This window comes from Camellia sinensis, chromosome 13, assembly GCF_055761805.1.
Source record: "Camellia sinensis isolate YWXY chromosome 13, ASM5576180v1, whole genome shotgun sequence".
NCBI lineage: Eukaryota > Viridiplantae > Streptophyta > Magnoliopsida > Ericales > Theaceae > Camellia > Camellia sinensis.
In genome coordinates, this window is record NC_138973.1 from 39,094,937 (window position 1) to 39,383,294 (window position 288,358).

At 39.2% G+C, this 288,358-nt stretch overlaps 4 protein-coding genes and 2 pseudogenes across 54 annotated transcripts; 1 reads left to right on the forward strand and 5 right to left on the reverse strand.

Annotated features, from left to right (window-relative positions):
• Positions 1-5,069: 5,069 nt before the first annotated feature.
• On the reverse strand, positions 5,070-11,998 carry LOC114279848 (G-type lectin S-receptor-like serine/threonine-protein kinase RKS1). Its single transcript, XM_028222137.2, has 7 exons — positions 10,657-11,998; positions 7,426-7,557; positions 6,905-7,044; positions 6,468-6,678; positions 5,925-6,168; positions 5,681-5,831; positions 5,070-5,380 (listed from the first exon to the last, which is right to left on the reverse strand). Exons 1-7 carry the CDS (start codon positions 11,972-11,974, stop codon positions 5,072-5,074), a joined length of 2,505 nt encoding a protein of 834 aa, XP_028077938.2. The 5' UTR covers positions 11,975-11,998; the 3' UTR covers positions 5,070-5,071.
• Positions 11,999-50,123: 38,125 nt separating this feature from the next.
• LOC145805322 (G-type lectin S-receptor-like serine/threonine-protein kinase SD1-1) lies at positions 50,124-200,200 on the reverse strand (annotated as a pseudogene).
• On the forward strand, positions 143,350-153,690 carry LOC114277124 (bZIP transcription factor 16). Of its 50 annotated transcripts, none has more exons than XR_014348738.1 (15): positions 143,388-144,114; positions 144,226-144,282; positions 144,348-144,451; positions 144,636-144,669; positions 146,605-146,694; positions 146,790-146,849; positions 146,950-147,119; positions 147,559-147,717; positions 147,878-147,932; positions 149,235-149,277; positions 149,377-149,663; positions 151,255-151,332; positions 151,420-151,561; positions 153,205-153,360; positions 153,448-153,690. XR_014348738.1 is itself a non-coding variant. In XM_082902013.1 (15 exons), exons 1-14 carry the CDS (start codon positions 144,058-144,060, stop codon positions 153,319-153,321), a joined length of 1,437 nt encoding a protein of 478 aa, XP_082758139.1. In that variant the 5' UTR covers positions 143,388-144,057; the 3' UTR covers positions 153,322-153,360; positions 153,448-153,690. The 50 variants fall into 50 exon arrangements, 38 of the variants coding, with proteins under 38 accessions (XP_082758149.1, XP_082758148.1, XP_082758146.1 ...); XR_014348737.1 differs by having other exon boundaries at positions 153,454-153,690; XM_082902013.1 differs by having other exon boundaries at positions 151,436-151,561.
• A 1,966-nt stretch (positions 200,201-202,166) lies between the features above and the next one.
• LOC145805323 (G-type lectin S-receptor-like serine/threonine-protein kinase SD1-1) lies at positions 202,167-219,065 on the reverse strand (annotated as a pseudogene). The gene is made up of 6 exons (XR_014347861.1): positions 218,982-219,065; positions 218,378-218,434; positions 203,767-203,972; positions 203,229-203,469; positions 202,984-203,135; positions 202,167-202,686 (listed from the first exon to the last, which is right to left on the reverse strand). The product of XR_014347861.1 is annotated as a G-type lectin S-receptor-like serine/threonine-protein kinase SD1-1 (transcript).
• A 10-nt stretch (positions 219,066-219,075) lies between these two features.
• On the reverse strand, positions 219,076-225,394 carry LOC114279837 (G-type lectin S-receptor-like serine/threonine-protein kinase At1g11410). The gene is made up of 7 exons (XM_082900438.1): positions 225,365-225,394; positions 225,227-225,320; positions 224,664-224,724; positions 220,602-221,143; positions 220,104-220,244; positions 219,404-219,554; positions 219,076-219,289 (listed from the first exon to the last, which is right to left on the reverse strand). The coding sequence occupies exons 1-7, from the start codon at positions 225,392-225,394 to the stop codon at positions 219,076-219,078; spliced, it is 1,233 nt and encodes a 410-aa protein (XP_082756564.1).
• A 53,350-nt stretch (positions 225,395-278,744) lies between these two features.
• LOC145805324 (uncharacterized) lies at positions 278,745-279,566 on the reverse strand. The gene is made up of 2 exons (XM_082900439.1): positions 279,303-279,566; positions 278,745-279,074 (listed from the first exon to the last, which is right to left on the reverse strand). The coding sequence occupies exons 1-2, from the start codon at positions 279,564-279,566 to the stop codon at positions 278,745-278,747; spliced, it is 594 nt and encodes a 197-aa protein (XP_082756565.1).
• Positions 279,567-288,358: the final 8,792 nt, after the last annotated feature.

Sequence of the window (288,358 nt, forward strand, 5' to 3'; positions counted from 1 at the left end):
ATAAGGGAACTAATAAAATATATGGCAAATAATAAGGCAATTGCCAAAAGTAAACATAATAAAATAATGGCAACTAAAGCAATAAAAGACGGAAACTACTAAGGTGGGTGGTCACGGGTTGCTTGCTACATCACAAAGGATGAAAGGTCCAAGCTTGATAGCAAGTCAAGACAATGTATTTTTCTTGGCTATGGGCGTGATGAATTTGGCTATAGATTGTGGGATCCGGTTGACAAGAAAGTTATTTGAAATCGTGATGTTGTGTTTTCTTGAAGACCAAACAATTGAAGACTTTTGAAAAGGTAATCAGCCGGAGCTAAAAACTAGTGATCTCATTGATATTGATCCATCTCCTTCGTCTTCGATGGATAATGAAAATGGGGGAGATGTGCAGCCACCTTTTGAAGATGTAGATGATGATGCTACTCCAAATGAAGTTGAGCACGAAATTAGGGAAGAGCATCCAACTCAAGAACCGTCACCACAACTTGAGTTCAGGAAATCTACAAGGGACTAACAACCTTCAAGAAAGTATCCTCCCAATGAATTTGTGTTGATTTCCGATCAAGGGGAGCCCGAGAGCTACTAAGAAGCAATTGAGCATGCAAAGAAAGATTATTGAAAAAAGGCCATGGAGAAGGAGATGAATTCCTTACTTGAAAATCGCACTTATGATTTAGTAAAGTTGTCTAAGGGGAGGAAAATTCTGAAAAATAAGTGGGTTTTCTAATTAAAGAATGATAGCAAGAATCTGAGGTACAAAGCACGTCTTGTTGTGAAATGCTTTGGGCAAAAGAAATGTATTGACTTTGATGAGATTTTCTTGCCGGTTGTGAAGATGTCTTCTATTCTGGTTGTACTTGGTATGGTTGCAAGTATGAACCTTGAAGTTGAGCAACTTGATGTGAAGACCGCATTTCTTCATGGTGACCTTGAAGAAAAAATATACATGAAGCAACCGGAAGGTTTTGTAGAGAAAGGGAAAGGGAAATTTGTTTGCAAATTGAAGAAAAGTTTGTATGGTCTCAAGCAAGCCCCGCGGCAATGGTACAAAAAATTTGACTCTTTCATCATGAATAATGGTTTTTCTAAAACCACTTCGGATCATTGTGTGTTTGTGAAAAACTTTCCGGATGGAAAATTTATTATTCTTTTACTTTATGTTGATGACATGTTAATTGTGGGTCAAGATTATACTATGATTAATAGGTTAAATTGGAGTTGAGAAAGTCATTTACTATGAAAGATTTGGGACCAGCAAAGCAAATACTTGGTATGAAAATTGTTCATGATCGCAAAAAGGGGTTGATTTGGTTTTCTCAAGAAAACTACATTGAAAAAGTTCTTGAGAGGTTTAACATGGATAAAGCAAAGTCGGTTGGTTGTCCATTTGCGGGTCATTTTAAACTTAGTTCGAATCAATGTCCTACAAGTGAGAAAGACAAGGAAGAGATACTGAAAATTCCTTATGCTTCAGCGGCTGGTTCTTTGATGTACGCCACGATTTGTACAAGGCCTGATATTGCTCACGCCGTTGGTGTGATGTGTCGGTTTCTCTCTAATTTGGGTAAAGAACATTGGGCAGCGGTAAAATGGATTCTAAAATATCTTTGAGGGACTTCGAAGGTGTGTTTGTGTTTTAGGGATGGTAAACTGATGCTTGATGGGTTCACCGATTCTGACATAGCCGATGATGTTGATTCTAGGAAATCTACTTCAGGATATTTGATGACTTTTGCAGGGGGAACTATGGCATGGCAATCTAAATTACAAAAATGTGTTGCTCTCTTAACTAGCGAAGCTAAATTTATTGCCATTATGGAAGCTTGCAAAGAAGATTTATGGTTAAAGAAATTTTTACAAGAGTTGGGTTTGAAGAAAGAAACGTATGTGCTTTATTGTGATAGTCAAAGCGCTATTCGTTTGAGTAAAAATTCTACTTTTCATTCGAGATCAAAACACATTGATGTGAGATACCATTGGATTCGTGATGTGTTAGATTCGAAATTGTTGCAACTCGAAAAGGTTCACACGGATGATAATATTTCGGATATGTTGACTAAGACTTTGTCGAGAGACAAATATTTGAAGTGTCGAACTTTGGCGGGTATGGTTGATATCTCCACCTAAGTCAATAGGGGGAGAGTTGTTGGGTATACCTCCTTATTGGAGTATGGGACCCAATTGGTTTGTTATAATATTTAGTTTGGTTTGGTGTTGGTTATAATATATTTTTAATATATTATACCTAACTTTTGGAGGCCCAATGAATATTTGATAATCAGTATGGTAATAACTAGGGTTTGATAAAAAGCCCTAGACTTCACAATATATATTGGTATTTTTTTTTTTTTTTTTTGTAGAGGAAGAAAAAAGCAACTATTTGGCTTGGTGGAAAATCAACAGTTTTGTTTGATCAAATTCAGTGATTCAATTGGTCAAGTACAGTACATGTATTTTGGCTGGGAAAAAGAACTTGATTCAATCTTATTTGTTAGTGCTCACTTTCAGTGCGGTTTCAAAGGTTCTGCTGTGGAGATTGATTTAGGTTATTATTTTGACTCTTCTTCAACTTTAGTTCGAAAATTTTTATTTATTTATTTGGTGAGATCTTTCCTTTTGATTATTTGTAATTATTTGGAATTCACCTAAAGGTGGTTTTATGAGACCATTCGTGTCTCGTTTATAATCGTTTGGAAAATTTTTGGTTGATAGTGGAATCGGATTTCGATCTCGTGGACTTACTCATATTGAGGAAACCACGTAAAAATTGTTGTGTCGCTATTGATTTAAGTTTTCCACATTAGTTTTTATTCTCATTGATTAATTACTTGTGAGAAATCATATATTTCTCCTAACAATTATAGCTATATTTAAAGTTCTAGTATTAGAGTTATGTATCATTACTAAAATATATATATATATATATATATATATATATAAATTTAATTATTAATATTTATACAATTTTTCATTAATTTGTAATTAATTTCTCATATATCCACTGATGTGATATTTTTCCACAAATTGTACACTTGGACACGAATCACCTTTCGGCACACGCGTATAGTCACTACCACCAATCAATAATTAAACAGTGATACTAAGAACTCAGAAAAAAATAAAAATAAATAATACTTAGAAAATGAAATTAATGGATAGGATTTACTCAAAATTTTGTCCTGCAATAATAACTTTAAACAGATACGGTAGATTTATGGGTCAAATACAAATGGGCAAACTATATTTGTAGTTTTTATATTTTGTCTCTTGTGTCATTTTGGTTATTTTATTTTTAATTGGCTTGATTTTGACTATTAATTTTAAATTTTGTGTCAATTTGGTCTAATTGATAATATCATTAGTGTTTTTGATGGAAAATACTCATTGAATTGGTTCAGATTAACTCACTGAGTTTAGTAAATTTATAATTTTATTCAAAAAAATATGACTTATATGCATTTTTTTAATAAAAAAATGTTAAGAGTTGTAATTAATTAGACTAAATTGAAACAAAATCATAAATTCATGGTCAAAATTGAGCCAATTGAAATTATGAGAATAAAATGACACAAGAACCAAAGTACAGGGATTGCTAGTGCAATTTGCCCAATACAAATACACATTTTGAGATTTATTTAAAATGTAGATTGATCCTTGTAGTTTTGAAAATTATAAATACTCTCACATCAACAAAATTTATTTAACATAATTAACAAAAAAAAATTAAATTTTTAACTACTCTTCTATACAACAACAAAATTATCTGAATTATTAATTGAAATATTTTTTTTACATATCATTAAAAATTATAATTGATCTGATGATTTATTAATAAAATGAGTTATTTGTTATGTGATTAGAAACTTGAAAGAGCGGGATGTAATTTTCAAAATTATATAAAACAATCTGTATTTTAAGTAAATTATGAAAAATGTATTGGTAATTTATCATAAATTTATTTTTCAAGATAAAAATCTGAGACCATTTTCCGGTCTCCTAAACTTTTCTATAATCTAATTAAATTATATTTTCATGAGTTAGTCCCACTTCACCAGTGATGAATAATCTTTATTTTAAATTCAAAAAAGGGTTAAGGAAAATCATAATTCATCTAATAACATGTTAAATATAAATTGTTATTTTTATATTTTAATGACATGTTACAAATTTATACAATGAAATAGAGATTTTTATGAAAAAATCCACATACATGATGCTAGCTAAATCTCAATATCTAACTTTGCTCATCTAAATTTTATTAGATATATCTTGAATTATCAAAAAAAACAAAATATTAAAAGTTGCTAAGAATAATCTATTATATAATAAACTAATTTTTTTAGCACCTAAACCCCACAATTTTAATCAATTCCAGAGCATTTCAACCCCACCATAAAAAGAAAAAAAAAAAAAGAAAAAAAAGAAAGAAAAGAAAACAGAGAATAGTATGAATGAAGGGAGAATATATAATAAAGATTTTATTTTTTAATTTTTAAAGAGGGGCTATAAAAAATTAAGGGATACATATACAATATCTAATGAAAAAAAAAAAAAACTGTTTAAACTATAATAAAAATTGAAAATTTAAAAACTTGAGAAGGGCAACTGGCCACCTAGGTTGCATGTGGCCCCATCGTTGCAAGTAGAAAATGTTGAAAAATGACTCGTAGCTCGAATTTGGTGCGAAACCCAAAACGATGTCGTTTTGGGTTTCGAATTTTTTTTTTCTTCCTTTTCTTTCTCTTCCTTTTCTTTCTTTCTTTTCTTCTTCTTCGTTGAACAGAGGAGAAGAGCAGAGGCGAGAGAGAAACAGAGTCGTCGTTGTCGTCATTGCAGCTCGTCGGCAGCTCGTCGCTCGTCGGCCGATCGTCAAATCACAGCCCCGCCTTTGTCTCTGCCTCCGCCCGCCGCCGCCTCCGCCGCCGCCTCCACCTCCACCTCCGCATCCACCCGATTTTGTTGGCCCCTCCAGTCCTGTTCTTCTTCTCCTTCTTCTTCCTCCTTCTTCTTCTTCTTCTCTTCTTCTTCTTCTCCAAATTTGAGCTACGAATCGGAACTCAAAAATGTTTTATCGAGCCGCTAGACATGTCATAGTCACTTCGTTAATGCTAGGAGTACTTTTAAATAATGACTGATCATGTGTTTCGATGGAACTCCTCTCTATATAAAAACCAGGTTGCTTGGGTTGAGGCAAAATTGCACTGTCACTAACCAACATTAAGAACACAGATGACATCATTGGCCTATCTTCAGGGCATTTCTGCACGCATAGGAGACCAACTTGTATGCACCTTAATACCTTTGACATTGGAAATGAACGCTCCATCATTGGATCTAATAATTCAGAAGCCCTTCCTTCAGTCCAAAGGTTCCATGCCTGCAATGACTCAAAATATATGTAAAAATTAAATAAAAGAAAATATGAGGAAAGTTAAAAAAAAAAAAAGGATTTTTTTTTTATAAATCAAGAACCCCTTCCAATGCAAGGTTACATTCAACCTACCCTTGCATGGTAAGCTTTGGATGGTTGCAACTACCCATAAACCACAAGCATTGGATAAGTCAGGGTGTTGCTAACAGAACACAATATCTTTGGTTTTATAGTTGGATCGTGTTTTGACCTTGAACCATTGAACCATAGGTTGTAAGGAGACATATTATACGTTTATGAACTTACATGTCCAAGGAGGTTAAGATCATGGTTTGAATAATGAAACATTCGGTTCCTTTTGCCACTCATTATTTCTAAAATTATGACTCCGAAGCTAAAAACATCTGATTTCATTGAAAAGAGGCCATCAATCGCATATTCTGGAGACATATAACCACTGCATATCATTATCAAAGAAAAATAAACTTTAGACAAGAACTTAAATCTATAGTTTAACCTAAAACAAGGAAACATTACAATGATTACTTACTAAGTTCCAACCACCCTTTCTGTTTTTGTTGATGATTGATCATGTCCAAAAGCCCTGGCCAAGCCAAAATCTGAAATTTTAGGATTCATCTCACTGTCAAGTAACACATTGCTAGCTTTAAGATCTCTATGAATTATTCTCAATCTTGAATCTTGATGAAGATAAAGAATCCCTCGAGCAATTCCCACAATAATATCCAATCGTGTACTCCATGTAAATGATTTACTTTTTTTTTCTACACCTGCTAGGAAATATTCACCAAAGATTTTTGCTTAGTTTATCATTTTTTTCCATAAATCATTTTAGTTAGACAAACTTCTTTGGCAATAATACTTTTTTTTCACTGGTCAAATATAAATTCCAAGTAAGAAAGATATGATACATGATCCAATGGCCCCAAATGCCCCCCAATCCCATATCATCCACATTCATTTGATTATATCATAAATTCCAGGTTATGAATGTCTTGGTACAGAAAACATAAAAAATTATAGACAAAGGATCCATGGTTGAAAGATACATAAGAAGGTTGAGAAGGCAAACCAAAAATGAAGGAATCCAAGCTTCCATTGGGCATATACTCGTAAACTAACATTCGTTCGTCTCCATGGATGCAACATCCCAAAAGCCTAACTAGATTTCGGTGTTGAAGCTTGGCAATCAAAATAACCTCATTTTTGAATTCATCCACACCTTGTTTGGAGCTTGTTGAGAGGCGCTTGACAGCTATGTCTTTTCCAATTGATAGTTGACCCTAAGGTATTAACATAATAAGGTTCAGAAAAATATTATACAAACTAACAAATCTTGTATATTTTTCTTGCAATGATAAAACTTCGTATTCTAAAACAAAATCTACTTCAATGGTATGATAGGTGCCATATCAGTTAGTATGCAAAAATGGTAAGATTTGGTAATTTATATGGCATTACACCAAGATTTATTTTCTATGAAAGAATAGAGCAATAGAATAAACATACTTTGTAAACAGGCCCGAAGCCACCTTCCCCAATTTTGTTTGTGTCAGAAAACTTGTTAGTTGCCGTTGCAATGGTGATCATATCAAAAATGGGCAATTCTAGTTTTTCTTCATCACTGGCTTGATTGTTGAATCCAACATCTGTTAATCACAAAACACACAAGAAAATGTAGAGCTCATCAAGTTCACTAGTTGGTACTGAAATAAGGAGGAAAAACAAACCCTACAAATTCTACATGGGTAGTGGTTACTTTACTAAATAAAATGACAATTTCACCAAAAAAAAAAAAAAAAAAAATCATTTTTCACGTTTAGTTGATCAAAAAATATAATAAAAATACATTAAAAATAAAATTTTCATTTATCAGTGTAAGTGAATGTTCATGACATATAAATACTAACAAAATATCATTTTATTTCATTCTACTTTTATTCAAGTTAACCAAAAAGCTTTCCACATCATACAACTAGCTATGTATGTATAAATGACTCTAGGTGATGAATAAGAAGCCGTCTATTTACCTCTTCTTGCCTTTTTCATTACCAACCAACAAACTAGTGAAATAATCAAGGCCAACATCACAACAATAGATGTCACCACAATGGCCTTCTTTTTATTAGCGCTTATGGACCTCTTCTTCTTCAAATGTTGATCTAGAAAAGAAGAAAAAAAGAAGAACATGGTCATTGATTCAATTTGAAATATGAATCAGCCAAGGTAGATCATAATAGTGTAAAGGGAAAACTTCACTTAAGTGATTTGGGCCATGTGTGATTTATCCCCCTAGCATTTGAAAATGACCACATAACCTCTTTATGGTTTGTGAACTGAAGTGCACTGTTAGGCCGGTTAATAATTTAATGAAAAAGACTAAAATACCCTTGTATTTTCGTCATTTGTTCGGAAGGTAAAGTATACTTTAACCCCGTGTGATTTATTACCTTGTAATTTGAAAATGAGCATATAGCTCTCTTATATCTACCACATGTTTCACACTTGCTCTTAAGTTGGACAACATGTTTAACGGTGCACTTCAGTCTACAAACTAAGTGGGGATCATGTGGTCATTTCTAAATATTAGGGAGGTAAACCGCACATGGCTTAAATCACATGAGGTAAAGTGAAGTTTGCTCTAGTGTAAATTACAAAGAAATAAAAGTTTATTTACAAGTGATTTTCTCATTGGTTGTGTGCTCCACCGATAGTAAGGGTTGGTTTAGGGACAAGCTAAATAAGTGTCTTATTTGTTACAACTTGTCACATTACCTTTCTATTTTTCTGCACATTTTATAAAAAGTCGCCAAATAAACAAACTTCAAACCAACCCTAAGAGCCTAATAATTACGTAGTCTTAAAAATAAGAATATCATAGAACAATGACAAATGTACTATTGGATGGACCCGCAACCACGTGATCTTTCTAACTCATGATAATTTGTAACAAAATTTACCATTTTCCTCCCTTGCTATAACCTAAAGGTGGGAAACGGTTAGGTATTAACAAGTTTGGGTGGATCAAAATGGGTTATGCATTTAAAGCAACACAACCTAAACTCGTCTATTTAATAAGTTGGCTTAAATTGATTGGGTTGAATTGGATACAGATTGGACAAATGAATCCAACTAATCCATTTATTTCATCTCTTTATATATATATATATATATACATATATATATTTTATATTTTTTGAAAAAAAAAATTATTTTTAAAATTACTTTTAATTTTTTCAAACTTTTTAAATTTTATTTTTTTCAATTTTCAATTTTTATTTTTTAATTTTTTTTGTTCTTTTATGATGATGATGGTGATGGTGGTGGAGTAGCGGTAATGGTGGTAGTGTAATGATAGTGGTGAAGGTGGTGATGGGGTGCTGATGGTGGTGGTGGTAGTGGTGGTGGAGAGTGGCGGTAATAGAGGAGGTGGTGTGTCGATTGTGGTGGTCATGGTAGTGAAGTGGCGGTAATGGAGGAGAAGGTGCTAGTAGTGGTGGTAGAGTGGCGGTAGTAGATGAAGTGATAGTCGAGCGGTGGTGGTGGAGTGGCGATGGTAGAGGTGGATTGATGGTAGAAATGGTGCCCATTTAAACGGGTATAAATGGATAATCATGTCCAACCTATGTAAACCCAATTTTAATTGGGTTGACAATGAATAACTCATTTAAGCCTATTTATTGATTTGGATGGATTTATATGAGCTTTAAGTAAATACAATTGGACTCATTTAAGCCATCTCCTCCTCCATTATCAAAACCATTGCCCCAAACTACGGGTGATTCTATATATATCCAAATAATAACTCAGTATGTCCAATTAAAATTTTAAATTTTTAGTTCCTATTATACCCTAATATAAATTTATTAATAAGGATAATACACATTAAACCCTAAAATAATTTTTTTTTTCCCTCATGCTACATACTAATCACTTATGCATATTGTTCATATTCAAGTCTCTTTTTCTTCTTTCCTAAATTTTAATTATTTTCTCTTAATCTTCTTTCTCACTCCATAACTTCAATCCATTACACCAAAACTCACACAATTATTGTGTTGTTACTTGCAAATAGAATGAAGTTTGAATAAAATAAAACAATAGATGAGAGTAATAATGATGAATATTTTTTGAAGCAATCTATCAAAGAGGAAGTAAGTCTTCAAAATTAAGAAGCTTGTCACAAGATTTGCAAAAGAACATAGCACAAATCCACCAATTTGCACTGAGAGAGAGAAGAGTTTCCCAGGAATAGATAGTTGCTTCATACATAGGAAATAAGAAAATGAGGCTTCTGAGGTCAAATGCACACCTACCTTTTATATGTACCAAATAATGGGAGCTGTTCATACCACAAGTACAAACATATACATACCGGTGACGGGGCTGGGGTTTTTTCAACCGTCATTCTCTTTCACCGTTGTCGTATTCCCTCTATGTGAATAGAGCAAAAAAGTTTTTTTCAAAGTGGTGTAATTTGGAATTTTTGATTTGTTTATTATTTGGGTATACCATTTTATCTTAAAAGGTAATTTATGAAAAAACATAGAATGCATTTAGAATAAATTATAATCATAAATAATTTAATAGGGAGTATTGAAAAATTGAACGTGCAAAATGATTATTTTGGTGCAAATAAAATCTCCCCCAAAACTACCCATGAACTCATGATTTTTTGTCAAGCATGGTTATGATGGGTATTAATGGAATGAGATGGGACAGAAACACAATACTAAGAATATTTTGTCTCTATGGGAACAGTGAGGACATTTTTGTTTCATATCAAATCAAATAGTTATCGATATCTAATCAATATAATTTTTTAAAATGATGATGTACTAAATAGGTTTTACAAATTGAACATTTCAAATTATCAATATAGACCCGAATTACGGCCCACCAATGCTGAACAACTCTCTCTAATAACTAAAGAGGAGCCAAGTCCCTTTCATATATACAGATGTTTGAAATGTACAACCATTTAAATCTTTTTTACAGCTTAGAATGAACTAATTAATTCGTATAATTTTAAAGTAATCAATAATTAATATTAATATATAAAGAGAATTTTTAAAATTGTACAGAGGCGATTCTCCCTTTGGTCTATTCTTGGCCAAGTATATTGTACCTTTTTAGAAACTACCATCCCCCCAAAAAAAAAAAAAAAGACAAAAAAAAGACAAATAAAAATCTACACAATTATCAATGATTTTAGATAGGTGGGTATAATTTAGCATAATGAAATTGGTTAATTAACATACCTAATTCATCAGCATCAACACGTATATACCAATCAAGCAGAGCATTATCGAACTTTCTTACATCCATCAAATCTCCATACCATGTGATGCAGTTGCCCGAATCAACTACACTTGAGTAAGCCTTGCAAGAACAGTTCATCAAGCACATCCTTTCACACTCATTCATGCTCAGCTGCGGCGCCACACGTGCCCAAGATGTATCTGGAATCTTTGAACCTACGACCTTCACGAACCCTTCTCCATTCCCACACGTGCCAAGCCCCGCACGCTTCTTCTCCACACACCCGCCTGTCGTATCTCTTAGATTCCATTGCTTCGCTGACTTGGGCTCGTGCCCTGGAAGACATGTGCACTCAAACCCCGCTGCTGGCAATTTGCTTTCGTCACAATAGCCATACGCACCACACTGCCCATAATTGGCACATGGTTCATTCGGAGCCGAGTAGAACTCGACCCATTTACCCTGACCCTTCACATCGACCCACGTATCCATTTTTAAATCCCCAACAAGTTCGTCCAAAAAAATTTTAGACAAACGCGAGCCATTGACCTGAGCATAAGCTATACTGACTTCCTCAGGATCATCAATGTAACTCGAGTGGAACATGAAATTAGTGAAATTCTCAGTCAGTTTGCTCCCGATCGATGGTAAGATCCGATATAATCGGACTGAGCCCTTGTACAATACAAGTTCGGGCAAACCACTTGGTACCATCCTATACGAGTATTCTCCTGTGCCCGGATCGTCTTTCGACTTCCATGATGTCAGGAACCGGTCCAGACCGGTGCTCCGGTCCAGCCCGAGTTTCATGTTGGGCAGCAGAGTATTCGTAGGATAATCAAAACTTTGCCATGCGACAAAACTTTCATTTTTAGTATCACTGCCTTGAAACAACAACATCAAATTCCCCGAATCCAAGAGCCGAGCTGAATAAGAATTGCTCGTGGCCATCACTGGTGCTGAAACGTTTGTATGCCAAAGTGTAACATTTTGGGAATTGCCATCGTAGATGACGAGGTTTCCGTGTTGGTCGATAGATATTGCTCCGGATGTGCCGTTGATTGGTTTGTCTCGATTGGCAACCCAAACTACGGTTTGTTCAGAGATCTTGTAGTACCATATTCCAACATACCTACGATTGGATGTTCCATTTCTGGGACTGAAAAATCCAAGTGCGAAGGTCTCATCGTTGGAGACTAACAAGTCACCGTCTTTGATAGGTCGTGTTGGAGTTATGGTGTCTGTGGATTTGCAAAATCCAAAGAAAAGAAACAGAAGCAAGAAAATATTGAACACCCAATTTTCAGGATTCATCATTTTGGGTTGGTGAAATTGAGAGACACGATCTAAGAGCATCCCAAACAATGTTATTTATATTTCTTTTAAATTTTATTTTATTTTAAGAGATCACTTTTTTAATTACTTTCCCAATACTCCTTATTCTTTTACTACTTTATTTAAATATTATTTTATTATTCTTTTTCAATTAAACTTGTTTTTTAAAAAATGTAAGAGGAGCTAATTTAAGCCCACTAAATTATTCAGGCTCAATAGCCCAAGATTAATGGGCCCGAATTTATCGCAAGTCCAAGATTGGTGGGCTTGGATTTATCGCCGTCAAACGGGCTGAATGGCTCTAAGCCTCGAAAGGGTTCGGATCCACGAACCTAGAGACTTACTCGAGCCCGGACTCGAAAGGGTATTAAGCAAGCCTAGAGATCCGAGGCACTCGGACTCGAAAGGATTCGGATCCACGAATCTAGAGATCCGAAACACCTGGCTTCGAACGGATTCAAACGCAGTCTAGAAGTCGCTCCGTTAATGAGTCCCAGAACACTTGCGGGCTCGGAGCTTTCCGGGATCTACGCACCAGAACCATGGGCGTAATGGAGTTCGAACAAAGGACCCGATCCCGAGGACGGTAAGTGGAGATAAATTCACTCTTCGGTTAAACTAGCCTATACCCGGGTCGAGGTGGCACGACCCCGGGGGGTCCATGAGACTCGGCAATACTTTGCGGCAGGACGTCCTCTGGGACTACCCCTGACCCTTTGGGATGATTGGGGATCATTGGTTAGGTGTGGCTAAGAAGAAGGGTTCGCCGAGGGATTGATCTCCCCTTCGGGGTTTTTCTCATCCTCGGAGAAGTCACCTCCTCGGAGAGGTCACCTCCTCGGACAAGGTGGTTAGAGAGAATATCCCCCATGTGCCTTGCACATGGGCTCCATCCTACATCATGAGGTGCCTATAAATAGCACTCACCCATAGCTTTACAAGGGATGAATTTTTGGAGATTTTTCAACTCTTGGGAAAGAACTAATTTCCCATCTCCATTATCAACCTTGAGAGTGAAAGTGGGAGAGCCTTGCCATTATTCTCTCTCTAGCCATTTTGCCTTCTTCTTCACCCAATCTCTTATCTCCATCATCCCCTTTACTTTTGTGTTCTTGAGTTGAGACCATTGAAGAATCTAAGCCTCTCACATTTTTTCTAGAGAATTCGAAGTTGTTATTCAAGGATCTTTGAAGATCTTCGAATTTTCCAACTCCTTTCTTGAACCCTCTTCTACAAAAAGTTAATGTAAGAATAAAATTAGAGAGAGTAAAGAGAAAAAAAGAGACTGATGGGGGAAGGAATTGATAATGTTGTTATTGTTCAGGAGGTTGTCCACAGCTTTCGTGCTACAAAAGGCAATAGTGGCAAAATGCTCATCAAGATTGACTTAGAAAAGGCCTTCGATAGACTTGAGTGGGGGTTCATTTGACACATACTCATTTTCTTCAATTTCCCAAAGATTTGGATTGACATCATCCTCTCTTGCATTTCTTCCTCTACCATGTCAATCCTGTTCAATTGTGGTACAACAGACACCTTCTTCCCCTCCCACGGTATTCAACAGGGTGATCCTCTCTCCCCCTATCTCTTTATCCTTTGCATGGAATACCTGTCCATTGCCATCACCCAAGCTTGTGATCAAAAACTATGGTCACCCATTAAAATCAGTAGATTCGGTCCCACCTTATCCCACTTATTCTTTGCCGATGACCTAATCCTCTTTGGAAAAGCCACTGAGGAAAATTGCTCAACCATAGCCTCTGTCCTTAACGACTTCTGTTGCAAATCAGGCCAAAAAATCAATCTGAGCAAATCCAAAATTTTCTTCTCTGCCAACTTGGATGATAATGCCAAGACCCACCTTGTCAACAAACTCCAAATCTCGATTACCACTAGCCTTGGGAAATATCTTGGTTTCCCCATTCACCACACTCGTCCATCCGCCAACTCCTTCTTCTTCATCGTGGAACAAATCCAAAATAAATTAACCGGTTGGAAATCCAATTACTATCCCTCCCAGGCAAAGTCACCCTTATCAAAGCATTCAATTCAGCCATTCCTAACCATGTCATGCAATGCAACCATATCCCTAAGTCTGTTACCAATAAAATAGACAAACTCAATAGGGACTTCCTTTGGGGTACCACCTCCGAAAAAAAGAAAATACACTCCATCAGTTGGGATAACATAGCAAAGCCTAAAAAAGTTGGAGGGTTGGGTATTAGACAAGCTAGCCTAGTAAACAAAGTCAACATCGCCAAGCTCAATTAGAGACTACACTCTGAAAAAAAAAAAAAAACTTTGGGCTAAAGTTCTGAACTCCAAGCCCCGATCTAAGTCCTCAATCCTCTCTCCCACTTGGAAAGGAATTAACAAAGGGACTGAGCTCTTCCTATTAGGCTCCAAAATCCTCGTTCGAAATGGCCTCCATACCTCTTTTTGGTTTGACAACTAGTTAGGCCCTGGCCCACTCAGATCCCTCATCGAAGGGCCCCTCACCCTCTCTGACCAACACCTTTTGGTTAGAGATTGTTGGGCGGAAAACTCTTGGAACCTAGACAGCCTCTCCTTTTCTCTCCCAACTTGTATCACTAACCTTCTCTCTTGCATCACTCTCCAATGGTTTAATCCCACTGATGATTGCCTCACTTGGAAACTCTCACCTGATGGGTCCTTTACCTCCAGCTTTGCTTACCTTCACTCCAAACCCTTTCCCCCATCCCCTCCTTTTGATAACTGGACTTGGCTCTGGAAGAGTCGAACTTCACCTAGAATGTCCCATTTCCTCTTTGCTCACTCTTCACCAGCGCCTTAGTACCAAAGACAACCTCCTCCTTCACCATATCACCAGTGACTCTATCTACCCTCACTACCTTATCCATCTTGAAACTACCACTCACGTCCTTAGGGACTGCAAATTTGCCAAACATTTCTGGGATGCTCTCTAAATCCCAGCCGATGCCACTCCCTCTTTCGCCCACCCTCTTATTGTCTGGATTAAATCTAACTGTACCTCCAACCTAACCCACAACTCATCTGCAGACTGGTCAGTCTTTTTTCCCATCTCTTGCGGGTTCATTTGGAAAAATCACAATTTTGGGTGTCTCTCCACCCCCAACGCTCGCTCAGTCCCTCCTTAGCCATTGCATCTACCATCGAATGGCAACATCTCTCTCCATCCAGGCAACCACGCCACTCTACACCATCCACTATCTCTTGGCTCCCCCCCAAACCTGGCCTTTTGAAGCTCAATACCGATGGTGCCTCAAAAAACAACCCTGGGCTTGCTGCTGCTGGTGGTATCATTAGGGATTGGACGAGTAAGTGGATTTCTAGTTTCTACCGCAACATTGGCCACTCGTCTAGTATCGAAGCTGAACTTTGGGCCATGCGAGATGGTCTAAAACTTGCTCTTGACCTTAATCTCATAGGAATAGAAGTGGAAACAGATGCAACTATCATGCAAAATCTCATTCTTGGTAATTCCAACCATTGTCATCAACTTAGCAATCTCATTCAAGACTACAGGTACCTCCTGGACCAGCTTGGAACCTCGACTATTAGCCATACCTACCGCGAAGGAAACAAATGCGCAAACTTGCTTTCCAACGAAGGATTCAATCATGAGGGTCTACTTGTTTTTTCTTCTATTCCTAATTGTATTTCCCTTCAAGCTTTTGAAGACGCTAGGGGTTCTTTTTACCCTAGAAATGTAACTGCTTAACTATTATCAATCTAATTTCCATCTTTATTACCAAAAAAAAAAAAAAAAAAAGAGAAAAAAAGAGGAGAGATAAATTAATATTATATCTTTAGGGAATGAACAGTGACTCCACATACAGAGTGTCATTATAGCATTTGTTAAATTAAGAAACTTTTAAAGGGATCTGATGGAAATAATTTTTAAAATTTTCACACCGTAAAATAAATAAAAATTGATAATAATAGAGAATCTGTTGGATTCTCTAAAGAGAACATAATGTTCTTTCTTGTAAAAGGCCAGTGGTGTCGATTTTCCTGGATGATGTTATTTGTGTTCACACATGATAGTCAATGAAATTGACTTGACTAGCAGGCAAAAAATCAATAATGCTATAAACACAAAAACAAGGATAAATTATACTGCTATTTCCTATAATTTGTCTCTTAGGCCAAGTTTGGCTACTGTCAAAAAAGTGCACTTATTTCATTTTTTTATCTTTTTTGGGTCACATCAATCAACATCTCCTCTCTACTTTTTCTACACATAATACAAAAAAAGTCAAAAAGTGCACTTATTTAGTCTTCCCAAACTAGGCTTTATATTATTTTGGTTTCTAAAATTTAATTGACTCAATTTTAATTTTGAATTTTTTACTTTGTCTTGAATTGGTCCAATTTATTTCAATTGTTAGCATTTTTTTATGATAAATGCGCACATGAATTACACGTTTCATGTTTTAGGAGTAGAATTATAAACTTGATCAATTCAATTACTTAACCTTAGCCAACTCAATGAACATTTTTCAACAAAATTTTAATGGCATTATTAATTTAACTTACTTGACTCAAAATCTAAAATCAAGAGTTAAAATTGAACTAATTGAAACTGTAACAATTAAAATAATACAAAAATATAAGGACTCCAGTGTTATTTAGCAAAAATAAATATAAATTTTGGACCCAAAAAATTTATGAAATGAATTTTTTTTACAAAATTTGTTGATGCAACGTACTTCTTAAAAATCTTAACCATCAATTATTTTATGAGAAATATAAAAAAAAGTAGAGGATAAAAATAATAATTCCAAAATGATGATAATATAAATTTTTATTGCATTAATTTATGTATGAACTACTTATATTATACTTCACTTTTTTAAAATTCTTCCTTTATTTGATGTATCCCGAGTTTGATTTCAATATCCACAGACTTATTGAAAGAAATTTTGTACTGATTGAACACTTTGACGTCTTGACTTACCTTTTTGTAATATAATAATCAGACAATTCAATGCTCTCATTTGGTTACGCTTAGTAGGTAGAGAGTGTCTGTTGGAAGCAAAGCACGGCAGTCATTGTTACGTGCTTATTGAGTTTCATTTGGTGTTTTAATTTAATAATTTAAATTATTTATCTTTTAAAATGTATTAAAAAGAACATATTTATAAAAAAGGGCAAATTACAAACACCTCCTCGAGATTTGGTGAAAATATAGATTCTCCCTGAGGTTTGAGAAATTACATCCGCCCCCTGAGGTTTATATTTTCATAACAAATTACTCCCCGAGGTTTTTATTTTTATACAGATTCTTCCATAATTTCCCCTAATTTGTTATGAAAATTTGACCCTCAGGGGGCAATTTGTAATTTCTCAAACCTCAGGGAGGAATATTTATTTTTACCAAACCTCGAGGGGGGTGTTTGTAATTTGTCCTATAAAAAAAAAACTCATTATCCTTTCATTAAATCAGATTTTTATCTAAAAAATATATATGGTAAATGTGATTGTTAGCTGTATATATCTATATTACCATATTGTGCGTTACTATATTGTATTATTACCATATTGTACATTATCATACTAGCTTCTCATTTTCCTATATAAATGAGTCTTGTATTCACTCATATTCATTCATCGAAATATACAGAGTTATATTCTCTCTCTCTCTCTCTCTCTCTCTCTCTCTCTCACACACACACACACACACACACACACACACACACACACACACTCAGTTTCTCTTTATTCTCATAACATGGTAAGCTTAGGATTTCCTCATGGCCTCCTCTTCTTCTTCACGTTGTTTCTGTCTCTCCGGTAGACTGATTGATTCTCACGTTGGTTTCTACATATTTAGTCCTTCTCTTTTTCAACTATCATTCCATGGATCGTTCAAACAACTCTTCTTAGCACCATGGTTCTTCTAAACCACTTACGACTCATAGTCGGTATCACTCTTTGGCTTACTTTGCCTCAACTGCTACTCATCGCCAGCCACATACTCAACATTCTCCAGTTCGCTCTTCTGCACCTTCACCAACCTACACTCTTCATGATATTGAAGCCATTGTGAAAAATGTTCTTTCTACTTCTACTTCTACATCTACCTCTACCTCTGGTACATTCTCTACTGCTCTCTTAGTCACTCCAAGTACCGCTTCTTGATATTTTGATTCAGCTTGTTGCAATCATATGGCTTTTGACCCTACACTTTTTTCTTCCAGTACATCTTCTTCTAATTTACCAGTTATTCACACTACTGATGGCTCTCAAATACATGCTAGTCATATAGGTCATATGTCCTGAAAAATCTAGAAATCCCCTAGATGTTGATTTGTGATTATGTATCAATTTCAAGCAGTATATAACAATCTCAATCAAACAATCAAGACAAATCGACACAACGAAAATCACAGGCAAAAGCCACAAAATAATCCACTAAAAAGACATAAAGGAATTATACAGGTATACTCTCAATTACCTAGCGAATCCACGTCCGAATTGAACCAACCTCTGTGTGTCTCTTCCAACCCCGTCTTCACCTCGGAATTGTCATGACGATGAGCCACTCTAGAATCCACCAAAGCTTCAGGCTCGAATTCTTCAGAATCCACTGAAGAACAACTCTCTCTTTTTCTGTAGAACAAACAAATAATCCTTTGATGTATACTCTTTAAACCATGAGTTGAATACTCAATCAAAACATCAAAGAAAACTATGTGTCTCTTCCATCCCCGTCTTCACCTCGGAATTGTCTTGACGATGAGCCACTCTAGAATCCACCAAAGTTTCAGGCTCGAATTCTTCAGAATCCACCGAAGAACAACTCTCTCTTTTGTGTAGAACAAACAAATAATCCTTTGATGTATACTCGTTAAACCATGAGTTGAATACTCAATCAAAACATCAAAGAAAACTAGCAAAATATCCCTAGATATAAACCCTAGAACCTAAGAAGAAGATCTGGAGAAGTAATCCTAGATTTGGAGCAACTTGCGAATTTATAGAATCTGAAATCGCGAGGTCCGCTCGAGCGTGGGAATTGACGCTCGAGCGTGGGAATTGACGCTCGAGCAGGGACACTATATGATGTGTTCCAAACTAGGATGTACGCTCGAGCGAGGATTTCGACGCTCGAGCGTGAAAACACGGATCATAGTATTTTTGCAGACACGCATACTTCTAGAAATCACCATTCTCCGCTCGAGCGGGGGAATGGACGCTTGAGCGAGGAGGCAACTTTGAATGCATTTTTGTATTTTGACCCGGCAGCTCGATCCCCGTCATAATCAACGAAGTGGCAATCTTAAAAGTATTAACATCACAAACTTCTCTGCAAGGCACAATTCGGGTTGGATTCGCATCTAAAAACTCATAGCCTCACTGAAATAAAAAGTACGAAAACAAATACAACTGAAAGGAGTTTTGTCAAACGGGATTGCCAAGAATAAAAACCTAACAATCTCCCCCTTTGGCAATGCCGTGACAAAACACACCTAACAAATAAAATCCTAAACACCCTAACCCTCACAGCCAATAAAAACAAACTTCTTTCTCAAGGTCATGATCTGCAAAACAACTATTAGTGCCACAATCTCCAAAACAACTATTAGTCCCACAAGAGTATATGAAAAAGCAATAGACATATGACACGATTATCTTGAAGCATGAGATGCAAAACATGAATAGATGCGACTTGGAGATTTTAAGAACATGTAGCATGACAATCAGAGATTTAAAGACATGCAACATGAATAGATGAAAACTAAGACACATGCACCCGCACCCGACACCTATAACTCCCCATTTTTGTCACGAATTGACAAAGGAAGCTCAAACAACTATAGCATGCAAGAAGGAAATAATAAGCAAATAGTGCATAGCAACATACAAAACATATAGCCAATCTCCTTTACCAAACATATCAAAGTGTTCATGCTAAACAACTCTTGCAATGAAAAACCAAACTCCCTTATCAACCCAAAACAAGATGAACCAAACTCCCCCTGACTAAAAGCAACCACAAACACTGAAAACAGTGAACAAGAAGAAACCGACAAAAAGAATATGGTGGAGCAAGCAAGAAATCTCAAATTTGTACCTTAGAACACACAAGATTATCCAAGAAGTATAATTACTTAAAAACACAATGTGCACAACCTCTAGAAGATTCCTCATAAAAGAAAGTGATGCATTATGTGAAAAGCATAGATCCCATGAGAAAAGTGTGTGTGTGACTCTTGGAGTTCGACAAACACAAGATTCAAATCCTAGTAGTGATATAAAAGCTGGACCTCCGACAAGAGAATCTAAGCACAACTAAGGAAAGTCAAACCACTAGGAATCAAGGGGTATTTGGTGAGTAAAGGCGGAGGCTCCCCCTCAATCAATGAATCCTTTTTTTTTTCCTTTTTTTTTTTCCATATCTTTTTCTTTTCTTTCTTTCGCACATCTTTTTTTTTTTTGCACATTTTTTCTTTCTTTTGCACACTCATTGGCGGCTGACACACTCAAGAGTATGGAAATCAAACTAGAGAAGCATGGATATAATAAGGATGGCCTGGTTGGTGACTCTGAGGTAGCATTTTCCTCATGCCTGGACTACAAAGAACAGAGGGGAAAGCCGTGGAGATGCAAAAAGATGGAAGATGGTTAAGAGACTCAACATCACCCATGATATGCTAGTATAGGTCAATTCCTCTAGAAAAGCAAAAGATACAATGCCAGAAGTCCATAGAGAAAAAAAACACTAAGGCGGAAGACTCCAATATTTGCTAATCCAAGAGCGTGTACAGAATGAGACATACTAATCAAAAAACACACACTCGAAAATGAGTAATGACCACAAAAAGCACACATATAGTAACAAGTAGTGGATATTCTCATCAATTCCAATATGCACCAAGGACCACTCAAAAATTTCAAGCTTGCAAAACCATACTAAGAAAATATTTTTGAGTTTTTTTTTTTTTTCTTTAAACAAAGCAAGACAGAGAACGAACACGCACACACAAAATGACTAAAAAAAACATACAGAAACCCAAAAACTAAAAACGACTAAACAAATTAACACAAGTCAAGTTTTCTCACCCAAACTGCTTTAGTATGAACAAAGTTGTGAGCATTGCGGTTCTTGGGTGGTGTCTTGACATTGTGGTTCCCTTTGCTTTCAATGAGAACTCGTCTCGACTTGGTTTCCAACTTCCTATTCCTAGGACTAGGCAAATACAAAGTCGCTCCATGTTTGGTCTCAAGCACATCAAAATAACGAGGTCTAAAATGACCCTTAACCTCATTACCACCAATGAAGTGTCTCCTACTCCACGAGATGTTGGAATTTCTTTCATCTCTATGAGACACTTTCCCATGCAACTTATAACAGTAAGGGCGAATATGACCATGCATACCACAATGATGACAAATAAAAACAGGGTATATAGGGTGTACCTTCTTTTCTTTTACCTTACCAACTCTAGGAAGTTTGAGAAGTCCATCCTTATGTTGAAGTTTTGTTCTCCCTTTCCATGAGTTCTTGTATCATGAGATGTGGAAGCACTCTGTTTTTGCTCTTTCTTACCACCAAAGCCAATGCCACTCTTGTTAGAACAAATTTGTTGAGACTCAATGATATTGTCCAAAGTCTTTGATCCTCTATTCCAAAGACCAATGGTAGCCATAGCACACTTGAGTTCTTCCTCTTTCTTGATCATTAGTTCTTCCAAAGCAACTTGAGACATCTCGAGAGTTTCAATTTTTTCTTCATATGTTGCATAGATTTGCTGTAGCTCATTCCTCTCTGTCTCACAAGTCAAGAGTTTTGCACAAAAAGCTTGTCAATCATTAGAAATCTTAAGGGCATCATTCCTAGCCTCAGAAATCTCTTCCTTTAGTTTGACATTCTCACTTTCACATGCTTTGAGTTTCATAGTGAGTTTGTCATTCAATTTGGATAACTTAAGAGATTCCTTATACAACTTTTCATAAGCTTGCTCAAGCTCTTCATCATCACTTCCTGAGGATTCATCATCAGTGGCATTCTCAATCGGGCTCTTCGGATACTCTGTTCGTCCTTCAGTTTCGGAAGCCGCCATGAAAGCAAGGAATTGTTTATGTCCCTTTTCGCCTTGATCTTCGTTGTCACTTTCATCTTCATCAGATTCTGATTCATCATCCCAAGTGATGGCAAGGGCATTCTTCTTCCTCAACCGAGTGGGGCATTCTTGAGCAAAGTGGCCAAATCCTTGGCATTCATAGCATTGGACTCTTTCAGAGTTCCCTCGTATCTTTCCTTTCTCCTTCTTGGCTATAGAATTAATTTTGAGTTTATCTTTGCCTTTAGATTTATGAGCATGAGTAGATTCCAAAAGATTAGGATTCTCTTTCAAAAAAGATTTTTTAAATTGTTTAACAAAAGTAATCGTAATCTTGGAATCTATCTCATAATCCTCATCTGAATCCTTTCCAACTCTATAAGCACTACTAAAAGTAATAACATATTTTTGTTTCTTTTTGAAATTCCTATGTGCTTCATAAGTTTGGAGATTTCCAACCAAGTGATCCAGCTTGAGGTTGTCAACATCTTGAGCCTCCTCAATAGCCGTAACTTTTGGTTGGAACCGATCGGGCAAGGATCTCAAAATTTTTCCCACGATTTTGGATTCTGGTAATTTTTCACCTATATTGAAGCTGGAATTTACAATGTCACTCAACTTCACATAAAATTCATCAAATGTCTCACTATCTTTCATTGAAAGGTTTTCGATACTAGACGTGAGCCTTTGAAGTTTTGAGCATTTAACAGAAAGAGTGCCCTCATGAATGGTTTGTAAGATATCCCAAGCCTCTTTTGTGACTTCACAATTGCAAACACGACTAAACTCTTCAGGTGTGATAGCGCAAAAGAGAGAATTGATAGCTTTACTATTCCAGCTACTATTTTGGTAATCAATTGTGTCCCACTTATCAATTGGTTTGGGGAAAGTTACTCCATCAACGGTAATTGTTGGTTTGGTCCAACCATTCATGACAGATTGCCAAACTTTTTCATCTATAGATTTCAAAAATGATCTCATCTGAGCTTTCCAAAAAGAATAATTGGATCCGTCAAGTAGGGGTGGTTGAACCATAGAATTTTCCTCATGTATTGAATCCATTACCACAAATCAAACAAGATCTCGTTCTAAAAGAATATATATTTTTTTAAAAAATAGAACGACCTGCTCTGATACGAATTGAAAAATCTAGAAACCCCCTAGATGTTGATTTGTGATTATGTATCAATTTTAAGCAGTATATAACAATCCCAATCAAGCAATCAAGACAAATCGATACAACGATTTTACGTGGAAAACCCATAATTGGACACCTCCAATTGTGATAAAAAAATCACAGTCAAAAGCCACAAAACAATCCACTAAAAAGACATAAAGGAATTATACAGGAATACTCTCAATTACCTAGCGAATCCACGCCCGAATTGAACCAACTTCTATATGTCTCTTCCAACCCCGTCTTCACCTCAGAATTGTTTTGACGATGAGCCACTCTAGAATTCACCAAAGCTTCAGGCTTGAATTCTTCAGAATCCACCGAAGAACAACTCTCTCTTTTGTGTAGAACAAACAAATAATCCTTTAATGTATACTCTTTAAATCATGAGTTGAATACTCAATCAAAGCATCAAAGAAAACTAGCAAAATATCCCTAGATATAAACCCTAGAACCCAAGAAGAAGATTTGGAGAAGTAATCCTAGATTTGGAGCAACTTGCGAATTTATAAAATCTGAAATCGCGAGGTCCGCTCAAGCGTGGGAATTGACACTCGAGCGGGGACACTATATGACGTGTTCCAAACCAGGATGTACGCTCGAGCGGGGAGGCAACTTTGAATGCATTTTTGCATTTTGACCGGGCAGCTCGATCCCCGTCATAATCAGCGAAGTGGCAATCTTGAAAGTATTAACATCACAAACTTCTCTGCAAGGCACAATTCGGGTTGGATTCACATCTAAAAACTCATAGCTTCACTGAAGTAAAAAGTGTGAAAACAAATACAACTGAAAGGAGTTTTGTCAAACGGGATTGCCAAGAATAAAAACCTAACATATCCATTTCTAATATCTCTCTGCCTCACACTTATCTGATCCCCAACCTTACACTTAATCTTATCTCTATTGGTCAATTATGTGATCTTGGCCTCACTATTTTATTTTCTCCAACTGGTTGTGTTGTGCAGGATCCGAAGACGGGACAGACTCTTGGGATAGGTCGTAAACATGGTCGTATGTACAAGCTCATCCATCTGCGCATTCCATTATCTAGTACTCCTCTTATCCAGACTACTGCTCCTACTACTACTAGTTCCCCTCTTGTTTTATGGCATTCTCGGTTAGGTCATGTGTCTTTTGGTCATTTTCGAGCAATCAATTAGGTAATGTTCCAAATGATAAAGTCGACTGTCTATCTTGTTAACTTGCCAAACAACCTGCTTTACCATTTCATACTAGTACCTCTATGTCTCATGCAACTTTTGATCTCATACACTCTAATGTTTTGAGGCCTTTACCTAATACCACCATGGGGGCATCTAAATACTTTGTCATATTTGTAGATGATTTCACTCATTTTACCTAGTTATTTCTTATGAAATCTCAATCTGAGTTACACCAAATATACTTTGATTTTTTCACAAATGGTCAAAACTCAATTTTCTTCCACCATCAAAAATTTTCGTGTTAATAATGCCTAGGAATACAAAGAAACTCATTTTTTTAGATTTCTTCGTCAAAATGGTACACTTTCTCACTATTATTGTCCTATTACCTCTTAACAAAATGTCATGCTGAGTGCAAACATCGCCATATCTTAGACACTATCCGTGCTATTTTAATATCACCTTCATTTCCTAAATGTTTTTAGGGGAAGCTGCTCTCACAGCTATCTATACTATCAACTATGTCCCTTCCCTTACCATCAACAATCAAACCCCATATGAGCGTCTGTATGGCACACCTCCTATCTATACCCGTCTTTGTGTGTTTGGATGTACTTCTTTTGTTCTTCTTCAACCTCATGAGCTTACCAAATTACAATCTCACGCCTGTTTATGTTGTTTCTTAGAGTATGGGACTAAACATAAAGGTTATCGTTGTTGGGATCCTCTTTCTCGTCGTCTCTGTGTCTCTCGTCATGCGGCATTTTAGGAATACAAGATGTTCTCTTCTCTATCTAAGTTTCATTTGTCCACTCCTCCTACTACACTATTCTTTACAGATTCTTCTTTTCTGTTTGATGAGCTTGATACATACCCTACTTCTGACATGATGACTCCAGCCTATCCTGATGATTCTGTTCCGTCTTCTAGTCTTGCTACTCCACTCTCTGATCCTGAGCCTGCTCTTGTTCCTGCTCCTACTTCAGCTCCAGCTCCTAGTTCTGTCTTCCCTCTCACAATGAGCCTCATGCATCCCTTGTTTCTATTTCATTATCTTCTACACCAAATGTACCTTTTCATTATTCTACTCGGGTAACATAACCTTTTGTACTTCTTCGTGATTTCATTATTGGTTCTACTGATTTTTCTTCTTATGAACCTACTTCCTATCAAAAGGCTTACTGTAACCCTCTTTGGCAGCAAGCTATGATTGATGAACTGCTGACTTTTGATAAAACTCATACTTGGGATGTAGTTGACCTTCTACCTAGAAAGAGTACTGTTAGTTGCAAATGGGTTTACAGGATCAAAACCCATTCTAATGATTTCATTGAGCATTACAAAGCTTGACTTATTGCTTGGGGGTTTACTTAAGAATATGGGATTGATTATGAGGAAACATTTGCCCCTGTTGCTCATCTTCCAACAATTCGCAACCTCCTTGCCATTGCTACTACTCGCCATTGGAGTCTTTGTTAGATGAATGTCAAAAACGATTTTCTCAATGGTGATCTCACTAAGGAAGTCTATACGTAACCTTCTCCTAGTTCCTCAGTTCTTTTCACCAAAGTTTGCAAACTTCGCCATGCTTTGTATGGTTTGAAATAAGCTCCTCATGTTTGGTTTTTCAAGTTCAGTTATACCATTCATGATTTTGGCTTCTCCTCAGTGCCCATGATTCTGCTCTGTTTATATGCAAGACAGAGAGTGGTATTATTCTTTTTCTTTTCTATGTAGATGACATAATCATCACTGGGGATGACACAGTATATATCTCTAGTCTCAAACCGTTCCTTAGTTGCTAGTTTGAGATGAAAGATTTTGGTTTACTTAGCTACTTCCTCAGCTTGGAAATTTCTCAAGATCCTTCTGGTTATTTTCTCATCCAGGCCAAGTATAAATCTGAACTTTTAGCTCGTGCAGGTTGTATTGATTACATGATTGTGCCTACCCCAGTTGATCCTCAAACTCGTCACGCACCTCTTGATGGTCACTTATTATCTGATGCTATTTTATATCGTCAACTAGTTGGTAGTCTTGTCTATCTTACGTTTACTCGTCCAGACATTGCCTATGTTGTTCACATTGTCTGTCAGTTCATGGTTGTTCCTCGCTTTCCACACTATGATGCTTTGGTTTGCATTTTGCACTACCTCAAAGGCACTATGTTTCATTTTCTTCACTACTTAACACACTATTCTCTACAACTACACACCTTTTCTGATGCAGATTGGGTAGGGGATCCTACTGATCGCCGTTGTACTACAGGGTTCTGTTTCTTCTTGGGTGACTCTCTTAGTGCCTGGCATAGCAAGAAGAAAACTTTTATTACTCGTTCTAGTATTGAGGTTGAGTATTGTGCTTTTGTTAACATTACTCAAGAGCATGTATGGCTTCGTTGACTTCTTTCTGATGTTGGAGTTTCTCATCCTACTGCCACTAACCTATATTGTGACAATCAGAGTGCTATTCAGATTGCACATAATGATGTCTTTCATGATCGCACCAAGCTTATTGAGATTGATTGTCACTTCATATGGCAACATGTTACTAGTAGTACTGTTTGTCTTATCTTTGTTATCTTTACTGATCAGATAGCCGACATCTTCACCAAGGCTCATCCTCTAGGACATTTTTCTGATTTACTTTCCAAGCTCAAGTTAATATCTGTATTACCACCTTGAGCTTGAGAGGGGGGAGGTGTTAGCTGTATATATCTAGATTACCATATTGTACATTAACATATTGTGTTATTACCATATTGTGCATTACTATATTAGCTTCTCATTCTCCTATATAAAGGAGTCTTGTATTCACTCATATTCATTCATTGAAATATACAGAGTTATATTCTCTCTCTCTCTCTCTCTCTCTCTCTCTCTCATTACAACATATAAAAGTTTCAGAGACCAAATTTTTTAGTCTCTGAAAGTGACAATTTTGTTGCAAAAGACATTAGGGATTAATTTCTATCTTTGTGGGGATAATTACTAAAAGGTTATCCCGAAAAGTCAAAAATATGACTTTTAGCGACAAAATTTTGAAAATGTCGCTAATAAATAGACTTTTATGGACAAAATAATTTGGTCTCAAAATGGTTTATTTTTTTAGATAAAAAATTTGGTCAAAAAAAGATAATAATTCATCACTAATGTCCAATTTTTGTTGCTAAAAATATAATAATGGCACTTTTCGCAACAAAAATATTTGGTCTCTAAAAAATAATTTTATCCCTAAATTTTGGTCTCTAAAATCTTAATTTTTTGTAGTCTCTCTATCTCTCTCTCTCTCTCTCTCACAATTTCTCTCTATTCTCATAATAGTGATTTTAAGTAAATGTGATTTGATGAAGGAGTTAACGACATCCGATTTATTTAATTTTTTGCAAATATAATCCACTTGATGTATTTAAGAAATTGAACAACTCAGATTATCAAGTTGGGAAAATGGGCCCTATCACCCTGTTTCCTACTTATTATAAGCTAAAATTAATTTTAAAAAATATTAGAAGTTAAAAGTATTTTCTCTTAACTTTTTAATTTTATTTTTGCATCATAGGTAATAAACAAAAACTGCAAGAATATTTTAGCACATATTTTTAACATTAAAAAAAATGATGGGTTGGGTTGAGGTCATGGTGTCAGTGGAATTGCGAAGTCCAAAAAAAAGAAATAGAGGCAATAATCTTACATTATGAAGACCCATTTTTTAGGGTTTTTCTTTTTTTTTTTTATTTTTTTTTAACACAGAAACAAGAGAACGACAAAATCAACTCAATGCAACCTTCAGAGGCATAGGGGGATTTGTTACCCACTGGACTGGCAACATGCCCTTAAAAGTCGCTCTGGCTGTCCAGTGGGCAGCCCCATTTGCCGACCGAGGGGACCAAAGAAACGAAAAACTATATCTCCCAGCCAAACAGCGAATATCCTTAACAATAGGGGCACACTCCCAATGGGGGCATTCTCCGAAACACAAGGTAAAATCACTGACTTGTTGTCGCTTACGATTTCGACCTGAGACAAATTTAGAGCTTGGGCCATGAGACAAGCCTTTCTAACAGCCAAAGCTTCCCCTTGCATGGCAGAATGAATTTCAACATTTTGAACACCTCCTTCAACCAAATTTCCAATATTGCAATCTCGAAAAAGCATAGCAATAGCATCTTTATGAGATCCAGGTTCGAAAGCAACATCGCAATTGGCTTTGACACTTCCAATAGCTGGAGGAGTCCAAACCACACTAGAGGACAGATTGGGTTTCATGGTTTTGGTTAGAAATTTCTTTATGATTGAGGGATAATAAAATGTTCTTGTAAAATGCCCATATTGTCAATTTTTTATTTTTTGAGGATGGGTTGTTGGATGTTATTATATTATTGCTGGGTCTATATAGTCAATGGAATTGACTTAGCATCAATTCGTGGACAAAAATTGGGGTCATTGACTTAAAATTGAAAGTGATTGAATGCATGGACTCCTTGAATTGCTCTTCGATCAAATAATACTAACCAATAATAAAATTATAAATTAATCGTAGGATTAATTTGTCCAGTAAAATAATAAAATTATAAATAAATAAGATGAATAGTTGCACATAGATCAAGTCTCTTTTGCAATGCTTCATTTTTTTTTTTTTGGGAATAGTTTTGCAATGCTGATGTAGAATAGTCTTTTTTGATCACTTTAAGGACCGGTTCATTTCTGATTTTGGGGGTCCATTAATCAGAGACAACATTGATATGGAAATATGATGATAAATCCACTATGTAAATGTGATCAGTCTATTCATTTCAACTTGTTAATTATCACATCTTCATAGTGAAATTTTTTTGGGAGAGAGTTTTAAAAAAAATTGAGATTATGCGAATATAAAATTTACTGTCCAAAAAGATACTTATTTGTCTAAAATTTACTTATATATATAAATGTCATCTATCTTACCAATGCTCCAGGGTGCAATATATACCATATGCAATCCTATACAAAATTACGTAAGTTTTTTCAAACTTACGTAAGTATCTCACAAAAATGTGTAAGTTGAATACAAATTCGCGTAAATTTGTCAAAACTTGCGTGATTATGCGAATTTTTATTCAACTTATGCATTTTTGTAAGATCACTTATGTAAATTTATACAAACTTATGTAATTTTGTTTAGAGCATATGGTGTGCATTACATATTGGAGAATTTTCTCATCGATCTATTCAAATGCCACATATCTACTCACCTATCTATTCACCTCACCACCATCCGCAGTTAACAACTTTCCAACAACTTTTTGACAACTTTTTTGGTGCCGGCAATTTTTACAACGCTTGTCCTTATCACAAAAAAATATTACATATTGAACCAAATAACATAAACCCTTTTTAATACATATTTAGATTAGCTTCTTTTTTATTTATTTTTTTATTTTTTTAAGACTTTAGACATGTTGGTTTATTTTATTGAGTCTTTACGAAACCTTTTAAGCGGTAGGATTCTCTAGAGTAATACCCTACAATGATCTTCTACAGTGAAGGAGAGGCAGTTGACACATGGCCCACTCACCAACCAAGGGCTGAGATTTAAATTCACCAAAATGACATCATTTTCGTGAGTAAATTGAAAAAAAAAATTGAAAATTGAAAATTCTGGGTTTCACTCCTGGGGAGAGTGAGAGAGAGAGAGAGAGAGAGAGAGGGAGAGAGAGAGAGAGAAAGAGAGAGAAGGGCTGAGGGAAGGAGAGAAGAGGAGGAGGACGTCGCCACCCCTCCCCGCCCCATCCGTTCCACCCTCGACGCGCTGCCGTTGCCGCTGCCACGCCACACCTCAAATAACATCATTCAGTACATTTTGTGGACATAAAAGAATCCTCTCATTTGGTGTATATATATATATATATATATAATCATTGTTGAAGATCACTACACGAGTACATTGTCACCTTTAGCTTTGTGGTCATTAGGGGGTTGATGCCTTGGATATGAATCCCATCACGTGTGAGTGTGTGTGTGAGAGAGATGATGACTTGTAAATGAAAATGAAGAGGGTAGTTCTCAAGTCCTATAATCTGTAAAAAACAGAATGGAAATCCTTTCTTTTGGACTAGAAACATACTAAATATGACCCATGGACTGCATGGTCTAACCAGTTTGAATGCCAGCCCATTTTTCAGGAGCTGGCCCAAAGGTGCTTCCCAGAAGTTACCAAGATCTCTAGAGGTGTTGCCCGGTGGTGCCCAAATACTGCTGTGATGTTTTACCTCATCATCGAAAAGTAATATCACTACTTAATAACAAATTATTATTTTTTGATCCACAAAAAAATGAACTTTATTTATAAAAATCAATATACAAAAGATGCTAAGATAAACATCAATAAAGTGGGATGAATGTACCAAATATTAAAGCAAAACTCAATGATCCTAATTAGGTTGGCACCAAAAAGCAAGCCCTATCATCTGCTACCACCACACCAAAAACTGGTGAGAAACCAACCCAAACAACATAAGAAGAAAGGCAAATAGAATAGTCCAAGTATCCTTTTTTGTCCATATGGTAGTAGACCTTTGTCGTCCAGCATCAACATTCACCTTCCTTCTGAGCATAACCATATGGTATCAGACCTTCCTAGTATAACCATATGGTAGCAGACCTTCCAAGCAGCCTTTTTGGCTTATGAGATTCAGAATTTGTTCTCAAAAACCAGAAGTAAACATTAGCTAAAACAGAGCTACTCTGTATTACTAGCAATCTATAATTCCTTGGAGTTCTGCTGCATAATTGAGTACAATAAAACCAACAACTAAACAACAGCAACAACAAAGGTGTCCCAACGCTTAATCAAACTCCAATGCATTCACTCAGCAGATCTCGACTTTGTTACAATGCATAAATTATCTTATACAAATTTGAGATGGTAATGGACTGTATAGAATAGTCCTACTGAACTATATTTCACCCACAAAGCAATTCTTGTTTTGATAACTTCGCATAGTTCCTCCATGTCTGGTTGGATGCTATTGAACACAATCATTTCAATGATTCCATATTGCCCATAAAATCATAAGTGAGATGGCTTTCCAAATCTTACCTTCCATCTTCTTCCATTTATAACGGGTCCACCAAAGCAGAACCTGTTCCACCGAGCTAGGCATTGCCCAATTAATTCCCCACCAATTCATAACTGAAGACCAGACTTTGTTACTGTTACCACATTGTAGGGGTCTTGCTAACAAGTGCCCCTAGGGCACACGTAAGACAAAAAAATAAAAAATAAAGAACAAAAGACACTTTTTACTAAATTAATGCTATATGCACTAATTAGTGTACACACTAGTGTACCAACTAGTGACGTGGCATAATTTTAGAGGTTTTGGATATTTGTAATTTGTATAATAAATAGGGTCATTAATGATATGATAACACTAATTGGTACACTAGTGTGTACACTAATTGGTGCATGCAGCACAACCCTTTAACATTTTCACATATTTTCAAAAAACACTTTCCAACATTAAACAATGCCTAGGGGGCACATGTTAGCATTTGCCATATTGTATATGTGAGCGTTACAAAATTATCTTGTAACATGTAATTATACTTAAATAGTAGGGGTGCACTATGGCATGTATAGTTTTATTATTAATTGGTAATACATTAGGCATTGATGACCTTGTGTCATCGTTATAACGAATTTTAATTGCATGGTTGATGACTATAATTGTTTTTTTACCAATTGATGGGAGAAGAATACAAATAGGGAACTTGCATCATCCAACAAATAAAACTCAAACTTAGACGTCACGCCTAGTAAGAAAAAACCTCACCCACTAAGCCAACACTTCGTTTTTTATGGCTATCTTGATGCTTTTTATTTTTACTTGTGACTTGCAAAAATTTTCTCCAACCACTATCTGGAAACAATGAACATTAGATGATGCTAGATGAATCTCTTAATAATATATACCTCTACTCAACTAAGAAATAACAACTGGTTAGAAGTTTCACAACTGCCAATTGAAAAGTTAGGAACATATATAGAGGGATGTGCATTTATGAAAAGTCATTTTCAAGATCTATTAAAAATACAATGGGTTCAATACATTTGAACACTCTAATTGCTCAAATCTTGATTTCTCTCAATTTTACTTTTGCATGCACTAAATTTCTTCAAAAAATTTATCGAATCTCTAATTGTGTCATAGTCATCTCATTGATGCTATAATTACCTTGAGTCAGCAGATAAGTTGTGTCACTTGACTTCCTCTCTGTATAAAAAACATGTTGCTTGGATTGGGGGAGCACTACAGCCTTGGTAATCAACATTAAGAACACAGATAACATAGTTGGCCTATCTTCAGGACATTTCTGCACACATAAGAGACCAACTTGTATGCACCTCAATATCTCTGACATTGGAAATGAACCCTCTACCAATGGATCTAATAGCTCATAGGCCTTTCCTTCAATCCAAAGTGTCCATGCCTGATATGACTCAATATAGAACATCAAGATAAAAGAACTATTAGAAAATAGAATATTTATACTTTCATATAATTGTTTCACATAAAGGATCAAGTAAGAGAAAAAAATGAGAGTCTCACCCATTTTTTCTATTTTGTGATCTGTGAAAAGGTTTTGTGCAAGCTGTGCAACTCATTGAAAAATAGGAAAGTAAAACAAGAAAACATTTTTTTGTTTAAGAACTTACATGTCCAAGAAGGTTAAAATCATGGTTTGTATGATGGAACAACGTATTCCTTTTGCACTCAATATTTCCAAGACAATGACTCCGAAACTAAAAACATTAGATTTCATTAAAAAAAAGGCCATTAATTGCATATTCTGGTGACATGTAACCACTGCATACCATTTCCAAAGAAATTGGAAATTAGAACAAAATGGGCTCCAGAGATGTACTTGGAAATTTGGTGACTTTTCGGCTAAGCTTGTACAAGAAAAGGAGTTTTGGCCACTTACTAAGTTCCAATGACCCTTTATGTTTTTGCGGATGATTGATCTACTCCACAAGCCTCAGCTAGGCCAAAATCTGAAATTTTAAAATTGATCTCACAATCAAGTAGCACATTGTTGGCTTTAAGATCTTTACGAATAACTCTCAATCTTGAATCTCGATGTAGATAGAGAAACCTCGAGCAATCCCAGCAATAATATCCAAGCATCTCCATGTGAGTGATCTACTTATTGGGTTTTTTAAACCTGTATTGAATAAGGGGCCCAAGGTTTTTATTAATTTATTAAATGTTCAAGTATTATATATATATATATATATATATATCTCCATTACAAAAGTGACATATTATGTCACTCAAGGGCTGACCTAGGGCTGGGCATAGCTAGCTACAGATCAGCCTGAAATTTAAAAAATCTGTAGAATTTTTTTTTCCCCAGCCTAGCCCAACCCAGCCTCCCAACCTCTTCTAGCCCAACCCCTAATAAGGGCCAATAGTTTTTTTTGTTTGTTTTTAAAATAGGTAGCCCAGTACTTACCCTCAAAAATAGATAGGCAGCCCAATAAGTTTGTATTTGTTTAAAGAACAAATCTTCCGAAACAATCCTCACATCTTCCAATAGATAGACAACGGCCCTCTCTCTGTCATCTGCAGCAGCTCCACTTTCCTAACATTTTTTGTAAGTGCAATTAACCAATTATTTTTGTTCGTTGGCTGAGAATGGATTTGATTAACAATGGTTTTGAAATTTTGTCTTTATGCAACAAATATTATATTGCTCTTAGTTTTTTTATAATGCTGCCTTGTTCAATGTTCTATATTGCTCTTAGTTTTTGAACTTTGAAGGAGTTATTTTTAGACATAAACAAAAATAATAAAAGCCTAAATAAAAATTATTGAGGATATATATAAAAACCCTAATATTTAAAATTATTGCAAATATACTCTGGTTTAATATTAAATAGGGCTATTTTTTTTTTAAAAAAAAAATTAGGTCATAAATAATGGAACCTCCACCACTAAAAAAAGGCAAAACCATTTTCTCATTCTATCAATCAAAATAGAAGTCTAGTAGTACAACATCCAATGCTGTTAAAACCTCATTTTCTGATGTGCAATTGCCTTTCATGCCTCAAATAAACAAAACGAATTTGATTCAACTGTTATTGAACGGGATCCTGGTTTACACTTGCAAACTTGTGAATATCCAGTTAATCAACAGGATAAGGTTAGACGAGCTTATGTGAACTTGGGGCCCTATCAACCTATACTTGAGTTTCCTAGGTCCTCAAATTGATTTGTCTTATGTCGACCCTTTCTGTTTCTACGGCGACTACAGAAAGAGCATTTTCGGGTATGAAGCATGTTAAAACTGCCATTCGCAATTCAATGGGGGATGAGTTTCTTGCCGATTGCTTGTCTCTCTACCTTGAATGAGACCTTACTTTGAAAATTGATTTAGATTCTGTAATCAATGAATTCGAATATTTAAAGACTCGTCGACCACAACTTAGTTAGATTGTTTCTAATCAATAAATTTAGATATTAATATAGATTATATTATTAAATTCTCTTTTTTCTTATGTGGTTATACTTAAAATATATTGTATAATTTTACCTTAATATTAGCCCACCCTATCGCATTGCTTCATAGCCAACTTGGAAGCTCGTGAATCATGATATTATTAAGTAAAAATTGAGCAAGAATATCAAGTGATATAGAACGGTGGAAAAAACAGTGATATATACACCATTGCTCATAATATTATAGCAACTTAGCAAGGCAAACTTTTTCGATTAGCAAAATTTTCTATTTGGTCAAATATGAATTCCAAACAAGCAAGATATAGATGAGGAAGGTTGAGAGGGCAAACCAAAAATGCAAGAATCCAAGCTTCCATTGGGCATGTACTCGTAAATTAACGTTCTTTCTTCTCCATGGATGCAACATCCCAAAAGCGTAACCAAATTACGGTGTTGAAGTTTGGCAATCAAAATCACTTCATTTTTGAATTCATTAAGACCTTGTTTGGAGTTAGTTGAGAGACATTTGACAGCTACCTCTTTTCCAGTTGATAGCACACCCTACGATAATTAGCATAAAAATTTATTTTAATCATTATGCAAAGATTATAAAAGCTTCTTCTTCTTCTTCTTCTTCTTCTTTTTTAATGTATTTTTCCTTATCAAGAATTTCATTTATCCACTAAAATAGCTAAAATAGCCAGTGTAGAAATGGAATAAACTTACCTTGTAAACAGACCCAAAACCACCTTCTCCAATTTAATTTGTGCAACAAAAACTATTAGTTGCCCTGCTAATGGTGACCATATCAAAGATGGGTAATTCTAAGTTTTCTTTATACAATAACAAAATTATCTGAATTATTAATTGAAATATATTTTTGACATCATAAAAAATTATAATTGACTTGATGGTTTATTAATAAAATGAGTTATTTGTTATGTGATTAGAAACTTAAAGGAGCGGGATATAATTTTCAAAATTATATAAGACAATTTGTATTTTAAATAAATTATATGAAATGTATTTGTAATTTATCATAAATTTATTTTTCATGATAAAAATCTGAGACCATTTTTCGGTCTCCTAAACTTTTCTATAATGTAATCAAATTATATTTTAATCAGTAAGTCCAACTTCAACAATGATGAATCATCTTTATTTTAAATTCAAAAAAGGGTTAAGGAAAATCATAAATCATCTAATAACATGTTAAATATAAACTGTTATTTTATATTTTGATGACATGTTAACTTATACAATGAAATAGAGATTTTTTTGATGGGTCGAGTTGGAGTTATGGTGTCTGGAATTACGAAGTCCAAAGAAAAGAAACAAAGGCAAGAAAATATTGAAAACTCCTTTTTCAGGACTCATCATTTTGGATTGCGATTCTCTTTTAATTGAGTAATTTGTTCTATTATTATTTTTTTTACATTACATAAGATGGTCCATGGAAATTGACTGAGGAATATGGGTAAAATTCGGGGTAACCACACCCCATTGGAATGCAGAAAAAAAAATACAAATCCATAAAAAAAAAAAAATAGAATAGTGTTTAAGGGCTGGTTTGGGAAGTGGGTTGGCTTTTTGGCTTTTTGATTTATTTTTGGCTATTTTAGCCTAGGCTAAAAAACTTAGTTTGGGAATGACTTTTTGGCTTTTTGGTTTTTTTGACTTTTTTTGTGAGAGAAGAGTATAATGATTTTGGCTTCGATGTGATATTTTATTTGTTGTATCTAAATAGCCTATTTTGTCTTTTGTGACTATTTTAGCCACAAACCATCTTGCCAAACGAACCCAAGAGTTTTAAATTGTGAGCTCTAATGCGACTCTAATGATGTGGAGAATACCCATGTAAAAGTGGATCCTACACTCCTCTCTCCGCTCTCTCTTTCATCTCACTATAGCTCCATTTAGAGTTCTAGTATTAGAGTTATGTATCATTACTGAAAAAAGTATATAAATTTAATTATTAATATTTATATAATTTTTCATTAATTTATAATTAGTTTTTCAAATATCCACTGATGTAATATTTTTCCATAAAATTGTACACATGGACAAGAATCACCTTTCGGCCCACGTTTACAGCACCACCACCAATCAATAAAACAATGATACTAAGAACTCAGAAAAAATAAATAAATAAATAAATAAAACTTAGAAAATGAAATTAATGGATAGGATTTACTCAAAATTCAGTGCTACAACAACAACTTTAAACACACACGGTAGATTTACAAATGGGAAAATTATATTGGTAGTTTTTATATTGTCTCTTGTGTTATTTTGGTTATTTTATTTTTAATTGACTCAATTTTGACTATTAATTTTAAATTTTTTGTCAATTTGATCTAATTGATTATGTCATTAGTGTTTTTGATGGAAGATAATCATTGAATTAGTTCAGATTAACTCACTGAGTTTAATAAATTTATAATTTTATTCAAAAAAATATGACACGTGCCACTTATATGTATATTTTTCATAAAAAATGCTAAGAGTTGTAATCAATTAGACTAAATTGAAACAAAATCATAAATTCAAGGTCAAAATTGAGCCAATTGAAATTATGAGAATAAAATGACACAAGAACCAAAGTACAAGGACTACTAGTGCAATTTCCCAATACAAATACACCTTTTGAGATTGATTTAAAATGTAGATTGATACTTGTAGTTTTGAAAATTATAAATACTCCCATGTCAACAAAATTTATATAACATAATTAACATAAAAAAAATTAAATTTTTAACTACTCTTCTATACAAAAACAAAATTATCTAAATTATTAATTGAATTTTTTTTTTTCACATCATTAAAAATTATAATTGACCTGATGATTTATTAATAAAATAAGTTATTTGTTATGCGATTAGAAACTTGAAGGAGCGGGATATAATTTTTAAAATTATATAAGACAATCTGTATTTTACGTAAATTATAAAAAATGTATTTGTAATTTATCATAAATTTATTTTTCAAGATAAAAATCTGAAACCATTTTCCGGTCTCCTAAACTTTTCTGTACTCTAATCAAATTATGTTTTCATGAGTTAGTCCCACTTCACCAATGATGAATCATCTTTATTTTAAATTCAAAAAAGGGTAAAGGAAAATCATAATTCATCTAATAACATGTTAAATATAAACTGTTATTTTTATATTTTGATGACATGTTTACAAACTTATACAATGAAATAGAGATTTTTATGAAAAAATCCACATACATGATGCTAGCTAAATCTGAATATATAATTTTGCTCATCTAAACTTTATTAGATATATCTTGAATTATCAAAAAATATATTAAAAATTGCTAAGAATGCTCTATTATATAATAAACTAATTTTTTTAGCACCTAAACTCCACAATTTTAATCAATTCCAGAGCATCTCAACCCCACCATAAAAAAAAAAAAACCAAAAAAAAAAAAAAAAAACAGAGAATAGTATGAATGGAGGGAGAATATATGATAAAGATTTTAATTAAGAGGGGCTATAAAAAAAATTAAGGGATACATAAACAATATCTAATGAAAAAATAATAATAATAAAATAAAATAAAAACCTGTTTAAACTATAATAAAAATTGTAATTTAAAAAACTTGAGAAAGGCAACTGCCTACCTGGGTTGCATGTGGCCCCATCGTTGCAGGTAGAAAATGTTTTATCGAGGCGCTAGGCATGTCATAGTCACTTCATTAATGCTAGGAGTACTTTTAAGTAATGACTGATCATGTGTTTCCATGGAACTCCTCTCTGTATAAACACCAGGTTGCTTGGGTTGAGGCAAAATTGCACTGTCACTAACCAACATTAAGAACACAGATGACATCATTGGCCTATCTTCAAGGCATTTCTGCGTGCATAGGAGACCAACTTGTATGCACCTTAATACCTTTGACATTGGAAATGAACCTTCCACCGTTGGATCTAATAACTTAGATGTAACGCCCCACTACTTACTGGTCCAAGTAACCTGTGGGTCGACCGACAGTACTCAAAAGTTTAAGTTCAAGTTATATAGTAGCAAGGTAGTGGTGCTTTATATGCCCAAGATCACCTATGCAAACTTCCGATGTGGGACATGGTGTTACAAACTCCCCCATTTATAAATCCTCGCGGACCTTGCGAGGGTCTATAATCAATCAGAATACCACGACAAGCTCATGGCCAGCCCAGAATAAGTGGCCCACATGGTTGTGTGCATGGGTTGGCTCTGATACCATTTGTAATGCCCCACTACTTGCTGGCCCAAGCAACCTATGGGTCAATCAACAATACCCAAAAGCTTAAGTTCAAGTTACTTAGTAGCAAGGTAGTGGTGCTTTATATGCCCAAGATCACCCATGCAAACTTCCGATGTGGGACAAGATGTTACAAACCAGAAGTCCAAAAGACATGTCCTACGATCATAGTTATTTCTTGTCACCACTGTAGTCCCAAATAATCCTGCAAATGAAGCTCAGTTGCGCTCAAACAGAACGCACCCGAGTTGCTAAGAGACAAAACGGGTCAGTATACAAGTACACTGGTATGAGTACAAGATTTAACACACACGTGTCCACCAGACACAAACAAAAAATACATTTAATTCTTGTTATGGGACAAGACAAGCAGTTCCATCTGCACCGAGATGAATGGGTAATTTCCCGAGATACGGTGGCATTTAGTTTCTTGTCCATACACAATAAAATATAAATTGAGTATATAATAAAAATAAAAATATACTGCATAAAAAGTTAGTAAGACCCACCATTCTGCAAAAAATAAAGTTAGTATAATTTAATCATAAGGAACTTGCTAAAGAATTATAAAAATATACCGTTTCATACTTAAATAATTCGAATTGACTAAAACTCAAAGAACAAAAGTTGTACAAAATTGAATTTCCTAAAAGGTAATGAGGACGAATTTAGTAGAAACTGAATTGGTTGAGAGAAAAACTTAATAGAAAATCCTAATCGGAATTCGATCAAAAAATCTGGAACTGAAAACGAAAACAAACTACTGTAAGATGAATTTTTTCGAAAAAGTTCAAAACACGAAAAGTGTTCTGAATAATGTTTTAATTAGTTTGCGTGAAACCAATAAAAATGAGCTCATTTTGTGGGTTAAAATAGTGTCTAAAATTTGCATCGCTAAAATGAATCAAAACTACTGTTAGGTCCCTTTATTGTCAATTCCGGATACAAAAATTTGTGTTGTTAAAGTTGTTAATTTTTCTGTGATTTTGTTCTTCCCGCTCGAGCAGGGACATTGGAGCTCGAGCGGAGTTCGTGGTCTCTCAGTATTTTGACAGGTCTGTAAAAGTACTGGAGTGTGTGATTTTGCGCTCGAGCGGAATCTCACGTGCTCGAGCCGACTACTGTGTTGTCACACGCGTATTTTGTTGAAGCCGCTCGAGCGGGATATTGGGCACTCGAGCGGAGATCGCGGACTCAGGTTGCCTATTTATACCTGTTTAGGTTGATTTTAGGTTTTACGTTTTCCTAGATCTTATTCAAGAGTCCTAGGGTTTGTGTTTGAAGTTTTCTTCTGAGGTTTTGTGAGTTTTCCATGATGTTCTTGAGAGAGTTCTAAACTTATGAGTTGAGATTCATACATCAAGGAGTTTGTGACTTTATATTCAAGAGAGTTCTCTTTGGTGGATTACGAAGATTCAAACGTAGAGTTTCAAAGGAGGTTGATTCTGTACGTAGTCGTTCATTCGACAAACGAAGTTGTGGATTCAACTTCAGGATAATCAATTCCGAGACGAAGGCGTGGTGAAAGAGTTACAGAAGATTCGAAGACAAATTGATTGAGTTGGGTAATTTGTGTGTTATCTTTGTAATCTTTCTTTCTTCAGTAGTGGATTGATTAGTGGCAGTTCGCCCGTAGTTTTTGATTACAATTGAAGGTTCTTCAATTGTGGTTATTCCACGTAAAAATCGTTTGTGTCGATTTATTGTTTATTCCAAAAAACAAACAATCTAAATCACTCTCGTAAGTGCTTGTTGATTTAGATTGAGTGTTTTAGAAATTTGGGATTTGGAATATCTTAATCTTGATCTAATCACGAATTACTTAGGATTTTCAATTGGTATCAGAGCAGGTCACTCTTTTTTTAAAAAAATATAGGAGTGTGATTTTGTGTGACTAGTGATATGGATTCTATTCGTGAAGATAACTCGACCCATAGACCTCCTTTACTCGACGGTACAAACTATTCTTATTGGAAAGCTCGTATGAGAGCGTTTTTAAAATCTATCGATGAGAAAGTTTGGCACTGCGTAATCTATGGGTGGAGTGAACCTATTGTCACCATTGATGGTATTGATATTCCTAAACCCCTTGATAAATGGGACACAACTGATTACCAAAACTCGAGTTGGAACAGTAAGGCTCTCAACTCCCTGTTTTGCTCCGTCACACCTGAAGAGTTTCGTCGTATCTGCACGTGTGAGGTAGCAAAAGAGGCTTGGGACATTCTTGAAACGATTCACGAAGGTACAACTTCTGTCAAAAGGTCAAAACTTTAACGTCTCACCTCCGCCTTTGAAACTCTTTTTATGCGCGATGATGAGACGTTTGATGATTTCTATGCAAAACTTAGTGATATCATGAATTCTTGTTTCACACTCGGGAAAAAATCCCGGAAGCTAAAGTTGTTGGAAAAATTTTGAGGTCCTTACCCGAGAGGTTCCAATCAAAAGTGACAGCCATTGAGGAGGCTCAGAATGTTGATACCCTCAAGCTTGATCAATTGGTTGGAAACTTGCAGACTTATGAAGCCCACCAGATTTCAAAGAAAAAACAAAAAGACAGTGTGGCTTTCTCTAGTGCTCATCAGACTGCAAAAACTTCGGAAACTGAATTTGATTTAGAGTCTGAGATGATGGCTATGTTTACTAAACAGTTTAAAAAAAATTTAAAAAAAAAAAGAAGCCTAATTTCAGAGACCCTATGTCAAAAGACAAGAGTAATGAAAAACCCAAAACTTTTCCACCAAAATTTGCTCCAAAAACTGAAAAGAAGATTGTAAAGGGGCAAGGGGTCAAGTGCTATGAATGTCAAGGGTTCGGTCATATTGCCCTTGAGTGCCTTTCGAAAAAGAATCGAAAGAAAGTCTACACTGTGACCTGGGATGATGAAAGCGGGTCGGATCAAGAACCCGATGAACCTAAATCCGGTGAAAAAGGGGATAGTGCTTTCATGGCATTTTGGTCCACTGTATCTCAACCGCTCACAAAGCCAGCAGAATTAGCTCGAGGTCAGAACCTACATAATGCTCCTACCTTTGATGGAAGCAACTACTTTATTGGAAGATCAGAATGAGGGCGTATCTGAGAGCTTTCGATCCAGAAGGCTGGCAAGCCATTGAAGAGGATGTCGAAAGTGTTGACAATCCAAGCAATCAGAGAGTTCTATCTACTATTCGTGGAGCAATTTTTGCTGAAGAACAGCAACGGGTTGTTCATTGCACAAAGGCTAAAGACGCATGGGAAATTCTGAGCCAATTCCATGAAAGAGGAGATTCACCTTCACCACCATCCAGCAACTTTTCTGCCTTAGTTGCCCGTCTGGATGAAGTCAAGAAGAATGAGGAGCAAAAAGATGATGATGAAACATCTACATCTGAAGACAATGATGAGATTACCGGTGATGATCTACAGCAAGCTTACGAAAAGCTTTATGATGAATCTCTGACTCTGTCTAAAATCAATGACAAACTCACTCTCAAGCTCAAAGTATGCGAATGTGAGAATGTCAAATTGAAAGGAGAGCTTGTAGCAGCAAAGCAGAATATCATCAAGATCTCAAGTGACAGGCAAGACTTATGTGGAAAACTTCTATCTTGTGAAACTGAAAGGAATGAACTTCTGAAGGTGTATTCCACATATGAAGAGAAGCTTGAAAGCCTTGAGATGTCACAAGCTACATTGGAAAAGATAGTCTGTCAGAAAGATGAAGAACTCTGTGTTGCTAGAGCCACAATTGCCATGCAGAACAAAGGTTCCAAATCTCTAGAAGACATCATCGGGTCTCAACAAATGGGTTGTGACAAAAGTGGGTTAGGCTATGGTACGACAGCTCAACAAATGTGCACTGTTCGTCTTATCTTTGTTATCTTTACCGATTAGACAGCCGACATCTTTACCAAGGCTCATCCTCTATGACATTTTTTTGACTTACTTTCCAAGCTCAAGTTAATATCTGCATTACCATTTTGAGCATAAGGGGGGTGTTAGCTGTATATATATATTACCATATTGTACATTACCATACTGTGTTATTACCATATTGTGCATTATTATATTAGCTTCTCTTTCTCATACTCCTATATAAAGGAGTCTTGTATTCACTCATATTCATTTATTGAAATATATAAAATTATATTCTCCCTCTCTCTCTCTCTCTCTCTCTCTCATTACAATATATAAGTGTTTTAGAGACCAAATTTTTTAGTCTCTAAAAGTGACAATTTTATTGCAAAAGACATTTACGAATCAATTTCTATCTTTGTGGAGATATTGTGGGGATAGTAGCTAAAAGGTCGTCCCAAAAAGTCAAAAATATGCTTTTTAGCGACAAAATTTTGAAAATGTCACTAATAAATAGACTTTTAGGGACAAAATAATTTGGTCTCCAAATAGTTTATTTTTTGAGATAAAAAATTTTGTTCAAAAAAGATAATAATTCATCACTAATGTCCAATTTGTGTTGCTAAAAATATAATAACGACACTTTTCGTAATAAAAATATTTGGTCTCTAAAAAATAATTTTGTCCCTAAATTTTGGTCTATAAAACCTTAATTTTTTTGTACTCTCTCCCTCTCAGTTTCTCTCTATTCTCATAATAGTGATTTTAAGTAAATGTGATTTGATGAAGGAGTTAACGATATTCGATTAATTTAATTTTTTACAGATATAATCCACTTGATGTCTTTAAAAAATTGAACAACTCAGAATATCAAGTTAGGAGCCAAAATGGGCCCATCACCCTATTTCCTGCTTATTATAAGCTAATATTAATATTAAAAAAATATTAGAAGTTAAAAGTATTTTCTCTTAACTTTTTAATTTTATTTTTGCATCATAGGTAATAAACAAAAACTGCAAGAATATTTTAGCACAGATTTTTAACATAAAAAATAAAAATAAAAATAAATTATAAGCATCTCAATAAATTGCACTAAACATTCTCAATGAGATTTTCAGTCACCAATACTTTAGCGAAGGTCTCACCATTGGAGACTAGAAGGTCACCGTCTTGTTAGATATCACCCCATGTAAGGGGTGATTCTCTTCTCCATGTGCTGCAGCTTCTTCCAACCTACAAAGTCACAAAGGTGAGCTGGCCATGTGAAGGAATAAGCTGGCCATGTGCAAGGCCAGCTATGACTCTCCACCATTCCTCCATCTTCATGTGTATAAATGGAGAGGGTGAGAGCAGAGGAAAAATTGAGAGATAGAGCAAACCAAAGAGAGTGAGAGATGTGAGGCGAAGAGACCGTCTCTCTCGGTGTGAGCGAGGGAGACGGATGAGCGGGTGAGTGAGGAGAGTGTGAGCTCCTCCTCTATTGTAATCTTTCTGTAATCTCTCCATTGTTATAGTGATAACCGGCTACTCTCCCGTGGACGTAGGCATTGAGGTCTAACCACGTTAAATATGGTGTCTCCATGAGTGTGGGTGTGTTTTTCTGCTTGGTATAATTTCTACAAGGTCTTGGGCGGGATCCCCGATCCCAACACGTCTTTGATGGGTTGTGTTGAAGTCATGATGTCAGTGGAATTGTGAAGTCCAAAGAAAAGAGACAGAGGCAATAATCTTACATTATGCTGACCGAGGGGACCAAAGAAAAAAAAATCTATATCTCCCAGCCAAACAGCGAATATCCTCAATAATAGGGGCACACTCCCAAGGAAGGCATTCTTCGAAACACAAAGTAAAATCACTGACTTGTTATTGATTATAATTTCGACCTGAGACAGATTTAGAGTTTGGGCCATGAGACAAGCCTTTCTAACAGCCAAAGCTTCCCCTTGCATGGCAGAATGAATTTCAACTTTTTGAACACCTCCTTCAACCAAGTTTCCATTACAATCTCGAAAAAGCACAGCAATAGCAACTTTATGAGATCCAGGTTCGAAGCAACATCGCAATTGGCTTTGACACTTCCAATAACCGGAGGAGTCCAAACCACACTAGAGGATAGATCGGGTTCCATGGTTTTGGTTAGAAATTTCTTTGTGATTGAGGGATAATAAAATGTTCTTGTAAATGCCCATATTGTCAATTTTTTTTATTTTTTGAAGATGCGTTGTTGGATGTTATTATATTATTGTTAGGTTTATATAGTCAATGAAATTGACTTAGCATCGATTCATGGACAAAAATTGGGTTCATTGACTTAAAATTGAAACTGATTGAATGCTTGGACTCCTTGAATTGCCCTTTGATTAAATAATACTAATCAATAATAAAATTATAAATCAATCATAGGATTAATCTGTCCAGTAAAATAATAAAATTATAAATAAATAAGATGAATAGTTACACATGGATCAAGTCTCTTTTGCAATGCTTCTTTTTTTTTTTTTTTTTTTTTTTTGAACAGTTTTGCAATGTTGATGTAGAATGGTCTTTTTTGATCGCTTTAAGGACCGGTTCATTTCTAATTATGGGGGTCCATTAATCAGAGACAACACTGATATGGAAATAAGATGATAAATCCACTATGTAAATGTGATCAATCTATTCATTTCAACTTGTTAATTATCACATCGGCAGATTCTCCATAGTGAAATTTTTTTGGAAGAGAGTTTTAAAAAAAAAATTGAGATAAATTTTCAAAAAAAAAAAAAATTGGGAGAGAAAGTTTAGAAATTTTTTTGGTTTGTTTGGTTGTATATTTTGAAAATAGTTTTGGAATTTGTGAGTTTGGGATAATTTGATATTTTGTTGTTATAGATGTGTGTGAGAGAAAAAGTGATTGAGAATGAGAGATAAGAGAGAAAAAGTGATTGATTGATGTGTAAGAGAGAGAAAGTGCTTTCGGACATTTTTTTCAAAAAATTTGAACCAAACAAAATTTAAAATATTTTCTTCAAAAATTGTATCTTGATATACAAATCAAACAATTACATTCATCTGTCCAAAAAGATACTTATTTGTCTAAAATTTACTTATATATATATATATATATATAAATGTCATCTATCTTACCAATGCTTTGGTGTGCAATATATACCATATGCAATCCTATACAAAATTACGTAAGTTTTTTCAAACTTACATAAGTATCTCACAAAAATGTGTAAGTTGAATTCAAATTTGTGCACATTTGTCAAAACTTACGTGATTATGCGAACTTATATTCAAGTTACGCATTTTTGTAAAATCACTTATGTAAATTCATACAAACTTATGTAATTTTGTGTAGAGCATACAGTGTGCATTACATATCAGAGAATTTTCTCATCTATCATTCAAATGTCATATATCTGGTCACTTCTCTATTTACTTCACCACCATCCGTAGTTGGCGACTTTCCAATAACTTTCTGACAACTTTTTTGGTGCCGGAAATTTTTACAACGCTTGCCCTTATCACAACAAAATATTAAATATTGAACCAAATAACATATAACCCTTTTTAATACGTGTTTAGATTAACTTCTTCTTTTTTTTTTTTTAAAGACTTTAGACATGTTGGTTTATTTTATCGAGTCTTTACGAAACCTTTTAAGCGTTAGGATTCTCTAGAGTAATACCCTACAATGATCTCCTACAGTGAAGGAGAGGCAGCTGACACATGGCCCACTCACCAACCAAGGGCTGAAATTTAAACTCACCAAAATGACATCGTTTTGGTGAGTAAATTGAAAAAAAAAATTCAAAATTTAAATTTCTAGGTTTCACTCCTGGGGAGAGTTAGAGAGAGAGAGAGAGAAGGGCTGAGAGAAGGAGAGAAAAGGAGGAGGACGTTGCCGCCCCTCCCGTTCCACCCTGACGGGCTGCTGCTGCCGCTACCACGCCACGGCTCAAATAACATCATTCAGTACATTATGTGGACGGAAAAGAATCCCCTCATTTAGTAAATATAAAAAATAATAATAAATAATAAAAACATTGTTGAAGACCACTACATGAGTATGTTGTCACCTTTAGCTTTGTGGTCATTAGGGGGTTGATGCCTTGGACATGAATCCTATCATGTGTGTGTGTGTGTGAGTGAGAGAGGGGATGAATTGTAAATAAAAATGAAGAGGGTAGTTGTCAAGTCCTATAATCTATAAAAAAAAAAAAAACAAAATGCAAAATCCTTTCTTTTGGACTAGCAACATACTAAATATGGCCCATGGACTGCATGGTCTAACAAGTTTGAATGCCAGCCCATTTTTCAGGGAGCTGGCCCAAAGGTTCTTCCCCAGAAGTTATCGGGTTATCTAGAGGTGTTTCCCGGTGGTGCCCAAATACTGATGTGATTGGTGTTTTATCTCATCATCGAAAAGTAATATCACTACTTAATAACAAATTATTATTTCTTGATCCACAAAAAAATGAACTTTATTTATCAAAATCAATATACAAAAGATGCTAAGACAAACATCAATAAAGTGGGATGAATGTACCAAATATTAAAGCAAAACTCAATGATCCTAATTAGGTTGGCACTGAAAAACAAGTCCTATCTTCTGCTAGCACCACACCAAAAACTAGTGAACAACCAACCCAAACAACATAAGAAGAAAGGCAAATACAATAGTCCAAGCATCCTTTTTTGTCCATATAGTAGCAGACCTTTGTTGTCCAGCATCAACATTCACCTTCCTTCCAAGCATAACCATATGGTAGCAGACCTTCCAAGCAGCCTTTTTTGCCCATGAGATTCAGAATCTGTTCTCGAAAACCAGAAGTAAACATTTGTTAAAACAGAGCTACTCTGTATTACTAGCAATCTGCAATTCCTTGGAGTTCTGCTGCATAATTGAGTACAATAAAACCAACAACTAAACGGCAGCCACAACAAGGGTGTCCCAACACTTAATCAAACTCCAATGCATTCACTCAGCAGATCTCACTTTGTTACAATACATATCTTATCTTATACAAATTTGAGATGGTAATGAACTGTATAAAATAGTCCTACTGAACTATATTTCACCCACAAAGCAATTCTTGTTTTAATAACTTCACATAGTTCCTCGATGTCTGGTTGGATGCTATTGAACACAATAATTTCTATGTTTCCATATTGCCCATAAAATCATAAGTGAGATGGTTTCCAAATCTTACCTTCCATCTTCTTCCATTTATAACTGGTCCACCAAAGCAGAACCTGTACCACCAAGCTAGGCATTGTCCAGTTAATTCCCCACAAATTCATAACTGAAGACCAAACTTTGTTATAGTTACAACATTGTAGGGATCTTGCTAACAAGTGCCCCTAGGGCACAAGTAACAGACAAAAAAAAAGAAAAAGAAAAGAGAGAGAGAGAGAGAGAGAGAGAGAGAGAGAACACAAGACACTTTTTACTAAATTCAATGTACTTCTATTGAAATCAATACACTTTTTAACATTTTCACATATTTTCAAAACACACTTTCCGACATTAGACAACGCCTAGGGGGCACTTGTTAGCATTTGCCATATTGTATATGTGAGTGTTACAAAATTATCTTGTAACATGTAATTATATTTAAATAGTAGGGGTGCACTATGGCATGTATAGTTTTATTATTAATTGGTAAGACACTAGGCATTGATGACGTTGTATCATCGTTATAATGAATTTTTACTTGCATGGTTGATGACTATAATTGTTTTTTCACCAATTGATGGGAGAAGAATACAAATAGGGAAGTTACATCATCCAACAAATAAAACTCAAACTTAGACATCACGCCTAGTAAGGAAACACCTCACCAACTAAGCCAACAGTTCGTCTTCGATGGTTGTCTTGATGCTTTTTCTTTTTACTTGTGAGTTGCAAAAATTTTCTCCGTCCACTATCTGGAAACAACGAACATTAGATGATTCTAGCTGAATCTCTTAACAATATATCTCTACTCAACTAATAAATTACAACTGGTTGAAGTTTCAAAACTGTCAATTGAAAAGTTAGGAATATATATATGGGGATGTGCATTCATTAAAAGTCACTTTCAAGATCTACTAAAAATGCAATGGGTTCAATACATTTGAACACTCTATTGCTCAAATCTTGATTTCTCTCAATCTTACTTTTACATGCACTAAATTTCTTCAAAAAAATTATCGAATCTCTAATTGTGTATAGTCACCTCATTGACGTTATAATTACTTTGAGTCAGCAGATAAGTTGTTTCACTGGACTTCCTCCATATATAAAAATCAGGTTGCTTGGGTTGGGGGAGCACTACAGCCTTAGTAATCAACATCAAGAGCACAGATAACATAGTTGGCCTGTCTTCAGGACATTTCTGCACATATAACAGACCAACCTGTATGCACCTTAATATCTTTGACATTGGAAATGAGCCCTCCCCCAATGGATTACTACAAAAAATTAAGGTTTTAGAGACCAAAATTTAGGGACAAAATTATTTTTTATGGACCAAATATTTTTGTTGTGAAAAGTGTCATCATTATATTTTTAGCAACGAAAATTTGATATTAGTGATGAATTATTATCATTTTAGGACCAAATTTTTTGTCTCAAAATAAACCATTTTGAGATCAAATTATTTTGTAGCTAAAAGTCTATATTTTAGTGACATTTTCAAAATTTTGTCGCTAAAATCCTTGTTTTTGACTTTTCGGAACGACCTTTTAGCGACTATCCTTACGACGATAGAAATTAGTCCCTAAATGTCTTTTACAACAAAATTTTCACTTTTAGAGACCAAAAAATTTGGTCTCTATAACTCTTATATGTTGTAATGGATGTAATAGCTCATAGGCCTTTCCTTCAATCCAAAGTGTCCATGCCTGACATGGCTCAATATAGAACATCAAGATAAAAGAACTATTAGAAAATAGAATATTTATACTTCCACATAATTGTTTCACATAAAGGATCACATAAGAGCAAAAATGAGAGAGTCTCACCCATTGTTTCTATTTTGTGATCTGTGAAAAGGTTTTGTGCAAGCTGCGCAACTCATCGAAAAATAGGAAAGTATAACAAGAAAACATTCTTTGTTCAAGAACTTACATGTCCAAGAAGGTTAAAATCGTGGTTTGTATGAAGGAAAACTATTCCTTTTTGCCACTCAGTATTTCTCTGAAGCTAAAAACGTCTGATTTCATTGAAAAGAGGCCATCGATTGAATATTCTGGTGACATGTAACCACTAAATGCCATTACCAAAGAAATTGGAAATTAATACAGAATGAGCTCCAGAGATGTACTTGAAAATCTGGTGACTTTTCTAGGCTAAGCTTGTACAAGTAAAAGAGTGTTGGCCACTTACAAAGTTCCAACGACCCTTTTTGTTAGTGTGGATGATTGATCTACTCCAAAAGCCTTAGCCAAGCCAAAATCTAAAATTTTAGGATTCATCTCACAATCAAGTAGCACATTGCTAGCTTTAAGATCTCTATGAATAACTCTCAATCTTGAATCTCGATGTAGATAGAGAACCCCTCAAGCAATCCCAACAATAATATCCAAGCGTCTCCTCCATGTGAGTGATCTACTTCTTGGGTTTTCTAGACCTGTATTGAATAAAGGGGCCCAAGGTTTTTATTAATTTATTAAATGTTTAAGTATTTTATATATATATATACATATATATATATATCCATTACAAAAGTGATATATTATGTTGGACCATTTTAATATCTTTTATTTATTTATTTATTTATTTATATATCTTGGTCATGAAGGGGTTTCATTATTTTGGTAACCTCTCATCTTAGTCATAAATGGACATAAATGGAGTTTTATTAAATGGACATAAATGGAGTTTCAATACTTTGGTAACCTCTTGGTCATGAATGAAGATTAATTAGAATTCATGACCTTGGTGGCGAATTAATTTTGAAATTTCTCCATTTTCTCTAGTTTAGAAAACCGTACTATAAAAGTTGTTTTGTTTTGTTTTTTTTTTTCTTGGGTGAACTAGGGGCCAGAGAGTTCAAATGAAATAAGCCATGCATGTCTCTTTGCTAAGATAAAATTTATTATAATAAAGCTATTTCAAGGAACATGAGTTCGACTGAACACTCGGAAAACCCCGTGGGATGGCTAGAATACAACTATAAAAGTTCATCCCAACCCACCCAAATCTACGCCTTTGTTTACAGTTGAAAAAATACAAGTTTAAACCAGTATACTCCGAATAGAGAAAGAAGAATGGATCAAGATCTAGAGAGAGGGAACGAGAATAGAGAGGAGGCTGCCTTTGTCCTTACCCGGTAAGATAAGTTTACTATTTACTTCTTGTTGTGACTTCTTTGCTCTGTTATTTCTTCTTTTGCTTGCATCTTAGGGTTGTATGGATCATTTTTGTGGAGGGATCAGTCCTCTTAGGGTTGATTGATAGATTGAAGATAGCGGTGAGTGATTTTATTTTCTGTGACTACTGTTTGAAGACAGCCATTTTGGGTCAATGCTTCTCTGCTTGAGCATCTTCTTGATTGAGGAATTCCACAGGTTCTTGATTTTGTTGTCGGTCCTCCCGGGCAATTGGGCTGCAATCTGCGACCATCTGTTGAAAACAAAAACAAAAACAAAAACAAAAACATGTTTTACAAAACAAAATTCACGGAAAACAAGATTTAAACAATATATATATATATATATACCTGTTGCCTAAAACTACATGAACTTCAATTATGAGGTTCTGTTTACCACTCTATTATCATCATAGCAATGGTAACAAATGCGAGATTTTGATTCTCTCAATTCCATTTTTGTAATGGAAGATTACTATATGCTTTATGAAAATTCGCTACTATTGAATTACACATATAATAAAATATCACACACTAATTAAATGATGAAAAAATTTCATAAAATATTTCATAATATTTTTTTCATAATCCCTAATATTATTCATTTTTATTACATAATAATAGCATCATAATCTAAAAATGATGAAAGTGGTGAACTGGGGTCAAAGAGTTTTTTTAGGTGAACTAGGGACCAGAGAGTTTTTTTTTTTTTTGGGTGAACTGGGGCCAGAGAGTTCAAATGCAATAAGCCATGCATGTCTCCTTATATATTATAATAAAGCTATTTCAAGGAACATGAGTTCGACCGAGCACTTGGAAAACCCTGTGGATGGCTAGAGCTTTAATTTTTTTTTTTTTTTTTTTTTTTCCATAACCAACCGTAAGAAGATAATATTAATTTAATTTTTTTTTTCATAACCAACAATAAGAAGGCAATAATAATTTTTGAATTAATAATAAATATAAAAATTTAAATAAATTATTACAAAAGTATTTCACATAAAATTTTACAATTAATTTCAAGTAAAATCGAAAAGAAAGTATTGCATGTAACTAATGTATTATAGATAATGTAAAAAAAAAAAAACATATATTTATGTCTTAAAATAAATTATATAACGGTAAGATAAATTAAATTTTTACAAAATTTGAATAAAAATTTCATATAATAGTGATATTACGTCATTATTGACATATAATCACCAATCAATAGTAAAGCAACATATGAAGGGTGAACTTCACATGCAAATATAATTAACACTCTAGTAATTTTTACATATATATTGTAAGATTAATTATATTTGCATGTCAATAATGATGGATATTACTTTTATATTGAGATTTTTTCACAAAATTTTCATACATAAAAATATAATTTGTTATAATCACTTCATTTTAAATAAAACAATCATTATTGTTTTTATAAATTTTAAAATGCCCTTGACATTTTGTTCTAAATATTATTTTTATTTAAAATTTTATATATACACATGTCAAAAATAAAAATAAAAAATCCAGCATGACCCCCCTAAGCACCTTATGGCTCTGCCACCGTGTTTTGTTTACCACTCTATTATCATCATAGCAATGGTAACAAATGCAAGATTTTGATTCTCTCAATTCCATTTTTGTAATGGAAGATTTCTATATGTTTCATGAAAATTCTTTACCATTGAATTACACCTATAATAAAACATCATACACTAATCGAATGATGAAAAATCTTCATGAAGCATTTTATAATATTTTTTTTAATAATGCCTAACATTACTCATTTCTATTACATAATAATAGAATCATAATCTAAAAATGATGAAAGTGGTGAACTGGGGGCCAGAGAGTTTTTTTGGGTGAACTTGGGGGCCAGAGAGTTCAAATGCAATAAGCCATGCATGTCTCATTATATATTATAATAAAGCTATTTCAAGGAACATGAGTTCGACTGAACCCTATGAAAACCCTGTGAGATGGCTAGAATACAACTATAAAAGTTGCATCCCAACCCACCCAAATCTACGTCTTTGTTTACAGTTGAAAAAATACAAGTTTGAGACAGTATATCAAAAAATCAGCTAGGTTTGAGATGGGTGAGAGAGAAAGAACAATGGATCAAGATCTAGAGAGAGGGAACGAGAATAGAGAGGAGGCTGCCATTGTCCTTGCCCGGTAAGATAAGTTTACTATTTACTTCTTGTTGTGACTTCTTTGCTCTGTTATTTCTTCTTTTGCTTGCATCTTCTTTGTTGTCTCCAAGCTTCACATTTCAAAAAACTAGTTTCGAATACTCCGAATTTATATTTGACGGCATTACCGGTGCCCGTGACAACATCACGGGGAGCCGGTGATAAGAAAATGGATTCAGAATCAGATGGTTTAGTGTTAGAGCTTATTTGATTGAATCTGGTAGAATTAGAGCTTAAGGGTGGCTGTTTGGGTAGTTGTTCGGGTTGTCAGTTTGGTGGTTTTCTCGATGTTGGAATCCCTCTAACTGATGGCTCTGGGAGTGTGTTGCATATGATTGGCTGGGTAAGTTTAAAGGTTTTGGAACAACAACTTTTCCCAAAACAGTCATGCCACCTCTTCTGGTGGAGGACGCCCACTTGCAACAATGACCGAACAACGTTAACGCATATAAAGCTGTCCACAAACTATGAAATAGCATAATTTAAAAAATAAAAAACATAGTTTTTTACAATACTTGAACAAAATTACATTAGAAGATGGAGGAAACCAACACATGACTCCTCTGATAGACACTAAAATATATATATACACAATAGGTGTACTGAAATCCATCTTGCATACACTTGGAAGACACAGGTAAAAACTCACAATTCAACAACCACATAATATAAAAAGAATCATAACGTCATAGCCCTCAATAATATATATGCCAACTACTAGAAATTATTTAAAACAAAAAAAATACATAATTAAAATTGGAACAAGATCATGATTTTCCTTTTAATAAGTAAATTTGAAACAAGATCATGCTATTAGACATTTGCATGTAGAAACATTAACTCCCCAATTAGACATCCACAGAGGGAATGGTTTGTCCATAACCAAATGGAGGCCCAACATAATAAATCTCTGATACAGAACATATCTAGGAAGATCTTGTAGAGGAATTATAGAAAGAAAAGAAGGCAAACACAGTAACAGACACAATCTTTGATGTGCCCTAGAGAACACCACAACTAAAAAGAGTGGAAATATATTGCCATAACAAGGTTAACATGGTTCATGAAAAAGTAACCCATGTCAGAATGAGATGAGAAGATCCACCATCACGATAGATGGACAATGGTAAACTCATTACCCTCACATGTGCTGTCAATGATGTTGCATAATTATACATATTACCTAAATTAGTATGAAGCAAGAAAAATCAACACAAAAACAGAACTAAGAGGATTCTCGGCAATCTTAAACCACATGTGATGTAGCTAATCCATGGGCAAGGACAACGGCAGCCTCCTCTCTATTCTCGTTCCCTCTCTCTAGATCTTGATCCATTCTTCTTTCTCTATTCGGAGTATACTGGTTTAGACTTGTATTTTTTCAACTGTAAACAAAGGCGTAGATTTGAGTGGGTTGGGATGAACTTTTATAGTTGTATTCTAGCCATCCGACAGGGTTTTCCGAGTGTTCAGTCGAACTCATGTTCCTTGAAATAGCTTTATTATAATAAATTTTATCTTAGCAAGGAGACATGCATGGCTTATTTCATTTGAACTCTTCGGCCAACGTTCACCCAAGAAAAAAAAAAAAAAAAAAAACAAAACAAATTTTGTTTTGTTTTTTTTTTATTATAGTATAATTTTTCAAAAATTAAAAACAATTAAAGAATTTCTTCCAAATGAAGAAATTGAAAATAATTTTTTGTGAACAATCACTTGAATAATATTTCTTTTTTTAATCTCTTAACTTTTCTTTCCTTACTTTTCCTTCTTTTCTCTATTTATATAAATTTGAGAATAAATTTTACATAAATCCAAGTATTTACGAAAATAAGAAAACATTATTTTAACCTCTAAATTATAACGTAAAAATTAATTTAGTATACATATTTTGTTTTATTTTAGCTTGACGTTTAAACTTTTTAAAATTTGATTAATTTGCCTTTTCTTGTTTGTTTTCGTTTACAATCAAATGAAATTTGCTCACTTGACACCAAATTTCATTTGAAATTTTATTTTATCTCCCAAACTATATCTTGAAAATCAATTAGCCCCTCAAATATTAAAAAAATTAATTTAAATATTTAATTAATAACTTTTTATCTCAAAAATGAAAAATTAAATTTTAAATTAAAAAAATTAAGTATTAGTCATGTTGAGTATTATTTAGATAGTAATTGAATTAAAAAAAAAATATTACCCACTCAATTTTGAAATTACTATTAGTCAATCAAATTTAGGCATATTACGAAAATAGTCTCTATGCTTTGATTCTTGTATCATTTTAGTCCTTACGATTTTAATTGGCTCAATTTTAACTTTGAATTTATGACTTTGTCTCAATTTGATCCAATTAATTACAATTCTTTGTATTTTTTTTTATAAAAAATATGTATATAGGTGTCATGTGTCATATTTTTAAAGACAAAATTATAAATTTCCTTAACTTGGTGAGTTAATTTTAACCAATTTAGTGATAATTTTCTTTAAAAAATATTAACGATACTATCAATTAAACCAAATTAACACAAAATCTAAAATTATGGGTCAAAATTGAGCTAATTGAAAGTAGAGGGGCCAAAATTACATAATGGGTTAAATATAAGGACCCCTAGAGTAATTTTTCCTAAATTTTATTGAAATTAATTTGGAGAATAAACTAGTTAAAATTGCGCGCAAACATACATAGAGTTATCACAAAATTTTCGGCTCAATTTAGTTTCTTTAGGATCGACTCTGAATAATTTGAGACTTAAAGAGATAATTCTAAATGAGAATTTTTATATTTTTTATACAAAGTATGTTATTTAAAATTTATTTTTTTTATTATTGAGATAAAATTATTTATTAAATATTAAAATTTAATTTTTTTATATTTGGGGGATAATTAATTTTTAAGATATATTTTGAAGGGTAAAATAAAATTAGATGTCACGTCAACAAATTCCGTTTGATTACAGACGAAAATAGATAGTGAGAGGTAAATTGATTAAATTTAAAAATTTAGTAGCCAAGTTAAAATAATACGAAATATAAATGATAAATTAATTTTTGTATAATAATTTAGGATACAAAATGATTTAGTTCCTACAAGGTTCAAAAACATTTATGTCAAAATATTTCCCTTTATGGTGCATTTGAATAATTTCACCATGGTCATCAAAGTAGCTTATAATGACTGTCGGTTCACATTACATTATTGTTATATATTTCTTACATATTTGCATATACGTGTGTAGATAATGGTTTTTCTTGGAAATTTGTTAAATTTGTCATTTATTTCCCCATGCCTTGAGTTGCCACCACCACCCAACAATCACCCACTCGCCACCACCACCCACCCCTCGCCACCACCACCACCACCACCACCCACCATCCACCACCCACTACCTATGTCACGACCCCAAACCGCCCCTATTAGTTTGGTGCCGTGATGACCAGTAATCCGTAATTACCGAAGGCCAACTTTCGAAAACTTAACACAATCAGAGTATGAATATAGGGGGCTCACAAATGCGGAAGCAATGAATCAAATACAAGTGGTCCATAAGAGCTGTGCATAGATCAAATGAAATGTCAAACATTTCCAATTAACTTTACAAATTGAATACAACAAAGCAAGATATGTGTTACATCTTGATCAAAAGGCTTCTTGAGCCGACATATACAAAATACAGCAATTACAAGCCAAGAAGCATGATTTTCAAGATTCGCCGACATGAATGCAAAATAAAGCCGACATAAGCACGGATCCAAAACAAGCTTTCAAAACAGTCTAGGCGTCGCCGACGTCCTGCTCATCACCTACATATATATAGAGAGGGTGAGCTTGGATACTCAGTGAATGGTACTAGAAATAAAGGTTTGCATGAATAAAGCCGAAGTCTTTCAAAACAAAACTCGTCGAAACTTTATCGAACAGGGGATGAACCGTATTCATCTGTTAAGTCTTACAAGTCTCAGGGGATGCTTACTGACATCGGCAAAACGAGGGATGAACCATATTCATCTGTCAAGTATTACGACATTGGCGAAGCAAGGGATGAACCGTATTCATCAATCAAGTATTACAACATCGGCGAAGCAAGGGATGAACCGTATTCATCAATCAAGTATCACAACATCGGCGAAGCAAGGGATGAACCGTATTCATCAATCAAGTATCACAACATCGGCGAAGCAAGGGATGAACCGTATTCATCAATCAAGTATCACAACATCGGCGAAGCAAGGGATGAACCGTGTTCATCAATCAAGTATCACAACATCGGCGAAGCAAGGGATGAACCGTATTCATCAATCAAGTATTTCAAGTATCAGGACTGTACGATCCGTAATCGTTTAGTCAAAGGTACTGCGAAAGTTTATAGTCCTCCAGCACAAGGGACTTGTGTTACTTAGGCCCGTAGCCCGATTTAACATAGTAATCTTTTCAAGAATGGACCGTATCCTTTTACACTTAGTACTGCGAAAGTTTAGAGTCCTTCAGTACAAGGGACTTGTGTTACTTAGGCCCGTAGCCCGATTTAACAAGGACCGTATCCTTTTCAAAGATGGCATCAAAACAAGGATTACACTTGTCATATCAAAACAAGAGCTATTCATTCATGCTTAACAAAACACTTTTGTCAAAACAAAGCAAGCAAGATTTATCAAAAACAAGTATAACATAGCTTTATCAATAATACCACTCACCTAGTTCTTCAGGTGTAGACTCAAAGCAAAGATCAAGGTCCTACAATCACATGGCAAATCACATTCTCAAAACGAGCTATACCCATATACGAATGATCTCGGCATTCTTAACAGATCCAAGTCAATAACAAAGCAAAACGTGCTGGGAGTTTAAACACTACTCCCGTCTCAGGAAAACAAACTGGGTACCAACCAGGTCCTTGCCGAGGTTCCACACATCCTTGCCGAGGTGTGGTCCCGTTGGCCTCAGTCAAAAGCAAAGTCGGGAAAACCTGGGTTTTCCCTTTGAAGCACAAGAAGAACATGATGAACATGATCGAGAGAAAGATGAATGTGAGCTCAAAACTTGTTATAAAAATCTGAGATTTCATGTCAAGAGTTCAAAACATGGACCTGGGTACCTATACAAAATGGTCATGCAAGAATAAACACAAAACATGGTTTTCATTCCAAACTTTCGGATCAAAACGAGACTTTCTTCAAGAACATATGAAAAACCATTTTCTCTTTCCAAAACCAACTTCAAATCGATGCATGGCATGCAAAACAGATTCGATCATGCAATGCAGCTAGATGATCAATAACAATAATCAAAGTAGATTAAGATTCTTACCCCAAAACTCGAATCCAACGGTTCAAACTACAAAGATCAAGCTTGGAAGACTTGCTCTCACTCAAGAACTTCTCTTCCTTCTCTCTAGAGCTTCTCTCTCTAAGGGTAAAGATTTGAGGCAAGAAAATGATGTGTTTCAAGGTCTGCCGGCTGTCTTAACAATCAGCTCGGACACGTGGCGCTACCGGGTTGGTTCAGCTCAAAAAGGTGATTGATTGATAAGACAAGTCTCTGACAAAGCGTATGCAGCAAGCTCGGTACAACACATCGGCAATGAACGATATCGGCTCGAATCAAGGATAAGGCAACGGGGTAACAAAACATCGGCTAGGGAGGACGACGCTTGACTAAGCTGTGCCACACCTTGGTCGGGGTGTGCCACATCTCGGCCTAGGCCATACCTGCCCAAGGACAAGGTTCACTAAGTGCGAAACATCTCGGCAATAAATGCCCGAGGTGAAGATGGGGGTCGACCAAGGTCTCAAAATAGTTCTAAGTACAAGGGTTCAAAGGCGAACTAAGCTCAAGAGGACCTCGGCCACACACACACCAAGCAAAGATCAAAATCATGCTAGCAACTTTAAGCAAATCAAGACAAGGCAAAACCTTCAAAAACAAAATAACAAGGCAGGTTCATGCAGGAATGTATGCAAGTATGACAAGAGTAAGGTGAGGGTTGTTACATCCTACCCCCCTTAAAGAAGTTTGGTCCCCAAACTTAGATTACCTTGCTCAGAAAACAACTCTGGATAACGGATTCTCACATCCTCTTCCCTTTCCCACGTGGCTTCTATGCCATAATGTTCCTTCCATTCGACCTTTACCATCGGTATCGATTTGTTTCTCAACTGCCTCACTTGTCTGTCAATAACCCTTATTGGTTTCTCCTCGTAGCCCAAATCCTCATCAATCGAAGTCCCGAAATGATCAATTATATGCAGTGGATCTCGGATGTATTTTCTCAACATCGAAACATGAAACACATTGTGGACTTGGCTCAAATCTGGCGGCAAAGCAAGCCTATAGGCAACGGAATTAATTCTCTCAAGAATTTCAAATGGCCCAATATAGCGAGGTGCTAACTTACCTTTCTTTCCAAATCTGGAAACTCCTTTCATTGGTGAAACTTTCAGGAATACATGATTCCCAACTTCGAACTCTATCTCATTCCTTCTCTGGTCGGCGTAGCTCTTTTGTCGGCTCTGGGCAGTTTTAATCCTCTGTTGGATAAGTTTAATCTTTTCTGTTGTCACTTGAATCAATTCGGGACCAAGCAGAGTTCTGTCTCCGACTTCGGTCCAACATATCGGCGACCTACATTTTCTTCCATACAAGGCTTCATACGGCGCCATGCCAATGCTAGCTTGATAACTGTTATTGTAAGCGAATTCCACTAAGGGCAAATGTGTTCCCCAACTTCCTAGGAAGTCCAATACACAAAGCCTAAGCATATCTTCAAGTGTCTGAATTGTCCTCTCTGTCTGCCCATCTGTCTGGGGATGAAAAGCTGTACTAAATCTCAGCTCGGCTCCGAAAGCCCTTTGTAGACTCTGCCAAAATCTAGAAACAAATTTAGGATCTCGGTCTGAAACAATTGACATCAGCACTCCATGAAGTCTGACAATCTCGTTCACATACAACAAGGCAAGTTGATCGGCGTTGAAGGTAGTCTTAACAGGTAGAAAATGTGCTGACTTAGTTAATCTATCAACAACAACCCAAATCGAATCCATACCTTTCGGTGTCTTCGGCAAACCAATCACAAAATCCATGGAGATGTGCTCCCATTTCCACTCGGGAATCGACAAAGGTTGAAGAAGTCCTGCTGGTCTTTGATGTTCTGCTTTCACTTGTTGACAATGTAAACACTGGGACACGAATTCGGCTATCTCTCTCTTCATATTTGGCCACCAGAAGGTCTGCTTCACATCTTGATACATTTTGGTGTTCCCTGGATGGACGGCAAACTTAGAACCGTGAGCTTCCTGCAAAATTTTCCTCTTTAACTCTGGGATGTCGGCCACACATAACCTTCCTTCAAACTTGAGTACTTGGTTTTCGATGGTATACCCTGGTCTCGGCTTTGTGCCAATTTCCTCGGCTATTTTCTTGAGGAAGTTATCCTCCATCTGTCTTGTCTTTACCTCATCAACAATAGTCGGCTCCACTGTCATCATGGTCAAGCACGCCAAATTTCCATCTGACTTTCTGCTCAAAGCATCGGCTACACTGTTGGCTTTTCCCGGGTGATATTGAATTTGCATATCATAGTCTTTCAACAATTCAAGCCACCGTCTTTGCCTCAAATTCAATTCCTTCTGAGTGAATAGATACTTTAAGCTCTTATGATCTGTAAAAACCTGACAAGTAGCTCCATACAAATAGTGACGCCAAATCTTTAAAGCAAATACCACGGCCGCCAATTCTAAGTCATGGGTAGGATAGTTTTTCTCATGAGGTTTCAACTGACGTGATGCATAAGCTATAACCTTACCCTTCTGCATTAATACACAACCCAAACCCTTATGTGATGCATCACTATAGACATGAAACTCTTCGTTACCTGATGGTAGCACAAGTACTGGTGCTGTAACTAACCTCGTCTTCAGTTCCTGGAAAGCTGACTCCCGATCTTTAGTCCATTCGTACAGTGTTCCCTTCTTAGTCAGTTGCGTCAATGGAATTGCAATCCTTGAGGAATCTTTCACAAACTTTCTGTAATAACCTGCCAAACCCAGAAAACTACGAATCTCGGATACATTAGTCGGTCTCGGCCAATTTACTACGGCTTCAATTTTGCTAGGGTCAACTGAGATACCCTCTTCGTTAATCACATGACCCAAAAATGAGATGGTAGAAAGCCAAAACTCACACTTGTTAAACTTCGCATACAATTTCCGTTCTCTCAAAATCTGTAAGGCAAGTCTCAAATGATTTTCATGTTCACTTTCGCTCTTGGAATAGATCAATATATCATCAATGAAAACAACTACAAACTCATCTAAATACGGTTTGAAGATTCGATTCATTAAATCCATAAATGCAGCAGGGGCATTGGTTACTCCAAAAGGCATTACTAAAAACTCGTAGTGGCCATATCTTGTTCGAAAGGCAGTTTTCTCAACATCTTCGGCCTTAACTTTAAGCTGATGGTAACCAGACCTAAGGTCGATCTTGGAAAAGACTCGTGCTCCTTGTAACTGATCAAGCAAATCATCAATTCTAGGTAACGGGTACTTGTTCTTGATAGTGACCTTATTAAGTTCCCTATAATCAACACAAAGACGGAGCGAGCCATCCTTCTTCTTAACAAATAAAACAGGTGCCCCCCATGGTGAAGTGCTCGGCCTAATAAATCCCTTATCTAACAGTTCTTGTAGTTGCAGTTTCAATTCTCTAAGTTCAGCTGGTGTCATCCTATAAGGTGTTTTGGAGATCGGCTGTGTTCTTGACATGATGTCAACTGAAAACTCTATTTCCCTATCGGTCAGGTGGCCAGGCAATTCATTTGGAAAGACGTCGGGGAAATCATTAACAACTGGGATGTCGGCTAAATTAACATTTCCATTCTGATCACTCAATATACTACACAAGTAGCCTCGGCACCCCTTCTGAATTAACTTACAGGCCTTAATGGACGAAATCAAGTAAGGTGGGGGCACTACCCCTTTACCCTGGAAAATAACCTCGGCTAGGTTTGGGGGTCTCAAGGTGACACTTTTTGAAACACAATTAATAGATGCATCGTTCGCAACTAACCAGTCCATTCCCAGTATAATATCAAAATGAGCTAGGTCTAGCGGCATTAGATCTACTAACAACTCAACATTCTTAATCACAATAATACAAGCCCTGTAAATGGATGCAACAAACATAGATCTCCCAAATGGAGTAGATACAGACAACACATAATCAAGGGGCTCTAGTTCTCTATTAATTTTCTCGGCAAACTTAGTAGATATAAACGAATGAGTAGAACCCGAATCAATCAACACATAGGCATCTTGGGAGCAAATTAGGAGTATACCTGACACCACTGCCTCAGCATTCTGAGTGTCTCCTGGTACTAACGCAAACACTCTGCCCTGTCTCATCTGTCCTTTCCCAGCATTTCCCTTCTGAATGGAACCCGAGGTATTCTCACCCTTCTTGTTGTTATCAGCCTTTGTCTTGGGGCAATCCCTCACATAATGGCCCATCTCGCCACATTCATAGCAGGCTCTAGACGTCCGACGACAGATTCCGAAATGTTGCTTCCCACAATCCGAACACGTCGGCTTAGCATTACCTTCCTGTCTTAGGTTACTAGTACTGCCCATGTTCATTCTCTTCTTGGTGCCCGGCTGTCCTTGGCGATTGTCATAGTTCTGCCTTTTTCGGTGGTTCTCTCCCGAACTCTGGTATCGATTCAAATTAGCTTCGGCCTGGATGGCTTTGTCCAATACTTCGGCATAAGTCGGCATATTGAGCAAACTAACCCGGTCTTGAATCGGTCCACGAAGCCCACACTCGAACTTCCTAGCCTTCATATATTTGTTGTTGGCCATGTGAGGTACAAACCTCACCAATTCAGTAAAAACGCGGTCATATTCGGCCACTGTTCTGTTGCCTTGCGTCAGAGTATGAAATTCGGTAGCCTTGCGGTTTCGAACACTTAGGGGAAAATGTTTCTTGTAGAACAACTCTAAGAATCGAGTCCAGGTCAAATCTGGATTGCTCCCTCTAACCATCATCCACCACCTGCGAGCGTCATCATCTAATGTGAATGCTGCCAACGTCACTTTCTGAGCGTCGGTGCTAGGGAAGATCTCGAACAACTTCTCCATTTCTAAAACCCATGCCTCAGCCTTCATCGGCTCTATACCCCCAGAGAATCTCGGTGGCCTCATTTTCTTGGACTCCCTGATCAAAGCTATCGTCCCATCTCTATACAAGGCTGGTTGTGGGGGAATTTGCGGCACTGGAGAGGTGGAACTACATTTCGGCCGTTGGTCTGCTCGGCCTGAGTCGACGTAGTACTAGCGAACTGCTGTCTGGTTTGCCTCAACTCGCGGGCCAAACCTTCAACTAATCTTTCCAATCTGTCCATTCTGTCTTCGGGCTGATCCTGGCCAAGCGGTGGTCTACCTCTCCTCATGATGCTATGAGTATGCAAGGTATGACTTTAAAACAATTAAGCAAATAACCACATAGGCAAGTAGCAAATAAGTATATCAAAACAATGCACACCTTGTTCAAATAGCAAACACCATGATGCAATCCTAACATCTTTCTAAGGGAAATCCTGTGCTCTTTAGGACTCAAGTGTGTGAATAACGTATACCGAGGAACTTGTGCTCTGATACCATTCTGTCACGACCCCAAACCGCCCCTATTAGTTTGGTGCCGTGATGGCCAGTAATCCGTAATTACCGAAGGCCAACTTTCGAAAACTTAACACAATCAGAGTATGGATATAGGGGGCTCACAAATGCGGAAGCAATGAATCAAATACAAGTGGTTCATAAGAGCTGTGCATAGATCAAATGAAATGTCAAACATTTCCAATTAACTTTACAAATTGAATACAACAAAGCAAGATATGTGTTACATCTTGATCAAAAGGCTTCTTGAGCCGACATATACAAAATACAGCAATTACAAGCCAAGAAGCATGATTTTCAAGATTCGCCGACATGAATGCAAAATAAAGCCGACATAAGCACGGATCCAAAACATGCTTTCAAAACAGTCTAGGCGTCGCCGACGTCTTGCTCATCACCTACATATATATAGAGAGGGTGAGCTTGGATACTCAGTGAATGGTACTAGAAATAAAGGTTTGCATGAATAAAGCCGAAGTCTTTCAAAACAAAACTCGTCGAAACTTTATCGAACAGGGGATGAACCGTATTCATCTGTTAAGTCTTACAAGTCTCAGGGGATGCTTACTGACATCGGCAAGACGAGGGATGAACCATATTCATCTGTCAAGTATTACGACATTGGCGAAGCAAGGGATGAACCGTATTCATCAATCAAGTATCACAACATCGGCGAAACAAGGGATGAACCGTATTCATCAATCAAGTATCACGACATCGGCGAAGCAAGGGATGAACCGTATTCATCAATCAAGTATCACAACATCGGCGAAGCAAGGGATGAACCGTATTCATCAATCAAGTATCACAACATCGGCGAAGCAAGGGATGAACCGTATTCATCAATCAAGTATCACAACATCGGCGAAGCAAGGGATGAACCGTGTTCATCAATCAAGTATCACAACATCGGCGAAGCAAGGGATGAACCGTATTCATCAATCAAGTATTTCAAGTATCAGGGCTGTACGATCCGTAATCGTTTAGTCAAAGGTACTGCGAAAGTTTATAGTCCTCCAGCACAAGGGACTTGTGTTACTTAGGCCCGTAGCCCGATTTAACATAGTAATCTTTTCAAGAATGGACCGTATCCTTTTACACTTAGTACTGCGAAAGTTTAGAGTCCTTCAGTACAAGGGACTTGTGTTACTTAGGCCCGTAGCCCGATTTAACAAGGACCGTATCCTTTTCAAAGATGGCATCAAAACGAGGATTACACTTGTCATATCAAAACAAGAGCTATTCATTCATGCTTAACAAAACACTTTTGTCAAAACAAAGCAAGCAAGATTTATCAAAAACAAGTATAACATAGCTTTATCAATAATACCACTCACCTAGTTCTTCAGGTGTAGACTCAAAGCAAAGATCAAGGTCCTACAATCACATGGCAAATCACATTCTCAAAACGAGCTATACCCATATACGAATGATCTCGGCATTCTTAACAGATCCAAGTCAATAACAAAGCAAAACGTGCTGGGAGTTTAAACACTACTCCCGTCTCAGGAAAACAAACTGGGTACCAACCAGGTCCTTACCGAGGTTCCACACATCCTTGCCGAGGTGTGGTCCTGTTGGCCTCAGTCAAAAGCAAAGTCGGGAAAACCTGGGTTTTCCCTTTGAAGCACAAGAAGAACATGATGAACATGATCGAGAGAAAGATGAATGTGAGCTCAAAACTTGTTATAAAAATCTGAGATTTCATGTCAAGAGTTCAAAACATGGACCTGGGTACCTATACAAAATGGTCATGCAAGAATAAACACAAAACATGGTTTTCATTCCAAACTTTCGGATCAAAACGAGACTTTCTTCAAGAACATATGAAAAACCATTTTCTCTTTCCAAAACCAACTTCAAATCGATGCATGGCATGCAAAACCGATTCGATCATGCAATGCAGCTAGATGATCAATAGCAATAATCAAAGTAGATTAAGATTCTTACCCCAAAACTCGAATCCAACGGTTCAAACCACAAAGATCAAGCTTGGAAGACTTGCTGTCACTCAAGAACTTCTCTTCCTTCTCTCTAGATCTTCTCTCTCTAAGGGTAAAGATTTGAGGCAAGAAAATGATGTGTTTCAAGGTCTGCCGGCTGTCTTAACAATCAGCTCGGACACGTGGCGCTACCGGGTTGGTTCAGCTCAAAAAGGTGATTGATTGATAAGACAAGTCTCTGACAAAGCGTATGCAGCAAGCTCGGTACAACACATCGGCAATGAACGATATCGGCTCGAATCAAGGATAAGGCAACGGGGTAACAAAACATCGGCTAGGGAGGACGACGCTTGACTAAGCTGTGCCACACCTTGGCCGGGGTGTGCCACATCTCGGCCTAGGCCATACCTGCCCATGGACAAGGTTCACTAAGTGCGAAACATCTCAGCAATAAATGCCTGAGGTGAAGATGGGGGTCGACCAAGGTCTCAAAATAGTTCTAAGTACAAGGGTTCAAAGGCGAACTAAGCTCAAGAGGACCTCGGCTACACACACACCAAGCAAAGATCAAAATCATGCTAGCAACTTTAAGGAAATCAAGACAAGGCAAAACCTTCAAAAACAAAATAAGAAGGCAGGTTCATGCAGGAATGTATGCAAGTATGACAAGAGTAAGGTGAGGGTTGTTACAACCTACTTGCCACCACCACTCACCACCCACCTGCCACCACCCACCACCCATCACCACCACCACCACCACCGTCACCCACCCACCCATCATCACCACCCACCACCACCACCACCACCACCACCATCACCCACCTGCCACCACTACCCACCACCCATCACCACCACCACCACTACCGTCACCCACCCACCCACCTGCCACCACCACCCGCCATCCGTCACCCACCTGCCACCACCACCCGCCGCCACCGCCACCACCACCCACTCGCTACCACTCGCCACCGTTACCTGTCCATCCACCACCACCACCCACCCGCCACCATTAGCTACCCACCACCCACCGTCACCACTTTCCACCACCTTCTTCTGCTGCCACTTGCCATTTCTGACTCTTTTTATATTTTTCTATTTTTTTAATCATTTTGTCAATTACCAAACGCGTTTATAGTTTATGTTTTTCTAACAATAAACAAAAAACTAGTTTATAAAATTTTTGTAAATATAAACTGAAAATGTAAACGTTACCAAACTCACCCTAGGTGTATCACTTTATCCCACGAGCTAAACGGGGTGTTTTGTTTTCCTTTTTTGGAATACGTAATTATAATAAAAAAACGAAAGATATATAATAAAATTTAATACACATATTTTATAGGAAAAATAAAATAAATAAAAATAAATTATTCCCTTAAAAGAAACAAAACAAAGTCTATAAAAGACAAATACAAATATTCCGAACAAAAAGGATTTAAGGCTGTCTTTAGTAGAGATTTTGAAAATTAATTCCACCCTTATATTTGAATGCTATGTGTAGTTAGAGTTTTGAAATTATGATTTCAAATCAATTTCAAAATATATTTTGAAAACATGTTTGGTGAAGCAGACAATTTTTAAAATTTTGATCTACTCGGTCGTCAGCCTGGATATCCTCCTGGTCGTTCGTCGGGTTAACCGGAACAGTACAATTTTTTTTTGCAATTGCCAATCACCACCTATTATTTAGAATATATATATATATATATATATATATGATATTTTTCAAATATACATATTATTTTTTTAGATCAAAATGAAAATTTATTTTTTTGAATTGAATTTTAAAAAGAGTTTGGTTATGAATTTTGAATAGAATTTTCAATAGAGTTTTGAGTTGTGTGTTTAGTTATGAGTTAAGTTTTTTAATTAAGTTTTGAAAACTCTTTTCAAAACTCATGACCAAATAACTTTTCTCATTTCATATGTCACATTAAAAATTCAAAACTCTTTTTAAAACTCATAACCAAACAAACTTTCTCTTTTCAAATTATAATTCCAAAACTTACAAACTCAAAATACAACTCTATCCTCAAATCATAATTCTAAAACTCTACCAAACACTACCTAAAATGTGACACCCTAAATGCGTAATTAAATACCGCATAACTATATATTTATATATATATAATTATGGTTGAATGTGATAATAATGATATATAATTATTTTAAGAATTAGGCCAAAGTAAAATGACACTACAAGTTAAATAAATAAATAATCATAAGAAGAAAATATATTTAAGTACATAGTTATACATGCTAAGATGTAATTTAATTTGACATTAATTTATCAACATGCGAATAATATATTATTTAGGGGCTAAAACCACATTAATACGGAATTGTGGCCAAAAAAAATAGGCAAAAAAGAAATATAGTGAAAGGTGGCCAAATCACCTATTAAGGCAGCAACAATGATACATCCCATTAATTTGGGAGTATTAATAGACCACTATTGAGGTGGAAATTCAAAAAAAAAAAAAAAAAAAACTTAAGGTCAAAACATCACATCAGTCAGTGGGACTCACTCTCTAAAACTCCTTTAATGCTTCCAATTTAGAGCTCCCAAACATTTTTCATTAAGGCAGTGAATCATCACATAAGAAATTAATCATAAGGTGAGTCACCTGCTAAGCTTAGGAGTAAAAGAGAGTTACGGGTAGCCAGTGAGACCAAAAAAAAAAAAAAAAAGTCTCAGAAGGAAGCATAAAGAAAAAAAAAAAAAAACAAAAATTAGTAAGAAAAAGATAAGGGTTGATATTAAGATGGGTTATATTATACCTTGAGTCACCATACTATATTTTACGTATATTTTGAGTTACCATAAATTATTTTACGTAATCTATGTTTTATAAATTGTATTAATATTTTCATTACATTAATTATTTTTTGAATTCTATTTGCTTAAATTGAAACCCATGGATATGTTTTTTTAACTTTTAAAAATTATTTGACAATAGTTTTATAAATAATTATGTTTTATAAGTATCACCACGAGAGTCCCCTACACTGGGAGACTTAAATAACTATTGGCTTCTATTTGACCACTTACGGGTCCTCTGTTTGTCGTGGATCCATTGACCTCTCTGTTCTAACTGTCACTCATGTGACCTCTGTTCTGTTTTGTTATGTACTGTGGTTGTAGTTATTTATTTACATAATTTCTGTATTTCAGTTTCTGCCACTTAAGTAATTTGTTTATTCAAATTAAGTTATGTTAATATTTTAACTTAAATAACTATCCATGGTTATTTTGTATCCCCTATATTCTTGGCATAACGTTTCTCACTCTGCTGTGTGCTTATAGCTGTTACCCTTTCAGGTGATGAAATGTAAGGAAGACACGTAACCTCCTGTAATGGAACCCGCACAAGAATTTGATATTGATCCATTATTTTGTTTTTTTTTTCTTTTTTTCTCTAAAATTCTGTCACTGCATAATAAAATAATAAAAGTCCCACGGATGTATTTTCGATCATTAACGAAGAAAATTTTCTGTTTAATTATTTTTTTACTTCCATTCTGCCTCTGTTTGCTCCATTTAATTTGTTAAGATTAGAATTAATTAGTAATTTGCAATTCCAGCCCTAAGCTCTGGGGTTGGGTCATGACAATGATAGTATCAAAGCAATGGTTTTTAACCTTCCTTGTAGAATCTTACGTTTGTACCATGACTAATTCTGGTGATGTAGGATGTCCGAGTTTATTCTTAGTGAGGCATTGTGGAACGAGCTCGAGGCTATGAGTCTGGAGGGAATTTTGGCAGAGTATCACATCCCGCCTCGCCAGAGAAATAGGGAGATTCTAAAGACATAGTCAGGCGACTACATCCAGGCCTCGACTAACTGATGGGTTGGCCAATATATGTACAAGCCGATCTTGATGATGTAGCATACTTATCGTAGAGGCAGAGTCGTACCTACAAGCACGGACGATATCTTGGACCTACCCTGTAATCGGCCTTGCCCTAGGATTTGACCGCCTTCACTATATAGTTGGCTTTTTGCCCCCAGGTTTTGCTGAGAAAAGGGGAAATATTTACCCCGAAGACTAAATATTCACCAACATCCCTAACCCTTTGGAAATTATTAATGTCCAGAATGTTGATTTTAGCAATGACTTAACATATGTCGAGACAGCCGATTGGATATTCGATCGAGTGTTTTAGGGATACATACAGTCCGTTCCCATTTACACAGTTCAAGCGGCATGGGTTTGTTTTGGCATGGTACAACTACGATGAGAATTTGAGCTTCTTATGCAACATTATTTTCCGTGGTTATTTGACCTACCAATCTAGATTTTGTAGAAAAGAATTCTTTTTGTGAGCTAACCATGATTAAATCTAATTCCTATTTTGTTTTGGTACCAAAAGGGATTGGACACTAACATAACTTTTAACTTTTGGGATAAGGATGTAATGCTAATATTGTATTAGTATAAATAGTAAAGCTAGAATTTTATATATATGATACTTTATAATGCCTTATAAATGTGAAGTCACGTTTATTAAGTTATTTCACACTAAAATCTACTTTGTAGTAATGGCCAACGATGGTAACAAAACCAAGTCATCAATCAGCGGAACTGAGTCAATGGAAAGAATCATGGAAAGAGCGGTTACCAGCTTTTTGCAAGTCTTGCAAACTAACATAAACAATGGGATACCAGAATGGCAAGAAGAGTTGGTTACCGTAAAACAATTCCAGGATCTGAAACCCACCACATTTCTCGGCGGTCCAAACCCAATGGTAGCAGAAGCTTGGGTTAAAGACATGAAAAAGATTTTTCACGCACTACCCTGCACCAAAAGACAGAAGGTAACTTTTGCCACTTTTACTTTAAAGATGATGCGCAGGAATGGTGGTTTTTTACCCTGGAAAAGAAGAAATCGTGGCTTGGGCAAGATTCTTGGAAGTATTTTATGAAAAATACTTTCCGGAATCACTACGGGAACAATGACGGTGACCGAATACGAAAGCAAGTTCACACAACTCGCTCAATTTGTGACATTTATCATCCCCACCGAAGCTCAAAAAGTAAGGAAATTCAAAGCAGGATTGGATGCTGACATCAAAGATAGACTTAAGGTTTTGAAACTACCAACCTATGCGGATGTGGTGGATCAAGCATACATCGTCGAAATAGGAATTAAAGCCTCCCGTTCCGAAGAAACAAGCCAAAAAAAGCGATTTTGGAAAAGAAACAACAGAAGATCTAGTGCTGCGCCTCCAAAGAAGGTAAATATGGGCATAACTAGTTTAGGTAATCAAGGTCCTACTAACCCCTGAGATGGCACTATTCCTAATTGCCCTACTTGTGGAAGGGCTCATTAGGACAATACCATTGAGATATGGGAACATGCTTTAAATGCGGTCAAGTTAGCCATTTCTACAGCCGGCCCCTCTGAACTAGTCAGAAAACCCGCAGGACCTGAAAGAGTGAGGAAGGACCAAAAAAGCTAAGAAAGGGCTTTTGCCTTGGTATCTGAAAAATCAGAAGTTACTGAAAACGTTGTGTCAGGTATACTTTATGTCTGTAGTTATTTAGCTCATGTTCTCATTAAATCTGGTTCAACTCTTTCTTTTATTGCACCAACTTTGCTCCCAAGTTGGCATTAACACTTGAACCCTTAGGATATATATATTGTCTGTATCTTTTTCTTCTAGTAATTCTGCTTGTAGTATTGATGTGTACAGATCCTGTATTATATCCTTAAAATGCAAAACCTTATACGTAGATTTGATTCCCCTCCACATTAGGAACTTTGGTGTGATCTTAGGGATGGATTGGCTGGTTGCCAACTGCGTCTCTATTGATTGTAAAGCCAAAAAGGTCTCCTTCCAGTTACCAAATCAACTCGAGCTTGTCTTTGATGGAACCAAAATTTCCACCCATCTCTGTCTTATATCTTCCATGACAGCCCAACGACTTCTAAGAAAGGGTTGTTGTAGTTATATTTGTTATGTGATCAATATACAAAAAGAAGCCCCCACCGTTGATGCAATCCTCGTGGTTCGAGAATTTCTAGATGTTTTTCATGAAGATTTACATGGTACCCCGGTTGACTGGGAAATTGAACTCACCATTAAAACTCAACCTGGTACCTAACCAATATCAAAAGCCCCTTATCGCATGTTGTAGACACCCCATTTTTGACCGATCTTAAGACTCAGACGTCACCAGTTGAGCGCTCGGTGATATTGCATTTTGTGCTCGTTCAGAAGTTTCAGAGTCTTGGCTGTGAGCCTTGCCTCCGGACTTCCGGACTCTTTCATGCTTTGCCTCGGTTTGCGAACCAGGCTCTATTTTCTCTGTTTTCTCTTCCCGAAGGGAGGGAGAGATCTCGTAGATCATCTCTCAGTGGCCGTAGGCTACGTTTCGTGGTCGTAGGCCATTTTGCCTGTTTGGAACCCGGTTTCCGGTTTTTCGGAGCCGTTGGCCGTGTGCCTCGGTTCGGGACCGCTTAACCACCTCCATTTGCTCCGATTTTTGGCATGCATATTATTTGCTCCCTTTTGAGGGACAGTGTGGCTCGAGAAACCAACTTCGTGGTCGAACACCACTTCCGATGCCTAACAGTCAGTTTTCGGGGCCTCGAGCTGCGCATTTCGGCCCTCGAACCTTCATTTTGCATCGGTTTGGGTTCATTCTTGGCAGGGACCTCTGTTTCATTGTTAGAAAGGTCGTAGAAGGGTGGGAGGCCAGTAATTGTTCTGACAACCAGTTTTATCCCTCCATCGCCCTCCGTCGCCCGTTTTTCTCATTTGAAAGCCAATGTTGACCACCCTAAGGCCATTTTTTCTTGCCCCAAACCACATATTTGTGTTGTACACACCTGGGAGGCCACCAATATCACTTGGCCGGCTAGTAATTCTGATTGACCCTTTTGAACCCCTCATAAAAGTGGCCTTTTCTCTCTCCTGGTTCACTTTCTCCAGTTTTTGGCCACATGGTTGTGTTGTGCACACATGGGAGACCACCAATCTGGGGTGGCTAGCCACTAATCTTGATTGAACCTTTTGACCCTTGGCCGGCCGGCCATGGGGAGAGCCGGCCGGCCACCTGCAACCTCAATAACTAGCCGGCCATGATCCTCTCTCCAGGTACATTACATATATGCATTCTGTTTACCCCCAGATTTTGTATCCGGGAGGCTGCATTTTTGGGGGGAAACTTGAATTCTTTCCCTCCCATTTTTCCCCCCTTTTCTCCCCTTCTTTGGCCTATATATCAGACCCTCCAGCTCTGTTTTGAGGGTTACAAAAATTTGCTCTAGGCCTCCTATATTGTATCTCCCTCTCCTTCTCTTCCAAACACCAAAACCTTCCAAACCCTACACCATTTCTACACCACCACCTAGCACCACACCACCACCATCCATTCCAGCCATTTGGAGCTGTTTTCAGAGCTAAGGAGCCACCAAGCTTGGTCCAAAAGTTGTCAAAGACTTGGTCTTCAAGGGTAAGCCTCATTCTCCTCCTTTTGGCTCTATTTTTGCATACAATCTAAGCTATACTTGCTTGCATATTTGGGCTCCGACCCTAACTGAAAATAGCATTATTTTGAAGTCCTTTTCATATTTGTTTAAGGGCCTCTCCTTGTTTGAGGCTTTCTTTTTACACTTGCTTCTTTACCTCTCTTGTATGCCTCTTTCTTGCATAGTATTTTAGGCCTATTTTTAAACTGTTTTGAGCTTTAATATAAACTGTAAGTTGCCTTATTTTGAGCCTTTCTTCAACATTGTTGAAGGGCTCTTCACTGTTTGAGGCCTCCTTTTGGCACTTGCCTCTTTATCCCCTTTTGGCCTCATTTTTGCATGTTTTGTTAGCCCCTCGTGCTTATCTTTTTGGGCTCTGGTCCAAACTTTAAATGGCCTCATTTTGACCCCCTCTTCATGTTTGATCCAGGGACATTTGCTGTTTGAGGTTTCCTTTTTGCTCTTTGTGTTTAAACCTCTTTTTAGGCCTTATTTTGCATAGTATTTTAGGCTTGCATGTGCACTGTTTTGGGTTTGGTAACTAACTGTAAAATACCATGTTTTGGGTCCTTCTTCAACTTTGTTGAAGGGCCCTCCTTTTTTTGAGGCCATCAACCATCACTTGCTTCTTTGCCTCCCTTTTAGCCCATTTCTTGCACAATAATTTAGCCATACTTGTGTTTGTTTTCGTGGCTTATTGTAAGCTGTAAAGTGCTTCATTTTGATCCTCTCTTCAACTTTGTTGAAGGGCTCTTGGCCATTTGGGGCCAGCAGCTGCTACTTGCTTCATTACCTCTCTTACGGGGCCATTTTTGCATGCTAACTTAGTCCTATTTGTGTCCATTGTTTGGCCTTTCTTAAAACTGTAAATATGCATGTTTTGGGACTTCCTTGAATCTATCTTCATGCTTCATGATCAAATAGTGCATGTTTTGTATAGCTATAGGTCATTGCGCATGCTTAGTTTTGAGTTTCGGGTCTCGTTCCATGCATCGGGTGCCATATTGCTATGTTTCGGGATCATTTTGCATCGCATTTCAGTGCTGAAACTTGCATGTTTATATGTCATATTCCATGCCTTGCCATGTCTGGTTAGAGTGGCATTTTGTGCCTTAGGATCGGTCCTCAGTTTGCGTGCATACGTGCACGCATCTCGAGTGTCTCATTTTCATCCAATGGCTACTTGTGTGAGTGTGGATGAGGTCCACTCATGTGGGTGTAAGTCCATTATGCATTGTGTATTCCATTTCATTTCATAGCATTGCGTATGCTAGATTATATGTTAGAGCATTGTGTATGCCATGTTACCTCGTGCATCGTGTATGCCATTTCATAGCATTGTGTATGTTAGGTTGTATCTTAGAATTGCATTCACGCATGTCATGCATATTACATTGTGCTTGGGATAGGAGTTAGCCCAAGCACGGAAAACGAGGGACGTTTCGTACTTCGAGTGACGGAACGTGTCTCAATTCCCTGTCGCTGACACTCCGGATCATCCATGATGGAGTTAGGTTTTGTTGTGTTTATATGTGCATTCATTCCATATTGAGTTGCACAATTCGACTCCTCGGCCATCATGCATCGAGATGCGTGATTGGTGGCACGAGGATCGAGGCATGCATACATTTGTGAAAATGCATTGCCATGCACTTTTCCTGCTCTCTATTGCAGCAAATCAAGAATCAGTAGCCTTTCAAAGGCCTTGCACAGCATTCCGGCATCAATCGCAAACAGAGGCTAATTGGGGCATCGCAGTGGATTTCCGTGCCAAGCAACCCGAGCATGCATCATCCATCATTCGGAAGAAGATTTGAGGCAGTCCCTGGCTTGCATGCCAATTTATTGCTTTCCTAATTTAATTTGTTAATTAATTAGGGTTTTGTAATTATTTGGACTGTAATTATTTATTCGGGACTGTATTATTTATTCGGACCCTCCAAGCGAGGGCACAACTGTAATAAGTGTGCGTGTGTGTGATATATGTCTTCCAACCCCACGTCTTTCTCCCTTTTATTTACCCGCTTATGATGGTTAGATTAGGGTATGTTTCAATTAGCATACAGTATGATAGCATGTTTGCATTCATTCATCTGTCTTGCATGCACTGGGCTCGACGCATCATACTAATTGCATCATATTTTCAATTCCAAGTTGAATATGTGTTAGCTGTAGCATTTCATATGCCATGTTTAGAATAGCCGAGCCTGCTATAGTTGCACTTTTGCATGTGTTGCATTAGGCATTTCTGTATAGTTAGGATCATGCATGGATTTCTAACCTAGCTTCTGTTTTGGCTTGGAGTACTCGGTAAGTTTTACGCTTTAGCATCCTTGCATGCGTGTGAGTGAATGCCATGATAGCATGCTTACCATGAGACTATGTGCTTATGTGATATAACTGCTTGAATGCTTGTGGGTGAAGGTTGGGTTATTTGAATTGGAACAATTCATCAAATGTGTGTTTTAAGCCCACTAGATAGTGGCAAAATCATATTTTTCTAAGCCCACCTGAGGGTGGCAAATCGACGTCTTAGCCTACTTGAGGGTAGCACCATCAAACCATTTTCAAACAAACAAACATGAAATGTTTTGTTCCAATTCAGGCGATCCAGTCTATACTTGTATGCTGTGCGCATCACATAGTAATCTAGGCTAATAACCGGAATAAGAACGCATAATGTTTTCAAAAATAGATATCATGGTTAGTAGAGGCTGATCTTTGATCGGGTGAGCGGGGGTGCTCACGAAGTGACCTTCCCCAATCGTACCCAAGTTCTTGAGCCGAGGCAACTTTGGTGATGACGGACACGTGGCCTTAGGCAAACGAGTCAGGGTTTCCTAAATTTTCCCAAAATAAAACATTTAGGTGGCGACTCTGTATCTGGCAAAGTAGTCCATGTTTGGCACTTCTTTCAAAAAAATCTGTTTTCTCAAAATGATTTGCCGGATTTGGACTCTTTGGTTCAGATTAAAAACCGTGACAATTTGAGAGTCCTGAACTGTAGTGAGCCCAATATCGAACGGAACGGGGGACTCGTTCCTCCTGGGGCGTTCGGGGACGTCTACACATGTCAATGACGGAATTGAAAGAACTGAAGACTTAACTCTAGGAACTCATAGACAAAGTTTTCATTTGACCTAGTACCTCATCCTGGGGAGCTCCAATACTGTTCATAAAGAAAATGGATGGTACGATGAGGTTATGCATTGACTACTGTAGATACCCCATTTTTGACCGACCTTAAGACTTAGACGTCACCAGTTGAGCGCTCGGTGATGTTGCATGTTGTGCTCGTTCTAAGGTTTCAGAGTCTCGATTGCGAGTCTTGCCTCCGGACTTCGGGGCTCTTTTTTTTTTTGTGCCTTGCCTCAGTTTGCGAACCGGGTCTTGTTTTCTCCATTTTCTCTTCCTGAAGGGAGGGAGAGGTCTCGTAGACCATCTCTCAATGGTCGTAGGCTACGTTTCCTGGTCGTAGGCCATTTTTCCCGTTTGGAGCCTGGTTTCCGATTTTCGGAGCCGTCGGCCGTGTATCTCGGTTCGGGACCGCTTAACTAACTCCATTTCCTCCAGTTTTTGGCATACACCTTATTTCCTCCCTTTAGAGGGACACTGTGGCCCTGGAGACCACCTTCGTGGTCATACGCCACTTTCGATGCCTAGCAGCCTGTTTTTGGGGCCCCGAACCGCGCGTTTTGGCCCCCGAACCTTCGTTTTGCATCCGTTTTGGTCCATTTTTGGTAGGGACTTTATTGTCACTGTTAGGGAAGTGGTAGGATGGTGGCAGGCCACCTCTTCCCCTGAAAATCCAGTTTTCTCATTTTCTCTCTCCAAAAGCCGATTTTTCTGACAGAAAGTTGGTTTTTCCCACTTTTGAGCCACATTTTCTGGCTTTTCATACCACCATTGTGATCTACTCATCTGGGAGGCCACTAATATGGGTAGGCTGGCCAGAAATTCACCTTGACCCTTTTGAACCTTGCTTAAAAGCTAGCTTTTCTCTCTCCTGGGTCACATTTTCTGGTTTTTCTCCACAGGGCTATGTTCTACTCATCTGGGAGGCCACCTTTCTGGGTAGGCCAACCAGCAATTGTTCTTGAACCTTTTGACCCCTGGTCGGTCGACTAGGGGTAGTGGCCGGCCGGCCACTTGAACTGACCGGCCTGCTTATTGCTTTTGCCCTTTTTGAGTATAATCCAGCTGTGCCAACTGGGGACCATTTGGTGCATCCTCCATACACGTGTATGGAGGATCTTTGAAGCTTCCAAGAGAAGCTTTGGCCTCTCTTCTCTATAAGAGAGGCCCTCCTCTTCATATCTAAGGGTTAGACATTTTTGGCCAAGGCACATAACCTCCCTCCTCCATTGCCACAATTCCAAGCTTTCTTGGTCCATTTACACTACAACCCTTAGCACTACACCTCTATCATCCATTCCAGCACCTTGGAAACCATTTGAAGAGGTTGAAAGCTCACCAACTTGGTCCAAAAGCTACTGGAGGTCGGCTCTTCAAAGGTAGGTCCTCATTTCCTCCATTTTTGCATTATTTTGCCCTATACCTTAGCTCCATTTTCAAGCATTTTTGAGCCTTGGTGTAAACTGAAAATAGTCTTATTTTGAGCTCCTCTTCATGTTTGTTTAAGATCACTTTTCTATTTGAGGCCTCCTACACCCCTGCATGCTTTACCCCTCTTTATAGGCCTATTTTGCATCATATCTTGGTCCTACTTGTGAGTACTTTTGAGAATTTCTATAAACTATAAAATGACTTATTTTGAGCCCCTCTTCAACTTTGTTTAAGGGAACTTTATTGTTTGAGGTTATTTACTTCCTTGTTTGTTCAATCTCTCTTTTAGAGCTATTTTTGCATCCTATTTTAGCCTTACTTGTGAACATTTTCGAGATTTGTTATAAACTGAAAAAGTTCTTATTTTGAGCCTCTCTTCAAGTTTTATTAAGGGAATTTTTCTGTTTGGGGTCATCCTCCCCTATGCATGCTTCATTCCTTCATGATTAGGGCCATGCATTAAAGCACTTGCATTGGCCATGATTTAGCCTCTTAGCCACTACAATCCAGTGGATTTTCAATGGCTTAGATGCATTTTTGAGGGCCAAAATTAGAGGGGGGTGACCCCCTCTCCCCTTGTCTTGTTTGGGGGTCTTTTGGGCCTTCCAAAGGGACCCTATTTTGCATGCATCGAAGTCTTGTTTCAGGCCTCATTTTGTGAGTTTCGGGGTCTGCCTTAGGTCTATCTAGGGCCCTTTGGATCATATTTTATGTCTATAGTGCATGTGTAGAACAATTCCATTCAAGGCCTTTTGAGGGGGCCTTTCATCGTATGCTTCCTTGACTGATTTCAGGGCCAATTTTGTGAGTTTTAGGGTTGTCATAACTCATTTCCAGAGTTGGTTTGGTTATGCTAAGTGTCTATCTTATATGTGCTTAACAACCCCTTGAATGGCCTTCCAAAGAAGCCCCCCATTTTCTACATGCATTGGCTGCATTTCGGTGATTATTTGGGCATATTTTAGCATGTTTTATTCACTGTTTTTGGCTGGTTTGATGAGTTCTTATTTGCTTCATATACATGCCATATAAACCATGCTTGCTAGTCAATATTGCATGCTATTTTAGTCCATCATTTTAGCATCTTTTGGCCATGCTCTAAACTAAAAATGTGCATGTTTTGGGACTGCCTTGGCTCTGTCTTTTGACTTCATGATCAAATAATGCTTGCTTTGTATACTTGCGGTTCAATGCATTGGACTAGTTTTGAGTTTCGGGGCTTATTCCATGCATCGGGTGCCATATTTCCATGTTTCGGGATCATTTAGCATCATGTTTTAGTGCTGAAAATTACATGTTCATAGTCCATCTTTCATTCTTTGCCATGCTTTGGTAGAGTGGCATTTTATGCCTTAGGTTCGGTCCTCGGTATGCGTGCATATGTGCACGCATTTCGATTGTCTCATTTTCACCTAACGGCTACTGATGTGAATGTGGCTGAGGTCCATTCATGTTGGTGTAAGTCCATTATGCATTGTGTATGCCTTTTCGGTCCATAGCATTGTGTATGCTGAGTTGCATGTTAGAGCATTGTGTATGCCATGTTACATCGAGCATTGTGTATGTCATCTCATTTGCATTGTGTTTGGGATAGGAGTTAGCCCAAACATGGGAAACAAGGGACGTTTCGTACTCCGAGTGACGGAACGTGTCTCAATTCCCCGTCGCCGACACTCCGGATTACCCATGATGGAGTTTAGGTCTTGTTGTGTCTTCATGTGCATTCATTTCATATTGAGTCGTGCAATTCGACTCCTCGGCCATCATGCATCGATATGTGTGATTGGTGGCATGAGGATCGAGGACTACACTTCCTAAAGAGTAGTCATGCATACATATGTGAAATACTTTGCCATGCCCCTTAGTTGCTCTCTGTTGCAGTAAATCAAAAATCGGCGGCCTTCTGGAGCGTTGCGCAATATTCTGAAAACAATTGCAAACAGAGGCAAATCGGGGCATTGCAATGGATTTCCGCGCCAGGCAATTCAAGCATGCATCATCCCACCATTCGGAACAGAGCTGAGGCAGTCCATAAGCTTACATGCTAGTTTATCGCTTTCCTAGTTAATTTGTTAATTAATCAGGATTTTGTATTTATTTGGATTGTATTATTCATTCGGACTGTATTATTCATTCGGACTGTATTATTCTTTCGGACCCTCCGAGCGAGGGCAATGTTGTAATAAGTGTGCGTGCGTGTGATATATGTCTTCCAACTCCACGTCTTTCTCCCTTTTATTTATCTGCTTATGATGGTTAATTTAGGGCATGTTTCAATTAGCATACAGTATGATAGCATGTTTGCATTCATTCATCTGTCTTGCATGCACCGAGCTCGGCGCATCATACTAACTGCATTTGTGTTTCAATTCTAAATTGAATACGTGTTAGCTGTAGCATCATCATATGCCATGTTTAGAATAGCCGAGCCTATCTTAGTTGCATTTTGCATGTGTTGCATTAGGCATTTCTGTATAATTAGGACCATGAATGGATTTCTAACATAGCTTTTGTTTTGGCTTGGAGTACTAGGTAAGCGTTTATGCTTTAGCATCCTTACATGTGCGTGAGTGACTGCCATGATAGCATACTTACCATGAGACTATGGGCTTATATGATATACCTGCCTGAATGCCTGTGGGTGAAGGTTGGGTTATCCGAATTGGAACAATTCATTAAATGCGAGTTTTAAGCCCACTTGATAGTGGCAAAATCATGTTTTCTAAGCCCATCCGAGGGTGGCAAATCCACGTCTTAGCCTACTTGCGGGTAGCACCATCAAACCATTTTCAAATAAACAAACATGAAATGTTTTGTTCCGATTCAGGCGACCCAGTCTATACTTGTATGCTGTGCGTACCACATAGTAAATCTAGGCTAATAACCGGAATAAGAACGCATAATGTTTTCAAAACTCAATATCATGGTTAGTAGAGGCCGATCTTTGATCGGGCGAGCGGGGGTGCTCACAAAGTGACCTTCCCCAATCGTACCCAAGTTTCCGAGCCGAGGCAACTTTGGTGATGACGGACACGTGGCCTTAGGCAACGAGTCAGGGTTTCCTATATTTCCCAAAATAAAATATTTAGGTGGCGACTCTGTATCTGGCAAAGCAGTCCATGTTTGGCACTTCTTTCAAAAAAATCTGTTTTCAAAAGCGATTTGTCGGATTTGGACTCTTTGATGATTCATCAGTCTTGCATTGCACTCTGCGAGATTAGATACAGGACCATGACATTTGAGTCTGAACTGTAGTGAGCCCAAATGAACAAAACAGGGGGGGTCCCTCCGGGACGTTCGGGGACGTCTACAATTTCTGGCGACTCCGCTGGGGAGTTTAGAGAACTTGACTCGAACTCATGATATCTGGTTTTGACTACACTTGTGTGTTTCTTTGCATTACATGTGCATTGGTGCGACTAGGACACCGTGTTTGCCATCTGCTATTCCTGAACGGTTTGTCGGAGGCTTGCTTCGAGAAGCATGCCATAAGGCTAACCGGTTATGGGCTCTGCCAGTATGGGAGCACAAACCCCAGTTTTACCGGGGCACCCCTTTTTGACCATTCGACAGGGAGCAAGGTCTAATTGAGTACAAATCGAGGATGCGATGAAGCAAGGTCTGATTGACCAGGACAGGGAGCAACCCCGGAGAACATTTAACCGCAACAATAATGCAGGCCCGAGTGGCGCTGCAACCGCAAGAGTTTCAGAGGTCAGCATGGTCACCACCATCCCCCCCTCCCCTTCCAAGGCCTATGGCAGCCACACCCTTCTCCGGTGCATCCGGAAGCAATACTCAAACCTCTAAATACTAGCCCAGAGGCCAAAGAACCTTCACCCCACTATACATGCCTTTGTCTAAGGCTCTGGGGGTCTTAATCAGAAAGGGGCATCTAAAACCCCTGGAGCCGAGGCCATTACCAAATCCGCTTCCACCCTCTTACAACCCAGCCAAATATTGTGCATATCACCAGCAGCACGGTCATGATACTGACCAATGTTTCGGGCTGCGTCACGAGATTCAAGACCTCGTTGACAAAAATGTGATTCTACCTCCAGAGAAACCTAACGTCACAACCAACCCCCTCCCTACACATAACCAAGCTCCACCTCCCAAAAGAGTCAATTTTATCCAGACTGGGGTCGTGTCTTACGATCCTAGCACCTATATTACTCCTACCCATCTACCTAAGCCGGAGGTGCTCCTTCCCGACTGCACTAACTTTTTGTGCATGTTGGACATCTCTACAACCCAACCTAAACCAGTGGTGGTGACTGTGGAAGATAGTGCAGCAGGGGTTGCAGAGGGGGATAGAATGGTCGAGGCAGGGTTTGAACAATCTAGAAATTTTGCTGGGGAAGCCTACGACCCAAGTGAGTACATACTATCAGTGGGCCAATCTGAGCTAAGTGTAGGGCTGCCAGAAAAAGCAGAATTATGTGCGATTCAGGGGGACGAATCTGAACAAGGAACGGACAATTTGACGACTATAGAAGAGGGCCTTGCCAACCTCCAATTCTTCAGTGACCAAGAATCAGGGGATGCGGCAGTCAACTGGTTTGAATATGAGGAGTCGGCGGAAGTTACCGGATGGTTAGATGAGCAACTAGACATTGTAGAATTTCAACCAGAACAGGGCCAAGCAGGGGCGAGAGTACCAGTGATGGCCGGAAGGGCCGAAAGTCAGAGTGCATTGCCGGAGAGCGCCGGTACAAAGAATTTCGCTCAGGACAGAAGCATTGTGAATGCAGGGAAAGTTGAACAACAAACTGCATTGACGCAGGTAGAATGACAGGGTTCTGAGAGAACCGGGAAAGCCAAAATCCATGAGGGGATCGAAAGTGCCGCGGGCACAAGAATAGAGGATGCTGTGAGCATGCAGGCTGAAAGTGCTGCGAGTACAAACATGTCCGAACCAGATAGGTGCCTTTTGAATGCCAACGGAATGTGGTGGGAAGACGATGACTTATTTCTTGCCCACACAGACGAAGACTGGGGAAGCAATCAACTGGACGACACTTGGTACCTCGATGAGGTTGATCACATGACAAGAAACGGGCAGTACTTCAAGCCCCAGCACCTAGACCAACCCGAGGCATCCGGGAAGGATAAAGAAGCTGAGAAACAGAAGGAGAAGCAGATCGAAGAGGAAGCTGTACTAAAATAGCTGAAGAAGATACAAGAAGATATCTCCATCTGGGGACTGCTTATGGCGTCGCGAGTACATAGACAGGCTGTCTTATCTGCTATGGACAAGTCTAAACTCTCTATAGATACTACACCAGAACAGCTAGTTGGGCTGGTTTTTCCGGGAGGAGGTTCCCCGGCATTAACCTTTTTAGACAAAGAACTACCGCCTGAGGGCACAAATCACAACAAACCCCTCTACATTTCTGTGGAATGTAGAGACAAGTGGATACCGGTGATACTTGTTGATACCGGGTCCGCCATCAATGTCTGCCCAGCCAGAACAGCATACGCAATCGGGTTGAAGCCCGCGGACTTCACGCCAACTACTCAGGTGATCAGAGCATATGATAATACTAGCAGGGAAGTGATGGGGACTGTCAAAGTTCAGACCCAGGTTGGTCCCGGACAACACAACATTGAATTCCATATCTTGGACGTTCCCGCAACCTTCAACCTACTTTTGGGGCGACCGTGGTTACACCAGGTCATGGCAGTCTCTTCCACTTTACATCAGATGTTGAAGTACCCTCACAGGAAGGGGGTGGCTATTGTCTTCGGGAATTCATCAATCCATCCGCCGCCGGAAATGTCCACGCCAGTCTTGGAAATCGAGCATGGCACTGAGGACGTGTTCTTATCAGGGTTCACTTTGGCTGAGGCTCGAGTGGTGTAGAATATTATGGCTGTGAATGAGGGGATGTATGTCAGTGCTCAATCCGTCTACCTCATGAACAAGTTACAACACATCCCCAGAATGGGATTGGGAAGGAGCGGCCAGAAGGGCGTCGCAGCATTGGCCGAAGTGCCACACAACCCTCATACCTTTGGCTTGGGTTATCTGCCCACCAAAGAGGACTGGGTGAGTCTGTTGTAACCGAGAATTCGGACGATTTGGATGTGCTTAATGAGAATCAAGTAACTGTGGTTTCTGAGTACTTTTCTGTGCCCTTAATTTATTGCATAAACTCAGACTTTCAAAATTTTGATGAAAACGACGAGGACGAAATTCCTCCGGTTTTGTAACGTTTAATTGAGCAAGAGCAGGAGAGATTTGTCAAACCCTTAACGGATGAAATCATTACCGTGAATATTGGTACTGCGGAGGACCCGCGGCTGGTCCAGATCGGGTCCACGTTGTCTTCGGAGGAACGCGAGCGCTTAGTCGCTTTACTAAAAGATTTCAAAGATGTTTTCGCGTGGTCCTACGAAGACATGCCTGGGATCGATCCTGAGATTGTACAGCACCGGATCTCCCTTGACCCCGAGGCCCGACCTGTCAAACAGAAACTCAGAAGGATCCGCCCGGACTGGGCTCTCAAGATCAAAGAAGAGGTCACCAAGAAAATCGATGCGGGTTTCCTGTTGCTATCCGAATACCCGACTTGGTTGGCCAACATCGTTCTAGTGCCGAAGAAAGATGGCAGGATCCGGGTGTGCGTGGATTTCAGGGATTTAAACAGAGCTAGTCCAAAGGACGACTTCCCCTTGCCGCATATTGATGAGTTGGTGGATTTCACAGCAGGGCATGCTTTGCTCTCATTCATGGATGGCTTCTCAGGGTACAATCAGATAGTAATGGCACCAGAAGACAGAGAAAAGACTGCATTCACCACCCCGTGGGGAACATACTGCTACAGAGTAATGCCGTTTGGGTTGAAGAATGCCGGAGCTACGTATCAACGGGCCGTAACCACAATATTGCACGACATGATCCACAAAGAGGTTGAGGTGTACATGGACGACATGATTGTCAAGTCCAAAGAAAGAGGGGGCCACTACACCGCCTTGTAAAAGTTCTTTCAAAGGATCAGAGAATTTCAGTTGCGGCTAAATCCTCAGAAGTGTACGTTCGGTGTTACAGCGGGAAAAATGCTGGGATTTCTGATTACACAAAGGGGCATCGAGGTCGACCCTTCAAAAATCAAGGCCATCTTAGAAATGTCACCACCAACGATTGAAAAGGAGGTGCGATGCTTTCTGGGTAAAGTGCAATTCATAAGATGGTTTATCTCAAAATTAACCTTGACTTGTGAACCACTTTTTGGTCTCCTGAAGAAAGTCAAGAAATTCCAATGGGACGGCCGATGCCAAGCTGCTTTCGAACAGATCAAGAAATATTTACAGAACCCGCCCGTGTTGCCGCCACCAGAGCCGGGGAAACCGTTGATATTGTACCTTTCAGTGACTAAGACTACAATGGGCTGCATGCTCGCACAAGAATCGGAGGATAAGGTGGAGAGGGCCATCTACTATCTGAGCAAGAAGATGTTGGATTACGAGACCCGCTACACTCCGCTTGAGAAGGCTTGCTTAGCTTTGGTATGGGCTACCAGGAAGCTGCGGCACTACTTGTTAGCTCACTCCGTAATGTTGGTTTCACGACTGGATCCTATCAAATACCATTTCGAGAAACCGGCACTTACGGGTAGGCTAGCTCGTTGGCTGCTGTTGCTCTCCGAATTCGATCTGAAATATGTGACACGCAAGTCAGTCAAAGGAAGAGCAGTGGCAGAGTTCTTAGCCGATCATCCAGTCGAAGGAGGTGAAGAAGTTGAGTACTTATTCCCAGATGAAGCCATTTTGCACATCGACGACGAATATTGGACGATGTACTTTGACGGCGCATCAAATCAATACGGGTATGGGATAGGAGTGTTGCTGATAGCACCCGACAATTCCCGCATCCCTCTAGCCTTCAAACTCCGGTTCAAAGTCTCGAACAACGAAGCAGAGTATGAGGCATGCATTGCCGGCCTAGAAGCGGCCCTAGAACTAGGGGCAAGACGTTTGGACGTCATCGGGGATTCAAACCTTGTTGTGTCTCAAGCAAAAGGAGACTGGAAAGTCAAAGAAGAAAAGATGACGATGTACCACCAGACCTTGGACTTGTTAATTCCTCGGTTTGAAAAGCTAAACTTTGTTCATCTTCCAAGAGAGAACAACAGGTTCGCAGATTCTTTAGCAACTCTATCTTCCATGATAGACATCCCGTTTGGAATCCGGATGCGTCCAGTCGTCATTGACTAGAAATTTGCGCCAGCCTATGAGTCGATCGCTGCTATAGATGAGGTTCAGGACGAAAACCCCTGGTATTATGACATTTGGAATTTCTTGGAAAAGGAAGCATACCCGCCAGGGGTAAATGCCAAGGATAAAAGGGCAATCAGAAGAATGGCCGTTCAGTTCATCATCTGTGGGGGTAAGCTGTATAAGAGAGGTCATCTGGGAATGCACAAGCTGTGTGTTGAAGCCGAGGAATCGAAGCGCCTGATGGAGGCCATCCATGGAGGGGAATGCGGTGCGCATATGAACGGAGTAATGCTAGCACGAAAGATCCTCAGACAGGGTTACTACTGGTCCACCATGGAGGAGGATTGTATCGGTTTTGTTCGGCGATGCCACAAGTGTCAGATTCATGCAAACCGCATGAAGATCCCGCCGTCGAAGCTGTACAACATGACTTCGCCATGGCCATTTTCAGTTTGGGGAATCGATGTGATTGGGGCTGTCACTCCGAAGGGGTCGAATGTGCATGAGTTCATCCTGGTTGCGATAGATTATTTCACAAAGTGGGTCGAGGCCCAGTCGTATGCGGTGTTGAAGGCGTCACACGTTATAAAGTTTATCGGAAACAACATCATTTGTCGTTATGGGGTCCCGAACGAGATCGTTTCAGATAATGGTTCCCACTTTAAGAAGGAAGTGATTGACTTGTTGGAGAAATACAACGTGGCTTTCCATAAGTCATCTACATACCGGCCGCAAACCAACGGAGCGGTCGAGGCCGCCAACAAGAATATCAAACACATACTGCAGAAGATGGTGGAAACCTACCGGGATTGGCCAAATAAGCTGCCATTTGCTCTGTGGGGCTACAGGACTTCAAGTAGAACTTCTACCGGAGTGACTCCGTATTCATTGGTTTATGGGATGGAGGCCGTTCTACCTATCGAGATTGAGGTTCCGTCATTACGAGTATTGGCGGAGTGTCAAATAGCCGAAGCAGATTGGCAGCAGAGCATATTTGAGGAACTCATGCTTTTTGACGAGAGGAGACTGAAAGCACTGTACCATGTTCAAGGCTATCAGCGCAGAATTGCCCGGGCTTTTAACAAGAAAGTTAAGTCCAGGAATCTAAAGGAAGGAGATTTGGTGCTCAAGGACAACCGAGCTCCCATCCACGACCCAAGGGGCAAGTTTAAACCCAATTGGACTGGTCCCTACATCATCAAAGCTATTTGGTCATGTGGAGCTGTGGTTCTGATGGATCTAGATGGCCTAGAATTTTCCCAACCGATCAACATGGACAAGTTGAAGAAATATTACCCCTGAGAGGCTCGCTAGGCCGAAAACCCGAAAGGGTGACCTAGGCAAAAGTTAGGGCACAAAAAATTGGAAAATATAAAAACTGAGCTTGCAAGGTTGAAAACCCGCAAAGGGCGACCTTGGCAAAAGTTAGAGCGTAAAAGGAGAGTGAAAATACTCGAGTGAACCTAAGCCTGAACTACGTAAGGATTGATTCCCATCTCTGGGATACGTAGGCAACTTCACCCTGAAGTTCAGCCATAAACTTTTTCCCCTATCAACTTTGTCCATTTTGACCGTCTCAGTCATCTTTATCCATCAGCATTTATCGCAATCTCCGGTGCAGTGCTATTCAGACTAGGGGCAACTTTCCGTTGCCACCAACTTTCCGTTGCCACCCGCTGTCGCAGTACTATTCAGACTAGGGGCAACTTTCCAGTTGCAGGGACCTGGGGTTGTGCATCTCAGTGACAGATCTTAGGCGTGTCCAGTTCTGATCCATATCGAAAATGGTTTTGAAAAGTTTTAATAAAAGTTGACTTTGTTCAAATTAATCTCTTTACAACTAAGACCATTTTTGGACCAAAGCGGAAAATTTTCAGTGCCACAACCTTCAATTTCATTGATTTCAAAACAGAGTTCTCCTGCTCTTGCATACAATCGAAGTTGCTTTTATTACATTCATAAAGAAAACTTGAAAGTACTAATAAAGCAATAAATCCGGGGCATAGTCAGGTCAAGTATCCCTGCGCCCCCTTCCAGAGCTGGTCGAAGCCTCTGACGCCAAGCTAGGCCCAACCTATGCCTCCTCATTGAGCCAGTCCAAGCACTCGTCAGACAAAGTGCAACTGAAAGTGGGAGCAGGAGCCAGGAGCTCTCTAGTCCTCCATGCTGTGGTATATCGGGCAAGCTGTGCACCTCGGACCGGGAAAGCAGCCGGGTACTCAATCCCCTCTGGCGGGCAAATCTGATCATGACCGAACTAGTGTAGGAACCGGAATGGAAAGTAGAACACACAGTGGGTCAAACCAATCAACTGGATCCCGATCAGCCTGGACATGCTATAGCTCATTGCCGGGAGATTGAGCCAAGGACAATGCCAGGCAATGCGATCTGCGGACAAATTGCACATCCAGTCAAACCACCACCTTTCATCAGGGGCATCGACTAGGCGCTGTCGAAAGAAATAGCCTCGAACTGAGTAGGCTGGGCAGGAGTCCACAACCTGCAATTTGTCCATCAACCATACCTGGGGGAGGGGATAAAAAATGAGAGAATAAAGAATAGAGAGATGTACGGTGAGAGAAAAGTGAGAAAAGGGTTTTATGAGAAAAACCGAGCCTGAAGGCCAAGTGATGTGAGCAAATACATATGTAAGTTTGGGTGGGAAATATTACCTGCAACAGCAGTGGACTCCCAGCAAATCTAGTCATCTCCCGGCGATAGACAGCATCCAAGCCCATCAGCGTCTCGGCTAGGGTCATGGCGATGCAGCTCTTTCCTTCCTTTAAGCCATGAGCAACTTCAATTAGACGAATGCTAAATCCGCCAAAGCCCGGGGAAAGCAGAAAGTGAGACAGCAGGCACAAGCAAAGGGCGTGTTGCCGGAAACCTTGCCAATAATGGTTGTCGCGGTCACCAGCGTCAGAAAAGCGGTGAATCAAACCAAGGATATCCAGTTCCCCATTATAGATCAGAGACCGAGCGTCGTGCGAGGTGAGTCCACACATCCGCCCTAAAGCTTGGGCGTGGCCAAAGCGAAACTGAGGCAAGATCTCTTCACAACTTTCGGATTCCATCAAAACTTGAAAATCCTCAAAAGTTGGACATACCTCTTGCCCGCCGAAGCTAAAGACATGCGTCACCGGGTTCCAAAACCTCGTCGCGGCATGGAGGAAAGGGAGATGTAGCGGAGTGCGGCTCAGCGTGAATAGTGCATTCAAGCCAAAATCCCAGAAATTCAACTTTTCCGAGCCATCTAGAGAAGCGATCCAAGCTGTGAGATTTTCAACAAGAAACGCCTCCATCTTTGTGCAAAACTAAGATGAATTGAATCAAAACACGGAGATAAGACTTTTAAAGAGGAAAAGACACTATTCGAGGGACAAGTGTCGAAAATTGGGCGGTTGCTGAACTAAGTGGCCGGCCGGCCATCTTTTCTAGCAGGCCGGCCATTTCTTGTTTCAAAACTGGCCGGTGGCCCCCCCTCTGCAATAAATCTGGCCGGCCGGCTCCCAAAAGTGGCCGGCCATGCCCCAATGTGTGTCTTTAGCCCTGTTTTACCCTCCGAGGGAAAGTTACAAGCATTTCCATGAGGCGGATGTGTCGAAGGCCTCTGTTTCCCTCTGTTTCGGATGCATTTCGTTGCCCAGATCGTCTGAAGTACACTTCGCTTTGTTAAGTTTTGTTTATCGAGTTGTTGTTTTGTTTATCGAGTTGTTGTTTTGTTTATCGAATTGTCGTTTTGCTTATCGAGTTGTTTGTCGAGCTGTCGTGTTTCGTGCTTTTGAGTTGTTACTCTTTGTTTAAGCTTTTTGTTTGAGTCTTGTTTATTGAGTTGTCAACACTACTGTGTTTTGCTTATCGAGTTGTAAACTTGCTAAGGTTTTGTTACATCTTAGAAAGATAAGTTGTTGCGTCGGTTCACTACCTGGCTGGGCAAAATGCACAATGCACATTTCCATTCAATCTCATTATGATGCAAAAGGATGCGATATGATGCTAAGAGTTTAAAATACAATACTTTTTTCAAAAATTGTTTCATCCCATCATGCCTCGCTTGTTACAACATTTTACAGACTAAGGCACAAGTTTTACAGAGACTAAAACTGCCCGTTAATGTACAATGTGCTACAACTACTAGCAAAAAGATAAATAAAACAGGAAACAGCCACATCTGTGCTCTCAAGAGCAGTAATAAGAGGCCCTCTTCATCCTCTTCTGCGGAATCGACTCTCCGCCACCATCGCCATCGCCATCGCCATCATCTGAATCGGAGTCGTCATCCTCAGGATCCCCCTCAACCTCGTCTCCACTCCCGGAACCAAGACCGGAGCTGTCCTCTCTGTTAGCAGATGTCTCCGACTGACGGTCTGCAGCCTCCTCCTCCTCATCCTCACCAAGCTCCTCCTCCACAATATGTGCTTTGCGTCTGCGAGACGACCCTCCCCTCGAAAAGGCCTAGCTGGCCCAGCTCTGTGAAAAGGCCCAGATGGCCCAGCTCCCCGAGAAGGCCCAGGTGGCCCAGCCTGCGGCTGAGCATATACCGGAGGCATCTAAGAACAAAGAGTTCAATTTAAATACATCAGTCCAAATATGTACATCAGATGCAGATACAAGCAAAAACTACATGAAGTGGGTACATATAAACACAGTGTATAAGTGAGGTGTGTGTCAGATGTGCTCTACACAAGTAGCCTGTCAATGCAGTAGAAATCAGCATGTCATCAGAAGTATGATAAATGCCAGAAAACTAAAGGGTACCTGGAAGCCCATGATAGACAACTATGCCTCCCTTCGCAGGACCATCCCCTCAAGTGAGGCTACCATCTTGAGCACCTGATCCATATACTCAACAGGGGGCTGCAGATGCAAAGGCAAGGGTATCAGTAAAGGAATGAAAGTCTAAGTATCTGAGCAATGAATCAAAGCCGTAAAACATACCAGTGGCGAGTTGGGATCTCTGACATATCGATGACCGGGCATCGGGGGCTCTATCGGGATCGGAATCGGAGAGGTAGTCCCATACTGCCACCCCATCAGCTCGGTCGGCATATCCGGCCACCCAGGATGAGGATAAGTCGGAGGAATCGGAGGAACCGATCCATCCTTACCTCTAGATGTACCAGCCCTGCTAGTAGAAGGGGCGTCTGCAGCCCGAGCCCGGGCCTGGCTCGAAGATGGCATACCAGCAGGCCTCATCATCGAAGTGCGAACTCCCGTCAATGAAGGCATCAGGTATGTGTGACGGTAAATAGCGTAATCCCCCTCCTCAAGATGTAGCAAAGCATCAGTACCCAGCATAGCATTAACAACATCCCGGGAAAAGAGCACATCAGCAATCCGCATATCGACTGGGGGTGCTGAGGGAGGGTCCTGAGAAGTGTACCCCCAGACCTGACGCAAGAAACGCTCCCCCAAAAACCAGGCCCTACCAACCGGCCCTTCGAACAGGAGCCTGTACCGGGAGGCACCCCACCCTCCGGCAAACTGAAATCGGAGATCCTCATCTAAGGGCGCCCAGGGCTGCCATGTGATCTGCAGATAACAGGCGCATAAACCAAGCAGAAATCGAAGATGTACAGGACAAATCAAAGATGAAAACAAAAAGAACTGAGAGTTCTGAAGTACCTCCGATGAGCGCACCGTGTCGAAATACTAAATGAGAGACTCCCGAGGTCTTGGCCGGTGCTGGCCTTCAAATACAAGTGAGTATGGGGTCACGAGGGGTCCCGCTACCACCAACTCCGGGGCCAATGTCGGGAAATATACATAGACCCACAATTATAGAAAACAAAGCAGAATATGAAGTGCTGAAGGCAAAATGCACAATACAGAGTATAAAGTGCGCCGTGTGTGTGCGATGTGCAGGTAATGAAGAGCAGAAATGTAAATCAAAAGGGCAGAAAGTACCTCCCAGGCTCTCCAATAGCCGCCAAGTAATTCCCCCCATCCGCGTGAGGTCGCGCTCATGTAGCAATAAAGGGTAGCCAAGCCAGCGCCACCCCAGTCATACCGCCTGACCTGTGACAGGTCTACCAAGGCACTCAACAGATAAAGCCCAACAGTGTTCCCCCTGTCGGCAAACAAGGTGGTCCCGAAGAGGAACATCAAAAAGCCGCGGGCATACTGTGCCGCCTCCTCAAGAGTCCCGGGCTCCATCTCCACCCGCTGGAAATGGGAAGAGAACCAGGTATATCGGACTCTCCCCGAAGCTCTGTCAACAGGCGGGCGATCCCCCAGGAGATATATCCAAGCGGCCTCCCACTGGCCCATGTCCTCGTCATAAGGGATAGGCCAACCTCCCACGTCAAGGCCAGTCAGCACAGCAAAGTCAAACGGGGTCATGGTCAAGTCCCCCGTGGCAGAAAAATGGAAAGAATTGGTGGTGTCCCACCATCTCTCCACCAAGGCGGCCATCAGCGTCCTCCTGGCAGGACAACGAGATAGCCCAGTACAGAAGGGCCCAAACCCCGCTGAGTCAACCAAATCCCGAACAGCCTCCGGGAGCTCGGTATACCAATCTCTCGCTGCAGTAGAGCCATACCCCCGCACAGTGCGAGAAGTCACCTGCATTCAGGATGGATACATGTTTTAGCATAAAATGAATAAGCTGCGTGCAAATAAAATGAATAGGCTGCGTGCAAAGTAAAGTAAGTTGAGCTGTGTGTTCAACTCTCAATCAGTGTGTGCCGCGTGTTCACCTTCAATTTGGGCTGTGTGCTCAGAATATCAATGTTTTGAGCTGCGTGTTCAGGATATCAGTGTTACGGGCTGTGTGTTCAGATAATCAATGTGTTGGGCTGTGTGTTCAACTCTCAATCAGTATGTGTTGTGTGTTCACCTTCAATTTGGGCTGCGTGTTCAGATAATCAATTTGAGCTGTGTGTTCAACTCTCAATCAGTGTGTGCTGTGTGTTCACCTTCAATTTGGGCTGTATGTTCAGAAAATTAGTGTTTTGGGCTGCGTGTTCAATTCTCAATCAGTGTGGGCTGCGTGTTCGCAATCAATTTGGGTTGTGTGTTCAGAAAATTAGTGTTTTGGGCTGCGTGTTCAATTCTCAATCAGCGTGGGCTGCGTGTTCATAATCAATTTGGGCTGTGTGTTCAGAAAATTAGTGTTTTGGGCTGCGTATTCAATTCTCAATCAGCATGGGCTGCGTGTTCACAATCAATTTGGGCTGTGTGTTCAGAAAATTAGTGTTTTGGGCTGCGTGTTCAATTCTCAATCAGCGTGGGCTGCGTGTTCACAATCAATTTGGGCTGTGTGTTCAGAAAATTAGTGTTTTGGGCTGCGTGTTCAATTCTCAATCAGCGTGGGCTGCGTGTTCACAATCAATTTGGGCTGTGTGTTCAGAAAATTAGTGTTTTGGGCTGCGTGTTCAATTCTCAATCAGCGTGGGTTGCGTGTTCACAATCAATTTGGGCTGTGTGTTCAGAAAATCAGTGTTTAGACTGTGTGTTCAGACAATCAGTGTGTGCTGCGTGTTCGCAATCAATTTGGGCTGTGTGTTCAGAAAATCAGTGTTTGGGCTGTGTGTTCAGACAATCAGTGTGTGCTGCGTGTTCACAATCAATTTGGGCTGTGTGTTCAGAGAATCAATGTTCTGGGCTACGCGTTCAAATCTCAATCAGTGTGTGCTGTGTGTTCACCTTCAATTTGGGTTGTGTGTTCAGAAAATCAGTGTGTTGGGCTGCGTGTTCAACCCTCAACCGATGTGTGTCGTGTGTTCACAATCAAATTATGGGCTGAGTGTTCAGGAATTCAAGTGATTGAACCGTGTGTTCAGAGTACAAACAGAATGCAAGAAAAATTCATAATACATTACAAAAAAGGTAAGAACGAAGTAAATACCTCTCGTGCCTCACAGGAGAGATGATACTCTGGCTCCCGCAGAAGGAGATCCCCGGGTGCTCTCTCGTCAAAATCAGTGAAATGATGGAAAACAGCCTGCGGGAGAACGTGTACTGGTGGGTCATACCTCTCAGAGATAAAGGGGTGAACCCTCGGAGGCAAAAACATGATGTCAGGCTCGCCTCCGGCACCTGGAGAACCTCCGCCGTGGGGAAATTGACCCGCCATTTCAAGAAATCTGTAAAAGGGGTAAAAATGAGCAAAATTGAGCCAAAATTGGAAAAAGTCAACAAAAGTCAACTCTCAGGAAATGAAAAAGTCAACAAAAGTCAACTCCCGAGAAAATCTTCCAAATATTGAGACAAACTCACCTCAAGTGGCGAAAATGAGAAAAGAAGCCCCGAAACCAAAATTTAATCGGTTCAAAGTGCTTAGAACTGAAAGATTTCGCGAAAACAACTTGCGTGGAATGTTGGAAAACGCGTATAGATCACAGATCTGAGGAAGAAAATGGTTTGGGAAGCTAGAGAAGAGGATTTCGGAGCTGCACTTGTGAGCACAAAGTGTTTGGATAAGTGTATTTAAAGAAAAGAGGCCGAAAAGACAAAACTGCCCCCGGATTTGGCAAAGTGGCCGGCCGGCCACTTTTTCTGGCAGGCCGGCCATTTCCTTTTCAAAAAATGGTCGGTGGCCTCCCTCTCCCAATAAAACTGGCCGGTGGTGTTCCCCACATGCCCTCCAAGGTCCTTGCAAATTTTGGGGAGGATTGGAGTCCCCGAGACCTGAAAAAGTATAAGAGAAGTGCACTTTCTGTCGCGAAATCGCTCCGCCGGAACCTCAGCTTCAACATTACTCGTCGAAAGTGAGATATATCCTTTCGAAAAATGTTGTAACCTCTCCGGGAGGTGAACCGGAGACTGCGATCGAGTCGCCCTCGCCGAAACGCGCATTTCCTTGCTCGTTGTTTTGTAACAAACATACGTCTTGGTTTACGCTTGTTCTACATTATCATACACATGCTTGCATTGTTATGCACGTCTCTTTGACATCACCGAGCCTCCATGCTTAAACTCGCGTTGTCACGCACATTCCTTCCCGCATTGCGATGCACTTTTCCATCAACACCGCAATTGTCTGCATTCGATATCACATTGAGCATATGTTGTTAGATATGTTGTGCTTGTTGAGTTTCCTTCTTTTGCAGGCACGATATTGTATGTACGGTTTATTTGAGGCTGGTGCGACCAGACGAATCGCGCAGGTATCGTATCTTCTCCGTGTGAGACGCGATGAGAATTGAATAATTCTCTGCATTCCTAACTGCATGAAATGTAGTTGCTGCTTTGCATTCTTTCTTAAAACTGCTGCATCTATTTGCGAATACTTGCCTCATTACAGCTTGCTGCATTTGCATGATCATGAGCTACGTCCGGCTTTGTGCATATCATTTTGCATCTTGCCCCCTGCCTGCGGGCGCATCTCTGTTTATCTTTCCAGTTTGTCTAAGTCTTCGGCCTTGTCAAAAATGGGTCGTCTCTGGGCTTTGACATTCACTCTCGTCACTTATGACTTTCGAGTTCTGTCAAAGAGGGGCAACTGTAGACACCCCATTTTTGACCGACTTTAAGACTCAGACGTCACCGATTGAGCGCTTGGTGATGTTGCATACCGTGCTCGTTCAGAGGTTTCAGAGTCTCGGCTACGAGCCTCGCCTCGCCTCCCGACTTCCAGACTCTTTTGTGCTTTGCCTCGGTTTGCGAACCAGGCTTTGTTTTCTCTGTTTTCTCTTCCCGAAGGGAAGGAGAGGTCTCGTAGATCATCTCTCAGTGGCCGTAGGCTACGTTTCGTGGTCGTAGGCCATTTTACCCGTTTGGAGTCCGGTTTTCGGTTTTTCGGAGCCGTTGGCTGTGTGCCTCGGTTCGAGACCGCTTAACCACCTCCGTTCGCTCCGATTTTTGGCATACGCCTTATTTTCTCCCTTTTGAAGGACACTACGGCTCGAGAAACCAACTTCGTGATCGAACACCACTCCCGGTGCCTAACAGTCAGTTTTCGGGGCCTCGGGCTGCGCGTTTCGGCCCCCGAACCTTCATTTTGCATCGGTTTTGGTTCGTTTTTGGCAGGGACCTCTCTTTCATTGCTGGGAAGGTCATAGAGGGATGGGAGGCCAGTAATTGTTCTGTCAACCAGTTTTATTCCTCCATCGCCCTCTGTCGCCCGTTTTTCCTCACTTCAAAGCCAATGTTGACCACCCTTGGGCCATTTTCTGGAACCCTAAATCCCATATTTGTGATGTACACATCTGGGAGGCCACCAATATTTGGTGGCCGGCCAGTAATTGCTTTTGAACCTTTTGAACCCCTTTGAAAATTGGGTTGTTCTCTCTCCTGGTTCGTTGTCTCCAGTGTTTAACCACATGGTTGTGTTGTGCACACATCAGAGGCTCTCTTTTTGGGGTGGCCGGCCACTAATGCTTCTTGACCCTTTTGACCCCTAGCCGACCGGCCATGGGAAGTAGCCGGCCGGCCACCTGCAACCTGGATAACCAGCCGGCCATGACCCCCTCCACTGATACAGTTCAAATATGTATCTCTTTTCCCCCCAGATTTTGTATCCGGGGGGCCAACTTTTTGGAGGGAAACTTGAATTGTTTTCCCCCCCATTTTTCCCCCCTTTTCTCCCCCTCTTTTGCCTATAAAACCAGCCTCCAGCTCTGGTTTTAGGGGTTAGAAAAATTACCCTTGAGCTCCCATATTATATCTCTCTCCCTTTACACTTCTAAGTTTAAAACCTCTCAAGTCCTACACCAATTTCTTCACCAAGCCATAGCCTCACCCTTCCATCCTCCATTCCAGCAGCTTGAGGTTGTTCTTCAGAGCCTAGGAGTGCTGCATTTTGGTCCAAAAGTTGTCAAAGGCATAGTCTTCAAGGGTGAGCTTCCTTTTTCCCTTTTCTAACATTTTCTTGATTTATTTATAAGCCATACTTGCTTGCTGTTTTGGGCTCCGACCCTAACTGGAGATAGGCTTATTTTGAGCTATTTTTCATGTTTGTTTAAGGGCTCATCATTGTTTGAGGCCTCCTTGTTGCACTTGCTTCATTACCTCCCTTGTATGCCATCTTCTTGTGTAGTATTTTTGGCCTATGTATAAATTGTTTTGAGGCATGTCATAAACTGTAGAGTAGCTTATTTTGAGCCCTTATTTGACATTTTTGAAGGGCTCATCACTGTTTGAGGCTTCCATGTGCCACTTGCCTTTATATCTCTCTTTTGGCCATATTTTTACATGATTTGTTAGCCTCTTATGCTTCTATTTTTGGGCTTTTGTCCGAACTATAAATGACCTTATTTTGACCCCCTCTTCATGTTTCATTCAGGGTCTTTTACTATTTGAGGCATCTTTTTTGTACTTTGTGTTATAGCTCTCTTTTTGGCCTTGTTTTGCATAGTATTTTGAGCATGCTTGTGCACTGTTTTGGGTTTGATCATAAACTGTAAAAGGTCATATTTTGGGCCCCTCTTCAACATTGTAGAAGGGCCCTTCTCTGTTTGGGGTCAGAGGCTGTCACTTGCTTCATTAGCTTGCTTTTGGGGCCATTTTTGCATGCTAGTTTAGCCCCATTTGCATTCGCTGTTTGACCTTTCTTAGAACTGTAAATGTGCTTATTTTTGGGCTGTCTTGACTCTGTCTTTACATTCCATGTTCAAATAATGCATGCTTTGTATAGCTATAGGTCATTTTGTATGCCTAGTTTCGCATTTCGGGTACCATTTCATGCATCGGGTTGCCATATTGCCATGTTTCGGGGCTGTTTTATGTCATATTTTTGCACTGAAATTTGTACATTTGCATACCATGTTCCATGCCTTGCCATGCTTTGGTAGAGTGGCATTTGTGCCTTAGGATCGGTCCTCGATTTGCGTGCATGTAGGCACGCATTTCGAGTTGTCTCAATTTCATCTCATGGCCTCTTATGTGAGTGTGGCTGAGGTCCACTCGTGTTGGTGTAAGTCCATTGTGCATTGTGTATGCCATTTCGTTTCATAGCATTGTGTATGCTAGGTTGTACGTTAGCGCATTGTGTATGCCATGTTACCTCGTGCATCGTGTATGCCATTTCATAGTATCGTGCATATTAGGTTGTATCTTAGCTGCATTCATGCATGTCATGCATATTGCATTGTGTTTGGGAAAGGAGTTAGCCCAAGCACGGGAAACGAGGTATGTTTCGTACTCCGAGTGACGAAACGTGTCTTAATTCCCCAGTCACCGATACTTCGGATTATCCATGATGGAGTTGGGTTTTAGTTGAGTTTCCATGTGCATTCATTCTATATTGAGTAATGCAAATCGACTCCTCGGCCATCATGCATCGATATGCGTGATTGGTGGCACGAGGATCGAGGCATGCATACATCTGTGAAAATACATTGCTACGCCCCTCTCCTGCTCTCTGTTGCAGCAAATCAAGAATCAGCAGCCTTCCGGGGATTGGCGCGCTTTCCAAGAACCATTGCAAAACAGAGGCTAATTGGGGCATCACAGTGGATTTCCGCGCAAAGGCGACCTGGACATGCATCATCCATCATCTAAAGAAGAGTCAAGGTAGTCCTTGGCTTGCATACCAGTTTATTATTTCTCTTAGTTAATTTGTAAATTAATTAGGAATTTGTATATATTTAGACTGTATTATTTGGATTGTATTATTTGGACTGTACTATTTATTCGGACCCTCTGCGCGAGGGCGTAATTGTAATAAGTGTGCGTACGTGTGATGTATGTCTTCCAACCCCACGTCTTTCTTCCCTTTTATTTACCTGCTTATGATGGTTAGATTAGGGCATGTTTAAATTAGCATACAGTATGACAACATGTTTGCATCATTCATCTGTTTTGCATGCACCGGGCTCGGCGCATCATACTAACTGCATTGTATTTTCAATTTCAAGTTGAATACATGTTAGCTGTAGCATTTCATATGCCATGTTTAGAATAGCCGAGCCTGCTATAGTTGCATTTTTGCATGTGTTGCATTAGGCATTTCTGTATAATTAGGACCATGCATGGATTTCTAATGAGCTTTTGTTTTGGCTTGGAGTACTCGGTGAGTTTTATGCTTTAGCATCCTTGAATGCGTGTGAGTGACTGCCATGATAGCATGCTTACCATGAGGCTCATTGCTTATGTGATATATCTGTCTGAATGCCTGTGGGTGAAGGTTAGGTTACTTGGATTGGAACAAATCATCAAACTGTGAGTTTTAAGCCCACTAGATAGTGGCAAAATCATGTTTTCTAAGCCCACCTGAGGGTGGCAAATCCACGTCTTAGCCTACTTGCGAGTAACACCATCAAACCATTTTCAAATAAACAAACATGAAATGTTTTGTTCCAATTCAGGCGATCCAGTCTATACTTGTATGTTGTGCGCATCACATAGTAAATCTAGGCTAATAACCAGAATAAGAACGCATAATGTTTTCAAAACTAGATATCATGGTTAGTAGAAGCCGATCTTTGATCGGGCGAGCGGGGGTGCTCACGAAGTGACCTTCCCCAATCGTACCCAAGTTCCCGAGCCGAGGCAACTTTGGTGATGACGGACACGTGGCCTTAGGCAGCGAGTCAGGGTTTCCTAAATTCCCCAAAAATAAAATATTTAGGTGGCGACTCTGTATCTGGCAAAGTAGTCCATGTTTGGCACTTCTTTCAAAATCTGTTTTCTCAAAACGATTTGCCGGATTTGGACTCTTTGGTTCAGATTAAGAACCGTGACGATTTGAGAGTCCGAGCTGTAGTAACCCCAAATGAACAGAACGGGACTCACACTCCTGGGGCGTTCGGGGACGTCTAGACTATGCTCCAATGTGTGTCATTAGCTCTGTTTTACCCCCCAAGAGAAAGTTTCAAGCATTTCCATGCAACGGGTGTGTCGAAGGCCTCTATTTCCCTCTGTTTCAGATGCGTTCCGTTGCCCAGATTGTCCGTAGTACACTTTGTTTTGTTAAGTTTTTGTTTATCAAGTTGTTGTTTTGTTTATCGAGTTGTTGTTTTGCTTATCGAGTTGTTTGTCGAGCTGTCGTGTTTCGTGTTTTTGAGTTGTTACTCTTTGTTTAAGCAATTTTTGTTTGAGTCTTGTTTATTGAGTTGTCAACACTATTGTGTTTTGCTTATCGAGTTGTAAACTTGCTAAGGTTTTGTTATATCTTAGAAAGTTAAGTTGTTGCGTCGGTTCACTACCTGACTGGGCAAAATGCACAATGCACATTTCCATTCAATCTCATTATGGTGCAAAATGATGCGATATGATGCTAAGAGTTTAAAATACAACACTTTTTTCAAAAGCTGTTTCATTCCATCATGCCTCGCTTGTTACAACAATTTACAGGCTAAGGCACAAGTTTTACAAAGAATAAAACTGCCCGATAATGTACAATGTGCTACAACTACTAGCAAAAAGATAAATAAAACAGGAAACAGCCGCATCTGTGCTCTCAAGAGCAGGAATAAGAGGCCCTCTTTGTCCTCTTCTGCGAAATAGACTCTCCGCCACCATCGCCATTATCATCATCCGAATCGGAGTCGTCATCCTCGGGATCCCCCTTAGCCTCGCCTCCACTCCCGGAACCAAGACCGAAGCCGTCCTTTCTGTCAGCGGATGTCTCCGACTGACGATCTGCAGCCTCCTCCTCCTCCTCCTCATCCTCACCAAGCTCCTCCTCTACAATGTGTGCTCTGCGTCTACGAGACGGCCCCCCTCCAGCTCCTCGAAAAGGCTTGGATGGCCTAGCTCCTCGAAAAGGCCCAGATGGCCCAGCTCCTCGAAAAGGCCCCCAAGGTCCACCTCCCCGAGAAGGCCCAGGTGGCCCGGCCTGCAACTGAGCATATACCGGGGGCATCTGAGAACAAAGAGTTCAATTTAAATACATCAGTCCAAATATGTACATCAGATGCAGATACAAGAAAACTACATGGAGTGGGTACATGTAAGCACAGTGTATAAGTGAGGTGTGTGTCAGATGTGCTCTACACAAGTAGCCTATCAATGCAGTAGAAATCAGCATAACATCAGAAGTATGATAAATGCCAGAAAACTAAAGAGTACCTGGAAGCCCATGATGGACAACTGTGCCTCCTTCCGCAGGACCATCCCCTCAAGTGAAGCTACCATCTCGAGCACCTGATCCATGTACTCAACAGGGGGCTGCAGATACAAAGGCAAGGGTATCAGTAAAGGAATGAACGTCCAAGCATCTGAGTAATGAATCAAAGTCGTAAAACATACCGGTGGTGAGTCGGGGTCTCTGACATATTGATGGCCGGGCATCGGAGGCTCTATCGGAATTGGAATCGGAGAGGTAGTCCCATATTGCCATCCCATCAACTCGGTCGGCATGTCCGCCCATCCAGGATGAGGATAAGTCGGAGGAATCGGGGGAACCAATCCACCCCCACCTCTAGATGTACCAGCCCTGCTGGTGGAAGGGGCATCTGCAGCCTGAGCTGGGCCTGGCTCGAAGATGGCATGCCAGCAGGCCTCATCGTCGAAGTACGAACCCCTGTCAATGAAGGCATCAGGTATATGTGACGGTAAGTGGCGTAATCCCCCTCCTCAAGATGTAGCAAGGCATCAGTACCCAGTATAGCATTAACAACATCCCGGGAAGAGAGCCTATCAGCAATCCGCATATCGACTGGGGGTGTTGAGGGAGGGTCCTGAGAAGTGTACCCCCAGACCTGACGCAAGAAGCGATCCCCCAAAAACCAGGCCCTACCAACTGGCCCTTCGAACAGGAGCTTGTACCGGGAAGCACCCCACCCTCCGGCAAACTGGAATCGGAGACCTTCACCTAAAGGTGCCCATGGCTGCCATGTAATCTGCGGATAACAGACGCATAAACCAAGCAAAAATTGAAAATGTACGGGACAAATCAAAGACGAAAACAGAAAGAACTGAGAGTTCTGAAATACCTCCGTCGACCGCACAGTGTCGAAGTACTGCCGCAGATAAATGAGAGACTCCCGAGGTCTTAGCCGGTGCTGGCCTTCAAATAGAAATGAGTACGGAGTCACGAGAGGTCCCTCTACCACCAACTCCAGGGCCAATGTCGGGAAATACACATAGACCCACAACTGTGGAAAACAAAGCAGAATACGAAGTGCTGAGGGCAAAGTGCATGATACAGAGTATAAAGTGCGCCGTGTGTGCAATGTACAAGTAATAAGGAGTAGAAATATAAATCAAGAGGGCAGAAAGTACCTCCCAGGCTCTCCAATAGCCGCCAAGTAAGTCCCCCCGTCCGCGGAAGGTCGCGCTCATGTAGCAATAAAGGGTAGCCAAGCCGGCGCCACCCTAGTCATACCGTCTGACCTGTGACAGGTCCACCAAAGCACTCAACAGATAAAGCCCAATAGTGTTCCCCCTGTCGGCAAACAAAGTGGTCCCGAGGAGGAACATCAAAAAGCCGCGGGCATACTATGCTGCCTCCTCAGGAGTCCCGGGCTCCATTTCCACCCGCCGAAAATGGGAAGAGAACCAGGTGTATCGGACTCTCCCCGAAGCTCTATCAACAGGCGGGCGAACCCCCAGCAGATATATCCAAGCGGCCTCCTACTAGCACATGTCCTCGTCGTAAGGGATAGGCCAACCTCCCACGTCAAGGCCAGTCAGTACGGTGAAGTCAAACGGGGTCATAGTCAAGTCCTCCGTGGCAGAAAAATAGAAGGAGTTGGTGGTGTCCCACCATCTCTCCACCAAAGCGACCATCAACGTCCTCCTGGCAGGACAACGAGATAGCCCAGTACAGAAGGGCCCAAACCCCGCCAAGTCAACCAAATCCCGAACAGCCTCCGGGAGCTCGGTATACCAATCCCTCACTGCGATAGAGCCATATCCCCGCACAGTGCGAGAAGTCACCTGCATTCAGAATGAATACATCTTTCAGCATAAAATGAATAAGCTGCGTGCAAATAAAATGAATAGGCTGTGTGCAAAGTAAAGTAAGAGAGCTGCGAGTTCAATCAGTGTGTGCTGCGTGTTCACCTTCAATTTGGGCTGTGTGTTCAGAAAATCAGAGTTTGGGCTGCATGTTCAACTCTCAATCAGTGCGTGCTGCGTGTTCATCTTCAATTTGGGCTGTGTGTTCAGAGAATCAGTGTTTTGGGCTGTGTGTTCAGAAAATCAGTGTTTTAGGCTGCGTGTTCAACTCTCAATCAGTGTGTGTTGCGTGTTCACCTTCAATTTGGGTTCTGTGTTCAGAAAATCAGTGTTTGGGCTGCGTGTTCAACTCTCAATCAGTGTGTGCTACGTGTTCAACTTCAATTTGGGCTGTTTGTTCAAAAAATCAGTGTTTTGGGCTGCGTGTTCAACTCTCAATCAGTGTGTGCTGCGTGTTCACCTTCAATTTGGGCTGTGTGTTCAGAAAATCAGTGTTTGGGCTGCGTGTTCAACTCTCAATCAGTGTGGACTGCGTGTTCACAATCAATTTGGGCTGTATGTTCAGAAAATCAGTGTTTGGGTTGCGTGTTCAACTCTCAATCAGTGTGTGCTCCGTGTTCACCTTCAATTTGGGCTGTGTGTTCAGAAAATTAGTGTTTGGGCTGCGTGTTCAACTCTCAATCAGTGTGTGCTGCGTGTTCACCTTCAATTTGGGCTATGTGTTCAGAAAATCAGTGTTTTGGGCTACGTGTTCAACTCTCAATCAGTGTGTGTTGCGTGTTCACCTTCAATTTGGGCTGTGTGTTCAAAAAATCAATGTTTTGGGCTGCGTGTTCAACTCTCAATCAGTGTGGGCTGCGTGTTCACAATCAATTTGGGCTGTGTTCAGAAAATCAGTGTTTTGGGCTGCATGTTCAACTCTCAATCAGTGTGTGCTGCGTGTTCACCATCAATTTATGGGCTGAGTGTTCGGGAATTCAAGTGATTGGACCGTGTGTTCAGAGTACAAACAGAATGCAGGAAAAATTCATAATATGTTACAGAAAAGGTAAAAACGAAGTAAATACCTCTCGTGCCTCATGGGAGAGGTGATACTCTGGCTCCCGCAGAAGGAGATCCCCGGGTGCTCGCTCGTCGAAATCAGTAAAGTGATAGAAAACAGCCCGTGGAAGAACATGAGCCTGAGGGGCGTACCTCTCGGGGATAAAGGGGCGAACCCTCAGTTGCAAAGACATGATGTCAGGCTCGCCTCCGGCGCCTGGAGAACCTCCGCCATGGGGAAATTGACCCGCCATTTCAAGAAATCTGCAAAAATGAGCGAAAATGAGCCAAAATTGAAAATAAGTCAACAAAAGTCAAATCCCGAGAAAATCTTCCAAATATTGAGACAAACTCACCTCAAGTGGCGAAAATGAGAAAAAAAGCCCCGAAATCAAAATTTAATCGGTTCAAAGTGCTTAAAACTGAAAGATTTCGCGAAAACAACTTGCGTGGGACGTTGGAAAACGCATATGGAGCCCAGATCTGAGGGAGAAAATGGTTTGGGAAGGAAAAGGAGATGTTTTCGGAGCTGCACTTGTGAGCACGAAGTGTTTGGATGAGTGTATTTAAGGAAAGGAGGCTGAAAAGACAAAATTGCCCTGAATCTGGGCTAAGTGGCCGACCGGCCCCTTTTTCTGGCAGGCCGGCCATTCTCTTTTCAAAAACCGGCCGGTGGCCTCCCTCTCCCAATAAAACTGGCCGGTGGTGTTCCCCATATGCCCCCCAAGGTCCCTACAAATTTTGAGGAGGATTGGAGTCCCCGGGACCTGAAAAAGTACAAGAGAAGTGCACTTTCTGTCGCGAAATCGCTCCGCCGGAACCTCAGCTTCAACTTCCGATGCGTGTCTCATCATTACTCATAGAAAGTGAGATGTATCCTCTTGAACATGTTGTAACCCCTCCGGGAGGTGGACCGGAGGCCACGATCGAGTCGCCCTCACCGAAACGCGCATTTCCTTGCTCATTGTTTTGTGACGAACATGCATCCCGGTTTATGCTTGTTCTGCATTATCATGCACATAACTTACATTCTCATGCACATGCTTGCATTGTTATGCACGTCTCTTTGATATCACCGAGCCTCCGTGCTTAAACTCGCATTGTCACGCACGTTTCTTCCCGCATTGCGATGCATTTTTCCATCAACACCGCGATTGTCTGCATTCGATATCACATTGAACATATGTTGTTAGATATGTTGTGCTTGTTGAGTTTCCTTATTTTGCAGGCACGAGATTGTATGTACGGTTCATTTGAAGCTGGTGCGACCAGACGGATCGTGCAAGTATCGTATCTTCTCCGTGTGAGACGTGGCGAGAATTGGATAATTCTCCGCATTCTTAACTGCATGAAATGTAGTTGTTGCTTTGCATTCTTGCTTAAAACTGTTGCATCTATTGTGAATATGTGCTTCATTACAGCTTGTTGCATTCGCATGATCCTTGAGTTACCTTTGGCTTCTTGTATTGTCGGTTGCATTTTGCCCATGCCTGCGGGCACGCCTGCGGGCACATCTCTGTTGATCTCACCTGTTTGTCTAAGTCTTCGGCCTTGTCAAAAATAGGTCGTCTCTGGGCTTTGACATTCACTCCCGTCACTTATGACTTTCGAGTTCTGTCAAAGAGGGGCAACTGTAGACACCCCATTTTTGACCGACCTTAAGACTCAGACGTCACCAGTTGAGCGCTCGGTGATATTGCATTTTGTGCTCGTTCAGAAGTTTCAGAGTCTCGGCTACGAGCCTTGCCCCCGAACTTCCGGACTCTTTCATGTTTTGCCTCGGTTTGCGAACCAGGCTCTGTTTTCTCTGTTTTCTCTTCCCGAAGGGAGGGAGAGGTCTCATAGATCATCTCTCAGTGGTCGTAGGCTACGTTTCGTGGTCGTAGGCCATTTTGCCCGTTTGGAGCCCAGTTTTCGATTTTTCAAAGCCGTTGGCCATATACCTCGGTTCGGGACCGCTTAACCACCTCCATTTGCTCCAGTTTTCGGCATGCATCTTATTTTCTCCCTTTTGAGGACACTGTGGCTCGAGAAACCAACTTCGTGGTCGAACACCACTTCCAATGCCTAACAGTCAGTTTTCGGGGCCTCGGGCTGCGCGTTTCGGCCCCTGAACCTTCATTTTGCATCGGTTTGGGTTCATTTTTGGCAGGGACCTCTGTTTCATTGCTAGAAAGGTCGTAGAAGGGTGGGAGGCCAGTAATTGTTCTGACAACCAGTTTTATCCCTCTATCGCCCTCCGTCGCCCGTTTTTCTCATTTGAAAGCCAATGTTGACCACCCTAAGGCCACTTTTTTCTTGCCCCAAACCACATATTTGTGTTGTACACACCTGGGAGGCCACCAATATCACTTGGCCGGCCAGTAATTCTGATTGACCCTTTTGAACCCCTCCTAAAAGTGGCCTTTTCTCTCTCCTGGTTCACTTTCTCCTGTTTTTGACCACATGGTTGTGTTGTGCACACATGGGAGGCCACCAATCTGGGGTGGCCGGCCACTAATCTGGGGTGGCCGGCCACTAATCTTGATTGAACCTTTTGACCCTTGGCCGGCCGGCCATGGGGAGAGCCGGCCGGCCACCTGCAACCTCAATAACCAGCCGGCCATGATCCTCTCTCCAGGTACATTACATATATGCATTCTGTTTCCCCCCAGATTTTGTATCCGGGGGGCTGCATTTTTTGGGAGAAACTTGAAATCTTTCCCCCCCCCCATTTTCCCCCCTTTTATCCCCTTCTTTGGCCTATATATCAGACCCTCCAGCTCTGTTTTGAGGGTTACAAAAATTTGCTCTAGGCCTCGTATATTGTATCTCCCTCTCCTTCTCTTTCAAACACCAAAACCTTCCAAACCCTACACCATTTCTACACCACCACCTAGCACCACACCACCACCATCCATTCCAGCCATTTGGAGCTGTTTTCCAGAGCTAAGGAGCCACCAAGCTTGGTCCAAAAGTTGTCATAGACTTGGTTTTCAAGGGTAAGCCTCCTGCTCCTCCTTTTGGCTCTATTTTTTCATACAATCTAAGCTATACTTGCTTGCATATTTGGGCTCCGACCCTAACTGAAAATAGCATTATTTTGAATTCCTTTTCATATTTGTTTAAGGGCCTCTCCCTGTTTGAGGCTTCCTTTTTACACTTGCTTCTTTACCTCTCTTGTATGCCTCTTTCTTGCATAGTATTTTAGGCCTATTTTTAAACTGTTTTGAGCTTTGCTATAAACTGTAAGTTGCCTTATTTTGAGCCCTTATTCAATATTGTTGAAGGGCTCTTCACTGTTTGAGGCTTCCGTTTGGCACTTGCCTCTTTATCCCCCTTTTGACCTCATTTTTGCATGTTTTGTTAGCCCCTTGTGCTTATCTTTTTGGGCTCTGGTCTGAACTGTAAATGGCCTCATTTTGACCATCTCTTCATGTTTGATCAAGGGACCTTTGCTGTTTGAGGTTCCATTTTTGCTCTTTGTGTTTAAACCTCTTTTTAGGCCTTATTTTGCATAGTATTTTAGGCTTGCATGTGCACTGTTTTGGGTTTATTCACTAACTGTAAAATACCATGTTTTGGGTCCTTCTTAAACTTTGTTGAAGGGCCCTCCTTTGTTTGAGGCCAGAAACCATCACTTGCTTCTTTGCCTCCCTTTTGGCCCATTTCTTGCACAATAATTTAGCCATACTTGTGTTTGTTTTCGAGGCTTATTGTAAACTGTAAAGTGCTTCATTTTGAGCCCCTCTTAAACTTTGTTGAAGGGCTCTTGGCCATTTGGGGCCAGAAGCTGCTACTTGCTTCATTACCTCTCTTACGGGGCCATTTTTGCATGCTAACTTAGTCCTATTTGTGTCCATTGTTTGGACTTGCTTAAAACTGTAAATATGCATGTTTTAGGACTACCTTGAATCTGTCTTCATGCTTCATGATCAAATAGTGCATGTTTTGTATAGCTATAGGTCATTGCACATGCCTAGTTTTGAGTTTTGGGTCTCGTTCCATGCATCGGGTGCCATATTGCCATGTTTCGGGATCATTTTGCATCGCATTTCAGTGCTGAAACTTGCATGTTTATATGTCATATTCCATGCCTTGCCATGTCTGGTTAGAGTGGCATTTTGTGCCTTAGGATCGGTCCTCGGTTTGCGTGCATACGTGCACGCATCTCGAGTGTCTCATTTTCATCCAATGGCTACTTATGTGAGTGTGGCTGAGGTCCACTCATGTGGGTATAAGTCCATTATGCATTGTGTATGCCATTTCATTTCATAGCATTGCGTATGCTAGATTGTATGTTAGAGCATTGTGTATGCCATGTTACCTCGTGCATCGTGTATGCCATTTCATAGCATTGTGTATGTTAGGTTGTATCTTAGAATTGTATTCATGCATGTCATGCATATTACATTGTGCTTGGGATAGGAGTTAGCCCGAGCACGGGAAACGAGGGACGTTTCGTACTTCGAGTGACGGAACGTGTCTCAATTCCCTGTCACCGACACTCCGGATCATCCATGATGGAGTTAGGTTTTGTTGTGTTTATATGTGCATTCATTCCATATTGAGTTGCACAATTCGACTCCTCAGCTATCATGCATCGAGATGCGTGATTGGTGACACGAGGATCGAGGCATGCATACATTTGTGAAAATACATTGCCATGCACTTTTCCTGCGCTCTCTATTGCAGCAAATCAAGAATCAATAGCCTTTCAAAGGCCTTGCACAGCATTCCGGCATCAATCGCAAACAGAGGCTAATTGGGGCATCGCAGTGGATTTCCGTGCCAAGCAACCCGAGCATGCATCATCCATCATTCGGAAGAAGATTTGAGGCAGTCCCTGGCTTGCATGCCAATTTATTGCTTTCCTAATTTAATTTGTTAATTAATTAGGGTTTTGTAATTATTTGGACTGTAATTATTTATTCGGACCCTCCGAGCGAGGGCACAACTGTAATAAGTGTGCGTGTGTGTGATGTATGTCTTCCAACCCCACGTCTTTCTCCCTTTTATTTACCCGCTTATGATGGTTAGATTAGGGCATGTTTCAATTAGCATACAGTATGATAGCATGTTTGCATTCATTCATCTGTCTTGCATGCACTGGGCTCGGCGCATCATACTAACTACATCGTATTTTCAATTCCAAGTTGAATATGTGTTAGCTGTAGCATTTCATATGCCATGTTTAGAATAGCCGAGCCTGCTATAGTTGCACTTTTGCATGTGTTGCATTTGGCATTTCTGTATAGTTAGGATCATGCATGGATTTCTAACCTAGCTTCTGTTTCGGCTTGGAGTACTCGGTAAGTTTTACGCTTTAGCATCCTTGCATGCGTGTGAGTGAATGCCATGATAGCATGCTTACCATGAGGCTATGTGCTTATGTGATATAACTGCCTGAATGCCTGTGGGTGAAGGTTGGGTTATTTGAATTGGAACAATTCATCAAATGTGTGTTTTAAGCCCACTAGATAGTGGCAAAATCATGTTTTTCTAAGCCCACCCGAGGGTGGCAAATCCACGTCTTAGCCTACTTGCGGGTAGCACCATCAAACCATTTTCAAACAAACAAACATGAAATGTTTTATTCCAATTCAGGCGATCCAGTCTATACTTGTATGATGTGCGCATCACATAGTAATCTAGGCTAATAACCGGAATAAGAACGCATAATGTTTTCAAAAATAGATATCATGGTTAGTAGAGACCGATCTTTGATTGGGCGAGCGGGGGTGCTCACGAAGTGACCTTCCCCAATCATACCCAAGTTCCCCAGCCGAGGCAACTTTGGTGATGACAGACATGTGGCCTTAGGCAAACGAGTCAGGGTTTCCTAAATTTCCCCAAAATAAAACATTTAGGTGGTGACTCTGTATCTGGCAAAGTAGTCCATGTTTGGCACTTCTTTCAAAAAAATCTGTTTTCTTAAAATGATTTGCCGGATTTGGACTCTTCGGTTCAGATTAAGAACCGTGACAATTTGAGAGTCCTGAACTGTAGTGAGCCCAATATCGAACGGAACAGGGGACTCGTTCCTCCTAGGGCGTTCGGGGACGTCTACACTTGTCAATGACGGAATTGAAAGAACTGAAGACTTAACTCTAGGAACTCATAGACAAAGGTTTCATTTTACCTAGTACCTCATCCTGGGGAGTTCCAATACTGTTCATACAGAAAATGGATGGTACGATGAGGTTATGCATTGACTACTGTAGATACCCCATTTTTGACCGACCTTAAGACTTAGATGTCACCAGTTGAGCGCTCGGTGATGTTGCATGTTGTGCTCGTTCTGAGGTTTCAGAGTCTCGACTACGAGTCTTGCCTCCGGACTTCGGGGCTCTTTTTTTTTTTGTGCCTTGCCTCAGTTTGCAAACCGGGTCTTGTTTTCTCCGTTTTCTCTTCCCAAAGGGAGGGAGAGGTCTCGTAGACCATCTCTCAATGGCCGTAGGCTACGTTTCCTGGTCGTAGGCCATTTTTCCCGTTTGGAGCCCGGTTTCCGGTTTTCGGAGCCGTCGGCCGTGTGCCTCGGTTCGGGACCGCTTAACTACCTCCATTTCCTCCGGTTTTTGGCACACACCTTATTTCCTCCCTTTAGAGGGACACTGTGGCCCTGGAGACCACCTTCGTGGTCGTACGCCACTTTTGGTGCCTAGCAGCCTGTTTTTTGGGCCCCGAACCTTCGTTTTGCATCCGTTTTGGTCCATTTTTGGTAGGGACCTTATTTTTATTGTTAGGGAAGCGGTAGGATGGTGGCCGGCCACCTCTTCCCCTGAAAAGCCAGTTTTCTCATTTTCTCTCTCCAAAAGCCGATTTTTCTAACAGAAAGCTGGTTTTTCCCACTTTTGAGCCACATTTTTTGGCTTTTCATACCACCATTGTGATCTACTCATCTGGGAGGCCACCAATATGGGTAGGCCGGCTAGAAATTCACCTTGATCCTTTTGAACCTTGCTTAAAAGCTAGCTTTTCTCTCTCTTGGGTCACATTTTCTGGTTTTTCTCCACAGGGCTGTGTTCTACTCATCTGGGAGGCCACCTTTCTGGGTAGGCCAACCAGCAATTGTTCTTGAACCTTTTGACCCCTGGTCAGTCGACCAGGGGTAGTGGCCGACCGGCCACTTGAACTGACCGGCCTGCTTATTGCTTTTGCCCTTTCTGAGTATAATCCAACTGTGCCAACTGGGGACCATTTGGTGCATCCTCCATACACGTGTATGGAGGATCTTTGAAGCTTCCAAGAGAAGCTTTGGCCTCTCTTCTCTATAAGAGAGGCCCTCCTCTTCATATCTAAGGGTTAGACATTTTTGGCCAAGGCACATAACCTCCCTCCTCCATTGCCACTATTCCAAGCTCCAAAACCCTAACTTTCTTGGTCCATTTACACTACAACCCTTAGCACTACACCTCCATCATCCATTCCAGCACCTTGGAAGCCATTTGCAGAGGTTCAAAGCTCACCAACTTGGTCCAAAAGCTACTGGAGGTCGGCTCTTCAAGGGTAAGTCCTCATTTCTCCCATTTTTGCATTATTTTTCACTATACCTTAGCTCCATTTTCAAGCATTTTTTAGCCTTGGTGTAAACTGAAAATAGTCTTATTTTGAGCTCCTCTTCATGTTTGTTTAAGATCACTTTTCTATTTGAGGCCTCCTACACCCCTGCATGCTTTACCCCTCTTTGTAGGCCTATTTTGCATCATATCTTGGTCCTACTTGTGAGTACTTTCGAGATTTTCTATAAACTGTAAAATGACTTATTTTGAGCCCCTCTTCAACTCTGTTTAAGGGTACTTTATTGTTTGAGGTCATTTACTTCCTTGTTTGTTCAATCTCTCTTTTAGAGCTATTTTTGCATCCTATTTTAGCCTTACTTGTGAACATTTTTGAGATTTGTTATAAACTGAAAAAGTTCTTATTTTGAGCCCCTCTTCAAGTTTTATTAAGAGAATTTTTCTTTTTGGGGTCATCCTCCCCTATGCATGCTTCATTCCTTCATGATTAGGGCCATGCATTAAAGCACTTGCATTGGACATGATTTGGCCTCTTAGCCACTGCAATCCAGTAGATTTTCAGTGGCTTAGATGCATTTTTGAGGGCCAAAATTAGAGGGGGGTGACCCCCTCTCCCCTTGTCTTGTTTGGGGGTCTTTTGGGCCTTCCAAAGGGACCCTATTTTGCATGCATCGAAGTCTTGTTTCAGGCCTCATTCTGTGAGTTTCGGGGTCTGCCTTAGGTCTATCTAGGGCCCTTTTGATCATATTTTATGTCTATAGTGCATGTGTAGAACAATTCCATTCAAGGCCTTTTGAGGGGGCCTTTCCTCATATGCTTCCTTGACTGATTTCAGGGCCAATTTTGTGAGTTTTAGGACTGTCATAACTCATTTCCAGAGTTGGTTTGGTCATGCTAAGTGTCTATCTTATATGTGCTTAACAACCCCTTGAATGGCCTTCCAAAGAAGCCCCCCTTTTTTACATGCATTGGCTGCATTTCGGTGATTATTTGGGCATATTTTAGCATATTTTATTCACTGTTTTTGGCTGGTTTGATGAGTTCTTATTTGCTTCATATACATGCCATATAAACCATGCTTGCTAGCCAATATTGCATGCTATTTTAGTCTATCATGTTAGCATCTTTTGGCCATGCTCTAAACTAGAAATGTGCATGTTTTGGGACTGCCTTGGCTTTGTCTTTTGACTTCATGGTCAAATAATGCTTGTTTTGTATACTTGTGGTTCAATGCATTGGACTAGTTTTGAGTTTCGGGGCTTATTCCATGCATCGGGTGCCATATTTCCATGTTTCGGGATCATTTAGCATCATGTTTTAGTGCTGAAAATTACATGTTCATAGTCCATCTTTCATTCTTTTCCATGCTTTGGTAGAGTGGCATTTTATGCCTTAGGTTCGGTCCTCGGTATGCGTGCATATGTGCACGCATTTCGATTGTCACATTTTCACCTAACGGCTGCTGACGTGAATGTGGCTGAGGTCCACTCATGTTGGTGTAAGTCGATTATGCATTGTGTATGCCTTTTCGGTCCATAGCATTGTGTATGCTGAGTTGCATGTTAGAGCATTGTGTATGCCATGTTACATCGAGCATTGTGTATGTCATCTCATTTGCATTGTGTTTGGGATAGGAGTTAGCCCAAACACGGGAAACGAGGGACGTTTCGTACTCCGAGTGACGGAACGTGTCTCAATTCTCCGTCGCCGACACTCCGGATTACCCATGATGGAGTTTAGGTCTTGTTGTGTCTTCATGTGCATTCATTTCATATTGAGTCGTGCAATTCGACTCCTCGGCCATCATGCATCGATATGTGTGATTGGTGGCATGAGGATCGAAGACTACACTTCCTGAAGAGTAGTCATGCATACATATGTGAAATACTTTGCCATGCCCCTTTGTTGCTCTCTGTTGCAGTAAATTAGAAATCGGCGGCCTTCTGGAGCGTTGCGCAATATTCTGAAAACAATTGCAAACAGAGGCGAATCGGGGCATTGCAATGGATTTTCGCGCCAGGTAATTCAAGCATGCATCATCCCACCATTCGGAACAGAGCTGAGGCAGTCCATAAGCTTACATGCTAGTTTATCGCTTTCCTAGTTAATTTGTTAATTAATCAGGATTTTGTATTTATTTGGACTGTATTATTCATTCGGACTGTATTATTCATTCGGACTATATTATTCTTTCGGACCCTTCAAGCGAGGGAAATGTTGTAATAAGTGTGCGTGAGTGTGATATATGTCTTTCAACTCCACGTCTTTCTCCCTTTTATTTATCTGCTTATGATGGTTAATTTAGGGCATGTTTCAATTAGCATACAGTATGATAGCATGTTTGCATTCATTCATCTGTCTTGCATGCACCAGGCTCGGCGCATCATACTAGCTGCATTTGTGTTTCAATTCCAAATTGAATACGTGTTAGCTGTAGCATCATCACATGCCATGTTTAGAATAGCCGAGCCTATCTTAGTTACATTTTGCATGTGTTGCATTAGGCATTTCTGTATAGTTAGGATCATGCATGGATTTCTAACATAGCTTTTGTTTTGGCTTGGAGTACTAGGTAAGCGTTTATGCTTTAGCATCCTTGCATGTGCGTGAGTGACTGCCATGATAGCATACTTACCATGAGACTATGTGCTTATATGATATACCTGCCTGAATGCCTATGGGTGAAGGTTGGGTTATCCGAATTGGAACAATTCATTAAATGCGAGTTTTAAGCCCACTTGATAGTGGCAAAATCATGTTTTCTAAGCCCATCCGAGGGTGGCAAATCCACGTCTTAGCCTACTTGCGGGTAGCACCATCAAACCATTTTCAAATAAACAAACATGAAATGTTTTGTTCCGATTCAGGCGACCCAGTCTATACTTGTATGTTGTGCGTACCACATAGTAAATCTAGGCTAATAACCGGAATAAGAACGCATAATGTTTTCAAAACTCAATATCATGGTTAGTAGAGGCCGATCTTTGATCGGGCGAGCGGGGGTGCTCACAAAGTGACCTTCCCCAATCGTACCCAAGTTCCCGAGCCGAGGCAACTTTGGTGATGACGGACACGTGGCCTTAGGCAACGAGTCAGGGTTTCCTATATTTCCCAAAATAAAATATTTAGGTGGCGACTCTATATCTGGAAAAGCAGTCCATGTTTGGCACTTCTTTCAAAAAATTCTATTTTCGAAAACGATTTGTCAGATTTGGACTCTTTGATGATTCATCGGCCTTGCATTGCACTCTGCAAGATTAGATACAGGACCGTGACATTTGAGTCCGAACTGTAGTGAGCCCAAATGAACAAAACGGGGGGGTCCCCCCCGGGACGTTCGGGGACGTCTACAATTTCTGGCGACTCCGCTGGTGAGTTTAGAGAACTTGATTCGAACTCATGATATCTGGTTTTGACTACACTTGTGTGTTTCTTTGCATTACATGTGCATTGGTGGGCCTAGGACACCGTGTTTGCCATCTGCTATTCCTGAACGGTTTGTCGAAGGCTTGCTTCGAGAAGCATGCCATAAGGCTAACCGGTTATGGGCTCTGCCAGTATGGGAGCACAAACCCCAGTTTTACCGGGGCACCCCTTTTTGACCATTCGACCTAGTGCATATTCGGAATCCATAGTGACCATTCCAAACTAGGACAGGTTGCTTGCCCGTTTATAGGTTGTTTGAAACCGCTCCTGCGTAGTGAAACCCTAGTTCCTGACAAAATAGGACAGGGAAACCTTACCCCAACATAGGGGTGTTTTGGCTCTCACTTGTTTGTTATGTGCTTTTAGAGTGCGTCTCTATACGAATGCATGTATCAGTTTGCAAGTTTGGGCATCAGGCCTGCGGGCACCAGTTCAGTATTTTTGGGTATCAGGCCTGCGGGCACCAGTTCAATATTTCTGGGTATCAGGCCTATGGGCACCAGTTCAGTATTTTCGGAATCAGCTGTCTACGAGTATCAGATTCAGCTTCGGGGACAGTGGTTTGGGAGTAGTGATTTGGGAATAATGATCGGTCTTTGAGAACAGTGTATCAATTGCGTTTTAATTATACCCGACTGTGTGTTGTATTTATTTACGCCATTATGTTGTCCGTTTGTCTGCTCGTTTATTTCCTTATTATTGCTTTATTTATCTTTTTGCTAGGTAGTTTAGCACAATTGCTCCAAACCAAGCAGATATTCCCTAAGCACTCTGGACAAGAGGTCGCTGACTCAATCGATCTGAGGATCTGGTCGACGGACAACCAGTGTTCCACTCTCTACCCCCGGTTATCAGACGGAGGTCGAAAAGGCGCAGTGTATCTGAGTAGAGGTTACCAGAGCAACGGATTACCCCATCGGTGGACAATCGGATTGAGATCCCAATTGTTGCTATAGAGATAGACCTGCCAGTAGTTCAGACAGATCAGGGCAGTATGGCGGGACCGACAGGAGTTGAGGAAATGATGCGTCAGATGTAGGACACCATGAGAGCCACGCAGCAGGATGCTGTTCGCCGAGATGAGTTTGCCAAACAACAGGCCGAGATCATGGCCCAGCAGGCAGAGTTAATTGCCAGATTGCAACAACAAACCGGAGCATCTGCTTCACACCCAGTTCCTCCCCCACCAGGAATCCCAGTACCCGAGGAGGCACCAAATGTCCAGGAAGATACAGACATACCAACGGGGCCAGCTTCGCCCCCAATTCTGCCCTTGCTATCTAAGGCACCTACGCCTGTCAAGCAACCGGACTCCCCCTTCGAGTTCGAGGTAGACCATACAGCACTGAAATTGAGCAAGCTTGAAAAGTTGTTCAAGAAATCCCAAGGGGTAAAGGCTATCCCGGATATCGAGGACGGATATACTGACGTGGCTGTGACGCTGCTGGATAGGTTCAAAATGCCGCAAATTGATCGCTTCGACGGATCTGGGGACCCCATGGTGCATCTCCGGCTATTTTCAGATATACTATGGCCAATGGGCCTCACCAGACCACAAAAGCTTTCACTATTCGGCCGAACCCTGTCGAGTGTAGCCGCTATCTAGTATGTGAAGTTAGAGGATGATGTCAAGCGGAGTTGGGATGAAATGGCCGAGGCCTTTGTCGCACAATACTCTTACAATACCCAAATCGAGATTACGACCCGAGATCTCGAAACAACAAGGCAGGAGCCTAAGGAGAGCTTCTCGGATTTCGTAACTTGGTGGAGGGCGAAGGCTTCGATGATGACCTTGAGGCCTACCGACAAAGACCAAATCAGGATGATTGTGCGCAATCTCCAGCCAAAACTGATGCAAAAAATGATTGTGCTTCTCTTTCCCACTTTTTCAGATCTACATGAAATGGGGGTACAAATTGAAGATGCAATGAAACAGGGTCTGATTGACTAAGATAGAGAGTAACCCAGAAGAACCTTTAACCGCAACAACAATGCAGGCCCAAGTGGCACTGTAACTGCAAGAGCTTCAGAAGTAAGCGTGGTCACCACCATTCCCCTTCCCCTTCCAAGACCCATGGCAGCTACACCTTTCTCCGGCGCGTCCGGAAGCAACACACAAACCACTCGATTCCAACCCAGAGGCCAAAGAACCTTCACCCCACTGTATATGCCCCTGTCCAAGGCTCTAGGGGTATTAATCAAGAAAGGGCACTTAAAGCCCCTGGAGCCGAGGCCATTGCCAAATCCACTCGCTCCTTCTCATAACCCAGCAAAATACTACGCATATCACCAACAACACGGTCATGACACTGACCAATGTTTCAGATTGCGTCATGAGATTCAAGACCTCATTGACAAACGGGTGATTGTACCTCCAAAAAAACCCAATGTCACAACAAACCCTCTTCCACCGCACAACCAAGCTCCACCTCCTAAAAGAATCAACTTCATCCAGACTGGGGTCGTGTCTTACGATCCCAGCATATATATCACTCCTTCCCACCTACCTAAGCCGGAGGTGCTCCTTCCTGACTGCACTGACTCTTTGTGTATGTTGGACATCTCCAGAACCCGACCCGAGCCAATGGTGGTGACTGGCAAAGATAGAACAGAGGAGATTTCAAATGAGGATGGAATTGTTCAATCAGGGTTTGAGCAGTTTAGGAGTGTCGCTGGGGAAGCCTACGATCCGAGTGATTACATTATGCTAGCAGGCCAGTTTGAGCCTAATATTGAATTGCCAGAGAGGGCAGAGCTGTGTGTGATCTGAGGAGATGGATTCGAGCAGGGGACAGATGGTTTGACGGTTGTGGAAGAGGACTTGGCCAACCTCCAGTTTTTCAACGACCAAGATCCAGGAGACGCGGCAGTCAACTGGTTTGATTATAAGGAATCGGCAGAGGCTACTGGGTGGCTCGATGACTTGCTAGACATTGTTGATGAAGCTCAGTTAGAACAGGGCCCGTCAGGAGCAAGTATATCAGTGATGGCCGGAAGGGCCAGAAATCAGAATGAATCGCCAGAGAGCGCCGGTGCTAAGAATTCCGCTCGAGACTTGGGCATTATGAATGTAGGAATTGTTGAACAGCCAGCTGTACTGACGCAATTAGAACAAGAAAGGTTTCAGGATGTCGAGAGAATTAGGAAAGCTAAGGGCCCTGAGGGGACTGAGAGTGCTGTGTGCATGAAGATAGAGAATGTTGCGAGCATGTGGATGGAGAGTACTGCGGGTGCAATTGAACCGGAGCCAGAAAGGTGTCTGTTGGCTGCCGACGGAATGTAGTGGGAGGACGATGATTTATGTCTTGTCCACACGGATGAGGATTGGGGGAGTAATCAGCCAGATGATACCTGGTATATCGGTGAGGTCGATCATATGACGAGAAGCAGGCGGTATTTCATGCCCCTGCACCTAGACCAGCCAGAGGTATCTGGGAAGGATAAAGAAGTTGAGAGACAGAAAGAGAAGCAAGTCGAAGAAGAGGCTGTACTGTAGCAGTTAAAGAAGATACAAGTAGACATCTCCATCTGGGGACTGCTTATGGCATCGCGAGTGCATCGACAAGCTGTCTTATCGACCATGGACAAGGCCAAGCTCTCTATAGACACTACGCCCGAATAGCTGGTGGGCTTAGTTTTTCCGGGAGGAGCTACCCCGATGTTGACCTTTTCTGACAAAGAACTGCCACCTGAGAGTGCGAACCATAACAAGCCACTCTACATCTTCGTGGAGTGCAGGAACAAGTGGATACTCGTGGTGCTTGTCAACATAGGGTCCGCCATCAATGTGTGTCCAGCGAGGACTGCCTATGCAATTGGCTTGAAGACTGCGGACTTTGTGCCAACAGCCCAGGTGATTCGGGCATACGACAATACAAGCAGAGAAGTCATGGGGACAGCGAAAATTCAGACCAAGGTTGGGCCGGGGCAGCATGAAATTGACTTTCACGTCTTAGAGGTTCCCGCCACTTTTAATCTACTCTTGGGGCGGCCGTGGCTGCATCAAGTGAAGGCAGTTTCTTCTACCTTGCATCAAATGGTGAAATACCCCCATGGAAAGGGAGTAGCCATTGTTTTCGGGAATTCATCGATCCATCCACCGCCGAAAGTATCTACGCCAGCTTTGGAAATTGAGCACGGTATGGAGGATGTGTTCTTATCCGGTTTTACCCTAGCTGAGGCCCAGGTCGTGCAGAATATCTTAGCTGTTAATGAGGGAGTGTATGTCAGTGCACAATCGGTATACCTCATGAACAAGCTTCAACATATCCCCGGGATGGGATTGGGAAAGAGCGGCCGAAAGGGCGTCGCAGCATCGGCCAAGGTGCCACATAACCCACATACCTTTGGCTTGTGCTATCTGCCCACCAAAGAGGATTAGATATGGAAGGGTAAGGAGATGGCTGAGAGAGCCAAAGCGAAGAAGGCGGGGAAGCTTTTTGACTTAATGCACCGGCCCATTCAGGGTACCCTAAACGGACGCTTCGTCCGGGAGGGGGAGGACTTTCTGTTCTGTGGCTTCCCAGAGCCGTGGCTGAACACGGAGAGGAAATGCGTGCTAGGGTTTGAGATCTTCTTTGACCTGCAGTTACCTGAGGATGACGTTGCCGAAGAGCAGACAGACCCATTAGTTGAGGTTGAGCAGAGCAAGAAAGTGGAGTTTGAGGACGTCAAAAATGAAATAGGGGTAGCGCTGGCATGTCTACTTTCAAATCCTCCGATCGAACAGAAGTGCTCGGGGGATAACTTCTTGGTATGCATGATCAGGAATGGAACGACTGTGGGCCTACCAGCAAACATTTTGGATGCATCTATCGTACCCTCTCTCATTTGGTAGTATGAAGAGGGATTTTTGTCCAGCAGCACCGGGTCAGGTAGTGAGCCGGAATCTAATTCCACCAAATCTAGTGAGTCGGAATCAGGTTCCAACTCGACTAAGTCTAAGTCTGGTAATCCTGGGGATGATAACCCGGATGCCACAGTCTTGTCCAGGTCGTCTTTTTCTTTCTCTTTTGAGTCTGTTGTAACCGAAGAATCGAATGATTTGGATATGCTTAATGAGAATCAAATAGCTGTGGTTTCTAAGTACTTTTCTGTGTCCTTGATTTATTGCGTTAATTCAGACTTTCAAAATTTTGATGAAAACGACGAGGAAGAAATTCTTCCGGTTTTGCAACGCTTAATTGAGCAAGAGCAGGAAAGATTTGTTAAACCCTTAATGGATGAAATCACTACCGTGAATGTCGGTACTGAGGAGGACCTGCGGCTGGTCCAGATCGGGTCCACGTTGTCTTCGGAGGAACGCGAGCGCTTAGTCGTTTTATTAAAAGATTTCAAAGATGTTTTCACGTGGTCCTACGAAGACATGCCTAGAATCGATCCTAAGATTGTACAGCACCGGATCCCTCTTGACCCCGAGGCCCGACTAGTTAAACAAAAACTCAGAAGGATCCGCCCGGACTAGGCCCTCAAGATTAAGGAAGAAGTTACCATGCAAATTGACGCAGGTTTCCTGCTGGTATCCGAATACCCAACCTGGTTGGCTAACATCGTTCCAGTGCCGAAGAAGGATGGTAGGATCCGAGTATGTGTGGATTTTAGGGATTTGAACAGAGCTAGTCCGAAGGACGACTTTCCCTTGCCGCACATTGATGAGTTAGTGGACTTCACAGCGGGGCATGCTCTACTTTCGTTTATGGATGGCTTCTCAGGCTACAACCAGATAGCGATGGCACTTGAAGACCGAGAAAAGACTGTCTTCACCACCCCGTTGGGGACAAACTGCTACAGAGTGATGCCGTTTGGATTGAAAAATGCTGGAGCTACATATCAACAGGCCGCGACCACGATATTGCATGACATGATCCACAAAGAGGTTGAGGTTTACATAGACGACATGATTGTCAAGTCCAAAGAAAGAGAAGGCCACTACACCGCCTTACAAAAGTTCTTTCAAAGGATCAGAGAATTTCGGTTGCGGCTGAATCCTTAGAAGTGTACGTTCGGTGTTACAGCGGGGAAAATGCTGGGGTTTCTCATTACACAGAGAGGTATCAAAGTCGACCCTTCCAAAATCAAGGCCATCCTAGAAATGCCACCACCAAGGACTGAAAATGAGGTGCGAGGCTTTCTGGGTAAAGTGCAATTCATAAGACGGTTTATCTCAAAATTAACCTTGACTTGTGAACCACTTTTTGGCCTCCTGAAGAAAGGAAAGAAATTCCAGTGGGACGGCCGATGCCAAGCTGCTTTTGAAAAGATCAAGGAATATTTACAGAACTCACCTGTGTTGTCACCACCAGAACCGGGAAGACCGTTGATATTGTACCTTTCGGTAACTGAGACCACAATGGGCTGCATGCTCATGTAGGAATCAGAGGACAAAGTGGAAAGGGCCATCTATTATCTGAGCAAGAAGATGCTAGAGTATGAGAGTCGCTACACACCATTGGAGAAGGCTTGCTTAGCCTTGGTATGGGCTACCAGGAAGCTGCGACACTACCTGTTAGCTCACTCTGTAAAGTTGGTTTCGAGATTAGATCCCATCAAATATCTCTTCGAGAAACCGGCACTTACGAGTAGGCTAGCTCGTTGGTTGTTGTTGCTTTCTGAATTCGATCTAAAATATGTGACGCGCAAGTCGGTCAAGGGAAGAGCAGTTGCAGAATTCTTAGCCGATCATCCAGTGGAAGAGGGTGAAGCAGTTGAGTACTTATTCCCAGATGAGGCCATTTTGCATATCGACGACGAGTTTTGGATGATGTATTTCGATGGAGCGTCCAACCAGTATGGGTATGGAATAGGAGTGTTGCTGATAGCACCTGACAATTCCCGTATCCCTTTAGCCTTCAAACTCCGGTTCAAAGTCTCGAACAACGAAGTAGAGTATGAGGCATGCATTGCCGGTCTAGAAGCAGCCTTGGAACTAGGGGCAAAACGGTTGGACGTCATCGGTGACTCGAACCTTGTTGTATCTCAAGCGAAAGGAGAGTGGAAAGTCAAAGAAGAAAAGATGTTGATGTATCATCAGGCCTTGGATGTGTTAATTCCTTGGTTTGAAAAGCTAAACTTTGCTCATCTAGCAAGAGAGAACAACAGGTTCACAGATTCACTAGCAATTCTATCTTCTATGATAGACATCCCGTTTGGAGTCCGGATGCGTCCAGTCATCATTGACCAGAAGTTTGCGCCGGCTTATGAGTCAATTGCTACTATAGACGAGGTTCAAGATGAGAACCCCTAGTATTACGACATTTGGAATTTCTTGGAGAAAGAGGGGTATCCACCAGGGGCAAATGCCAAGGATAAAAAGGCAATCAGAAGAATGGCCGTTCAATTCATCATCTGCAGAGGTAAATTATACAAGAGAGGTCATCTGGGAATGCATAAGCTATGCGTTGAAGCTGAAGAATCGAAACGCCTGATGGAGGCCATCCATGGAGGAGAATGTGGAGCACATATGAACGGGGTAATGCTGGCACAGAAGATCCTCAGACAGGGTTACTACTGGTCCACCATGGAGGAGGAGTGTATCAGCTTTGTTCGGCGATGCCACAAGTGTCAGATCCATGCAAATCGCATGAATATTCCGCCGTCGAAGTTGTACAATATGACTTTGCCATGGCCATTTTCAATTTGGGGAATCGATGTGATTGGGGCTGTCACTCCGAAGGGGTCTAACGGGCATGAGTTCATTCTGGTAGCGATAGATTATTTCACGAAGTGGGTTGAGGCCCAGTCTTATGCGGTGTTGAAGGCGTCGCATGTTGCAAAATTCATCAGAAACAACATTATCTGTCGTTATGGGGTCCCAAACGAGGTCATTTCAGATAATGGTTCCCACTTCAAAAAGGAAGTGATTGACTTGTTGGAGAAATACAACGTGGCTTTTCATAAGTCGTCTACATATCGGCCGCAAACCAATGGAGCGGTCGAGGCCGCCAACAAGAATTTCAAACACATATTGCAGAAGATGGTGGAAACCTACTGGGATTGACCAGACAAGTTGTCGTTTGCTCTGTGGGGGTACCGGACTTTAATTAGAACTTCTACTGGGGCGACTCCGTATTCATTAGTTTATGGGATGGAAGCCGTTCTACCTATTGAAATTAAGGTTCTGTCTTTGCGAGTGCTGGCTGAGTGTCAGATAGCTGAAGCAAATTGGCAACAGAGCAGATTTGAAGAACTCATGCTTTTTGACGAGCGCAGACAGAAAGCACTGTACCATGTTCAAGACTATCAGCGCAGAATTACTCGGGCTTTCAACAAAAAAGTTAATTCCAGGAATCTAAAAGAAGGAGATTTGGTACTCAAAGACAACCGAGCTCCCATCCACGACCCAAGGGGCAAGTTCAGACCCAATTGGACTGGTCCCTACATCATTAAAGCTATCTGGTCAGGTGGAGCTGTGGTTATGATGGACCTAGATGGCCTAGAGTTCTCGCAACCGATTAACATGGACAAGTTGAAGAAATATTACCCTTGAGAGGCTCACTAGGCCGAAAACCCGAAAGGGCGACCTCGGCAAAAGTTAGAGCATTGAAAAATTGGAAAATATAAAAACTGAGCTCGCAAGGTTGAAAACCCGCAAAGGGCGGCCTTGGCAAAAGTTAGAGCGTAAAAGGAGAGTGAAAATACTCGAGTCAACCTAAGCCTGAACTACGTAAGGCTTGATTCCCATCTTTGGGATACGTAGGCAACTTCATCCTGAAGTTCAGCCATAAACTTTTCCCCGATCACCTTTGTCCATTTGATCATCTCGGCCATCTTTGTCTATCCAGCATTCAAGAGCTCGATTATGATCTCTGATGCAGTGCTCTTCAGACTAGGGGCAACTTTCCGTTGCTGCGCAATGCTGCGGTACTCTTCAGACTAGGGGCAACTTTCCAGTTGCAGGGATCCGGGGTTGTGCATCTCAGTGACAGATTTCAGCCGTGTCCAGTTCTGATCCATATCGAAAATGGTTTTGAAAAGTTTTAATAAAAGCTGACTTGGTTCAAAATTAATCTTTTTACAACTTAGACCATTTTTGAACCAAAGCGGAAAATTTTCAGTGCCCACAACCTTCAATTTCACTGATTTCAATACAGAGTTCTCCTGCTCTTGCATACAAATTGAAGTTGCTTTTTATTACAATCATAAAGAAAACTTGAAAGTACTAATAAAGCAATAAATCCGGGGCATAGCTAAGTCAGGTGTTCCTGCACCCCCTCCCAGAGCTGGTTGAAGCCTCTGATGCCAAAGTAGGCCCTTCCTGTGCCTCTTCATTGAGCCAATCCAAGCACTCATCAGACAAGGTGCAACTGAAAGTGGGAGCGGGGGCCAGGAGCTCTTTAGTCCTCCATACTGTGGCATACCGGGCAAGCTGTGCGCCTCGAACTGGGAAGGCAGCAGGATACTCTATCCTCTCTGGCAGGCATGTCTGATCATGGCCGAACTGGCGCCGAAACCAAAACGGAAAGTGGAACACACAATGACTCAGACCAATCAACTGGATCCCGGTTTGTCGGGACATGCTATAGCTCATTGCCGGGAGATTGAGCCAATGACAGCGCCAAGCAATGCGATTCACAGACAAATTGCACATCCAGTCGAACCACCATCCCTCATCAAGGGCATCGACTAGTCGTTGTCGGAAGAAGTAGCCGCGAGCTGAGTAGGCTGGGCAAGAGTCCACAACCTGCAATTTATCTATCAACCATACCTGGGAAAGGATGAAAAATGAGAGAATAAAGAATAAAGAGATGTGCGATGAGAGAAAAGTAAGAAAAGGGTTTTGTGAGAAAAACCGAGCCTGAAGGCCGAGTGATGTGAGCAATATATATGTGAGAAAGGATGGGAAACATTACCTGCAGCAGTAGTGGACTCCCCACGAATCTGGTCGTCTCTCGGCGATAGAAAGCATCCAAGCCCATCAGCGTCTCGGCCAATGTCATGGCAATGCAGCTCTTTCCTTCTTTCAAGCCTTGAGCAACTTCAATCAGACGGATGCTAGATCCGCTAAAGCCCGGGGCAAGCAAAAAATGAGATAGTATGCACAAGCAAAGGGCGTGTTGCCGAAAACCTTGCCAATGATGGTCGCCGCGATTACCGGCATCAGAAAAACGATGAATCAAGCCAAGGATATCCAGTTCTCCATTGCAGATCAGAGACCGAGCATCGTGCATGGTGAGCCCACACATCTGTCCTAAAGCTTGGGCGTGATCGAAGTGAAGTTGAGACAAAATCTCTTCATGGCGCTCAGATTCCATCAAACTTGAAAATCTTCGAAGGTCGGACACATCTCTTGCCCGCCGAAGCTAAAGACGTGTGTTACCGAATTCCAAAACCTCGCCACGGCATGAAGGAACAGAATGTGCAGCGAAGTACGGCTCAACATGAATAGTGCATTCAAGCCGAAGCCCCGGAAGTTCAACTTTTCCGAGCCATCTAGAGAAGCAATCCAAGCTGTGAGATTTTGGGTGAGAAATGCCTCCATTTTGGTGCAAAACTAAGATGAAATGAGAGAACCACGAGGCTGGAGTTTTTAAAGAGGATAAGGCACTGTTCGGAGGACACGTGTCGAAAATTTGGTGGTTGCCAAGCTAGGTGGCCGACCGGCCACCTTTTCTGGCAGGCCGACCACTCCTCTCCCCTCCAATGCAAAAAGCTGGTCGACCAGCTCCCTTAGGTGGTCGGCCATCAAGGGGAGGGTGGCTTTAGTCTTGTTCTAGCCTCTAGAAGAAAGTTCCAAGCATTTCCATGCATTGGGGGCGCTAAAGGTGCAAGTTTTCCTCTGTTTCGGATGCGTTCCGTCACCCAGATCGTCTGAAATGCATTTGTTTATCGAGTTGTTGTTAAATCTTGCTTATTGAGTTGTTGTTTTTGCTTATCAAATTGTTGCTTGGCTTACCGAGTTGTTAAGCTTACCAAGTTGTTAAGTTTTGTCGAGTTGACAAGTTTTGTGTTTTGAGTTGTCACTCTTTGTTTATCAACATTATTGTGTCCAACTTATCGAGTTGTAAGTTTAATCAACATTGTTGTGTCTTGCTTATCGAGTTGTAAACTTGCTAAGGTTCTGTTATTTCTTAGAAAGTTGAGTTGCTTTGTTTGTTGCGTCGGTTCACTACCTGACTTGGCAATTTTCAATGCACGATTTCCATTCAATCTCATTTTTGTGCAAAATAATGCGATGCGATGCAAGAACATAAAATACAACACTTTTTTGAACAAAAGTTGTTTCATTCCATCATGTTTCCTTTGTTACAACATTTTACAACAAGGGTACAAGTTTTACAGAAAATAAAATTGCCTAAAAATGTACAATGTGTTACAACTATTAGTAAAAAAGGAAAATAAAGTAGGGAACATATGTGCTCTCAAGCGTAAGAAAAAAAGGCCCTCTTCGTCCTCTTCTGCGGAACAACCTCAACACCATCATCGCCATCTGAGTCAGAGCTGTCATCCTCGAGATCCTCCTCGGCATCATCTCCGCCCTCAGAGCCAAACTCAGAGTCATCCTCTCTGCCAGCAGATGTCTCTGACTGACGATGCGCGTACTCCTCCTCCTCATTGGACTCCTCCTCAATGATATGTGCTCTGCGCCCGCCTCGTCTGCGAGACGACTCCCCTCTCCTGGCTCTTCGAGAAGGCCTAGATGGCCCAGCTCTTCCGGAAGGCCCAGATGGCCCGGCCTGTGGTCCGGTATATATCGGAGGCATCTGAAAAGAAAGAGTGCAATTTGAATACATCAGCTAAAATATGTATATCAAATGTACAGATAAAAGGCTACATGGAGTGGATGTATGCAAATATAGTACATGGATGTGGTGTGTGTCAGATGTGCTCTCCGCATACAGTCGGTCAATCAATGCAGTGAAATGTTCAAATTCGGCATGTCATCAGAAATATGATAAATGTAAGAAAACTAAACAATACCGAGACACCCATGATGGACAGCTGCGCCTCTCTCCGCAAGACCATGCCTTCGAGCGAGGCCACTAACTCGAGTAACCCCTCAGCATACTCCGTGGTAGGCTGCAGATGCAAGTGCAAATCATCAGTGAATGAATGAATGTCCAAGTATCTGAGTGATAAAGCAAAGCTGTAAAACATACCGGTGGTGAGTCAGGGTCTCTGGTGTATGAATGATCTGGCATAGGAGGCTCTAGCGGAATTGGGTAGGAAGCCCCGTATCTCCATCCCGTCAACTCAGTCCGGATACCTGGCCATCCGGCATCATGATAAGTCGGGGGAATCGGAGGAACCAGTCCAGCCCCACCTCTGGATGTGCCAGCCCTACTGGCCGAAGGAATGTCTCTAGCTCGGGTGCGACTCGAAGATGACATGCCGGCAGACCTCCTCGAGGGAGTACGAACACCTGTCAATGGAGGCATCAAGTAGGTGTGACGGTAGGTTGCATACTCCCCGTCCTCCAAATGCAGCAGTGCATCAATGCCCAGCCTGGCATCAATGACACCCTGGGGAGTAAGCCTATCAGCGAGCCGCATACCGTCTGAGGGTACTGAAGGGATACTCGGCTCAGGGAAGCCCATAGTCTGACGAACAAAGCGTTCCCCCAGGAACCAGGCTCTACCAACTGGCCCCTCGAACAAGATCCTATACCGGGAGGAGGCCCATCCTCCGGCAAACTGGAATCGGAGATCCTCACCCAAAGGCACCCAGGACTGCCATGAGATCTACGGATAGCCAATGCATAAGCCGATTAGAAATCGCAAATGTGCAAACGTGAATCAAAGATGAACACGAGAAGAATTGAGAGTTCTGACATACCTCGGTCGCTCGCACTGTGTCAAAATACTGTCGCAGGTAGGAGAGAGTCTCCCGGGGCCGCGATCGATACTGGCCCTCGAAGACGAGCGAATAAGGGGTCATGAGAGAGGCCTCCACCTCAAGCTCTGGGGCTAGCGTCAGAAAGTACGCTAAGACCCATAACTGTGGAAAACAGGGCAAAAGCCATCAGAATACAGAATGCTGAGTGCAGAATCTGAATACAGAATGCTGAGGGCAGTATGTAAGTACAGAATGTAAAGTGTGCCGTGTGTGCAATGTACAGATAATGAAAAGCAGTAATGTGAATCAAGAGGGCAGAAAGTACCTCCCAAGCTCTCCAATAACCGCCGATTATGTTCCTCCGTCCGCGGGAGGTCGCACTCATATAGCAATAGAGGGTAGCCAAGCTGGCGCCACCCCAGTCATACTAACTAACCTGTGTAAGGTCTACCAGGGCACTCAGCAAATATAGCCCAACGGTATTCCTCCTGTCGGCGAACAGAGTGGTCCCGAAGAGGAATATCAAAAACCCGCGGGCGTACTGTGCAATCTCCTCAAGAGTCTCGGGCTCAGTCCCTCTAAACTGTGTAGAAAACCAGGTATATCGGACTCGGCCCGAAGATCGATCGACCGGTGGGCGAGCTCCCAACAGATGAATCCAGGCAGCCTCCCACTCGTCCATGTCCTCGTCGTAAAGGATCGCCCAGCCTCCCACGTCAAGGCCCGTCAACACGGCGAAGTCAAATGGGGTCATGGTCATGTCCCCGGCGGCTGAGAAATAGAAGGAGTTGGTGGTGTCCCACCATCTCTCCACCAAGGCGCCCATCAATGTCCGGCTAGCTGCGTAGCGAGATATCCCGGTACAAAAGGTCCCGAATCCTGCCAGATCAACCCAATCTCGAACAGCCTCCGGGAGCTCCCCATACCAATCTCTCGCAGCAATAGAGCCGTATCCCCGTGTAACGCGGGAGGATGTCTGCATTCATAATAAACACAAGTATTCAGTTTCAGAACGAAATGAATAAGCTGTGTGCAAATGAAAAGATATGAGCTGTGTACAAATCAAATCAACTTTCAATCAAATGTGGGCTGTGTGTTCACCATCAAATTTGGGCTGCGTGTTCAGATTTCAAAAATTTAAAGTTTGGGCTGCGTGTTCACAATCAAATTTGGGCTGCGTGTTCAGATTTCAGAAATTTAAAGTTTGGGCTGCGTGTTCAACTTTCAATCAAATGTGGGCTGCGTGTTCACAATCAAATTTGGGTTATGTGTTCAGATTTCAGTAATTTAAAGTTTGGGCTGCGTGTTCAACTTTTAAACAAATATGGGCTGCGTGTTCACAATCAAATTTGGGCTGCGTGTTCAGATTTCAGAAATTTAAAGTTTGGGCTGCGTGTTCAACTTTCAATCGAATGTGGGCTGCGTGTTCACAATCAAATTTAGGCTGTGTGTTCAGATTTCAGAAATTTAAAGTTTGGGCTACGTGTTCAACTTCCATCAAATGTGGGCTGCGTGTTCACAATCAAATTTGGGCTGTGTGTTCAGATTTCAGAAATTTAAAGTTTGGGCTGCGTGTTCAACTTTCAATCAAATGTGGGCTGCGTGTTCACAATCAAATTTGGGCTGTGTGTTCAAATTTTAGAAATTTTAAGTTTGGGCTACATGTTCAACTTTCAATTAAATGTGGGCTGCGTGTTCACCATTAAATTTGGGCTGTGTGTTCAGATTTCAAAAATTTAAAGTTGGGGCTGCGTGTTCAATCTTCAATCAAATGTGGGCAGCGTGTTCACAATTAAATTTGGGCTATGTGTTCAGATTTCAGAGATTCAAGTGATTGAGCTGTGCGTTCAAGACAGAGTATTGTGTTATAGACTAAGCATGCAGAACAAGTTGTGTACTAGAATGAGCAGAAGTATGGCATGCGAATGTGTTCAGAATGAGCAATAAGCATACATAGCATAAAATGCAGGAAAAATGCAGAATTAAGGCAGAAAATATAAAAAGGTGAAGTACGCACCTCTCGTGCCTGATGGGAGAGATAGGACTCCGGCTCCCGCAGTAGTAGGTCCACAGGAGCTCGAGGGTCGAAGTCAATAAAGTGGTAAAAAATCGCCCGAGGGAGGACATGAGTCGGAGGATCGTACCTCTCGGGGATGAAGAGGCGAACCCTCGGATGCAAAGACATGATGTCAGGCTCGCCTCCGGTGCCTGGAGAACCTCCGCGCGTGGGGAAATTGACCTGTCATTTCAAGAAATCTACAAAAAGGAGCAAAAATGAGCGGAATGAGCCAAAATTGGAAAAAGTCAACAAAAGCCAACTCTCGGGAAATGAAAAAGTCAACAAAAGTCAACTCCCGAGAAAATCTTCCAAATATTGAGACGAACTTACCTCAAGTGGTGAAAATGAGAAAAGAAGCTCCGAAATCAAAATTTAATCGGTTCAAAGTGAAGAGAATTGAAAGTTTTCGCGAAACAACTTTGCGTGGGACGTTGGAAAACGCGTATGGAGCGCAGATCTGAGAAAGAAAATGCTCTAGGAAGGGAGAGGGACTGATTTCGGACCTGATGTTATGAGCAAAAAGTGTTTGGCTTTGCGTATTTAAAGAAATGAGAGCAAAAAGACCAAACTGCCCCGGATTTGGGCTAGGTGGTCGGCCGACCACCTTTTCTGGTACGCCGACCACCCCTTGCACTCCAACCTGGTCGGTGACCTCCCCCTGGGACCAAACCTGGTCGATGGTGTTTCCAAACTGGACTACAAGGTCTCTGCAAATTTTGGTGATGATTGGAGTCCCCAGGACCCAAGAAAGTACAAGAAAAGTGCACTTTTTGTCGCGAAATCCCTCCACGGGAACTCCAACTCCAACTTTTGATGCATGCCTCATCGTCACTCGTCAAGAGCAAGATGTATCCTTTTTGAGTATGCTGTGACCCTTCCGGGAGGTAAACCGGAGGTCGCGATTGAGTCGCACTCGTCAAAACTCGCATCTCTTTGCTTGTTGTTTCGCATCAAACACGCATTCGAATTTGCACGCATCTTGCATTGTTATGCACGTCACTTGCATTCTCATGCATACCACTTGCATTGTTGTGCACGTTTCATTGGCATTGTCATACCTCCATGCTTAACTTGCGTTGTCATGCGCATGTCTCTCGCATTGCGATGCACTTTCCCATCGGTACCCTGTTTGTCTACGTTCGATATAGCGTTGAACATGTGTTGCTAATGATGTTGTACTTGTCAAGTTTCTTCCTCTTTCAGGCACAATATTGTATGTACGGTTCATTTGAAGCTGGTACGACCAGACGAATCGCGCAGGTGTTGTATCTTCTCCGTGTGAGATATGGCGAGAATTGAATAATTCTTCGCATTCTTAAACTGCATGAAATGTAGTTGTTGCTTTGCATTCTTACTTAAAACTGTTGCGTGTGCACTTTATTATAGCTTGCTGCTTTGCATAATCATGAGTTATATCCGACTTTGTGCATATCATTTTGCATTTTTTCCCTGCCTGCGGACATGCCTACGGGCACATCTTTGTTATCTTGTATGTTCATCTAAGTCTTTGGCCTCGTCAAAAATGGGTCGTCTCTAGGTTTTGACATTCACTCCCGTCACGTGTGACTTCCGAGTTCTGTCAAAGAGGGGCAATTGTAGACACCTCATTTTTGACCGACCTTAAGACTTAGACGTCACCAGTTGAGTGCTTGGTGATGTTGCATGTTGTGCTCGTTCTGAGGTTTCAGAGTCTCGACTGCGAGTCTTGCCTCCGAACTTCGGGGCTATTTTTTTTTTGTGCCTTGCCTCGGTTTGCGAACCGGGTCCTGTTTTCTCCGTTTCCTCTTCCCGAAGGGAGGGAGAGGTCTCGTAGACCATCTCTCAGTGGCCGTAGGCTACGTTTCGTGGTCGTAGGCCATTTTTCCCGTTTGGAGCCTGGTTTTCGGTTTTCGGAGCCGTCAGCCGTGTGCCTCAGTTCGGGACTACTTAACTACCTCCGTTTCCTTCGGTTTTTGGCACACACCTTATTTCCTCCCTTTAGAGGGACACTGTGGCCCTGGAGACCACCTTCGTGGTCATACGCCACTTCCGGTGCCTAGCAGCCTGTTTTTGGGGCCCCGAACCGCGCGTTTTGGCCTCCGAACCTTCGTTTTGCATCCGTTTTGGTCCATTTTTGGTAGGGACCTTATTTTTATTGTTAGGGAAGCGATAGGATGGTGGCCGGCCACCTCTTCCCCTGAAAAGCCAATTTTCTCATTTTCTCTCTCCAAAAGCCGATTTTTCTGACAGAAAGCTGGTTTTTCCCACTTTTGAGCCACATTTTTTGGCTTTTCATACCACCATTGTGATCTACTCATCTGGGAGGCCACCAATATGGGTAGGCCGGCTAGAAATTCACCTTGACCCTTTTGAACCTTGCTTAAAGGCTAGCTTTTCTCTCTCTTGGGTCACATTTTTTGATTTTTCTCCACAAGGCTGTGTTCTACTCATCTGGGAGACCACCTTTCTGGGTAGGCCGACCAGCAATTGTTCTTGAACCTTTTGACCCCTGGTCAGCCGACCAGGGGGAGTGGCCGGCTGGCCACTTGAACTGGCCGGCCTGCTTATTGCTTTTGCCCTTTCTGAGTGTAATCCAGTTGTGCCAGCTGGGGACCATTTGGTGCATCCTCCATACACGTGTATGGAGATCTTTGAAGCTTCCAAGAGAAGCTTTGGCCTCTCTTCTCTATAAGAGAGGCTCTCCTCTTCATATCTAAGGGTTAGACATTTTTTGCCAAGGCACATAACCTCCCTCCTCCATTGCCACTATTCCAAGCTCCAAAACCCTAACTTTCTTGGTCCATTTACACTACAACCCTTAGAACTACACCTCCATCATCCATTCCAGCACCTTGGAAGCCATTTGCAGAGGTTCAAAGCTCACCAACTTGGTCCAAAAGCTGCTGGAGGTCGGCTCTTCAAGGGTAAGTCCTCATTTCCCCCATTTTTGCATTATTTTGCCCTATACCTTAGCTCCATTTTCAAGCATTTTTGAGCCTTGGTGTAAACTGAAAATAGTCTTATTTTGAGCTCCTCTTCATGTTTGTTTAAGAGCAATTTTCTATTTGAGGCCTCCTACACCCCTGCATGCTTTATCCCTCTTTGTAAGCTTATTTTGCATCATATCTTGGTCCTACTTGTGAGCCCTTTTGAGATTTGCTATAAACTGTAAAGTGACTTATTTTGAGCCCCTCTTCAAATTTGTTTAAGGGAACTTTATTTTTTGAGGTCATTTACTTCCTTGTTTGTTCAATCTCTCTTTTAGGGCTATTTTTGCATCCTATTTTAGCCTTAATTGTGGACATTTTCGAGATTTGTTATAAACTGAAAAAGTTCTTATTTTGAGCCCCTCTTCAAGTTTTATTAAGGTCATTTTTCTGTTTGGGGTCAGCCTCCCCTATGCATGCTTCATTCCTTCATGATTAGGGCCATGCATTAGAGCACTCGCATTGGCCATGATTTGGCCTCTTAGCCACTGAAATCTAGTGGATTTTCAGTGGCTTAGATGCATTTTTGAGGGCCAAAATTAGAGGGGGGTGACCCCCTCTCCCCTTGTCTTGTTTGGGGGTCTTTTGGGCCTTCCAAAGGGACCCTATTTTGCATGCATCGAAGTCTTGTTTCAGGCCTCATTCTGTGAGTTTTAGGGTCTGCCTTAGGTCTATCTGGGGCCCTTTTGATCATATTTTATGTCTATAGTGCATGTGTAGAACAATTCCATTCAAGGCCTTTTGAGGGGGCCTTTCATCGTATGCTTCCTTGACTAATTTTAGGGCCAATTTTGTGAGTTTTAGGGCTGTCATAACTCATTTCCAGAGTTGGTTTGGTCATGCTAAGTGTCTATCTTATATGTGCTTAACAACCCCTTGAATGGCCTTCCAAAGAAGCCTTCCCTTTTTTACATGCATTGGCTGCATTTCAGTGATTATTTGGGCATATTTTAGCATGTTTTATTCACTATTTTTGGCTGGTTTGATGAGTTCTTATTTGCTTCATATACATGCCATATAAACCATGCTTGCTAGCCAATATTGCATGCTATTTTAGTCCATCATGTTAGCATCTTTTGGCCATGCTCTAAACTAGAAATGTGCATGTTTTGGGACTACCTTGGCTCTGTCTTTTGACTTCATGATCAAATAATGCTTGCTTTGTATACTTGTGGTTCAATGCATTGGACTAGTTTTGAGTTTCAGGGCTTATTCCATGCATCGGGTGCCATATTTCCATGTTTCGGGATCATTTAGCATCATGTTTTAGTGCTAGAAATTACATGTTCATAGTCCATCTTTCATTCTTTGCCATGCTTTGGTAGAGTGGCATTTTATGCCTTAGGTTCGGTCCTCGATATGCGTGCTTATGTGCACGCATTTCGATTGTCTCATTTTCACCTAATGGCTGCTGATGTAAGTGTGGTTGAGGTCCACTCATGTTGGTGTAAGTCCATTATGCATTGTGTATGCCTTTTCGGTCCATAGCATTGTGTATGCTGAGTTGCATGTTATAGAGCATTGTGTATGCCATGTTACATCGAGCATTGTGTATGCCATTTCATAGCATTGCGTATGCTAGGTTGTATGTTAGTCGCATTGTGTATGCCATCTCATTTGCATTGTGTTTGGGATAGGAGTTAGCCCAAACACGGGAAACGAGGGACGTTTCATACTCCGAGTGACGGAACGTGTCTCAATTCCCCATCGCCGACACTTCGGATTACCCATGATGGAGTTTAGGTCTTGTTGTGTCTTCATGTGCATTCATTTCATATTGAGTCGTGCAATTCGACTCCTCGGCCATCATGCATCGATATGCGTGATTGGTGGCATGAGGATCGAGGACTACACTTCCTAAAAAGTAGTCATGCATACATATGTGAAATACTTTGCCATGCCCCTTTGTTGCTCTCTGTTGCAGTAAATCAGAAATCGGCGGCCTTCTGGAGCGTTGCGCAATATTCCAAAGACAATTACAAACAGAGGCGAATCGGGGCATTGCAATAGATTTCCGCGCCAGGCAATTCAAGCATGCATTATCCCACCATTCAGAACAGAGCTGAGGCAGTCCATAAGCTTACATGCTAGTTTATCGCTTTCCTAGTTAATTTGTTTATTAATCAGGATTTTGTATTTATTCGGACTATATTATTCATTTCGAACTGTATTATTCTTTCAGACCCTCCGAGCGAGGGCAATGTTGTAATAAGTGTGCGTGCGTGTGATGTATGTCTTCCAACCCCACGTCTTTCTCCCTTTTATTTATCTGCTTATGATGGTTAATTTAGGGCATGTTTCAATTAGCATACAGTATGATAGCATGTTTGCATTCATTCATCTGTCTTGCATGCACCGGGCTCGGCGCATCATACTAACTGCATTTGTGTTTCAATTTCAAATTGAATACGTGTTAGCTGTAGCATCATCATATGCCATGTTTAGAATAGCCGAGCCTATCTTAGTTGCATTTTGCATGTGTTGCATTAGGCATTTCTGTATAGTTAGGATCATGCATGGATTTCTAACATAGCTTTTGTTTTGGCTTGGAGTACTCGGTAAGTGTTTATACTTTAGCATCCTTGCATGTGCGTGAGTGACTGCCATGATAGCATGCTTACCATGAGGCTATGTGCTTATATGATATACCTGCCTGAATGCCTGTGGGTAAAGGTTAGGTTATCCGAATTGGAACAATTCATTAAATGCAAGTTTTAAGCCCACTTGATAGTGGCAAAATCATGTTTTCTAAGCCCATCCGAGGGTGGCAAATCCACGTCTTAGCCTACTTGCAGGTAGTACCATCAAACCATTTTCAAATAAACAAACATGAAATGTTTTGTTCCGATTCAGGCGACCCAGTCTATACTTGTATGTTGTGCGTACCACATAGTAAATCTAGGCTAATAACCGGAATAAAAACGCATAATGTTTTCAAAAACTCAATATCATGGTTAGTAGAGGCCGATCTTTGATCGGGCGAGCGGGGGTGCTCACGAAGTGACCTTCCCCAATCGTACCCAAGTTCCCGAGCCGAGGCAACTTTGGTGATGACAGACACGTGGCCTTAGGCAACGAGTCAAGGTTTCCTAAATTTCCCAAAATAAAATATTTAGGTGGCGACTCTGTATCTGGCAAAGCAATCCATATTTGGCACTTCTTTCAAAAAAATATGTTTTCAAAAACGATTTGCCGGATTTGGACTCTTTGATGATTCATCGGTCTTGCATTGCACTCTGCGAGATTAGATACAGGACCGTGACATTTGAGTCCGAACTGTAGTGAGCCCAAATGAACAAAACGGGAGGGGTTCTCCCCGGGACATTCGGGGACGTCTACAACTACCGGGAGCTGAATAAAGTCACCATCAAGAATCGGTACCCTCTGCCACGAATCGATTACTTGTTCGTTCAACTTCAAGGCCCAAGTATTCTTGAAAATTAATTTGCGTTCTACCATGAACTAAAAGTCAAAACGAAAAATATCGAAAACACTGCCTTCAGAACCCGTTACGGGCACTACGAGTTTCTCGTCATGCCATTTGGTGTCACAAATGATCCAACGACCTTTATGGATCTCATGAACTGAGTGTTCAAACCCTATCTTGATCAGTTCGGTATTGTCTTCATTGATGACATTCTTATATGCTCCATGTCACTGAAAGACCATGAGCAGCACTTGTGAACGATTTTACAAACACTACGTGATCACAAACTTTATGCCAAGTTGAAGAAATGCGAATTTTGAATCACTAGTGTACACTTCCTTGGTCATGTTATTAACAAAGATGGCATCTCGGTCGACCTCCAAAAAATTACAGCAATCGTGGACTGGCCACGACCTACTAATGTGTCAGAAATTTAAAGTTTCTTAGGTATAGCTGGCTATTATTGACGCTTCATGCAAGATTTTTCAAAAATAGCATCACTTTTGACCTAACTAACTCAGAAGAACATACCATTTGAATAGACTGACAAATAGGAGCGTTACTTCCAAGAGTTAAAAAGTAGACTTGTGTCAACTCCTATACTAGCACTCCCTGCAGGAACAGATGGGTTTGTAATTTATAGTGATGCCTCATATAATGGTTTGGGTTGTATTCTTATGCAAAATGGAAAAGTCATTCTCATACCTTACGCCAACTAAAGACTCACGAAAGAAACTACCCAACCCATGATCTAGAATTGACAATAGTGATCTTTGCCCTCAAGATCTGGCGTCATTATCTCCATGGGGCAACTTGCAAGATTTACGTTGATCATAAGAGTCTTAAATATCTGTTTATATAGAAGAAACTAAATATCAGGCAATGGCGGTGGCTAGAATTTATGAAAGACTACGATGTAGAGATCCATCACCATCCAAGCAAAGCTAACGTGGTGGCAGACGCACTGAGCTGAAAGACAACCAGAAGTTTGGCGTGCACTCTCGTTCTCCACCAGATCAATGGACTGCTCACCAATATAACCGTGGAACCCACTTTGATTGAAGAAATTAAAGCACGCCAATATGAAGATAAACTTTTAAAGTAAAAGTATGAAGAGCAAAGGAGTACGCCTGATCCTAACTTCACTATAAGTATTGGGATGCTAAAATTTCGAAATCAAATCTGCGTACCTGACATTCCGGCACTTAAAAAGAAGATATTGGTAGAAGCTCATAACTCTATGTTTGCAGTCCACCCTGGTAATACAAGGATGTACCATGATCTAAAAGAACACTACTGGTGGACAGGAATGAAAAGAGACATAGCAAGCCACGTCTCCAAATGCTTGCACGGTCAACGCGTTAAAGCAGAACATCAAAAACCTGTAGGAATGCTGCAACCACTCCCTATTCCTGAATGGAAATGGGAGCACATTACAATAGACTTCGTGGTCAGCTTACCACAGTCAGTCTTGAAGAATGATGCAATATGGGTTATAGTAGACCGATTGACAAAGTCGACGCATTTTTTGCCAATCAAAATCATGTACTCCTTTAATAAGTTTGCTACTTTATACATCAAGGAAATTATTCATTTGCATGGTACCCCAATTTCAATCGTGTCTGACCGAGACCCCTGCTTCGTGTCTAATTTCTAGAACAAATTGCTAGAGGCCCTGGGAACCACACTGAAGTTTAGCACTACTTATCACCCACAAACGATGAGCAATCTGAAAGAACAATCCAAACTTTGGAAGACATGTTACGTGTATGCGTGTTGGACCTCAAAAGAAATTAGGATGAGCACCTACCTTTGGTGGAATTCGCCTATAACAACAGCTACCAAGCAAGCATTGGAATGGCACCGTATGAAGCTTTGTATGGAAAGAGATGTCGATCACCTCTGTGTTGGACGGAAGTCGGGGACAGGAAACTGGTAGGCCCTGAAATCGTGCAAATCACAAGTGACAAAATCCAACTCATCCAACAGCAAATTCGCACTACTCAGAGTCGCCAGAAAAGCTATGCAGATACACGAAGACGGAAATTGGAATTCCAAGTAGGAGATCATGTTTTCTTCAAGGTCTCACCAACAAGAAGAGTTATCCGATTTGGGAAGCGAGGAAAGTTAAATCCATGTTACATCGGGCCATTTGAGATACTAGAAATGATTAGTCCTATAGCATATTGCATAGCACTGCCACCTGAACTGTCCAATATTTCACAATGTGTTCCATGTTTTGATGCTTCGACGGTACCTCTGAGATCTAGAACATGTTGTCTATTATTGGAATCTGGAAGTTCAAGAAAATCACTCTTATGAAGAACAACCAATGTAGATTCTCGATTGTCGTGATCAAGTTCTTCGAAACAAAACTATAACTTTGGTAAAATTCTTATGACGGAATCATCGCATCGAAGAAGCTACGTGGGAAACGGAGAATCAAATGCGAGCCCCGATATCTACACCTTTTCGAAAACTAAGGTACGACAAGTTTGAGGACAAACTTTCATTTAGAAGGGGAGAAATGTGATACCCTAAATGTGTAATTAAATACCGCATAACTATATATATAATTATGGTTGGATGTGATAATAATAGCATATAATTATTTTAAGAATTGGGCCAAAGTAAAATGACACTACAAGTTAAATAAATAAATAATCATAAGAATAAAATATATTTAAGTACATAGTTATACGTGCTAAGGTATAATTTAATTTGGCATTAATTTATCAACATGGGAATAATATATTATCTAGGGGCTAAAATCACACTAATACGAAATTGTGAAAAAAAAAAAAAAATGGGCAAAAGAAAAATATAGTATGAGGTGGCCAAACCACCTGTTAAGTGTAAGTCCTAGAGGCAGTGAATCATCACATAGGAAATTAATTACAGGGTGAGTCACCTGCTAAGCTCGGGTATAAATGGGAGTTACGGGTAGCCAACGAGAAAAAAAAAAAAAAAAAAAAAAAGCCTCGGAAGGCAGCATAAAGGGGAAAAAATAAATTAGTAAGAAAAGGCTATCGGTCAATATTAAGATAAGTTATATTATACCTTGAGTCATCATAATATATTTTACATATGTTTTAGGTTACCATAAATTATTTTACACAATCTATGTTTTATAAATTATATTAATATTTTGATTACGTTAATTATTTTCTGAATTCTATTTGCTTAAATTAAAACCCATGGATATGTTTGTTTAATTTTTAGAAATTATTTGACAATAGTTTTATAAACAATTATGTTTTATAAGTATCACCACGAGAGTCCCCTACATTGGGAGACTTAAATAACTATTGGCTTCTATTTGGCCACTTACTGGTCCTCTGTTTGTCATGGATCCATTGACCTCTCTGTTCTACTGTCACTCATGTGACCTCTGTTCTATTTTGTTATGTACCGTGGTTATAGTTATTTATTTACATAATTTCTGTATTTCAATTTCTGCCACTTAAATAATTTGTTTATTCAAATTAAGTTATATTAATATTTTAACTTAAATAACTATCCATGGTTATTTTGTATCCCCTATATTCTTAGCATAACGTTTTTCACTCTGCTGTGTGTTTATAGTTGTTACGCTTTCAGGTGATGAAATGTAAGGAAGACATGTAACCTCCTGTAATGGAACCCGCACAAGAATTTGATACTGATCCATTATTTTTTTTTTCTTTTCTTTTTTTCTCTAAAATTTTGTCACCGCATAATAAAATAATAAAAACCCCATGGATGTATTTTCGATCATTAACGAAGAAAATTTTATGTTTAATTATTTTCTTACTTCCATTCTGTCTCCGCCTGTGCCATTTAATTTGTTAAAATTAGAATTAATTAGTAAGTTGCGATTTCAGCCCCAAGTCTCTAGGATTAGGTCGTGATATAAAATTTTCCTTTAGCATTCTTCAAGTAATGAAGTTTCACTTGGAGTTTTCTTTTGTTATCCTTCTTTGTAGTCTCTCCATTATTGGGATTATTTGAAGCTGGACTCCCTCTATTTTTTAGGCCCTTCATTTGGCATAACAACTCTTAACTTAATTCTCTATTTCCCAACTCTCCCATATCACACGATTCAAGGATATCAACTACACGGAGTGTTAAGTCTGTTTTGGATATAATTTATTTATTTTTATTTATTATGAAAAAATGTTGTTCAAGATCTATGCACAATCTTGCTAGGTAGTTTGAATTAATTAAGGCTCGAATGGCTTGAGATGCCAAAACGATGTCATTTTGGCATCTTTTTTCTTTTCTTTTCATTTCTTTCCTTCTTCCTTCCCCTCTTTTCTTCCTTTCCATAACTCACAGGTTCCATAACTCAGAATCAAAAAAAGAGATAGATGAAAGAGATAAAGTAGAAAGGGAAAGAAAAATCATAACAATCAAACAAGAAAAGAAAAAAAAAGAAGAGGAGGATGAAAGAAATAGAGAGAAGAACAGAGGAAGAAAGAGAGGAGGAAGAAGTGAAGAGGAGGAAGAACAAATCTATGTGTGTATACATAGATCTGCGTATACAAACAGGCATCGTCACTGGGTAGAGAGGTTTGCGACCGACAGTGATGGCGGCGCAGGTGGTTTGCGATGGCAATTCTGGCTCTCTTTCTGTCTCTGTTTCCCCTCCATCTTCTCTTTTCCCCCCTCTTTCTTCTATTGCCTTTCTGTTTCAAAGAGATAAGAGAGGGGGGAAAAAATGGCCAAAACAACATCATTTTAAAATTCGAGCCACTCGAGCCTCCAATTTTTTAAGCTACAAAGCAATACTTATCTATGTAGGATTGCTTATAAGGAAGAGGACTAACATGTCTAAATAGAAGATGTTCCTCTATCCCTATAATTACTAATCTCTTTAGAAGTATTTTTTTAGTTGCAATTACTTCTCCTATCTCAAAAAAATTAATAATAATTATCTTGTTTGGTTTCAATTTTTTAACTCAATTTTTTAGAAAATTGAGTTTTTCATTTTTGTGTTTTAAGTGATTTTTTTAAAAATATTTGAAGCAATTTTTTTTTTTACTTTTTAGACACACCTAACTTAAATGTACCTTAAAAGTAAAATATTGTAAAAAAATATTTCAAAAAATCAATAAATATACAAGAATACAAAAATGTATTAAATTTTTACATTTAAAATATATTTTTGATATTTAGTGAATTTTTTAAAGATTTTTTTCACAAATATTATACGTTTTAAGTATATTTATGTTAGATTTATCTAAAAATTTTAAAAAATTATTTAAAATATTAAAAAAATTCAGTGAAAATAAGAATATATATATATATGAAAAATAAAAAATTTAATTTTCTAAAAAGTAAATTCAAAATTATGAAATCAAACAATGACCTATTTTGAGAAGTAGGTTAAGGGCGAGCAGCGGATATATCGATCTGTCCAAACCGACTGAACCAAGCTGATCTGCTGCATTTTGGACGAATGCGTGATGACAAGTAGACGATTGCGGATTGATTTTTTCCAATCCACCTAGTTTTGGACGGATGATGGATTTAAGGTTCATTTGGCTGCAACCGAACCACCAAACCGCGAGCACCCCTAATAATTTGTAAGATTTTGTATTTTCAATTTATTTAGATATTCTGTTTGTGTTTTCAACTGAAAAAGAGTTTAAATATTCTGTTGAAAAAGAGTTTTCAACTTGAATAAATTTTTAGAATTGAAAAAAATAAATGTATTATTTATCTATATTTTTTTAGTTTTTAAATCTAATTCTAAAAATAATAAATAAATAAGATGATATATGTTGGTTGGTTTTTATTTTCAAAAATAGATATAGATGTAACAATAAAGAGGCATACAATCTCTACGATTGTTTTGTTTATGGTTTTGGTAATTCGAATTGTTTTTATATTTTTAAGAATCACATATTGTAATACTTTATGTGGATGAGACATGCTGTGATTGTAATATGTGGATGAAACATCCAGTGATTGTAATATTCTAAAGTTTCAAACTTTCTTTTTTTGGATGAGGCATGCAATGACTGTAATACTTTTTTAAGTCATTAACTGTAACATTTTTTTTGCACAAATTGAATTATGTTGAAATTTATAAAATTTTAAACAGCCAAACCGATTCGCATCCATCTGCCAATCCGCTCAATTTGCATCCGCCGAATTGGTGAACAAATGCGGATTGATTTTCTTCAATCTGCCAATCTGGCGGACGATGGCGAATTGGAGGTTCTGTGGCCGCAATCAACCCGCGCCCATCCCTAATTAAAAGTCAATTATTTATTTTTTTAGACTCGTTTTAAAAAAATATGTAAAAAAATAGATAGATAATGAGACTGAAAAAAACTACAAGGCTAATTTTTTTTTGACTTTTAACCTAATTTCTAAAATAGGTAGGTTTTGAACTTTTTATTTTCAAAATAAATAAAATCTATTTTAAAAAAAGAAAAACTAATTACTGGTCCGACTCGGACAATTAGCCCGACTAACTCGAAATCTAACATGCTAAGACCATCTCCAACCCTGAATTAAATCTGGCATCAAATTTAAAATTTGGAGAAAAAAAGTACTTTTTCATGCTCCAACGGTTTTACCAAATTGATATCAAATCGAGGTTTCACCAAACGTTTCACCAAAATGAGGACAGGCTCCGCATTTCACCAAAACACTGTACATGACCGTTGAGGGAGACCAACCGGTTGACCACCAAAAGGTTCAAACAGTTCCAAAAAAAAGGTCAAACAGTTGAAAAAAAAAAATTACCTTACCAGTCGACCAACCAGTCGACCACTAAAAGGTTCAAAAAGTTCAAAAAAAAATTTTTTTTTTGGCTTAACCGATCAACTACTCGGTCGACCGGCCGGTCGACCAACCGGTTATTCCGGCACAGATTTGATAAAAATTTGATAAAAATTAATCATTGAAGCACTCGGTATCAAATTGAGGAAAAAATTATTTTTCTACTCAGACTTGATAAAAACTTTGGTTCAGGATCGGAGATGCTCTGACCTGCTATTAATATACATGATGAACCCATACGTCTAAGCGTATCTATACCGTTAAAAACAGTTGATGATCCAAACACGTAATCAATCATCAACCAGTTCAAAAGCACGAGAGAGATGGAGACAGAGATCGTACTACAAGAGCAATTTTGATTTTTTTTTGGTTGTTCTCTCATGCTCTCTGCAAATCGTAGACAGTGACACCATACGAATGATCTCTCAGAAGCTCAATCAAAACCCTAACTTTCTCTCTAAATCTTCGCATTCAATGTTCTCGTCCATGGATTCATCAATTTTGCCCTAGAATTTGATGCAAGATTGATCGCGGACTCTGTACCTGTTCGTCGTTGTCTCGGACCTGTGTTTGAGCTGCAAAAGCGCTAAATTGACTTGCTTGTTCTGATTTCGATTTCGCTGCCTCGACTTCTTGTCATTTTTGGCCGTAATTGATTTATAAAGTTCAAATCTTTATACTCATCGTGCTTTTTTTTTTGTGTGTGTGTGTGGCTTGGGCGAAAATCTGATGAAAAACGATGATGATTTACATAATCACTGCCAAAACATTGATGCACATATATACGTATATATATTGTGTGCGTAGACTCTGTAATTCGTTAAAATGCACTGTTGTAATACAATTTTAAGTATTGCAGGATGGTTTGAGGAATTATTGAGGTGTTGGTGGAATTGAATCATTGGTAGTAGTGAGATGGATAAACCTACAAAGGAGGCGGAGGCAAAGGAGTCGAAAACGCCTACTATGCAGGTATGCTGTTTGATTTAAAGGCACATGTATTATGTGGTTGGTGATTGAAAGTCTTTTTTTAATATATATATATATATTGTTTAATGTCTTGTTGCACATTGGGTTGTTCAGGAACAGTCTTCATATACACCCACTGGCACTGCTAATCCTGAGTGGTCTGGTTTTCAGGTTCAACCGCTAGACCCATTCATTTCAGTCCTTTATTGTTCAGTTAAGAAATTTGATGGCAGTAGTTATTTGGTATGTATTGTGTTTGTAACAGGCATATTCTCCTATGCATCCACATGGGTTCTTGGCATCGAGCCCTCAAGCTCACCCCTACATGTGGGGAGTTCAGGTATATTTGTTTTTTGTATGGGGTTTAACTCAATTCTTTTCTCCCTAACATGTTTAAATTTTTTTTTTTTTTTTTTTTTTGGAGATATAACCGTAGAGATTCTATTTTTGGATTGCTAAGAGTAGTAACGTTGTGAAGACGGGAGAATTTGCTGATCTCTTTAACTAATTGATTGAGTTCACAGGTCAAACTGTTCCTCATATGATGCTATTCTACTGGTTAAGTTTCCAATATTCTCAAAAATTCATGCTTTTGACCCTCATGCATTAAATTCTTATCACATGCAGTTTATGTTCCATATTTTGATTGAAGTTGAATATTCTTGACTCTTTTACGATTTCCTAAAGTTTGTCTTTGAATTTATTCCCTTATATTAGTAACATGTTGTTAAACTTTGTACAAGATGTACATTTAATACGGAAAAGGTTACTTATTATTACAATCAAAGATCAGTCTCTTTACAAGTCATTGAGTGGAATTGCACAAAATTATGATGAACAATAGTGCAGAAAGCAAGTTAGGCAATGGTAATGAAAGCTTCCTAAGTGTCAGTTGCTGCATTAGAAAATTATTCCATTTTAAGAGAGCATGAAGAATCACAGACAGACCTCTCGTTATTTTTCATATTGATTCTTAGCAATGCTCGAACCTCTTTAAAGACGTGGCATCACCTGCTTACTAAAGAGGTCAAAAAGATTTCTCCAACTAAGAGAGGAAGAGGACCATTGAAGATTTAAGCAAATCGTCATTTCAGTTGATTCTTTAAAGCTACACTCTGGAGAATTCATCAAATTCTGGAGATAATGTTATGTACTATTAAGATATGATTAATTTAAGGGATAATTACTATTTACTCACAAGTCCTAAGTGATTTTTTTTTAATTTATTTTTTAATGTATTTGCCCCTCGTTTTGATAATGAGAAAATTTTGGGACTTTTAGATGTGTTTTGTGTTTGTGAAATGATAATTTGTTACTAATAATGATACTAATAAATTTATCAAAGTGATAAATGATTGGAACATTTTGGCTTTTGTTTGTGAATTTAATTTATTTTTAGTTTATTTGTGTTAGTTTGTATTGAAATATGATGTGGGAAGTGTAAATAGTTGAATTGTATTTTTTTAAAAATATTTTTACAGAGATAAATTTATCAATTAAAGTTGGAGTACGACTTTTTGATAAATAAATCTATTCCACGGCATCGGCTCGTAACCACCCCTTAATTTAATTTATTATCCTTATAGGAATTTGAAAGAAATGATGTTTTTGTTTAAGAAATACCAAATAACATGATATCAAGTTTGAATATGAATGATTGGATCTTGTGATGAGCCCATAGACATAATCAAATATATATATATATATATATGTATGAATATATGTGTAGCTGTGTATATATATCATCGGAGATAAAAATTGCTGTGCACTAGAGATCCATAGTATCTTAGAATTATGATAATAAGTAACACTGCAGCTTCACATGGCTTTAAACTTTTGCATTTTAGTCATGGACATAAAGTCCAATGCAGCACCTCAAGAATAAAGACATGAGGGCTGAAATGCGTTTATTTTATATTTAATATTTATTCCGCTTTCACAAATATTAAGTAGGGCAACCCCATGCATGAGACTCCTGCTAATACTGTAGGTGCTGGACGGGATGCAACCTATTTACAGTGGAGTATATAGGAGCTAAGCTCCTAGTCCTACTAAAATGCTTGTATGACCTATAGAATCGATATAAGAAGACTTCATATGCATATATATTGCAAATGATTTTTTTCCCTCAGATTTTCTATGATCATCAGTAGCTTAAGTGAGAATGGTCTGTTTTTCTCTTTTAGCACAGAACCTTTAGAGTATGCATTAGTTGCAATTTCCTGAACCAGAGATCTTTTTGACTTAGCATTGAGCATTTCTGTACATCCTTTTCCTTTTGCTCTTTTTTTTTCCTTCTTCTGTATCTGCACATTCACACTTCACACTGCTTTCTTATTCACGTTTGTCAAGAAAGGGGCAGGATTGGGTGATTTGGATTTGTCCATTGCTTCAAGTGTCTGGTCTGAAGTGCAGAAATTTAGTTAATAACTCTATTTTATTTTTGCATATTGAACTTTTGCCCCGTAGTTTAATTTTTATGTTTATATGCAGCACATCATGCCGCCCTATGGTACGCCACCGCACCCATATGTTGCAATGTATCCCCATGGTGGCATATATGCTCATCCATCTATGCCTCCGGTAATTCCTGCTGATTGTCTTGTATTTGTGCTCCTCAAATCATGCCCTTATTGCCTTGATGCTACTAACTCTGCCATATTTTCAAACTTGATCAGGGATCTTATCCTTTCAGTCCTTTTGCTATGCCTTCTCCTAATGGCATGGCTGAGGCTTCTGTGAGTTACTTGAACTCTGGTGTTACATGGTTTGTTGTTAAATAAACATGTCGTTGGTCATTTGGACTAGTTTAAAATGACATTTTAAATTTGCATGTAGGGGAATATGCCTAGCAGCATGGAAGCAGATGGCAAGTTGTCTGAGGGGAAGGAAAAACTGCCCATCAAGAGATCTAAGGGAAGTTTGGGCAGTTTAAATATGATCACGGGTAAAAACAATGAACCTGGTAAAATCTCAGGAGCCTCTGCTAATGGAGCCTATTCCAAAAGGTAAGACGTATGTGATTGGGTGATGAATTCCATGGCCATAAATAATTTTCAGTTGCTACTCCATGCCTAGTGTGCACTGCCTGTTTATTAAATGAGGACTGTTGGCTTTTGGAGACTGGATGAAGAAGTTGGGTCTAGAAAAGCTACATGACAACAGGTGGGAAAGTTTGTAAATAAGTGCCAAAAAGAAGGGGCACATCAATGTACACGGCACGTACACAATGCTCTACCCTTTTACACAATAAAAAAACCTTCCATGATATCAACAGAAATCCCTATAAACATCTATACCTGGGGTCATCCTCCCTGCAACCGAATTATATAATATAGCCCCATAGAAGACTCTTCACTATAAATCGATGCCTCTAATCCATCAGAAGACCTATTTCTTTCACAATCAAGCATAAATGAGCTACTAACTAAAGCTTTGTTCTGCCAGAGGATCTGTCCCATCTCTGATAAGTGATGGGCAAACAAATCTTCAGATTAATCACTGGGTCCCCAACAGAAAAAAAAAAAGAAAGAAAAGGAACGCAGCTTATCATTTCCACCTTGATCACAAGGACATGTTGATGAAAGTAGCATTAATGTTTATGTGGTTAGTGTATTATATTTGATGAATCTATTTAATGGCTCATGGTTGACCTGGGGCCTGCTTTGTTGCTTCTTGGCTTATTGCCTAAGCTAGTGACTTGATTGACTTCTCCTCACTATTAATCAATTGATACTGACATATCTGATTTTGTGTATGCATGCAGTGCTGAAAGTGCGAGTGAAGGTTCAAGCGAAGGAAGTGATGCAAATTCTCAAAATGTATGTATTATGTGACATGGTTTTTATAAATGGATGACTTGAGTGCTTGGGTATGTTAGATCCAATAAAAATTTGATTATATTGTGTAGAATGTCTTAAAGTTTGGTGTTGTGCTCCATGAAGTTACATTTTGTTAGTTTTAACGGGTCTTATCTCATAGTATAATTTTTACACCACAAGATCACCACTCTAGGTTGACATTTTATGACAAACTAGTGTCTGCTAAGAGAGTTAGAGAGGCACAATTAGAAGTAACAGATTTGGCATAAATTATGATCTTGAAGGCATGTGTTAGGAATTGTTTGTAACTAGAGGGTCTCACTGAAGATCTAATGCTACAATTGTTGTGATAATTTAAGTGATTTAGATACAAAATGCTTGCATAAATAGAAGTATAGGGTAATGTCAATGGTTTCTTACAGCTGAGGTTGCTGTGGTAGACAGAGTCACAGGTTCAAATAATAAATAACTCCATATTTTTTTCTCTACAAAAAAAGATTGCCTTCATGTATTCTGACATTCAGCCACAACAACACTTGTTTACTTGCTGCTGCCAAAAAAAGTATCACTACCAATATTAGATGTACTGTATTACATATGGAATTGGACGCATGACAGAAATGCATTGACACAAGGACATGGGTGCAGACACAATGAGGGCAGACAATATATCGAGATATTTTACTGTATATACTTCTATTATGTGCAGTAATTATATGATTCTAATTAATTTATGAAAATTTATTTGTTTGAGATTGCATAAGATGTTTTAATAAGTAATTTGCTTTTATTAGAAGACCAAACTTAACAAATGTAATTCACAACTATGCAGGTTATATTTATGTAGGTATGCAAATATATATATATATGTGTGTGTGTGTGTGTGTGTCTCATTACATTGTTTGGAATGAATCAGTACGCGTATGTCTGCTACATAATTGACCTATTTTTGTCATGCTATGATATCAGAATTACTAATAGATTTTAGACATGTTTGGGGTGCGTGCTTTGATTGTTTTCCCATGAGTATTGGAAGAATCTTGTATTGCAAAGATTCACAGAATGACAAGGCTGCCTTTAAGAAGTATTTGTGCCAGATAGAGAACCACACTGGATGAAATAGATTAGACATGCTAATCCTACTACATATAAATAGGTTATCTATTATTTTGGAGGTTGACCCTTCATAAATTCTTCCTTAAAGGCATGTGATTCATACGTACCATATAAGCATGAGGATCATGTCTTCTATGTCAAAAAATTTCACTTTCACATCTAGTATTTTCTATTAATTTTGGGCAGGACTCACAAATGAAGTCAGGATCCAGGCAAGATTCTTTCGAAGGTTTGGCTGTAAGAATGTTTCTTTCAATTTCAGTGACTAAATTTTGCAGTTTTTTTCCGATGATTTTAATGAAATTTTTTTGCAATGCCGTTGTTACAGCTGAAGCATCTCAGAATGGTGGAACTATGCATGGTTCTCAGAATGGAGGACCAAATACACCTCCAATGATGGTGAACCAAACAATGCCCATCATGCCAGTGGCAGCAGCAGGTGCTCCAGGTGTACCTGGTCCCACCACAAACTTAAATATTGGTATGGACTACTGGGGTGCTGCAACTTCTTCCACTCTTCCTGCACTGCGTGGGAAGGCGCCTCCTACTCCAGTTGCAGGAGGAATGGTCACTGCTGGATCACGGGACAGTGTTCAGTCACAGCTTTGGCTACAGGTCTCTCTCTCTCTCTCTCATTTCCTTTATTTTCTGTCTGTAATTTCAATTATTTAATCCATTTCACTTGCTTTACTCTTAATGTCTTAGCATCTAAATTAAATATTCTTAAGAATTTAAACATTTGCTTTGTGCCTGACCTTTGGTAATCATATTGTTTGTTGGAAAGGTTAAAGAGAGTAGGGATTTGGGTCTCCCCCCAACATCTCCTTTCTTTTCCACCCATCCACTCTGGATCACAAGATGGCTTGCTTTTGAAGAAGATATCTTCCACTTTCCGTTTAACCACTATATGGTTGCATGCATAGTAGTATAAGATGTGATCTAGGTACTTGCTTAGAGGTCAGAGTTTGCTCTAGACTGTTCTCATCCACAAAAGTGGAGGGAGGCCGGTGTTTGTTTTTGTGATGGATGTACACAAGGATGGATCTAGATGGGGGGTCGCACCCCCAAAAGTTGTAAAAACTATGTATATTATAGTAAAAGATAATTTGAAAAAATGAAAAGTTACATGTGTATCAACCCCCCCCCCCCCCCCCCCCCTTCCCTTTTCAAAGTTTGAATCCTGGATCCATCATTGGATCATGTACAGTTATTGTTAAAAAAGGGTGCTGATAACTCTATTGATACTTTGCCTTAAATTGTTTGGTATCTTGCTTTGCTGAATATTCCTTTGCTATCTTCTATGAAATTTGTAGAAAGGCATCTGAGAAGTTATATAAATAAAAGCCTTGGGCTACACAGCTGATGTGAGTGTTACACCAATTAAGATTAGCTATGTTAACAAGTCTCAATTACCAAAATTATCACAATGCGATATATTTTCTTTTCTCATGGGCATTGTTGTAATTTGCTCTTTGGTTATGTAAGTAGGAGTTGACCATTAGATGGGTTTTGGTACGGACAACATTCTTTGGCCATCACTATTTCTCCACTACTGTATTCCCATACCTTACATTTCTTAATTTTCTGATGGAGTTACTTTTACTAATTCAAGCCATGAAAAACAAGAGTACGTATCTTTGGATTGTTGTCATGTGATGAATCTTGTTTTAATGCTTCCAATATATATAAATATTTTTGGGTGAGTATTAGTGCTTCAAATATGAGCTAGTCAATCTACAAGCCTCCCTTGAGTTGCTCGCCTTGTTTGAGAGATTAGTGGTTCGAATCTCTTTCAAATTAGATAACCTAGAATCTCTTCACACAATGACCTTATATTTGAACATTTTGTTTGTATCATAACTTCAAGTTCAGATCTGTGAAACATTTTTTGAAGTGAAATTTTGTAGTAATGAGGGAAGTTTTTCTTAATAATTTGCCCTTAAATTGTCAAACTAAATCACACTCGGGTATAGGAAGGGGAAAATATGGAAGCAAGGTTTTGTGGCCAAACAGCCCAAACATCATTTCAAGAAGATTGCTTGTCCTCAATCTGTCCACTTTGGTTCATTTTGATTACTGATTTTGATACATCATTCCAAAGAACATGATTGTTGTCTCAATAGCTGGAACTTTTTATTACTCATTGCGATTTTTACCTATTCTTACTAAAGTCATCTTGGTTTTACACATCTTGTTCTTGAGTTAGGATGAAAGAGAACTTAAAAGACAGAGAAGGAAGCAGTCCAACAGGGAATCTGCTCGTCGATCCAGGTTGCGAAAGCAGGTAAAATTACTTAATTCTTTTCAATTTGTTTGTTTTGTTTGCGACTTTCATCATGTGACTCCGTGATTCTATTATGACTATTATTAGTATGCTATTGAGTCAGGCGGAATGTGACGAACTGGCCCAACGTGCTGAAGCTTTGAAAGAAGAAAATGCCTCTCTTAGATCAGAACTAAATCGCATCACGACTGAGTATGATCAGCTTCTCGCCCAGAATGCATCGCTGAAGGTGATCTTAATATTTTAGTTTGTGCATGATCCCTTTTCACACCTTTGAGGATTGCATATACTAAGGTCTGGTTTGGGATATTAGAAAAAATTCAAAAAGTCAAAAGGTTACAAAAAAAAGCAAAAAAATCGTCACTATTCACAAATAAAAAATATAAAAAAATTAATATATATAATATTTTAATACAACCAATTTTACACTGTGAAAGGTACTAAATTAATGGGAAAGTACTGTGAAAAGAACAAAAAAAAAAATTATTTATATATTCACTAAGTTGGACAGTAATGTTGGGCCTGTGGGGGCTCACCACAGGTCCCATTTTGATAATCCGAACCATTCAATGTGTAGAACTCGTCCAGTACTATATGCTTGTAAAAAATCACGTTGATCGGATATCTATAACTATCTGATCGGATTAGTTTTTTTTGTCAACCGTTAACTATAACACATCCATTTTTTATACAAAACTGATTTAATCATTTTTTTGGTCAACCGTTAACTATAATACCATTCATTTTTTATACAAAACTGATTTAATCATTTTTTTAGTCAACCGTTAACTATAACACCATCTATTTTTTATACAAAACTGATTTGATCATGTAGTTAGCAATATCCGATCAACGTGATTTTTTACAAACATATAATACTCGACGAGTTGCACATATTGAACGGTTTTGATTAGCAAAACGGAACCCGTGGTGGGTCCCACTGACCGAAGAGCACCTTCCAAATAATTGCCTGAAAAGAAGGCAATCATTTCCTATTACACCACTCTGCAAACCTTGCTGGCATAGTACAATCTACACTGTCAAAACTTTTTCTACACACTAATTTATACAATTTTTTAATACACATTTTTTCGTAAAAAATCAAAAAGTTAACCCAAACATTCATTTTTATCCTTCAACATTTTAGTCCAAAAAGACAAAAAATATACTTATTTAAGACATTCTAAACAATCCCTAAATAGTGTTTAATAATACCATCAAAACCGAATTGACATTGTCAGTTCCATGGAATCATTTTTGTTATCACGGGTTTGAATTGCTTTCTGTTTCCCTTAAACCAACCATATATTTATTGCTTCTTTTGCTTTTATCAGGGAAAAAAAGAATTGTGTTTGGTTTAAGTTTTCTTGATTAAGTTTTTTGAAAATTGAGTTTTTTGATTTTCGTATTTTTTTGGTTTTAGTGAATATTTTTTAAATTTTAAATATTTTTTTTACTTTTTTAGATGTACCTTGCTTAGATGTATCTAAAAAGTAAAAAAAATGTGAAAAAATATTTTAAAAAATTAAGAAATACATAAAAATACAAAAAATGTACTGAGTTCTTGTATTTTTTTTTTTTTTTTTTGTATTTTTGGTATTTAGTGAATTTTTAAAAGATTTTTTTTATAATTTTTTTACTTTTTAGGTGTATTTATGTTAGTGTGTCTAAAAAGTAAAAAAATTGCATAAAATATTTAAAAAATTCAATAAAAACAAAAAAATACGAAAAAATAAAAAAATAAAATTTTTTGAAAACTGTTTTTAAAAAAATGGAACCAAACATAGCGTTACTTTTGAAATGCTAATCCTAGTGCGCATGCTCTGTAATATTGTATCTGGTATGATTCATTAAATTTGATTTTTGCTGCAGGGGAGACTCGGGGAGGGCCCTGGACAAGACAATGCTAGGTCTGGTGGGAATGACCAACATGTTGGCAATGGCACACAACAGACTGGGCAAACAGAAATTGCGCAGAGCGGTCAATGAAGTTCCCGCTGGCCTTACTGCAGAGAACAATTTCTAGAGGTTCACGCTAACCAAATTAGTAATAGGTTTATCCTTATTTTACACAGTAAATGTCGATCAAAATTTGTTAAACCCTGACTTTTTTAGTCTCAGGTAATCTGTTGATCTAATATATTATCCATCGTGCCTGGTTCGACCAATCTTTTAAGGTCAAAGACCCCCAGATGGTATGTAGAGAGTCTGATGAAATCTGTGTCGTACTCGGTATGTTCTGTGAAAAAGTGTAGTATTAGTCATTTTATCTTTGGAAAAAATGTATTAAATATGGTTGATGAATATGCTACACTGAGAATTAATTAATAAACTTGATTATGCTGTATTTTGTATGAATATTTTGTTCCGGTCCATTATATTTTTATATTTTGGCATATTTCTATGGCATTAGGATTGTGAATATGTTGGCCGGGGCAGCTTTATATTTTGAATGGATGCTTTTTTTTTTTTAAATATTAATTATTTACATTGTAATTTTCTTATTTAATTTAATATTGATTTTCCTTGCATATCTAGTCTAGTTAGGATGGTAAAATGAACCAAGCTACGCTTGTCGATTATACATTTGAGATCACTTCATTATACAAATAAATTAAATTTAAATACATTTTAAAGCTTAATTTGATAAATGTGAATATGTTATAAAAGATTAAGCCACTTGAACATGACTCAATTAAAGCTCGCTTGTTTTTTATTTAAAAATTTCAATACATTTTAAAATTTGTAAATATTTTTAACTTAGACTTAAACAATCTATTGTTGGCTGGTTTATTGTCCTGATTTAAGTAATTAAAACGAGGTTTACAGTCTTTACTATTAAGGGACACTGACATGTGAGGTTTTCTATTTTGTCAAGTCTTTATATAAAAAGTTTTATTTTTTTTTTTTCAATTAAACATTTTGACAAATATCAAAGAGCAAAAAATTTTGGGAGGCCTAATGGATTGGAGGTCATCCTCTTCAGCTTTCCTTCCCGGTGACGCCCAGATTGGACCACATCCGCCCACTGAAAATTTACGGCTGAGATTAGCTTAAAAATTAAAAAAAAAAACACATCCCACCACTCTCTCTCTCTCTCTCTCTCTCTCATTTTTAATAAAAACTTAAAAAACTATTTTAATCTTTTTTATTTTATTTTTATAAGATATATATATATATAATTTTAAATATAAAATTTTAATTTTATATAATTAATATCATTGAAAATATACCTAAGACTAATATTAAATATATTTAATAAAAATTTAAAATAAATAAAAAGTAATTACTATATTTAGTTATGTTTTCAAATTATTATTTTTTAAATATAAAAATTATTTTGATGAAAATAAACACACAAAAATCATATATTTTTGAAATTCTCAAAAACAATCTTCATTGCGAAAAAAAAAATCAAATGAAAATAATGACTTTTAATTTAATTTTATTAACCAAACGAGTTTATAATTTTTTTTAAAGGAAATAAAAATATACAAATTCAATCTGTGCATAGGTGCAAATCAAATATGTTTTCTATTTTCTTTAAAACACAAATTCAATCTGTGCATTGGTATAAACTAAATAAAATATATTTTTTATTTTCTTAAATCAAGTAAAAAAATAAACTATGATCTCAAATATAACTTAGCCAAACTAAAATAGCAAAAAAAACAAAAAAAATCAAATAGTTAATTAAAATAACCTATTTCCAAACAGGATCACAACAGGGTTGGGTTAGGAAATAGTTTTAGTTGTTTTTTTTTTTGACTTTTTACAAAAATTGGTTATTTGATTTTTTTGACTATTTTAATTTGGCAAAAAAAAAAAAAAAGAAGCACATTGTATTTGGTTTACACCAATGCATAAATTGAATTTGTATTTTAAAGAAAATACAAACATATTTGATTTGTAACTATGCGCATAGATTGAATTTTTGTGTTTTTTTATTTTCTTTAAAAAAAAATTATAAACTCGATTGGTTAATAAAATTAAATTAAAAGTCATTATTTTTATATGATTTTTTTGGCAATGAAGATTGTTCTTGAGAATTTCAAAAATATATGATTTTTATGTGTTTATTTTCATCAAAATAGTTTTTATATTTAAAAAACAATAATTCGAAAACATAACTGAATATAGTAATTACCTTTTATTTATTTTAAATTTTTATTAAATATATTTAATATACATTTTTAATGATATTAATTTTATAAAATTAAAATTTTATATTAAAAATTATATATATATATATCTTACGAAAATAAAATGAAAAAAATTAAAATATTTTTTAATTTTTTATTAGAAATGAGAGAGTGTGTGAGAGAGTGAGAGAGAGAGAGAGAGAGAGAGAGAGAGAGTGAGTGAGTGAGTGTGTGAGTGAGTGGTGAGACATGTGTGTTGGTGGGTTAATTGATTTTTTTTTTTTTTAAAGCTAATCCCAGGTGCAAATTTTTAGGGGAGGTGATGTGGTCCAATCTGAAGTGCCATCCGGCGAGAAAAAGACTGGAGAGGATCATGGATTGGGTGGTCATGTCATCATGTTTTTTCTACAATATTGGTATACAATGTGGGGAAATATTTGGTGGTTATAAATTCTGTGATTTAAATAGTTTGAAAATGATAAAACGATTTCATTTTGACATTTTCAGAGTTGTTTTGTACTCAAAACGATGTCGTTTTGATATTTTCGGACCATTTAAGCCCCAGAATTTGTGACCACCAATCATTATCGTACAATGTGCATGTTGATAATGATGTTTCGGTAAAGAAAAATACTATATAAATAACTCAGGGGTTAGTGACATTGTAGTTAAAGTTTAGAGTTTAAATCCTAAGGTCACAGGTTCAATTCTCTTCTCTTGGGCTAATTTCTTAGGTGAAACACAGTTAATTAGGAGGTTGGATCTCTTCTCCTGGGCCAATTTCCTGGGTGAAACACAGTTAATTAGGAGGTTAGATCTCAAGTTGTCTAATTAACACTTGGTGTGGGTTCAATGCTCACACACATTCCTGTAACAAAAAAAAATACTATATAAATAAATTTGGTTCATAATTTTTTTTAAAAAAAAAATTTTAACATACATTTTAAAATTTATTTAAAATTTAAAATAATATTAATTATAATTATTAAATAAACTTAACTAATTTTACTTAATAAATTTAATTTTAAATACTAAAAATAAAATTATTATCAAACCCCACCATAGTTTTAAGCCTGAAAAAATGGAGACTAAAAATTATGATGACAGATACAAGACTAATAAAAGTCAAACGAATGCGGTAGGTAAGATGTAATTCGGGCGCATTCGGTCGGGTTTGGAGAATGTTCAAGTTCAGTTTAAGTTATGTTGAGATCTGTTCAGACTCGCTCAAACTCGAATTATAACCTGAAATTACTTGTCCAAACCCGACCTGAGTTGTCCGAGCTGTCCGAGTTGCCCAAGTTATATTATTATGATTATTTTTACAGTTACATTATTAAATTATTAAAATTTGACTCTATTTATATTTTTATATATATATAGAAAATCATTAATACCATTAAAACAAATAATTTATATAATGTAAGAGAGATGTTGTTATAGTGGTCTTTACAATTTATGAGTGAAAAAAAAGAGAGTAAGATTTTATGTTATTTGTATATATAATATATATTCAATATGATTTAATAATTTAAATTACTTTAATATTATGTAATGACTACTAATTTATATATATATATATTTAATATTTTTATATATTTATATATGTATAATTCGAGTTTCGAGTTACTCAAGTTGTTTGATGTCTTTACCCAAGCTCGTCCAAATTTAATTCAGATTTCTGAATTTCTACCCAAATCCGTACGGAATTTAAAAATATCTTATCCGAGCCCTAAAAAAATTCGAACTGGATTCGAATTGCTCGAGTTGAGTTTGCCCAAATTGCACCCCTAGCGGTGGGTGAGTGCTAGGTTGTGCTAAAGTGTCATCGTGTTCGAATTATTTATTTTGTACAATTGGTTAAATATATTATTTAAATAAAAAATTAAAAAAGTTAAGTTAATTAAAATTTTATAATTTTGATCCGATTTTAATTATTTTGAAAAAAAATTATCAAAATTATATTAATAGTTTATTTTTTAAAAAATAAATGTACTTTTATTACAAATCTATAATTAATTTAATTTTTTACATAAATAATTTATCGGACGAATCTTTATCAAAACATATTCGGGAAATAGCCCACTAAATCCGCGGAAGTGCAAGTGCAGTGGTGTTTCCCACCACCACCAATACATACATATTTATGTAAATCCGTGAATTGTATAAATATTTATGTATTATATAAATAAATAAATAAATAAAATTTTATTTTTCTAATTTTCCAATAAATAAGAATTAAAATTTCAAGCAAAAGTGGTTATGGGATTATGGATGGATTTGTAAGAAATTATGGATGAGAAATTATTCAATGCTTTATTTTATTTACATGTTGATACTTAATATTTTGTGCATTAAAATTTCAACAAAAATGTAGTAGATTCTATAGTTTGAACTAATAATTATAACTTTGCAGCACTAGTTAGACTTGCTCCAAGATGAATAATTTCTCATGATGAAGGGTATTAAAAATATAAAATTTCATTTGGCATATTGAAAAATAAAAGGTTCAAGATATCAATTTTGACATTTGTTTTATATAATAGTATAGATATATACTCATATGTATTTTTTAAGAATTTTATTAACATGTGTCTTTACTTAAAAATAAGTGTAATAGTGAAATGTATAATCTTTGAAATTTTATTTTTATTTATTTTTTTTATTTTTTTATGATAGTTGTAGTTTAGTTCTTCAGATTCACTCAAGGAGGATTTGTTATTATAATTAGAGGTAAGGGTATTTTTGTTATGCTATAAAAAAAGAAAAAGGAAAAAGAAGTTAAATAAATACTAAACTATGACACATGAAAAGATAACGATTTTTAAAGTAAAAATAAGTATTTTTAATTTAATAGATGGTTGGATTAAAAAAGAAAAAGTTATATTAATTGATTTAATTTTTTTTATTAAATATATTATATTAGAACTTTTATAAATAGGAAATTACAAAAAAGGTGCGTCAACTTTGATTATACTTGTGACATTTGAAAAAAAGGAGAATACAAAGTTTTACATACGATTCATATGATTGACAAAAAAAATTAGGGTAAATTCTATTTTAAATGCTAAATATTAAATTATTATGTTATTTTAAATCCAATATTGTATTCCTTTGTATATAGTCAACATAATTAGCTCCTTCCACCAGAATTTTTGTATCTCACAAGTAGGTCAATAATTCTAATATTTTCTTTTGTGTGTGACATATTTGTGTTGGACAATCTTCACTGTAATTAATTAATTTAGTTTGTGTACTTAATAACAAACAAAATATAAAAGAAATAAAGGAAATGAGAGAATTTGTTTGATTATAAAAATCAAACTTGAAATAAAAATAAATAAATAAAAACAGATTTTATTTTGTTACAAAAACAAAATTAAAATCTAATTTAAATAAATAATAAAACACCGAAAATAAATTAAATAACTTACTTGATTAATTTCTTTGAATTATAATCTGATTAAGTCCAGTGTTTGACACTGTATCCTAAAGACAGATTCGTCCTCTCCTCGGTGCTTTCAGAATGTGAACGTTTATCTCCTAGGATGAAATGATCTATCAACGAATAAAAGCAGTACTACAATTTATTCGTTCGTCGAACTCACTAAGTGTTTATACTCTCTCTCACAAAAATAAAATGCAGCAAAATGAAGAATAGGATTTGCAGAGGTGAAATACGAAATTTCTGAATGAATCAAACATCAAATGAGGGTTGTCCTATTTATAGACGTAATGGTGGCTGTAGGTTTTGAATTAAACAGGTATGAACCTGTTGGTTTTAAATTCAAACAGATTTGAATCTGTTGGGTTCATAATTCAAATAGATAAAAAACAGAAAGGGCCCTGTTTGGATGTACAGTAAAACCGGACCAGTTTATTTCCGGTTTAATTTGAATTCTGGATTTTATTTTACCAAAAATAAAATTAAATTCAAATGTTTTTGGCCGGACAAGCCCAACCCAACCTCACACCACGCACCCGCGCCCAAGCCCAACTCCCCAAACCGGGCAGACGGCGGCACGCGCGCGTGTGTGGTGATTTTTGAGTCCAATGGGTCTAGCCCATTTTGTCCATAACATCCCTCTCTAAAACACTTGGGTACCCCTTGGGGGACACCCCAAGTACCAAACCCATGCCTTATAAATCCATTCAAAACTTCCCACCAAATCAATGTGGGACAAGCCTTATTCAAACCTTTAAGGATTTTCTACCAAAACTCCATTTCCATGGAGCACACTTTGGCTTCAATTTCCTATTCACTCGGTAATGGTTTTGAGCAACCAAATATACCACGTGAATCACAACGTGGCATAGAACGAGTTACCACTTTGACCCGCGTAAATCGACGCACGGGACCTACCTAAAAAATAGACCAAACTTAGGAAAAAATTCTAAATTTATCCAGAATTTTATAACAATTTCCAACAATTTGCTGGGTTTCTCTCTTCTACTTTAAGAGTGTTTTTAAAATATATATCAATAGATTTTTATAGTTGGATTTAATTCTCATCAAATTTTATCAAAAATAAGTCATAATAAAATTGTTACTAAAAATAATTTTTATGACGATTATTTGTATGTTGTTAAAAATTAACAATTAATGATTTTTTTTTTGTCACGTTTCTTATAAATTATCGTTAGATTTACAATTAGAGACGTTTTTCTGTGACCACTGAAAGTTCAAAATTAATGACCTTTTTGTGACGATTTTTTTAAACTGTCACTAAAACTTATAATTACTAACATCTTTTGTAATAAAATTTTCAAACTGTCATTAAAAATTAATAATTAGTAACGTTTTTTTAAGAAAAATGCTATAGATCCCAAATAGTTTACTAAATTTTCTACCAAAACACTCACATAGGTGTGGGATCCACATAAATCCATATGTGTGTGGGTCCCACATCTATGTAAGAGCTTTGGCAGAAAATTTGATAAATTATTTGAAATCCTTAGCATTACTCTTTTTTTAATAGTCTTTGATGAAAATGTCATTAATTATCATGAGAACAATTAGATAATAAGTTTACCTATTAAGACCGACACATAAGTCCCTACATATGTACTTGTATTTGATTATTATAATTATAATTTATTGAATTTTATTCTAACATATATGAATGGATCATGCTTAATAAAAAAACGCAAAATGCCATAATGTTTATAATTTTAATAGATTTTTTTTTATATATTTTCAAACACTATTATATACTTTTATACACTTTTTATATATGGTAATATATGTTTTTTTTACATATTTTTGACAGTTCTAAAATTTATTTTTATTACTATTTTTCAAAAAGGTGGTGTTTTTTTTAGGGCGCATGCTGCACGAGGCCAATTGGGATAGGGCGCATGTTGCACGAGGGCAATTGGGATTTTGTCTCAATTTCATTTCAACAATGATTGAGATTTTTATTTTTTTTGTTTTGGAGATTCTTAACTTCTTTTGAATCTTCATCATTGATATGTGAGGTCCACACTATTAATAATGAAAATCTAAAGGGGATTGTGAGAATCTCTAAAAAATGGAGGTCTTAAACATTTTTCATTTCATTTCATTTTGGAGATTCCTGTAACTTCTTTTATTTTTTATTCGTAAATAATATTATAATGAAACTCAATTACAATTATAATTATGATAAAAATTAAATATAATATATATAATTAGATACAATCGATTATATTAATTATAAATACGAATGTTTTTATAACAAATGTTTTAAGGTGGGAGAAAAAATAACAAATATTTTTAGGATACAAGAAAAATAAATAGATTTTGAAACATTTATCATTAAATTCAAACTTTTAAAACGTTTTTTTACACTTTTTAACATATTTTTTTTATTAGTTATCATACTTCTAATATTAATAAGGGCTAACATTTATCTTTTCAAAAAGTGTTCGGACACATGTTAAAAAAAATGTAAATAACTTTTAACTTTCACTACTTGTATGGGAAATTTAATATAGATTTGGAAATAAGTTTGTTGTGGAAATTTTTTATTTCATTTTATTTTATTGACATGAACCAAAATACCCTTATTTTTTGGGATGATGAAATTGACATCACAACATTCTATACTACTACGCAGTGTAATAAATAAAATTAAAAAAAAATAGTGGTTCTAGTATGGTGGGAGCTCCGCCAACATTCATTGTACTGCTTGGAAAAAACTCCAGTTTAAAAATATTTTTATTTGGTTGAGTTTTTAAAATTTATTTTTTTTATAACTTATTTTAAAAAATTAAAAATTAATAAAAATAAATACATTTTTTTTTTGAATTTATAAAAATTATTGTATGATTGCTTTGATAATTGTGGTCACATGATTTATCATATTCGTTTTAAAAATAAATAGATAATAAATGTAATTTTAAAAAATAACTATCTATTCTCATTAAAAATTGTAATTGAATCATGCAGTTATAACTATTACATCAATTTGATTTTTTATTTTTTTATGAATGTTTTATGCACAAAAGATTTTAAAAAATTAACAAATTAAATTATTAAAATAAAATTTGTGGTAGGTTCCTTGATTGAGTCTAACCTAGGAGATTAGGGAGAAACTCTCTTCAAAGATGACAACGTGATTAATGCTAAACGGGTATCCTTTCATGATTACTATCTTATTTCGGTGGTATTATATGCACTAATTAGTGTACATATTAATATACAAACTAGTGTTATAATATTATTATTGGCTATATTTATTATACAAGTAATAAATATCCAAAACTATACAAATAATGCCACATTATCTGTCAATACATTAGTGTATACATTAATTAATACATATAGCATTATTCATCTTATTTTATGTTATTCTATGCATGCTTTTAATAAGGCCTAATGAGTGGTACATGATGTGTGCAATTTAAATAAGTAAGAATAAAATAAGAATTAACTATCTAAAAGTTTTATTTATAAATATTATGGTAGCATAGGTACTATTTAAGATTTCTTGAACTAATAAGTTCTATTTAGTAAAATTGAGAATATTATTAGTTTTTTTCAATTTTTAAAACTAAGAACATTATCAATTTTGCATAGAATGTTTCAGATAATTGTTTCACTAACTGATAAAAAAAAATAACAAGAGATTAAACGTTTTTGTCCTTTTACTTATTGGTTTAATTCAATTATCCAATAAAGTCAAGAAGATTATCGGTTTTTTTCCAGTTTTAAAATTGAGAACATTATCAATTTTTTCATCTTTAAAGGCCTGTTTTTTTTTTTTTTTTTTTTTTTTTTTTTTTTTTTTTTTCTAGTTTTGCACATCAATTTTCCATCATCATGCTCCTTTATAGACACAAAATTTTCAGTTTTGCACAAAGAATAATTCAATTTTTTAAAAAATTTTTAATTATTTTTTTTGCACATAATTTTTTTTTTTCAATTTGAAAGTTGATATTTTAAAGTTTTGAAAATCAAAATAAATGTCAAATCATCATGTTTCTTTATAGATAATCATAAATGATGAATAATCATTATTTGAAAGGCAATTTCGAGAAGGTTCGAAGGTTTAGACACCAAATTCAGTATTTACAGAACATAGATAGATAGTCATTTGTATGCTTTACACCACGAGTCTGAATCGTCTGCCTTAATTGCCTACAACGGTAAAACATGATGTCATTTTGGATATTTTTTTCCCCTTATTCTTTTGTTTTTCAGCCTATTTTTCACTTTATCATTTTTACTTCACAAGGAGCCAAAACACCACAGAGCTCGACTCGAACTCGGCCCCTCTATCTTTGTCGTATTGCGATTCTCCGGCTGCCGGCTTCTCCGTCGATGAAATCTTTAGCACACGACCTCTGCACCGCGCGCATCGATCACCTTAGATTTGAGACCATATATATATATATATGATATACATGGTGCATACAAATCAAAACATCTCTCTCTCTATCTTTTCCTCCACCGTTGCTTTGGAGTTCTCAGAGTTTGTGGCTCTAATGGTACCGGAGCTACTTCCAGCGAAGTCGCCATATACGGAAGAGCAGTGGAAGAAGTTGTTTAGGATGTTTGATCAGGATGGAAACAGGTACATCACGATGGTAGAGTTGATGGGAATGATTAGAGAAGCTGAAAAACTTGGTCATCTTCCTTCGATTTGCTTCAATGGTCTTGTAGACACCCTATTTTTGACCGACCTTAAGACTCAAACGTCACCAGTTGAGCGCTCGGTGATACTGCATATTATGCTCGTTTAGAAGTCTCAGAGTCGCGGCCGTGAGCCCTGCCTCCGGATTTCCGAACCCTCTTCTGTGCCTTGCCTCGGTTTGCGAACCAGACTCGGTTTTCTCTGTTTCTTTTCCTGAGGGGAGGGAGAGGTCTCGTAGACCATCTCTCAGTGGCCGTGGGCTACGTTTTGTGGCTGTAGGCCATTTTGCCCATTTCGGAGCCCGGTTCTCGGTTTTCGGAGCCGTCAGGCCGTGTGCCTCGGTTCGGGACCGCTTAACCATCTCCTATCACTCCGGTTTTTGGCATGCATCCTATTTACTCCCTTTTGAGGGACACTGAGGCCTGAAAGACCCACTTCGTGGTCGAGTGCCACTTTCGGTGCTTAACAGGCAGTTTTCGGGGCCCCGAACTGCGCGTTTTGGCCCCCGAACATTCATTTTGCATCGGTTTTCGTTCATTTTTGGCAGGTACCTCTGTTTCATCACCAGGAAGGCCGTAGAAGGGTGGGAGGCTAGAAATTGTTTCAGCAACCAGTAATATATCCTTCGGCGCCCTCCGACGCCTGTTTTTCTCACTTCCGAGCCAATGTTGAACACCCTTGGGCCATTTTCTTGAACTTTTAACCACATATTTGTGATGTACACACATGGGAGGACCCTAAAAGTTGGTGGCCGGCCAGTAATTCCACCTGACCCTTTTGAACCCTTCCTAAAATTGGCCTATTCTCTCTCCTGTTTTACAGTTGACAATTTTGAACCACAGGGTTGTGTTAAGGGAACCTGGGAGGACAGCATTATGTGGTGGCCGGCCATTAATTCAACTTGGCCCTTTTGACCCTTGGTCGGCCGGCCACCTGCAGCTCCAATAAGTGGCCGACCATGATCCTTGCAACATGTACATTACAGCTATATACTTTTTTCCCTCCAAAAACCTGTATCCGGGTGGACAACTTTTGGGGGGAAACTTGACTTGTTTTCCCCCCACTTTTTCCCTCCATTTCTCCCCCTATTTGGTGTATATACTTGGCTGGCCAGGTCTAGGAGAAGGGTTACAAAAAATTTCCCTAAGAGCCTCTTGCATTATATCCCTCCATCTCTCTCATTTCCTTCAAAAAACACCCAAATCCTACCCCATTTTCACACCATCACCTAGCACCACTCCACCACTTCCATTTACAGCAGCTTGGAGGTCTTCTCAGAGGCTAGGAGGCAGCAAATTTGGTCCAAGAAGTTGTTAAAGATTGGTCTACAAGGGTAAGCACCCTTTCCCCTCTTTTTGGCTCTTTTTTGTATCTTTTTTTTAGTTATTTTTCTTACTGTTTTGAGCTCCGACCAAAACTGAAAGTACCCTTTATTTGAGCTCTATTTCATGTTTCATTGAGGGAATTTTGTCATTTGAGGTCTCCATCTTGCACCTCCTTCTTTATCTCTTCTTTAGGCCCTAACCTTGCATGTTATTTTTGGCCTATATGTAATCTGTTTTGGGGCATGTTATAAACTGTAGGTGAGCTTATTTTGAGCCCTTCTTCAACATTGAAGAAGGGCTCATCACTTTTTAGATACCCCATGTGCTACTTGCTTTGAAATCCATGTTTTTGCCTCATTTTGCATGATTTTTTAGCCTATTTTTCTTCTGTTTTTGGACCTTGGTCCGAACTGAAAGTGGCCATATTTTGACCCCCTTGTCATGTTTTATTAAGAGTCTTTTCGTGTTTGAGGCATGCTTTGTATACTTTGTGTTATAACCTCTTTTGGGCCCTATCTTGTATGGCATTTTGAGTATGTTTGTATGCTGTTTTGGGGGCTTCCATAAACTGTAAGTAGTCATATTTTTGGTCCCTATTCAGTGTTGTAGAAGGGTCTTTTTCTTTTTGGGCTTTGCATCTACCACTTGCTTCATTGCCTCCCTTGCGGAGCCACTTTTGTATGCTAATTTAGCCCAACTTGTGCTCACTGTTTGGCCATGCTTTAAACTGTAAAAATGCTTTTCTAGGGGCTGTCTTGCTTCTGTCTTTTCATCTCATGTTCAAATTATGTTTGTATTGTATAGTTATAAGCCATTTCATGCACCAAAATCCATGTTTCGGGGCTCGTTCCATGCATCGGGTTTCATTTTACCGGGTTTTGGGGCTGTTTTGCATCTCATTTTACTTCTGATTTTTGCATTATAGTGTGCCATATTCCATGTTTTGCCATGTCTCATTAGAGTGGCATTTCGGTGCCTGAGGATCGGTCCTCGGTTTGCGTGCACGCGTGCACGCATTTCGAGTTGTCTTGTTTTCATCTGATGGCCTCCTATGTGAGTGTGGCTAAGGCTCTCTCATGTTGGTGTAAGCCCATTATTGCATTGCGTATGCCATTTCATCCATAGCATTGTGTATGCTCGGTTGTGTATTACCTCGTGCAGCGTGTATGCCATTCCATGACATTGCGTATGTTAGGATTGTATCTTAGTTGCATTTCATGCATGTCATGCATATTGCATTGTGCTTGGGATAGAAGTTAGCCCGAGCACGGAAAACGAGGTACGTTTCGTACTCTGAGTGACGGAACGTATCTCAATTCCCCAGTCACCGACACTCCGGATTATCCATGATGGAGTTAGGTTTTAGCTGTGTTTATGTGTGCATTCATTCCATATTGAGTTGCACAATTCGACTCCTCGGCCATCATGCATCGAGATGCGTGATTGGTGGCACGAGGATCGAGGCATGCATACATTTCCGCGCAAAGGCAACCCGGGCATGCATCATTCATCATCCGGAATGGAATCCAGGCAGTCCCTGGCTTGCATGCCAGTTTATTTATTTTCTTAGTTAATTTGTTAATTAATTAGGAATTTGTACATATTTGGACTGTAATATTTATTTGGACTGTACTATTCTTTTATTCGGGACTGTATATATTCGGACCCTCTGCGCGAGGGCATAACTGTAATAAGTGTGCGTGTGTGCGTTGTATGTCTTCCAACCCCACGTCTTTCTCTCTTTTATTTATCCGCTTATGATGGTTAGATTAGGGCATATTTCAATTAGCATACAGTATGATAGCATGTTTACATTCATTCATCTGTATTACATGCACCGGGCTCGGCGCATCATACTAACTGCATTGTATTTTCAATTCCAAGTTAAATACATGTTAGCTGTAGCATTTCATATACCATGTTTAGAATAGCCGAGCCTGCTATAGTTGCATTTTGCATGTGTTGTATTAGGCATTTCTGTATAATTAGGATCATGCATGGATTTCTGATGAGTTTCTGTTTTGGCTAGGAGTACTCGGTGAGTTTTATGCTTTAGCATCCTTGCATGCGTGTGAGTGACTGCCATGAATAGCATGCTTACCATGAGGCTAATTGCTTACGTGATATATCTGCCTGAATGCCTGTGGGTGAAGGTTGGGTTATTCGAATTGGAACAAATCATCAACTATGAGTTTTAAGCCCACTAGATAGTGGCTAAACCATCTTTTCTAAGCCCACCCAAGGGTGGCGAAATCTGGATTTTAAGCCTACTTGCGAGTAGCAAACCATCTTTCAAAAAAACAAACATGAAATGTTTTGTTCCAATTCGGGCAACCTAGTCTATACTTGTATGCTGTGCGCATCACATAGTAAATCTAGGCTAATAACCGGAATAAGAACACACAATGTTTTCAAAACTTGATATCATAGTTAGTAGAGGCCGATCTTTGATCGAGCGAGCGGGGGTGCTCACGAAGTGACCTTCCCCAATCGTACCCAAGTTCCCGAGCCGAGGCAACTTTGGTGATGACGGACACGTGGCCTTAGGCAACGAGTCAGGGTTTCCTAAATTTCCCAAAATAAAATATTTAGGTGGCGACTCTGTATCTGGTAAAACAGTCCATGTTTGGCACTTCTTTCAAAATCTGTTTTCTCAAAACGATTTGCCGGATTTGGACTCTTTGGTTCAGATTTAGAATCGTGACAATTTGAGAGTCCTGAGCTGTAGTGACCCCAAATGAACAGAACGGGAGCTCGTTCCTCCCGGGGCGTTCGGGGGACGTCTACAGGTCTCAGATCTATTTTGATTTGCATCCCCGTGAAGAGATCGGCCTTCGACAACGAATCTCATCGTCTTTGCTGCGCGCTCTCTCTCTCTCTCTCTCTCTCTCTACATATATATGTGTATGTAACGCCTCCAAAATAATCCAATAAATATAACCCATAAGCAAAAGAACAATAGAAATAATATGCCTTCATTCATTAAAGTTCGTATACAAAAGATAATACATGCGATATACATTCACAAACTGTTCATCCTGAATCTACAACATGTGTTACAATGATAAGAAAACTGAAAACTAAATAGGTAATCATATGCCTTATAGGCTTACATCTTTCCAAGTCATTGCTTGGTTGCAACAAAATGAGCCTAGCTCAATACAGTTAAAGCCCTTGACTATACAAAAGAACACACAAAGAAAGAAACTCTTGCTCCCAAATGTCCCTCCAAACTATTGCCTTGGCGGAGGCATATCACCAACACCTGAAAATAATTTTTCCCAAATAGGGTGAACCAAAACCTAATAGGAATAATCTAACACAATATATGAGATTTTAACAAAGATATAAGTACAATGTACATATACAATGCTTGTGACAAAACATTCACATTTTTATATAATCATAAAATACCAAGTTCATATCTTATTCAATTTTCCTTCAATTCATGAGCCAATTTCATTATCTTTCAATAACCCAACTAAGACTACAACTCAGTGGTTATCTAATCAACACAATTACCACACAAACACTTCAATCTACCATTTTATGAAAATTTCGTCCGCGGGATCGGCATCCATGTATATGCGCGGTTTTGGGACCTTCTCAGGACACTCTGGCCTACTTAATTTCAATGGAGTCTATCTCCTATCTCCTTCCAAACATGGAGTACATCCTCTTTCTCCTCCCAAACATTATACATATACAATGTATATAAAATATAGTCATATTCAATGACAACCAACAATAGATTAGTTTTAATTCACCTAACCCTCATGCAATTTCTTCAACAATCATAACTATCCTCCACCGATAGCCCAATACAATTATTTCTAAGCAGATATTCAATCTCAAGACAAATAATTTATTCAAATTTTCCAAAGGCGTGAGGTAACACATATCCAACTCCACCATCTATTTCAATATTTGTCCAATTTCATATTTATAATACTAATTTCATTTATTTGTACAAAATAAATATTTGAATCATTTTAGGGCAAACTCCATTTTTCCAAATATCAACCCAAGGCCAAAATCAACTATTTTGTAACCATACCACCTTATATTTAATCTCATAACCATTTCCTCAACATACACTTAGAAACCCCTCTTTTGATTTTACAACCCAAACCCTAGGCTTGTCCATAATATACCCAAAGCCCAACATTGTTACACAATCATCAAATAACTAAGTTAAAATCCATATGAAAGTGTAGAAAATTCCTACCTCAAGCTTAGAAGACCAAAGCAACAAAGGAGAAACTTCAAAGACATCGAAACCAACTTCTACTCGGATCAAAACAGAGCTCTTGAGACGCTCTACCTTTTTCTCAAAGGCACTAGGGTGAATATCCCAATGGATCTAGGTGAAATAGTAGAGAGAAGATGAGTTTTAGAGAGAGAAACTCAAGATCTAGGTTTTTGGAAAGTTTTAGAGAGAGAGAAAGGAATGAAAGAGTGATGTGAAATGTTATTTTCGCGATCTGTTATATACACAGTCCGCTCGAGCATGAGAAGTGACGCTCGAGCGTCAGACACATTGATCCGCTCGAGCGCAAGAAGTGATGCTTGAGCGCAAAATACACACTTTTAGAAGTTTTACAAACGAAGGACACCGCTCGAGTGTCCATCCGCTTGAGCGTAGGAAATGCTGCTCGAGCATAGAATACACTTATCTAGTATTTGCAGGTCTGCAAAAATACTGAGAGTTTGCAAAGCCTGCTCGAGCGCAAGAATGGTTGCTCGAGCGGAGGAGCAAAAATGGCAAAGCCCACTTGAGCTCAAGAATGGCCGCTTGAGCGGAGGAGCAAAAATTGCAAAGCCCACTTGAGCTCAAGAATGGCCGCTTGAGCGGAGGAGCAAAAATTACAAAGCCCGCTAGAGCGCAAGAATGACCGCTTAAGTGGAGGAGCAAAAATCTGGGCAACAAAGATTTGAAAAAACAAGCAACCAACATGTTCCAAACACACAACTACAATCCAATGACCAAATTTAAGAGGGATTAAGGGGAAAAACGACAATGAACAATATTCAGAAACTGTAAGTCCGAGTCCGAAATGTAATAAGAGTCCGGTCAAAACCGGAATCGCTATAGTATAACTTATTTGATTGTGATTATTGGGGTTATAATTGAATCATGGTTTGTTATTGGAGTTGTTATGGTTTGTGATTATGGTATGTGATCTGTGTTTTGTTGGATTTGTTGTTCGTGAAGCAGGATTGTTCGTGGTCTATGTTCATCAATTAATTAGGCTCGTTTCTGTACTCCATTAATCAAGTCCCCCAAAGTCTTCTCAATTAATCAAAACATTAGTACTTCATTTTCTCAGAGCTGTTAACGTCTTCTCTTTTTTTTTTTTTTTTGTTAAGGTAACAAATAACACAATTTCAGATCATTCGATCATCATGATCAATAGTCTCATCAGATCACACATAGATCAATCTAAAAAGCAAAACAAATTCTGAACACAATGAGGTAAAAATGATCAAATAACTTCGAAGCTCAATTGATATGTGTTCTCGATTAGTGTTTTTCGTGAAAGACGTGACGGCGAAGGAGACGAGAACAATGCGAGTTCGAAAAGACGTGTCGGTTGTTGGGATATTCATTTTGCGATTGCCGGCGATGAGAGAGAGAGAGAAAGAAAGAGAGTCTGGTTTTGATTAAAGTTCTATGGTGTTTTGGCTCCTTGTGAAGTAAAAATGATAAAGTGAAAAAGAGGTTGAAAAGCAAAAGAAGGGAAAAAAAATCATTTTGAACCGTCACACGAAGTATCGCAGGCAACCGCGACAGACGATCTGGACTTTTGCACCACATGTTCCACAAGACCAATGTATTTGATTGTCATTAAAGATTTGATTTCCAACTTTTTATTTATTTATTCACACACACACACACATATATATATATATATATATATATAATATTATAATAAAATTTAATGTTAAAAAATATATATATAACTATGTTAAATATATATATATATATATAAAACTAATCTATAAATATTTTTAACTAGAAAACAATTAATGGATGAGACTTTTTATTTTTAGTTTTATACACTGACTCATACGAGTGTGAATGTGAGTGAAATCAGTGTGCAGAGAATATCAGACTTCGTTCTTCCTCTCAATATTCTGTCTTCTCACCAAATCCCACAGCCAGAAGCCTCATCCAAGAAGGATCATGATAAGATCAACAGCATCTTGGAATTATTTTTTTGATAATTTGGTGTTCCCCCATTGTACTGATTAATTCGCGGAATCAATTCTATCGTCTATTTGCGGAGATCCCAATTAAAATTAGGATAAAGTTCTATACAAATCCTAAAAATTTTATTGACACTTAAAAAGTTTTAAATTTGATACCTTAAAGGAGCACACCCCCACCTCTAAGCATCAGGCCTTAGCTACCGACTAAGCCCTTGAGGTTATAATAAAATGAAAGGATGGGTTTGCATATCATGGTATAGAAATAAAAATTTAAAAAAAAAAAAAAGTTTTGCAATCCTGTGTAATTTTGAACCCCATTATATTATAAAATCACATATTCACGCTCTCTTCTTAAAATTATTTTAAAGTGAAAAAATCTAGAAATCCCCTAGATGTTGATTTGTGATTATGTATCAATTTTAAGCAGAATATAACAATCCCAATCAAACAATCAAGACAAAGAGACACAACGATTTTACGTGGAAAAACCACAATTGGACACCTCCAACTGTGATAAAAAAATCACGGGCAACAGCCACAACACAATCCACTAAGAAGATTTAAAGGAATTACACATGTATACTCTCAATTACCTAGCGAATCCACAACGCCTAATTGAACCAACCTCTATGTCACTACAAGAATTTACACATTTTGCGACCACTTTTGCCGACCAAAAAAATTTTGGTCGCAAAAAAATTCCATTTGCCGACCAAAAATAAATTTGGTAGCTAAAAATTCAGATTATTACCGACTAAAATTTTTGGTCGCAAATAAGTCATTTTTTGCGACCAAATTACACTATTTGTCGCCAAAAATCTGGGCGGAGATTGACATTTAAAAGGGAGCTGTGTATGCTACTTTAGCGACTAAAAAAAATGTGGTCGTTGATACCAAAAAATGTCACAATTGGCGACCAAACAAATTTTGGTCGCACAATGTCACAATGGACGACCAAATTTTTTGGTCGCGGAATGTGATGATTGGCGACCAAAAATTTTTTGTCGCGGAATGTCATGATTGGCGACAAAAATTTTTGGTCGTGGAATGTCACAATTGGCGACCAAACTTTTTGGTCGGGAAAATTTCACTTTTCGCGACCAAAGTGTTTTGGCGACAAAATAAATTAGTCGCGGTAATTAAACATTTAGCGACTAAAAATTTAGTCGCGAAATCCAACTTTTGCCGACCAACCACAATTTTGGTCGCGAATTACTTTTGCCGACCCTCAATTGGCGACCAAAGTAGCGACCAAAAAAATTGGTCGCGGATAACTTTTAGCGACCAAAAATTGACTTTTAGCGACCAATTTTTTTGTTGCCAAAAGTGTTAATTCTTGTAGTGTGTGCCTCTTCCAACCACATCTTCACCACGGAATTGTCTTTCTGATGAGCCACTCCGGATTCCACCAAAGCTTCAGGCTCGAATTCTTCAGAATCCACAACTGAAGAATAACTCTCTCTTTTGTGTATAACAAACAAACCTTTGATGTACTCTCTTTAAATCATGAGTTGAAGACTCAATAAAAACATCAAAGAAAACAAACAAAATATCCCCAGATATAAACCTTAAGAACCAAAAAGAAGATCTGGAGGAGTTCAATCAATCACTTAGTTTTGGGAGAAAACCAAGTATTTATAGAGAACCAAAAGTAATCCTAGATTGGGAAGAAAACAAACTCCTTGAGAAATCCGGATTCTGAGGCTCGCTCGAGCGAAGCTTTTCTGGCTCGAGCTAGGAGTGTATTTTTCATGATTTCTACTAGTGCCTTGGCTCGAGCGATGGATCCTTGGCTCGAGCGAGGAATACACTCTTTCAGGTTTTTGTATGGACGCAATCCTTGGCTCGAGCGCGCATTCCTTGGCTCGAGCGAGCAAGCCCTAGCTCGAGCGAGAATTCCTTGGCTCGAGCGAGCAACGACGGACATGCAATTTTGAATGCAATTTTGCATTTTGCTTCGGCCGCGAGCTGACCGGTCAGCTCGACCCCCGTAATAATCAGCGAAGTGGCAATCTTGAAAGCAGTAACATCACAAACTTCTCTGCATGGTTCGATTCGGGTTTGGATTCGCATCTAATAAACTCATAGCCTCACTGAAATAAAAGTGCGAAAATAAATACATCTGAAAGGAGTTTTGTCAAACGGGATTGCCAAGAATAAAAACCTAACATAAAGAATTTTATTTTTGTGTTCTTATTTCTATGAGAGTGTATGGTGCAGCTTATTAAATTATTTGTATTTTTTTTTTTTTGAGAATCTATGTAAGACTGTTTAGTATAGTTTTTATTTACAACTTATTAGATAAAAAAAACTTAAATAGGTGAAGTGGACAAATAGATAGACATGGGTAACATAATCTTTCAATTTATTATTATCTTTATGACTCAAAAGATTAAAACTTGAGATTATTATTCCAAAAATTTTAAAATTAAATTTAGGGCCAAAAGTACTTTAATTTCAACCTAAAATTCTCTCTTTGTTGCTGCGTGTAAAATTCTAATTTTATGCAAATCTCAAATGAAGGGCGTGGGTCATGCATATACAAACCAAAATATTATTTAATTTTTCCTCCTACATTGACAAGCTTAAATATTCTACAATTAGCATGAATATTTGTTGAATCTGTCATATTATACCATGAAGTGTGAACCTATCCATGTTCAATATCTTTAATAATAGTAAATTTTATGTGTTTTAATTAAGCCGCTGGCAGCTGCACAATTTACATAATGGAAACAATGCATGGGACTATTGGGCAGTTAAAAAAAAATGGTACTGTCATATGGAGTTATCAATTAATGAATAGTTTTAAATAACAGTGGTGTGGAGATCACTTAAGTCCTGTTTGGAATGAGTGTTTGGGTTAAAATAGTTATGAAAGACAAAATAGGCTATTTTAGTTAAATAAGATAAAATGTTACATCTAACTCATAATTATTTTATTTTTTCTCTCACAAAAATTAAAAAAATCAAAAAGCCTATTTCAAACGAAATTTTTTAACCACAGACTAAAATAGTTAAAAAATTAACTCACATCTCAAACGAATCCTTAATCAATTATGAGCATCTTCAAATAGATGTCTAAAACTCTGAAAAAATAGAAAGCCAAATAACTCAAAATTAAGCTCCATTTCTTACTCCACTCATTTGGTCAGTCCTATTGATTGTAGAAAATGAAGGTCTCTCTGTTCATAATTTTTTTTTACATATCTGAAATTCAAACCGAACCAAAATGTTAAGGAGGAGGATTTAAAAAGAATATTTGGGACCCCACGACTCCTATTGATATATTAACTATTGATATAATTGAAATTTGATCCTGCTCGCCAAGAAGCAAGTCGCCAAGCGGACCTTGCTCGTCGATCATGGAGTTCCTTGCCGAGCTAATCTTGCTCTCCAAAAAGCAAGTCGCGGAGCAGACCGTGCTCCCCGACGTTGGAGTTCCTTGCCAAGCTGATCTTGCTTGCAAAAAATAAAGTCGCCGAGCGGACCTTGCTCTTCGACCATGGAGTTCCTTGCCGAGATGATCTTGCTCACCAAGAAGAAAGTCGCCGAGTTGACCTTGCTCGTCGACTATGGAGTTCCTTGCCGAGCTAATCTTGCTCGACAAGAAGCAAGTCGTGGAGCGAAGCTTGCTCGTCGACCTTGGAGTTCCTTGCCGAGCTGATCTTGCTTGCCAAGAAGAAAGTCGCCGAGCGGACTTTGCTCTTCGACCATGGAGTTCATTGCCGAGCTGATCTTGCACTCTAAGAAGAAAGTCGCCGAGCTGACCTTGCTCGCCGACTATGGAGTTCCATGCCGAGCTAATCTTGCTCGCCAAGAAGCAAGTAGCCGAGCGGACCTTGCTCGTCGACCATGGAGTTCCTTCCCGAGCTAATCTTGCTCGCCAAGAAGCAAGTCGCGGAGCGGACCTTGCTCGCTGACCTTGGGGTTCCTTGCCGAGCTGATCTTGCTCACCAAGAAGAAAGTCGCCGAGTTGACCTTGTTCACCGACCATGGAGTTCCTTATCGAGCTGATCTTGCTCGCCAAGAAGCAAGTCACCAAACGGACCTTGCTCGTCGACCATGGAGTTCCTTGCTGAGCTAATCTTGCTCGCCAAGAAGCAAGTTGCGGAGCGGACCTTGCTCGTCAACCTTGGGGTTCCTTGCCGAGCTGATCTTGCTCGCCAAGAAGAAAGTCGCCGAGCGGACCTTGCTCATCGACCATGGAGTTCCTTGCCGAGCTAATCTTACTCACCAAGAAGCAAGTCGTAGAACGGACCTTGCTCGCCGACCTTGGAGTTCCTTGCCGAGCTGACCTTGCTCGCCGACCATGGAGTTCCTTGCCAAGTTGATCTTGCTCGCTGAGAAGCAAGTCGTCGAGCAGACCTTGCTCGTTGACCATAGAGTTCCTTGTCGGGCTAATCTTGCTCGCCAAGAAGCAAGTCGCGTAGCGGACCTTGCTGGCCGACCTTGGAGTTCCTTGCTGAGCTGATCTTGCTTGCCAAGAAGAAAGTCGCTGAGCTGACCTTGCTTGTTGACCATGGAGTTCTTTGCCGAGCTGATCTTGCTCACCAAAAAGCAAGTCACCGAGTGGACCTTGCTCGTCGACCATGGAGTTCTTTGCCGAGCTAATCTTGCTCGCTAAGAAGCAAGTCGCGGAGCAGACCTTGCTCGCCGACCTTGGGGTTCCTTGCCGAGCTGATCTTGCTCGCCAAGAAGAAAGTCCCCGAGCGAACCTTGCTCTTCGACCATGGAGTTCCTTGCCGAGCTAATCTTGCTCACTAAGAAGCAGGTCACGGAGCGGATCTTGCTCGCTGACCTTGGAGTTCCTTGCCGAGCTGATCTTGCTCGCCAAGAAGAAAGTCGCCGAGCGAACCTTGCTCGCCGACCTTGGAGCTCCTTGCTGAGCTGATCTTGCTCGCTAAGAAGAAAGTCGCCGAGCTAACCTTGCTCGTCGACCATGGAGTTCCTTGCCGAGCTAATCTTGCTCGCTAAGAAGCAAGTCGCGGAGCGGACCTTGCTCACCGACCTTGGAGTTCCTTGCCGAGCTGATCTTGCTCACCAAGAAGAAAGTCGCCGAGCTGACCTTGCTCGTCGACCATGGAGTTCCTTGCCGAGCTAATCTTGCTCACCAAGAAGCAAGTCGGGGAGCGGACTTTGCTCGCCGACCTTGGAGTTCCTTGCCGAGCTGATCTTGCTTGCCAAGAAGAAAGTCGCCGAGCTCACCCTGCTCGCCGACCATGGAGTTCTTTGCCAAGCTGATCTTGCTCGCTAAGAAGTAAGTCGCGAAGCGGACCTTGCTCGCCGACCTTGGAGTTCCTTGCCGAGCTGATCTTGCTCGCCAAGAAGAAAGTCGCCTTGCGGACCTTGCTCGACAACCATGGAGTTCCTTGTTGAGATGATCTTGTTTGCCCAGAAAAAAGTCGTCGAACTGACCTTGGAGTTCCCTGTCAAGCTGATCTTGCTCCCTAGGAATCAAGTTGCTGAGCTGGCTTTCCTCACTAACTTTGAAGGTCCTTGCCAATTTGATTTTGCTCTCCCCGAAAGTTGCTGAGCTGATTTTACTCGCCAAGAAGCAAGTTGCCGAGCTGACCTTGATTGGCAACTTTGTAGTTTCTAGACCGAGCAAAGTGAACCACCGAGGAAAAAGTCTAGCCCGGCCTTGTAATGTAATTCCAGTCATGCAAATGCGGACGAAATTAATGGGCAATTGTGAGGGAGATTTCATAATATGGCTTTGGGCCGTAGTAGTGACCGGGCAGAGATTGGACCAAGTGTGTTTGGATCGAGCTGTGTAACGCCCTCGAAATAATAACATTAAACCCATTAAATAGGACATGCATTGATATTCAAAAGTTCCACATTCTTTCATTTATCAGAGTTTCATTACATGAGTATTACATGTTAACAACAAAAGCAAATGCCCTACGGGCTTACAGCTTTCCAAGTTAACACTTGGTTACAACAAAAGAGTACTAACTCATACACATTAAGCCCTTGGCTTGAATTTACATGTAATACATCAAAAAGTAAAACGACAAAAGTATGTCCGCCTCTAGCCTCCCAAGCTATGTCCTTGGAGGTGGCATGCTTCCTGTACCTGAAAATGATATTCCCATATAGGGTGAGCCACAGCCCAGTAGAAATATACTAAACCAACCATGAACAATGACTAAAAGATTAGCAATTGATAGATGGCCAACACTGATACAATCACATAAATCACATGTTTATGTCATACGACTTATGAGTCCAAATTACTTTTCATTTTCCCTTTTTCAACAGATAGGCACATAAGCACTACCCACATTCTCAACAGATATGTATAACAACAATATCCACAGATATGCATATAAGCTATATCCACACTTCACAAAGATAAGCATATGAGCTCTATCTTCACTTCTTTAGACAAGCATATGAGCTGTATCTACGGAGTTCATCCCCTATCTTCTCCCAACACTATCCGGTTTAGAGGTACATCCCCCATCTTCCCCTAAACCGCGGAGTATATCCCCCATCTCCTCCTCTACACATAACGTATACAAACACATTGGTTCTATATACAATCACTCAATACATACAGTTAATGTATTCTATCAACCGTCAAATTCCATGACACATTCCATTGATTAGTTTCCGTTTGCCTAATCATCATGCATTGTCTACAACAATCACGACTATCCTCCACCGATAGCCCAAAGCAATTATTTCTAAACAGAAAATAAACGCACAAATGGATATTCAATCAACATTTCAATTCGGTGTGTGATAACAATTCAACTACACCTTTTAACCCCATACATTCCCAATCTCAACAATTCCATTTCATTTCCTCATTTCTCACAATTAATTATCTCAATTAATCAACAATGTAATTAGGTCATTTTTCATAATTACCATTTCAACCCTTAGGTCCCATTTTCATCAATGATTCAACATTTATTCCATTTCTCTATACCACAAATACATCTAGGTTTATTATAAATAAAACCCCAACCTTTGTAAAATAACACAAAAGCCCCAAATCTTCACAAGATTACCAAACCAACCCCAACATCTCAAAATACCAAAATTTAAAGACAAAATCCATAGAGAGGAGTAGGATATCCCTACCTCAAATTCGGAGCTCCAAGGGAGAAGAAGACAAAACCCAACGTGCTCCAAATCTCGAAAATTTCAGATTAAAATGTAGCTCTTGATGATCAACAACTTTTTTGTAAAGGCCAAAGGTGAGCAAATCACTCCTACTAGATCAAAACCTAGAGAGAAGGTTGAGTTCTAGAGTGAGAGGCTCAACAATGGTGTTTTTGGAAAAGTAGGAGAGAGAAGAGAAAGTGAAAAAGTGATTTAAAAAGTCAAAACACGGAACTTAAATCCAGTCGACCCGCTCGAGCGTCCAACTCTCCGCTCGAGCGTCACTCACAGACTCCCGCTCGAGCGCCAACAATCCCGCTCGAGCGGAGGATACACACTCCCAGAACTTTTACAGAACCAGGTCCCCGCTCGAGCGCCAACAATCCCGCTCGAGCGGCACTCACACAACCCCGCTCGAGCGGCCAACTCCACGCTCGAGCGTCCAACACTGCACAGAAAATACTGAATGGGTGCAATTCCCGCTCGAGCGCCAGAATCCCCGCTCGAGTGGACAGGTAAAAATCTGGGCAAGCTGGGTTGGGCCATTCCAGGGGAAGTTTGCTCGGCTGAAGTCCAGACCGTTTTCGGCCGAGATGACTTGCGACTAACCCGGTTTTCATTGGTCGCACTTTCAACTCGACGAGTAAGGTCCTCTGCGGATCAACTCAACTGAGCACGAGCTCGGGCGTAGTAGGGTGGTACCAAGCTTGATCGTAATGGATCTCGGTGAGTGGAGCACTCGGACTCGTTACACGGCACAGTTGTGTGAGGCTGAGGTGATGCCGCCGGGCTGCCGAGTTCCCACTAATATTGTCTGGCAGTTTGGTTGGGTGGTGTTTGCTGGATTTGTGCTGATAGATGGGAGAGCAGCTCCACGTATCAAGAGACTAATGGGTGCAGAGTTGAGTGCAGAAAGTATATAAGCATGACTGCGCCCCCCATGCCGGGGATGGAACATCATTTGGTGAGAAACACTCATTGTGATATATCTCTCTCTTCCTCTCTCTCTCCCTGAGTGTGTGCTAACTTGACTGTTAGAGGGGTTTTCCGGCCACACACCGTCGGGTAGCTCAACGCCGTTGTGCTCGCAGGTTGATCGGATAGACAAGGAGCTTGGACGAAAGGAGTACGGGCTCCGCGAAATATTTGCTCCCCGTACAATATCATTGACTATAGACATAGTCTGCCAATGTACTATATATTGTAAGATATTAGATTGGCAGTCAGTTTGTATGATTAGACTTGTTTCCCTCTATCCCCAGCTCAACGTAGAGCTCGAAGACATGACATAGCTTCTATTCACTTGATCAGCAGTGATTGGTATTACTAATTTTGTATCATTAAATCAACTCAAATAAATTGAAAAATTAAAAAAAAAAAAATTCAAGAGCAAAACATCTCATCATGTGGAACTCATACCAACATTAGAGCTATTAGTGCTCTTGGATTAGGGGCCTAAGACATTTCTCTTCGCTTGATCCACATAGACCCACACTATACCAGCTTCGTGTTAATTGGATTTCCAAGCTGCGTCTGTGATTAGTCTTAGTATTTGTAGCTTCTTATGAAGCATGGGTACAGGTACTGATATTGGTACCATACAGATACGTCGATATGGTAAAATCTAAAAAAAGTAAGGTACGGATATGGCTTGGTATGCTTGTAAAAAAATATTTATTTTTAATTTAGAGTAATGTAAAAATTAATTAAATAGTTTAATTTGTTAAGATCCAATCTCTAAGTAACATTTAATGCTAAAAGTAAATGTATAAATCAAAATTAAATGTCAATATATTAAATAACTTACAAACTATAGTTTAATTTTAAAATCATGCTGAGTATAAAATAAAAAATAAAAATAAAAAATCTAGTGAAATGAGTTTTATCTCTGTAGTAGAAGAAAATATTATTTCAACTGAAGTACGGTATAGCTTGAGTATACACTAGGTACGTCTGAGTATGCAAAAATTAAGAAGAAAAAATTTGGGTATGTATTTCGTATACCCTGTACGTATGTAGAAGTATTATATGATGTATCATACACTAGTAAATACCCGATACAGGTACGACATATTTTTCGAAGTACCCATCATTCGTAGGTAGCTTCCATTTGCGCCCAGGCTTGATGCAAGACATGATAATTAAAGTGATTGCTCCAATTACCTACAGCATCACTATTAAAAGCAGAGAACTTCTTGGACTCAAAAGACAAAACCTAAGCTGACAATTTTTTTGCTTTCTCAATGGTTTCCTCAGTATTCATTAGGGGTGAATGAAAAACATAGCCATTTCTTTATAGTCATATAGCCCAAAGAACAGCTATTGAATGTACCAGAATTTGCTCATTCATAACTTGATCCATCCATTGCTTGAACCACTAAAAAAAAGAGAGAGGGACGCCAATGCTGAAGTCTAATCCCAACGTAGATCCTCTCCATACTCTTTGTGAGAATTGACAATCGAAAAACAAATGCTCAATAGTTTCATCATGCTGATGGCAACGATTACACATTGTTGGAACAATCTTCTGTGTAAAATAAATAACTTGAAATTAAATCAAACAAAAAAATAAATAAATTACTTACAGAATTTATTTACCGAAATGAAAATGTACAAAATAGATCAAGTCAAGTGTGTGACACTCTGTCCTTAAGATAGATTCGCTTCGCTTCGATGTTTACGGATAAATAGTGTCTATCTCCCAAGATACAATGATCTTCACAAATTGTAGTAGAACTCCAAACAATTTGCACAACGAACCAAACCTGTGTTCTATACACTCTGAATATTTCCTTAAGAACTAGTATAAAGAATAATGCACACAAAGAGTAAAACCAAGAAGAAAAGAATTTTTCTGGATGTTTTCGGATGCCCTAAACTACTGGAATATGCTGGTATTTATAGGAAAAATGGTGACCAACAGATTTGTTCGAACAGGTGTAGATTTGAACCGAACATGTATGAAATTTGAATGAACAGATACAGTTCAAATTTGAACAGATCTATAGCAGTTTTGAACCTATAACTGCTGGGCAGTTTCTGGCAGTTTTAAACCTGTTAAAGGACAGTTTATCTGTTGGAATTTCGGACTAGAAGAGGCACAATAATGTACAGAAAATTTGGTGTAAATTTGGAATTAATTTCTAGCAAGAATTTTGGAAAAAATTCAAATGAATTTTGTCCAAAAAATTGACATTAGAACCAACCAGACCTACAACCTACACCTGTGCCCGGTACGGCCGGTTGGATGGACAGCGGTGGTGGTGCGCACTCGCGTATGTAATGCTTTGGGCTAACGTTCATATTGTCCATAACTCCTCCCTTCTACAAACTTGGGATGCCTATTGGGGCCCAACCCAAGTGTTGTCACCTAGAACTTATATACATACACAAGCTCTCTTAAAGTTTTAATTTGAAACAACTCATTTCAAGGTTCACCGTGTGACTTGCCATATAGCAAGGAACACATTACCTATTTGGACCCACCCTAAAAAACGTGTGGGCACCATCCAAATTTGGGCTCAAAGTTAGCCCAAAATAAGCCTATAAAACCATTATTTCCAACAATCCCCCACATGAATGGAATTTGACGGAAAGAAAATTCAACAATATGATCTAATTACAGAGAGTACATAAATTGAAAATATTTTGCAAAGAATAGGTAGTTCTTGGCTTTGAACCTTTCCTTATGAGACACTATTGGATTTACTAGCTAACCAGTGAACATGATGCATTGAACTGTTCAGCCGTTTGTATAAACCAAGACAATAAAACTCACACAGTATATTACTAGACACAATTTAGTTCTCACTATTGTGTTCATTTTGGCCCTGAACAACCTGGTCTTTCATGAGTGCTCTAGAGAATTGTAGCCCTTCACAAATCTAATAGAATCGGCCCAGTTCACACTCATATAAGTGATTCTTATGGAAAGTATCCTGCCATACTCCACTAGGTATACCTAGATATAAGAATCATTAAAAGTATTACTTAACCTAAAATGCCGCAGATATCACTATTTCATCACAGAAATGTGTAGGAGTTTGACTCCATAGTGATCCTTATGAGGCATACACAACTCGGTTGTCCCTTTGAACCTAGATCTTGGGATATTCAGTCAACTGGATTGGGTTGCCGTTGTGGTAACTCTTATTTAATAGGCTTAAGTCTCATTCCTCTCAATTAATTATCAACTAACTCTCTTGCTAACCATTTGGTTAGTGGATCCGCTATGTTGTCTTTAAACTTTATATATTCAATGGAAATAATTTCATTAGAGCGTAGTTGTCTCATAGTGTTATGTCAACGACGAATGTGTCGTGACTTACTGTTATACATACGACTCTGTGCTCTACCAATCGTTGATTGACTATCACAATGTATGCATATAACAAGCACCGATTTTGGCCACATTGGAATATCTTCAAAGAAGTGGCAAAGTCATTCTGCTTCTTCCCCAACTTTATCTAAAGTTATGAATTCTGATTCCATAGTAAACCTAGCAATGCAAGTCTGTTTGAAAAGATTTCCAAGATACAGCTGCACCACCAAGAGTAAAGAGATACGCACTGGTGGATTTCGAGTCTCTAGTATTCGATATCCAGTTTGCATCACAGTATCCTTTAAGTATTGCTGGATATCTAGTATAATAAAGCCCAATGTTACGAGTAAATCAGAGATATCTTAGAACCCTTATAATTGCTTTCCAGTGTTCTACTCCTGGATTACTCGTATATCTACTTAATTTACTTATTGCACAAGCTATATCCGGACGAGTGCAGTTTATCAAGAACATTAAGCTTCCAATAATTTGGGCATACTCTAATTGAGAAATACTTTCATGTACATTCTTAGAAAGAAACAAATTAATATCCACAGGTGTTCTAGTAAGATGATCATCATCTTTGCTGAATTTGTCAAGTATTTTCTATATAATGAGATTGTGACAAAGTATAACCTTTTGATGTTTTAGTAATTTTTATACCAAGTATTAAATCAGCAATCCCCATATCTTTCATGTCAAAATGTTTATTGAACATTTTCTTGATAGTTTTAATCATGTCATTATTATTATTATCTATAATGAGTATATCATCCACATAAAGACATACTATTATATAACCTTTATCTGTATTTTTAATATAAACACATTTGTCACATTCATTAATTTTAAATCCATTTGATATCATCACATTGTCGAAGTTTTTATGCCATTACCTAGATAATTATTTCACTAATTGATGAAAAAAAATAGAACATGGGATTAACCGTTTTTGCATTTCTTCATATTGGTTTGATTCAATTATTTAATAAAACTGATAACATTATTAATTTTTTTCAGTTTTAAAACTGAGAATATTATCATTTTTTTCATTTTTAAAGTTTTTCTTTTCTTCCGCGTATTGCACATCAATTTTCTATCATCATGCTCCTTTATAAATACAAAATTTTCAATTTCGCACAAAAAAATAATTCAATTTTTTCAATTTTTTGGCGCGCGCGCGCGCACACACATATATTTAGTTTTTTCAATTTAAAAGTTGATACTTTAAAGTTTTGAAAATCAAAATAAATGTCAAATTATCATGTTTCTTTATGAATAATCATAAATGATAAATAATTATTATTTAAAGAGCAATTCTAACTATTAAAAATTTAATCAAAGTCGAAGGTCTAAAAATTTTAGATAAAATTTAATAGAGTATAAATTCACAAATTATGATTTATGTGTAAATGTCCATTCTTTTTATTTTTCTCTCTAAGATAGGATGGTTTTCACCGTTTACTAAAATGTTTCTAGAAGCAACTTTGGAGCCGCTATCACTCGTAGAAAATTTTATCAATTTTTAATTTGTCAAAGGAATTCATTTTTTAAAATTTTAGTGACGAGTCTAATGGGACGACAAGTGAATTTTTTTTTTTAATATTAAAAATAATGAACTCACTAAAGTGAAATAAATAAAATTCCTAAAAAAATTTTGCCAAACCAGATTTCAATATATATTTTCAACATATCTCAAAGTATTTTTATAGATTTACGTAGACTCTTATTTTCTTTTGTTTTCTAATAACGTTTGGGACCTAGTAAACAAAGGAGCATGTCATTAGGTTTTGAAAATCTTTGTTGTTGCCCCATTTATTATATTTATGTATTTATATAATATAGTGCATTAGGTGAATCACAACTTTAATATTGGTTGTCTTCTATTTTTAAATGTATAAAAAGTGGCTATAGTCTATAGCGTAACAGGAAATTAATGCTACACAAGTGGACTTCACATTTTTGCTTTTACAATATGATAAAGAAATTATATCTGCCCAGGGTTAATGTTTTAGGATGAAAATTCAAAGCTAACTAGAATTGAAAATTATTAATATGGGTTCCAAAATATTTTTTGCCAGAAAGTCTTTTGATAGGTGTAACAGAAGCAGAGAAGAGGTAAAAGGCTTCACCATGACTTGAACATTATTCTTTTTTCTATATATCACTCCCTACCCCCACATTCCAATTTTGTAACCCATGGGAGATGAATTGGAGAGTGCCTTTTGGACATATGAAGTCTATCATCAGTCATATTGTGATGATTTAATTTTTTTTTTTTTTTTTGTTGTTGGCTCCTCCGTATAGATTTTTTATAAAAAAAAAAAATAAAAAAAATAAAAAAAAATTAAATTGATTCAATAATTTTATTATATTTGTCTTAAAACAAGATAGACAATTGAAGACAAATATGATGATATCAAGTTATTGCAATAATTTATAGATAAGATTCTATAAATAAACAATTAGAATTATCTATTACTTGTGATAAGCCCCAAAGCCCCAAATAACATCATTCATAATAAGAAATGAGAAAATAATATGTCATTCACCACAATTTGATCTTTAGGCTTACATCTATTTATAGTTCATACAAGAGAGTTGGTTCAGAAGTTGTTACAACAAATTCTAACTAACTGAACAAACTCTAAACTAACAAAACAAACTCTAAAATAACAGATACTAACTGAATCTACACTGTGACTGTTGGGACTTCATATTCTGTTGCATACTCTGGTTCTCATCAGTCCCCCTCAAGATGATGGGGCTAGGAAGCACCAGAAGCTTGGATTTAAGATAGAGAAACCGAGGAGAAGAAAGGGGCTTAGTAAAGATATCAGCAATCTGATCATCCGTAGCAATATAAGCCAAAGAAATTTGTTTAGAGACCACTTTTTCCCGAATGAAATGACAGTCCACCTCTATGTGTTTAGATTTAGAATGAAACACGGGATTGGAGGCTAAGGCCATAGCAGAAACATTGTCACACCATAACACAGGGACAGCAGAAGCAGGAACATATAACTCTTTGAGCAATTGTTGAAGCCAACAAATTTCGGCTGTAGTATGAGCCATAGACCTATATTCAGCCTCGGTGGAAGATCTTGACACTGTGGGTTGTTTTTTTAGAGGACCAAGAAATAAGATTGGAGCCAAGATAGATACAAAAGCCAGAAGTAGAGCGTCTATTAGTGCAATCGCCGGCCCAATTGGAATCAGTAAAGGCATGAAGATCATAAGACCCTTTTGTGAAAGTAAGACCATGAGAAACAGTGCCTTGAAGATATCTGAGCAGGCGTTTAACGAGAGCAAAGTGAGCATTAGTTGGGGCTTGCATATGCTGACACGCTTGATTGACAGCAAAGGCAATGTCAGGGCGTGCGATGGTTAAGTATTGTAAAGCACCAACGATGCTTCTGTAAAAGGAAGACTGAGCATAAGGAAGCACATCGGTGGAGGAAGGACCAGCAGAAGACTTCGGAGCAATAGGTGTAGAGCATGATTTACACTGAAGCATACCAGCTTTATGGAGTAGTTCTTGTGCATATTTGTGTTGAGATAAAAAGTAACCAGTGGAAAGAGCTTGAACAGAGATGCCTAAAAAATATGAGACATCTCCGAGTTCCTTCATGGAAAAGGCCACATGCATCTGAGCAAGTAATGCTTGAATCAAAGTAGGATCACTTCCAGTTAGCAGAATGTCATCAACATAAATGAGCAAAATAGTGATACTAGTAGAGGTCTTTTTTACAAAGAGAGAAGGATCAGAATAACTATGACAGAAACCTTGAGTAAGTAAGAAAGACGAGAAGGTGGAGTACCAAGCTCGAGGAGCTTGCTTGAGGCCATATAAAGCTTTGTGCAATTTGCACACATGATGAGGAAAGGTGGAATCAACAAAACCTTGAGGTTGTAACATATATACCTCTTCATCCAACTTACCATGTAAGAAAGCATTGGAGATGTCCAACTGCTTGAGAGGCCACTGATTTTGAAGGGAAAGACATAAGAGAATCCTAATAGTCGGTTGCTTTGCAATAGGACTAAATGTTTCACCATAATCGATTCCTTCTTGTTACAAGTAGCCCTTCGCAACTAAGCGAGCCTTGTAACGAGCAATGGTACCATCTGAATTTTTTTTAATACGAAACACCCACTTGCAGCCAATAGCAGATTTGGTAGAAGGAGGAACAAGGGTCCAAGTACCTTGTTTATGGAGAGCTTGAAACTCCTTTGTCATATATAGCATTAAGCCATATAGGAGAAGTTAAAGCTTGAGTAGCATTTTGAGGCTCAGTACAAGTAAGATCAACTGGAGGAGTGTGAGTAAGATGACAAGAAAGAGCTGTAAGGGGCTGAGAAAGAGAAGAAGCTTTGGACCGAGTAGTCATAGGGTGAGTATTACAAGAAGTTGAGTGAGAAGGAAGAGGTGGCAGATGAATAGAAATGGATTCAATAGGAATAGAAGAAGAAATAGGAACAGCAGTGGAAGCATCCGGAATAGCAGAAGTAGTAGGTGCTGTAGAGACTGCAGGAAACACAGCAGCAGGTGTTGTAGGAACAGAACTGGTAGAAGGTGCTGGAGGGACTGCAGGAAGCACAGCAGCAGGTGTTGTAGGAACAGAACTGGTAGAAGGAGGTGGAAAAGATGAGGAAAGAACAGGCGGGTGAGGTTTGGTAGAGGTGGTAGACTGAGAAGAAGTCCAGAAAAATGATGTAAGATTAGGTAGAGTAGAAGGAGTAGGTGTATGAGTAGCAAATGGGAAGCAAGACTCATTGAATAAGACATGTCTAGACAAAAATATTTTGCCAGTAGAAGGATCCAAACACCGGTAACCTTTAGTGGAAGGATGGTAGCCTAAGAAAACACAAGGTGAAGATCTTGGTTGAAGTTTATGATCAATATAAGGTCGAAGCCATGGAAAACATTGGCAACCAAAGACTTTGAAAAATTCATAATCTAGAAGAGCATGAAAGAGTAACTGAAAAGGTGATTTATGACGAAGAGACAAGCTAGGCATCCTATTTATAAGAAACACAGCTGTAGCTAGAGCTTCAAACCAGTAGGTAAGAGGCATGCTAGAGTGATACATTAGTGCAATAGCTGTCTCAACAATGTGTTGATGTTTTCTCTCTGCAATGCCATTTTGTTCTGGAGTATAAGGACAAGTGAGATGATGAAGAATACCATTTTCAGCAAGATATCTATCCATTTAATGATTAACAAACTCAGTTCCATTATTAGTTCTGAGAATTTTCAAGACTGTATCAAATTGTTTTTCCACATAAGCTTTAAACAAAAGAAAGGTGGAAAAAACTTCACTCTTAACATAAAGAGGATAGATCCAAGTAAATCTTGTGAAATCATCAACAAACAACAGATAGTATTTATAACCATTGAGAGAGGCATTAAATGGTCCCCAAACATCACTATGCACAAGAGAAAAAGGCTTATTAACAGTAGAAGTAGACAACTTGAAAGGCAACCTATGTATCTTAGCAACACTACAAGAAGTGCAAGCTAATGAATTACAATCTTTATTTGATAGGGGTCCAGGTAAGTATTGAAGAAGGTGATGAAATTTTAGTGCGGAAGGATGACCAAGTCTTTGATGCCAGGTAGATACAGAGACTTGAGATTTTGCTTGAGCAACATAAGCTTGAGGAATCAGGGAAGAGGATGAATCAGCAAAATGATAGAGTCCATGAATATTAGGTCCTTTATGCAGAACCTTGTTCGTATGCTTGTCCTGAACCACAAAGGAGTTAGAATTAAATGTAACTGAACAATGATTATCCTTGGTGAGTTGATGAACAGACAAAAGATTAGAAGAAATGTTAGGCACATGAAGAAGATTATTAAGAGAAAAGGAATACTGAGGAGTAGGAAGTAATCCCTTACCAATGTGTTGAATGGGAACAGTCTGACCATTACCAACAGTGACTTGGTCTGAGCCTTGGTAAGGTTGAACGAGGTGAAGATTAGCCAAATCATTGGTGATATGATTGGTTGCAGCAGAGTCTATGTACCACGGAGTGGATGAAGTAGATGGAGTAAAAGAGTTATTAGAAGAAGATTGATTTGCAGTGACAGCATAAGCATGAGGTGGAAAAGACTGAGAATTAGATGGACCATAAGCCTGAGGAGGCTGATAGGTGGAATCCATACGAAACCAACAATCAAAAGCACTATGGTTATGACCTCCACAGATTTGACAACCAGAGTAAGAATAAGAAGTATTGCCCGAATGACTATCATGTCTGTTATCAAATCTCCCTGACTGTCCTCCATATCGACCTCCTCTGCGATACCTTCCATTTCCTCTGTATCTTCCTCCTCTATTGCCACGAAATTGATATCTACCTCTATGGCTAGATGAAAATCCTCTAGTAGATGAAGGATATGAAGCAGATCCAGATGCAGAGTCAGTAGTGACAGCACAGGCCATTGGTAAATCACTCATAAGTACATGTTTAGTTTTATTTTCAACATGGATTGCTTCAGAACACAGCAGGGAACTCAAGTCTGTCATAGTAATCGCCTCTGCTCTGGCACGAATAGTAGTTTTCAAAGCTGCATATTCATCTGGTAATCCGTTGAGTGTGATCAGAACCAGATCTTCATCTTCAACCGTAGCTGATACAAGACTAAGTTGATCTGCAATATTGTGAATCTGAGTCAAATATTCCTCCATTGAGAGACCTTTCTTGGTGACTGATTGAAGTTTATTCTTCAATTGATGTATGTGAGATCGAAAGAGTGAGGTAAATCTCTTCTCTAAAGTACTCCAAACTTGAGCACAGTGTTGACAATGAAGAACTGTGGAGAACATAGAGGAGGAGAGAGTTGCAGTAATGCAACTTAACAAATGTGCATCAATGATCTTCCATCTTGCAAACTCTGGATTTTCAATAACATTTCCAGATGGATCAAGAATCTGTGGAGCTGGACATGGAATCACTCCAGTTACAAAATCAAACAACTCTGTGTCTCTAAGCACATTCTGAATCTGATGTTTCTAGATAAGAAAATTAGAAGAATCAAGTTTCACTGTTACTAGAGACTGAAAATTTGAAATCAGTAAACTAAGATTTGGTGGTAGAGAAGATGATGAAACTGCCATGACTGACTCTTGCTCGTGAGAGCTGTTTGGCTCTGATACCATAATAAGAAATGAGAAAATAATATGTCATTCACCACAATTTGATCTTTAGGCTTACATCTATTTATAGTTCATACAAGAGAGTTGGTTTAGAAGTTGTTACAACAAATTCTAACTAACTGAACAAACACTAAACTAACAAAACAAACTCTAAACTAACAGATACTAACTGAATCTACACTGTGACTGTTGGGACTTCATATTCTGTTGCATACTCTGGTTCTCATCAATTCAGCACATTATGTGGAAGGAAAAGAATTCTCTCATTTAATAAATAGAGAGAGAGAGAAAAAAAAAAAAGAAAGATGTTGAAGACCACTACACCAGTACATTATCACATTTAGCTTTGTGGTCATTATGGGGTTGATGCCTTGAACATGAATCCCATCATGTGTGTGTGTGTGTGTGTGTGTGTGTGAGAGAGAGAGAGAGAGAGAGAGAGAGAGAGAGGATGAATTGTAAATAAAAATGAATAGGGTAGTTGTCAACTCCTATAATCTGTAACACTACTGGAAATCCTTTCTTTTGGACTAGAAACATACTAAATATGCCCATGGACTGCATCCCATTTTTCAGGGAGCTGGCCCAAAGGTGCTTCCCACTATAAAGTTACCGGCGTTGCCCAGTGGTGCCCAAATACCGATGTGATTGGTGTGTTAGGTCATCATCGAAAAGTAATATTACTATTTAATAATAAATTATTATTTTTGATTTGCAGAAAAAAAAAAACTTTGTTTATAAAAAATTAATATACAAAAGATACTAAGATAAAGTGAGATGAATGTATGAAGTATATATCAAAGCAAAACTCAATGATTCCAGCTAAGTTAGCATCAAAAAAACAAGTCCTATCATCTGCTAGCACCACACCAAAAATTGGTGGGAACCAATCCAAACAACATAAAAACAAAAGCAAATACAAAGTCCAAGCATCCTTTTTTGTCCATATGGTAGCAGACCTTTGTTGTCCAGCATCAACATTCACCTTCCTTCCAAGCATAACCATATGGTAGCAGACCTTCCAAGCAGCCTTTTTTGTCCATGAGATTCAGAAATCTGTTCTAAAAAACTAGAAGTAAACACTTGCTAAAACAGAGCTACTTTGTATTACTAGCAATCTGCAATTCCTTGGAGTTCTGCTACATAATTGAGCACAATAAAACCAACAACTAAACGGCAGCCCACAGCAAGGGTGTCCCTACACTTAAATCAAACTCCAATGCATTCACTCAGCAGATCTCTACTTTATGACAATGCATATCTTATCTTTTGAGATGTAGCCCTGGGCTGTATAGAATAATCCTACTGAACTATGTTTCACCCACAAAGTAATTCTTGTTTTAATAGCTTCACATAGTTCCTCCATGTCTGGTTGGATGCTATTGAACACACAATCATTTCTATATTTCCATATTGCCCAAAAAATCATAAGTGAGATGGCTTTCCAAATCTTACCTTCCATCTTCTTCCATTTATAGCTGGTCCACCTGTTGGAATATATATATTATTAAACTATTAGAATAGTTTAATCAAATAAAACCAAAAGTTGAATAGATTTATTAAAACCTTGAAGGAATATAAAAATTAATCTATTTGACAAACTTTAGGAAACCACTATTTGAATTTAGAATTAAATTAAATTCCCAAAATTACAAACTTTAGGAAACCACTTAGGAACCCAAAATTTGAATTTAGAATTAAATTAAATTCCCACAATAATTTTTTTATTGAAACAATTCAAATGAATTTTATCTAAAAAATTAATGTTAGACCCGAAAACAACGTCAACTTCCCATTCACTCATAAATGGTTTTGACGTTCCATCTTCACCGTGTGACTTGCCACGCGGCAAGGAACACGTCACCTCTTTAGACCCACCCCAAAAGACGTTTGGGGCCCACTAAATTTTGGCCTCAAAGTCAGCCCAAAATAAGCCATATAAAATACCATTTTTTTCCAACAATCCCCCACATGAATGGAATTTAACGGAGAGAAAATGCAACAACATGATCTAATTACAGAGAGTACATAAAATGGTAATATTCTGCAAAGGATAGGTAGCTTTTGGCTTTGAACCTTCCCTTGTGAGACGCTATCGGATTTACTAGCTAACCAGTGAACATGATGTCTTGAACTGTTCAGCTGTTTGTATAAACCAAGACAATAGAACTCACACAGTATATTCCCAGACACAGTTTAGTTCTCACTATTGTGTTCATTTTGGCCCTGAACAACCTGGTCTTTCATGAGTGCTCTAAAGATTTGTACCCCTTCACAAATTTTATAGAACCGGTCCTGTTCACACTCACATAGGTGATTTTTATGAAGAGTATCCTGCCATACTCCACTAGGTTTACCTAGATATAAGAATCATTAAAATTTTACTTAACCTCAAACGCTGCAGACATCACTATTTCATCAAAGAAATGGGTAGGAGTTAGACTTCCCAGTGATCCTTCTCAGTCATTCACAACTCGGTTGTCCCTTTGAACCTAGATCTTGGGATCTCCAGTCAACTAGGTTGGGTTGCCGTTGTGGTAACTCTTATTTAATAGGCCTAAGTCCCATTCCCCTCGATTAATTCTCAACTAACTCTCTTGCTAACCCTTTGGTTAGTGGATCCGCTATGTTGTCTTTAGACTTAACATATTCTATGGACATAATTCCATTAAAAGTAGTTGTCTTACAGTATTATGTCGACGACGAATGTGTCGAGACTTACCGTTATACATATGACTCTGTGCTCTACCAATTGCTGATTGACTATCACAATGTATGCATATAGCAGGCACTGGTTTTGGCCATATTGGAATATCTTCAAGGAAGTGGCGAAGCCATTCTGCCTCTTCTCCTGCTTTGTCTAAAGCTATGAATTCAGATTCCATAGTAGACCTAGCAATACAAGTCTATTTTGAAGATTTCCAAGATACAACTGCCCCACCAAGAGTAAAGACATACCCACTGGTGGACTTCGAGTCTCTAGTATCCGATATCCAGTTTGCATCACAGTAACCTTCAAGTACTGTTGGATATCTAGTATAATTTAACCGAATGTTACGAGTAAATCGGAGATATCTTAGGACCCTTATAATTGCTTTCCAGTGTTCTACTCCTGGATTACTCGTATATCTACTTAATTTACTTACTGCATAAGCTATATCTGGGCGAGTGCAGTTCATCAAGTACATTAAGCTTCCAATAATTTGGGCACACTCTAATGGAGAAATACTTTTCTGTACATTCTTAGAAAGATACAAATTCACATCTACAGGTGTTCTAGCAAGATGATCATCATCTTTGTTGAATTTGTCAAATATTTTCTCAATGTAATGAGATTGTGACAAAGCATATCCTTCTGAAGTTTTGGTAATTTTCATACCAAGAATTACATCAGCAATGCCCATGTCCTTCATGTCAAAATGTTTATTCAACATTTTCTTGGTAGTTTTAATCATATCATTATTACTACCTATGATGAGCATATCATTTACATAAAGACATACAATGACATAACATTTGTCTGTGTTTTTAATATAAACACATTTGTCACATTCATTAATTTTAAATCTATTTGACATCATTGCCTTGTCAAATTTCTCATGCCATTGCTTTTGGCGCTTGTTTTAAACTATATAATGATTTAACCAATTTACACACTTTCTTTTCTTTCCCTGGAACAGAAAACCCTTCTGGTTGTTCCATGTAAATTTCTTCATTTAACTCACCATTTAAGAAAGCGGTTTTAACATCCATTTGATGAATTTCTAGATTGTATAGAGATGCAATGGCAATTAGCATTCTAATGGATGTTATTCTAGTAACCGGTGAGTATGTGTCAAAGTAATCTAGACCTTCTTTCTGTCTAAAACCTTTGACTACAAGTCTTGCCTTGTATCTATCTATTGATCCATCCGCTTTCAATTTTCTTTTGAAAATCCACTTGTACCCAAGAGGTTTACAACCTAGTGGCAAATCTACCAATTCCCAAGTGTGATTTTGCAAGATGGATTCAACTTCACTGTTGATAGCTTCTTTCCATAAAGGAGCTTCAGGACTGGACATAGCCTCTTTAAAAGTTAAAGGCTCATTTTCTAACAAAAATGTTAGGAAATCTGGACTAAAAAATTTTGAGGTTCTAGCACGTTTACTACGCCTAGGTTCTTCTTCCTCATTTTGGTCTAACTCTTGCTATTGATCATGTTCTTGATCATTACTAGTAATAGCATCAAAAGATCTCTTATTATTACTAGTCTCTTGTCCAGTCTTATTTGGAAATACATGTTCAAAGAATGATGCATTCCGAGACTCAATAATAGTATTTACATGCATTTCGGAATGTTCTGATTTATGAATCAAAAACCGATATGCCCTACTATTATTGGCATAACTAATGAAAATGCAATCAATGGTCTTAGGACCTATCTTTTTAGGACTAGGAATAGCCACTTTAGCCAAACACCCCCACACTTTTAAGTATTTGTAGGATGGTACTCTTCCATGCCACAATTCATAAGGTGTTTGATTTATTTTCTTTCGGGGTACTTTATTTAAAATATAATTAGCAGAAAGTATTGCTTCCCCCACAAGTTCTGAGGTAATCCAGAACTAATTAACATGGCATTCATCATTTCTTTTAAAGTCCTATTTTTCCTTTCAGCAATTCCATTTTGCTGAGGTGAGTAAGGAGCGGTGGTTTGATGAATTATTCCATGTTCTTTACAAAATTCACCAAAAGGTGATTCATATTCACCACCTCTATCACTTCTAAGTTTCTTGATTTTCTTACCAAGTTGATTTTCAACTTCATTCTTATATTGAATGAAAGTTTCCAAAGGTTCATCCTTGGTTCGAATTAAATAAACATAACTATATCTAGTATAGTCGTCTATAAAAGTGATAAAATATTTTTTCCCACATCTTGTTTGAATTGACTTAAAATCACAAATGTCACTATGAATTAATTCAAGTGGTTTTGTACTTCTTTCAATTGAATGAAAAGGAGTTTTAGATAATTTTGCCTCAACGCAAATTTCACATTTATGATTTGAATCAATGTCAAATTTAGGTAAACATTCCATATTAATTAATCTACGCAAAGATCCATAATTAACATGTCCTAGTCTACCATGCCATAAATTTGAAGACCCAAGCAAGTAAGAAGAAGATGTGTCTTTATTAACATCAGAGGGTACAACAGTCATTACATTCATTTTGAAAAGACCATCAGACATGTAGCCTTTTCCTACATACATCCCGTTTTTGGTAAGTACAAACTTGTCACTTAAAAAAACTAGCCTAAACCCATTCTTACTCAACAAAGATCCGGAAACAAGATTCTTGCGAATGCCCGGTACATGCAACATATTGTTGAGAGTGAGTTCCTTTCCAGATGTCATTTTCAAAATAATCTTTCCTTGTCCTTCAACTTTAGAAGTCGAGGAGTTGTCCATAAAAAGTTGTTCACCATAGTCCACTGTAGAATAAGATGTGAACATCTTTTTGTCGACACAGATATGGCGAGTAGCACCAGTGTCCACCCACCATTCTTTAGGATTTCTGACAAGATTTGCCTCGGAAACAATTGCAGAAAGATTTATGACATCTACATCATTGGAAATTTTATCCATTTCGGTCATTTTCGTTTTCGTAACCTTCTTACTTGATCTTCCTTTGCCTTTACGTTTGTAATGGCAATCTTTAGCCCGATGTCCCTCTTTGTTACAAATGTGACACATGCCATTAAACTTGTACTTCTTAGTTTGCCCTACTTTAGATAGCATTCTCTTCTGCCATCTTTTAAAATCAGTTCCTGAGAACTTCTCTGGCTTCTCTCCATGATTTATTGGTGCTGTCACCACAGGAGAGGGGGTTGGTGCAATTGCAGCCACCACAGTAGTACTTATTTGGGCATTAGTTTCAGTAGCCATCAATTCTAATATATAAAACAAAATTATAATTAGAATTTACACTACACAGAAAATTAAACCAAATTCACAGAATTAAATTATGTAAAAATACAAGAAACAAGAATGTAGCTTTTATTTTTCAATTAATTTGAAAATAAAATAAAATTTTATTTAAACAAATTAATTCCACACAAAAAATTAAATTCTGTTAAATAAAAGAAATAAAAAACTATAACTTTTATTTTTCAATTAATTTGGAAATAAAATAAAATTTTATTTAACCAAAATAATTCCACATAGAAAATTAAATTCTGTAAAATAAAAGAAATAAAAAACTATAACTTTTATTTTTCAATTAATTTGGAAATAAAATAAAATTTTATTTAACCAAAATAATTCCACACAGAAAATTAAATTCTGTAAAATAAAAAAAATAAGAATATAACTTTTATTTTTCAATTAATTTGGAAATACAATAAAATTTTATTTAAACCAAATTAATTCCACACAGAAAATAAATTTCTATAACACTTTAATAATTAAAATACTAAAACAGAATTTTAAGTAATGAAAACTCAGAAAATAATTTCTAAAACCCAAAATTAATTTCTGAAAAAAATTCCACAAAAATATATTCTGAATTATTAATGACACCAGTATCGTACTACTAGTTGTCAAAGAAAAGAGACAGTATATTACTACTATCTGTCAAATAGCATATAATCACTATTTTTTTTCCAACCAGAATATTATTTTGTAAATTCACAGAAATAATTTTCTTAAAAGAAGAAAGAAAATGAAACAAACAAAAAGATTCTTTAAACAGAATAAATTCGAATCTGTCTTAAGATTGTGGGAATATATATATTATTAAACTATTAGAATAGTTTAATCAAATAAAACCAAAAGTTGAATAGATTTATTAAAACCTTGAAGGAATATAAAAATTAATCTAATTGACAAATTTTAGGAAACCACTATTTGAATTTAGAATTAAATTAAATTCCCAAAATTACAAACTTTAGGAAACCACTTAGGAACCCAAAATTTGAATTTAGAATTAAATTAAATTTCCAAAATAATTTTTTTATTGAAAAAATTCAAATGAATTTTATCTAAAAAATTAATATTAGACCCGAAAACGACGTCAACTTCCCATTCACTCATAAATGGTTTTGACGTTCCGTCTTCACCGTGTGACTTGCCACGCGGCAAGGAACACATCACCTCTTCGAACCCACCCCAAAAGACGTTTGGGGCCCACTAAATTTTGGCCTCAAAGTCAGCCCAAAATAAGCCATATAAAATACCATTTTTTTCCAACACCACCAAAGCAGAACTTGTTCCATCGAGCTAGGCATTGCCTAATGAATTCCCCACCAATTCACAACTGAAGACCAAACTAGTTTGTTACAGTTACAATATTGTAGGGGTCTTGCTAACAAGTGCCCCTAGGGCACAAGTAAGAGAAGGAAAAAAAAAAAAAAAATTAAAGAACACAAAAAACTTTTTATTAAATTCAATGCACTTTTATTGAAATCAATACACTTTTTGACATTTTCTCATATTTTCAAGACACTCTTTACACACTTTCCAACATTAAACAATGCCTAAGGGGCACTTGCTAGCATTTTCCATATTGTATATGTGAGTGTTACAAAATTATCTTGTAACATGTAATCATATTTTACTTGCATGGTTGATGACTATAATTGTTTTTTCACCAATCGATTGGAGAAGAATACAAATAAGGAAGTTGTGTCATCCAACAGATAAAACTCAAACTTAGACATCATGCCTTGTGAAGAAACACCTCACCCACTATGCCAACACTTTGTCTTTGATGACTACCTTGATGCTTTTTTTTTTTTTTTTTACTTGTGAGTTGCAAAAATTCTCCATCCACTAGCTGGAAACAACAAACATTAGATGATGCTAGCTAAATCTCTTAATAATATATAGCTCTACTCAACTAATAACTAACAACTAGTCGGAAGTTTCAAAACTGTCAATTGAAAAGTTACAAACATATATATAGGGATGTGCATTCATGAAAAGTCATTTTTAAGATCTATTAAAAAGTAATGGGTTCAATACATTTGAACACTCCAATTGCTCAAATCTTGATTTCTCTCAATCTAAATTTTACATGCACTAAATTTCTCAAAAAAAATTTATCGAACCTCTAATTGTGTCATAGTCATCTCATTGATGCTATAATTACAGAGTCAACAAATAAGTTTGTAACTGGACTTCCTCTCTATATAACACCCAGGTTGCTTGCAGCCTCAGTAATCAATGTTAAGAGCACAAATGACATAGTTGGACTGTCTTTAGGGCATTTCTACACACATAAGACAACAACTTGTATGCACCTTAATATCTCTAACATTGGAAGTGAACTCTCTACCAATGGATCTAATGGCTCATAGGCCTTTCCTTCAATCCAAAGTGTCCATGCTTGACATGGCTCAATATAGAACATCAGGATAAAAGAACTATTACAAAATAGAATATTTATAATTCCACATAATTGTTTCACATAAAGGATCACATAAGAGAAACAATGAATGAGTTTCACCCATTGTTTCTATTTTGTGATCTGTGAAAAGGTTTTGTGCAAGTTGTGCAACTCATTCAAAAATAGGAAAGTAAAACAAGAAAACATTCTTTGTTCAAGAACTTGCATGTCCAAGAAGGTTAAAATCGTGGTTTGTATAATGGAACAACCTATTCCTTTTGCCACTCAATATTTCCCAGACAATGACTTTGAAGCAAAAAACACTAGATTTCATTGAAAAGAGGCCATCTATCTATAGAATGAGCTCCAGAGATGTACTTGGAAATCTGGTGACTTTTCTAGGCTAAGCTTGTACAAGAAAAAGAGTGTTGGCCATTTACTAAGTTCCAACAACCCTTTTTGTTATTGCGGATGATTGATCTACTCCAAAAACCTTAGCTAGGCCAAAATCTGAAATTTTTAGGATTCATCTCACAATCAAGTAGCACATTACTAGTTGTAAGATCTCTATGAATAACTCTCAATCTTGAATCTCGATGTAGATAGAGAACCCCTCGAGCAATCACAACAATAATATCAAAGCGTCTCCTCCGTGTCAGTGATCTACTTCTTGGGTTTTCTAGACCTGTATTGAATAAAGGGGCCCAAGGTTTTTATTAAATTATTAAATGTTGAAGTATTATATATATATCCATTACAAAAGTGATATATTATGTCACTCATTTTTTATCGCATTGCTTCACAGCCAACTTGGAAGCTCGTGAATCATGATATTATCAAGTAAACATTAAGCAAGAATATCAAGTGATATAGAACAGTGGAAAAGGCAGTGATATATACACCATTGCTCATAATATTATAGCAACTTAGCAAGGCAAACTTTTTTGATTAGCATAATTTTCTATTTGGTCAAATATGAATCCCAAACAAGCAAGATATAGATGATCAAAGGAAGGTTGAGAGGGCAAACCAAAAATGGAAGAATCCAAGCTTCCATTGGGCATGTAATTATAAATTAACATTCTTTCTTTTCCATGGATGCAACATCCCAAAAGCCTAACCAAATTACGATGTTGAAGTTTGACAATCAAATCACTTCATTTTTGAATTCATTAAGACCTTGTTTGGAGTTAGTTGATAGACGTTTGACAGCTACCGCTTTTCCAGTTGATGGCACACCCTGCGATAATCAACATAAATATTTATTTTGATCATCATGAAAAACATTATAGCATCTTCTTCTTCTTCTTTAATGTATTTTTCCTTATCAAGAATTTCATTTGTCCACTAAAATAGATAAAATAGCCAGTGTTGGAATGGAATAAACTTACCTTGTAAACAGGCCCAAAACCAAGTTCTCCAATTTTATTTGTGCAACAAAAACTGTTAGTTGTCCTGCTAATGGTGACCATATCAAAGATGGGTAATTCTAAGTTTTCTTCATCACTAGCTTGAATGCAGACCAATTTATTCTATTATGATTGTGTTTACATTATGTTAGGTCCCTTAGTCTTGTCAATTAAGCGAACAAACATAACTTATCAAGTTGTAAATGTTCCTAGTTTTTTTCCTTGCTCGCTCGAGCGAAGGAGTCCTGGCTAGAGTGAAGAAAACTTGCTCCCAGTAGTTTCACTATTTGCAAAAATATTGGGAAGGAATTTTGTGAGCTTGAGTGAACCTTTTGGTGGCTTGAGCAAAGGCACTTAGGGAATATACACAAATCTGTCTCTTCGCTTGAGCGAGATATCTTTCGCTCGAGCGACCATCGCGGCCCTGTTTACTATAAAGCTGCGTTTCAGTCTGTTTTTAGGGTACGACTTCCAGATCTTATTTGAGGGCATTAGGGTTTTCTTTTGGAGCAACTTTACTTGTTTCTTTGATGTTTGATTGAGTATTAAACTCATGGTTTGACAAGTATATATACATCAAAGAGTTGATTGGTTATTAAAATACAAGAGTGTTCTTCTTCGGTGGAATCCGGAGATTCAAGCGTGGAGTATTCGAAAGAGTTCAAAGCTGTGCGTGGTTGTGGATTTGACATGGATGTTGTGGATTCAACATCAAACTAATCAATTCTGAGATGAAGACGGCGGTGAAAGAGATATAGATCGTTGAAGATAAATTGACAGAGTTTGGGTAATTTGTTTTGGTAAATTTGTATTCTTTCTTCCTTTCATAATGGATTAATTAGTGGCATTTCGCCCATGGTTTTTTAATTATAATAGGGGGTGCTCCAATTGTGATTTTTCCATGTAAAAATCGGTTATGTTGATTTATTGTGTCTGAAGCAACAATCCAAATCACTTTCGCACGAGTTAGTTTATTTAGATTGTTAGTTTTAATTGTTTAGGAATTGTTACAATTACTCTTAGTTTGAATCACGAATCACTTAGGTTTTTCACATTAGATAAGATAGTCAATGGAAATTGAGTGAGGAACATGGGTGAAATTGGGGCTAGCTACACCCCAGTGGAATGCAGAAAAACAAAAACATAAAAATCCATAAAAAAATATATAAATTAATTATTAATATTTATATAATTTTTCATTAATTTATAATTAAATTTTCAAATATCACTGATGTGATATTTTCCAATAAAATTGTACATTTGGACCAGAATCACCTTTCGGCCGACGCGTACAGTCACCACCACCAATCAATAATTAAACAATGATACTAAGAACTCAGAAAAAATAAATTAAATGAAATTAATGTATAGGATTTACTCAAAATTTAGTCGTGCAACAATAACTTTAAACACACAAGGTAGATTTATGGGTAAAATACAAATGGACAAATTACATCGGTAGTTTTTATATTTTATCTTGTGCCATTTTAGTCATTCTATTTTTAATTGGCTCAATTTTGACCCTTAATTTTAAATTTTGTGTCAATTTGATTTAATTGATAATATTATTAGTGGTTTTGATGGAAAATAATTGCTGAATTGGTTCAGATTAACTCACTGAGTTTAGTAAGTTTATAATTTTATCAAAAAAATATGACGCATGTCACTTATATGCATATTTTTCATAAAAAAAGTAAAGAGTTGTAATCAATTAGGCTAAATTGAAACAAATTATAAATTCATGGTCAAAATTGAGCCAATTGAAATTACGGGAATAAAATGACACAAGAACCAAAGTACAAGAACTACTAGTGCAATTTGCCCAATACAAATACACATTTTGAGATTTATTTAAAATGCAGATTGATCCTTGTAGTTTTGAAAATTATAAATACTCCCATGTCAACAAAATTTATTTACAATAATTAACATAAAAAAATTAAATTTTTAACTACTCTTCTATACAACAACAAAATTATCTGAATTATTAATTGAAATATATTTTTGATATCATTAAAAATTATAATTGACCTGATGGTTTATAAATAAAATGAGTTATTTGTTATGTGATTAGAAACTTAAAGAAGCGGGATGTAATTTTCAAAATTATATAAGACAATCTGTATTTTAAGTAAATTATAAAAAATGTATTTGTAATTTATCATAAATTTATTTTTCATGATAAAAATCTAAGATCATTTTCCGGTCTCCTAAACTTTTCTGTACTCTAATCAAACTATATTTTCATGAGTAAGTCCCACTTCACCAACGATGAATCATCTTTTTTTAAATTCAAAAAAGGGTTAAGGAAAATCATAATTCATGTAATAACATGTTAAATATAAACTGTTATTTTTATATTTTGATGACATGTTACAAACTTATACAATGAAATAGAGATTTTTATGAAATGTGAAGGATCAAAATCCACATACATGATGCTAGCTAAATCTCAACATATAACATTGCTCATCTAAACTTTATTAGGTATATCTGGAATTATCAAAAAAATATTGAAAGTTGCTAAGAATGCTCTATTATATAATGAACTAATTTTTTTAGCACCTAAACCCCACAATTTTAATCAATTCCAGAGCATCTCAATCCCACCATAAAAAAATAAAAAATGAAAAAAATAAAAACAAAAAAAACAGATAATAGTATGAATGGAGGAAGAATATATAATAAAGATTTTATTTTTTAATTTTTAAAGAGGGGCTATAACAAAATTAAGGGATACATGTACAATTTCTATTGAAAAAAAAAAAAACTGTTTAAACTATAATAAAAAATGTAATTTTAAAAACTTGAGAAGAGCAATTGCCCACCTAGGTTGCATGTGGCCCCATCGTTGCAGGTAGAAAATGTTTTATCGAGCCGCTAGGCATGTCATAGTCACTTCATTAATGCTAGGACTACTTTTAAGTAATGACTGATCATGTGTTTTGATGGAACTCCTCTCTATATAAAAACCAGGTTGCTTGGGTTGAGGCAAAATTGCACTGTCACTAACCAACATTAAGAACACAGATGACATCATTGGCCTATCTTTGGGGCATTTCTGCACGCATAAGAGACCAACTTCTATGCACCTTAATACCTTTGACATTGGAAATGAACCCTTCACCAATGGATCTAATAACTCAGAAGCCGTTCCTTCAGTCCAAAGGTTCCATGCCTGCAATGGCTCAAAATATATGTAAAAATTAAATATAAGAAAATATGAGGAAAGTAAAAAAAAAGATTCTTTTTTTATAAATCAAGAACCCCTTCCAACACAAGGTTACATTCAACCTACCATTGCAAGGTAAGCTTTGGATGGTTGCAATTACCCGCAAACCACAAGTATTGGATAAGTCAGGGTGTTGCTAGCAGAACACAATATCTTTGGTTTTATAGTTGGTTCATGTTTTGATCTTGAACCATTGAACCATGGGTTGTAAGAAGGAGACATATTATACGTTTATGAACTTACATGTCCAAGAAGGTTAAGATCGTGGTCTGAATGATGAAACATTCAGTTCCTATTTGCCACTCATTATTTCTAAAATTATGACTCCGAAGCTAAAAGCATCTGATTTCATTGAAAAGAGGCCATCAATCGCATATTCTGGAGGCATATAACCACTGCATATCATTGTCAAAGAAAACTAAACTTTAGATGTGAACTTTAATATATAGTTTAACCTATAACAAGGAAACATTACATTGTTTACTTACTAAGTTTCAACCACCCTTTCTGTTTTTGTTGATGATTGATCATGTCCAAAAGCCCTGGCTAAGCCAAAATCTGAAATTTTAGGATTCATCTCACTATCAAGTAACACATTGCTAGCTTTAAGATCCTTATGAATTATTCTCAATCTTGAATCTTGATGAAGATAAACAATCCCTCGAGCAATTCCCACAATAATGTCCAATCGTGTGCTCCATGTAAATGATTTACTTTTTTTTTCTACACCTACTAGGAAAAACTCACAAAGATTTTTGCTTAGTTTATTAATTTTTTCATAAATCATTCTAGTTAGACAATTTCTTTGGCAATAATACTTTTTTTATTAGTCAAACAAAAATTCCAAGTAAGAAAGATATGATACATGATCCAGTGGCCCCAAATGCCCCCCAATCCCATATCATCCACATCTTTTTGATTATATCATAAATTCTAGGTTATGAGTGTTTTGGGATAGAGAACATAAAAAATTATGGACAAAGGATCCATGGTTGAAAGATACATAAGAAGGTTGAGAAGGCAAACCAAAAATGAAGGAATCCAAGCTTCCATTGGGCATATACTCGTAAACTAACATTCTTTCTTCTCCATGGATGCAACATCCCAAAAGCCTAACTAGATTTCGGTGCTGAAGCTTGGCAATCAAAATAACCTTATTTTTTGAATTCATCCACACCTTGCTTGGAGCTCGTTGAGAGGCGCTTGACAGCTATGTCTTTTCCACTTGATAACTGACCCCAAGGTATTAACATAAGGTTTAGAAAAATATTATACAAACTAACAAATCTTGTATATTTTTCTTGCAATAATAAAACTTTGTATTCTGAAACAAATGTTGGAAAAAATGGGTTTTTGGTAACTTTAATGTGAAATTAAAGTAGGTCCCAACCAATGGTTAGGTGGAATTAAACGGGTTTAGATTCTTTGTAACAAGGTCTTTACACCATAAAAACAATGACCAAAAACTATTGAGAATTAAATGAGAAATTGTCTCATAAAGATGACCTCATGAATGAGGTATTGGGAATTGTGTATAACTACCAATCCTATATTGATTGTAGAAGAAAACTTTGATGGGTATTTAAAGCTTAAGATTTTGATAAGGGCATGAGCACTTTGAGGCATCCAAATTTTCCAAAGGAAGGGAGTTATGGATGCTTCAAGGATGGGCTTGATCCACGGTTTGTTCCGGGTCCGTGGATCTTGGATCTTGGGCTTGAGGTTTGAGTTAGGTTTGGGTTGGGCCGTATTGATGGTCCACCAACATAATCTTTTTGGACGAGGTCTATTGCAGATATGCAAATATTATATTATAGTGTGTGCAACTCACACATTGAATCCCCATCAATTGGTCCATTACTCTAGTAGTTTTGCAAGAGTAATGATCATTGGTTGCCAGCCTTGATGGCTGGAAGGTTTCTCCTCTCTCCCCTATTGTGTATAAAAGGAGGTCCATCTCCCTTGGGTTCAACACAGATATTTTGCTCTCAGATTATAGTCAAGGCAGTCTCATTTTATAATTTTCTTCTTCTGTGAAAGAGTGCTGCCATTGTTGGTTTGCCAAAGCTAATAGAAGGTGCTTCTGTGTTAGCCGGTCTCTCATGGGAGACAAAATTCGATGTACCTTTAGCACCCACGATGAGGCGGCTAATCTGTTTTAAGGACATTCTGGTATCACACAGGCTTCGGTTTGCTTTCTTTACCATTTATCATATTATGTATTTCTGTGCAATATGGTTGTAATATTCAGCATGTTTTCTCATTCTGTAAAGTAATTGATTAATCATGAATTTATTTATCTTGTTTGATTTATACAATTTGGACAAAAATCTTAAAACGTATTAGATATATTTCTCATAAAAATTAGATAAATAAATTCGTCTATGTAATCGGTTAAAATATTATGTACGTTGCACTGTTTCAGAATATGAATCTGCATACTGTTGCGTTAGCCCCATACATAGTTCTAAATATCGGCCGATATGCTACGTATCGGCCGATACGTATCGGAAAAATGGGGTGCCGCGACGGATACAAGCCGATATACCACTGAGATTAAAAATCGTAGGAGTATCGGCCGAGTCCCGGTACGTATCGACCTGTAAGCGTTACACAAGCCGTTACACAAGCCGCGACGGGCCGATACTCACCGGTTCGGATCGGTACGGGAAAGAAAAAGTTGAAAAACCTTTAAAATGATTTTTAAAATTTCACCACCGCGACACCCGATTCCCGATACGTACCGATCGATACTACCGATACCGATACTCCGCGATCGATACCGTTACGTTACCCGATACCGCGATTTAGAACCTTGGCCCCATAGTACTAAAATATCTAAGGTCAATTACTTTATAATTCCCAGCATGTCACTGTGAATTGCTTTGGTTACAATGCCTACTTTTCATTGGTTTTCATGTCATATTTGCAGAATATTGATTTTGCCCAGAACTTTTATGATAGTCATGATTGGAATGTTAAATTCATAGAATTTGAATGCCATTGTTTTCATCTTGATGGCCTACTATTGCATAGTAGTTGTTTGTTATAATTAGTATCTGAATATAAAATATTAATTCATATTTAACCGAAACTGTTTCAAAGAATTGAATTGCCCACTGTTTTGTTTTTTTATTTTTCTGTTCTTCCTGGGTATGTATGATTGGAATTATGATTATGCAATGTTATGTTTTATTTAGAATATTTTATTGCTAGATCTCTAGTAATATTTGCATATTGATTATTGTAATATAATTTCATGAGCATGTTTTTTTATTTTTATTTTTATTTCCTACCATGATCTGCATGCTTCATTTTTATAGTTTCATAATATAATTTGCATGTTCAAAATTTTCTAAATTTTAATTTTTTGTTACATGCTTATTGTTTCTAAAGTTATGTGTATGATTTTATTTACATGTTAATTGCTACAAACAGTCACATGTGTATTACATGTTTATGGTTTTGTATAAATTCATTTGTAACTCTTGCTTATTAATTTATTTATTTGGAGTTATAAGTTTACATGTTTATTATGATTTAAATTCATATATAACTCATGGCAATTAATCTTAATTTAATTTTGGAGTTATAAAATTTTTGTAACTTGGTTATGTTTATTTATATGATTATTGTGTAATAATTTTCTATAACTCCTTTCATTCAAATTTTAATTTAATTCTTAAAGTTATAGGTTTATTTTGTAGCTCTTAAGGTTTATTGTTGTAACTCACCTAGCATTTTAATTAGTTAATTTTTATTATTAAATAGTTTGCAAGATGATTTCAAGTTTCTTTAGATTGCTTGGTTTGTTTTTTCTTGTGTTTTTCTGTTAACTCTCTTTATAGGAATACCTATGCAAAGGGAAATAGAAAAACAAATACAAAATCAAATGAATAGTCTTTGGGATGTACAAACAAAAAGTATAGATGACTAACCTTTGTGATGAACAGGAATAACTAAACGTGGAAAGGATTTTGGACAATATAAAATCCTTATGGATTGGTTACTCTCTTTATAATTGAAGCAATTGTTTGCTTGTGATTTAGTAGTGGTTAATTGCAAATTTTATTTTAAAAGCAAGATTGTTTTCTTGACATGTTGGAAGCATTTTATATGCATGTAATTGTTATAGAAATTTTTTACATTGCTTGTAATTTGGTTAGCAATTTTTAAATTGCTTGTAAGTTTGGAACTTGGCTTGGTTTTTTGTAATAGAAACCAAAGTGTTTAGTCTTGATTAAAGAGTACTTCTTATTTGTTCAGATAGGACAACTAAGACGGATTTGGTTTCAAACCTTTGGGGTTTGAGGTAGTCTTTGGGTTTAATCATTTTATTCCTAAAGTGTTGAAAAACCAAGTTTGGAGAAAGTCTTTGGATATAATCTGATTATTTCTAAAGTGTTTTAGTTTATATAGCGATCCCGGTTTTCCCTTTACTGTTCTGTTGTATTCCGGACTTGGTTCCGTGAAGTTGGTAGTTATATCTATCCTGTTGTCGTCCTTTAATTCCGCTTGATTGAGTGTTGGGATGTTTTGGACAGAGTTGCTACAGGTTGGATTGGGCCTTGGTTTCAATTCTTTGTTGCCCAGTTTTTTTTGAGGTCCGCTCGAGCGGGTCTTCTTGTGCTCGAGCGGGGATTGCACAACCCCAGTATTTTCGTGTCCCTGCAAAACTTCTACAGGTGTGTTTTTCATGCTCGAGCGGGTTTCTTTGCGCTCGAGCGGTGGCGCTCGAGCGGGTACTTTGGCGCCCGAGCGGGTGGTACCTTTGGGTGTAAGTTCTGGGAGCAGGGAATCTACGCTCGAGCGGACTGGTTTTCGCGCTCGAACGGGTTTACTTTATTCTTGTGTCTTGGTGCTCGAGCGGGTCCTTTTGCGCTCGAGCGGACCTAGTTTTTGTTCTTGACGCTCGAGCGTTGTGTTTTCTGCTCGAGCGAGAATGTCGTATATCAGTTGGCTGTGAGGCAGTTTTAAATCACTTTTTCTCATCCTTTCTCTCTCTTACTTTTCCGAAAAGACCATTTGAGAGCCTCTCTCTCTAAAACCTTGCCTTCTCTCTAGATATTGATCTAGCTAGGGTGTTTTTCTCACCTTTGGCCTTTACAAAAAGGTTGTTGATCGTCAAGGGCTATCTTTTGATCCGAGGAACTCGCGGTTTGGAGCAACTTCGTTTTCACCATCTTCTTCTTTGGGTCTCATCTTTGAGGTAGGGATTCCTACTCACTCTTATGGGTTCTAACCTAGATTTTGAGCCTATTGTTTAAATGGTTGATTTTGGGACTTAGGGTTTCAAAATGTGTTAAAGAGGGTTTTATGATTTTGGGCTCATAATATGTAATTTGGTTTTCAAAATGATTATATTGTTGTTGGTTGGTGATATTGGAACCTTTGGGTTAATGTCGAGAGTTGGGGGGTAAAAGCCCTAAATTGTTGTTTAAAAATGAATTGGTATAATTAATTTGGGAAAATTGTGAACTTATGGAATTGAGTTGGAAATAATGAAATTGGCTCATTATGTCGTGAAATGATGGAGTTGGATTTATAAATCGCTCACTTTTGAAAAACATTGATGTTTTATCTGTTGGAGCTTTTATTATCTGTTTAGAAATAATTGCTTGGGCTACTGGTGGAAGGTAGTTTTGATTGTTGTAGACAATGCATGATGATTAGGCAAACTAAAACTAATCAATTGGATATGTCATAGAGTATAACGGTTAGCATAATACATTAACGTTATGTATTGATTGATTGTGTATATGACCTTTGTGTATATATGCATTGTGTGTGTGAGAGAGGAGATAGGGGATGTACTCCACGGTTTAGGGAAAGATAGGGGATGGACCTCTAAACCGGATGTTGTTTGGGAGGAGATAGGGGATGGACTCCATTGATACAACTCATATGCTTGTCAGATAATGTGTTGATACAGCTCATATGCTTGTCATTCGAAGTATTGATACAGCTCATATGCTTGTCATTGGAAGTGTTGATATAGCTAATATGCTTATCTGTTGAAATGTGGGTACAGCTTGTAGGCTTACCTGTGGAGATGTTGATACAACTAGTATGTTTATCTATTGTGATAATGAGAAATGTTTAATATGAGTCTCTGTCTCATATAAGTAGTTGGCCAGGTTCTGAGCCATTGATGAAAATTGTGAAAATTGATAAGACATGGAAACTGAAATGAAACTTGAACGTAGTGGTCATGAGATGGAAATGGGTTATGAATTGGTTGATGAAAATTGAACATTTATCAATTGCTGATGTCTTAGTTATTGCTCATACTGTGTTTAGCATATCTCTACTGGGCGTTGGCTCACCCTTTATGGGACATTATTTTCAGGTACAGGTAGTATGCCATCTCCAAGGACATAGCTTGGATGATGATGAGAGTTGAAGACTCTTTCTTTTGTTTATTTTGATGTATAACATGTAAATTCAAGTCAAGGGCTTAATATGTATTGAGTTAGTACTCTTTTTTTTTTTGTAACCAAGTGTTAACTTGGAAAGCTGTAAGCCCTTAGGGCACTTGCTTTTATTGTTAACATGTAATACAGTTGTAAGAATTACTCTGATGAATAGAAATGGTTGATTTCTTTTGTATCAATGCATGTCTAAAATGTTGGTTTAATGTTATTATTTTGAGGGAGTTACAACTTGGTATCAGAGCGTACCGGGTGCGAATTCTTTGGGTACGTGGGAAGTGATTAGGATCACAATGGGTTTGTCTCGCTTGATAGAGACTTAGATGTAGTGTCATATGCTATGTGCTTAATTGATAACATGCTTATGTGACTATGTGGGTATGAAATGTAGTTTCTAGGATGTTGATTGGATCCTTGGGTTTCTGAGAGTCTTGTTGGAAAAGCACTTGATCAATGCTGTTTTTAACCGGAACTCTAGTAACGCCTCGGGACTATCATTATCCGGAAATGAAATTCGTAAATGCTTATGTGTTTATGTGCTTACGTGGAGTGAATTACAGTTGTCCATGCATTAGGACGTGAGTGTTATAGCTTCGAAACATTTGTGAGTGTGCTAATAGTCTTGGTTACCTTTATTAAGATGTCAGGACGAGGGCGTGGTAGGTGTGGCAGGCATGGTAGGCAGGAGGTACCTCTACTGGATGACGTTCCGGCAGTGCAGGAGGGGGTTGGTCAGGCCAACGTGGCCGAGCTAGCGGGTCAGCAGGCTATGGGCGCCTTGGCCCGAGAGATAGCGGGAGCTTTGGGTATTCTCAGAGCTGAGAATCAGGTTGCTGAGGTAGGGCCTCCTTTCTTGAAGAGGGAATTCTTCCAGTCTAACCCGGACGAGTTTGTTGGGGATCCAAAGGAGCCACTTAAGGCTGACGAGTGGTTGGAACAGATGGAGAAGACGTTTGAGATGCTGGGCATCGAGGACGGGGCTTTGAAGGTGACCCTGGCATCCTTCCAGCTGAAGGGAGATGCGAGTCAATGGTGGAAGTACGAGAAGGGCAGTGTTGGTGGTGCACGGGAGGCATTTGTGAATGCTTTCCAGGAGAAGTTTTTATCTGCAGCTGCTAGGGAGAAGCTGAGAGAGCAGTTTTGCCAGCTTAGACAGCAGGGCTTGTCAGTGGCCGAGTTTGAGGCTACTTTTACTAGTCTGTCCAGGTTTGCACCTGAACTAGTGGCGTCCGAGGAACGCCGTTGCTTTGAGTTTGAGCGGAAGTTGAGGCGAGGCCTCAAGTTGAGGGTTGGTGGATCTTTTACCCGAGAGTATAGATGTTTGGTGGATGCTGTTGCTCATATGGAGATTATGATGCAGGAGGAAGATGAGGGGCAAAAAGGCTTCTAGAAGGGCCAGGATGGTCAGGGTGATGGCAGGAGACAGAGGGGTTTTAACCCTCAGCAGTCTCAGGGTGGTGTGGCTAGATCGACCTTTCCAGTATCGAGTACGGGCTCTGGGAGAGGTAGTCAGGGAGGCTTGACTTGTTTTGCGTGTGGCCAGCTGGGTCACAAGTCTTTGGTTTGCCCGCAGAAGGGAGGGGGTCAGTGAGCTACTTCTTCTTCAGCTAGACCTCAGGGCCAGAGTCAGGGCAGGGGCCAGCCTTTGTCTTGCTATCAGTGTGGTCAGCCTGGGCACCTGAAGAGGTATTGCCCACAGTTGAGTGCTACTTCAAGAGCGTCTGGTTCTAGGCAGACGCAGAGTTATCAGCCAGCTCAGTCTGTGCAGGCCTTGAGGGCCAATCCGGGAGCTTCGTCTTCCCATTCAGTGCAGCAGTCTTTTGCTCCGAGAGGTGAGTAGGTGGATCAGGGGCCTACAGGGCGTGTGTATGCTGTTGCCGCGCAGGACCTAGTACCGGCTCCATCAGTAGTGAGAGGTACTTTTCTGTTTTGCAACTCGGTTGCTAGTGTGTTGATTGATACAGGTGCATCTCATTCTTTTGTGTCTGCTGCATTTGCATCTGTTCTGGAATTGGAGTTGGCGCAGTTAGCATCTCCTATATGTGTAGTATCGCCTATTGGTGGTGAGTTGATCTTGAAACAAGGTGTTAGGGGTTGTGATATAAAGGTCGCCGACCATAGGCTTCCTTTTCCGTTTGTGGTTATGCCCATGAAGGGCTTTGATGTTATTTTGGGTATGGACTGGCTATCGTCATACCGGGCTGTTATTGATTGCTACCTCTAGAGGGTCACAGTTTGTACCTTGAGCGGGGAGTGTTTCCATTTCTTGGAGGATCAGGTTGGTAGTGTGTTGCCACCGATGTATGATCTGCGAGGGCGGAGTGAGCTTAGTGGTCTACTTGCTAGCTTTTTGAGTGGTGAGTGTGATGAGACCCAGATTGTATTGCCAAGGGTGGTTTGTGAGTATTCGAACGTTTTTCCCGAGGATCTCGTTAGTTTGCCACCTCACCGAGAGATAGAGTTCTCTATTGATTTAGTGCCCGGCACAGTGCCGATTTCTATGGCACCTTATCGTTTTGCCCCAGTCGAGTTGAGTGAGTTAAAGATTCAGCTCCAGGAATTGCTAGATAAGGGTTTCGTTCGCCCTAGTGCTTCGCCGTGGGGAGCACCGACCCTCTTTGCTAAAAAGAAAGATGATGCCTTGAGATTATGTATAGACTACTGGAAGTTGAATCGGGCTACGGTCAAGAATAAGTACCCTATGCTCGTATAGATGATCTGTTTGACCAATTGAAGGGTTCCCGTTGTTTTTCTAAGATAGACTTGAGATCGGGTTACCACCAGTTGACGGTCAGGGAGGAGGATATTCCTAAGATGGCATTCCGTACGCGGTATGGCCATTATGAGTTTCTGGTGATGCCATTCGGGCTTACCAATGCACCGACAGTCTTTATGGACTTGATGAACCGGATCTTCCGAGAATTCTTAGACCGTTTTGTAGTCGTTTTCGTGGACGACATTCTTATCTATTCGCCTTCTGAGGAGGAGCACGAGGAACACTTGAGAGTGGTGCTTGAGTTGCTTAGAGCCCATAGGCTGTATGCCAAGTTTGGAAAGTGTGAGTTCTGGCTAAGAGAAGTGAAATTTTTAGGCCATGTGGTATACGGGGAAGGAGTGTCTGTAGATACATCCAAGGTTGAGGCAGTGCAAGATTGGGCACAGCCTAAGAGTGTGTTTGAGATCCGTAGTTTTCTGGGATTAGCTGGGTATTACCGCCGGTTTGTGAAAGATTTCTCCAGGCTAGCTTCGCCGTTGACTAGATTGACGCGGAAAGGGGCCAAATTTGTGTGGAGTGAAACTTGCGAAAAGTCGTTCCAAAAGTTGAAGGTTAGATTGACCACCGCTCCGGTTTTGATTATTCCGGAGAGAGGGTTGGGTTATGCGGTTTATTGCGATGCCTCAGGAGAGGGTTTGGGTTGTGTGTTGATGCAAGAGGGGAAGGTGGTAGCTTATGGCTCACGTCAGTTGAAAATACACGAGAAGAACTACCCTACACACGACCTAGAGGTAGCAGCAGTGATCTTTACCTTAAAGATGTGGAGGCACTACCTTTATGGTGAGAGGTTCTCGGTGTTCTCGGATCACAAGAGTTTGAAGTACCTGTTTACACAGAGGGACTTGAATTTGAGGCAGGGGAGATGGATGGAGTTCATTGAGGACTATGATTTTGAGTTGCACTATCACCTGGGAAAGGCCAATGTTGTGGCCGATGCCCTTAGTAGGAAATCCATTAGTGATGTAGCTTGTATAGCCATCCGGGAATGGGGGATGTTGGGTGTACTTGGCGAGTTTGACTTGCTACTGGGTGAATCAGTTGAGGCTGCGGCCTTGTTTTCTGTTATTGCGCAGCCTACACTCGTGACTCGAGTGTTAGAGGCACAGAGAGGTGACCTTGAGGTAGAGTCCTTCCAAGAGAAGATCTCAAATGGAAAGGCTGAGAAGGGTTTGACGGTGTATACCGACCTGAGTGTGAGATACCGAGACCGTTTGTTTGTGCCAGAGTCTTGCCGAGAGGAAGTACTCCGAGAGTTCCATCATTCACGTCTTGCGGTGCATCCGAGAGGCACTAAGATGTATCGGGATTTGGGTCGCCAGTTTTGGTGGCGGGGTATGAAAAGAGATGTGGCTGTTTTTATATCGAAGTGCCTTATTTGCCAGCAGGTGAAGGCCGAGCATCAGAGGCTAGCGGGTTTGTTGTAACCCATGCCTATTGCCGAGTGGAAGTGGGAGCATATCACTATGGACTTCGTTGTAGGTCTTCCGAGGACTCAGCGGGGTAGTGATGCCATTTGGATGGTTGTAGACCGGTTGACTAAGTCGGCGCACTTCATTCCTATATGCGTGAGAGATTCGTTAGATCATCTCGCCGACTTGTATATTCGGGACATAGTGAGATTGCATGGGGTCCCAGTGATGATCATCTCCGATAGAGATCCTCGTTTTACTGCTAGGTTGTGGCAGAGTTTGCAGAGTGCCTTGGGCACTAAGTTGACCTTTAGTACGACCTATCATCCTCAGACTGACGGGCAGTCCGAGCGTACTATTTAGCTCCTTGAGGATATGCTTCGAGGTTGCGTCCTTGACTTTAGTGGGACGTGGGAAAGGCACTTGCCCTTGGTGGAGTTTGCCTACAACAACAGTTTTCAGCCTAGTATCGGTATGGCACCGTTTGAGGCCTTGTATGGCCGACCGTGTAGGTCTCTAGTGTGTTGGGCCGAGGTGGGTGATGCCCCTTTGTTGGGTCCGGAGTTGGTTAGGGAGACGACGGAGAAAGTTGAGCTTATCCGTAGGAGGCTTGTCACAGCCCAGAGTCGCCAAAAGAGTTATGCCGACCGTAGGAGGAGGCCTTTGGCGTTTGAGGTAGGTGATCATGTCTTCTTGAAAATATCACCTAGGCGAGGTCTGATGAGGTTCGGGAAGAGTGGGAAGTTATCCCCTCAGTTTATTGGTCCCTTTGAGATCCTCGAGAGGATTGGGGAAGTGGCTTATCGTTTGGCTTTGCCGCCGCAGTTGTCCGGGGTTCATGACATTTTTCATGTTAGTATGCTTCGGAAGTATGAGCCGGATCCATCCCACGTGTTGGATTGGACCGACTTGGAGATAGACGAGGATGCCTCGTATGAGGAGAGACCGGTTCGGGTCTTGGATAGGCGGGATCGAGTCCTGCGTGGCAAGACCATTCCTTTGGTGAAGGTTTTGTGGAAGCATCACGGAGTGGAGGAAGCCACTTGGGAACGTGAGTTGGAAATCCGCGAGAAGTATCCGGACATGTTTATCGATGTGTAATTTTGTAATGAAATTCTGTAATAATGTTGAACTTTAAGAGCATTGTGTACGTCTTAAGTTGTGAAACATTGTGAATGTTTTGGTTAATGGGAATTTGTATAACATTGCATATGTTCAATGTATCGTGGGAATGCAAGCATGATGATAATGTTGCATGTATGATTGAATTGTGGAAAATGAGTTGAAATTGGTAAATTTCAAAGAAATGCATGTTGATAATGCAAGTTGTTTTAAATAATGTGTTTTGCCTCTTGAAAAGAGATGGGATTGACCGGTAATGGGTCGGATTGTTTAATATTATGTTGTAATATTGTTGAAAATGGAGAAAACCTGTTTTTGAAAAACTTGTGTTTAATTTCGGGGATGAAATTCTTTAAGGGGGGGAGGTTATAGCGATCCCGGTTGTCCCTTTACTGTTCTGTTGTATTCCGGACTTGGTTCCGTGAAGTTGGTAGTTATATCTATCTTGTTGTCGTCCTTTAATTCCACTTGATTGAGTGTTGGGATGTTTTGGATAGAGTTGCTACAGGTTGGATTGGGCCTTGGTTTCAATTCTTTGTTGCCCAGTTTTTTTTGAGGTCCGCTCGAGCGGGTCTTCTTGCGCTCGAGCGGGGATTGCACAACCCCAGTATTTTTGTGTCCCTACAAAACTTCTGCAGGGGTGTTTTTCACGCTCGAGCGGGTTTCTTTGTGCTCGAGCGGTGGCGCTCGAGCGGGTACTTTGGCGCTCAAGCGGGTGGTACCTTTGGGTGTAAGTTCTGGGAGCAGGGAATCTACACTGGAGCGGACTGGTTTTCGCGCTCGAGCGGGTTTACTTTATTCTTGTGTCTTGGTGCTCAAGCGGGTCCTTTTGTGCTCGAGCGGACCTAGTTTTTGTTCTTGACGCTCGAGCGTTGTGTTTTCCGCTCAAGCGGGAATGTCGTATATCAGTTGGCTGTGAGGCAGTTTTAAATCACTTTTTCTCATCCTTTCTCTCTCTTACTTTTCTGAAAAGACCATTTGAGAGCCTCTCTCTAAAACCTTGCATTCTCTCTAGATATTGATCTAGCTAGGGTGTTTTTCTCACCTTTGGCCTTTACAAAAAGGTTGTTGATCGTCGAGGGCTATCTTTTGATTCGAGGAACTCGCGGTTTGGAGCAACTTTGTTTTCACCATCTTCTTCTTTGGGTCTCATCTTTGAGGTAGGGATTCCTACTCACTCTTATGGGTTCTAACCTAGATTTTGAGCCTATTGTTTAAATGGTTGATTTTGGGACTTAGGGTTTAAAAATGTGTTAAAGAGGGTTTTATGATTTTGGGCTCATAATATGTATTTTGGTTTTCAAAATGATGATATTGTTGTTGGTTGGTGATATTGGAACCTTTGGGTTAATATCGAGAATTGGGGGGTAAAAGCCCTAAATTGTTGTTTAAAAATGAATTGGTATAATTAATTTGGAAAAATTGTGAACTTATGGAATTGAGTTGGAAATAATGAAATTGGCTCATTATGTCGTGAAATGATGGAGTTGGATTTATAAATCGCTCACTTTTGAAAAACATTGATGTTTTATCTGTTGGAGCTTTTATTATCTGTTTAGAAATAATTGCTTGGGCTACCGGTGGAGGGTAGTTTTGATTGTTGTAGATAATGCATGATGATTAGGCAAACTAAAACTAATCAATTGGATATGTCATAGAGTATGACGGTTAACAGAATACATTAACGTTATGTATTGATTGATTGTGTATATGACCTTTGTGTATATATGCATTGTGTGTGTGTGAGAGGAGATAGGGGATGTACTCCACGGTTTAGGGAAAGATAGGGGATGGACCTCTAAACCGGATGTTGTTTGGGAGGAGATAGGGGATGGACTCCACTGATACAGCTCATATGCTTGTCAGATAATGTGTTGATACAGCTCATATGCTGGTCATTGGAAGTATTGATACAGCTCATATGCTTGTCATTGGAAGTGTTGATATAGCTAATATGCATATCTGTTGAAATGTGGGTACAGCTTGTAGGCTTACCTGTGGAGATGTTGATACAACTAGTATGTTTATCTATTGTGATAATGAGAAATGTTTAATATGAGTTACTGTCTCATATAAGTAGTTGGCCAGGTTCTGAGCCATTGATGAAAATTGTGAAAATTGATAAGACATGGAAACTGAAATGAAACTTGAACGTAGTGGTCATGAGATGGAAATGGGTTATGAATTGGTTGATGAAAATTGAACATTTATCAATTGCTGATGTCTTAGTTATTGCTCATACTGTGTTTAACATATCTCTACTGGGCGTTGGCTCACCCTTTGTGGGACATTATTTTCAGGTACAGGTAGTATGCCACCCCCAAGGACATAGCTTGGATGATGATGAGAGTTGAAGACTCTTTCTTTTGTTTATTTTGATGTATTGCATGTAAATTCAAGCCAAGGGCTTAATATGTATTGAGCTAGTACTCTTTTTCTTTTGTAACCAAGTGTTAATTTGGAAAGCTGTAAGCCCTTAGGGCACTTGCTTTTATTGTTAACATGTAATACAGTTGTAAGAATTACTCTGATGAATAGAAATGGTTGATTTCTTTTGTATCAATGCATGTCTAAAATGTTGGTTTAATGTTATTATTTTGAGGGCGTTACAGTTTATAATATGATTATTTCCAAAGTGTTTTGGTTTTGAGAAAAGAAAACAAATTTTAGCATTAGCTAAAATATTACTGATTTTATTCAGAAATAATGAGCTTAGTTCCGGGAGTACCGGTTAACTTTTATGAGTGGTGTAATTTTGGTAACAAATTTTATTTGCTTGGGAATTGGTTTGCTTTAACTTGGTTTATCCCCCGAAATATTTAATTCTAAATTTGTTTCCCATGGACTAGGAGTCAACATGCTCTTGAACGTTTTGTCTAAGATTAACTGGGTCTAAAGTGGGACCAGTGTGACCCCTCTTTACCTTCTTTCCTAATTTCAATTATTTTCTCTTAATCTTCTTTCTCACTCCATAACTCTAATCCATCCCACAAAAACTCACAATTATTGTATTGTTTCTTGCAAATCGAATAAAGTTTAAACAAAATCAAACAATAGATGAGAGTAATAATGATGAGTGTTTTTTTGAAGCAATCCATCAAAAAAGAAGCAAGTGTTCAAAATTAAGAAGCTTGTCACCAGGATTTGTAAAAGAACATAGCACAAATCCACTAGTTTGCACTTAGAGCATTTCCAAGGAGATAGTTAAATCAGGCTTGTTAGGCATTTTAGGCAATGTAAGTCTAATTTTGAGCTCCAATGGGCTAGCTATTGGGCTAGTTACTTTACCATTCTATTTTTTTTTGGTGGTTACAATTGAAGAGCTCCAGAGGCTCTCCAAACAATTATGTATGTATATATTTTAGATTTTTGTATATTTATGTCTTGGATTTGGGATTTTATATATATATATATATATATATTATATGTGTGTGTGTGTGTGTGTATGTAACAATTTTATTTGTTCTTTCAATTCTGTTTAATAAATTACAGAATAACTTATTTTGTATTTGTATTTTTTTTCTCCTCATTCTACAGGTTTTTGTATGTTTGTATGGGCAAATTTATTATTATTGCAAATTTATATTAGTAAAATATCAACAATTAGTATTTTCTTATTTTAAAAATTAATTAAGTTAATTTAAATGATTAGCTAAAATAAAGAGCGTGGTTAGAGAACACAATAGCTAAAGTAATTAGATAAAATAAAAAGTGTACTTTTTTTGTACTTTGGCTAATGAAAAATATAGAGTGTGGTTGAATAGTTTCCCAGGAGTAGATAGTTGCTTCATACATAGGAAATAAGAAAAATGAGGCTTCTGAGATCAAATGCACACCTACCTTTTATATGTACCATATAATGGGCGTTTTTCGTACCACAAGTACAAACATATACATACCAGTGATGGGGGCTGAGGGTTTTCCGACGTCGTTCTCTTTTGCTGTTGTCGTGTTCCCTATATGTGAATAGAGCAAAAAAGATTTTTCAAAGTGGTATAATTTTTGAACTCATGATTTTTTGTCAAGCATGGTTATGAATGGTATTAATGGAATGAGATGAGAAAGAAACATAATATTAAGGATATTTTGTCTCTATGATGTGGGATATTTTTCTTCCTTATCCAATTAAGTAGGTATCAATATTTAATTAACGTGATTGTTTTTAAAAGTATGATGTATTTAATAGGTTTTACAACTTAGAGTGAACTAATCTATATAATTTTAAAATAATGAATAATTAATAAATTGTAAGGGGGGGGGGGGGGAGGGGAGGGGGGAGGGATGCCTCCCTTTGGTCTATTCTTGGCCAAGTGTGTTGTACCATTTTAGACACTACCACCAAAAAAAAAAAAAAAAACAAAAAGGACAAATAAAACTTTACACAATTATCAATGATTTTAGATAGGTGGGTATAGTTTAGCACAATGAAATTGGTTAATTAAAATACCTAATTCATCAGCATCAACATGTATATTCAAGCAGAGCACTATCGTACTTTCTTACATCCATCAAATCTCTATACCATGTGATACAGCCCGAATCAGCTACACTTGAGTAAGCCTTGCAAGAACAATTCATCAAGCACATCGCTTCACACTCATTCATGCTCAACTGCGGCACCACATGATGTATCCGGAATCTGTGCACCTTCGACCTTCACGAACCCTTCTCCATTCCCACACATGCCAAGCCCTTTCTCCACACACCCACTTGCTGCATCTCTTAAATTCCACAGGTTCGCTGACTTGGGCTTGTGCCCCGAAAGACACGCACACTCAAACTCCGCTGGCAATTTGCTGTTATCACAATAGCTGTACGCACCACACAGCCCATAATTATCACATCGTTCATTCGGGGTCGAATAGAACTCGACCCATTTACCCTTACCCTAACCCTCCACATCGACCCGCGTATCCATTTTTAACCTCCCAACAAGTTCTTCCACAAAAATTTTAGACAAACTCGAGCCGTTGACCAGAACATAAGCCATAGTGACTTCCTCGGGATCATCAATGTAACTCAATCTCAAGTTGAACATGAAATTAGTTGAATTATCAGCCAGTTTGCTGCTGATACCTGGTAAGATTAGGGATGGCAATTTGAAACCGGCCCGACGGGGATCCCCGACCCCGACCCCAATTTAAGTGGTTTTTTCCCGAAGAATACCCCCGACAGGGAGAAGACGGTATTTGAAAATCAATCCTCGATCTGTTTCGGGCCGGGGACGGTGATCAGTGTTCAATCCCCGGCCCGGCCCCGGCCCCATCCCCATCCCCGAATTTCCCCGAAATAAAATTACTTTTATACACCTTATATATATATATAATAAACCAAGCCCTAAACCCGTGACTCATTGGTCTCACTCTCACTCTCACTCTCGTTCTTCTCTCTCACTCTCTCCACTCTCGTTCTTCTCTCTCTCTCAACTCTCTCACTCTCACTCTCACAGTAGCCTCTCTCTCTCTCTCTCTCTCTCTCTCTCTCTCTCTCTCTCTCTTATATCTCACCAATCCCTCACTCAGTGTTTTGATCGCCATTTTTGGTGATGAGAGAGAGCTTCGTGTCGTGAGAAAAATGTGGAGGAGGGAGAGAGAGAGAGAAGAGAGCCGCTATGGAGTGCAGCACAGTGTCGATCTCTACCGCCGTCCTCATCCACTAATCTCCACCGCCGCTCTCCTCCGCCGATATCCTCCTCCTCCGCCGATCTCCTTCGCCGATCTACACTGCCGTCCTCATCCGCCAATCTCCAGCATCGATCTGTAAGATCTGTTATTGATTTTTTGATCTGTTGATGATGATCTGTAATTTTTTTATTTTTGATCTCTGTTGTTGATGATGAGCTTCATCTATTTTTTTTTATTAGTTGATCTGTTGTTTTTTGATTTGTTGATGAGGATTGGGGAATTTCGGAGTCGGGAAAACCCGATCCTCGTTGGGGACGGGGATGAGGACTGTGATTGGTTCCCTGTCGGGGATCGGTACCGGGGACGGGGAAGTTTTGGCCATCGGGGATTGGGGACGGGGAGGGTGATCCCCGGCCCCGCCCTGCCCCGTTGCCATTCCTAGGTAAGATCCGATGTAATTTGACTGAGCCCTTGTACAATACAAGTTAGGGCAACCCACTTGGCACCATCCTATACGAGTATTCTCCTGTGCCCGAATCGTCTTCCGACTTCCATGATCTCAGGAACCGGTCCAGACCGGTCCTCTGGTCCATCCTGAGCTTCATGTTGGGCAGCAGAGTATTCGTAGGATAATCAAAACTTTGCCATGCAACAAAACTTTCATTTTTAGTATCACTACCTTGAAACAACAACATCAAATTCCCCGAATCCAAGAGTCGAGCTGAATAAGAATTGCTCGTGGCCATTACTGGTGCTGAAACGTTTGTATGCCAAAGTGTAACATTTTGAGAATTTTCGTCACTGTAGATGACGAGGTTTCCATGTTGGTCAATAGACATTGCTCCGGATGTACCGTTGATTGGGTTATCTCGATTGGCAGCCCAAACAACGGCTTGTTTGGAGATCTTGTGGTACCATATTCCAACATACCTACGATTGGATGTTCCATTTCCAGGACTGAAAAACCCAAGTGCGAAGGTCTCATTGTTGGAGACTAAAAGGTCACCGTCTTTGATGGGTTGGGTTGGAGTTATGGTGTCTCTAGATTTGCAAAATCCAAAGAAAAGAAACAGAAGCAAGAAAATATTGAACACTCGATTTTCAGGATTCATCATTTTTGGTTGATCAAATTGAGAGATACGATCTAAGAGCATCCCAAACAATGTTACTTATATTTCTTTTAACTTTTACTTAAAAATTGCATTTTTTTTTATTTATTTTAGGAGATCACTTTTTGGATTACTTTCATTTTTTTGCTATTTTATTTAAATATTATTTTATTATTATTATTATTATTTAAAAAACATGGAAAACATTATAATAATAAAAGACAATAATAGTATATAAGACCCCGAAGGCCATGCCAACCAAACAATAAAACAAGAACAAACAAACAACAAGCAACAAAAAAAAAAAAAAAAAAACAAAACAAAACAAAACAAATCCGCCAAAAAGATAGATACGATTCAAGGAAAATCACCAATTTGCTCAAAGATGTGGTATGAAAAGCAAAATCTGCTTGAAAGCCCGCCGTCCAATTGATGTTGTCCCCGTCACTACTGCCCAACTCCGCCATCGTTATTGCCAAAGAAGAAAAGGCACCCACAATGGTATGAAAAAAGGGTTGAGAGAGGAGAGAACCATTGTGGGTGTTGAAAATCTAAAAATCTATGCCGTTATTCTTTTTCAATTAAACTTATTTTTTAAAAAGTTAATGTAACAATTAAATCATAGAGAGTAAAGAGAAAAATGAGGAGAGATAAATTAATATTATATCTTTAAGGGATGAAATGAAAGTGACTCCACATAAAGAGTCATTATAGCATTTGTTAAATTAAGAAACTTTTTAAGGGGTCTGCTGGAACTAATTTTAAAATTTTCGCACCCTAAAATAAATAAAAATTGATAATAATAGAGAATATGTTCTTTCTTGTAAAATGCCAGTGGTGTCGATGAAATTGAAATTGACTTGACCAACGTGCAAAAAATCAATAGTGCTGTAAACACAAAAATAAGGGCAAATTATACTGCTATTCCTTATAATTTGTCTGTCATATTATTTTGGTCTTTGAAATTTTAATTGGTTTAATTTTAGTTTTGAATTTTTATTTTGTCTTAAATTGGTTTAATTTATTTCAATTGTTAGCATTTTTTATGACAAATGCGCACATGAACAACATGTGTCATGTTTTTGGGAGTAGAATTATAAACTTGATCAATTCAATTACTTAACCTTAGCCAACTCGATGAACATTTTTCAACAAAATTTTTAATGGCATTATTAATTTAATTAAATTGACTCAAAATCTAAAATCAAGAGTTAAAATTGAACTAATTGAAACTGTAAGGATTAAAACAATACAAAAATATAAGGACTTCGGAGTTATTTAGCAAAAATAAATATAAATTTTGAACAGAAAAAATTTATGAAATGAATCAGTTTTACAAAATTTGTTGATACAACGCAGTTCTTAAAAATCTTAACCATTGATTTATTTTAAGGGGAATATCAAAAAGGTAGAGGGTAAAAATAATAATTTCAAAATAATGATAGCATAAATTTTTATTGCATAAATGTATACCTGAACTACTTATACTATACTCCACTCTTTTAAAATTCTCCATTTATTTGATGTATCCCGCGTTTGATTTCAATATCCAAAGACTTACTGGGAGGAAAATTGTGGTTAATTGAAAGAAATTTGGTACTGATTCAACACTTCGACGTCTTGACTAAACTTTTTGTCAAATAATCAGACAATTCAACGCTCTGATTTGGTTATGCTTAGTAGGTAGAGAGTGTCTGCTGGACGCAAAGCATAGTAGTCGTTGTGTGTTTAATGAGATTCATTTTGTGTTTTATTTTAGTAATTTATATTATTTATTTTTTAAAATATATTGAAAAGAACATATTTATAAAAAAATAAGACAAATCGATCATCGGTAGCCTTTCACTAAATCACATTTTTATCTAAAAAATATATATGGTAAATGTGATTTGATGAAAGAGTTAGCGATATCTGACCAACTTAATTTTTTGCAAATATAATCCACTTGATGTATTTAAAAATTTGAACAACTCAGATTATCAAGTTGGGAGCCTAAATGGGCCCTGTCACCCTGTTTCTTGCTTATTATAAGCTAAAATTAATATTAAAAAAGATTAGAAGTTAAAAGTATTTTCTCTTAATTTTTTAATTTTATTTTTGCATCATAGGTAATAAACAAAAACTGCAAGAATATTTTAGCACAGATTTTTAACATTAAATAAAAAAAAAAATTATAAGCATCTCAATAAATTGCACCAAACATTCTCAATTAGATTTTCACTCACCAATACTTTTTTTTTACAAATGTTTTGGATCATAGATATCAATATGGATGTAAATTTGGCTCGGCCTAACCCAAGCTAGGCCTCGCGAGCTCCCGCCAAAATTTGGGTCGAGCCAGTCCACGGGCCAAAAAGATTAGGCCCAAGGGATATTTCGGCCTTGGGCGGGCCAGTAGGCCTAAATGGGTCGGGTCCTTCCCAGGCAATGGGCGGGTTTCGGACCGTCCATGAGCCGCGAGCCATTTTTACACTCCTATATATCATGCATGGAGGATGATACAAAAGATTATCAATATTTTCAACATTGAAGTTTTTGAAATAACATGCATTTGTAACCACATCCATTGTGATAAATGAATAAATAAAAAAAATTAGGGCAAATTGCATTTTCTTTTCCCGAGGTTTGAAAAAAAAAATAAAGTTAATTCTAAATTCTTTTTATATAATTATACTAGTGAGATTATTTCATTTTTACCCCTATACTTTGTTACGATTTTTAATGACCTCTCAGACTACTCTTATTTTCACACGTACCCCTATACTATTTAAATTACTATCAATTTTGCCCCTGCCGTCATTTTTGAAACAGGAAAAGTTAAAAAAAATTACATTTTGGCCCCAAATTTCAAAATAAAGATGCAAACCCACACTTTCCTACTAGCAAACTATCACTAGCAACCACTACTTCAAGCCCTTATATCTCCTTCATCATAACTCCGTTTCGTCTCATTTTTACATCGTTGGATTCAACTCACGGCCTAATTTTTGTATTACATCTCATACGTCTCGTTCTTTCTCTTTTTACATGCTATCGAAGCTTCGAAAGTTGATAAAAAAAGAAAAGAAAAGATTTTTCTTCTCATTTTCGACTTTTCTTTGAGTTATCTTTTGGATTTCATATCTTTCTTGATTCTTGACGGTTCTATTTCATTCTTTCGTTATTCTCTTCACCTCACTTCCTACTTCGCCCTACACTACCTCGCTTTCTCACTTCTTCATGTAATGGATGGTTTTGGTATGTCGAAAGTTGTTTGAAAACTAATTTCAAAAATTTCAAAACATTCGTCATTTGCTTTCTTCTTCTTCCTCATTCTTCTTCTTCTTCTTCTTCACTTATAACATGATGTGGAACATAGTTCTTGGTGGTAACGGAACCGGTGATGGTGGCGGTGGTGGTAATATAGTTCGGTGGCGGTGAAGTTGGTGGTTCGGATAATGATTGGTCATTACCCAGACATCAACCCGGACTTGGTCATAATTGCAGAATATGCATAGACACCCATCCAACTCCCTTACACAAATATAAAAATCCTCATCAGAAAACTCTAGCTGTGGTACTAATCGATACTCCTTATTAGTAAGATCAAATGCAGCTACCAAAAAATTAACACTATCTAACTCGTAGTTTTGACTCACAACCCAATGTAAAGCACCATCGACATACATGCCATGCCAAAAACTATCCCTTAGATAATAAGGGAAATCTTGAATTCTTCGCCATGAATTCTACTTCAAATTGTAAACCCTAACTTCAGATTCAAATGAGTCCCAATTTTTACCATGAAACTGAGTAGTCCTCATAAGTTTATAATCGTTAGTAACAAAATCAAACCCAAATCAGTAAATTATGTTCCGATAACTAGTAAAAAAGAACAGTGAAGAAATCAAGACAAAATGAAAATGGGTTTGAAAGTAATCAAGCGATCAACTTGTTTTCTGTTGTATCTGGAGATAGATTCTTGATATGTATGTATATAGAAAGATGATATATATCTCTTCATCAATTTCATCACCTTCGTCACCTTCACCAACATCACCACCCGAACCACCAATTTCACCGCCACCGAACTCCATTACCGCCACCATGATCATTACCATCACCACTACCTTACAACACCAAACCCATATTTTTCACAACCAAGTTCCATTACCGTCACCATGAGCATTACCACCATCGCCATCTTACAACACCAAACCCACTGCCATCGCCGGACCGCCACCACCACCATTACCAGTTACATTACCACCTAGAACTATGTTTCACATCATGTTATAAGCGAAGAAAAAGAAGAAGAAGAAGAAGAAGAAGAAGAAGAAGAAGAAGAATGAGGAAGATGGAGAAGAAAGCAAACGATGAATGTTTTGAAATTTTCGAAATTAGTTTTCGGATAGCTTTCGGCATACCAAAACCATCCATTACACGAAGAAGTGAGAAAGCGAGGTAGTGTAGAGCGAAGTAGGAAGTGAGGTGAAGAGAATAGCGAAAGGATGAAGTAGAAACTTCAAGAATCGAGAAAGATATTGAAAAATCTAGAAATCCGTTAGATAGTGATTTGTGATTATGTATCAATTTAAAGCAATAAAACAATCCCAATCAAACAATCAAGACAAATCGACACAACGATTTTAACGTGGAAAAATCAAAATTGGAGCACCTCCAATTGTGATAAAAAAATCATGGGCAACAGCCATAAAACAATCCACTAAGAAGATATAAAAAATTACACAGGTATACTCTCAATTATCTAGCGAATCCACGCCCCAATTGAACCAACCCCTATGTGCCTCTTCCAACTCCGTCTTCACCTTGGAATTGTCTTGATGATGAGCCACTCTAGAATCCACCAAAACTTCAGGCTCGAATTCCCCAGAATCTACTGAAGAACAACTCTCTCTTTTGTGTAGAATAAACAAACAAACCTTTGATGTATGCTTCTTAAACCATGAGTTGAATACTCAATGAAACATCAAAGAAAACTAACAAAATAGCCCCAGATATAAACCCTAGAACCCAAGAAGAAGATCTGGAGGCGTTACCCTAGAATCTAACTTAACCACGTATTTATAGAAAACTGTCCCGCGATCTCTGCTCGAGCGGACCTACGCTCGAGCGCGGAAAGTTCCGCTCGAGCGGGAAAAAACAACATCCAGTATTTTTGCAGGCGAATAAGTTTCTGGAACTCAGCATTCTCCGCTCGAGCGGGGGAATGTCCGCTTGAGTGGACAGGCAACTTTGAATGCATTTTTGCATTTTGCTTCGGGGGCGCTGCCCCTCGACCCCGCCGTGGCGCTGCCCCGGACCCGCTAAGGAGCTCTGTCCCTTGGACCCCCGCGAACTGACCGGGTAGCTCGATCCCTGTCATAATCAGCGAAGTGGCAATCTTGAAAGAATTAACATCACAAAACTTCTCTGCAAGGCACAATTCGGGTTGGATTCGCATCTAAAAACTCATAGTCTCATTAAAATAAAAAATGCGAAAACAAATACAACTTAAAGGAGTTTTGTCAAATGGGGCTGCCAAGAATAAAAACCTAACAGATATGAAGTCTGAAAGATGGCTCGAAGAAAAGTCGAAAATGAGAAGAAAAATCTTCTTTTTTTACCAACTTTCAGAGCTTCGATAACATGCAAAAAGAGGAAGAATGAGACGTATGAGATATGATACGAAAACTAAACCATGAGTTGAATCCAACGACGTAAAAATGAGGTGAAATGGAGTTATGATGAAGGAGATAGAAGAGCTTGAAGTGGTGGTTGCTGGTGGTGGTTTGCTGGTAGGAAAGGGTGGGATTGCATCTTTATTTTGAAATTTGGGGCCAAAATGTAATTTTTTTAACGTTTTCCGTTTCAAATCTGACGGCAGGGACAAAATTGATAGTAACTTAAATAGTATAGGGGTACGCGTGAAAATGAAAGTAGTCTGGGGGTCATTGAAAATCGTGACAAAGTATAGGGGTAAAAATGAAATAATCTCTTATACTAGTATTCCTTGAACTTTTGATCAACATAACAATTACGCTCTTTTCCATTCGTTAGTCGTATAAATAAAAAAATATATATATTACTATCTATTTTCTACTAAAATATATATTTATTTTTATTTATCTTGGTGTCTACTTGTCATTTGTATTAGTTTTAATTACTTTAACCTTTACTAGTACTAAAAGGAAAATTATTATAATTATGTCAAAAAATATCAAACTAAATGTATTTTTTTTAAACCTTATAAAAGTTGATTCCCAAAAAATCAAATACAGTTGCAATCACTTTATATGGAGTAGTTGCACATGGACAGTCTCTTCCCAAAAATCAAATACAGTTGCAATCACTTAACTATGTGGAGTAGTTGCACATGGACTAAGTCTCTTTGCATGATGGTCTTCTTTTGATTGGTTTAGGATTGGTTTACTTCCAACAAGGAAAAGACTTGGCGTTGAAGGGATTATTCACTGCCGTTAGGCATGGTCGGGCAGTATTTTATGGGATTATGAAAGATGATGTGTTGGGGGCATAGAGAAGCAGTAAGGGATTTTTTTTCTTCTTCTTTTTTTTCCACATAAATTTTCACCAACCATGTGATCAACAATTACTACATATTTAGAGCAATGATTTCACATTTCACATAATTACAAGCCAAATCTTCTACTTTATTTTCAATTTACAAATTTGCGTATTTGACTATTTTATTCATTTGTTTTGTGATGATTTGTTTACATTGGTAGTAGTGATTGTAGTATATTCACAACTAAAATTTTGTAACAGCTTTATCGAGCCTCTAGTCGTGACATAGTCATCTCATTGCTCTGAGTCAACACATAAATTGCGTCAGTAATCAACATTAAAAGCATAGTTGACATAGTTGGTCTGTCTTCAGGATATTTTTGCACGCATAGAAGACCAATCTATATGCACTTTAATAGCTCTGACATTGGAAATGAACCATCTACCAGTGAATCTAATAGCTCACATGTCTTTCCTGCAATCCAAAGTGTCCACGCCTGAAATGATTCAATCCAAATAGACTTGTTTTATTGTGCTTTTTTTTTTTTTTTTTTTTTTTTTTTTTTTTTTCCCTTCAATTTGAAAACTATAAAAATAAATAAATAAATAAATAAACAACTTGCTTTTCAAGGAACAACAAAAAGTTGTGTTCAAATTTTTGAATACTATTTTCTCACAAAATGAAAATGATATGAAACTTATGGATGTTTTCGAACAAAAAATAAAAATATAAAAACACAAAAACATAACCAAACTTGATGAACTTACATGTCTAATAAGGTTCAAATAATGGTCTGGAACTGGATGATGGAACCGCCTATTACTTTTGTCACTCAATATTTCTAAGACCATTACTCCAAAGTTAAAGATATTTGATTTCATTGAAAAGAGACTATCAATTACATATTCCAGTGACATGTAACCGTTGCATACCATTACCAAACAATTTAGAAATTAGTGCAAAACAAGCTTTAGAGATGTACTCAAAAATCTTGTGGCTTCTCTTAGCTAAGCTTGTACAAGGAAAAAGAGTATTCCACTTACTAAGTTCCAACCACCCTTCTTGTCCTTGCAGATGATTGATCTCCTCCAAAAGCCCTAGCTAGACCAAAATTTGAGACTTTAGGATTCATCTTATTGAAGATCCTAAACTGAAGCAGAATAGCAGTTCAACTGCTTCAACTGATTCTGTTACAACCAATGCTGCAACTGATTCTGTTATAGCAGCTACACCAACAACTGATTCTGTTATATCAGTTACACCAAGAAGATTCCCGAAGCCTCTACCATCTCAGCCTTACAGTGGTCATTATCACTCTGTTGTAACCACTTAAAGCTTACATACAAGTTTATAAATAGGCATTGTAAATCAACATTATGATGTATCTCAGAATATAATTCAACAGGTTCTTTCATTTCTTCATGGTATCAGAGCTACTCTCTCTAACGAGTTGATTCATGGCTCCTTCCACTTCTTTATCTTTTCTCATGACTTCAACCTCACTTCCTCCAAATCTCTCATTACTAATTTCAAACCTTTCCTCGTTTATCACCATCAAGCTTGATGGATCAAATTTTCTAATCTGGAAAACTCAAGTGCAGAACATTCTTATTGCTACTAGTCTTCTTGGATTTGTTGATGGAACTATATCATGTCCACAAATGACGATAACAGATTCTTCTGGTTCAGAGAAGGACAATCCTGAATATCTGCAATGGAAGATTATTGATGCACACTTGCTCAGTTGCATTACTGCAACTTTGTCACCTGAAATCTATTCATCTGTTCTTCATCTTCATAGTTGTGCTGAGATCTGGACTGCATTACATAAGCGATTCACTTCGCTTTCTCGATCACATATTCATCAGTTAAAGAACAAATGAAACAACATTTCTAAGAAATCAGACTCGATGGAGAATTATCTTTCCAAGATCAAAGCCTTGGTCAGTCAATTGGCTCTTGTTTCTTCCTTTATAGATGATGAAGATCTTGTTTTGCTTACTTTGAATGGTCTTCCTAATGAGTATGATGCCTTCAAGACTACCATTCGAGCTAGAGCAGAGTCAATTTCCATGGAAGAATTGACTGCTCTTCTTCTTTCTGAATCTGTTCATATTGAATCCAAACTTCAGACACTTTCTTCTGAACCTACTATGGCCTTCTCTACTGTTCGAGGTTCCTTCAATTCTACTCACAGAGGTCACTCTTACAGAGGCAATCGAGGTCATTCGTACAAAGGTACTCCTCGAGGCGGTGGTATCTGTTAATCAAGCTTGTCAACATATGCATGCCCCTACCTTGGAACATTTTGTTGCAGTCAAGAGAATTCTGAGATATGTTCAAGGGACCCTCACTCATGGCTTGGTTTTTTCCTCCAGTACTTTTGATGTTCATGGGCATTCTGATTCCAATTGGGCCGGCGATGTTCATGACAGAAAATCAACGTCTGGTTACTGTGTCTTCTTGGGTTCCAATTTGGTTTCTTGGTCTGCCAAAAAGCCGGCCACCGTGTCACGCTCATCCACTGAGGCTGAATATCGAGCTTTAGCCAATACTGCTGCTGAGTTAAGTTGGATTTCCATGCTACTTACTGAAATGGGTATTACTTCTACTACTACCCCCATTCTCTGGTGTGATAACCTCTCTACAATAGCTCTAGCTTCCAATCCTGTCTTCCACACACATTCAAAGCATATCGAAATCGATTGTCATTTCGTCCGCGATAAGGTTCTAACTAAACAGTTTCAGTTGCAATATATTCCAACAATTGATCAGCTTGCTGATCTGTTTACTAAACCTTTAAGTGTCTCTCGGTTTCAATATCTCAAATCCAAGCTCATGGTTCTTGATCGCCCCATCAGCTTGCCAGGGAATATTGAAGATCCTAAACTGAAGCAGAATAGCATTTCAACTGCTTCAACTGATTCTGTTACAACCAATGCTGCAACTGATTCTGTTATAGCAGCTACACCAACAACTGATTCTGTTATATCAGTTACACCAAGAAGATTCCCGAAGCCTCTACCATCTCAGCCTTACAGTGGTTATTATCACTCTGTTGTAACCACTTAAAGCTTACAGACAAGTTTATAAATAGGCATTGTAAATCAACATTATGATGTATCTCAGAATATAATTCAACAGGTTCTTTCATTTCTTCACATCTCACAATCCAATAAGACATTGCTAGCTTTGAGATCCCTATGAATAATTCTCAATCTTGGATCTCGATGTAGATAAAGAACTCCTTGAGCAATCCCAACGATAATATCAAGTGTTTCCTCCATGAATGATATACTTCTTGTGTTTTCTACACCTGCTTTGAATAAAGAGGCTTAAGATTTTCATTAATTTATAAGATTTTTAAATTTATATCTATTTCAAAAATGACTTATGCCATTGATTTTTCTTTTTCTGTCTTCTTTCACCACTTACTTGGATATACTCGTAATCAATTTCATTGTTTGATGAATAATTATTAAGAAACTAGTGAACAAGAATACCCGGTGATATTAAACAATGATATATGTCATGGCTCACATTATCATAGTATATTTTCTCTTTGGTTGTTCAAATATAAATTTCAAGCAAACAAGATATAGAAGAGGAAGGTCCAAAGGGCAATTCAAAAATGAGAGAATCCAAGCTTCCATTGGACATTTATTCGTAAATTAACATTCTTTCTTCTTCATGGATGCAACATCCCAAAAGCCTAATCAGATTACGGTGTTGAAGTTCAGCGATCAAAGTCACTTCATTTTTAAATTCACTAAGACCTTGTTTTGAGATAGTCGAGAGCCGCTTGATAGCTATTTCCTTTCCAGTTGATAGCAGGCCATATGATAATTAATATATAGATTTAGTTTGATCATCATGCGAAAGTTTATAGTAGGTTTTCCTTGTGAAGGATTTCATTTGTCCACTAAAATAGCTAGTGTATGAATGGAACAAACTTACCTTGTATGACCCATTTTTCAGGTTTCATGGTTTTGGTTAGAAATTTCTTTGTGATTGAGGGATAATAAAATGTTTTTGTAAAATGCCCATATTGTCAATTTTTATTTATTTGTTTATTTTTTTTGAGGATGGGTTGTTGGATGTTATTATATTATTGTTGGGTTAATAGAGTCAATGGAATTGACTTAGCATCATGGACAAAAATTGGGTTAATTGACTTTAAATTGATATTATTGTTGGGTTTATATAGCCAATTGACTTGACTTAGCATCGTTGGGTTCATTGACTTAAAATTGAAAGTGATTGAATGCTTCGACTCCTTGAATTACACTTTGATCAAATAATACTAATCAATAATAAAATTATAAATTAATCATAGGATTAATGAGTCCGGTAAAATAATAAAATTATAAATAAATAAGATGAATAGTTGCACATGGATCAAGTCTCTTTTGCAATGCTTCTACTTCTTCTTCTTCTTTTTTTTTTTTTTTTTGAACAGTTTTGCAATGTCGATGTAGAATGGTCTTTTTTGATCACTTTAGGACCGGTTTATTTCTGATTCTGGGGGTCCATTAATTAGAGGCAGCACTGATATGGAATTAAGATGATAAATCCACTATGTAAATGTAATTAGTCTATTCATTTCAACTTGCTAATTATCACAGCGGTAGATTCTGCATAGTGAAACACATTATATTTACATTCATCTATCCAAAAAGATACTTATTTGTCTAAAATTTACTTATATATAAAGGACATCTATTTTGCCAATGCTCTAGTGTGCAATATATACCATATACAATTCAATACAAGATTACATAAGTTTTTACAAACTTACATAAGTATCTTACAAAAATGTGTAAATTGAATACAAATTAGCGTAAATTTGTGAAAACTTACGTGATTATGTGAATTTATATTCAATTTATACATTTTTGTAAGATCACTTATGTAAATTTATAAAAGCTTATGTAATTTTGTGTACAGCATACGGTGTGCATTACATATCGAAGAATTTTCTCATATATCTATTCAAATGTCACACATCTAGTCACCTATCTATTTATCTCACCACCATCCGCAATTGGCGACTTTCCAACCACTTTCTACAACTTTTTTGGTGCCAACAATGTTTACAACAGTTGTCCTTATCACAAAAAAATAAAAATAAAAATAAAAAATTCTATATATATATTAAAAAGGGTTATATGTTATGAATTTCTATACAAGTATTACAAAGGATTATATGTTATGTGGTTCAATATTTAATTTTTTTTTTTTTTTTGAGACTTTAGACATGTTGGTTTATTTTATTGTCTTTACGGAACCTTTCAACAAACATCAAAAACCATAAAAATTTTGAGAAAGTTCCGAGCCTAGGCTAGCTAGGTGCATACTTAGGCACCATTTGGGTGTTGATTTTTTTATTAAAATAATTAAAAAGTCAAAATATATAATTATATTATTTTAATTTTTTTTTATATTTTTTTAAAAAAATTAAAAATTAATTAAAATAGTCACTTTTCAAACATCTCTTTAATGAATGGGTCACCTAGTGGAACGAGGGATTTTTTTTCTTTGTTCCTTGTAAAATTTATTTATTTTTTCAATAAATGTTAAACATAATCCATATATATATAGAAAAATGTTCCAGACCTCCTTTCCCCCACCCCCTTTGACCTCCTCTCAACATGATTGGCCAGTTTTTTTTTTTTTTTCATTCTTCTCCAATCATCACCCGCCATGTGTGTGTAGGTGTGGTGAGGGTGGTGATTAGAGGGGGTCTCTATCAAAGCCAAAATGTATATTTTTTATTTGATACAAAATTGTTCAATCAAATAGTAGAACGCTTGGTTAAATAATTAAAGTTGTTTTCAATCAAATAATATTAGATGCTATTTTGAGACTACCACATAATTACTTGTAATTATATTCAGTAGTTAGAGTGCATCTTTCCCAAGTTTTGTAATAAACAATTTTTATGCTGTGTTTTGAGCCACAAGTTGTAAACAACAACAAAAAGAGAAGAAAAAAAAATTGCAACAAATATTATGACAAATTGTTAAAAAGAAATTTATAGAAAATTGTATAATACACACCAAAAAATAGTGTACTATATGTCCGACTTTTGTTGCCCTTGGTTATAATCAATTGTGATATTTGTTGTGATTCATTATGATATTGATTATAACTTATTTCTCAGTTATTGTGATTGTTATTTTAGTTACGATTGAAAAATTTATTAATTATGCCTCAAGTGGTATTTGATTATGACTAAAGAGGTTTTTGATTATACCTCAGGTATTGTTTGCTTATGATTCATTGTATTTTTTTTAGTAATAACTTAAACTAATTTAGTTATAACAATATAACAATTTATAATATCAACACTACTACAAACTGTCATAACTTTCATATTATAGAAGGACACTATTTAAAATATGAAAAATTACAATTCAATGAAACTTTCAACAACAAATTACATATTTATGAAATAAATGCAAGATTTTCATTTGTGCTTCATGTTTTTTTTTTTTTAATGAAAAATAAATTTAAGTCAAACTCATAGTGATTAAAATGTTTTGCCTTAAAAACTTAATCGAATCCATAGGCATACTATTTTTTTTAGTAATAAATAACTATAAAAGCTAATATTTTCAAAACATTTATATAAAATTCAAATTTAAATTTTAAATTTTTTGATATGAACATGTAATTTTATCAAAGAAATGCCATTCGCTCCAAATATTTTCATCTCCATTTATTCTAGCGTTATTTTATTTTCTTTGGGTACAAAATTCTAACATAATTTCATACCACTTAGAAGGTTTGCTATAATGAATGCTATAATCATTTTGATAAAGATTGATTTTCATGATATTAATGCGGAAACTTGGGTTTTTCTCAAAATTTTTAAAGTTGTCTAACATGATTAATTTTCCATTTTGGGAAATTATTCAATGTTCTCAAAGTACCACGTGTTCATACTTCTTAATCAATTCACCTAACACAATACCCAACGTACCCATCTTATTCACCAATCACAATACTATAGAATACCACGTGTCTGTACTCCAGGATTACTGAATAATTACCCATCAATTTTTGTATACTCTTTTCCGGGTTATTATTCACTAATCCCGAAGTATCGACGCATAATATTCCATAATATTATGATTGGTGGAGAAGATGGGTAGGTAGGGTATTGTGTTGGGTGATTGAAGAGACATATTGAATGATGATTGGTTAGGGAATATAGACACGTGGTACTCTCGGAATATTGAATAATTTCTTCTCTTTTCCCTAGTATTTTTGAATCTCACTCACAAATATTTACAAAATAATATCCATGTTGACTATGAAATTACTTATAAAAACAAAAATACAAAAAGGTGAAAGGTGCGACATATTCTCTCTCTCTCTCTCTCTCTCTCTCTCTCTCTCTCTCTCTCTCTCTCTCATCTTCCTCTTTTCTCTTTTCTCTTCTTTTTTTTTCTCTCTCTCTCATCTTCAAACCCTAACCCAAGCCCAAACCCATCGTCAAAGTTGCCACCACTAACTGCCCACATTGAACTCACTGTTGAATATAGAAATTAGAGTACATAGAATCTTTTTATTTTTAGTATTATGTATATAATATGTGATTGTGTCAATCACTGATTTGGTATTATTTCCTTATTTATATTGTTTCCTAAATTGTATCATGAATCTATTATATATACATGGCTTCTACCTCATTTATGGGTAAGCCAAACAATTCTTTTGATTATTTTTGGTATTAGAGCCAAGTTAAGTACTTAGTAATTTTGCTTTATCGGTAGGCGACATCCTTGCCTTGGCCACCCACCAGACCTCAACCCCTTCCACTGTCATATTTTCTTATCAGTATCACTTCATGGTGATTTCTATCTTTGTTTGCTAGTTTGTTCCTATCCTTGATATTTCTATCATATTTTTTTAACTCGCAATCCAATTATTTATTTATTTGTTTGAGTTTCTATTCCACTTTGTTTTTTTTCTCTATTTTAATCTCAAATAGGTTTCTATCTTCAAATCTATTGGAGTTTGAGGAGGGGTATTATACCATTAAAGCCGCCACCTCTAGCGCACCACCAAAGTCGTTCCTTGCCGCACTTTCGAATAAGCCGCCCCTTGGAGCACTCAGTCATATATTGCCATCATTGTTCAGCACCACGTTATAAGTTATGTGTGTGTCATGCTTGCTGGTTCAACATCCAGTTCTCTACATCGGTCCAGCATAACCCCTTTTAACTGTCTTGACATTGATTCCGGTCAGTTTCTTCTACGGCAGTTCAGTCCATTTTTTTTTGGGTTCCTTTCTAGGGTGTGGTGTTGATGCATTAAGCACTTTTTGGCTTTTTTTATTTAGCGGACTATTAGATTTGTTCAGTAGCATTTATTTGGACTAGCCATTGAGTTTTTTCCAACTTCTTCCAATCATCTATTGATAAGCTGTGATTGCTGAATATCTTCACACCAACTTGAGGGGAAGTGTTGAATATAGAAATTAGAGTACATAGAATTTTTTTATTTTTAGTATTATGTATATATTTGGTGATTGTGTCAATCACTGATTTAGTGTTATTTCCTTATTTATATCGTTTCCTAAATTGTATCATGAATCTATTATATATACATTGTAATAACACTGACCCATGATTAACGAATAATTCAGGATTAATTATACCTAGTGAGTAATTAAGATGAAATTCTGAATTAATTGCATGTGTGTTGCATTATTTGTGTTTCTATCTGTTTATCGTAGAAATATATGTTTGTGTTTCTGTTTTGTTTGGCAAATTGAAGGCCTTATCGACATCCGATCACAGAATTGATTTGATTTCTATGTTAGTTGAGACTTTTAGAATTTTGTGGTAGGTTTTATTAAAATTTGATTCGGAACGAAATAATTAGAATCTAATAATTTCCATTACTTAGTTTAATGAGAGCTGCCTAATCAAGCCTATTTAAGGCCACTTCTAGCACTATTGAGACACCTTACACTCTTGTAACTTCACTCTTGAAACTCAAAAACATGAGAGAGGGAGACTTTAGAGTGAGAGACTTGAATTCAAGAAGGAAATAAGGAATTACTAGGGAATTAAAGAGCAATTGAAGAATTGATCAAGAACTCACTAGGAGTTCAAGAAATTGAGAACTTTAGGTAAGACTTTAACTCTTAAACTTGTGTTTGACTCACTCATGCTTGAATTCAAGAGAATTTAGAGGTTAAGAACGAGAATTGACCTTAAGAATAAGAATTAAGGAGAGTACATACATGCATTCAAATTCTTTTGCATTTAGAGTTAAATTTTGAAGAATTCTCACATGCGTGCATTAATCAAAGCTTGGTTTTGGAAAGTCATCAAGTTTCATACTATTTTACCTTGTTTGATCATGTTTTGAAAGCTTTGAAGTCAAGAAATTATTCGCATGTTATGTTTCCAACATTTCAATTTTAAGTGTGCATAATTGGCAAGCTTTTGAGCCTTGATTTCATGAAATGATGTTTAATTCTCAATGTTTTACAAGTTTATACATGTTTTCTTAAGCTTTTGGTCCAAAAATTTGGGTTTTGAACTTAGAAGAGCAATTTGGAAATTTTAGATTCTGCTTTTCCGCTAGAGCAACAGAACCTGTGCTCGAGCGACCACGCACATTTTTGTACTTCTGTTCCAGTGACCAAAAGCTGGCTCAAGCATAAAATGCATGCTCCCAGAAGTTTACCATTTTTACAAACCGCTCGAGAGACAAGAGTTGCACTCAAGCGAAGACCTCTGTCTCACGCTCAAGCAACCTTTGAGCGTGCGTTGAGTAGAAAAATCAAGCAACCAGTACTTTTACAAAGTTGACAAACTACTCGAGCGAAGGAAGTTGCGCTCGAGCGACCACTCACATGTTTGGACATCTGCTCGAGCGAAAGAAGTTGCGCTCGAGCGCGACCCCTGTTTCCAGCATATTTGACTAAGTGTTCTCAGGTACATTTTCGCATCCTCATTGCATCCTAGGCATTTCTAAGCCAAGATTAAGACATAATAATGAGGATAAGACTTAGAAACATACTAAGAACGAAATGTAATGAGTTAAGCATATGCCGAGCGTGTGTTTCAATATGTATCTGCTATGCGTTTGTGTAGGTCACGCGTCGTAAACTATCTGAATCGCCCGCTTTCTCTATTTTGCTATCGGAGCCATCTATGAGTAATAACTCTGTAAAGTTATGTTTGACTTTAATTATTTTCTGATGATATGAAATGGTCAGTTTTCTTAAATGCTATGTTTTGTATGAATGAATGATTTTCCAAATTTCTAAAATGTATTCGTGGCATTCTTGTCATCATGTGATATGCATCCCTTTATGGGTCATTAGAAACGTCTTTGTGCACATGAGTCATCGGAATGCCTTTATGGGCATTCTTTTATGGGTCATCAGAAATGTCTCTGTGCACATGAGTCATCGAAATGCCTTCACGGCCATCCCTTTATGAGTCATCAGATTTGTTAACACTAATGGATGTACCACATACTATCATGTGAAATGTATGAACTTTGAATACGAGTATGTGAACCTATTTCTGCTTTGACATCTAATTATGTACAAGACTTTGTTTCTATTTGGACATCATTTAGTAAAACCTTTACTTTGTTATTATTCATTGGGCTTCCGCTCACTAGTTATATTATGTATGTAGGTGAGCAGGCGCATGACTAGGCCTAACCTACTGCCTGGAGTCTCTGTTTTGTCAGCCAGCTGTTGTGCCACTGTAGACGTCCCCGAACGTCCCGGGAAAAAAAATCCCGTTTTGTTCATTGGGCTCACTACAGTTCGGACTCAAATGTCACGGTTCTTAATCTAATCTCACAAAGTGCAATGTAAGATTGATAAATCACCAAAGAGTCCAAATTTGGCAAATCGTTTTGAAAAACTGATTTTTAGAAAGAAGTGCCAAACATGGACTGCTTTGCCAGATACAGAGTCGCCACCTAAATATTTATTTTGGGGAAATTTAGGAAACCCTGACTCGTGCCTAAGGCCACGTGTCCGTCATCACCAAAGTTGCCTCGGCTCGAGAACTTGGGTACGATTGGGCAAGGTCATGCAATGAGTACCCCTGCTCGCCCGATCAAAGATCGACCATTACTAAACATGATATCGAGTTTTTGAAAACACATGCATTCTTATTCCGGTTTATTAGCTTACGATTTCTATGTGATGCACACAGCATACAAGTATAGACTAGATCGCCTGAGTTGGAACAAAACATTTCATGTTTGTTTATTTGAAAATGGTTTGATGGTGTTACTCGCAAGTAGGCTAAGACGTGGATTATAGCGATCCCGGGTTTACCCTTGCTGTACAGTGATCCGGACATGTGTCCGTGAATGTTGGTAGTTGTTTATTTTCTAGTTTGCATCCTCTTTACTTTGTATATTGAGTTATGGGATGTGTTGGGCAGGTTTGTTACAGGTTGGTTGTGCTTGGGAGCCTAGTGTTGCTGCCCAGATTTTTGGTCCTTCGCTCGAGCGAGGAGTTTGTCGCTCGAGCGAGCGTTGTGTTGCACCTGGTTCTGGACCTGAGAGTTGTAGTTTCTGGCTCGAGCGAGCTTTTCGTGGCTCGAGCGGTCTGGGTTTTTCTTCGCTCGATCGAGAACTTCTTGGCTCGAGCGAGAGTTTTCTGTGTCTGGTCGCTCGAGCGACCAATCCTTCGCTCGAGCGAAAGTGTTTTATATCAGCGGACAGCAGCGTCTTAAACATCACTTTTTCAGTCCCTTTCTTTGAGCAAAACCTAAATCCGACACCCTCTCTCTCTAAACTTGCACTCTCTCTAAGATTTGATCTCCCTAGGGTGGGAATCTAGCCTAGGGCCTTTGTTAAAAAGATAGAGGGCGTTGAGAGCTTCGATTTAATCTGAAAAGGTTTGGAATTGGAGCAAGTTGATCTTGGAGTCTTCATCTCCTTTTGGGCTAAAACTTCAAGGTAGGGATATCCTACTCCTCTCTATGGGTTTTGTCTTTAAATTTTGGTATTTTGAGATGTTGGGCTTGGTTTGGTAATTTTGTAAGAGTTTGGGGCTTTTGTGTAATTTTACAAAAGTTGGGGTTTTATTCATAATAAACCTAGATGCATGTTAGGCATAAAAAAATAGAATGATTGTTGAATCATTGATGAAAATGGGTCCTAAGGGTTGAAATGGTAATTATGGAAAATGGCCTAATTACATTGTTTAATTAATTGGGATAATTAATTGGTGAGAAATGAGGAAATGAAATGTTGATTGAATATCCATTTGTGCATTTATTTTCTGTTTTAGAAATAACTGCTTTGGGCTATCGGTGGAGGATAGTCGAGATTGTTGTAGACAATGCATGATGATTAGGTAAACGGAAACTAATCAATGGAATGTGTCATGGAACTTAACGGTTGATAGAATACATTAATTGTATGTATTGTGTGATTGTATATAGAACCAATGTGTTTATATACGTTATGTGTAGAGGAGGAGATAGGGGATGTACTCCGCGGTTTAGGGGAAGATAGGGGATGTACCTCTAAACCGGATAGGTATTGGGAGGAGATAGGGGATGAACTCCGTAGACAGAGCTCATATGCTTGTCTAGAGAAGTGAAGATAGAGCTCATATGCTTATCTTTGTGAAGTGTGGATACAGCTTGTATGCTTATCTGTGGATATTGTTGATATACATATCTGTTGTAGAGTGTGGATACAGCTTGTATGCTTATCTGTGGATATTGTTGATATACATATCTGTTGAGAATGTGGATATAGCTTTTATGCTTATCTGAATGTGAGATATAGTTTTTATACATATCTGTGGAAATGACGATAGAGCTAGCATGCTTATCTGTTGAAAAAGGGAAAATGAAAAGTAATTGGGACTTGTAAGTCGTTGACATAAATATGTAATTTATGTGATTGTATCAGTGTTGACCAACTATCAATTGCTAATGTTTTAGTCATTGTCCATGGTTGGTTTAGTGTATTTCTACTGGGCTGTGGCTCACCCTATATGGGAATATCATTTTCAGGTACAGGAAGCATGCCACCTCCAAGGACATAGCTGGGAGGCTAGTGGCGGGCATAGTTTTGTCGTTTTACTTTTGATGTATTACATGTAATTTCAAGCCAAGGGCTTAATGTGTAAACGAGTTAGTACTCTTTCTTGTAACCAAGTGTTAACTTGGAAAGCTGTAAGCCCGTAGGGCATTTTGTTATGAGGTTAACATGTAATACTTATGTCTTGGAATTTTAATGAATGAAAGGAATGCGGTTAGTTTAAATGTAAATGCATGTCTTATCTGATGGGTTTATTGTTATTATTTTGAGGGCGTTATAACTTGGTATCAGAGCGTACCGGGTTCGAATACTTTGGGTACGTGGGAAGTGATTAGGATCACAATGGGTTTGTCTCGCTTGATAGAGACTTAGATGTAGTATCATATGCTATGTGCTTAAGTGATAACATGCTTATGTGACTATGTGGGTATGGGATTTAATTTCTGGGCAGGGCCTTCCTTCTTGAAGAGGGAGTTCTTCCGGTGTAATCCGGACGAGTTTATCGGGGATCCTAAAGAGCCGCTTAAGGCAGATGAATGGCTCGAACAGACAACGAAGACGTTTGAGATGCTTGGCATCGAGGACGGAGCACTGAAAGTGACCTTGGCATCCTTTCAACTGAAGGGAGATGCGGGTCAATGGTGGAAGTACGAGAAAGCTCGTGTTGGTGGTACTTGGGAGGCGTTTGTGAATGTTTTTCAGGAGAGGTTTTTATCAGCAGCAGCTAGGGAGAAGCTGAGGGATCAGTTTAGCCGGCTTAATCAACAGGGCTTGTCAGTGGCCGAGTTTGAGGCTACTTTTACCAGTCTGTCTAGGTTTGCACCTGAACTGGTGGCGTCTGAGGAACGCCGTTGCTATGAGTTTGAGCGGAAGTTGAGGCGGGGCCTCAAGTTGAGAATTGGTGGGTCTTATATTCGAGAGTATAGACACCTAGTGGACGCTGCAGCTCATATGGAGCTTATGATGCAGGAGGAGGATGAGGGTCAGAGAGGCTCCAAGAGGAGCCAGGATAGTCAGAGTGATGGCAGGAGACAGAAGGGTAATAACCCTCAGCAGTCTCAGGGTGCAGTCTCTAGATCGACCTTTCCAGTGCCTAGTGTAGGCTCGGGGAGAGGCAGTCAGGGAGAGTTCACTTGTTACAAGTGTGGCCAGCTGGGTCACAAGGTTTCGGTTTGCCCGCAGAAGGGTGGGGGTCAGAAAGCTGCTTCTTCTTCAGCTAGACCGCCGAGTCAGAGTTTGGGCAGGGGGCAGCTCTTGACTTGTTATCAGTGTGGACAACCTGGGCACATGAAGAGGTTTTGCCCACAGTTGAGTGCCACTTCGGGAGCGTCTGGTTCTAGGCAGACGCAGGGTTTTCAGCCAGCTCAGTCTGTGCAGGCCTCGAGGGCCAATCCGGGAGCTTCGTCATCCCAGTCTGTGCAGCAGTCTTTTGCTCCGAGAGGTGAGCAGGTAGACCAGGGGCCTACGGGGCGCGTGTATGCTGTTACCGCGCAGGATTTAGTACCGGCTCCATCAGTAGTGAGAGGTACTTTTCTGTTTTGCAACTCGGTTGCTAATGTGTTGATAGACACGGGTGCATCTCATTCTTTTGTATCTGCTGCATTTGCATCTGTTTTGGAATTGGAGTTAGCACAGTTAGCATCTCCTATTTGTGTGGTATCGCCTTTGGGTGGTGAGTTGATTCTGAAACAGGGTGTTAGAGGATGTGATATTGAGGTCGCCGATTATAGGCTTCCTTTTCCGTTTGTTGTCATGCCCATGAAGGGTTTTGATGTTATTTTGGGTATGGACTGGCTATCGTCATACCGGGCTGTTATTGATTGCTATCGCCAGAGGGTTACATTATGTACCTTGAGCGGGGAGTGGTTCCATTTCTTGGGAGACCGGGTTGGTAGTGTTTTGCCACCGGGGTATGACTCGCGAGGGCGAAGTGAGCTTAGTAGTCTACTTGCTAGCTTTGAGAGTAGTGTGTGTGTTGAGACCCAGGTTGTGTTACCGAGGGTGGTTTGTGAGTATTCGGATGTCTTTCCCGAAGATCTTGTTAGTTTGCCACCTCACCGAGAGATAGAGTTCTCTATTGATTTAGTGCCTGGTACGGCGCCGATTTCTATGGCACCTTACCGTTTTGCTCCAGCAGAGTTGGTTGAGTTGAAAGTTCAGCTCCAGGAATTGCTCGATAAGGGCTTTGTTCGCCCTAGTGTTTCACCGTGGGGAGCACCGGCCCTCTTTGTTAAAAAGAAAGATGGTGCCTTGAGATTGTGTATTGATTATCGGAAGTTGAATCGGGCTACGGTTAAAAATAAGTATCCTATGCCCCGTATAGATGATTTGTTTGACCAGTTGAAGGGTTCCCGTTGTTTCTCTAAGATAGACTTGAGATCGGGTTACCACCAGTTGAGGGTCAGGGATGAGGATATTCCGAAAACGGCATTCCGTACGCGGTATGGCCATTACGAGTTTTTGGTGATGCCATTTGGGCTTACCAATGCACCGGCAGTCTTTATGGACTTGATGAACCGGATTTTCCGGGAGTTCTTAGACCGATTTGTGGTTGTTTTCGTGGACGATATCCTTATCTATTCGTCTTCTGAGGAGGAGCACGAGGCACACTTGAGAGTGGTGCTTGAGTTACTTAGAGCCCATAGGCTGTATGCCAAGTTTGGGAAGTGTGAGTTCTGGCTGAGGGAAGTCAAATTCTTAGGCCACGTGGTATCCGGGGAAGGGGTGTCTGTTGATACATCCAAGGTTGAGGCAGTGCAAGATTGGGCACAGCCTAAGAGTGTGTTTGAGATCCGCAGTTTTCTGGGATTGGCTGGGTATTACCGTCGGTTTGTGAAAGATTTCTCCAGGTTAGCGTCACCGTTGACTAGACTGACTCAGAAGGGAGTCAAGTTTGTGTGGAGTGAGACTTGTGAAAAGTCGTTCCAAGAGCTGAAAGTTAGATTGACCACCGCTCCGGTATTGATTATTCCGGAGAGAGGGTTGGGTTATGCGATTTATTGTGATGCCTCACGAGAGGGTTTGGGTTGTGTGTTGATGCAAGAGGGGAAAGTGATAGCTTATGGCTCATGTCAGTTGAAAATACACGAGAAGAATTACCCCACACACGACCTAGAGTTAGCAGCTGTGATTTTTGCCTTGAAAATCTGGAGGCACTACCTTTATGGTGAGAGGTTCGAGGTATTCTCGGATCATAAGAGTTTGAAGTATCTGTTTACACAGAGAGACTTGAATTTGAGGCAGAGGAGATGGATGGAGTTCATCGAGGATTATGATTTTGAGTTGCATTATCATCCGGGAAAGGCCAATGTTGTGGCCGATGCCCTTAGTAGGAAGACCATTAGTGATGTTGCTAGTATAGCCATCCGGGAATGGGTGATGTTGGGAGCACTTGGCGAGTTTGATTTGCTACTGGGCGAATCTGTTGAGGCTGCGGCCTTGTTTTCTGTCGTTGTGCAGCCTACACTTGTGATTAGAGTGTTAGAAGCACAGAGAGGTGACCTTGAGGTAGAATCCCTCCGAGAGAAGATCTCCAGTGGGAAAGTTGAGAAGAGTTTGACGGTGTATCCCGACCTGAGTGTGAGATACCGAGACCGTTTGTTTGTACCGAAGGCTTGCCGTGAGGAAGTACTCCGAGAGTTTCACCATTCGCGCCTTGCGGTGCATCCGGGAGGTACTAAGATGTATCAGGATTTGGGTCGCCAGTTTTGGTGGCGGGGTATGAAAAGAGATGTGGCTGTTTTCGTATCGAAATGCCTTACTTGCCAGCAGGTGAAGGCCGAGCATCAGAGGCCAGCGGGTTTGTTGCAACCCTTGCCTATTGCCGAGTGGAAGTGGGAGCATGTCACTATGGACTTCGTTGTAGGTCTTCCGAGGACTCAACGGGGTAGTGATGCTATTTGGGTGGTTGTAGACCGGTTGACTAAATCGGCGCACTTTATTCCTATGCGCGTGAGAGATTCGGTAGATTATCTTGCCGATTTGTATATTCGGGACGTAGTGAGATTGCACGGGGTCCCAGTGACGATCGTCTCAGATAGAGATCCTCGTTTTACTGCTAGGTTGTGGCAGAGTTTGCAGAGTGCCTTGGGCACTAAGTTGACCTTTAGTACGGCTTATCATCCTCAGACTGACGGGCAGTCCGAGCGTACTATTCAGATCCTCGAGGATATGCTTCGGGGTTGTGTCCTGGACTTCAGTGGGACGTGGGAGAGGCACTTGCCATTGGTAGAGTTTGCCTACAACAACAGTTTTCAGTCTAGCATCGGTATGGCACCGTTTGAGGCTTTGTATGGCCGACCGTGTAGGTCTCCAGTTTGTTGGGCCGAGGTGGGTGATGCACCTTTGTTGGGTCCGGAGTTGGTTAGGGAGACGACGGAGAAAGTTGAGCTTATCCGTAGGAGGCTTGTTACAGCCCAGAGTCGACAAAAGAGTTATGCCGACCGTAGGAGGAGACCTTTGGCGTTTGAGGTAGGTGATCATGTCTTTTTGAAAATATCACCTAGGCGAGGCCTGATGAGGTTTGGGAAGAGTGGGAAGTTATCCCCTCGGTTTATTGGTCCTTTTGAGATCCTTGAGAGGATAGGTGAGGTTGCTTATCGGTTAGCCTTACCGCCGCAGTTGTCCGGAGTACATGACGTGTTTCATGTGAGTATGCTTCGGAAGTATGAGCCAGATCCATCACATGTGCTGGATTGGACTGATTTAGAGGTAGATGAGGATGCCTCGTATGAGGAGAGACCGGTTCGGGTCTTGGATAGGCGGGATCAGGTCCTGCGTGGCAAGACCATTCCTTTGGTAAAAGTCTTGTGGAAACATCACGGAGTGGAGGAAGCCACTTGGGAACGTGAGTTGGAAGTCCGAGAGAAATATCCGGACTTGTTTATTGATATGTAATTTTGTATTTAAAATTTTACATTTTGTTGAACTTAAGAGCTTTTATATATGTCTTAAGTTGTGAAACATTGAAAATGTTTTGGTTATTGGAAGTATGTTTTGGAACTTGCCTTATATGGAAGTTGAATGTAACATTATATGTGTTAAGTATATTGTTGACATTGGAAAGTTAGTGCATAATGTTGGTGCATGTTAATACTACATATGTTGTTTACATATTGTGATATGCCTCTTGTTAAAGGGATGGGATGACCGGTAATGGGTCGAATTGTTGAATGTTAAATTGTAACATTGTTTAAAATGGAGGAAAACCTGTTTTTGAAAACTTGTGCTTAATTTCGGGGGCGAAATTCTTTAAGGGGGGGAGGTTATAGCGATCCCGGGTTTACCCTTGTTGTACAGTGATCCGGACATGTGTCCGTGAATGTTGGTAGTTGTTTATTTTCTAGTTTGCATCCTCTTTACTTTGTATATTGAGTTATGGGATGTGTTGGGCAGGTTTGTTACAGGTTGGTTGTGCTTGGGAGCCTAGTGTTGCTGCCCAGATTTTTGGTCCTTCGCTCGAGCGAGGAGTTTGTCGCTCGAGCGAGCGTTGTGTTGCACCTGGTTCTGGACCTGAGAGTTGTAGTTTCTGGCTCGAGCGAGCTTTTCGTGGCTCGAGCGGTCTGGGTTTTTCTTCGCTCGATCGAGAACTTCTTGGCTCGAGCGAGAGTTTTCTGTGTCTGGTCGCTCGAGCGACCAATCCTTCGCTCGAGCGAAAGTGTTTTATATCAGCGGACAGCAGCGTCTTAAACATCACTTTTTCAGTCCCTTTCTTTGAGCAAAACCTAAATCCGACACCCTCTCTCTCTAAACTTGCACTCTCTCTAAGATTTGATCTCCCTAGGGTGGGAATCTAGCCTAGGGCCTTTGTTAAAAAGATAGAGGGCGTTGAGAGCTTCGATTTAATCTGAAAAGGTTTGGAATTGGAGCAAGTTGATCTTGGAGTCTTCATCTCCTTTTGGGCTAAAACTTCAAGGTAGGGATATCCTACTCCTCTCTATGGGTTTTGTCTTTAAATTTTGGTATTTTGAGATGTTGGGCTTGGTTTGGTAATTTTGTAAGAGTTTGGGGCTTTTGTGTAATTTTACAAAAGTTGGGGTTTTATTCATAATAAACCTAGATGCATGTTAGGCATAAAAAAATAGAATGATTGTTGAATCATTGATGAAAATGGGTCCTAAGGGTTGAAATGGTAATTATGGAAAATGGCCTAATTACATTGTTTAATTAATTGGGATAATTAATTGGTGAGAAATGAGGAAATGAAATGTTGATTGAATATCCATTTGTGCATTTATTTTCTGTTTTAGAAATAACTGCTTTGGGCTATCGGTGGAGGATAGTCGAGATTGTTGTAGACAATGCATGATGATTAGGTAAACGGAAACTAATCAATGGAATGTGTCATGGAACTTAACGGTTGATAGAATACATTAATTGTATGTATTGTGTGATTGTATATAGAACCAATGTGTTTATATACGTTATGTGTAGAGGAGGAGATAGGGGATGTACTCCGCGGTTTAGGGGAAGATAGGGGATGTACCTCTAAACCGGATAGGTATTGGGAGGAGATAGGGGATGAACTCCGTAGACAGAGCTCATATGCTTGTCTAGAGAAGTGAAGATAGAGCTCATATGCTTATCTTTGTGAAGTGTGGATACAGCTTGTATGCTTATCTGTGGATATTGTTGATATACATATCTGTTGTAGAGTGTGGATACAGCTTGTATGCTTATCTGTGGATATTGTTGATATACATATCTGTTGAGAATGTGGATATAGCTTTTATGCTTATCTGAATGTGAGATATAGTTTTTATACATATCTGTGGAAATGACGATAGAGCTAGCATGCTTATCTGTTGAAAAAGGGAAAATGAAAAGTAATTGGGACTTGTAAGTCGTTGACATAAATATGTAATTTATGTGATTGTATCAGTGTTGACCAACTATCAATTGCTAATGTTTTAGTCATTGTCCATGGTTGGTTTAGTGTATTTCTACTGGGCTGTGGCTCACCCTATATGGGAATATCATTTTCAGGTACAGGAAGCATGCCACCTCCAAGGACATAGCTGGGAGGCTAGTGGCGGGCATAGTTTTGTCGTTTTACTTTTGATGTATTACATGTAATTTCAAGCCAAGGGCTTAATGTGTAAACGAGTTAGTACTCTTTCTTGTAACCAAGTGTTAACTTGGAAAGCTGTAAGCCCGTAGGGCATTTTGTTATGAGGTTAACATGTAATACTTATGTCTTGGAATTTTAATGAATGAAAGGAATGCGGTTAGTTTAAATGTAAATGCATGTCTTATCTGATGGGTTTATTGTTATTATTTTGAGGGCGTTATAACTTGGTATCAGAGCGTACCGGGTTCGAATACTTTGGGTACGTGGGAAGTGATTAGGATCACAATGGGTTTGTCTCGCTTGATAGAGACTTAGATGTAGTATCATATGCTATGTGCTTAAGTGATAACATGCTTATGTGACTATGTGGGTATGGGATTTAATTTCTGGGATGTTGATTGGGTCCTTGAGTTTCTGGGAGTCTTGTTGGAAAAGCACTTGATCAATGCTGTTTCTAACCGGAACTCTAGTAACGCCTTGGGACTATCATTATCCGGAAATGAAATTCGTAAGTGCTTATGTGTTTATGTGCTTATGTGGAGTGAATTACACTTGTCCATGCATTAGGACGTGAGTGTTTAGTTTCGGCACACCTATGAATGTGCTAACGTTCTGTGTTACCTTTATTAGGATGTCAGGACGAGGAAGAGGTGCTAGGCGTGGTAGACCTGCGAGGCAGGAAGTACCGTTACAGGGTGAGATTCCGGCAGTGCAGGAGGGAGTTGGGCAGGCCAATGTGGCCGAGCCAGTGGGTCAGCAGGCTATGGGTGCCTTGGCCAGAGAGATAGCAGGAGCTTTGGGTATTCTTAGAGCTGGGAATCAGGCAGCTGAGGCAGGGCCTTCCTTCTTGAAGAGGGAGTTCTTCCGGTGTAATCCGGACGAGTTTATCGGGGATCCTAAAGAGCCGCTTAAGGCAGATGAATGGCTCGAACAGACAACGAAGACGTTTGAGATGCTTGGCATCGAGGACGGAGCACTGAAAGTGACCTTGGCATCCTTTCAACTGAAGGGAGATGCGGGTCAATGGTGGAAGTACGAGAAAGCTCGTGTTGGTGGTACTTGGGAGGCGTTTGTGAATGTTTTTCAGGAGAGGTTTTTATCAGCAGCAGCTAGGGAGAAGCTGAGGGATCAGTTTAGCCGGCTTAATCAACAGGGCTTGTCAGTGGCCGAGTTTGAGGCTACTTTTACCAGTCTGTCTAGGTTTGCACCTGAACTGGTGGCGTCTGAGGAACGCCGTTGCTATGAGTTTGAGCGGAAGTTGAGGCGGGGCCTCAAGTTGAGAATTGGTGGGTCTTATATTCGAGAGTATAGACACCTAGTGGACGCTGCAGCTCATATGGAGCTTATGATGCAGGAGGAGGATGAGGGTCAGAGAGGCTCCAAGAGGAGCCAGGATAGTCAGAGTGATGGCAGGAGACAGAAGGGTAATAACCCTCAGCAGTCTCAGGGTGCAGTCTCTAGATCGACCTTTCCAGTGCCTAGTGTAGGCTCGGGGAGAGGCAGTCAGGGAGAGTTCACTTGTTACAAGTGTGGCCAGCTGGGTCACAAGGTTTCGGTTTGCCCGCAGAAGGGTGGGGGTCAGAAAGCTGCTTCTTCTTCAGCTAGACCGCCGAGTCAGAGTTTGGGCAGGGGGCAGCTCTTGACTTGTTATCAGTGTGGACAACCTGGGCACATGAAGAGGTTTTGCCCACAGTTGAGTGCCACTTCGGGAGCGTCTGGTTCTAGGCAGACGCAGGGTTTTCAGCCAGCTCAGTCTGTGCAGGCCTCGAGGGCCAATCCGGGAGCTTCGTCATCCCAGTCTGTGCAGCAGTCTTTTGCTCCGAGAGGTGAGCAGGTAGACCAGGGGCCTACGGGGCGCGTGTATGCTGTTACCGCGCAGGATTTAGTACCGGCTCCATCAGTAGTGAGAGGTACTTTTCTGTTTTGCAACTCGGTTGCTAATGTGTTGATAGACACGGGTGCATCTCATTCTTTTGTATCTGCTGCATTTGCATCTGTTTTGGAATTGGAGTTAGCACAGTTAGCATCTCCTATTTGTGTGGTATCGCCTTTGGGTGGTGAGTTGATTCTGAAACAGGGTGTTAGAGGATGTGATATTGAGGTCGCCGATTATAGGCTTCCTTTTCCGTTTGTTGTCATGCCCATGAAGGGTTTTGATGTTATTTTGGGTATGGACTGGCTATCGTCATACCGGGCTGTTATTGATTGCTATCGCCAGAGGGTTACATTATGTACCTTGAGCGGGGAGTGGTTCCATTTCTTGGGAGACCGGGTTGGTAGTGTTTTGCCACCGGGGTATGACTCGCGAGGGCGAAGTGAGCTTAGTAGTCTACTTGCTAGCTTTGAGAGTAGTGTGTGTGTTGAGACCCAGGTTGTGTTACCGAGGGTGGTTTGTGAGTATTCGGATGTCTTTCCCGAAGATCTTGTTAGTTTGCCACCTCACCGAGAGATAGAGTTCTCTATTGATTTAGTGCCTGGTACGGCGCCGATTTCTATGGCACCTTACCGTTTTGCTCCAGCAGAGTTGGTTGAGTTGAAAGTTCAGCTCCAGGAATTGCTCGATAAGGGCTTTGTTCGCCCTAGTGTTTCACCGTGGGGAGCACCGGCCCTCTTTGTTAAAAAGAAAGATGGTGCCTTGAGATTGTGTATTGATTATCGGAAGTTGAATCGGGCTACGGTTAAAAATAAGTATCCTATGCCCCGTATAGATGATTTGTTTGACCAGTTGAAGGGTTCCCGTTGTTTCTCTAAGATAGACTTGAGATCGGGTTACCACCAGTTGAGGGTCAGGGATGAGGATATTCCGAAAACGGCATTCCGTACGCGGTATGGCCATTACGAGTTTTTGGTGATGCCATTTGGGCTTACCAATGCACCGGCAGTCTTTATGGACTTGATGAACCGGATTTTCCGGGAGTTCTTAGACCGATTTGTGGTTGTTTTCGTGGACGATATCCTTATCTATTCGTCTTCTGAGGAGGAGCACGAGGCACACTTGAGAGTGGTGCTTGAGTTACTTAGAGCCCATAGGCTGTATGCCAAGTTTGGGAAGTGTGAGTTCTGGCTGAGGGAAGTCAAATTCTTAGGCCACGTGGTATCCGGGGAAGGGGTGTCTGTTGATACATCCAAGGTTGAGGCAGTGCAAGATTGGGCACAGCCTAAGAGTGTGTTTGAGATCCGCAGTTTTCTGGGATTGGCTGGGTATTACCGTCGGTTTGTGAAAGATTTCTCCAGGTTAGCGTCACCGTTGACTAGACTGACTCAGAAGGGAGTCAAGTTTGTGTGGAGTGAGACTTGTGAAAAGTCGTTCCAAGAGCTGAAAGTTAGATTGACCACCGCTCCGGTATTGATTATTCCGGAGAGAGGGTTGGGTTATGCGATTTATTGTGATGCCTCACGAGAGGGTTTGGGTTGTGTGTTGATGCAAGAGGGGAAAGTGATAGCTTATGGCTCACGTCAGTTGAAAATACACGAGAAGAATTACCCCACACACGACCTAGAGTTAGCAGCTGTGATTTTTGCCTTGAAAATCTGGAGGCACTACCTTTATGGTGAGAGGTTCGAGGTATTCTCGGATCATAAGAGTTTGAAGTATCTGTTTACACAGAGAGACTTGAATTTGAGGCAGAGGAGATGGATGGAGTTCATCGAGGATTATGATTTTGAGTTGCATTATCATCCGGGAAAGGCCAATGTTGTGGCCGATGCCCTTAGTAGGAAGACCACTAGTGATGTTGCTAGTATAGCCATCCGGGAATGGGTGATGTTGGGAGCACTTGGCGAGTTTGATTTGCTACTGGGCGAATCTGTTGAGGCTGCGGCCTTGTTTTCTGTCGTTGTGCAGCCTACACTTGTGATTAGAGTGTTAGAAGCACAGAGAGGTGACCTTGAGGTAGAATCCCTCCGAGAGAAGATCTCCAGTGGGAAAGTTGAGAAGAGTTTGACGGTGTATCCCGACCTGAGTGTGAGATACCGAGACCGTTTGTTTGTACCGAAGGCTTGCCGTGAGGAAGTACTCCGAGAGTTTCACCATTCGCGCCTTGCGGTGCATCCGGGAGGTACTAAGATGTATCAGGATTTGGGTCGCCAGTTTTGGTGGCGGGGTATGAAAAGAGATGTGGCTGTTTTCGTATCGAAATGCCTTACTTGCCAGCAGGTGAAGGCCGAGCATCAGAGGCCAGCGGGTTTGTTGCAACCCTTGCCTATTGCCGAGTGGAAGTGGGAGCATGTCACTATGGACTTCGTTGTAGGTCTTCCGAGGACTCAACGGGGTAGTGATGCTATTTGGGTGGTTGTAGACCGGTTGACTAAATCGGCGCACTTTATTCCTATGCGCGTGAGAGATTCGGTAGATTATCTTGCCGATTTGTATATTCGGGACGTAGTGAGATTGCACGGGGTCCCAGTGACGATCGTCTCAGATAGAGATCCTCGTTTTACTGCTAGGTTGTGGCAGAGTTTGCAGAGTGCCTTGGGCACTAAGTTGACCTTTAGTACGGCTTATCATCCTCAGACTGACGGGCAGTCCGAGCGTACTATTCAGATCCTCGAGGATATGCTTCGGGGTTGTGTCCTGGACTTCAGTGGGACGTGGGAGAGGCACTTGCCATTGGTAGAGTTTGCCTACAACAACAGTTTTCAGTCTAGCATCGGTATGGCACCGTTTGAGGCTTTGTATGGCCGACCGTGTAGGTCTCCAGTTTGTTGGGCCGAGGTGGGTGATGCACCTTTGTTGGGTCCGGAGTTGGTTAGGGAGACGACGGAGAAAGTTGAGCTTATCCGTAGGAGGCTTGTTACAGCCCAGAGTCGACAAAAGAGTTATGCCGACCGTAGGAGGAGACCTTTGGCGTTTGAGGTAGGTGATCATGTCTTTTTGAAAATATCACCTAGGCGAGGCCTGATGAGGTTTGGGAAGAGTGGGAAGTTATCCCCTCGGTTTATTGGTCCTTTTGAGATCCTTGAGAGGATAGGTGAGGTTGCTTATCGGTTAGCCTTACCGCCGCAGTTGTCCGGAGTACATGACGTGTTTCATGTGAGTATGCTTCGGAAGTATGAGCCAGATCCATCACATGTGCTGGATTGGACTGATTTAGAGGTAGATGAGGATGCCTCGTATGAGGAGAGACCGGTTCGGGTCTTGGATAGGCGGGATCAGGTCCTGCGTGGCAAGACCATTCCTTTGGTAAAAGTCTTGTGGAAACATCACGGAGTGGAGGAAGCCACTTGGGAACGTGAGTTGGAAGTCCGAGAGAAATATCCGGACTTGTTTATTGATATGTAATTTTGTATTTAAAATTTTACATTTTGTTGAACTTAAGAGCTTTTATATATGTCTTAAGTTGTGAAACATTGAAAATGTTTTGGTTATTGGAAGTATGTTTTGGAACTTGCCTTATATGGAAGTTGAATGTAACATTATATGTGTTAAGTATATTGTTGACATTGGAAAGTTAGTGCATAATGTTGGTGCATGTTAATACTACATATGTTGTTTACATATTGTGATATGCCTCTTGTTAAAGGGATGGGATGACCGGTAATGGGTCGAATTGTTGAATGTTAAATTGTAACATTGTTTAAAATGGAGGAAAACCTGTTTTTGAAAACTTGTGCTTAATTTCGGGGGCGAAATTCTTTAAGGGGGGGAGGTTATAGCGATCCCGGGTTTACCCTTGTTGTACAGTGATCCGGACATGTGTCCGTGAATGTTGGTAGTTGTTTATTTTCTAGTTTGCATCCTCTTTACTTTGTATATTGAGTTATGGGATGTGTTGGGCAGGTTTGTTACAGGTTGGTTGTGCTTGGGAGCCTAGTGTTGCTGCCCAGATTTTTGGTCCTTCGCTCGAGCGAGGAGTTTGTCGCTCGAGCGAGCGTTGTGTTGCACCTGGTTCTGGACCTGAGAGTTGTAGTTTCTGGCTCGAGCGAGCTTTTCGTGGCTCGAGCGGTCTGGGTTTTTCTTCGCTCGATCGAGAACTTCTTGGCTCGAGCGAGAGTTTTCTGTGTCTGGTCGCTCGAGCGACCAATCCTTCGCTCGAGCGAAAGTGTTTTATATCAGCGGACAGCAGCGTCTTAAACATCACTTTTTCAGTCCCTTTCTTTGAGCAAAACCTAAATCCGACACCCTCTCTCTCTAAACTTGCACTCTCTCTAAGATTTGATCTCCCTAGGGTGGGAATCTAGCCTAGGGCCTTTGTTAAAAAGATAGAGGGCGTTGAGAGCTTCGATTTAATCTGAAAAGGTTTGGAATTGGAGCAAGTTGATCTTGGAGTCTTCATCTCCTTTTGGGCTAAAACTTCAAGGTAGGGATATCCTACTCCTCTCTATGGGTTTTGTCTTTAAATTTTGGTATTTTGAGATGTTGGGCTTGGTTTGGTAATTTTGTAAGAGTTTGGGGCTTTTGTGTAATTTTACAAAAGTTGGGGTTTTATTCATAATAAACCTAGATGCATGTTAGGCATAAAAAAATAGAATGATTGTTGAATCATTGATGAAAATGGGTCCTAAGGGTTGAAATGGTAATTATGGAAAATGGCCTAATTACATTGTTTAATTAATTGGGATAATTAATTGGTGAGAAATGAGGAAATGAAATGTTGATTGAATATCCATTTGTGCATTTATTTTCTGTTTTAGAAATAACTGCTTTGGGCTATCGGTGGAGGATAGTCGAGATTGTTGTAGACAATGCATGATGATTAGGTAAACGGAAACTAATCAATGGAATGTGTCATGGAACTTAACGGTTGATAGAATACATTAATTGTATGTATTGTGTGATTGTATATAGAACCAATGTGTTTATATACGTTATGTGTAGAGGAGGAGATAGGGGATGTACTCCGCGGTTTAGGGGAAGATAGGGGATGTACCTCTAAACCGGATAGGTATTGGGAGGAGATAGGGGATGAACTCCGTAGACAGAGCTCATATGCTTGTCTAGAGAAGTGAAGATAGAGCTCATATGCTTATCTTTGTGAAGTGTGGATACAGCTTGTATGCTTATCTGTGGATATTGTTGATATACATATCTGTTGTAGAGTGTGGATACAGCTTGTATGCTTATCTGTGGATATTGTTGATATACATATCTGTTGAGAATGTGGATATAGCTTTTATGCTTATCTGAATGTGAGATATAGTTTTTATACATATCTGTGGAAATGACGATAGAGCTAGCATGCTTATCTGTTGAAAAAGGGAAAATGAAAAGTAATTGGGACTTGTAAGTCGTTGACATAAATATGTAATTTATGTGATTGTATCAGTGTTGACCAACTATCAATTGCTAATGTTTTAGTCATTGTCCATGGTTGGTTTAGTGTATTTCTACTGGGCTGTGGCTCACCCTATATGGGAATATCATTTTCAGGTACAGGAAGCATGCCACCTCCAAGGACATAGCTGGGAGGCTAGTGGCGGGCATAGTTTTGTCGTTTTACTTTTGATGTATTACATGTAATTTCAAGCCAAGGGCTTAATGTGTAAACGAGTTAGTACTCTTTCTTGTAACCAAGTGTTAACTTGGAAAGCTGTAAGCCCGTAGGGCATTTTGTTATGAGGTTAACATGTAATACTTATGTCTTGGAATTTTAATGAATGAAAGGAATGCGGTTAGTTTAAATGTAAATGCATGTCTTATCTGATGGGTTTATTGTTATTATTTTGAGGGCGTTATAACTTGGTATCAGAGCGTACCGGGTTCGAATACTTTGGGTACGTGGGAAGTGATTAGGATCACAATGGGTTTGTCTCGCTTGATAGAGACTTAGATGTAGTATCATATGCTATGTGCTTAAGTGATAACATGCTTATGTGACTATGTGGGTATGGGATTTAATTTCTGGGATGTTGATTGGGTCCTTGAGTTTCTGGGAGTCTTGTTGGAAAAGCACTTGATCAATGCTGTTTCTAACCGGAACTCTAGTAACGCCTTGGGACTATCATTATCCGGAAATGAAATTCGTAAGTGCTTATGTGTTTATGTGCTTATGTGGAGTGAATTACACTTGTCCATGCATTAGGACGTGAGTGTTTAGTTTCGGCACACCTATGAATGTGCTAACGTTCTGTGTTACCTTTATTAGGATGTCAGGACGAGGAAGAGGTGCTAGGCGTGGTAGACCTGCGAGGCAGGAAGTACCGTTACAGGGTGAGATTCCGGCAGTGCAGGAGGGAGTTGGGCAGGCCAATGTGGCCGAGCCAGTGGGTCAGCAGGCTATGGGTGCCTTGGCCAGAGAGATAGCAGGAGCTTTGGGTATTCTTAGAGCTGGGAATCAGGCAGCTGAGGCAGGGCCTTCCTTCTTGAAGAGGGAGTTCTTCCGGTGTAATCCGGACGAGTTTATCGGGGATCCTAAAGAGCCGCTTAAGGCAGATGAATGGCTCGAACAGACAACGAAGACGTTTGAGATGCTTGGCATCGAGGACGGAGCACTGAAAGTGACCTTGGCATCCTTTCAACTGAAGGGAGATGCGGGTCAATGGTGGAAGTACGAGAAAGCTCGTGTTGGTGGTACTTGGGAGGCGTTTGTGAATGTTTTTCAGGAGAGGTTTTTATCAGCAGCAGCTAGGGAGAAGCTGAGGGATCAGTTTAGCCGGCTTAATCAACAGGGCTTGTCAGTGGCCGAGTTTGAGGCTACTTTTACCAGTCTGTCTAGGTTTGCACCTGAACTGGTGGCGTCTGAGGAACGCCGTTGCTATGAGTTTGAGCGGAAGTTGAGGCGGGGCCTCAAGTTGAGAATTGGTGGGTCTTATATTCGAGAGTATAGACACCTAGTGGACGCTGCAGCTCATATGGAGCTTATGATGCAGGAGGAGGATGAGGGTCAGAGAGGCTCCAAGAGGAGCCAGGATAGTCAGAGTGATGGCAGGAGACAGAAGGGTAATAACCCTCAGCAGTCTCAGGGTGCAGTCTCTAGATCGACCTTTCCAGTGCCTAGTGTAGGCTCGGGGAGAGGCAGTCAGGGAGAGTTCACTTGTTACAAGTGTGGCCAGCTGGGTCACAAGGTTTCGGTTTGCCCGCAGAAGGGTGGGGGTCAGAAAGCTGCTTCTTCTTCAGCTAGACCGCCGAGTCAGAGTTTGGGCAGGGGGCAGCTCTTGACTTGTTATCAGTGTGGACAACCTGGGCACATGAAGAGGTTTTGCCCACAGTTGAGTGCCACTTCGGGAGCGTCTGGTTCTAGGCAGACGCAGGGTTTTCAGCCAGCTCAGTCTGTGCAGGCCTCGAGGGCCAATCCGGGAGCTTCGTCATCCCAGTCTGTGCAGCAGTCTTTTGCTCCGAGAGGTGAGCAGGTAGACCAGGGGCCTACGGGGCGCGTGTATGCTGTTACCGCGCAGGATTTAGTACCGGCTCCATCAGTAGTGAGAGGTACTTTTCTGTTTTGCAACTCGGTTGCTAATGTGTTGATAGACACGGGTGCATCTCATTCTTTTGTATCTGCTGCATTTGCATCTGTTTTGGAATTGGAGTTAGCACAGTTAGCATCTCCTATTTGTGTGGTATCGCCTTTGGGTGGTGAGTTGATTCTGAAACAGGGTGTTAGAGGATGTGATATTGAGGTCGCCGATTATAGGCTTCCTTTTCCGTTTGTTGTCATGCCCATGAAGGGTTTTGATGTTATTTTGGGTATGGACTGGCTATCGTCATACCGGGCTGTTATTGATTGCTATCGCCAGAGGGTTACATTATGTACCTTGAGCGGGGAGTGGTTCCATTTCTTGGGAGACCGGGTTGGTAGTGTTTTGCCACCGGGGTATGACTCGCGAGGGCGAAGTGAGCTTAGTAGTCTACTTGCTAGCTTTGAGAGTAGTGTGTGTGTTGAGACCCAGGTTGTGTTACCGAGGGTGGTTTGTGAGTATTCGGATGTCTTTCCCGAAGATCTTGTTAGTTTGCCACCTCACCGAGAGATAGAGTTCTCTATTGATTTAGTGCCTGGTACGGCGCCGATTTCTATGGCACCTTACCGTTTTGCTCCAGCAGAGTTGGTTGAGTTGAAAGTTCAGCTCCAGGAATTGCTCGATAAGGGCTTTGTTCGCCCTAGTGTTTCACCGTGGGGAGCACCGGCCCTCTTTGTTAAAAAGAAAGATGGTGCCTTGAGATTGTGTATTGATTATCGGAAGTTGAATCGGGCTACGGTTAAAAATAAGTATCCTATGCCCCGTATAGATGATTTGTTTGACCAGTTGAAGGGTTCCCGTTGTTTCTCTAAGATAGACTTGAGATCGGGTTACCACCAGTTGAGGGTCAGGGATGAGGATATTCCGAAAACGGCATTCCGTACGCGGTATGGCCATTACGAGTTTTTGGTGATGCCATTTGGGCTTACCAATGCACCGGCAGTCTTTATGGACTTGATGAACCGGATTTTCCGGGAGTTCTTAGACCGATTTGTGGTTGTTTTCGTGGACGATATCCTTATCTATTCGTCTTCTGAGGAGGAGCACGAGGCACACTTGAGAGTGGTGCTTGAGTTACTTAGAGCCCATAGGCTGTATGCCAAGTTTGGGAAGTGTGAGTTCTGGCTGAGGGAAGTCAAATTCTTAGGCCACGTGGTATCCGGGGAAGGGGTGTCTGTTGATACATCCAAGGTTGAGGCAGTGCAAGATTGGGCACAGCCTAAGAGTGTGTTTGAGATCCGCAGTTTTCTGGGATTGGCTGGGTATTACCGTCGGTTTGTGAAAGATTTCTCCAGGTTAGCGTCACCGTTGACTAGACTGACTCAGAAGGGAGTCAAGTTTGTGTGGAGTGAGACTTGTGAAAAGTCGTTCCAAGAGCTGAAAGTTAGATTGACCACCGCTCCGGTATTGATTATTCCGGAGAGAGGGTTGGGTTATGCGATTTATTGTGATGCCTCACGAGAGGGTTTGGGTTGTGTGTTGATGCAAGAGGGGAAAGTGATAGCTTATGGCTCACGTCAGTTGAAAATACACGAGAAGAATTACCCCACACACGACCTAGAGTTAGCAGCTGTGATTTTTGCCTTGAAAATCTGGAGGCACTACCTTTATGGTGAGAGGTTCGAGGTATTCTCGGATCATAAGAGTTTGAAGTATCTGTTTACACAGAGAGACTTGAATTTGAGGCAGAGGAGATGGATGGAGTTCATCGAGGATTATGATTTTGAGTTGCATTATCATCCGGGAAAGGCCAATGTTGTGGCCGATGCCCTTAGTAGGAAGACCACTAGTGATGTTGCTAGTATAGCCATCCGGGAATGGGTGATGTTGGGAGCACTTGGCGAGTTTGATTTGCTACTGGGCGAATCTGTTGAGGCTGCGGCCTTGTTTTCTGTCGTTGTGCAGCCTACACTTGTGATTAGAGTGTTAGAAGCACAGAGAGGTGACCTTGAGGTAGAATCCCTCCGAGAGAAGATCTCCAGTGGGAAAGTTGAGAAGAGTTTGACGGTGTATCCCGACCTGAGTGTGAGATACCGAGACCGTTTGTTTGTACCGAAGGCTTGCCGTGAGGAAGTACTCCGAGAGTTTCACCATTCGCGCCTTGCGGTGCATCCGGGAGGTACTAAGATGTATCAGGATTTGGGTCGCCAGTTTTGGTGGCGGGGTATGAAAAGAGATGTGGCTGTTTTCGTATCGAAATGCCTTACTTGCCAGCAGGTGAAGGCCGAGCATCAGAGGCCAGCGGGTTTGTTGCAACCCTTGCCTATTGCCGAGTGGAAGTGGGAGCATGTCACTATGGACTTCGTTGTAGGTCTTCCGAGGACTCAACGGGGTAGTGATGCTATTTGGGTGGTTGTAGACCGGTTGACTAAATCGGCGCACTTTATTCCTATGCGCGTGAGAGATTCGGTAGATTATCTTGCCGATTTGTATATTCGGGACGTAGTGAGATTGCACGGGGTCCCAGTGACGATCGTCTCAGATAGAGATCCTCGTTTTACTGCTAGGTTGTGGCAGAGTTTGCAGAGTGCCTTGGGCACTAAGTTGACCTTTAGTACGGCTTATCATCCTCAGACTGACGGGCAGTCCGAGCGTACTATTCAGATCCTCGAGGATATGCTTCGGGGTTGTGTCCTGGACTTCAGTGGGACGTGGGAGAGGCACTTGCCATTGGTAGAGTTTGCCTACAACAACAGTTTTCAGTCTAGCATCGGTATGGCACCGTTTGAGGCTTTGTATGGCCGACCGTGTAGGTCTCCAGTTTGTTGGGCCGAGGTGGGTGATGCACCTTTGTTGGGTCCGGAGTTGGTTAGGGAGACGACGGAGAAAGTTGAGCTTATCCGTAGGAGGCTTGTTACAGCCCAGAGTCGACAAAAGAGTTATGCCGACCGTAGGAGGAGACCTTTGGCGTTTGAGGTAGGTGATCATGTCTTTTTGAAAATATCACCTAGGCGAGGCCTGATGAGGTTTGGGAAGAGTGGGAAGTTATCCCCTCGGTTTATTGGTCCTTTTGAGATCCTTGAGAGGATAGGTGAGGTTGCTTATCGGTTAGCCTTACCGCCGCAGTTGTCCGGAGTACATGACGTGTTTCATGTGAGTATGCTTCGGAAGTATGAGCCAGATCCATCACATGTGCTGGATTGGACTGATTTAGAGGTAGATGAGGATGCCTCGTATGAGGAGAGACCGGTTCGGGTCTTGGATAGGCGGGATCAGGTCCTGCGTGGCAAGACCATTCCTTTGGTAAAAGTCTTGTGGAAACATCACGGAGTGGAGGAAGCCACTTGGGAACGTGAGTTGGAAGTCCGAGAGAAATATCCGGACTTGTTTATTGATATGTAATTTTGTATTTAAAATTTTACATTTTGTTGAACTTAAGAGCTTTTATATATGTCTTAAGTTGTGAAACATTGAAAATGTTTTGGTTATTGGAAGTATGTTTTGGAACTTGCCTTATATGGAAGTTGAATGTAACATTATATGTGTTAAGTATATTGTTGACATTGGAAAGTTAGTGCATAATGTTGGTGCATGTTAATACTACATATGTTGTTTACATATTGTGATATGCCTCTTGTTAAAGGGATGGGATGACCGGTAATGGGTCGAATTGTTGAATGTTAAATTGTAACATTGTTTAAAATGGAGGAAAACCTGTTTTTGAAAACTTGTGCTTAATTTCGGGGGCGAAATTCTTTAAGGGGGGGAGGTTATAGCGATCCCGGGTTTACCCTTGTTGTACAGTGATCCGGACATGTGTCCGTGAATGTTGGTAGTTGTTTATTTTCTAGTTTGCATCCTCTTTACTTTGTATATTGAGTTATGGGATGTGTTGGGCAGGTTTGTTACAGGTTGGTTGTGCTTGGGAGCCTAGTGTTGCTGCCCAGATTTTTGGTCCTTCGCTCGAGCGAGGAGTTTGTCGCTCGAGCGAGCGTTGTGTTGCACCTGGTTCTGGACCTGAGAGTTGTAGTTTCTGGCTCGAGCGAGCTTTTCGTGGCTCGAGCGGTCTGGGTTTTTCTTCGCTCGATCGAGAACTTCTTGGCTCGAGCGAGAGTTTTCTGTGTCTGGTCGCTCGAGCGACCAATCCTTCGCTCGAGCGAAAGTGTTTTATATCAGCGGACAGCAACGTCTTAAACATCACTTTTTCAGTCCCTTTCTTTGAGCAAAACCTAAATCCGACACCCTCTCTCTCTAAACTTGCACTCTCTCTAAGATTTGATCTCCCTAGGGTGGGAATCTAGCCTAGGGCCTTTGTTAAAAAGATAGAGGGCGTTGAGAGCTTCGATTTAATCTGAAAAGGTTTGGAATTGGAGCAAGTTGATCTTGGAGTCTTCATCTCCTTTTGGGCTAAAACTTCAAGGTAGGGATATCCTACTCCTCTCTATGGGTTTTGTCTTTAAATTTTGGTATTTTGAGATGTTGGGCTTGGTTTGGTAATTTTGTAAGAGTTTGGGGCTTTTGTGTAATTTTACAAAAGTTGGGGTTTTATTCATAATAAACCTAGATGCATGTTAGGCATAAAAAAATAGAATGATTGTTGAATCATTGATGAAAATGGGTCCTAAGGGTTGAAATGGTAATTATGGAAAATGGCCTAATTACATTGTTTAATTAATTGGGATAATTAATTGGTGAGAAATGAGGAAATGAAATGTTGATTGAATATCCATTTGTGCATTTATTTTCTGTTTTAGAAATAACTGCTTTGGGCTATCGGTGGAGGATAGTCGAGATTGTTGTAGACAATGCATGATGATTAGGTAAACGGAAACTAATCAATGGAATGTGTCATGGAACTTAACGGTTGATAGAATACATTAATTGTATGTATTGTGTGATTGTATATAGAACCAATGTGTTTATATACGTTATGTGTAGAGGAGGAGATAGGGGATGTACTCCGCGGTTTAGGGGAAGATAGGGGATGTACCTCTAAACCGGATAGGTATTGGGAGGAGATAGGGGATGAACTCCGTAGACAGAGCTCATATGCTTGTCTAGAGAAGTGAAGATAGAGCTCATATGCTTATCTTTGTGAAGTGTGGATACAGCTTGTATGCTTATCTGTGGATATTGTTGATACACATATCTGTTGTAGAGTGTGGATACAGCTTGTATGCTTATCTGTGGATATTGTTGATATACATATCTGTTGAGAATGTGGATATAGCTTTTATGCTTATCTGAATGTGAGATATAGTTTTTATACATATCTGTGGAAATGACGATAGAGCTAGCATGCTTATCTGTTGAAAAAGGGAAAATGAAAAGTAATTGGGACTTGTAAGTCGTTGACATAAATATGTAATTTATGTGATTGTATCAGTGTTGACCAACTATCAATTGCTAATGTTTTAGTCATTGTCCATGGTTGGTTTAGTGTATTTCTACTGGGCTGTGGCTCACCCTATATGGGAATATCATTTTCAGGTACAGGAAGCATGCCACCTCCAAGGACATAGCTGGGAGGCTAGTGGCGGGCATAGTTTTGTCGTTTTACTTTTGATGTATTACATGTAATTTCAAGCCAAGGGCTTAATGTGTAAACGAGTTAGTACTCTTTCTTGTAACCAAGTGTTAACTTGGAAAGCTGTAAGCCCGTAGGGCATTTTGTTATGAGGTTAACATGTAATACTTATGTCTTGGAATTTTAATGAATGAAAGGAATGCGGTTAGTTTAAATATAAATGCATGTCTTATCTGATGGGTTTATTGTTATTATTTTGAGGGCGTTATAACTTGGTATCAGAGCGTACCGGGTTCGAATACTTTGGGTACGTGGGAAGTGATTAGGATCACAATGGGTTTGTCTCGCTTGATAGAGACTTAGATGTAGTATCATATGCTATGTGCTTAAGTGATAACATGCTTATGTGACTATGTGGGTATGGGATTTAATTTCTGGGATGTTGATTGGGTCCTTGAGTTTCTGGGAGTCTTGTTGGAAAAGCACTTGATCAATGCTGTTTCTAACCGGAACTCTAGTAACGCCTTGGGACTATCATTATCCGGAAATGAAATTCGTAAGTGCTTATGTGTTTATGTGCTTATGTGGAGTGAATTACACTTGTCCATGCATTAGGACGTGAGTGTTTAGTTTCGGCACACCTATGAATGTGCTAACGTTCTGTGTTACCTTTATTAGGATGTCAGGACGAGGAAGAGGTGCTAGGCGTGGTAGACCTGCGAGGCAGGAAGTACCGTTACAGGGTGAGATTCCGGCAGTGCAGGAGGGAGTTGGGCAGGCCAATGTGGCCGAGCCAGTGGGTCAGCAGGCTATGGGTGCCTTGGCCAGAGAGATAGCAGGAGCTTTGGGTATTCTTAGAGCTGGGAATCAGGCAGCTGAGGCAGGGCCTTCCTTCTTGAAGAGGGAGTTCTTCCGGTGTAATCCGGACGAGTTTATCGGGGATCCTAAAGAGCCGCTTAAGGCAGATGAATGGCTCGAACAGACAACGAAGACGTTTGAGATGCTTGGCATCGAGGACGGAGCACTGAAAGTGACCTTGGCATCCTTTCAACTGAAGGGAGATGCGGGTCAATGGTGGAAGTACGAGAAAGCTCGTGTTGGTGGTACTTGGGAGGCGTTTGTGAATGTTTTTCAGGAGAGGTTTTTATCAGCAGCAGCTAGGGAGAAGCTGAGGGATCAGTTTAGCCGGCTTAATCAACAGGGCTTGTCAGTGGCCGAGTTTGAGGCTACTTTTACCAGTCTGTCTAGGTTTGCACCTGAACTGGTGGCGTCTGAGGAACGCCGTTGCTATGAGTTTGAGCGGAAGTTGAGGCGGGGCCTCAAGTTGAGAATTGGTGGGTCTTATATTCGAGAGTATAGACACCTAGTGGACGCTGCAGCTCATATGGAGCTTATGATGCAGGAGGAGGATGAGGGTCAGAGAGGCTCCAAGAGGAGCCAGGATAGTCAGAGTGATGGCAGGAGACAGAAGGGTAATAACCCTCAGCAGTCTCAGGGTGCAGTCTCTAGATCGACCTTTCCAGTGCCTAGTGTAGGCTCGGGGAGAGGCAGTCAGGGAGAGTTCACTTGTTACAAGTGTGGCCAGCTGGGTCACAAGGTTTCGGTTTGCCCGCAGAAGGGTGGGGGTCAGAAAGCTGCTTCTTCTTCAGCTAGACCGCCGAGTCAGAGTTTGGGCAGGGGGCAGCTCTTGACTTGTTATCAGTGTGGACAACCTGGGCACATGAAGAGGTTTTTCCCACAGTTGAGTGCCACTTCGGGAGCGTCTGGTTCTAGGCAGACGCAGGGTTTTCAGCCAGCTCAGTCTGTGCAGGCCTCGAGGGCCAATCCGGGAGCTTCGTCATCCCAGTCTGTGCAGCAGTCTTTTGCTCCGAGAGGTGAGCAGGTAGACCAGGGGCCTACGGGGCGCGTGTATGCTGTTACCGCGCAGGATTTAGTACTGGCTCCATCAGTAGTGAGAGGTACTTTTCTGTTTTGCAACTCGGTTGCTAATGTGTTGATAGACACGGGTGCATCTCATTCTTTTGTATCTGCTGCATTTGCATCTGTTTTGGAATTGGAGTTAGCACAGTTAGCATCTCCTATTTGTGTGGTATCGCCTTTGGGTGGTGAGTTGATTCTGAAACAGGGTGTTAGAGGATGTGATATTGAGGTCGCCGATTATAGGCTTCCTTTTCCGTTTGTTGTCATGCCCATGAAGGGTTTTGATGTTATTTTGGGTATGGACTGGCTATCGTCATACCGGGCTGTTATTGATTGCTATCGCCAGAGGGTTACATTATGTACCTTGAGCGGGGAGTGGTTCCATTTCTTGGGAGACCGGGTTGGTAGTGTTTTGCCACCGGGGTATGACTCGCGAGGGCGAAGTGAGCTTAGTAGTCTACTTGCTAGCTTTGAGAGTAGTGTGTGTGTTGAGACCCAGGTTGTGTTACCGAGGGTGGTTTGTGAGTATTCGGATGTCTTTCCCGAAGATCTTGTTAGTTTGCCACCTCACCGAGAGATAGAGTTCTCTATTGATTTAGTGCCTGGTACGGCGCCGATTTCTATGGCACCTTACCGTTTTGCTCCAGCAGAGTTGGTTGAGTTGAAAGTTCAGCTCCAGGAATTGCTCGATAAGGGCTTTGTTCGCCCTAGTGTTTCACCGTGGGGAGCACCGGCCCTCTTTGTTAAAAAGAAAGATGGTGCCTTGAGATTGTGTATTGATTATCGGAAGTTGAATCGGGCTACGGTTAAAAATAAGTATCCTATGCCCCGTATAGATGATTTGTTTGACCAGTTGAAGGGTTCCCGTTGTTTCTCTAAGATAGACTTGAGATCGGGTTACCACCAGTTGAGGGTCAGGGATGAGGATATTCCGAAAACGGCATTCCGTACGCGGTATGGCCATTACGAGTTTTTGGTGATGCCATTTGGGCTTACCAATGCACCGGCAGTCTTTATGGACTTGATGAACCGGATTTTCCGGGAGTTCTTAGACCGATTTGTGGTTGTTTTCGTGGACGATATCCTTATCTATTCGTCTTCTGAGGAGGAGCACGAGGCACACTTGAGAGTGGTGCTTGAGTTACTTAGAGCCCATAGGCTGTATGCCAAGTTTGGGAAGTGTGAGTTCTGGCTGAGGGAAGTCAAATTCTTAGGCCACGTGGTATCCGGGGAAGGGGTGTCTGTTGATACATCCAAGGTTGAGGCAGTGCAAGATTGGGCACAGCCTAAGAGTGTGTTTGAGATCCGCAGTTTTCTGGGATTGGCTGGGTATTACCGTCGGTTTGTGAAAGATTTCTCCAGGTTAGCGTCACCGTTGACTAGACTGACTCAGAAGGGAGTCAAGTTTGTGTGGAGTGAGACTTGTGAAAAGTCGTTCCAAGAGCTGAAAGTTAGATTGACCACCGCTCCGGTATTGATTATTCCGGAGAGAGGGTTGGGTTATGCGATTTATTGTGATGCCTCACGAGAGGGTTTGGGTTGTGTGTTGATGCAAGAGGGGAAAGTGATAGCTTATGGCTCACGTCAGTTGAAAATACACGAGAAGAATTACCCCACACACGACCTAGAGTTAGCAGCTGTGATTTTTGCCTTGAAAATCTGGAGGCACTACCTTTATGGTGAGAGGTTCGAGGTATTCTCGGATCATAAGAGTTTGAAGTATCTGTTTACACAGAGAGACTTGAATTTGAGGCAGAGGAGATGGATGGAGTTCATCGAGGATTATGATTTTGAGTTGCATTATCATCCGGGAAAGGCCAATGTTGTGGCCGATGCCCTTAGTAGGAAGACCATTAGTGATGTTGCTAGTATAGCCATCCGGGAATGGGTGATGTTGGGAGCACTTGGCGAGTTTGATTTGCTACTGGGCGAATCTGTTGAGGCTGCGGCCTTGTTTTCTGTCGTTGTGCAGCCTACACTTGTGATTAGAGTGTTAGAAGCACAGAGAGGTGACCTTGAGGTAGAATCCCTCCGAGAGAAGATCTCCAGTGGGAAAGTTGAGAAGAGTTTGACGGTGTATCCCGACCTGAGTGTGAGATACCGAGACCGTTTGTTTGTACCGAAGGCTTTCCGTGAGGAAGTACTCCGAGAGTTTCACCATTCGCGCCTTGCGGTGCATCCGGGAGGTACTAAGATGTATCAGGATTTGGGTCGCCAGTTTTGGTGGCGGGGTATGAAAAGAGATGTGGCTGTTTTCGTATCGAAATGCCTTACTTGCCAGCAGGTGAAGGCCGAGCATCAGAGGCCAGCGGGTTTGTTGCAACCCTTGCCTATTGCCGAGTGGAAGTGGGAGCATGTCACTATGGACTTCGTTGTAGGTCTTCCGAGGACTCAACGGGGTAGTGATGCTATTTGGGTGGTTGTAGACCGGTTGACTAAATCGGCGCACTTTATTCCTATGCGCGTGAGAGATTCGGTAGATTATCTTGCCGATTTGTATATTCGGGACGTAGTGAGATTGCACGGGGTCCCAGTGACGATCGTCTCAGATAGAGATTCTCGTTTTACTGCTAGGTTGTGGCAGAGTTTGCAGAGTGCCTTGGGCACTAAGTTGACCTTTAGTACGGCTTATCATCCTCAGACTGACGGGCAGTCCGAGCGTACTATTCAGATCCTCGAGGATATGCTTCGGGGTTGTGTCCTGGACTTCAGTGGGACGTGGGAGAGGCACTTGCCATTGGTAGAGTTTGCCTACAACAACAGTTTTCAGTCTAGCATCGGTATGGCACCGTTTGAGGCTTTGTATGGCCGACCGTGTAGGTCTCCAGTTTGTTGGGCCGAGGTGGGTGATGCACCTTTGTTGGGTCCGGAGTTGGTTAGGGAGACGACGGAGAAAGTTGAGCTTATCCGTAGGAGGCTTGTTACAGCCCAGAGTCGACAAAAGAGTTATGCCGACCGTAGGAGGAGACCTTTGGCGTTTGAGGTAGGTGATCATGTCTTTTTGAAAATATCACCTAGGCGAGGCCTGATGAGGTTTGGGAAGAGTGGGAAGTTATCCCCTCGGTTTATTGGTCCTTTTGAGATCCTTGAGAGGATAGGTGAGGTTGCTTATCGGTTAGCCTTACCGCCGCAGTTGTCCGGAGTACATGACGTGTTTCATGTGAGTATGCTTCGGAAGTATGAGCCAGATCCATCACATGTGCTGGATTGGACTGATTTAGAGGTAGATGAGGATGCCTCGTATGAGGAGAGACCGGTTCGGGTCTTGGATAGGCGGGATCAGGTCCTGCGTGGCAAGACCATTCCTTTGGTAAAAGTCTTGTGGAAACATCACGGAGTGGAGGAAGCCACTTGGGAACGTGAGTTGGAAGTCCGAGAGAAATATCCGGACTTGTTTATTGATATGTAATTTTGTATTTAAAATTTTACATTTTGTTGAACTTAAGAGCTTTTATATATGTCTTAAGTTGTGAAACATTGAAAATGTTTTGGTTATTGGAAGTATGTTTTGGAACTTGCCTTATATGGAAGTTGAATGTAACATTATATGTGTTAAGTATATTGTTGACATTGGAAAGTTAGTGCATAATGTTGGTGCATGTTAATACTACATATGTTGTTTACATATTGTGATATGCCTCTTGTTAAAGGGATGGGATGACCGGTAATGGGTCGAATTGTTGAATGTTAAATTGTAACATTGTTTAAAATGGAGGAAAACCTGTTTTTGAAAACTTGTGCTTAATTTCGGGGGCGAAATTCTTTAAGGGGGGGAGGTTATAGCGATCCCGGGTTTACCCTTGTTGTACAGTGATCCGGACATGTGTCCGTGAATGTTGGTAGTTGTTTATTTTCTAGTTTGCATCCTCTTTACTTTGTATATTGAGTTATGGGATGTGTTGGGCAGGTTTGTTACAGGTTGGTTGTGCTTGGGAGCCTAGTGTTGCTGCCCAGATTTTTGGTCCTTCGCTCGAGCGAGGAGTTTGTCGCTCGAGCGAGCGTTGTGTTGCACCTGGTTCTGGACCTGAGAGTTGTAGTTTCTGGCTCGAGCGAGCTTTTCGTGGCTCGAGCGGTCTGGGTTTTTCTTCGCTCGATCGAGAACTTCTTGGCTCGAGCGAGAGTTTTCTGTGTCTGGTCGCTCGAGCGACCAATCCTTCGCTCGAGCGAAAGTGTTTTATATCAGCGGACAGCAGCGTCTTAAACATCACTTTTTCAGTCCCTTTCTTTGAGCAAAACCTAAATCCGACACCCTCTCTCTCTAAACTTGCACTCTCTCTAAGATTTGATCTCCCTAGGGTGGAAATCTAGCCTAGGGCCTTTGTTAAAAAGATAGAGGGCGTTGAGAGCTTCGATTTAATCTGAAAAGGTTTGGAATTGGAGCAAGTTGATCTTGGAGTCTTCATCTCCTTTTGGGCTAAAACTTCAAGGTAGGGATATCCTACTCCTCTCTATGGGTTTTGTCTTTAAATTTTGGTATTTTGAGATGTTGGGCTTGGTTTGGTAATTTTGTAAGAGTTTGGGGCTTTTGTGTAATTTTACAAAAGTTGGGGTTTTATTCATAATAAACCTAGATGCATGTTAGGCATAAAAAAATAGAATGATTGTTGAATCATTGATGAAAATGGGTCCTAAGGGTTGAAATGGTAATTATGGAAAATGGCCTAATTACATTGTTTAATTAATTGGGATAATTAATTGGTGAGAAATGAGGAAATGAAATGTTGATTGAATATCCATTTGTGCATTTATTTTCTGTTTTAGAAATAACTGCTTTGGGCTATCGGTGGAGGATAGTCGAGATTGTTGTAGACAATGCATGATGATTAGGTAAACGGAAACTAATCAATGGAATGTGTCATGGAACTTAACGGTTGATAGAATACATTAATTGTATGTATTGTGTGATTGTATATAGAACCAATGTGTTTATATACGTTATGTGTAGAGGAGGAGATAGGGGATGTACTCCGCGGTTTAGGGGAAGATAGGGGATGTACCTCTAAACCGGATAGGTATTGGGAGGAGATAGGGGATGAACTCCGTAGACAGAGCTCATATGCTTGTCTAGAGAAGTGAAGATAGAGCTCATATGCTTATCTTTGTGAAGTGTGGATACAGCTTGTATGCTTATCTGTGGATATTGTTGATATACATATCTGTTGTAGAGTGTGGATACAGCTTGTATGCTTATCTGTGGATATTGTTGATATACATATCTGTTGAGAATGTGGATATAGCTTTTATGCTTATCTGAATGTGAGATATAGTTTTTATACATATCTGTGGAAATGACGATAGAGCTAGCATGCTTATCTGTTGAAAAAGGGAAAATGAAAAGTAATTGGGACTTGTAAGTCGTTGACATAAATATGTAATTTATGTGATTGTATCAGTGTTGCCCAACTATCAATTGCTAATGTTTTAGTCATTGTCCATGGTTGGTTTAGTGTATTTCTACTGGGCTGTGGCTCACCCTATATGGGAATATCATTTTCAGGTACAGGAAGCATGCCACCTCCAAGGACATAGCTGGGAGGCTAGTGGCGGGCATAGTTTTGTCGTTTTACTTTTGATGTATTACATGTAATTTCAAGCCAAGGGCTTAATGTGTAAACGAGTTAGTACTCTTTCTTGTAACCAAGTGTTAACTTGGAAAGCTGTAAGCCCGTAGGGCATTTTGTTATGAGGTTAACATGTAATACTTATGTCTTGGAATTTTAATGAATGAAAGGAATGCGGTTAGTTTAAATGTAAATGCATGTCTTATCTGATGGGTTTATTGTTATTATTTTGAGGGCGTTACATGGATTTTCCACCCTCTAGTGGGCTTAGAAAACATGGTGATTTGCCACTCTCAAGTGGGTTTTAAAACTCGCAATCAATGAATTGTCCCAATTCAAGTAACCCAACTTTCACCCACAGGCATTCATATAGTTATATCACATAAGCAGTTAGCCTCATGGTAAGCATGCTATCATGGCAGTCACTCACACACATGCAAGGATGCTAAAGCATAAACACTTACCGAGTACTCCGAGCCAAAGAAAGAAGCTAATTAGAAATCATGTATGAATCCTAACTATGCTAAGAATACCTAATGCAACACATGCAAAAATGCAACTACAATAGGCTTAGCTATTCTAAGATGGCATATGAGATGCAATAATCGATACATGTATACAACTTGGAATTGAAATACAATGCAGTTAGCATGATGTGCTGAGCCCGGTGCATGCAATACAGATGAATGAATGTAAACATACGAACATATAGATGCTAATTGAAACATGCCCTAAAACTAACCATCATAAGCTGGTAAATAAAAGGGAGAAAGATGTGGGGTTGGAAGACATGCATCACACACACGCACACTTATTATAAAGTTTGCCCTCTCGATGGAGGGTCCGAATGAATAATACATAACCAACTAGCTAATCTAAGCTAATCAAGCTAATTATTACACAACATTAGCTAATAAACAAATTAACTAAATAAGCAAATGAACTAGCATGCAAACTACATATGATGGACCGCCTCAGCTCTACTTTGAATGATAAGGGATGCATGCAAGCTCGAGTCGCCTCGTCGGGAAATCTATCGCGATGCCCCGATTTGCCCCTGTTTGCAACTGGTCCTAAAATACTGTACAAAGCTCTAGAAGGCTGAAACTCCACTATGGGAACCTGTAGGCATACTACCGACTAGTTTTTGCTGCTGGTTTCTGGTTTGCTGCAACAGAGAGCAAGAAAGGGGCATGACAAAGTATTTTCAACATATGTGTACACGACCACTCTCCCCATCATTGCATAAGCTCTAGGGAGGGTAGTCCTCGATCCTCGTGCCACCAATCATGCATCTCGATGCATGATGGCCAAGGAGTCAAATTGCACGATTCGATATGAAATGAATACACATATGAACACAATAAAGCCTAAACTCCATCATGGGTAGTCAAGAGTGTCGGCGACTGGGAATTGAAGCACGTTTCGTCACTTTGTGTACGAAACGTCCTTCGTTTCCCGTGTTTGGACTAACTCCTATTCCAAACACGATGCAACACACAATGCATGCACCAATGCAACTCTAGCATGCAACCTAAATGCAATGCGACTAAATGATGCAAACATGCAAGGGATGACATGCAAGGGTGCGGCTAGCATACGCAATGCTATGAACTAAGAATGACATACTCAATGCACATGACGCTATATGGCATACACAATGGACATATGAAGACTATCAATGAGATGATCAAGGCATACACAATGCAACAATCAATCATGCAACAACATGGACTATATGGCATATGCAATGCAAGATGGACTTAAACCAAGATGGATGGACCTCAGCCACACCCAAATCAGTGGCCAATATGATGAAAATGAGACAACAAAAATACGTGCAAACATGCACAAATGCAAGGGACCAAACCTAAGGCACAAAGTGCAACTCTACCAAAGCATGGCAAGCATGAAATATTGCATACAATGACATAAGTTCCAGCTCTGAAATGGCATACAAGGCGGTCCCAAATCATGCAAACACCTCACACAATGTATGCTAGATGGCCCCAATATCGAAACTAGTGAAGTGGATTACACTATAGGCATGCAAAGCAATACTCAAATGGCCAAAGCAGGCCCTAAACAATCCCTATGCAGGCCAAAACAGTAGCAAATATGGACTAAAATGATGGCTCGCAAAGCATGAAAATGAAGCTCATGCAATGGTCCAAAAATGAGGTATTCATGCGTAACTCTCAAACATATTTAAAGAGTGAAAAACATGGAAATATTACATACATATAAGCTCTAAAATATGATTCACAATGATGCCAAAATATGGAAACACCTCAATATAAGCATGCAATATGCTTCAAAACTCAAAGCTAGGCAAGGGTATTGAACTACAACCATGCATAGCAAACATCATTCGACCATGAGGCCCAAAAATAGAGCTAAGGCAGTCCAAAACATGCACAAAATCAGTTTAAGTCATGGCCAAAAAGTGCTAGAATCAAAGGCCAAAATAGTATGCAATGTAAGCTAGTAAAGAGGATTTTCACTACAAGCATGTGAGGAAATCAAGAGGCCACTAGACCAAAAAATTCAGAGGTATGACATGCCAAATAAAGCTCAAAAACCCACTGAAACATGGTTAATGCATGCAAGAATGAGATGCCCCTTTGATAAGCTATGAAGAGGATTGTTCTACACATGCAAGATGGACATCCAACATGGAAAAACAAGCTCTGGAAAGAGCCTATGTAGGTCCTAAAACTCATCAAAAATGGCCTGAAACATGGCTTGGAAGCATGAAAATAAGGGCTCCTTTGTAAGGCCAAAAATGCTAGAAAACAAAACAATGAGAGAGAGGGTCACCCCTCTCTGATTTTGGCACTCAAACCAGCATTCTAGCCACTGAAAATCCACTGGATTTCAGTTGCTAAAAGGCCAACACAAATGCTCTAAGGCATGGCTCAAAATAAGATAAAATGAAGCATTCAAGAGGGTAGATGACCCCCAACAGAAAAATGACCTTAAACAAACATGAAAAGGACCTCAAAAAAAGACTTTTTTCAGTTGTCAACAAAGCTCAAATATGCATGCAAATAAGGCTAAGAGATGGAGCAAAACAATGCTTAAAAGAGGGAATAGTGTGTTACCTTTGTAGCTTCAGCAAAACCAGCAGCTTCTTGACCAAAACCCTAACTCTTTGAGCCTTCTCAAGACCTTTAGGAACCTTAGAACAATGGTGGAGGTGTGTGGTTGTGAGGTGGTGTGCAAAAGGCCAAGAACAAAGCACTTTTAAGCCTAAAATAGAGATATAGAGAGGGAGGTATATGTGTATGCCTTAGGGAAATTCTGAACCTTTACAAAGGAGGGAGAGGCCCTCCTTTATAGCCAAATGGGTCCAAAGCTTCTCAAATAATCTAAAAACCAAGGTTGAAGATCCTCCATACACGTGTATGGAGGATCCATTCTGTGCCTTCCAGCTGGCACAACTAGCAACAACTCATAGAGACAAGACAGGGGGAGGCAGGCCGACCAGTTCAGGTTAGGTGGTCGGCCGACCTGTTCAAAAGGGTCAGGTGGTCGGCAGCCCTATTTAGTGGTCTCTCAACTGAATTCAAGCTAGTGGTATGGTGGGAGACCAGTAAATGTGGCCCAAAACGAGGGTTTGGGGGACCAAAACGCGCAGCCGGGTGCCCCGAAAATTGACTGTTAAGTATCGAAAGTGGCGTGCGACCACAAAGGTGGTCTCCCGGGCCACAGTGTCCCTCTAGAGAGAGGAAACAAGATGTGTACCAAAAATCATGCCAAGTGGAGAAAGTTAAGCGGTCCCGAACTGAGGCGCACGGCCGACGGCTCCGAAAACCGGAAACTGGTCTCCAAATGGGAAAAGTGGCCTACGACCACGAAAAGTAGCCTACGGCCACTGAGAGATGGTCTACGAGACCTCTCCCTCCCTTTGGGAAGAGAAAACAAGGCCTGGTTTACAAACCGGGGCAAAGCACAAAAGAGTCCCAAAGTCCGGAGGCAAGGCTCTCAGCCGAGACTCCGTAACCTCAGAACGAGCACAACATGCGCAGTTACCAAGTGCTTAATTGATGATGTTTGAGTCTTAAGGTTGGTTAAAAATGGGGTGTCTACAGCCACCCGAGGAGGTTTTCTTTTGTGATCAAGTCAAGCTTATGTGGCACATTATGAACAAGTTTCTTTTGACTATTGTATCTGTATTTCAGGCTAAGTCCCCTTTTGACAATATCTGTATGTATGTGACGTAAGACTGCTTTCTTTTGACGTCACAAAATTGTATATAAAGTTTTTATAATTTCTGTCGCATGTACATCTATACAGCCCAATGGACTATGTATAATTTATATTTGCTTCCGCAACCCCTAAAAATGTGGTAATCTGTTTCGAGACGTTTGGTAATCCCTAGATTACTAGTCGATTACGATACTAAACCTATAGGGACGAGTTTGAGTTGTGACATACATGGCCTCTACCTCATTCATGGGTAAGCCAAATAATTCTTTTCATTCTTTTCTCACCAACTACGTCTTCCCCATCGGCCTCCTTCTCACCAACGTCCTTGGACACAACATCGACACTACATCTGGCGACTTCTCCATTCATCTCGGAGAGTGAGAACGAACCAAGAGTCTGTAGCCGACATCTGCATTGTCATTGTCGGCATTTCCCTCGCCGTCGAATGCCACATTCATTTCACTGGAAAGGCAATATATATATATGTCACGACCTAAACCCGCCCCTATGGGTTTAGTGTCGTAACCAGCCAATAATCCTTGGATTACCAAAGGCCTTTTGACATAATAACATATAGTCAGAGGCTGTGGAAGCACATATACAAAACATACGATGTCCATTGAGCTGTGAAAACATACATGGAACTAAAAATCTTAAACTTTATATACATACAAGTGACGTCATAGGTACAGTATTTACACGTCACTGTCAAGTACATATAAAAGGCGAACTTGTTCATAAAACAAAAGAAACAGTCTTATACATCCATATTGATACACCCACAATACATGACTTGATCTGGAACCTCCTCGTGAGGCGCAAAGGGTGGTTGACCATTACAAAATACCCCAGTCATCATCTTAAGCTTGATCACAAGTCTGCTCACCTATATACATAATAAATAACTACTGAGCGGAGGCCCAGTGAATAATAACAAAGTAAAGGGGTAAATGAATAATGTCCCATAACTGTGGCTGAAACAGAAATTCACATTCGTATTCTCATTCTGAGCATATATAGAATTTAGAGTTCATGCGTAGTCTTACATAGTACATCCATTAGCGTTGACTGATTACGCACAGAATGTCTTAAATCATATTTGTCAGTTCTGTAAAGAACCTCCGGCCGAGTAAGAATAACTTGTCAGTCCCATAAAGGAACCTTCGGACCGGGAACTTATAAACTTGTCAATTCCACTTAGGAACCTCCATCCAGGTATAGATAGCTTGTCAGTCCCATAAGGAACCTCCGGTACCGGGAACTTGCATATACTTGAATCATGGCATTACTTGAATCATAGCATAATGTCATAAGTGCTTGTTAGACTTGGAAAATCATTCATTGCATAAAACATGACATTTTATAGAATAGTTCTTAATTCGTGAGCATAAAATATTTTACTTGAACATAGTTTTATTAGGTTATTACTCACAGATAATAGGCGCTCCAAGTAAACAAAATGAGCAGCCAATTCAGCTTCCTTGTGGCACGTGACCTAAACAGCACAACAGATACGTACATTGAAACACATGTTTGGATTATATTTAACTTATTTTGTTTGTTCTTAGTGTGTTTCTACCCCTTTATTCTCATTATTGTGTCTTAATCATGGCCTAGGAATGCCTAGGATGGAATGAGGATGCAAAAATGCACTTTAAATGATTTTTCAAAACTTGCTGAAAACAAGGTCCACGTTCGAGCGTGGTTTTCCTCGCTCGAGCGAACATGCAAAATGTGAAGGTCTTCTTGAGCGTAAACTCCTTCACTCGAGCGGCTTGTAAACTTTGGCAAAAAAGCTAGTTGTTTGTTTTTGACGCTCGACGGATGCTCGATCTCCGCTCGAGCGTGAGACTCAGTTCCTCGCTCGAGTGTGACTTCTGTCGCTTGAGCATGACTTCTATCGCTCGAGCGTGCTACAACACATATGAACTTTTGGATACATGCATTTCACGCTCGAGCGGGCCTCGGGTCGGTCGAGCAGAAGTGCACGCACTCAGAGTGCTCGCTCGAGCGTGAACTCCTATGCTCAAGCGTGGATACAAACTCTGGAATTTCCAGATTGATTTTCAAGTTCAAAACTCTAACTTTAAAGCATCAAAGTTGATTTTTCTAGGTCAAAACTTGAGGAAATACATGAAAACTCTTAAAAAAACAAGAATGAAAGTTGATTTCAAAGAATCATGGCTCAAAAGCTTGTGAATTGTGCAAAATTCATCTCAAAATTCATGAACGATCCATGAACATGACATGCATGCATTTTTTTGAACTCAAGCTTCTTAAAACATGATCAAGTGCTACAAAACAACATAAAACTCAATGTTTTCCCAAAATTAAATTGAATTCAAAACATGCATGAGGGAATTCTTGAAGATTAAACTCAAAACATGGGAATTTATGCATGAATGTATGGAATGACTTTGCTTTCTTAAATTCTAGCTCAACTCCATGTGATTTCACCTATTTCATTTACATTCATGTACTAAATGTCTCAATTTCAAGGTTGTAAGGTTGAGCTCTTATCTAGGCTACTCAATTGAGCTCCCCTTAAGCAAAATCTTGAGCAATTCACCCAATCTCCTAGCAATTCTCTCCTATCCCTACTTTGATCTCAATTTTCTTTCTCTCTTTCTCTCTCTCTCTCTCTCTCTCTCTCTCTCTCTCTCTCTCTCTCTCTCTCTCTCTCTCCCACGTCTGTATGTGTGAGTAGACTAAAAAATGTGTTGACAACCCAAGAAGGAGTTAAGTGGAGTATGTAGGGAGTTCACATAGACTCACTTGGAGTTATAACTTAGAGTTAATCAAATGGTCATTATATTAATCTAATTTAATCGTTTCGAATCGAATTTCAATTAAACCTACCATAAAAATCTAAAAATCCCAATTAACATATAAATCAAATCAATTTATGAATCGGATGTCGATAAGGCCTTCAATTTGCAAACCGAAACGAAAACACGTACAAGCCTTTCTACGTTAAACAGATATAAACACAAAATGATGCAATGCACATATGATTAAATGAGGATTTCTTCTTAATTACTCATTTGGCATACTTAAACACGAATTAGCGTAATCATGGGTTGGGGTTATTACAGCCTTCTCCCCTTAAAGAGTTTGGTCCTCCAAACTCGAATTATCTTCATTTTGGAAGAACACTAGATTCAAAGGGAATAACTTAGGGTATCTTTTCATCATGTCTTCTTTTGTTTCCCAAGTTGCATAGGTTCCCCCATGATTCTTCCAATCGACCTTTACTAATGTGATTTCTTTGTTCCTTAGTCTTTTGATTCTTCGGTTGACAATTTGAATTGGCCACTCTTCGTATGTATAATCATCTTTTAAAAGCACGTGAGTTGGCTCAATCTCATGTAGCGGATCTCTTAAATACTCCCGAAGCATAGAGACATGAAAAACGTTGTGCATATGCTCTATTACCGGAGGTCAGGCCACCTGATACGTTACCGGGTTGATATTCTCTAGAATTTCATATGGCCCAATATATCTCAGTGCTAATTTGCCCTTAATACCAGACCGCGTTTGTCCTTTCATAGGAGTCACTTTTATGAACACGTGGTCCCCAACTTCATATTCTCTATCCTTTCTTCAAACATCAGCATAACTCTTTTGCCGGTTTTGAGCAGTTTTCAACCTTTTCTGAATCAATTCCACATTTCCAGTGGTTTCTTGCACAAGTTCCGGTCTCAACAATGGTCTGTCGCCTACTTCGGCGTAGCATATCGGAGATCGGCATTTTCTTCCATATAAAGCTTCATAAGGAGCCATTCCAATGTTTGAATGATAGCTGTTGTTATACACAAACTCAGCCAATGGTAAATAAGTCTCTTAATTTCCTTGGAAATCTAACACATATATTCTGAGCATATCTTCCAAAGTTTGATTGGTCCGTTTCGTCTGACCATCTGTCTGTGGGTGATAAGCACTACTTAACCTCAGTTTTGTCCCCAAAGCCTGTTGTAAACTTTGCTAGAATCTCGATGTGAACTTCGAATCTCTATCTGACACGATAGATACTGGCACACCATGTAACCTCACAATTTCATTCATATATATGTTAGCTAACTTATCCGCATTGTATACAGTTTTGACAGGCAGAAAATGGGCAGGCTTATTCAAACGATCAACTATAACCTAGATAGAATCCACACCTCGAGAGGAATGAGGCAATCCCACAATGAAGTCCATGGTAATGTGCTCCCATTTCCATTCCAGTATTGGAAGCGGCTGTAGCAAACCAGCAAGTCGTTGATGCTTAGCTTTAACTTGTTGGCAGTGTAAACATCTAGCTACATAATCTGCAATACACTTTTTCATTCCAGGCCTCCAGAAATTCTATTTCAAATCATGATATATTTTTGTATTTGCTGGATGCATAGCAAATTTGGAATTGTAGGCCTCTGTCAGAATGTGTTTCTTCAAATCATCATAATTCGGCACACAAAGGCGACCTTGAAATTTCAACACATCATTGTCAAGCACAAATCCCGGTTTCGATTTTAATTCAATCTCATCAATAACTCTCCTCAAAAACTCATCTTCTCGTTGTTTTCCTTTAATCTCTTCAATGATTACAGGTTGAGCGCAAATGGAAGCCCAAATTCCACCCTGTTCTCGTAAAACAATTCCGATCTCATTCCTTTCCAAGTCACACAGTAATTCTTTCTGCTCGGTGAGCAAATATGCCAAATTTCCTATGGACTTTCAGCTCAAGGCATCTGCCATAGTATTAGCTCTCCCTAGATGATACAAAATCTGCAAATCATAATCTTTGATTAGCTCCAACCATCTCCTTTGTCTCATATTCAGTTCCTTTTGACTGAAGAAGTATTTGAGTCAAGTCACTCCATACAAATAGTTTCACCAAATTTTTAGGGCAAACATTACAGCTACCAGTTCAAGATCATGAGTTGGGTAATTCTTTTCATGGGGTCGCAGTTGTTGAGAAGCATAAGCAATTACCTTCCAATTTTGCATTAATACATAGCCTAAACCCTTGTGGGATGCGTCACTGTAAATCTGGAATCCATCAGTACCATTAGGCAGAGTCAAAATCGGTGCGGTTACCAATCTAGTCTTCAACTCTTGGAAGACTGACTCTCTTTGTTCATTCCAATCAAATGACACATTTTTCTGAGTTAACTGGGTCAATGACATGGCAAGTTTTGAAAATCTTTCACAAATCTTCTGTAGTAACCTGCAAGTCCCAGAAAACTTCTAACTTCTGTCACATTCGTCGGTTTGGGCCAGTCCACAATAGCTTCAATTTTCTAAGGGTTAACAAAAATGTCATCCTTGTTGATTACATGCCCCAAAAATGCTACACTGTCAAGCCAAAATTCACATTTGGACAATTGGGCGTATAGTTTCTTTTCTCTCAAGGTCTGTAGAGCCGTTCTCAAGTGATTTTCATGTTCTTCCCTGTCTTTAGAATAAATCAAAATATCATCAATAAACACAACGATAAATTCATCAAGGTATTGTTTGAAAATTCTGTTTATTAGGTCCATAAAAGCTGTTGGTGCATTTCTTACCCCAAATGGCATGACTAAAAATTCATAGTGTTCGTATCCAGTTCTGAATGCAGTTTTCTCCACATCTTCTGCTTTAACTTTCAACTGGTGATACTTGGATCTAAGGTCAATCTTGGAAAACACTTGGGCTCCCTGAAGTTGATTGAATAGGTCATCAATTCGGGGTAGTGGGTACTTGTTCTTGACGGTCACTTTGTTCAACTCACGATAGTCAATACATAGTCTCAAAGATCCATCTTTCTTTTTAACAAATAAAACCGGAGCACCCCAAGGTGAGGTACTTGGACGGATGAATTTTTAATCTAAGAGTTCTTGAAGTTGGATTTTCAACTCTTTCAATTCAGAAGTTGACATCCTATATGGAGTCTTGGAGATGGGTTGTATTCCAGGTATTACATCAATGGTAAATTCAATTTCCCTATCAGCTAGATCCCCAGGTAGATCATTGGGAAACACATCAGGAAAGTCACAAACCACAGGAATGGTTTCTACACCGATGCTATCTAATGATTCAGTTAATGCACACCACAAGTAGCCCCGACAAGCTTTCCTTAATAATATCTTAGCTTTCATAAATGAAATCAAGTATGATGGAGGGACTATCCCATTCCCAGTGAAAGTAAACTCAGGCATACCAGGTGGTTTGAACACAATCACACAACCAATAGTAGTACAATATTTAGTCAGCCAATCTATACCCAAAATACAGTCAAAATGATCAATGTTCAAGGACAGCAAGTCAATATACAACGTCATGTCACCAATTAGAATATCACATGCCGGGTATACATAAGCACTTCATACAACCCCCAGATGGTGTAGACACAGATAGCAAACAATTCACAAGCTCTATCGGTCTAGTTAATTTCTGAGAAAAAGTATGCGAGACAAAAGAATGCGTAGAACCAGAATCAATCAATACATAGGCATTCTGAGCACAGATAAAAATTATACCTGACACCATTGTTTCGGCATTCTGTATATCTCCAGGGGTGAGTACAAACACTCTTCCTTGCCTCAGTGTCTCATTTCCAGTATTACATTTGGTATTTGTTTTAGTATTGGCCTTTGTTACAGGAACGGATTCGGCTGAACTTGCTACTGGATGGCTAACATTGTCAAACCTCATTGGACAATCTCTAATCATATGACCGGTTTTACCACATCGAAAACACGCACCCGATGCACGTTGACATATGCCTTTGTGCCTCCTTCCACATTCTGAGCAAGTTGGTATAGATCCATTACTCTGGCTAGAACTGCTTGAAGATCCTGTATTTTGCTTTTTGTTCGTGAAAAAGGAACGACCCTTGCGAAAATTAGATCTAGGCCTTTTGCTTTTCCATTCCGTTACTGGTGTTTTAGCTTGTTTCATTGCTGCTATTGTGGCTTCTGCCATTATTGCTCTGTCCAAAACTTCCACATAGGTAGGTAATTTCAAAATGTCTACTTGGTCAAACACTTCTATATCCAGCCCGCCCACAAATTTTTGTGCCTTTTTATAATCAGTATCCACCATATGAGGAGCAAATTGGGCCAACTCAGTAAATTTGGCCTCATACTCAGCCACAGACATCCTGCCTTGTTTAAGTTCTTGGAATTCAGAAACTTTCCTATCTCGGAAACATTAGGGAAAATATTTATCATAGAAGATTGCATTAAATTGTGCCCACGCCATATTCCCATTACTACTTTGGATTAGCAACCACTACCTTCGGGCTTCATCTTTTAGAGTATAGGTGGCCAAGAGAACTTTCTGGACCTCAGAACAAGGGAATACTTCAAATAGCTTCTCTATTTCAAGTAACCATATTCGGCTTTTAGCAGTTAAATGCCTCATAAGAAAGTCGGTGGTTTCATCTTCAAAAACTTCTGAGTTAAACTTATGAGGTCATTGTTATCTGGCTCCACCTGGACCGGCGAGGGAGGTAAGTGTTGTTGCCTCTATTGTTGTTGAGTCATGGCCTCAGTCAAAGCTGCAAGCATTTGTTCCATTTGGCTCATTCGAGCCTCAGATGATTCAGTCATTCCATCACTTCTTGCATTGTCCATTGCTATAGGTAAACAGGACATTATGAACATAGGCAAATAGTCCTTTTTACATTATTCAGATTGTTTGTTCCCATATCATATGATTATAATCGGATTTATGCTTTCACTTTTAAACACACACACTTATACATGCAGATATAATGCCCCTACTTCTTACTAGGACATCCTAAGCTCATATGGACTTGTGTGTGTGGTAGAATACGTGCTCTGATACCATTCTGTCACGACCCAAACTCGCTCCTATAGGTTTAGTGTCGTTATCGGCCAGTAATCCTTGGATTACCAAAGGCCTCTTGACATAATAACATATAGTTAGGGGCTGTGGAAGCAAATATACAAAACATACGAAGTCCATTGAGCTGTGAAGGCATACATAGAACTGAAAATCTTAAACTTTATATACATACAAGTGACATCATAGGTACAATATTTAGACGTCACTATCAAGTACATACAAAAGGCAAACTTGTTCATAAAACAAAAGAAACAGTCTTATATATCCATGTAGACACAGCCACAATACATGACTTGATCTAGAACCTCCTTGTGAGGCGCAAAGGGTGGCTGACCATTACAAAATACCCCAAGCATCATCTTAAGCCTGATCACGAGCCTACTCACCTATATACATAATAAATAACTACTGAGCGGAGGCCCAATGAATAATAACAAAGTAAAGGGGCAAATGAATGATGTCCCATAACTGTGGCTGAAACAGAAATTCACATTCGTATTCTCATTCTGAGCATATATAGAATTTAGAGTTCATGCTTAGTCTTACATAGTACATCCATTAGCGCTGACTGATTACGCGCTGAACGTCTTAAATCATACTTGTCAGTGCTATAAAGAAACTCCGGCCAGGTAAGAATAACTTGTCAGTCCTATAAAGGAACCTCTGGACTGTGAACTTATAAACTTGTCAGTTCCACTTAGGAACCTCCAGTCGGGTATAGATAGCTTGCCAGTCCCATAAGGAACCTTCGGTACCGGGAACTTGCATATACTTGAATCATGGCATTACTTGAATCATAGCATAATGCCATAAGTGCTTGTTAGACTTGGACAATCATTCATTGCATAAAACATGACATTTCATAGAACAGTTCTTAATCCGTGAGCAGAAAATATTTTACTTGAACATAGCTTTACTAAGTTATTACTCACAGATAATAGACGCTCCAAGTAAACAAACTGAGCAGCCAATTCAGCTTCCTTGTGGCACGTGACCTAAACAGCACGAAAGATACATACATTGAAACACATGTTTGAATTATACTTAACTTATTTCATTTGTTCTTAGTGTGTTTTTACCCCTTTATTCTCATTACTGTGTCTTAATCATGGCCTAAGAATGCCTATGATGGAATGAGGATGCAAAAATGCACTTGAAATGATTTTTCAAAACTTGCTGAAAATAAGGTCCACGTTCGAGCATGGCTTTCCTCGCTCGAGAGAACATGCAAACTGTGAAGGTTCGCTCGAGCATAAACTTCTTCGCTCGAGCGGCCTGTAAACTTTGGCAAAAGTGTTGGTTGCTTGTTTTTCACGCTCGACGGACACTCGATCTCCGCTCGAGCGTAAGACTCAATTCCTTGCCTGAGCGTGACTTCTGTCGCCCGACGTGCTGCAACACATATGAACTTCTGGATGTATGCATTTCATGCTCGAGCGGACCTCCGGTCGCTCGAACGGAAGTGCACGCACTAAGAGTGCTCGCTCGAGCGTGAACTATTACGCTCGAGCGTGGATGCAAATTTTGGAATTTCCAGATTGATCTTCAAGCTCAAAACTCAAACTTCAAAGTATCAAAGTCGATTTTTCTGGGTCAAAACTTGAGGAAATACATGAAAACTCTTAAAACAATAGGAATGAAAGTTGATTTCAAAGAATCATGGCTCAAAAGCTTGTGAATTGTGCAAAATTCATCTCAAAATTCATGAATGATCCATGAACATGACATGCATGCATTTCTTTGAACTCAAGCTTCTTAAAACATGATCAAGTGCTACAAAACAACATAAAACTCAATGTTTTCCCAAAATTAAAGTGAATTCAAAACATGCATGAGGGAATTCTTGAAGATTAAACTCAAAACATGGAAATTTATGCATGCATGTATGGAATGACTTTGCTTTCTTAAATTCTAGCTCAGCTCCATGTGATTCCACCTACTTCATTTACATTCATCCACTAAATGTCTCAATTTTAAGGTTGTAAGGTTAAGCTCTTACCTAGGCTACTCAATTGAGCTCTCCTTAAGCAAAATCTTGAGCAATTCACCCATTCTCGTAGCAATTCTCTCCTATCCCAACTTTGATCTCAATTTTCCTTCTCTCTCTCTCATACATCTGTATGTGTGAGTAGACTAAAAAATGTGTTGACAACCCAAGAAGGAGTTAAGTGGAGTATGTAGGGAGTTCACATAGGCTCACTTGGAGTTATAACTTAGAGTTAATCAAATGGTCATTATATTAATCTAATTTAATCGTTCCGAATCGAATTTCAATTAAACCTACCATAAAAATCTAAAAATCCTAATTAACATATAAATCAAATCAATTTTTGAATCGGATGCCGATAAGGCCTTCAATTCGCAAACCGAAATGAAAACACGAACAGGTCTTTCTACATTAAACAAATATAAATACAAAATGATGCAATGCACATATGATTAACTGAGGATTTCTTCTTAATTACTAATTTGGCATAGTTAAACATGAATTAGCGTTTATCATGGGTCGGGGTTGTTACAATATATATATTATATCTATAATCAATTCTATTTTTGGTGTGAATTTTAATTTAGAAAGTTTATTTGTTTCACTCTCAATATATATATATATATATATATGATTGCAATATCTGAAAAGGAAAAACCAGAAGCCTCTCTTTGAAGCTTCACAGAAAGTCAAACAACTTCTAGATCTACCACCACCGTTGTCTAAATCTACCATTCGCAGTGGCGCTGTCACCGATCTCATATCTCATATTTGTGTAACCCACAAAGTCTCGATCAGATCTCGCCATCGCTGAAATTCATCTTTATCTCCAAAGTTATCCTCTATTTTTCTCTTTCTCTCTCTCTACCTCAATCGATCTCTAGGGTTTCTCTATTTTTTTTTTCTCTGTAGATTGTTGTTCATTTTGTGGTTGTTGATGATGATGATGAAACAAATTTGAACAAATTAAAAATAAATTGATTGATAAGTTAGATCTGGTTCAAATTTTAAATAGATAATATGATAGAACTGTTCAAAATTTGGATAGATAATAATAGTTTGTGAATTTTTTTGTGTAATATTTGAGTATTGGTGGTGGATAATTCCAATAGATAGAAAAATTAGTTTGTGAATTTCAAATAGATAAGAAAAATGGGTTTCCAAATTTGAGTAACATATAAGAAATTGTCATTTTAATAGATAAAAAAATGGGTAAATTATAATTTAACCCCCTATGGTTTGCCTAAAAAACACAGAGCCCCCCTATAGTTTCATTTGTAACATTTAAACCCCCTATACTACATACTAGAGTGCAAAATCCAATGGAACTATTTATTTAAACAGTGCGTGTCTTGCACAACCAGAATTGGTGAGTGGAGCACGTTTTCCTGCTCAAAAACATATGGCAAATGATCAAAACATCCTTATTTCCATATATATACACAAATCAAGACCCAAACAATATAGAACCTTAAACTGAAATTTTCCCAGATTGTTCGAAAGCTACCCAGATTTTCCCAAAGTTAAAAATTATTGTAGGATGGCTTTTTCATTTGCTTCCGAAAGTGGACAGTCAAGGACAAATGCTCAAGACTATGTTATTGTGGAGAGAGATCCCCTGTGAAGACTTCAATGACATCTGGAAATATGGGTAGAAGGTTTTATGGCTGTGCAAGATATGGGCTAAGCAAAACTTAATTTTATTTTTTTTTGGAAAAAAAAGATCTAATTTTGTTTGAAAAGGAATTTGTGGATTCATATTTTTTTTTATTATATATTGATGCAACTTGTGGCTACATTGAATGGGTTGATCCACCCATGTGCCAACGTGGGAGGGAGGTGTTGCCAAAGATGGTTGCAAAGATGAACAGGTTGGAGAAAGAACTAGCAAGAAGTCATAGAAGGGAGAAAATGTTTTGCAAAGCTCTGTTTGGGACATGGGTTTTTTTTTTTTTTTTTTATCATGACAATGTTCTGGGTGAAGTTTGTTGGAGTGAAGACAAATGGGTTGTTATTGGGCCATAGAGTTTGAGAGATGAAAAATATAGTCAAGGTGGAAAATGAAGGTATACAATGGTCTATGAAGCAATTGTAAGGAAAGAATGTTTTGGTCATGAAATGTATACATCTGATGAACCAAAGAAATTGTAATGAAAGAATGTTTTGTTGATTATATCTTCCAAGAACATTAAAGAATAGAAACATATTGGTTTCCATTGTTCCCCTATTTGAAACATGCTTCATTTGCTTCATACAAAACAATTTCAACAAGTAAACCTGTGTATTAATAAAGATACACAAAACAAACAATAAGGTATACAAACAACAAACTATAAGGTACACAATAGTATTTCAACAAGTAAACTTGTGGACAAACAACACAAACAATGTGTAAATATCAACTCAGAATTGTATAATTCAATTCACATTACTTTAATACAAGCCATAATTCAACCCACTGGACTTCTCAAAACATAGTAAACTAAGATACTATTGTTTACTAGCCAGTTTCAAATTCAAAAACAAATTGGTACAAGCCATTTAATGGTTTAACAAGTTGAAAAGTACTCAAAACACAACAAAAGCTGACTGAAAACAAAAAAACAGTTGCCTAGTCCATCATGCTTTCCCTTTGCCTTTGTCAGTTTGCCTTTGAGTTGTAGCTTTTGTAGACCCACCTCCTCCTCTACCTCTTGTAATGAAGCTACCTCCCAATGCAGATCTGGACATAACCCTGCCACCTCCAAGTGGTTCACTCCTTCCTCTACCATAACTAGTGGGCTGTAACACACAAGTACCCAATTGCATTTTGTGAAATACTATAAAAGCAAATAAAGTTAGGAGTTACGTAAAAAGAAAATGAACTTGCAAATGAAATTTGAGTATACTTGAGATGATGAGTAATCAAATTCTAGAGAACTGTATTGAACTCTACTAGGCTACAATGATAATGGTCCAAGTAAGCAATTATATGTTGTCAACTATGTCAAAAACCAAATGACACCCATAGGAGAGAAAGCTTACCTGAGATGCTGATGTGTTGCCTATTATACTTGGAAATTCTTCAAATGTGTGGCCAACTCTAGTGGGCTGCAATGATGTAACAAGTATCCAAAGTGGACAGATCTTATTTGAGATGAGGATGTGTTGGCCCTCCTACCAAGGAGCTTCCTTTTGGGCTGTAATGATTTATATTTGTATTAAGTTATTGTTGTGGAATGTATTGCAAAATGAAATGAAATTGGAGGTTCAAGTTACTTGATATGTTGTTGTTGTTGTTGTTGTTGCTGTTGCTGGTGTTGATGAAGCACTTGCTGTTGCAGTTGCTGTTGTTGTCGCTGGTGAAGGTGGTTGTTACTGGTTACTTCTTGTTGGCTTAAAAAGCTTGGACTTGGGATGGACAGGACCCTTACAAGACCTCTGGTTGTGACCTTTCTGAAGGCATCTAGCATAAACAATGAACATATTCTACCTTGAAACTCTAGTAAGGTTTCTTGGCTCATCTATACCTTTCTTGCTCATTTTTGGTGGTCTTCCAACCTGCTTTCTGCACAATGGAGGAGCCACTGCTGGCAATCCTGTTTCAACCCAGTCATGCTGGCTTGGAATAGGCTACAAGATAATATTGCTTACTGTAATAAGGGTGCACATAGTCCTTTGGCTTTTCTCTTTGAACAAATATGGAACTTATTGCATGTTTACAAGGTATTCCAGTCAAATCCCACATCCTACAACTACATTTCCTTTCCTCCAAATCAACAATATGTGTGGTATCACCACAATCTGCTTCAAATTTTCTGTCACCACAATAGGTTGTAAAACAATTCCTAGCTTGCACTTTTAGTGCTTCCAAATCTTTGACAATGTTGGGAGAAATTTCACCAGTGTTTTTTTTTTTCCATCATTTCCTTATTGATTTGGATCCTGTGCATTACCCTCATTCTAATCCATTCAAGCATACTGATTATGGGTTTGTCCCTAGCTTCCAAGATGTTGTTATTGAATGACTCACACATGTTGTTGACCAATGTATCACACATACTTCTTGGGCTGAAAAGGGACCTAGTCCATAAAGTAGGATCTATCTTCCTTAGCCACTTGTAAGCTTTCTCTTCAAGATCCATCTCCTTCAACTTGTTCA

What these genes read in the sequence shown, in the direction of transcription:
- LOC114279848 (XM_028222137.2), bottom strand. Translation starts at nt 11,974, where the DNA reads ATGATGAATCCTGAAAATTGGGTGTTCAATATTTTCTTGCTTCTGTTT. An exon ending in GCTTCGGGCCTGTTTACAAA is followed by an intron (nt 6,679 to 6,904) that starts GTATGTTTATTC and finishes TTAATACCTTAG; the next exon opens with GGTCAACTATCAATTGGAAA. An exon ending in GAAAGGGTGGTTGGAACTTA is followed by an intron (nt 5,832 to 5,924) that starts GTAAGTAATCAT and finishes AATGATATGCAG; the next exon opens with TGGTTATATGTCTCCAGAAT.
- LOC114277124 (XM_082902013.1), top strand. Translation starts at nt 144,058, where the DNA reads ATGGATAAACCTACAAAGGAGGCGGAGGCAAAGGAGTCGAAAACGCCT. An exon ending in ATGGCATGGCTGAGGCTTCT is followed by an intron (nt 146,850 to 146,949) that starts GTGAGTTACTTG and finishes ATTTGCATGTAG; the next exon opens with GGGAATATGCCTAGCAGCAT. An exon ending in AATGGAGCCTATTCCAAAAG is followed by an intron (nt 147,120 to 147,558) that starts GTAAGACGTATG and finishes TTGTTCTGCCAG; the next exon opens with AGGATCTGTCCCATCTCTGA.
- LOC114279837 (XM_082900438.1), bottom strand. Translation starts at nt 225,394, where the DNA reads ATGGCGATGGTGGTAATGCTCATGGTGACG. An exon ending in CTCGTATAGGATGGTGCCAA is followed by an intron (nt 220,245 to 220,601) that starts GTGGGTTGCCCT and finishes AATCAATAACAG; the next exon opens with ATCTTACAGATCGATGCTGG. An exon ending in GTGGAAGAACTTGTTGGGAG is followed by an intron (nt 219,290 to 219,403) that starts GTTAAAAATGGA and finishes TGGTGCGTACAG; the next exon opens with CTATTGTGATAACAGCAAAT.
- LOC145805324 (XM_082900439.1), bottom strand. Translation starts at nt 279,566, where the DNA reads ATGTCATTGACCCAGTTAACTCAGAAAAATGTGTCATTTGATTGGAAT. An exon ending in CAACTCATGATCTTGAACTG is followed by an intron (nt 279,075 to 279,302) that starts GTAGCTGTAATG and finishes CTCACCGAGCAG; the next exon opens with AAAGAATTACTGTGTGACTT.